Source organism: Triturus cristatus, chromosome 12, assembly GCF_964204655.1.
Source record: "Triturus cristatus chromosome 12, aTriCri1.1, whole genome shotgun sequence".
In the NCBI taxonomy this organism is placed as follows: domain Eukaryota; kingdom Metazoa; phylum Chordata; class Amphibia; order Caudata; family Salamandridae; genus Triturus; species Triturus cristatus.
Window position 1 is genome coordinate 142,110,247 of NC_140595.1, and position 288,358 is coordinate 142,398,604.

The 288,358-nt window shown below is 43.9% G+C and overlaps 1 protein-coding gene across 1 annotated transcript; it reads right to left on the minus strand.

Moving 5' to 3' along the window:
* Positions 1-15,108: 15,108 nt before the first annotated feature.
* Positions 15,109-216,449, minus strand: RORC (RAR related orphan receptor C). Its single transcript, XM_085637933.1, has 10 exons — positions 216,216-216,449; positions 130,654-130,739; positions 84,042-84,183; positions 60,234-60,725; positions 46,342-46,463; positions 45,706-45,838; positions 45,511-45,618; positions 38,150-38,260; positions 34,966-35,075; positions 15,109-19,792 (listed from the first exon to the last, which is right to left on the minus strand). The coding sequence occupies exons 1-10, from the start codon at positions 216,220-216,222 to the stop codon at positions 19,589-19,591; spliced, it is 1,515 nt and encodes a 504-aa protein (XP_085494059.1). The 5' UTR covers positions 216,223-216,449; the 3' UTR covers positions 15,109-19,588.
* Positions 216,450-288,358: the final 71,909 nt, after the last annotated feature.

The following is a 288,358-nucleotide window of genomic DNA, read 5'->3' on the forward strand; positions in this document are numbered from 1 at the left end:
CTGGTCATGTCAGAAGGCCACTGACTACAAAATGGTGAACTTCTGTTAAAAAAATTTTTTTAGGGTTAATCATAAATTATAGTCAACTTAGTGCTGGAAACTACATTTTTTTCTGAAGCAAAACGTGACAAATTATAATTATTTTTGTGGTGAAATCTAGGGGCATATGTATCAAGAATACGTTTTGCGAGTCCTTAATAGCGAATTTTAGCGATTCGCTATTAAGGACTTGCAAAAGGCAAAGCATGTAGGATTCGCGATATTAATAGCGATTTCTAAATATTCCTTAATTGTGAATCGCAAATTGCAATTCGCAGTTAAGGAATACCTTCTCATTCATTTCTATGGCCTGGAGGCCCATACGAATGGGCTTCTGGGCAAAAGTGCAAAAAAGTGCATTTTTAAAAGAAATCGCAAATTACCACCAACTTGAAGTTGGTGGTAATTTGCGATTTCTAAAGGCAAAATTGCACAACGTGGGTGCCTCCAGAATTGCATTTAAGGAATCGCAGAGTAGGGAATTAGCAAATTTTGCGATTCCCTATTGTGCGAGGGCCTTTTGGGATGATACATCCCAAAAGGCTTTTTCCTGTTCGCAAATCTGAGAATCGGCCCATTTGTGAATGGGAAAAAGGCTTCATACATATGCCCCGTAAAGTGTAGTTAACCTTCTTCATAGACTTTGCCAGCCATCTTGGTTGGGACAACCTGGTTCCTTATGTAGAAAAAGAAAGTTGAAATGTTAAAGAGTAAAAAGTGTTTTACTATTCTAGCACACATTTGCTCCGTGTTATGATGTGTTGCTCTCTTTTATATTCATTTTGGAAACATTTATGAAGGGGTGCGATATTTTGCGTTTTGTTACAGTGATATATGGTAATGTTTGAGTAACTTGCGTAGAGTTGTGTTGTTTTGCGTTCTGTTGCGTTGTAGTATAATCTTGGAAAAATTTGCATACGGTTGTGATGCATTACATTTACTTTTGATGTATTGTGTTCTGTTGCGAAGCGCGTCACAAAAGTTTTTTTTCATAAAATATTTTCAAAAATATATCTCACATCATAGCTTTGACTATGTCGATATCATTTCGATTTTTTCATCCATATTTATAACCAGTTTTTTATTCAACAACTTGTATGGTAAAGGTTTACGTGGAAGAATTCTGCATGGTAACGGTATGCATGCTAATGGTTTATACAATGTATTTCTATGTATGCTCATCGTAAAGACATGCCTGGTAAAGACGTGCATGGTAATGGTATTTGCGTGGTAAGGAGTGCATGGTAAATGAATGTGTGGTAAATGCATGCATTGTAATCTCATACGACCATTGTGATTCTTCAAAGTGACCTGTAATATTGTATGGGGCACATCCACCATTTCCATTTGGGAGCTGAGTTTGTATGTGCCATACAAAAACTATAGCAGGAAAACTAAGGCCCTCATTACTTGTAGTCTCTTAATTCCAGTTACCACAACAGTTCTCAACAACAGTTACTGGCCATCAGAATTTTTAGGTCCTTGGAAGCACTGTCAATGTCTTAAGTTGCACCCAAGCGTTTTTAGCAGGCAGAATTTCCTGGTTAAAGTCAGACACAAAATGAAAAATTAACAGGGGAATTTTCCTGCAATTGCACATTTCGCTGGTAAGTCCTCATTTCTTATTGGAACCTCAGAGTCCAACGTATAATGGAACAGATTAATTCCCCCCGTACTTGTACCGCTAGCCCCCGTATTGTTTATACCTGAGGTGTGTCAAACCTAACCTATTTACCAAGCCAATCATTATGATGGCCTAGGTGTAAAATGGGGAAAAGAGTGAAGTGTAGAAAGCAAAAACGAATGGCGAAGAGTGGTGCGGGGAAGAGACCAGTGGATGAACAAAGAAATGACGTCCATTGAAGACCAGCTGAGCAACATGGATCAGTGGAATGCACAGCAGAGACACGCCCTTCAGATGAGTGTGAGAGGCAGAGAGTGCAACAGAAAGAGCTTAGATATCCTTAGAATGGAAAGGAGAGGAGATGAGCACAGGAGTAGGGGGAGGTGGAATTGGAGTGGAGAAGAGATAAGGCCAGACAGAAACCAGTCATACATTGTGGCAACCTATTAACTGCCCATGGCCCAGCTGCCAACAAGAACATTGTACTAAGTTCTTATATAGCTACTGTTTGTGGCAAGAGTTCATGGCTTGTGGGGCCCTTACATTTTACCGTTAAAATTAGTCTCACCCAATTGGCTGAATTAACGTTCTTTTAAGGCCATAGTAAATGGTGCTACAAATACTCAGTGGTATGGAACTTAAATGGCAGGAATGCAATCCATCTTTGTCCCACTCAGAGCTTTTGGTGCTGAACCCAGCTGCCTCAGTGTGAGCTTGAAGATGGTGCATTGGACTTTAAGAGCCCCTTGTTGGCTTCAACCTAGGATCTTGCCCCACTGGAAGACTTTAACATCCATACCTAGACTAGATTAGAAGGTAGAAACTTTGATTGGGTCCTACCATTGCCATTCCACCTCTGAGGCATTTGTCAGCCTGAAATCGCACCTAGGTCCAGGTCAACCATGAAGTGATATTTAGAGACACTTCCCTTTTTTTTGGTACTTTTTGCCGTCAATGTTTAAAAAAAAAAACCTATCTCCTGTTTCCCTTATCTGATTTTCCGGATTTTTTGCTCATTTATTTGTCATTGCTTTGAGAATTTTATTGTACTGAGTTCTTTACTTTCAGATTGTTGGCAATGCTTACAATTAGCTCACATTTCTCTGGGGATTGTCAGTTGCTTCTGCCATAGCTACCGGAGGTAGGGCAAGGTTTCTCTGAGACCTGTGCTGAAACCTAACCAGGGTGTGTGTATAAAGTTGATAAGGGTTACCACCTCCCAAATTATTAGCCCACTTTTCTGACCCTCACATTTTCGTTTGTGACAGGGATAGGGTGGCAGGAGTCTGCATGCTCTAACCCCTCATTACCCATTACACTTTCCTAAATAGTTAGCTGTGAGTGGTTAGGAAAGAGATAAAACATCTCAAAACCTCTTCTTTGAAGTACATGTATGTTTCTGGGAAGTGATTGAGCACGATCGATATTATAAAAATCAATAACAAACCAATAAGAATGGGGAGCCCAAAATTACCTTTATCCAAAAAGCATTAGATTGCATCAAATATTGTAATCATTTGTGTCAGTTCTGCAAACCTTTGTGAAATCCTGTTGACAGAATACTAGAATATTGTTTTTTATTTCAAAGAGTGAGAAAAGTTGGTTAGCCACACATTACTCAGTTACTTTCCCTGACCAATGGAGGTTTGAGACAGACCTGTATTTGGAGGGTTGAATGGGGTCATCCTGTGGTTTTTCTAGCCAAAGCTTGATTTGATAGTTTTTTTTAGAATGTCTTGTAAAATACCTTCTTGTAGATAGGAGTTGTCACAATATTTACCTGACAAATGTAGAATTTATTTTATTAATTGCAGATGAGATGGTGTCATAATGGACAAATATTTGCTTTTGAGCTTTAATGACATTGTTTATTTGTTTTTGGGTTAGTTAAGAGGATTTTATGTTAAGAGGAATTTATAGCGAAGGGATGGGATGGTCCTGATGTGGTGTGGAAGGTCATTCCAGGATTTGAATTCATCTTAGTTTCTTACTGAAAGTTTTTGGGGTGACCTGTCAAGCAGGGGCTGAGAAAAAAAGGCTGGCGTAAAAAAAAAAAGGTTATCCCCATTTAATTTTACATAGGTAAATTGAATAGCGATATCTCAAAAATGGCTGAGAGGAATTACACCAAATTTGACAGAAAGCTAGATCTTGGTCCAGAAAGTATGCTTTCTCTCAAATGGAAGCGATGATATCAAGGAGCATAAAGATTTCCAAAATTCAATTGTAAGGTATAGTTAGAATCTTTAAATTCTTATAATTCTAAAAACATATGCAGACGGGAGTCTTGAAAGCTCTTTTATTCAGTTATTTATTTTAATTTCACAATCAGGTGTAAGAATACATGCATCAGCCCAGCAAATGCGTTTCGTCCGATATGGACTTCATCAGGGTTGGGATTATAGTAGTTCCAACATCAATGGAGCGAACCTCCTAATGGAGCATATCAATCATAAGTGCTGGGATTCCCCCATAGCGTCCTATCAGTAGCAAGGGATAAATGCCTTGAATCTCCAGTTGAAGTATTAGATATTTCAATATTGATGGAACGATCCTTCTTAATGAAAATATTACTGCTGGTAATCCCCGAAGTGTAAAAAATCTTTATCTGCTGAGTGCAGCGCCTCAGTTATCTTGCCGTTCGTCTATCCGTGAATGACGAACACACGGATAGACAAATGGCAAGATAACTAAGGCGCTGCGCTGAGCAGATAAAAATTTTGTACGCGACGGGGATTCCCAGCGGTTAGTTTGCATTTTCTGATGTGCCCACCATTGTATATGGAATAACTCTGAATGCGTTATATGAAGAAGGGTGGGATATGGATTCAACTACTAGAGCCCTGATCTCAAAGGGAGTGTTTTTTTGCTTTTGAATGAGGCATCGCCTTGCTTGTGTAGAGTTAGAAATAAAATACTACCAGTGCTTAATTTGAGCGGGTGGTTTCCAGTTTTCAGCATCAACACTTAATCATCAACATAACACACTTGGTTCAGCACCCTATAGTTGCTTATATATCCATGTATTATACAATGTGCACACAAAGAGAATTCCAGATTTCAGACGTGATCTTTTCTTGTTTTAGACTGTTCTTTATTGTATTTCCATGAAAGTCCACAAAGCCATAGCCAACGCATTTCGTCTCCCACAGAGACTTCTTTAGGGCGCGATAATAACTCGGCAGCATAGACACGTGTCAGGTAGCAGTCAAAACAGAGACCAGGGCAAGACCGTTCGCCCTGATATTTGATGAGGTAACAAGTATATGATTAAGACTCCATTCTTATATCGAGAGTAGAACAGAAAGACGGTGCAGATGTCAGCATTGATTTTTGGACCATCGGCCCAGCGTAGTGGGACGCTAGATGGACAAAGTCGGTTTTCGAGCGTGTACCCAAATTGGCTATTCACAGAGGTCGTAGTATCCAGAAAGCGGCATGGTGACCGATCAAGTCTGTGCGCATCGATTTCGCAGTCATCGACACTGGGGCTTTTCATGAGCACCAGTTAAGGACACATTCATTTTTGGTAGGCACGGGAAGATTAAGTGATTTGCCCAGAATCACAGGATATTGAGCCAATGCTGAGACTCGAACCTGGTTCCCCAGCTCGAAGGTGGGCAGCTCTGGCCATTACACCACATCCTCTCCTCCACTTTCATGGCTAGTAGTTGGTTCTGATTTAGGCAACACTAACAGGAGTAATGGGCCGGTGCAAGATGCCTCCTGACAAGAGCTACTGCACTTATAATTTTACAAATTAACCACTGAATACTACTTTTTCTTATAAAAGCAAGTATTTGGATGGACATTGACTTATTGTTCGTAAAGTTTACACTTTGGGTTACGAGTCGTGTCTTCTGAGCTGTATCTGCATCCCCTCGAGGGAGCCTTGACTTCTCGACCACAGCTACCACTGAGAGTCAAGTGCAGAAGGGGTACTTGGCCCAGGTGAGCAGGATCTATAGTAGGTCGGGCCCTGGGACATGAGGAGTAACAGTTCTCAACCACCATGGTTCGGCTCAGTAGCCCATGCATGCCCTGTGGCACTCTGAAAAGTGTTCTGACATTCCTTTCCTTCATTTGTAACATTCGGGATAAACCTCAAAACACACCTCGTTATAAATGTTCTACCATCCAACATTGTAACCACTGCCACCACCTCCTCCTCCTGATATGCTGTATTTTCTTTTGAATGTTTTTGTTTAATTAACTTGACTTCTCATGTAAACAAATCTTTCTTTATGTGGCCTTGGTGCTATATTGTACTCTGCTGCCCTTTAGGGCCAAGCCTAAAAATTATAGATATTTCAATACAATGACTTCCTTTACAAAAACTTTATTGTCATTTGGCCTAGTATCTCTTGCCCTTCCCCCGAGCATTGCTATCTTTCACTTTTTTCAGCTACTGCCCCAGAAGTCAGGATTTAGGTAACTGTTCTCCTGCTAATGTGAACCCTTTGGTTTTGATCATCAACCTGCTCATCTTCCAAAACTTCAGAGTATCTAAAAGCTCTAAGAGTGCAAACTTTGTTTATTGTGTTGAACATCCAGCTTGATTCTTTTCGTTCTGGTCTTGTTAAAGCACTTAGGGCCATATGTAGGTAGCTAAATACCGGTCGGTAACGGCCGAAATTCGGTAAATATCCCGTTACCGACCGGTATTTAGTCAAGTGAGATGTAGGAGGCCAAAAAGAAGGTTTCGGTAAATATGAATCGGTAAATACCGATTCATATTTACCGAATTCTAAATTACCGATTCATATTTACCGAATACATATTTTCCGATTCGGTAAATATGAAGTGGTAAAACGAGAAAAGAGATGTAGGTAAAATCGGTTTTTAAGAAATCCATGAAATTCGGTATTTAAGAGTCGGTAATTAACACAGATTGAAAGCAGGTGGTAATCAGCAACAGTGCATATAAGCAATCCCAAAATGCAACAGCGTGGACACCATGGCTGCTCTGTATGTGATTGCAAGGCGGCTATGTCTACAGGCAGCAGGTCTGAGGATTTGGAGAAAGGAGGAACGCATTTACAGACAGCGCATCACACTCTTTCAACAGACTGAGGCTGAGATACATGAAAGGTACAGGCTACACCCACAAACCATCATGGACCTGATAAGGGACCTGCACCCACTCCTGGACCAGCCAACAACAAGGGCGCATGCCATACCACCACATGTGCAGGTTCTCTGTAGCCTACATCTACTTGCATCTGGCTGTTACCAGGGGGTGATAGCTGCGGTAGGCGGGGTATCCCAGAGTTGCCTGTCCCGTTTCTTCAGGAAGTTCCTGGATGCCATGATGCAGAGAATGCAACACTACATCAGCTTCCCAAACACACAGGCTGAATTGCACAAAACCAAGACAGACTTTTACCAGATGGCACAGTTCCCGCATGTCATAGGCTGTATTGATGGCACACACATTCCAATCTGCCCACCAGCAGCCACTGAGCACATCTACAGGAACAGGAAGTCCACCCACTCCATAAATGTGCAGGTAATCTGCGATGCAAGCAACATCATCACTGATATAGTGGCGAAGTTTCCTGGGAGCACCCAAGACTCCTACATCTTCCAGAACAGTGGGATCTACAAACGCCTGGTTGCTGGAGAATTTGGAGAAGGATACCTGCTAGGTAATACACTGTGACGCTCCCTAATACTGATTGCAAATGATTGTGTATTGAGGCATGTGACTAACGCTACTCTCTTACTCACCTAGGCGATAGTGCATATGCCCTGCGGTCATTCATCCTCACTCCCTACCTACACCCATCAACCCTGAGTGAAAGACGATATAATGAGGCACACAAATCAACACGCAACGTTGTGGAGCGCACGTTTGGACTATTGAAAAGCAGGTTCCGCTGCCTCCACAAAAGCGGAGGCGCACGCCAGTACACACCCATCATCTGCTGCAAGATCATTGCCACTTGTGCAATGCTGCACAACCTTGCCACGAAGAGAGGTACAGAGGTGGAAATAACTGATTGTGAGGACAATGATGATGAGTCTGCACAGCCAGAGGCCAACGCAGCAGGAGTGGCAACAGCAACAGATGGGAGAGAGAGACGGGCAGAGATCACATGCAACTATTTCTGAGTAAGTAAGGGGACACAGCCAGTAGTTGGATGCCATGACGTAGTTTAATCATGCGGCACTACGCCACAACAAGTTCTGTCAGGGCAGGTGCCCTGTTCCTTCCCCCTCCTGTCCGGCTGGCCTCTTTCTGCAGTTCCCCCATCTTCCTCTTTGTGACGATACGGAGGTCGTACCACCGCTTCTTCCGCACGTCTATGTCCCGGGGGGTCACTCCTATTGCATTGACCTGCGCCTGGATTCCCAGCCAGATCTTGCTTTTCTCGGACTCAGGCACTTGCAGGGACTGCTTCCCGAACAGCTTCTGGTGCTGCTTGACCACCTCCTCCACTAGTACCTGCAGTTCCTTTGGGCTGAATTTTTGTTTTCTCCTCCTTTCCCCTCCATCTCTCTCTGTCTCCTGGCTGGACATTGTCAGTTTGAGGTTCACAATCAGGCACTGGCTCCCTTGCTCTGCTCTGCACTCCCAGCCTCTCCAGAGTCTGTTGATTGCGTGCACCTGCCTGGGTGTGGCCACTTCCTGGTTGGGTGGGGTTGGCCTTGCACAGGATTTGCTGATTCATCAAGTGATGTATATTTGAATTACCGATTCGGTAAACTCCGATTCGGTATTTACCGATTCGGGAAATACCACCTCGGTATTTACCGATTCGGAAAATACCGATTCATGATTCCGGCCGGTATTGTGGATTCGGTATTCATTTACCGAATTGGTAATTTTTACAGAATGTTTACCTACATACTATTTACCGATTCATAAATACCGATTCGGTAAAATTCGGTATTTATGAATCGGTAAATGGTATGTTACCTACATATGGCCCTTAGTCCTTGGAGGTGGCTGGCCTGGATGTTTCAAACTGTACACTTGACGCATGTGCCACTGCGGCCCTTATCTTGCAAGTTCTTTCTGCTCCCCCAACATTGTCTCTAACACAAACCTTGACAAAAGTCCTTGGGAATTGTGGATGAGAGACATGCCTTATACTGTTTGGCCTTCTTCTTTTCTGGCTACTTTTGGGCGGTCTCCCTCTACCCCTACCCTAATCCAGTTTCAGACTTTTCCCCTGTGGATTTACCCATGGTTTTTCTTTCAGCACCACAATTTCAATAGGTGAGCTGTACTCAGGTCAATTGTCGTATTTCTTCAGCTTCTCCTTCTCCTATTATGCTGACGACATTCAGCGCCTTGTCCAGTTGTGTGTCCACTGTTGCCTTTATGATGAGCTGAAATGCTTTGTAGCTTCATTGTGAAAACAATAGACGTTCCTATTGCTTCTTCTCGTTGTTCGACAATTGGTGATCTGCTACAGGTGGACTGCCCATGTGCTTCCTTGGACTCGTCTTCACGCACAATCTGGATGTAAATTCACAGGCTTCATGCCACAAGCCCATGGGTGTACCACTCATTACTCCTATAAACAACACCAACCCTGGGAACACTGAGCACTTTTATTACCCATGGGCATCTTGGCGCTGAATAACAGATGTTTATTGTTACCCAACTCACTGATATTCATTTTATCAAAGGGTTGGAAGGCTGAGTGGACCCACCAGGGTTTGAACCTGTGACCATGAGGTCAAACGCATGCCCTTACAATGGACACATTAGTACACTAAGCCACTGATGCAGGGGAGTTTACCAGCTCTACACATTCCTACACACAACACTCAATTTGGGCCCATATACATTCAGACATTCAGTGAGCAAGTAAATATCCACTGGTCATCAATTTTGCTTTACCCTAGGAAACTTTTATACCAGTATTCTTACCATTAGAATAGGGAGGAAATACAATAATGCATTTATCTTCTATTCAAAAGAATCACAGACTCAGAAGGAGTTTTAAAAGTTTATCTGAATTAATAAATTTTGTGAGTCAAAGCAGAATACGCATGGATAATACCAGAATTCTCCATCAGGAAAAATAGTACAGTTAGCTTATAATCAGTTTGCAATAATTAATTCTTGCAATGACAGCACCTGAGGAGAGAAAGGATAGAGACCAAGTACAGAGCATTTACCCTACAACTATATTTACCTAGAAATGGTGTGAGGACCCCGACATCAGAGTGTCAAAGATTCAGGATCAGCTCAAGACAGAGAAAGTGACCTCTTCTAGTGTAACGCCAGCGTTACACCCCTCTCTGATGCTACTCTCTCCGGCTCTGGCTCGTCTGGACGACTTCCTAGATGTGCCTCCTTGGTTGTTCCGCAAATTTCCCTAGTGTTGGATTCTTCAGTCAGATTGCAGCAAAATCGGGCAGCATCTCAGCATAGCATCAGCATCTCAGCATCAAGTGCGTCTAACTAACTAGAACTTACCTCTGTTATACCAATTCAAATGTATGATCCACCCCCAAATGTTTCAATTCCAGGTTCACCCGCAATTTAATTAGGCCAAGCAGTGGGGTGAGGACATATGACCATACTAAGTGCAATATTTTTCTTTAGTAACTACCCGCCCCTTAATTATTATACCCACAAGCTTTATTCCCACAAGCATTTCATATGTGGATCGATAAGTCTATTACAATGTAGCGTCCTCTTCCTCTCGTAGGGTCAAAAGTTGCGTTTCCCATGTCCTTGCTGGGCTTAGGGTTTGGCAGTCAGTCAATTACTTCACTTGTTCCAGGACAAGCAACCGTTGCGCATGCGTAGAAGCCACAAGGAAACAGAGACGCGGTCACCCTCCAAGGCCCAAATACGAAATATTAATAAAGTAAGAGAAGAATATGTTAGAACACAAATATAAATGAATTTACTGTATACCAATTACTTCTATTCTAACCCCATTTACTTAATAAATCTTTTGCATTAATGGCTTAGTAAAACTTGCATAGGTTAGTTTCAGCACAGCATGTGCGTTAGTGCGTTACTTTGAAGCAGCTATATTAGAAGCTATTGCGCAGCTGCAGAGTTTTTCTCCCCAAGCGACAGAAAATGTCATACTACGTAGATGTAGTAGACGCATGCGCAAAAGAGTTCCCGCGTTTTTGGCGGCCATTTTAGAACACTCGGGTTATTCACTAGTGAAGCACATAGAAAAGCGTCCCCTAGATACAATATGTAGAATGAGTTGCAGACTTAATAATCACGAACAGGTTGATTACAGTGTTAAAGGTATTTGAGAGGATTGCATACGAGCAAGTTTCTCTTTATGCGAAACCTTGCTCCCTCACCACGAAACCCAGCTTACAGGGTGTCATAAAAACGACAGTGAATGACCCTCAAGGCTCAGTTGGTAGTGTCTGGCAGGAAAGGGAACAATAATTTAAGAAGCCATACCTACCGCCATCTAACCAGGAAAGCGACTTGAATTACAGCAAAGTTGTATGATAAGCTGCTTGATGTTTTATTCAATATATTTTCAAAAATTGTTCACCGACCTTGAATTCCCATTACAACGGTATATGCCACCTCAGTTTGATACAAGACATACAAGTGAAACATGAAATCGTGATTTGGTATAATCTACGGCCTGATAAGGAACATTTAGCAGCACAAGTGAGATGTTGGATGAGACTAACCCTGGCAAAGCCTTAATGTGTGTGTGTGTGTGTGTGGGGGGGATGAGATGTATTCCATAAAATCCTCAATTGTTTTTTATTTATCAAAACAACACTTGAAGGCACTTAGAACGGTGCTTATGAAACTAGTCTAAGTGTGGAAACAGTCATAAATAGGCTGGGATCCAGTGAAGCTACTGTCTACCAACGAGAATTAGAACATTGGAATGCTGAGCACTCCAATTAAGACAATGGAGTGCTCCGGGCTTCTAATGGCTGGTAATCAACATTACAATGTTTGTTTTACAGCTGTTGAACAAGGACCTCGCGGAGCCCGATGGGATTTCAACCTCCTCGGGCTCTAAGAGGCCTTTGTTTTACAAATTAGAACATTCTGTCCTCTAGGAGCAGAATGTTCGAACAGCCTTAGAGCCCTTCGTAGTTGGCTCTACCGGCCATTAAAGGCCTGCTCCCTTGATAAAGACCCTGGCTTTCTGCCTGGGCCTTCAACCCGGCCGGTAGAGCTCACTACGTCCGGCTCTAAGGCTACAATGGATACCAATTTTACATACCCACTACTATGCTTAGCGGTTAGAATCACTCTCATGATGCACTCACATCCCACCACGCCTGATAGAGCTCCACTGGCTGTTCAAAGACTAGCACAATTCAAACTCCTCACCCACACTTTCAAGGGACTACATTACACTGGCCCAGCATACTTCAACAATCGCATATGCTTTCACAAACCTCCCAGACACCTCTGCCGTCTGGACTCCTACTTACACAAATCCCACACACACGAAAAGCCAGATCTGTAGGTTGCGCCTTCTCCTACATCTCTCCTAAAGCATGGAGCAACCTGCAGCTACACAAAAGTGCCTCCTCCTCACTTCTTGAATTTTGCAATAAGCTGAAGACCTGGCTTTGAGTAGTCCCACTAGGCCCTAGGCTTGTCTAGACTCTCATCTGCTCAGCGCCAGGATACACTACTGCGTGATATTGTGCTCTACAAATATGCAAATTTAAAATCATCACATGCTTTACAGTTACATTCTTTGGGTTACTGGTACCATCCCAACTTGACATGGAGCACCTGTTAGTTCAAAGGAATTTGTGTCTTGTTTGTTTTGAACATTAATGTTGCAGGTTCTTAAGCCCCTGGGCCAGGTCCATATAGTTGCTTGCACTGGGAATAAAACCCTGTATGCTCCAGCCATCCTACTAACCAATAATCCAGCTTCCCTACTGTCATTTGAACTAAAGGTATGTGCACAGATGGCCCTACTGGTACTGGAGCACGTAGGGGCATGTTCATGAAGGATTTGTTTATTACTTTCCAGCAGCTGAGTTAAAGAGCAGCAATGACACACTCGAATATATTCCTAAATTGAACACTGTGCAGCTCTCTTGCTTTGTTACTTCACATTTGTAGCTGACCGCTCACAGTGGCGGTCTGCCCCAGGCGGCACTCTTTTTGGGGGCGGTGGATGTAAACAAGTCATGTTTGTTGGCTACCACCATCTGCACGCCCACGAACACAAGTCGTCCATTGGCTGCCATCCATCCCGACCAGCCCCCTAGAACAAGTCCTCCGACGGCCGCCCCCGCTCTTCCCTGCACCAAGCGGCATACTTATGGGCCGCCCCGGGGTGCCAGTATGTCCAGCTACACCACTGTTCACATACCACTACTTTGCTTTAACAACTCATCAATGGTATGGGTCTGAATCACGCCATTTCCATGTTCCACCTATGTAGCTGCCTTGGAATGCATGGAGAAGCAGGTTGGTGGATGATCAATGCTGGATCATGGATTTGAATGCTGCTTTCACTGAGAAGCAGTGATCCTGTTGCTGATCTCAGACAACCGAAAGTTTGCTAAAGAGCCTACACACAACCTGGCAGCCATCTTGGAATGATACAACATTAATAATTTGTGTACCTATTGTTGTACCATTCCAGGAATGCAGCCACGTTGCATGGAATTGCAATGTGACATCCGTTTCTTAAGTATACAAAATAACTATCCATGATGGCTACACTTCTCTTGACTTTGCAAACACTTGTCCAACAAATCTACCTGCAATGGCAAAGTCAATCATGTTTGCAAACAAGCAATGGTAACAGCTGACTGAGTGACTTTGCCAAAGCTTATTTTTTCTTATTTCGGGGAACCTAGAGTCCCCATTTTGGGTTCTCTTGATGTTATCTTTTGCATGGTTCATCTATTTTTTAAGTTTGAAATCAAGGACTTCCTTTTCGAATAAATAACTCAAAGGAATAGTTGATTTTATAATTAACTATAGAATGGAGGTAGTTGGAAGTTGTGGATAAGGAGGAGCCCTCGCAGTACCTCAAGTCACAGGATTTATTTATGAAATGAGTATAAATTACATGGGTATTAGCAGACAGTATCTGTTATTACAGTGTTTTGCGAGGGGAACAACCTTTACAACGCAACTTTTACAACGCACTACCTTTACAACGCATTTTTTACAACGCATAATCCATTACAACGCATGACATTACAACGCATGACACTACAACGCATTTTTAAAAACTACCTTTACAACGCATTCCATTACAACGCATACTACCATTACAACGCATACCATTACAACGCATAATATTACACTACACTATCCAACACTTACCCTACTGTTGCACCCCCTGGAGTTAGAATAGTAATTTTTACCCCTATACTATCCAACACTTACCCTACTGTTGCACCCCCTGGAGTTAGAATAGTAATTTTTACCCCTATACTATCCAACACTTACCCTACTGTTGCACCCCCTGGAGTTAGAATGGTAATTTTTACCCCTTTACTATCCAACACTTACCCTACTGTTGCACCCCCTGGAGTTAGAATGGTAATTTTTACCCCTATACTATCCAACACTTACCCTACTGTTGCACCCCCTGGAGTTAGAATAGTAATTTTTACCCCTATACTATCCAACACTTACCCTACTGTTGCACCCCCTGGAGTTAGAATAGTAATTTTTACCCCTATACTATCCAACACTTACCCTACTGTTGCACCCCCTGGAGTTAGAATAGTAATTTTTACCCCTATACTATCCAACACTTACCCTACTGTTGCACCCCCTGGAGTTAGAATAGTAATTTTTACCCCTATACTATCCAACACTTACCCTACTGTTGCACCCCCTGGAGTTAGAATAGTAATTTTTACCCCTATACTATCCAACACTTACCCTACTGTTGCACCCCCTGGAGTTAGAATAGTAATTTGTACCCCTATACTATCCAACACTTACCCTACTGTTGCACCCCCTGGAGTTAGAATAGTAATTTTTACCCCTATACTATCCAACACTTACCCTACTGTTGCACCCCCTGGAGTTAGAATAGTAATTTTTACCCCTATACTATCCAACACTTACCCTACTGTTGCACCCCCTGGAGTTAGAATAGTAATTTTTACCCCTATACTATCCAACACTTACCCTACTGTTGCACCCCCTGGAGTTAGAAAAGTAACTTTTACCCCTATACTATCTAATACTTACCTTAAATGCAATTTAATATTATGCGTTGTAATGGTATGCGTTGTAAAGGTAGTATGCGTTGTAATGGAAATGCGTTGTAAAGGTAGTTTTTAAAAATGCGTTGTAGTGTCATGCGTTGTAATGTCATGCGTTGTAATGGATTATGCGTTGTAAAAAATGCATTGTAAGTGCATGCGTTGTAAAAGTGTGCGTTGTAACGACATACATCCGTTTTGCGACATTGATGATTAAGCATCCAGTTACTGTTATGATCTACTAAATATCCAACAAGAAATAGAGTGAGACATTTTCTTCAGGAACCATATATAATACTTTTATTGACCTGCACAGTAGAAGAAAACACATTTCAGCAAAACAATAATATCAAACATTAGGTTGTTTCCAGAAATAGATATGAAATCTGTAAACAGGAAACTATCTAGTTTAAAAGGGCATGCTGATATTTTAAAAAGGAAAAAGGCACTTGACAGGTATCTTTAAGAGGAGGTTTCTGTAGCTAGAGACTGTTGGAAGACAACGCGTGTCGCTGGTAAAGGCTACACCCTTTTCTGTAAAATGTGGTGTTTATGGACATAAGGGCTGGGATAGAATACACATCTCTTGCCTGTACGTAAAAGCTGAACTATATTATAATGGAAGGGTTTCCATTCACCGCCACATAAGCACATTCTTTAATTGCACATAAAATTAGATGCTTTATGATTATTTAAAATACAATACACATGATTTCGCAACGCAATGAGTACCTTCACCTCGGTGGCAGCATTTCAGTTCATAGGAGAAATATTAGACCGGTCATGATTTTCCCACCGGCCTCCACAAAGCACTATTTAACTTGGGTTCTTACAATTTTTACACAACTGGTCTTCAAGTAAAGCCATTTATTATAATTCACAGAAATAACCTAAATGCGAATATAAATCAAAAGCATGGTCCATATTAATAACCCTCCAACACAAACATCTGTGACTTCTTAGAGTATTTCTTATTGCTTTTTGCATGGGTAATTTCCCTCTGGCCCTACTGCCTCCTTGTCTTGAGTCTAGATTAGACCTGAAGGCTTCTGCTGTTTGTATTTGCAGCCGCGGTCCATGCAGGTAGGAGCGGCTGTGTCTTTGGTTGCCATGGGGTGACAACATAGAACTTTGATATTGTCATCAAATATGGAAGAACAAAAAACAGAAGTCAATTTCACAGTGCTCCAATATTTCTGCCTGAATCTTCTCTGTAAAGCCACTGGGATTGTTTAGCATTTTGTGGGCAAAAATAAGCGAAGAGTGGGTTCAACGGGGAGGAATCAATTGTCAGTAAATCATCTTTGTTTTCATTAGTGATGAGGGTTGGATAAAGCAACAATTCTTACTGTGTGTTTTTCTCAAGATGTACTTTTTAAGTATGATTGGATGACAGCTGTCACCCTGACCCCTGGATTTGTGGTTCATAAATAAGTCTGGGTGAATAATGTCTCATTGGCATGGAAAATAGGAATTTTATGTAAAAAAAATTTTCAACAAATAAGGTATAAGTGACTGTATGGACCCAGATGGTCACAGAGGACTTCAACTGTGTGTCCCCGGACCTGATATTAAACATCTGACTTAAAGAACTACATTTCTGGATCCTTCAGCTTTGGCAGAGCTGTGAGGAGACTGGGGTCAAACCATTGGTACAGGGACGTTAGGCACAATTCCTTATCGTGTGATCTGAATATCTCAATCTCTGCCCTCGGTTTGCCTTCTGTGTGGAATACAATACTCACTGACCACCTAGGCTCATTGAATACCCCTTGAACAGCTAGTGTTCAGGAAGTGACAGCTTGGAATGGAAGTAGGACTGCATACCTGACCAATGTTGGCTTGTGGGGTGACTTTCGCCACTGGGATTGTCAGGGATATTCCTGAAATAGCAAGGTTGATCTGGACGAATGGAAGGTCCAATGCTGTGTGAATGGATTCCAGGCCAGATACATCGTCTGTGTATCTGTGCAGCTGTTGTAGAACATGAGGCCAAGAAGAGATCTGCTGCGATGTTGGCACTTGGGATGCACTCTGTCCAATCAGCATCTGGAGCAATGACTGCCAAATTCCCCAACACTTGATGTGTCCCAACACACCAAGCTCCTTGAATTAACATTACAAAATATTGTTTGGATGCAATACAGCTGTTTTCTAATTAAAGAGCTATTCTCATTCCATTGTAGACAACATTTTCTACTTCATATCCTGTACACATACCATCTGAGGAAACAGTGAACAAGCTGATAACAGAATAGGCAAGCCACAATGAAAGATAGAGATTTGGATGCAAAGGTAGCCATTGAAAGCGCAAACACAGACTACTCAAATGCTCCTCAGTAGGAATGGGTGTTGGGTGGAGAGAAATATACAGAGGTTTGGAAGAAGACGTCACAATTGATGGCTTAAAGACTTATTAAGAAATCAGTTAAAGATTAGTAGGGAGGGGGATGAGTGCTGGAGAGGCGAGGAGAGTTAGTGATTAAAAAGACGAGCTATAAAAAGTGGAAAATAATTGTAGAAATAACCAGAAACAGATGGGCTAGGGCTGGTGTTTGCCGTCTGAGCTGCTGCCATCCGCTGTCCCTTCTCTGCTGTCTCCCACTACACCCTGACATCGGTCTACCCACCTTCATAAGATGGATATCATCTTGCCCTTCCTTATTGGACATATCTGGCAAAAGATAACTTTCTCTGTATAAATTCCATACATTTTAGTTATTCCATACAGCTTTTTGGGCCACAGGTGATAGTGACAAAGAAAGACTTTCTCTGTTTCACCAGATGACAGACAATATTGCTTGAATATGATCTTTTACTATATGCAGGCTGTAATCATAGATGATCATATGTTTAAAACAAATATACATTTTTTTAGTAAGGTTACGGAGAGATTTACACAAACAATCTACTCTATTATCCAAAGAACATCATAAACCACAGCCCTAATACAAATTGTTTTGTTTTTGCTCCCAGTCCCAGGTCTAAAACTTCAGCTTCAGATCATAAGTAATTTACATCTTGATGTCTTATTGAGAAGAGAAAACAATTTACAGTGTTCTCCATTGCTGTCTTTCTTATTTGTTGTGATGATCAGTGTTCACATTTACTGTGTTGATCATGTGATCAAGTCAGGAGGTGGAGTAGCTGTTGCTTATGAAAGTATTGTGTTCCAAGGGCTATTTGTTACTAATCCTTCCTTCCATTCATTATTGTTATTGTTTCCACTCATTTTGAATATGCTTATCTGACTTTTCCGACCTTGGTAATACTGTATGCATAGATTCCATATGTGATTACACATCCACACTATTTAATAATCTCCATTAGAACATTTAATTTATGTTAATCTCACATTGGTCTTTCAGCAGTTGAGCATGGCTGCTATATGTTCTGTTTCAATCACCCTGGTACCTGGTACATCCCACGGATTCATGCAGCAGCATTAACTCAGTCTGTATTGTTTAATGCTCACTGCCTTTTTTTAAGGGCAGGTTTGATGTACCACCGTCTTCATGTAAGTTATCAATTTACATTGTCTGGTGGCACAGGTATACTGCGTAGCTCCCAGAAATAGTTTTTCAGAGCAAGGTGAAAAGTTATAGTTTTTGGCACTGTGATTATAGAACTTCTTTATTTCTAACTTTCAACAGGCAAATTGTTTCAGAAATTGCCTTTCATTAATATATATGTTATGGATGGTTCTTTTTATTAGGTTAATGGATTCAGATGAATAGGTTTTGCACGCTTTTTGTTGTTTTATTTTATCTACTGTTTTTCTGAATATAAGCCCTGTATGAAGCTTTCTGATGCCCACAATGGACTTCATTTCATGCTACATTAAATTCTGAAAATAAATAAATTATATAAAGAAGTCAGATTGAGCAAAAAAAATACAGGACTGGTAAGCTGATAGTCGAAGATAAAGTCTTCAATTAAATAAAGTGTGCCTCTAATGCTTCAGCGGAAGACAGGAATTTTACATGTAAGTAACTGGTTGCATATGTTAGATGACCACAAAGCTGATGTATAAACTGGCAAAAAGCAGTAATTAAGAGCCTCATTTACTGTGCGGTAAACCTACAATCATACTGCATCGTCTCAGCCAGGCTTGTGCCTGCTGGTCTTGCTACATTTACAGTTTGGCTGAAGCAGGTGTTAATTTTTTCCCCGAGGCACCGCCTGTGAGCTTCTTCAGGGGTATTAAAACATTGATGGCAGTTAGCCATGCAGTCGCTTTTTATTAAGAAGACATACAGATCGATGCGGGGAGTGCATATTTGAAAAACATAACTTACATCCCCAATGTCCTGGGAGTCTTTTTTTCTGAAGATGTGGAGGGCACCTCTGTCCGGGACCGCCACTGTTGGAAAGACACGCCTAAGCAGAATGGATGGTGGAGAGAATGATGTTGGACGGGCCATAATAATCAGGATGACCACTGCTATGATGTTGTGCCCATGCTGTCATTTTGTCCTGTGGCAAAGCAGGCCGTAGTTTGGCTGTTGTTAAAAAAATACTTTCTCTCGACCTCTAAATTATGTGGAGCAACCACGAGGATGCAGCAGGGACATCTACCCCCCTCCTCTATATGACGCCCCATGTCACACAGACTGTAAAAAAAAATGCTTAGTCTTATAGAGGTTTGTATCAACATGTCATCAACATGAAAAAGGTGACCCATAACATGTAAGAAAAGACGTTGGATGCTGTTAATTTGGTACACCTGTATTACACAGGAAGAGTTTTAAGTCACAGTGGTGAATTATATCTGAGCGAGACAGGAAGAGGTGGAGCTACTCGGCATGGCTCGTGCTCATAGTAGTCGATGGTGAATAGCTCTTTGTACAGCGGTGGGAATACTGCATGCACAATGATCGGGTACATCTGCTGGAAATGCTGCAGTTTCTCCATGTGGTGGATGCACAAACTCCTTATCTTTCCTTTTGGTGGTAGCTGTTTTTAATATTAAAAGGTAAAGAAAAGTAGTTATGGGCTGTACGTACTTCACTCCACAGTTATCATGCTGCATTACACATAAAATGCACTTTACATTGACATAAATATTTTTTTTTTAAATGCCCATAGATTAAAGAACACCTTCACACTCATGGACGTTATGGAGTGTCCTACCAAATGAAAAGACTTTGACTGACTGCAGCACCGCGTTGGATACTTCCCGTAGGACGAAATGGTGCCACCCCCACAGGAAGAGTGGCCCATTGGCTACTAGGACCAATCCCCTAACGGCCCCAAATCTAGGATCTAGGGGGCTCCCCTGGCACCAGAACCTCAAGTCCGATCAACTTGTAACCAAAGACAAAGAAGAGACCCGATTCTGTGACTTCAGGGCCTGCAAGGTCCAAAGCAAAGGCGAAGTAGCCTGCACTTGTGGCAACCACCCCACAACTTCACAGCTGCGACTCGTCCCGTACCAGAGACCAGTTCCAAATGAAAGAGGAAACCCTCTAAAAGCCACAAGGAACAGTAGAGCTCCCTTGGGCTAGAGGTACTAGTCCCCTGCAGCCCACAGTAAAACACATTCCCGCAACCAAAGAATCACTCTCCATCGGGCCTGCCGAGGGATCGTCCAGAAGTAAATGGTCTAGTGCATAGTAACCCAAGGCTGAGCTTGCTGCTACCAAGGTGTGTTTGTGGCCAATCCAGTTACCACTACCTTTGCTCGACACTGTGCCTCGAGGGAACCTGCAGCATCTTCAACCCGATGCCTCAGTCGACCTGTTGTCGAATTTTTTAACCCTTTTACCTACCAGCACAGTCTAAGTGGTAAAACCAGCAAACTCGCGACTCCCTTTCAGTACCAGGGACAGCCATGACAACTCAGCATCCGGGACCTTCAAGACAGGTAAAATTCAACTGACTGTCGGATCCTGGTCCTGAGACCCACATCACCTTACTTGACCTGCAAGTGACTGACTGTCCATAGTGGTTTCCCCCATTGACCGCAACGTTAACGTGAAATGCAGTGATTAATTTTTTCCATTAAAAACCCAAAACTCCAGTTATACTCATCTGATTCTCTTTGTTTTGGTGTCTAAATGTATATAAAAAACTGCTTTATTTTTAAATTGGTGTCAGATTTCTTTCGAGTTGTGTCAATTTCTTATCATCTATGTTGGAACTCTAAAATGCTTAACGCATGCTCCTGTAGTAAAGTCTGACTGCTCTTGTTATACGGTTCCTACAAATTAAGTAGGACTGTGTATCTGGATAACATAAGCTTCAGTCTTTGTGTGCGTGTTAAATTGTAAGGCAAAAACAATTCTGTTGCGTTCAGATATTTCCATGGCACACGGTTTGATTATAAAACCTGCAATGTCCAACTCAGTTGCATAATCGATCTCAGCTGACTTTGCCCATGCTGGAGGAGAGACATGTCATACTTGTTTCTAGTGGCTGTTCTTAGTGATAGTTATTAATCTTTTTAACATTATTTTATGGATCTTTTTTAAATGTCATGATGATTTAACTATATTCTCTAAACAAGCTTTATAATCATGTTTTGCACAATGACAATGATATGAAATATTTTTATAGCAATATTTTTTATAGCAACATGTTTTTATCTCGCTTTTATGACTAATTGTTGAATAAAGCTTGTTTGAATGCATTACGTCATTCTGTATTATATTGAATGCAGATGATACAATATTATTCAAAGAATAACATGTGAGTCAACAATGTAGTCATGCCATTATCCACAACAGCCATCTTTTTTTCCAAATTAATCCTGTCAGTTTGTCTTAAGGGTTCAGCAGCTTCTTGCTGAGAAATTTTCCAAGGTTATTTGTAGGTGGTTTATAAGAACCGTTTAGAACGTGGTGACCTAGGACTCCACAATAAATGTTGTGAATCCATGTCATCAGAAAGGAGAGAAAGATGTTCTTCAATTGCAGATAAGGTGGTATGTGCATTGCTGGCATCGCTCTCCTATGCTATAGGTGGCAACTACCCCTGAATGTTGTGACTGCATTTATCGGGGGTGGTAACTAGTCATAATATGGAATTAAAAATATTGAATGGACAAAATATCGAGTTTTTAATATTGAGTGGACAGGATATCGACTTGCAAAAATATAATTGGTTAAGAATATCGACATGCAGGTAAGAAATATCGATTTTAATAATATCGAAGTTAGTAATATTGATTGTCAAAATATAGTTGTTAATATTATCGATTTTTTTAGTGTTTTGTATGTTAGTATTTGTGTTAAAAGTATGTATATATTTTGTAATGTGTGTTTGAATTTTTTTAAAGTAATGAATTTTATGTTAGATAATTTTTGCGTAACTTAATTCCGTAGCGGGTTGTGGGTTTATAGGGGAATAGGGTGGGAAGTAATTTAATTCTAATATATTTTTAAAGAATTATTTAGAATTAATTAATTCTATGTTAATTACTTTTTGCGTAATTTTATTCTGTAGCGTGTTGTGGGTTTTTAGGAGAATAGGATGGGAAGTAATTTAATTGAAATTAATGAATTAAGTGTTTTATTAATTAATAATTTAGTATTTAATAATTTATATTGTTAATTAAGTTAATTATTGTATTATTAATTAATTATAAATTGATCAATAACAAGTAATAATTCATCGGTAATTATGTTAATGTTTTAAATAAGTAGATATTAATTATTAATAATTAATTTGTAAATATGTTAATTGTGTACTTTTTTTATGAGCGGGCTTAGGGTTGATAGGGGAGTAGGGTGGGAAGTAATTTAATTTTAATGTAATTTTTATTATTTTTTATATAATATTTATTAAAAAGTTATTTTATAGTGTTAATTGTGTGAGTTAATTTAGATTTGATGGTTATTCATTTTATTGTTATTGGTATTAGTTAATTAATTAATTGTTAATTAAATATGTTAATTTATTAATATTTTACAATATTGCAGGTGTCGTTCATAGGGGAAAACGGTGGGAGGTAAATTCATTTTGAAAAATTCCCACCCGCTATCCAACACTTTCCCTACTGTTGCATTTGCTGGAGTGGGAGTAGTCATTTTTACCCTCCCGCTATCCAACACTTTCCCTACTGTTGCACTCTCTGGTGTGGGAATAGTAATTTTTACCCACCCGCTATCCAACACTTTCCCTACTGTTGCACTCGCTGGAGTGGGAATAGTAATTTTTAGCCTCCAGCTATCCAACACTTTCCCTACGGCTGCACTCCCTGGAGTGGGAATAGTAATTTTTACCCACCCGCTATCCAACACTTTCCCTCCTGTTGCACTCGCTGGAGTGGGAATAGTAATTTTTACTCTCCCGCTATCAAACACTTTCCCTACTGTTGCACTCCCTGGAGTGGGAATAGTAATTTTTACCCACCCCTTATCCAACACTTTCCCTACTGTTTCACTCGCTGGAGTGGGAATAGTAATTTTTACCCTCCCGCTATCCAACACTTTCCCTACTGTTGAACTCCCTGGAGTAGGAATAATAATTTTTACCCACCCGCTATTCAACATTTTCCCTACTGTTCCACTCGCTGGAGTGGGAATAGTCATTTTTATCCACCCGCTATCCAACACTTTCCCTACTGTACCATTCACTGGAGTGGGAATAGTTGTTTTATCCCCGACGCTATGCAACGTTTTCAGTATTGTTATATTTAATGTAGTGTAAAATATATACATTTTTTAAAAATAATTATTTTAATGATTTAACTTATAATATATAATTTATTTTTATATTTATATTATAGGTTTATTTATATATATTTTAAATTATGTTTTTAATATTTTATAATTAAAAATATTGATTATTTTTTAATATTATTAAGTTAATATGTATGAAAAATTAAATATGCATATATTTATTTTACATTACATTTATTATTTCTTAATTTTAATATTTTTTAATTATTTTTAAGTATGTTTTACTTAATTATTTCATTAATTTTATATTACTTTTAAGACATTTAAAAAAGTAGATATTTTAGCAAACTATATTATTAACAATGATATTTAGGATTCAGTATTTTTGTACTTACCTGTTTGTAAATAGGAAGTCGATACTCTGTCACTCCATATTTTACCTCGATATTGTGGTAGCTCGATATTCTTCTCCTCGAAATTCTGTCAGTGATCCATCGGGGGTCTGGTCTGCTAGATTTAAAACTCATTGTGGAGTTTAGAAAACGTGTGTTACAACCATTAGTGTCAACTGGTCACATTAACCCCTTAGCTGCCAGGTCTCCCCCCCCCCCTCCGCCAAGCCTTTTTTTGTCTATTTGGGGTAGTTTGTGCTTACGCCCCCATAACTACTTGTCCACATAAGGTATCCACACCAAATTTGCGTCCTTTTCTTCCAACATCCTGTGGATTCTGAAGGTACCCAGGGTGTGTGGATTCCTCTAGAGGAGACCGAAAAATTCGTCAAAATACAGCTAAGTTGAGTTTTTTTGTGGGGGGGAATGGTACAAAAGTGTTGCAGAAGAAAGCATCTGTTTTTTTTTTTTGCAAATGGTGTCAACAAACTGACACTGTTTTTGCAATGGGCCTAGCTGTGACTTTTGGCCCTAGCTCAGTCGACACCTAGGGAAACCAAGCAAGCCTCTATATTTTTTAAACCTAGACACCCAGGGAAATCCAGGATGGGGTGACTTGTGTTTCTCTCACCAGGGTCTGTTACCCAGAAACCCTTGCAAACCTCCAACTTTGTCAAAAACCCCCATTTTCCTTACATTTCTATGATGGAAAGTTCTGGAATCCCGCGAGAGTCACAACCTTTCACCCACCCAGCATTTCCCCAAGTCTCCCAATAAAAATGATACCTCATTTTTGAGGGCAGGCCTAGTGCCCATGACAGGAAACGGCCCAAATCCCAGCGTGGACATATCACATTTTTCCACTGAAAACTGACCCTAATTTGTAATGTGCCCAGTTGTGGATTTTGGACTGGCACCCAGGGAAACCTAGTAAACCTGTACGTTTTTGAAAACTAGACATCAACAGAAATCCAGGATGGGGTTGATTTGTGTGGTTCTCACCAGGTTCTGTTGCCCAGAATCCCGTGAAAACCTTGAAATGTTTCTAAAAAACAATTTTTTCTCACTTTTCTGTGATGAAATTCCTGGAATCTGCAGGGAGCCACAAACTTCCACCCACCCAGCATTCCCCCAAGTCTTTCAATAAAAATGGCACCTTACTTGTGTGGGTAGGCATAGTGTCGGCAACAGGAAATGGCCCAAAATGTACTTTGGAGAGTTCAATATTATGAATCACAAAACAACTTGGTTTTGCAAGGGAGTCACCTGCGATTTTGGTCCTGGGCTTGGCCTTCATCTAGGTAAACCTACCAAACCCAGGCATTTTGTGCTAAAAGACTATGGAGGGTAGCAAAAAATGTTTAGTAAGTGGAATAGGGATGTTTAGAAAGAGATAAAGAAAACGGGGGTAGACCACCATTTTGATTATTGACACTCGTCCCGCCATGGAAAGAGGGAGGTTAATCCTGCATTCTACCTGGGTTGTAAGGCCATCCATTGCTGGGCCATAGTTAAGACACAGTGTCTGATCCTTGTCTCTCTGAAGGTGTATACCTAGGTATTTAGTGCTATCCTTGTTCTAGGTTAAGGGATACTCAATTGAAATGGGACAAGAGCTGCAGGTAAGAGGAAAGAGTTCAGATTTTGCCCAATTGATCTGGAGACCCGACAGGTTTCCAAATCGCTTTATGACCATAATAAGGGGGGAAAGGTTGTAAACAAGATGTCATCCACACACATGAAGATGAGGAGGGGACATTGGGTAAGTCGGACGCCATGTTGTATGTACGATCTTGAAGATGGCAGCCTAGTGGGTCCATCTTAATGATGATTAGGAGGGGGCATCAGGGGGCAGACCTGCCTAGTCCCTCTGGTGAGAGAGAAGGTCTCTGTAAGGGTGCCGTTGACCCCCAGATACGCTATCAGAGAAAAATATAAAAGCATGACTAAGGAGATTAAACTGTACGGGAGGACGGGTTTGGTCAAGGTTGCTCTCAAGAAGGGCCACTCCAGGGAGTACAAACCTTTCTCGGCATCCAAAAGTGTGACCACTGAGGGAGTTGTGGGGGAAATCTTGTGCAACACTGCAACAATAGTCCAAAGATTGAGGGAAGTGGACATATGGGGGACGAAACCGGACTGAACTGACTGAAGGGGAGAAATAATTTTTTCCATTGGTAGGGACACTCTGATAGCGAGAATTTTGGCTAAGATCTTATGGTCCAAATTAAGAAGGGATAATGGACGATAGGATATACACAAATGAAGGTCCTTGCCGGGTTTCAAAAGGAACGTGATTACCGCTTCGCGCAAAGTGGGTGGCAAAGAGCCCATGCTCAAGGATTCAGTGTAAATGGCTAAGAGGTGTGGGGCTAGTTGTTGTTTAAAAGCTTTATAAAATGCTCCCATTAGGCCATCAATGCAAGGGGCCTTGGACACATCTAGAGCATCAATTGCTTAAATAACTTTGTTGGTTCACTGAGGAAGAGGGTAGGATACAGTACAATGTTAAAGTTCCTACCTAAAATAGCCAGCTCCGCCTCAGCGCATCCAATATGAGCACAGAGAGCTTGAAAAAATGTGGACCATCAGTGTTTGGGGCATATATGTTAATCAATAGGGTACGTTTGTAAGCAAGGATGCCAGATGGTATCAGGTATTGCCCATTAGGGTCTATATGACTAGTGTGCAATGAAAAGGGGACTCTTTTATGTATGAGAATGCAGACCCCCTAGCCCCCCAGGAATATGAACTGTAACATTAAAAGTAGCGGTGCATGCTCCAGGAAGTCACATATGTCTGGGAGGCTCGAGGTGAGAGATGAGTTTCTTAAAGAAAAGCTATTTTCACTCTGTGGTGGGAGAGATAGGAGAGGACTTGCTTGCCCTTACGGGGATTGTTAATGCCACAAATGTTCCATATAAGGAAGGGGGTGTCTTTCACCCTCCAAGTGCCCTTAGGAGAAGGCATCGAGAATGGGGACTTGGAGGAAACCGTGCCATATGAGTAAACAACACATGGTGTACCTGATGGATTACGTGCAACAAACTAAATGCAAACAAGCAGAACACCCCCTCTACCTCCACCCACACCAGAAAAAAAAACATCCAGCAAATTCCTGAAATTAAAAACATAAACCTGAACAACTCATCTAAAGGTAATTTGGTATACACCACTGGGGAGAGGGGAAGTCTCAGCTGAGTATGGTCCACTTGGAGAAAGGATACCTGTATCAGGGAAAAAGAATCAACCACATAGAAACAACATTATAAAGCAGTAAGGATGGGGAGATGATGATGACTGATGGGCAGCCCAAAGTCAACTCCATTGAGAGGTGTGAGGAGGAGGCCAGTAAACCAGAAGGGAAGAGATGCGCTGAGGTCCCATTCAGCCTGGGGGGCTCTGCGGCAGGGGCCGGTGAGTCAAAGCATTGTGAGGTGCTGCATCTGGAAGGGGAGGATCTCGAGGCATATTGTTTGCAAAAGTCAACTGCCTCCGCCGGGGTGTCAAAGGTGTGGGGCTTTCCATTAACCTCAACCCACAGACAGACCGGGTAAAGGATGCCATATTGAGGCCCATCTTGCGTAGTGAGTTCTTGGCATCACTAAATATTGGCGGGCCTCTTGAACCGTGATGGTGAAATCTGGGTAGAGGGAAATGGAAGAGCCCTGGTAGTGAAGGGGGCCATGCTAGAGGCTAGACGGAGAGCAGCTCCCTATCCCTGTAGCTGAGGAGGCATGCTATTATCAGATGTGGGGGGGGGTCCCAGAGGAGGCTGAGGGCCTAGGTAGTAAGAAAACAAGCTACTTACCTGTAACTGTGGTTCTCCAGTATTGGAGCTTTCATAGATTCACATGCCTGAATCATTCCCTATCGTGGAGACAGGAGTCTCCGGTACATAAAAAAGCATTGCTTAGTAGTATAGCAAACTGAAAAGAGGCTAAGGCCCATTTCCCTTTTGCAACCCATAACCTTCGTTATGTAAAAAAGGACCAAACTTGTCTCTGAACCAATCAGAGCCTCTCACCCTCTAGAACACTCCTGAGAGAACCTCTTGCCTCTCAGATTTTCGTGCACTTGTGCCATAACACCTGTTGTGCTAAATCCGAGGTGAGCCTCTCAGGGGAGGAGGGTGGGTTGCATGTGAATCTATGACAGCTCCAATACTGGAGAACTACAGTTACAGGTAAGTAACTTGTTTTCTTACTCCAGTATTGGAGCTTTCATAGATTCACATGCCTGAATCAGAATAGCGAGCAGTAAATCATAGCGCATTTTTGTTACCCAAAACCTGGAACAAGGGAACATATGTAGTGTGATAAAAGCGGTCTTCCTATACCAATACACACAGAAAAAATACTCTGCAAATTGCATATAATACAATAAACAACAATAAAATGTGCAAATGTGACCAACAAAGGAAGGAGGGATGGTAAAGAGGGCTCACCGTTACTGGATAAGGTTCCTCAGCACCGCTTCTACCACTGCCACATCTCTTCCTGTGGCTGCATACAAGCAGTAATGCCTGGCGAAGGTGTGCGTACTTGTCCAGGTCGCTGCCCTGCAGATATCCTGGATCGGCACTCCCGCAAACATAGCAGTGGAGGTGGACACTGCTCTTGTCGAATAGGCACGGACTCGTGCATTCAGAGGTCATCCAGCTGCTTGATGACAATACTCTATCGCACTGTAAATCCATCTGGCAATTCCCCTTTTTGACAAAGGGAAACCCTTCCCGGGTGTGCTGAAGGCGACAAAAAGTTGTGAAGACTTGCGGAAAGGTCTAGTCTTTTGCAAATAGAACTTTAGACAGCGTTGGACATCCAGCGAGTGGAGAGCTCCTGCCGCCGCTGTTGTTGGTTGAGGAAAGAACCGTTTGAGAATTAGTGGCTCATTTAAATGAAAATCAGTTGGTACTTTTGGAATTAATTTTGCATTAGTCCTGAGTATCATTCTGTCCTTTTTGAATTGTAAGAAAGGGTATTGGATCGTAAGAGCCTGTATTTCCCCCACTCTCCTGGCTGAAGTGAGCGCGATGAGAAGCGCAACTTTCCACAACAGGAATTTAAGATCTGCCCTGTGTATTGGCTCGAAGGGCTGTTTCATTAATTGGGAAAGAACAATGTTCAATTGCCAGAGAGGTGGTGGAGGCTTTACTGGAGGAAAAACCTGGAACAATCCCTTCATGAATTGTTTGATGACTCTTGTGGACCACAGAGATGGTCCCGAGGAAGTCATTCTGTAGCGTGATATTGCGGCTAGATGTACCTTTATAGATGCATGAGCCAAACCAGACTTTGCCAAAAGCAAAATGTATGGAATAATCTCGTGCCGAGTTCAGAGGATGAATGTTACTTCTTTTGCACCATCAACAGAATCTCTTCCACTTCATCCTGTACGTTTTGTTCGTACTATCCGCTCTGGCTCTCGATAGTATCTCTCTGCACTCCGCTGAGCTATTTAGATGCTGAAATTCGCAGTGTTCAGGAGCCAGGCCGCTAAGTGCAGTGATTTCGGGTCCGGATGAAGCACTTCTCCCCGGAACATCGTCAGGAGTGATGGTATTGGCTGGAGGCGAATCGGGTGTTCCTCCGACAGTAGTAGAAGCTCCGTGAACCAGTGTTGCCTGGGCCACCATGGTGCTATCAGTATTATCTTGCACGGTTCCTTTTTGATCTTCATAAGAACACGTGGCAGGAGAGGAATTGGAGGAAAGGCGTAGGCAAAAACGCCTGACCATGCCATCAAAAACGCATTCCCCCAAGATCCCCGTTGGGGAAGCCAGCTTGCAAAGAACTGGCATTTTTTGTTCTCCACTGTTGCGAAGAGGTCTACTGTTGGTTTTCCCCATCTTTGGAAGATGCTGTCTAGACTCCCTTGGTCGATCTCCCATTCGTGGCAGGTGGATTTGAGCCTGCTGAGAGTATCCGCCTTGACGCTCTGGTCCCCTGGGAGATGTTCCGCTGTTATTGATATCTTGTGTTGCAGCGCCCATTCCCATAACTTCTGGGCTTCTTGAGACAGGGAGAGTGATCTTGTACCTCCCTGTTTGTTTAAATAGTGCATTGCTGTCGTGTTGTTCGTTCTTATTAACACAGTTGATCCCTGTATCCTTGGTAGGAACTCTAGCAATGCTAAGCGGACGTCTCTAAGTTCCAAGAGGTTGATGTGCATTTGCTGTTCGTGCAACTTCCAGCAACCGCTGACTTGGAGGTCCTGAAGGAACGCTTCCCCGCCTTCTAAGGACCCATCTGTCGTAATCCCCAGTAGGGCTGGTTGTGTAAGGAATGAAAGACCCTGCGAGATGTTCTGCTTTTGGGTCCACCATGTTCCCGCGTGGATCATGGTTGGCGTTACCCTGACTATATCGTCGAAGGATCCTTCCAGCTGATGCCATAGTAGATCCAGTTGCTCTTGCAACGGATGCATCCTTAGCCTGCAGAAAGGTACGAGGGGAATGCAAGATGATATCGTTCCCAGCAATGATTTGTACTTGCGTACTGAAAGACACTTTCTTCTTATAAAACCCTGGGATAGAGATATTATTCCCAGCTGTCTTTCCTTGGAGGGGAACGCTTTGTTTACCTCTGTGTCTAGTATCGCTCCCAAGAAGGTGATGTTTCGTGTCGGCTGAAGAGATGATTTTTCTTTGTTTAAAGTCAGACCTAACCTGGCAAACAGTTCTACGCAAGCCGTTGTTGACGACCGGGCCGATGCTGCTGATGGCGCTTTGACCAACCAGTCGTCGAGGTAAGGAAATACTTGGTGTTTCTGTTTCCTTAAAACAGCTGCCACTGGGGCCAGGCTTTTTGTAAAAATTCTCGGGGCTGACTTCAGGCCGAAAGGCTGTACCTTGAATTGGTAATGTTCTCCGACCACCATGAACCGAAGGTACTGCCTGTGGGAAGGATGGATGGGGATGTGAAAGTACGCATCCTGTAGGTCCAATTTGGTCATATGATCTCGAGCAGCAGAATATCTTGAAGTGAAACCATTCTGAAAGATTGTTTCTTGAGATAGGTGTTTAGGGACCTGAGGTCCAAAATAGGACGCCATTGGAGAACGTTTTTCTTGGAGCATTGTAAGAATCTCCTGATGCATCTGATGCAAGTGTTTGACCTCTTGATGTTTCGGCGGTGTACAAGGGGGCGTTTGCAGAAGTTCTAGAGTGTGTCCGAATTGTATTATGTTGAGGACCCATTGGTCCGTAGTTATTTGCTGCCAATTCTGAAGATGATAGGAAATTTTTCCACCCAGGGGAACATGTGATGTAAGAGGAATAGGTGTAGCTGGAGTCAGAAAGTTGTCATTGTCGTCGGGTGTTGTCCTTCCCCTGACGACCTCCTCGACCTCTATGAGTAGATTTTGTGTAACCTCCTGTTTGTCGTTGTGTATACTGCTGACGGTAGGGCTGAGATGAGGTGGAGTAAGAAGTGTATCTGCCTTGTTGGCAACCTCCTCTATAGGAAGATTGGCCCCTACCTCTAGAGCCTCGAAAAGGAACCTTCCTATATTGCAGCATTTCCAGTGAGTTTGCGGTGTCGGTAACTTTTTTTGATACTCTGCAGAGCCCCGTCAATGTGTTTTCCGAACAAATCTTCTCCATTGAAGGGATGGTCCAAGATTTTATTCTGGACTTCAGGCCTAAACGCTGTTGCTCTCAGCCATCCTTTGCCGGCGTAAGACTGCCGCTCCTCCAAAAGATCTGAAGGCCGTGGTCGCAATGTCCATTGCGCAATCTATGACTTCAGCCGAAGTCCTTTCTCCTTCTTGGAGGGTCTTTCTGGCCTCCTGTCTATCAGCTTTTGGAATGCTGTCTATGTAAGGCGAGAGGTCTCACCACATTTGTCTATCATACCTGCCCAGAATGGCCAGGGCATTCTCCGCCTTAACTAGAAGGGCAGACATGGAAGAAAATCTCTTCCCCGCATTGTCCAAGCGCCTACCCTCTCTGTCGGGAGGTGTCATAATCGGAGCCGATGGATTCCTTGATTGCTGCTGAACCGCCTGGGTTATAACTGAGTCCGGCTTAGGGTGGCCTAGTAGACAAGCTGGAGCATCAGAGGGCGCTTTATATTTCTTGTCCAGTCTGGCGAGTACTGAAGTAACCGTTGCTGGTGTCTCCATGACCTTGAGACCCTCTTCCCATATATGACTGACAATTGGGAGAGATCGAACTGCCTTGCGATATGGCTCCTTGAAATCGTACAAGAAACATTCCGTTTTGTCAGATGACATGGTGAGCGCAAATCTCTTTGTAGCTCTCTCCATTAAATTATGGAACCCCCCGATGTGCTACGGAGGAGAATCAACGGGTTTCGGTGAAGGAGAAGAAGGCGACGGAATGAGATAATCGTCCCACTCTTTACTAGGGTCTGTTATCTCTCCCTCTTCCTGTTCATCATCAGAGGTCACTGGATCTTGTTGAGACCTTGGTAATGGTGATATAGGCAAGGACTCCAGTAAAACCTCTTGCCATCGCACTGGCGTACTTGGAATAGAGCTGGCTGAGATGTAGTCACTGGTATCTTTTGAGAAGTATGAGGTATAGGATGCCTCCTTTTATAATCATCTAACATAAACTGCAGATCCGTTAGCAATGAAGACGGAACGCTCACCATCTCTTCCTGGTACTCCATGCGATAGTGTTGCTGGGGGCGATCCTGAAACCTCTCATATTCGTCTTCCCAGTCATCCTCTTAGCTCTTTACATGCAATTGCGACGGGCTACTGGCGTAGCCAAAAGGGCCATCATCATCCTCCTGCGACTCTTACTCCTCTAACAGGTGAGATGGTACTAGAGGTGTCACTATACTTGGAGAGGTAAGTTCTGGGGTAATTCTCCTCTTACTGGAAAAGTCCTGTTTTACTGGGGTTTTTTCTCTCGTCGATGAGCCTGTTGACGAGATCGCGGTCGAAACCGCCGACAAAACTACGGTTGTCGATGCTGCCGCCTAGCACAACGTGCGGTAGAAAATCTGAGGGGCAAGAGGTTCTCTCAGGAGTGTTCTAGAGGGTGAGAGGCTCTGATTGGTTCAGAGACAAGTTTGGTCCTTTTTTACATAACGAAGGTTATGGGTTGCAAAAGGGAAATGGGCCTAGGCCTCTTTTCAGTTTGCTATACTACTAAGCAATGCTTTTTTATGTACCGGAGACTCCCGTCTCGACGACGGGGAATGATTCAGGCATGTGAATCTATGAAAGCTCCAATACTGGAGTAATGAGTGTGCTCTCCTGCAAAGGTGGAAAAAACGTTATTGCGATCAAACATTTCCGTAAGTTGTTGCTCAACAAATGCATCAGGGCATCCCACATTCGTAGTTTCTGCTCTGCCACAGATGTCGATATTGTTCCTGCAGGACCTCGCCTCCATGTCCTCACTTTTGTTGACCATTGACTTCAGTATACGTTCCAGTTATTCAAGACGTTTCAATGTGGTGCCATCCTGCAACCCCAAAAGGCACTCTTCCACGCTGTTGATTCTGGCATTCTGTTGGTCCAAGCGCTCCCCGTATGATTGATGCAATTTGTGAGTGTGTCAAAGCGGACATCTATGGAATGAAACCCAGCCCTAAGTTCTGCCATGATGGCGGCCGTGCCACTGATTGCATCAGCGCTGGAGGTCACGATGTGTAGGTTTGTCTGAGTCTGAGTGGGAGCCCTGGCGTGTTGCTGGTTTGGTTTGCTCAAAGAGCAGTTTGCCTTGTTTGGGGTCGGAGTGGCCCATTGCAAGAAGGGACAGGATAGAGTACCATGCTGGCTGGGGCACAAGGCGTTGTATAAAGGACATGATGGATAGGATAGTGACAGGAAGGTCTCTCTCTGCCTTTTCAGGTTTTCCAGGGGCCGCACCCAATAGGTGCACTGGCAAAGAAAGTACAGCAAACAGGAAAGCTGGGATGATGTGGGCATCAGTTGAAGAACATAGTGCAACAGGCGGTTTGGTGCCCAGTTCTGACATTGCTTGGCAGCTGAAAAGGAGCACCGTAGCTCAAGAAAGATGCAGGCTGCCACTCAGAGGGGGGGAAGCAGGCAGTAATGTAGAAGAGAAGCAGATTCCTCAGCAGCATGGGGTCGGGTCCCTCTCCTGAATAACATGCCAGGCAATCTAGGGCCTAGAAGTCAGGGCAACAGGGCCTCAGCTAGTAATGCCAATGAACGAGAGGCCTAAGGGAGATTAGGACCCCGCAGTGGGCAGCAAGGGGAGTGGCACTTCCCACATGGGCACTAGAAGTAAGGGGAGGGGCGGGGGTGCACCACTCAGGAATCCTTCTGTCACCATGAGGCTGTGACAGGAGGCCAAAGTGATTGACACCTGAAAAGTAGCATGTTGTACAGTGCTGGCCTAGGGAACCGGTCCAATGTTGCAGCACTGAGTGCCGTGTGGTGAGCACCAGCGGGCTGCACTCTGCACGGATGAGGCAGGTAGATCAAGGCTGCCTGGCAGCGGGAGACAACAACAATCCCGGCACGGTATCCCACTCACCAGCCAACATGGCTACGAAGCAGGGGGTCCTGGAGCCAGGAGGCCGTAGCAACTGTCCCCCGTCGCCAAGCGGTAAGTGGAAGCAATGGGCAGTGGCAGGTCAGACGGGCAGGTTCTAGTCCCAACTCCAGCATGCTTCTCTGGTATGCAACTAACATGCGAGGACAGCACCGGGCACCAGCGACACTGGGTAGTGTCTGCCTCAGGTCACCCACAGTCCCTGTTGCCTTGGGGCGTCCAAGGCCATGCCCAGCTCCGCAGACCTACTCAAAAGGAGCTCCAGGCATGGAAAATCCTGCAGTCGGCATATTGCTGTTGCTCGGGGTGTCATCAAGCAGCGAGGGAGGGAATAGAAGCAATGATGGTGGAGATTCTGAGTAGATGTGGGCCACAACTGCCCGGAGCTTCACAAGATTGAGTAAATCTTGGTTGCTGCAGTGGCCAAAATCCCCAATGTGGCTGTATTGTTTTTGGAGTAGTTTCTATTTTGATCATATTCTAAACTTTTAGCTAGCTTTTTTCTTCAAATCAGATATTGGAGTATGGTTATAAGTCACTTTTGTACGGCATATCAGTGCTTTGGTGCAACCTTTTATTTGGATAAAAATGTTCTGTAGACTTACTGACCTTCACTAATATCTCTTCTCTATGGCTCTTCCTCATTAGATGCTTCAAGGCTAATTCCAAGTTTATCTGCAACCGTTCAACCTTATCCTTTTCTTGCAGCCATGGTCGACCTGGTTGAGATGCAAAAGAGAATACAAATGAGAAAAGCAGACAGCACATGAAAAGTAGGAAAAAGAGTATCATTGGAAAGAACTGTTAGCATGAGACTGAAAATGTGAGAATAAAAACATATGCATGAAAAGTGAAGGAGTAATGCAGACACACAAGGACATTTGGGAACAAAATAAGGAGTAGGCAGGCACTATATTATGAGAAGAATTGAGGGGGTCAACTGTGGGTAGATAAAGATTAAACACAAAGAGGAAGAGTAGATCAAAAACAAAAGAAATCTGCATCTGAGAGAGTGAAGACACAAAAGAACGATAGAATAGGGTGGTGGGGGGCGTTGAGAAGGTACATGAAGCAGAACTTCCTGAAACATTTTCATCCTGCAAGATTTTTATATTGCTTTGCCTTCAGGCACCAACATTACCTTGTCCCTTACTCCTCAACAAACAGACTTCTTTTTTAAAGTGCTTTTATATACAGTGAAAGGCATATAGCCTAAGTAGCAGCAGACAGTGGCATGAAATTTAAAACACAACAAAAATAACAATGCAGGTGTACACAAAAAAAAGAAAATGAAAAAAAGGGGATGACAAATTCATTATATTTGGCTGGTAAGTATATAATCTATCACAGGTATAATGGTGCCTGAGGCCCTTAGCAGGTCAAAACACTGAATGGCAGTTTTTTGAACTGGCAAGCGCAATAGTCAAATGATCAAAACTAGGGTCGGGGGAGGGTGCGTCTGAGATGTCATGACAGCGTGGGCACTAGTTCCACCATATCCTTCCATGGCATTCCCTGCAATCCTAACCCGCCCCCAGCCTCTGTGTTCATATCAGGCCTGAAAAGGTCAGCATCAGTCAGTCAGCTCAGAGTGGAGTAATAGATAGGCGCGGAGTGGTTGCCAGATGTTTTGGGGACTGGAGGAGAGAGGCAGCAGGGTCGCATTTACATCACTAGTGGTGTTGCAGTACATTAGACCCTTCATCCAGGCTTTGACTGCTGGTGTTGTAGAGCAGCTCCAATGCACAGAGATTTGTCTTTTAGCCAGTAATAAGGCAATGGCAGTAAAGCGTTGAATGCAAGCCCCCAAAGGTTGGACATACCCCAACAGCGCAAGTAGTGGGGAGGGTGGTCAGCTCAGCCTCAATCATTAGTGTTAGATGTCGGAATACTGCCTCCCAGTACGCCAAGACCGTCCAAGGTCGGGCGTACAGCATACTGCAATTATGGGACCTGGAAGGGTCCATTCTGGCAAGGAGTTATGGGGTGACATAGGCTTTGTGTAAGTACTTGAACTGGAGAAGTTTGTGTCTGCAATTATTCGATATATAGCGAGTCTGTTCGCTGCAGTATGCCCACATCTTGTCCGACATGGGGCAGCCCAGATTCCTCACCCATGGCGCTTGGGTCCGTCCTCACACTTCTGGACGGAGCTTCTGGGCTTAATGATATAAGCGGGAAACAAGATGAGTGCTGTCGGGCGATATAATAACTGTGGATAGTGGGGAGAACTCCCTTGGCTCCGCTATTGAGGATTGTAGTGTGGTGACTATGAAGGCTTGTGTCCTATGTAAGAGGAATATGTCCAACGAGAACTCGTCATTTGACCATGTCAGAGATTGAGCGCCAGGCCTCCCATAGTGTGGCGCCCACATCGATATAGTGTGTGTTTTGTCAGTGTTTCAGTGGTCGGAGGCAGCCATGGATTGTTTGGTAGCAGCAAGTGTGGGGGAATGAAGGCGGTCCGCCTTCATGTATTGGCTAAGTTTTTCCCAGGCCCAGCATGTGGTATGTAATGTTTGTATCTCGGTTGGCGATCTCGTGAGGGCAAGAGGGAGAATGACAGAGAGAGGGTGGGGATGAGCCTGCGACCATTCAGGCTTCAGGTATTGTAGTCGTACGTTCGGATGATACCAAAAATATGCGTAGTGTCTGTGCTACTAAATAATATAGATAAAAGTCTGGCAGTTGACACATGCAGCAGAAATTATCTCTGACTTCTTTGGCTCAACTTCATATAGCAACAGGTTTCCTTTCAGTCTTATGCTGCCTGTTGCACTGTGATGCCTTTCATCTCCTTACAGCTCTTTTTACTTTACAATCTTCGCTCTCTCCTCTTTCTTTAATGATCTCATGCAGTACCTTTTTGTCTCCCGATCAAGTTTTCCAGCCTTTCCTCTTACTTCTCCGAATTCTGTTCCACCTCAACACCCTTGGATTTCTTTCCTCTTTCTCTACTTCAGGAGGTCATCACTTGTCCCGATGTTGCTAAATCTTTTTTGTCCAAATGTACAGCACACTGATACCATGTGGTTAACTGTGCTTTATAACAACGCAAAATAAAATAGCCTGGGCAGACTTACAAGCCCCTTGCGTCACTTTTGCGCCACCGTTGCATCACTTTTGTGATGCAGCAGCAGTGTAAAAAATGCGGCCAATTTACAACATGACACATCTAGGGAGATGCGTCACGTTGTAAAGCTCTGCGTCACGTTATACCTGTGTCAGGTATAATGTATGCAGGTTGGGTGTTCCCACGCAGGAAAGCCTTATAAAAGTGACGCAGTGAAATCTGCAAGATTTCACTGCGTCACTTCTAGGACGCTACCGCGTCAAAACCTTACACCTGCTTGAAGCAGGCGTAAGGAGTGACACAGTGTAGTGGGAATAGGCCTCAAAATGCATCGCTGGAGTTGGGTCGTGCTTGCGACCCGACTCCAGCAATGCATGATTTTTGCCCCAACTGATGCATCACAATTTCTGATGCATCTGTCAATCCTTGCGCCATGGTGCGCGCGCATCCATGGTGGTGCAAGTGTTTCTGAGGGTGTCACAGGGAAAGTGACGCATCTCTACAGATGCGTCACTTTTTTGTAAATCTGCCCCCGTCTTTACCATCTTCACCGTTGAAGGGGTTGCCCAGGTACCCATCTTCAGATGTATAAATAATGTCCTGAGATGATGACAGATTGTTTTTATTGGCAGCTCCCATAGATAACTATTTTTTCCCTCCATTAGCCTTCACTGGACCACTTTCGATTGCAAACCACCATGTTTATGCAGCCATTCTTACTAGAGTCAACAAGCACCAATGCAGAGAAGAGGGCGAGTTCCGGCTCCATCAGTCCCAGTGTGCACATGTTTTGCGAGAAGGTGAAGAAGGCGTTGATTAGATCACCACACCCTGCATAAAGAAAATACATCAAATGGGTCAGGATTGACTTATTGCACCAATTAAAAAGGCATGACGCCATTTTATCTTTTATGAAACAACGACATGATAATCAGGAATTTTAAAATCAATAATGATGTTATGTTGTTTTATTTTGACATAAAAACAGTTACTACATTATTATTCCAAGCAATAATGCTATTCCTGTGGCCTCAAAGGCACCCCGCGACACTTTGAAACATGATAATTGTTGTTTAAATATGTTTAGAAGATAAAACACTGAGAAGAGTTAATTTCATTCATCAATACCCTAAATAGGAATTAAATACTAACCTTTACGACCACTAACCCTATGTCTGGTCCTCATAATGTCCCGCAAATGCCCGGTTCCTCTGGTGCATTTTAGCCCAAAGAGCATCCTAACCAGAGATCATTGGGCGGACCTTGTGCTTTTTTCCGTAAACTGTTTTCTTTCCTATTTTGGGTTATTCTGTGGTTTAGCTTTTAGGTGTCTTTTCTTTTTGTTTGATATCTATGAAATAAACGACTGTAAGTCCTTCAGATGGATTATATTAAAATTTCCCATCAGAATCTTTGTTTCCGAACAATCTCAAGACTTGGCTTTTTAGAAAGGTTGTCCCTGTGTCTGCTTCGTTTCAGTTGCTTCTGACCTTTAGCGCTGGGAAACTCCTTTCAAGGAGTAGCTAGGCGCTTTATAAATTACTTTATTAGTATTATTATTTTACATAGCGAGAAAGGGGTATTTGGTTTAGAATGGGCAGCCTGTCTTGTGAACCCACCTTGTCCCGCTATGCCCCACAGGTGGCAGTTAGGTCCGTTCATTTTTCCTGGCGCCCGGAATCCGGATCCTGGGGCACTGGGTTCTGTCTTTTGTGTCAAATTTTCAGAGAAAAGATTTATTACAACTTGTTTTCAGGTTTTTACTTGACACCCTTTTAGGAGTAGAGTAATTAAACATCTATTTTTCGGTCTAAAAGAGGTGATTTTTCGGGCAGAATGCCTTCAATTTTTGTGAAGTGCCCATCCTGTGGGAAGAAGATGTCAAACAGATCCACAAGGTCTGTATCCATTGCCTTCCAGAAGATCACTGTCCTAATTCACGCATACACGGTAAAATAAACTCCCCAGAAGAACATTGAGAGAGAGAGAGGGAGGAAAAAATCAGACTGTATGGACTACAAAAGAAACAGCAAGAAAAGCAACAGGAGAAGACTGTTGATTCCTGAAGAAGTCATAGTAATGGTCAGTGTACCACCAGAATGCCTTCAACTCGCTCCAAGGACTCCCCTAGAGGCAGATCAAAGGAGAGAGAGGGATCACAGAGGAGGAGGCATTAAACTCACTCTAGATCTACAACTAGATCTAAAAGACTATCTACTGAAAGATCTGCCTCTTCTCAATAAAGACAATCAGGTAGATCGCCAACATCTCAGTCTCACCATTGGGGTTATTCATCTTTAAGCGCCTCACGATTTTCTGTAAGAGATTACTCTCCAACACTGACGGAGACTCCTGTAGCTGGAGTCTCTCCTGTAGACGACCTCTCCACTTTTAATGATGTATTAGTGAGAGGGCAGTGAAACTGAACATCACGATGCCCGCCACGACTACTTCAACTTCATGCATCTTTGCAACTTTACACCAAAAAACCTCTTCTATACCTCAATTGCCTTTGGTCCCAGGTCTTTTAGAGCCTCAAATGCAGGTATTCTTGATGCCTGAATTGATTAGGTATCTTCCTTCTTGACGTCTAAAGACGTACCGACCACTGGATCAAGATCCCTTTATTTTAAGGCAAAATCCTAGGCCAGATTAAGTGATTGTAGCTGCTGCTAAAAAACAAATCACATAAAGTTGCTCCTACTTCTACTGCCCCACCAAACAAAGAGCAAATGGATGGACTCCTTGGGCAGAAAAATGTGCGGAGCATTTGCAACAATTATGAAGGGGGCAATTGCGACAGCTCTCTTGAGAAGATATGAGTGTTCCCCGTAGGACTCTTTACATATAGATAGACAAGAGTTCCTTCATGAAAGAATGCTAGTCTCAAATCAAATCATTGTGGCAGCAGCAGATTTGTCTAACTTGGCAGCGCCTGGGTACTGCCATGGCATCAACACAAGATGCAAATCTTGGTTGAGAATGATCGGCGTAAAACCTGAAGCGCAACAGAGGATTGCTAATTTACCATTTTCAGGCTCAACATTATTCGACCCATGTGCAGATGACAAAATGTCACGAATGAAGTCGGGAATAGACATTTTAAAAGCAGTTGGCCTGGATAAAAGAAAAGTGTTCAGAAAATGACACAAGCTATATGACAGGCATTACTTCCCTCAGAGGGTTCAAACCTCTCAAAGGTTGCACCAACAGCAGCAGCAACCAGGGCAACCGTACCACCAGAGGAAATCTTCTAGCGGGCAAGGAGGTTTTCACCAGCCACAAACTGCTTCTACATGAAAACCTCCAGCAAAACAACGATTTACTCTTCCTTTATCACCTACTCAAGTTGGAGGAAGTATAAGCAAATATGTCTAAGAGAGACGCAAAATAACCGAAGAGAAATTGGTTTTGAATATTGTGCAAAATGGATATTCTCTACATTTAAGATCCCCTCCTTCTTCAGTACCACCAACCAAACTAATTGACTATCAGACAGATCTGATGCCGAAAGAGTTCAACCAATTGATGTGAAACAATGCAGTGGTGGAGGTTCAACACTATAAAAAAGGATTGGGAGTTTACTCATGGTACTTTCGGGTTCAGGAGAAAGGACCCAAACAAGAATTCAGACCCATATTAGACTTGAGAACTCTTAACAAAGTTATAAAAAAACAGAAACCCCCAGCTACAAGAAGGAGACTGGATGTTTGCTATTATAGACCTACAAGATCCCTCTTTCCATATAGCGACAGTACAGAAACGTCAAAAACGTGTATTGTTCATGGTAGGCTCCAAACATCTTCAATTCACAGCTATTCCATGTTGGCTAAAGCTGGCACCTAGAACGTTTTTTAAATGCATGGCTGTCGTAGCAATAGATCTAAGAAAGCAAAATGTATTTGTCTATCCCTATCTAGATGACTGGTTAATAAAGAGTCCATCCTCAGAAACAATTGTAAAGCATTTCCAGATATTTATGGACACGTTCTCATGACTAGGTCTCCAAGTCAATGTAAACAAATCAATAATACAGCCAAACCAAAAGATACACTATCTGGGTGCTATTCTGGATACCAAAGTTGAAAAAGTGTATCCTTCAGAGGAGAGACAGTCATCTATCCGACTGAAATGTCCCCCTCTGTTACAATCTCATCATCCTTCAATCTGACAAAAATCACCCTTACCTGGATCAATGGGATCTTGCAATTAGAACAGTACACGTTCCAGGTGTTCAAAACACAGAAGCGGATTCCCTCAGTGGTATTATTCAAGACAATCACGACTGGGTTCTAAACAACTGAGTACTAGAGTCAATTTTCCAAGAATGGGGCTATCCCCAAATAGACCTGTTTGTAGACGCAGAGAGCAAATAATGCCAAGACTGGGATTCCATATTTACCAACCGGGTCAAAGGGGAATGCTTTGCTGATTGACTGGTCAAGGCCATTTTTCTATGCTTTTCCACTAACCCCTCTTATTCTGGAATTTATGATTAAGCTGTACAAATCCAAAACCAGAATGATACTAATAGAGCCGGAACTGCCTCGTCAATGGTTGTTCTGCAACCAGGATCTCCTTTACAAGTTGGGAGGTGAGATTCTCCATCCCAATCTTCCATCGCGGTGATTGACTTCTTGGCTCATCAATTCTTGTAACATGCCAGTCTAAAGCTACCACAAGACTGCACGGACATTTTGAGAGAGTTCAAGTGCCCTTCCACACGAAAATCCTATGCTTTAAAATGGAAGAGATTTTGTATGTGGTGCATTCAAAACAATTCTGATCCATTTAATTGTCATGTCGAAGTGTTATTACCCTACCTGCTTCGCCTAGCAAAGTCTAATTTACAGTACTCCACACTTAAAGTACACCATGCAGCCATACCCACCTATAGAAACCCCTCCCACAAGCTTAATTTTTGTAATTCCTGTTGTCAAGGATTCCTTAGAGAGTATTAAGAAAGTTTTCCCTCCAGTTAGAACTCCCTCTAGCAATGGACGCTTAACATTATTCTGTCTAAATAAATTGGGCCTCCTTTTGAACCTATTCACAAGTCCTCTCTACAACACCTTACATGGAAAACAGCTTTCTTAGCCACAATTACTTCAGTGCGCATAATATACAAAATCCAAGGCCTGTGTGCAAATAAACCATATACAGTTTTTCACAAAAATATTGTTGTAGTGAGAACTCATCATAGTTTTCTTCATAAAGTAGTCTCTGATTTCCACATTAATCAAACAATGTATTTGCCCACTTGTTTTCCGTAACCTGCAACTATATCCCTTCTTAGGAATGTCCACATTGCAGATATTTAAAAAGGTGCGACCTGGAGGTCTGTCTATACTTTCACTAGACATTATTGTCTAGATTCAGACTCCAGGGAAGATACTCGAGTAGGGCAGGCATCCTTGAGGAATGTTTTTGGGTAATTATTGGATATCTCTATTTCGTATTCACTCTCAAAGAGATGGGCTTGCTATTCTATGCAGTGCTTAAGACTATGGATAAGGATCCCCTGGAAGAGAAAACAAAGGTTGCTTACCCGTAATCCTCGTTCTCTTTCAGGGGGATCCTCATCAAAGTCATAAGCAACCCTACTGCCTCCCTGGACAAGAAATACTACAATACTCATGAAATTTTACCCAGGTTCCTATATTGTCCTGTAAAAATGGCCTGACTTAACTCTCACCTGTGGGGCATGATGAGTTACTGAGGGTACTGTGAGGTTCTTAAAGGCACAGTGCCAGTTGCATTAGCTGAATGTATTTTGCAACTAATTCTGTCCTTCATTTCTTTTCCTTTGAAAGAAAGCTTGTGAAAGGACTGATATTTTCACCCATACGCTGTGGTGACTTATACGAAAGTTAATGATTTTCTTTTTAAAAATGAAAATAAAATTTGGACTTCTTAGCCTGTTTATAGGCTGTAATTTTTGAGAGTGTAATTTTTTTTAGATTGATGTATATATACATACATGTCTTTTATAAGTGCTCTGGGGTCCCCGCTCGTGGGCGGGCCTATTCAGTACTTATGACTATTGGTGAGGACCCCACGGAAGAGAACTAGGGTTACAGGTAAGTAACATTTCCTTACTTAGGGGCATATTATCAACGGCCAGCGATAATTATCGTTGGCCGTACTTAGCGATAGAAATATTATCGCCGGCTATCGCTGAATATTATCGCCATGATAACGCTATATTTACAACGCATAGCGCTATAGCGATAATATTTCAGTGATAGCGGTGTTTTCAATGGAACATCGCTGGTTTTCCAGCGATGTACCATTGAAAACAGCGATAACATTGCTGATAGGACCCTGTGGTCCTATCAGCATAATCCATCTCCCATTAAAAGTATGCCTTAGTCAGGAATTTAACAGACGTTAAATTCCTGAGTTAAGGCTGAAGTAGCGCGATATATTTTATCGCTGCACCTCCTTGTTAATATCGCGAAGCTGCCTTCACGATATTAACATGTGTTGTTTTCACAGCCCCGCCTTCTTTGCATCACATTAGCGATGCGAGGCTGTGAAAAAACTGGCTATACATCACGGAAACACGTGCTAGCGTGTCCTTGATGATATTGCGATATAATTATCGCCGCTTTTCGCCCAAAAACGGACGCTAAAGCGGCGATAATTATATCGCCAGCCCTTGCTAATATGCCCCTTAGTTGGTACAGGGAATTGTTGATGAAGGAGCGTTTGTTACCTTAAAGAGCAGCCACTATTTCATTATGCATTCTCCAAATTATTGCTGCTTTTCAATCAGAATTATATTTTGTTTTTCTATACATTTTTTAAAAGAAAGCTAGATATAAGTGATTCTGTTCTACTCTTTATCAAGCACACTCAATATAATAATTGACATGGTTTCATAAGGGGTAAGAAATGTTACATTCAACATCAAAATAATGACTGAGAAACTACTATTAGAATGGGAGATAGATGCTGGAGAATTGTACCAAAAATGTAAGGCAAATCACAAAAAGCCATGAAAGACAAAATCAAAATAGAAAACCGTGGTTTACTTTTTTTTAATTTAAGTTTCCCTCGTCATCGTATGTCGAATCCCCCCACCAAGCCCCTCCGCCCCACTGCTTCTGCCTGCACGGGCCACGCCTGGCATAAAGAAAAGCAAAGGGTCTGCATGGTGGGGAACACCAGGACTGTTGTATTCCTGAGTTTTAGCCTAAACTAATCCTCAGAATCTATATACTTTATGCGGAGTTAAAAAAAAATAATGTATGTTGGATCAAAGGAAAATAGGGATATTGCATAGTAGAGAGACTGCATCAAGATCACTGTGCTGGGTCTTGTGGCTGAATGGGCTAAAGCATCTGTGCCAGGAGTCTGTGCTTGACCTAACGGTCACAGGTTCAAATCCCAGCTGGTGCTATCAGCCCTTGTGTGGCAGTAGGATGTAAAAGATAGACTGCAAGGGAGAACAATGGCACCAAAGGTAGTGGGCCAGTATGAATCATTTCAAAGTTTAAGGTGATCCATTCAGAACTGCATAGTGAAGGAAAATGGCAGTAACTATTCTGGTATTGTGTCAGCTACCAGGAAAATATATAAGCTTGAGTAACAAAATGTTTGCACAAGGGTGTTTGGCTTAATCACTCAAATTGCTTTTGTTTACAAGTGTAAAAACTTGATATTCTGGTACTATACCTTTCACAAGGGCACATTACAGACATTATGACATTTTAACAATATAAATTCTATTTATGTGCACATCGAAGTTTTTGGCAGATGCTGGAATGGCGGATAGGGATATATTTTGATCAGAATTACACTATATAGGGAGCCTGAGGCAGGGCTTAGAACCCTTGTTTCCCAGGCTAAAAGATTTCAACCCACTATTGACCACCACTACTTCCCATTTACCTATCTTTTTCTACTTCAAATGACGAGTGCTTTAAGTTGTAAGGGAAAGCATGTTGTGCGATTTCCCAGCACCGCAATAAAAACCACCACTATCCAAGGTTCCAGCACTTTCCTGAGCATGGAGTTGAGATTAGCCTGTTTATTTGCAAGGTAACAAACTAATATCTATGGTAGAATCGCCTTACCCAGTGATTTGAAGAGTTCTGGCCCAGCATATTTCCCCTCAAAGAAGACAGTGTTGTTCTGGTAGTTGAAGGCTCTACACATTCTCACCAGAAGCACTTCCATGGCTCCTGAAACGTGGAAAATATAAGAGAACTCAAACACCATCAATATGAAATGACAGGTGACACAGATGTTTCTGTTCCCGTATACCTTACCCGCTTTCAGTAGCACAATCTGATCATTCTGGGAGAGTTGCATGAAGCCATCCATCTTTTTGGCAAACTCCACAATGTACTGGATAGCATCAGTGATCCGCCAGGCGCATCGCTCCCACATCTCCTCCATGGACTACAAAAACAGATAACATGATGCTTAATGGTTCATACCTCTGGCCTCTGTGGGACAACAACTAAGGCCCACGAGAATCCTCTTTGCTTGTTTTTTGTCTTTTGCATACACTATTAAATGGATGCCCACCAAAACATCTAACTGTTAGCAATCTTATGTAACTACGTGCATATACAGAGAGCTTGATTCCCAAAGCAAAATATGCACATGTAAATTTACTAGCACACATTAGTGTAATACTGCACTTTTGTTTGCTATTCTCCATTTCCAGGTAGAGATTTACAATTAAGTGTGGACTAACATGTCTCTACTTCTCAAATGAGCTAGTTGAGCCTCATGCAATTGTAATTACGAAAGTTATTGCAAGTAGTTTTACAACTTCTGGTCAAGTGATATAGTTTTCGTCTTAACACCGAGGCGAACAAACAAATTTTAAATATCCAATAGTCAAAACAATTGCTGTTGCATATGTTTGTTTTATGTTTTCTCGCATGATGTCTTACCTTCTTTTGGTAGCTGTGAACTTCATTGCGGGTAAACATCTCCCACCTCAGTAGCTGCAAGTCTTCCAATCGAAACTGACATGTCTCTCTGTGGGCATGCAGGACGTTTTGTGTCAGATGTTCTGAGACAGGGTGAAAAATGGTGACAATTTGACTTCCTTGCCACGTACATCATGAACAATCTGAAAAACACTCCTAAATCCTTAGTAGGAAAAAGTGGAAGACCATGGGCCATGCTCATGTGATAACTTGCTCGTCCAAGATACAGTGCACTTTACATTTTTCTGTGATCATTACCAGACCCTAAGACATTGCTATATTTTACCGTTGCTTAGAGGCAAGGGATTTTGGCAGGTAAAATCAGCCCTGACACACCTTCAAATGCTACAGTCCCCCAATATTTGTTTTACTGTGGCAAGCTTTTTGGTGGGTGCTCTAAGAAGTAGGGAAAAACGTTTGAGCAGCTGAAATTAGGTAAAGGCCTTTTTTAAACTGAATCTGTTTATAGTATTTACATATTCAAGATATGTATTTATGATGAAAGGTACTTTTTATCTTTGTTTTATGCATGTGATGTACTTTTGTAGTTTTTATTTAACTGAATAAAGTAGCTAGTAATTGATGGTAAGAAAACGTATCCTAGTGATAGAAGAGGCTGATCACACTGATTATGGATACTAGCAATCACTCCATAACCATTATAGAAGCTATGCCCAAAACAGTGCGCAATAGAGCTGCGCTTAAAACGTTACTGTAAAAAAAGAGGCGTGTGGGTGTGCAAATATATATATTTAAACTCTAGAGGGCAGAAAATGGAATCTTCAAGTGACTGCTAGGTTACCCAATTTTTCTTCGTCTTCTTCCATGCTTGAGAAGTTCGGTCTAGCGTGTGTAAAAGATTAAATTAGGTGGTTCCCGTAGGTCCATGGGTATCTGTCTGGAACAGTCCAACAACTTCATTGAGACAAGTTAGCCTGGGGCCGTATTACAATAAGTGCCCCGGGGTTGCAACGACATTTGCGCCCGTTTTGAGAGCCCCGGGGCACTTTGGTATTACAGAAGGGGGTACAGACGCTTGTGCGTCCCCTTCAGTAATACCGATATTGCTGGCACACTTAAAGCACCAGCGCTATCATCAGGGGGCTGTCCCTCATTTACATAAGGGCATGCCCTATGCAAATGAGGGAATTCCTTTGCCTCTGCGCCCATGCCGTATTACAGACGTAGTCGTTGAGGCAAAGGAAATCTCAGGGGGCACACTCACAGTTCGCCTCTCACTGACTGCACCCGCCAGCAAAGGGAACTCTAATCCCCTTTAAAAGTGCAGGCGGGTTGCCGCCTGCACTGTGAAAACACGGAGCGGCTGCAAACAGCCAGTCACTGTTTTCACAGGAATGCGCTGACCTGGGGGAAGCGCGAGTTCGCGGCTGCCCTTGGGGCAGCGTATTCACCATAATGGTGCACGTAGTTATTGTTTGCAACCGCCGCACCTTTTAAAAGGTGCCCTGGGCGCAAACAATGACCATGCCTAATATGGCTCGTGGAAGGATTCATTTAATTTGGGCCAACCTGAACGTTTAACTCGCCAGCAGATTTAAACAAAAAAGTAAAAAACAAACTATTGCAAATAATATTTAGAGCACTCTCACATGACCAGAGACACATTTGAGCAAAGCAAGTCCACGCATTAGGGGCATATCTGCTTCTGAAAACAACATTTGAGATTGAGGCATTTTAAATTCTGAGAAGAGCTCTTTTTAATGTCTCGTGCTCTTATGATAATATTTTTAGAGAGGTGAATACAGACTTCTATTTTTTTCATAGGACAGATACGCACTTCAAAGTCAATTTTATTTTGCTCCTTTGTTAAGTGAACTCCGTAAAGAAGTTGTAGGTCCGCCTTTTTGCGCAATTTATCATTGTCATCACTTCAGGTTTGTTTTCCTGTGGGCAAATTTGAATCCAATGCTGTATAACATAGAAAGAACATCTTAGAGTACATTTTATAATTGTAAATTGCAAGTAAAGGACGTATTGTAAGAGTCACCTCAAAGGTATAATTTGATTTATCCGTGAAAGGTATTATTTGTGCTAAATTGTGTCTGGTCAACTTCCAGGATGCTCCTCTTACCTTTTAATGAAATGTTGATTATTTTGATAGATATGTTTTTAAAACTGAGGTGCTCTAATATTTGAATTGGTATTTGACCAATTTTCCATTATCAACCCTTTTGCTATTGATCAGAAAACAGACACTAGCACATTTTTCAGGCCCTATCTACGCACAATTGGCTGTTTACCAGAGTTCATGGCATCAGTACTGAAAAATGAAAATATAGAGAGCGATTGGGCTTTAGGGCCGCCCCTTCAGCCATTGTCTTCCTTAGTTTAACTTTCGTCAGCCATTGGCATATTTGGGTGTCCATCTACTTTTGGACTGGGCTAGAGTATTTTGCATTTCTTTACATCTGAGCCATTACAAATTGCTTAGGTATGATGGGTAACAAAGTAGACTAGCTTCTCTTACATTCTTATCTATGATGGCCGCTATGTCAATGTCATGACACAATTGCCATTTTATTTGAGGGTATTCAGTTGTTGGTGATGATGATAGCAATTTTTAATGCGCACACCTACTCCGAAGAGTGTCCCGGCGGGAAGCTGCAAGATCGGAATACGAAGGAGGCTTAGGCTTGCAAAAAAAGTCATGTTTTAATTTTCTTCGTCAACAGTGCCACATCACTCATAGGCCTCAGCTCCAGAGACAGCTGATTCTAGTCTGTCGAACCCAGGTACGCTAGAGACTTTCCTCCTGCTCTTACACGCTGAATCCCGGGGATCTCTGCCAACAGTTTATTGGCGGATCGCAGCTGTCTTGTGGGGTTATGAATGCCAAATCTGGCTCGAAGGTAAGAGGGGCTCTAATGATATAAGGCTTCGTGGGCTAATACAAGAGCCTTAAATTTGACTTTCTCTGATGGCCAGCCAATAGAATGTACGCAAATGTAGTGAAATCCCAAAACAAGTGCCTACCAACACTTTTACTTGACGCCTAAAGGACAGCCTGTCATCAAATAAAATACCCAGATTTTTCACTGAATCTTTATGGGGTCCTGGAGAAGCATCATCTGACCAAAAGGTCAGAAACCTAATCTTTCCAAATAAGAGAATTTCTGTTTTCTCTTCACTGCATTTGAGTTGAGCAGTTGCTAACCAATAAAACACAGCAGTCAGGCAAGTTTTAATCTGTCCACCCTTAAACTCAACTCCCTTATTCCAGGAGAAAAACAGTTGTGTATCATCCGCATAAGAGATCACTGTAGCTCCAAGAGCTTCTGCTAGCTGAGCCAGAGGGGTAAGATATAAATTAAAAAGGGCAGGGCTCAGGGCAGAGCCCTGAGGGACTTCCACCAGTACATCACATGGGTTGGCAGAGCATGGAGGATTCCAGACTTGTTGGCTCCTCTTAGATAAATTTGACTTTATCCATTCTAAGGCCTGCACTGTTACTCCAAAGGCCTGAAGACAGTCCAGCAGTATCGAGTGGGGGAATGTATTAAATATTGCCAATTGGTCGAGTATGACCAATACAGCCACTCCCCCGGCATCCAGAGTTCCACTAATATATTATGATGCTTCCTCCAGTGCCGTCTCTGTACTATATTAGGCTCTAAAGCCTGACTGGCTAGGGTGAAGCAAATTGATTGATTCGAAAAAGCTGGAAAGCTGTTTATTCAAATGTTGCTTTAAAATTTTAGATAGGGCAGGTAGTAGGTAGGTCGGCCTATAGTTATCAGGAATTGCTGGATCTTCTGCAGGCTTTTTTTTTATCAGCAGAAGAATCTTTGCCTGCTTCCACACACTGGGAACTGTGGCCATCCTTATTGATGTATTTAAAATCAAATTGGCCACAGGATTGATATTGTCCGCCCCCGATGCAAGTAATTTAGGGGGACATGGATCTGCAGGAGAGCCAGATGTAAAGGCCCTCAAAGCCCGCAGAGAACAATCCAGAGAAATGAGCTCTAAGGTACTTAACTTTGCCTTAGAAGGGGGAATCATACTGGCTTGCTGTTTTATCCACGAGTCTTCATCTGCTCTTAAACCCACTGAAAGGCTGGCTTGAACACTTAAAATCTTTGTTTTAAAAAGGCTGGGAAGCTGTTCACACCATTCTGCTGAGACTGAATGGGAACTAACACATGTTGACAAAAAGTAGGTAGCACGCGCTACAACTTTAGGTTGTTGTGAGAAACTAAATATGCTGTGAATTTTATATGTGCTCCTGGGGCAACGTGCCGGTCAATGCACTAAATCACCTAACTAACGATTTCGTTTATGGATAAAAAGCTGCAACCACCATGCTTGAGAGCATGCCACATTATTAATAATTGATTCATGACAGTTACTATCATTTTTTCATAGTTTTGTTGCATTACAAATTTGTCCCTGATGAAGGGTTGTGCTAACCCGAAATGCCTTGGAATAAAATACAAATGAGACATGCAAGACAACAAAAGAATTGAATCTTCAAAGAAAAGTGAATAAACTTTCTTCAAGAAGAAACACGTTTCCCGATTATTTTATTTTTGAAGAATTGACAAAATCTACTTAAAGTTGGATAGAGACCTCCATCCGGAGGCCAACATTAGAGCCCAGGGGGACACATCCACCCTGTGATGTGCTGCCTTTTTCATTCAAACTAACACATGTTAGCATCAATGTCATGACTTACCAACCATCTAACTGCAGCCCCTCTATCACTTGTCATTTAGGTTATCCTTTGCTCACCAGAGCCCCTTAGCAGATCCTCTGAAAACTATTTCTTCTAAGTACTGTCCGTAACACACTCGCCTTAGCCTTCACGGTCTCTAGGACACACCTGGTGTCTCAGAAATGGACAGGACCAGGTATGGCTACCACAGATGTTCCTGATTTATAACGTGAAATTACACCTTGGCCAAGTCTGCACTTCGATAGGAGATACTGTCTCTGGCTGCCCCTCTTCTTCTGCTGCTGAGCTCTCTCTCCCTCCACTTACAGCATGGGTGTCCCAGGACCCAAGCGTGGGTGGACGAGTGCCAGCAGGAAATGATCCCACTGCTGCCAATTGAGACTCCCAGGTTTGGCTCACTGATAGCCACTGCCTCAGTTCATGATTCCCTTACCGGAGGTATACCACTCTTCCCTGCTGCACACCATGTCTCCCGGGCTGCCTTTCAGATTGTGCGTAACCACTGTTCTCGGACAGATCCTTGTGAATTGTCCTTCTGCATGCCTTCTGTAGGGAGGGTGCCAGAGAAGAGGAGCTTGTCAGTGATGTCCTGTGACTGAAGGGGTACTGAATACTAAATGACCGGGACTTATGTCTGGTTTAACTCATTGGTGTCGCAAACTACCCATGCCTTCTTTGGTCACAAATGGGGCTGGTATTGTTGATCTTAGAATATTGTTTATATTAGTAGCTGCAGCGGCTGTTTCTTCACTTGGGCGGGGGAGCTTCACCCCCCCCCACAGGTGTCAGGTGTCAATCAATCAATCAATCAGGTGTTTGTTAAGCGCGACTACTCACCCGTAAGGGTCTCAAGGCGCTGGGGGGTGGGCGGGGTCGCAGGTTCCAGTCCATCAAGGAGGGGGTCTGTCGAAGAGCCAGGTTTTGAGGTTTCTTGCAAAGATGGGGAGCGATGTTGTCTGTTTGAGGTGGAGCGGAAGGTCATTCCAGGCTCTGACCGCATGGAAGGAGAAGGAGCGGCCTCCCGATCTGGTCTTTCTGGTGCTGGGGACCACGGCGTAGGAGAGCTGGGCTGATCGTAGGGCCCTTTGGGATGCGTGGAATTTGAGTCGGCTGTTCAGGTATGCTGGTCCGGTGTCGTGGAGGGCCTTGTGAGCATGGGTTAGCATCTTGAAGGTGACTCTAGCTTTGATGGGGAGCCAGTGGAGTGTGCTCAGGTGCTGGGAGATGTGGCAGTGTCTTGGCAGGTTGAGGACCAGTCTTGCGGCGGCGTTTTGGATGTTCTGTAGCTTACGGGTGAGGTTTTTGTTTATTCCGGCATAGAGTGTGTTGCCGTAGTCGAGCCTGCTGGTTACCAGGGCGTGAGTGACGGTCTTTCTGTGTTCGAGGGGGATCCATTTGAAGGTCTTACGTAGGAGGCGGAGGGTGTGGAAGCAGGAGGATGAGACGGAGTTGATCTGGCGGTCCATATTGAGCTCTGAGTCCAGGATGATTCCCAGGTTGCGTGCATGGTCCGTGGGGGTGGGCGGGCTTCCGTGGGCGGGGGGCCACCAGGTGTCGTTCCAGGCATCAGGGTTTGGGCCCATGATGAGTACTTCCGTTTTGTTGGTGTTTAGTTGTCGGCAGCTGTTTTTCATCCATTTGGCGACGGCTTCCATGCCTTCTCGAAAGTTGTGTCTGGCGGTGTTGAGTTCGTTGGATAGGAAGATGATGAGTTGGGTGTCGTCTGCGTATGACACAATGTTGAGTCCGTAGGTTCTGACGAAGGGGGCGAGCGGAGCCATGTAGACGTTGAAGAGCGTAGGACTGAGGGAGGACCCCTGGGGGACTCCGCAGGTGGTAGGGTCCGAGAGGAAAGGGGTGAGTGTGACCCGCTGCGTTCTGCCGAAGAGGAAGAAGCGGATCCAGTCGAGGGCCTTGTCTTGGATCCCTGCGTCGGGTAGTCTGCGTCTTAGGGTGCGGTGAGAGACTGTGTCGAACGCCGCTGAGAGGTCGAGGAGGATGAGGGCTGCTGTTTCTCCTTTGTCTAGTAAGGTACGGATGTCGCCCGCTTCAAGCCTCACAGGAGGAAAAAAAATGGCAATGAAAAGATTTCATTTCCATTTTATCTTTCTGGCGTGTGCACTGCAGCAGCACCACCCCTGAGCCCAGAGACATGGTGGGCATGTCCCCTGCTGCCGATAGGCAGCAGATGACTGGAGCAGTGGCTTACTGGATGCTTCAAAGTGCACATGTCACTTTGGTTTGCTGTCTTGCGCTGGCCGAAGTGACATGAGCACTTTGAAGCTCTCAACCGAGCTGTCATAGACAGCTGGGTGGAGACAAAGCACAGGCCTACAGGGCCTGAAGGACAGTTCAGCCAGCCCGCTCTGTTCAATCCTGGTGCTTCTCTCATGGTGGCTAACAGCACAAGAGAAGCACCAGGATTGGTTAAGGGAGTTGAATGGGCCTATGTTGAAGTGGAGAAGAAGATCGGGAGGAGCAAAAATGTGCAGGCCAAGTAAGTGACTTTTTAAAAAGTATTTTGCTTCCTTCTCTCGCCTACACCCTCTCTTACTTCCTCCTGCCTTCTACTTCCAGCCCTCCCCTCTCCATTCGGAGGCCAGGGTAGGGCTCAGTCTTCTACGTGATGTTAAGTAAGCCTTGCACCAAACCATGCAAGAAGTGTATGTTTATTTGTGTCCTGGGCGTCATTATTATTGTAGAGGTGGGGAAGTAATGAAAGCTCTTGTGTAAGACTAATGCATGTGTAATAAAATTGTGCCTTAAAACAATTGTGTACTGGCTTTTCTCCAAGCCCAAGGGGCAATGCAACACTTAGATGACCTTGAGCTTAGTGTGTACACAGTGATGTCACCTAAGGATCCTTTGCTTAAAGGCCCGAGGACCCTTTCAAGACCACTCACTGGGGCGCATGTTCCTTCTCGCTTGGAGAGTTTGCTGAACATACGGTATGTGGCATTGGATTGCCGAATAGCTTTCCAAATGTTTCAAAATTATTAGGAAATATCCTTCAATGCACTACTGTTTTATCATACGTTGTAAAGAAAAAAACAATGCTAATACTTAATTAAAATAAATGCTTGTGGGGTATCTGAGAGGAGTACAAGCTTTGCTGCTCGAGTGCTCTTGTGCGCGGTGCACTGTTTTCACGGTGCACTGTTTTCACACAGCAAGTGCACAGCCCTTTCTCACTGCGTCCAACCAGACTGATTTTATAGAGTGCAAATGTGCGCTTGGTGCTCTATAAGAAACAGCAACTCACTTCCTGTGTGTGAAGGGGTGAATTCTGGTGACACAAATACATCAAGTCATTTTACATCAAACACTCGGATAGCAGTAGTTTTAGTATGATAGTCCACAGGTGAGACTCTAAAGAAAATACATGCTCATAAATTTGATATGTAAGTTCCCTTTTATCTGAGTGCAAACAAATATGACACTTCACTGGACTGTTTTACATTTATCTAAGAGGGTTTAACATTATTGTTACACCCTCTTAGCAGCAGCGGTTTGCCTGTCTCCCCCCGCAGTCCCCATAGCTAGCAGCTGCCGCTGAATAGCTGTACACTTGATAATCTTCCGAGCTGTGGACACATCCTCATTCATCCTGTGGACTCATCTATCCTTCTGAACTCATTTTGACATTTACACATTGCTTTGACATTTGTTGATGCTTTATTGATGCTTGCTATACTGTTTACTTGGCAGCCATTTTGTACCAAAAAAACAACAGGAGCAAATCGTTACTGTGCTTAGCTCCCTCTCAATACCAGCCCAAGGGGATCACCCTATGGTATGAAAAGGACTCTCACCCACTGGGATTAAAGGTGGCATGTTTCATCATAGAGTCCTCGTCCAGATACCTAGTATATCTGGACAGGCTCAACCTTGGTCGCTAAGAGAGCTCTTTGGTTATTGGGTGGGATCCTAGATTAAAAGTATTCTAGGGTTTCCTGAAGGTTAGTTTTATTTTCAAAGGGCACAGTGACGGAGTTGAAAATAGGTGGGGACGCACTAAGGAAATTAGTATCCTCTGTATCCCTGGGTCAACATATTTCAGACATCACACCATTGCCTCACCGGGTAAGTTGGCTTTCGTCAGGACCTCACAAGGATCCCGTTAGTATCCTATTTTTGTGCAGTCAATGGTGAAACGTCCATTTGCCTAACTCATACATGCCACAATACCGACTTATCTTGTAGTCAAAATTCAGCAAAGGTCTATTGCCAGCCATGAACCTATTTGGGGGCATATCAGCAAGGCGAGGCGATAAAATTATCGGCGCTTTTGCGGCCGTTTTCGGCCGAAAACCGGCGATAATTTTATCGCCTAATTACCAAGCTCACGCTAACGCGTGAAAACTTGTGTTAGCGTAGGAATTCCTAACGCCCAGCTTTGCATCTCTAATGAGATGCAAAGTGGGCGTTCCTGACCTGACATGACAGGAGAAATGTCGCTAAGCGACATTTCTCCTATCATCAAGCCCCACGCTATGAAGCATAGCGGCAAGAAAAGTGGCGATAACCCCTGTTATTGCTACTTTCCTTACGCCTGCTTCAGGACTGACTTAGCCACGATATCCTATGGAAGGTGGATATCATGGCTAAGTTTGTGAGTCCCTATCATCAAGCTAACGCCACATTGCGTGAGATTATCACTGGGTTTCCAGCGATAATCTCACGTTAGGCAGTTAGCGTGAGGATTTTTATCGCTTTTGAGATGAGCGTTGCTGATAGCGCGCTATCTCAGCGATAAAAATCCACACTAGCCGGAGATAATTATCCTAGCGCTAAGTGCGCTTAGCGATAATTATCGCAGGCTGTTGCTGATATGCCCCCAAGTTCCTTCTTCCCCCGCGCCATTTTGGTATTCCCTGTTGCACCATTTACAGAGGTACCTGCCTTCTCTCTTTCAAGTGAACCTAGCCTATTTCAAGTTGGCACTCGAAGGCGAGAACTCAGATTTTAATTAGCTCTGCAGAAATTGCTGCCTTCTAGTTTTGTCTCATCGTCCCTCTGAGTGCTCCCAAGAGAACGATCTATCCCTTATCTTACTCGCACTGTCTATAGTCCCAATTATCATCATGTGTACATTCTGTTATGTTGTTCTAGGTTAAGAAAATATATTAAAGTATTGAGATTTTGGGAGATAATCAGCATTATAGACTCAGTACTCAGTCAGCAAAGCTTGCCTGTCTGAAAAGAATTCTGTCATTTTTGCTTATTTTTGCTAACAAACATATTTCAAAATTCAAATGGGCTCAGATCTGAATTTTCTGTGACAATCATCCCACCCATCCACACACAAATCTTCCAATTAGTACAGAATTACTTTCACTTATAAAATAGCCAGACCTATTGCCTTTGCCAGTGCTTATTTAAATTGAAGCACCCAGCAGAAAGGTTGCAACAGGAAAGAGCCTAGGCACTGAGAATAACAGACGCAATAAAACTGAATCCCTTTTGCACCAACCCTTTTCCAAATAAAGTCCCTGGGATAACAAGTAACTTAAGACCTCATTTATATCATGGTTCGCCGTTCACTTAGGGGCATATCAGCAAGGTGAGGCGATAGAATTATTGGCGCTTTTGCGGCCGTTTTCGGCCAAAAAGCGGCGATAATTTTATCGCCTAATTAGCAAGGTCACGCTAACGCGTGAAACCTTGCATTAGCGCACTAATTCCTAACGCCCAGCATTGCATCTCTAATGAGTTGCAAAGTGGGCGTTCCTGACCTGACATGACAGGAGAAATGTCGCTAAGCGACATTTCTCCTATCATCAAGCCCCACGCTATGAAGCATAGCGGCAAGAAAAGTAGCGATAACCTCTGTTATCGCTACTTTCCTTATGCCTGCTTCAGGACTGACTTAGCCATGATATCCTATGGAAGGTGGATATCATGTCTAAGGTTGTGAGTCCCTATCTCACATTGCGTGAGGTTATCGCTGGGTTTCCAGCGATAATCTCACGTTAGGCAATTAGCGTGAGGATTTTTATGGCTTTTGAGATAAGCGTTGCAAATAGCACGCTATCTCAGCGATAAAAATTCGCGCTAGCCGGCGATAATTATCCTAGCGCTAAGTGCACTTAGCGATAATTATCGCCGGTTGTTGCTGATATGCCCCCAGATGTTTTATGTCAGAATATTACATGCAGAAATATCAACTGACATAAAAATTATGTTCTAAATATAATTTGCATAAATATCATCCCTTTGGGTGTGGATTGTCTATTAAGTCCAACAGGGAGGTATTTTTGTAAACTAAATTTAGGGCACAATATTCATGTCTGATAATATTCTGACATATATTCTACTGCCATACATGCCCTTGCCAACCAGGTTGGTGGAGGCCTGGGCCTCTGCCTCCCTAGCCAAGAGCCGCCCATCATAGTTTAATGTCTGCACTTGACTTGCAGGAATCTCACTGCCTACAGTGCAGCCATCAATGCCTCCCAGGCACTGTAGTCAGAGCAGTATGTGGAGTGAGCAGGTACCGAGCTTTTTTTTGGCCCCACCTGGCATACTTTTTCTTTTATTGAAGCAAACTTCTGGAGCAAGAGGTTGCATCAGTCAAACAAAACCTTAATGCCTTATTCACAGTGATTTAAATGGGCCGTTACTGCCCGGTGCTGAGCACCGGCACTTTTTTATTTTAAGAGAGAAAGTACCTGCACTTTTTCAGAAAACATAATACTTTTAATTGGACAGTACCAGCACTTCACAGAAACAAGCAGGGACTCGGGTACAGAGTACCTGCACTTCTATTTTTCCATTTCAAGCACTGCTTATTCACAGTAAGTTTTCTCCATGCTCGTCAGAGTCAATATTTGTTATCTGTGCCTGAGCCTTGTCTCGCCTCGCCAACGCCGGTATGAAAAATGTGTGTTGGTCACCCATCTTTTCATGCTGGCAAACATTGAAATCCCACAGTTCCTCCCACTCTAAATCGGGAAGTGCAAGGTTGATAGACAGGGCATGCGCCATCATCTGCAGATGCCCCCACCCACCAACCTCTAAATGAGGCCCTTGGAAACTACTTCAAAGAGGCAGAATGGAAGCATGAAAGGATGTGGAGTGCAAAAGCCAATTTAAAATTGATATTCCATGTGAAAGTTTATAAACTGCCTATAATATCGCTGATCTTTTACCCATTACTGCTAACAGTAGACGCGAGTTCTACATGACATTCTCAGGATGGTCATGCCCACCACACATGTTAGGTACAAGGTGTGTGGCAGTAATGAGCAGAAAGATTGTGTATAGCATGAGTGTTCATCTTTGGTCTATGGGGCAAGGGACCATGCCGTTTTTTAGGTCTCGTCGAGCTATTGCGTAGCAATCGCTATGCGAGACTCTAGTAAGAGGCTCCCAAAAGTGCTCCCAAAAGTGGATTGCATGGCGAGCACGCGCACAATCACGTGCATCGTGCCGCCATGCAATCCACTTTTGGGGAAGCGTTTCAGCCCACTGGCGCGTGCACTGGCGACGGGCGTGCGGTTACGCGCACAATGACGAGCAGAGGCGCCATATGGCTTTCCTCTCTCGTCATGGTGCTCGCACACCACTCGCCAGCCAGCCTGCTTTCACTTTTGCGGGTTTGTGTTTCTAAGTAGTTTCGTGTGATTTCCGCACCACTCGCGGGCTTACCTCCTGCTCCCCCTCTCTCTTCACGTGGCCACTCCCCTTCCTGTATGCGAGGCTCGCCGGGGCCGCGCTTGTTATTAAACCCGCCTCTACTGCTGGCTGCTTTTTCAACACAAGCATGTTTAAATACAACCACGAATTCCATACAGTGACTGTACCACATATCTGGATCCAAAAAGTGTTTCACGAACACAATTGCATCGTTTGCTAGCCGGAAAAGGACGGTCAACAAACGCTGGCGCCGTGCATGTAGTTTGCAGTTTATAGGGTTTCATATTATCCCTGCTTGCCTGACTCCGTCAAATACTCCTGCCTGACATATCCTTCCGCCTCTAGGCAAGCTCTTCCCAACACGCCTCGTCAATCAAGCAAGCAGCCCTGTAATAAAAGTGCACGAGGGACAAAACCAGAACTGCTTTCCGTTACCAGACGCTGTTCTCGGGACAACCATAACTTTTCCTGGCTGCTAACAAAACTGAGTGAAGAACAACGTGACTTCAACAACAAAGGCGGGGCCTAATTATGACCCCGCCCCACTGGATGCCGAACAGGACCCGCCTTTTCAGTCCCTCTCCTAGCGCTGCAACTTTCGCTCCTTGCAGCCGTCTTTCAACTTCGTTATATCGCGTGAGACAACTTAACATCGAGCTTTAGAGGCATGACGGCAGGGCTTTAAGTGGGATGAAAAAATGAGGGGAGTCTCTCTCAAAGGGGCGTGGCCAATGTAATTAAGGGCGTGGCTTAAAAACACAAACTAAAAGTCTGTGCTTATAATAGTGTGCCGCCCGACTTGTATTTTGCTGTTTCGATCATTGCATCTAGATATATAACTCAACAAGTAACATCGTACCTACAACAAGTCAGGACTATTGGCTTTGTCAATGGTTGTTAGTTGCATAAGATAAATAAACAGCAACTATGGCTCGTATATAATATTGAAAAAGCTTCCACCGAAACCCGGTGACACCAGGACAATGTTCCTGCCCCGAGTTTCAAAAAGACAAGGGAAAACCAGAGAGAAAATGACTCTTTAAAGGCATGAAGTAATGCCGTAACTTCTCCACTACTGAGTAGTGTGTGAGCAGGTGCGCATTCGATGTGCCTTCTGTCACTGCAGTCCGGGAAAAACGGAACGCCTGTGTCAGGGCACAAAACAGAGCCCAATAGAGACCCGTTTGGAGGCCCCCTTTAAAACAAGCATTGGCATAGCCAATAGGTCTCGCCTTTGGGACCTTATAAGTGTTTATCCATGCAACAGTTGCATAACTAAATACTTATAAGGTCCCAAAAGCGAGACCTATTGGCTATGCCAATGCTTGTTCAGGCTAGTCACACTGAATGCATTTACATACAATTTACACGAAAGTTAATCATTTACATAGTCAGTGGTGATGCAGAAAATCTGCCACATGTCTGGCCCTCTTGGACATTCTATAAATACTCTTGGTGTTTAAAGACTTGACAAGGACAGAACATAAAAGTGAAAGTTGAGAATGAACAAAGCGCCTACCGATCTCCAACACAGAGGAGTTGGACATTTCCAGAAAACACGTATAGTTGGAATATAAGTCAACCCCTTCCGTCTTTTCATAGATGGGGGTTCTCCTCGCCCCACCAAGGTCCTGCCGAAAGGAATGCCTCTCCGGTGTGTGTAGTCCATTCACCTTGATGTCCATTTTAACCCTGTCCTGATGGAATCCTTTCGAAAATGAATGACTGAGTGCCTGCTGGTCCTGTCCTTTAAGCCCCTGAGAGCCAGGGAAGACTTCCGCCTCGTTGGGAGAGAGACTTAGTCTGGTCCTAGACAGAAGGGCGTTAGAACATGCAGAATCACCCAAGATGTCTGCAGCGGATCCCATGTTGAACTGCCCACTGGTGAGACTGTCTGGGTACTCCGCATGCATCGCCTCCATGTTTTGCTGCTCCTGCTGCCGTCGATGCTTCTGCACCTCTGCATGCAAGCTGTCCCGCTGCTTCTTCGACATACGCCCGAACTTGACAGCTGAAATCAAAAACATTTTTTTATAGAAACATTTTCAGTAGTTACTCAATCAGTCGGTAGTATTAAAACAATGTTTCCTCAGTCTCACTACATCAATTGATTCGAGTTCAAACGTTGCAGATTGCGCTTTAGGAAGTAAAGAAAATATATTATTTAGTCCCAAGAATATTCCCGGTCAACACAGTAGCAACATATTTTTTCGGCATTCATTGTTCAATGTTCTTTAACCCCTTGCGTGCTCATGACGGAACCACTCCGTCATGAGCCACGGGCGGCGTGTGCTCATGACGGAGTGGTTCCGTCATGCTGCGGCCGCTCCTCCCACGCGGCACTGATTCCCCGCCTGTGCGGGTGAAATATAGAGTGGGCGGAGTCGTGACGGAAGCACTCTGTAATGAGCACAGCTCGCCTGTGACTCATGACGGAGTGGTTCCGTCACGAGCATGGCGGCGCCGCGCTCACCCCACACCCCCCCAGCGCCGCGGCAGAATTCGCACCGCGGCGAAGGGGTTAAAGGGCGGAAATGATCAGTACGTCGCTTTGAGAGAATTTACTGAACTAGCAACAGCGATCATAACTAATTGCGCTTAGCGTTACAATTGATGTTGATGTCATTTTCTCACCTACAGCTCTCCTCAGTTTTGGAACATAATTCTTTAGTTTACATTAGGACTCGGCGGAGTTCGCAAGACCCAAAAACTCTGACGAGTCGAGTTTCGCAAGCGGCGGAGTGCATTAGGTCGTGCCGTTGGTGCAGATTTTTAGCGCCGGTTGTTTGTCCCACGCAGGAAAATGTGCACGAACGGCACTATGCGCAGCAAAGAGGGTGCTGCTTCTTTCTGCCACTTGAGTAGATTTTCTACGAGAGTGGCAGCTTCCTCATTGCGAATGATTGGTTTTTCAATGCGAGCGGTCGCGACCATACGAGACCGCCTGTGCTGAGAAATCTCGCTGGGAGGTGATCTAGCCTTGGGTTTTCCTTGCTCGCCAACTTAACACGTGCTCGGCAGAGTGCGGAAAACTCTGCAAACTCTGCGAACGGAGCGGAGTTCACCGTCCAGGCCTAGTTTACATTGCTCATTACTGTTCAATGTTTACTAAATTAAGAAGCAGACACAGGCTTGCCCTTCACTGCAAGACCTGGGGGGCTTGATTGAGGGCGTAACACTATATTACAATGTATCATAGAGACCCAATCTAGCCATAGGTTCCCTTTATATGAATTTGTTTCATGACTCTCATCCTTGCCATAAATAAAATAAATCCCATTCTTTTCAGTCAGTAAGAACAGTCCAATATGGCATGTGTGGTCAGGGCCGGACTGGGAACCAAAACCGGCCCTGACAAAGTGCTCGGCCGGCCCCCCTCCCCCGGGGGGTGGGGGTGCGGCCGAGCTCTTTGCCAGGGCCGGTTTTCGGCCGATTTTGTTACAGGGCCGATTTTGCAGCTACGCTGCAAAAACGGCCCTGTAACAAAAACTGCCCCAGGGGCCCAAAACCGGCCCCCACTCGTGCGGCGCACCGGGGGATTGCCCGGTGCCCGCTGTGGTCAGTCCGGCCCTGTGTGTGGTTAGAAATGAAATCTTGTTGAATCTGATGAAATACGAAATTGGTATCACACTGAACAGCTCTATCTATATCCCTCCTCAGACAGGAAAGCCGGCTGTAGGTCTTCAATACTGGGCTGTGTAAGGCATTGGATTCACACGCCATTCTAAGCTATATAGTGGTCAATAAACATAGGAATCCCGCCTCTTGGTATTTAAATGAACTAAGAGAGGCCAAAATCAAGCTCCATTAATCTGAACAGAATTGGTGAAAAAACGACAGGACACATGCAAACATATAATTCCTTTGCGAATGTTAGTGGCTTGCAAATTGCAAGTCGCAAAAGGAAATGTACAAATGTGTCTCAGACACATTTAGCAAATCCCAATGAGGTCGGAAATTACCTGCCTCATTAATATTCATAAGGCAGGTTGCAATTTGCAATCTATTGGGAATGGGTAATTGCACAGGGATTGTGGCCTGCTGGGGACAGCAGACGCCCATGTCCGTGTTTGCTTTATCAATATAGCAACTTGTTTTAAAATGCAGCCCGTTTTCCTTAAAGAAAAAAAGGATGCATTTCTAAAATAAAAATGAAATGTTTCAGTTTCATTTTTTAAGAGCAGGCAGTGGTCCGTGGGACCACTGCCTGCTCTTAAAAACATTTTTGCTACAAATCACAAAGGGAAGGGGTCGTGTGGGGACCCCTTGCTGTCTGCAACTGACATACCACCATTTTGAAATTGGTAGTAACTATGATTGTGTTGCAACCGCATTTGCGGTCGCAAAACAATCTTATATCGCCCTGCGGCTCACTGTTATGAAAGGAGGCCCTTGGCACGCTTCCTCCTAAAAGCGACTCAAAAAAACTATTTTGCGAGTTGGGAACAGGTTACCCACTCGCAAAATAGGTTTAATACATGCTACAACCCTTTTTAGCTTCACAAACGTCCCAATTTCCCATTTGCCACCGCTATAAACAGTTGTAGATGTGGCCCGACATGACAGACTCCAAAGCACTGTATAAAACTTAAAGAGAGAATTATAAATAATTGCTCTTTAATGTTAAACAGGCCTTCTGATCTGAATTAATATCCTGCTCTTCCTTTTACTGCTTTCACTCCCTTTTTTAATAGGACATGACTGATTGTATTTTTTCTGTGAAATCAAAATATCTCCTAGAACACTGTCACACAATTGCTTTTGCCTACCCAAGGGAATAACTTCCATCCAATCAAGCTGCAGCCTGTGTAGGTAAGAGCAGTGGAACGGTGGGGACGGGTGGGGATTTCGACGGACGATGATGAGGGAAAATTGAATAAATGATTCATTTTCCCTTGTCATCGTACGTCGAAATCCACACCCCACCCGGCCCCATCGCTCACCGCTCTTACCTGCATGATCCTATCTCTTTATTACCAGTTGCTCATAAATTCTTAGAAGGACATGTACGTAAGGAAATTTGTTTGCACTTACATTATCATTGATTGGACAACTTGCTGGCGGGCTTCTGTCCAGCCCCAAGTACAAAATCGGTCCTCCTTTGCATTACTGATGTCCTTAGATTAGAACTGGACTCAGACTAATTCATTCCATTTGTTCTACAGTGGCAGAACGTAAGGCACCGATGGCTCGGCATGACGGTGGCTAAGCTCCTTTCATTCTGAGTGGGCTCAATCCATGACGTTTGCTTCTCACTCTGATCAAAAGCTCACTGCCAACTTTTGTTTGTCAGCCAATCTGCTTATTGCGTCTAAGTTAGCTAAGCGCAGAACTGACGGTCGCAGACTTGCCATTTGCCCTGACAAGCTCTGAAATTCCTAACCAGATGAGAAAAGACATCAGAAATCATCCTGATTTCAGATGTTCCCATGGCTCTTTCATAAGGCCCTGACTTTATACAAATAAATTACCATCTCGATGCATTAGCTAATTTAATTTCCCTTGCTCACTTCTTAAAGTGCCAATAGATTTGTGTGCACTTTATGAATTAAATTGACATAACATATGATGGGTGCTGCTTCTACAGCACGGAAAGGTTATCTTAAGCGCATGCACACTGTGCTGGAATATTCCGTCATGCTCACACATTCTGATTGGATATACTGTATCTTTAAATCAAATAAAAACGTCTAACTCAAAAAATTGTTGGAAGGGAAAAGACGTGTATTTGAAAATAACTAAACCTGCTTTAAAGTCGTTTTGGTGAAATAATAAATGTAGTTTTAAGAACTTCACAATTTATTCGGCCTCTATCATGCCAATGAAGAAAAAATGGTGACTAGTATGGCTGGTCTGAGAGGAATGTTTAGGACGTGATTTCAGGACGTTAATCTTACTCAGTAATTATGAGTCCATTCCTGTGAGCACCAAGAATCCGTGCATACAAGAGAATTGAGATGCCTTGAAACCGAGCTTCGAGGATGTCATTGAGACTGTGTTAAAAAGATGAGAGAGAGTGATAAACCGAGACTATGCGCTAGAAAGGTAGGTAAGAAAGTAGAAGCAAATAAGGAAGTAGAAGCAAGCACTGGTTGGGGTGATAGTAATTTAAAAAATAAAGGGGTTCAGAATAAAATGAGTGACATGCAATTGTTACTGCAATTTGAGCAGCAGGCTAATAGTCACAGATATTTTGCCAGGAGTGCAGAATGCTGCAGGTGTGGAAGCAGAGGGCATTTTGAGTGAGTATGTGATCAGAGTGAGTGAAAGGTGCAGTTCGTGGGAAAAGTGGAGAAAGGGATAGAGAAATTTGTCCTACAGCCAAAATGGCTGGAGTTATTGACACTAGGGGGCATATTAACAAGGGCCGGCGATAAATATCGCAAAGCGCGCTTAGCGCTTGCATATTTATCACCGGCTATCTCTGGAATTCATCGCCCGGTTTGCGCGTTATTAACAACGTGCATCACCGAGGCGATAAAAATTCCAGAGATAGTTGGGATATCGCCATTTTCCATGGTGGAAAACGGCGATATCCTAGATGATAGGGCCTGTGGTCTTAGCCACATAATCCACCCCCATGTTAAGTATGCCTTAGTCAGGAATTTAACAGACGTTAAATTCCTGCGTTAAGGCATACTTAACGCGATTTTAAAAATCGCTACCCTCCCTTGTTAATATCGCGAAGCTGCCTTCCCGATATTTTCCCAAGGGAGTCTTGTCAGGCACGCCTCCTTTGCATCTCATTAGCGATGCGATCGGAGGCGTGCTGCAAACGGGCGCTAAGTCAGCAAGACAGCGTGTCTTTGCTGATAAGGCGATGAAATTATCGCCACTTTTCGCCCAAAAACGGACGCAAAAGCGGCGATAATTTCATATCGCCGCCTTGTTAATATGTCCCAAGGTTGTCTAAGTGTGAGATTGGGCTTGACGGTTGAGGCATGGAGGTTCTTACAGATGCAGGCTATTTGCAACATCTTGAAAAATAAGTATGCTATCTACAGTGTATTTAGGAAGGATGACAAGGAAGAATAAGAACCTAATATTAGGATTGGTGACATCGACCGTGAAAAGAATATGAAAGCAAAATAAATGTTTCCAGAAGAGTTCACAGTAAAAATCGATTTATTTAAAAATGTGAGCACTAAATTGAACTAAAAGAGGGTGCCATACCCGTTGCCCACAACGTTAGACCTAAGTCTAATTTGATGAGAGAACCGTCGGGAAGAAACTTAAATGACTCAGGCGGAGCGAATTGTAAAATAAATTGAGTGGACTGTTTGGTTTAACCCAGTAGTTCTGGTGATCAAACCCACGGGGAGAACTGTGGAGCTGTGTTAACTTTTTAGAGATCTGAATGCTGACATATGGGTGGTTCATTATTCTGTACTAAATATTGCTGAAAAGATTACCACAGTGGGGGGATAACATTATTGAAAGAGTTTTAACTTTTTTTATCTGCCTATCAGTAGTGATTCTACACCTGGACTTTAGGCACCTGACATGCTTGGGTCACATTTCAATATTACAGCAATGGATTTGGCCTACTTTTAGCAGGAGTGGTGTTTCAGCACATTGTGAAATGGCCCTGAGGGTGTAGGTAATGTCTTATATTTCAAAGAAAGTTATTTAGATGTTTGGGTAAATGTAGAGGCGGAGGATGATTGTTTTGATTCAGATTTAGAAATAGTGAGGAAGAATGGGTTAACACCGAACAGGAGCAGATATCAGCTTTGCCTTTTTCTTGGTCAGACAGAGGTTACAAATCAAATCAATCCTAAGATAGTGGAGGCGATCCTTGAATGAAAGATCACTTAAAATCCTTGAGGTTATAAGAGTATTACTCTGTTTGTTTAACATTTAGGAATATTTTGAGAAAAGGAGTAATGTTTAATTAGTCAAATGTCGAAAGTGACAGTGGAGAGAGAATTAAAAAATATGTTGTGGTCTGTCTTTGGGAGGATTTGCTGTGAGCAAACATAATCTTAATAGATACAAATAAAAAGGGTTAGGATTTACTTTTCTCAGGCTGCGGGAGGTAAAATAAATGGATATGTTAGAATCCGGGTTCTCTGGTTGGCACAGGTAGGTACTTGTGACAAGCAGGGAACCTTTCCTCTAGTCAGGGTAAGGGGTTACACTCCCAAAATAACCCCTGCTCACCCTCTAGGTAGCTTGGCGCGAGCAGACAAGGCCTATCTCAGAGCATTATAGGTTAAGCATTTGTGAACACATACAGTAACCAAGTGACAACACTACAGATGGACACCACACAGGTTTTTATATTATAAATAAGGATTCTTTATATAGAGTTACCACAAGACCATTAAACGACAAAAATACACAATACTGTTACTTTAGATGGTAGAAGTTTGCTTAGTTCTCTTAAGTTCTTAAATGCGACACTTTAAGTCAATGTACCTTAGATGCGACACACAGGGCAACGAAAGTGTTGCAACGATGCTGAGGCGATGAAGTTTTCGGTGCAAAGAAATAAAGACGTGAAGATCTTCCAGATGCGCTACGCTTCTCTGATGTTGCGATAAGACTCGTCTCGATGCGTCGCTTGCAGCGGCGTCACCCCTTTACGCGATGCAACGACAGCGGCCTTGGCAGCGGCACTCTCCTCCGACGTTTGCGAGACGCTTCCGCTCGATGCGATGCTGCAGCGGTGTCACCCTTTTACGCGATGCGACGACAGCAGCTCCGACGGCGGCGCGCTTCTCCGTGGATGCGAGGCGCTTTTCTTGATGCGGTGCAATGCGACAACTATGATGGCTGCGATGGCGACACGCTTCTTCCTCGATGCGAGACTCTTCTCTTGATGCGGTGCAATGCGTCAGCTACGATGGCTGCGATGGCGACACGCTTCTTCGGCGTTGCAAGACACTTCCGGAATGATGCGAGACGCTTCCGCTCGATGCGATGCTGCAGTGGCGACACCCTTTGCGAGATGCGACGACAACAGCTCCGACGGCGGCACGCTTCTCCTTCTTGAGTCGCGCTTCCAGCTCCTTGCGACACGCAGTCCCTCAGAAGGCCCAACAACAGCAGCAGGCACTTCCAAAAGACTCTGGGGAGCTGGGGGGTGAAGTCCACTGGTCCTGGGACTTCGTTCAGGGGGCAAGCTCAGCACAAGCCCTTGGAGATCTTTTAAGCACAAGTTGAAATAAAGTTTTTGTAGTCTTTCCCCTCTCCTTTCAGCAGCATGGCAACCACTGCAGGCCAATCCCCCAGGTCAGGGACAGTACTCCTCCTTACAGCTTTCCCAGTTCCTTCTCCTCAGGCAGAGGTTCTTCTTGTCAAGCAGGATCTAATTTCTTGGGAGCAGGGTTCCAATACTTATACCCCTAATTCCTTTGTTCCTCTGGGGTAGAGGGGCCTTTGCCCAGTCCAAACCACTTCTTGAGCACTTTGTTGACATGACTCTGCCTTTCTATTCAGGGTGCAGGGCAGAGACATCAGCCGCTCCACAGGAGGTGGAGCCAGCATTGTGGTGGCAGAGCACAGCCCTATTCAGAGTCCAGGTGCACTCCTCCCACCCATCTGGATGTCAATCTCTCTATTCACCACCAGGCTACCTAGCCCTGCCCCTCTGGGTTTCCCCAGCCCTGTCACTCACACAAACCAGACAGGCAGATACACATCATAGCAGAGGCGGGCTGAAATGGTTAGGCAAGCAAATACCAACTTTCTAAAAGTGGTATTTGCAAACACAGAATATTAAAATAAACTTTACTAAAAGATGTATTTTATTATTCTGAGTTCAGGCATACTAAACTCGATTTTCTACCATGTTCCCTGGGTCTGTTAGGATCAAAGGATGTAACAATTCTAACAGCCCATTCTGGCCTATGGGAGCAGGTAGCCTTACAATAGCGAAAAACGAAAATGGCTGTAATTCACTATTAGGACATGCCACACACATCAGAGCTTGTCCTACCTTATGCTTACAATGCACCCTGCCCTTGGGCCTACCATGGGGGTGACTAATATGCAGTTAAGGGAAGGTTTAGGGACTGGGAAGTGGGTGCACTTGCCCAGTCAGCATGACAGTACCAGACTGCACGCAGGTTCTGCAATGGCAGACCTTAGACACATTTTACTAGGCCGCTTCTGTGGGTGGCACAACCAGTGCTGCAAGCCCACCAGCAGCATTTGTATTTACAAGCCCTGGGCACTCCTGGTGCACTTTACTGGGGTCTGACAGTAAACCAAATAAGCCAATCATGGAATCCAACCAACATATACATTTTAAATAGGGAGCACTTGCACTGTGGCACTGGTTGGCAGTGGCACAGTGCTCTGAGCAGCTAACACCAGCAAAACACATGAGGCACAGCGACAAAAAGTGGAAGGGAGACTCACGCCAAGGTGCCAGGTCTAACACGTGTCCCCTCCAGCTGAAAAGTGGGGAGAACTACCCTACCCCAGGGAGTTCCTCATCACTAAGGCGGAAAAATCTGGACAGACCGTCAGCATTGGCGTGATCTGTACCAGGGCGATGTTCCACCGTGAAATCCATACCCTGTAGGGAAATGGACCACCTCAACAGCTTTGGATTCTCACCCCTCATATGCATCAACCATCGGAGGGGCCTGTGGTCTGTCTGAACCCGGAAGTGAGACCCAAACAGGTAGGGTCTTAGCCTCTTCAGCGCCCAGACCACAGCAAATGCCTCACGCTCAATAGCACTCCATCTCTGTTCCCGTGGTAGTAACCTCCTGCTGATAAAGGCTACAGGTTGATCTAGGCCCTCTTCATTAATCTGTGAAAGAACAGCCCCCACACCATGCTCTGAAGCGTCTGTCTGAACGATAAACTCTTTGGAGAAGTTGGGAGCCAAAAGCACGGGCGCCGTGCACATAGCAGCTTTCAGGGCCTTAAAAGATTTCTGACAGATGTCAGTCCAAATCACATTCCTGGGCTGCTTCCTTGAAGTCAGCGCTGTCAAGGGGGCAACAATGTTGCCATACCCCTTGACAAACCTCCTGTAGTACCCGGTGAGACCTAGGAAGGCTCTCACCTCTGTCTGGGTTTTGGGCGACTCCCAATTCAAAATGGTTTCTATCTTGGGTTGAAGGGGTGCCACCTGGCCACTCCCAACTTGGTGCCCCAAGTACACCACTGAACCCTGCCCGATCTGGCACTTACTCGCCTTGATCATGAGGCCTGCCCTCCGCAGCGCCATCAACACTTCCCAGAGGTGGCGCAGGTGTTCCTCCCACGTGGAGCTGAACACTGCGATGTCATCCAGGTAGGCTGCACTGAACGAATCCAGCCCAACCAACACCTGGTTGACCAACCTCTGGAAGGTGGCAGGGGCATTCTTCATCCCAAAGGGCATAACCCGGAACTGGTAATGCCCATCAGGGGTGGAAAATGCTGACCTCTCTTTGGCCCCATCGGTCAAGGCGATCTGCCAATACCCAGACGGTAAATCAAACGTGCTGAGGTAGTTGGCAGCCCCTAGCCGATCTATGAGCTCATCAGCTCTGGGGATGAGGTGTGCGTCAGTCCTGGTGACCGAATTGAGTCCTCTGTAGTCCACACAGTACCGGAGTTCGGGTGTGGCTCCCGGCGCTGCAGCCTTTGGGACCAACACAACTGGGCTGGCCCAAGGACTGCTTGAGGACTCAATTACCCCAAGGGCAAACATCTTGGAGACCTCCTCCTTGATGCAGGCCCTTACCCTGTCAGTCACCCTGTAGGCCTTGTGCCGCACAGGTGTACTATCCCCAGTGTCCACATCATGGACACACCAATCAGTGACACCGGGAATCAGGGAAAACAGGTCAGAGAATTGTCCCAGTAACTGGCGACAATCGTTCTGTTGCTCAGGGGTCAGGGTGGAAGAGAGGATGACACCATCCACTGACCCATCTTGCTCCTTGGCCGACAGGAGGTCAGGAAGAGGCTCGGTCTCCTCCTCCATCCCAGCATCTGTCGCTAAGAGCATGCCCACTTGGGACCTCTCCAAGTGGGGCTTGAGGCGGTTGACATGAAGGACCCTCAAGGGGTTCCTTGGAGACCGCAAGTTCACCAAATAGGTGACAGGGCTCTTGCGCTCCACAACCTCAAAGGGACCGGTCCACTTATCCTGGAGCGCACAGGGCTCCACTGGGGCCAAGACCCATACCTTCTGTCCAGGCTGAAGCTCTACCAGAGTGGCATTCTGGTCGTACCACCGCGTCATCTCCTCCTAGCTGGCTTCCAGGTTTGCCTCAGCAAGTTCCCTGAAACGCCTAGTCTGGTTCCTGAAGGCCAGCATGTAGCTATATACATTCTGGGGTGTTTTCCTGGGAGATTGCTCCCAGCCTTCCTTGACCAGACTTAGAGGTCCTCTCACTGGGTGTCCGTACAGCAGCTCAAAGGGACTGAACCCTAGAGACTTCTGTGGCACCTCTCTGTAAGCGAAGAGAAGGCATGGTAAGAGGACGTCCCACTTACGCCTCATTGGTTCCTCAAGACCCATTATCATGCCTTTTAGGGTTCGGTTGAATCTCTCAACCAACCCGTTTCCTTGGGGGTGGTAAGGTGTGGTGAACTTGTAGGTTACACCACACTCTTGCCAAAGGGATTTCATATATTTAGATATGAAATTGGTACCTCGGTCAGACACCACCTCTAGAGGGAATCCCACTCGGGAGAAAATTCCCATCAGTGCACGTCCCACCACGGGGGCTGTCACTGTCCTCAGAGGGATGGCTTCCGGTAACCGGGTGGCATGGTCCACCAGGACCAGGAATAACCTATTGCCCATCGCTGTCCTGGGGTCCAGTGGCCCTACAATGTCAATCCCCACTCGCTGGAATGGGGTACCGACCACAGGGAATGGCTGGAGTGGAGCCTTCTGCTTCCTTCCACTCTTCCCACTTGCCTGGCAAGTCTGGCAGGTCCTGCAGTGAGTGTCTGAACTACTGCGCATTTGGGGCCAAAAGAAGTGGGTGACAAGCCTTTCAAAGGTCTTGTCCTACCCCAAATGTCCTGCTAATGGCACATCGTGAGCCAGCCCCAGTAGGAAGGCTCTGAAGCGCTGGGGTACCACCAGCACACGGGCTGACCCAGGCTCAGCAACCTTAGGCTCAGAATACAGGAGGACGTTCTCCCAGTAAATGAAATGTGTTCCAGACTGATCACCGTTGGCCTGGTCTGCAGTCTGCTGCCGCATATCCACGAGAGAAGGGCACTCTTTCTGCTCCCTGCAGAATTCCTCCCTGGAGGGTCCTCCTTCTTGCTGCCAATGGGTCAGCTCAGGCAGGTCCCCCAGTTCAGCTAGCTGTTCCCCTGTAGGTTCCAGGGCATCCCCCTCAAGGTCGTCTGCTTCCTCCTGGACCGTGGGAACTTCTGGGGCCGGTTTCCCGCGCCCCTGCCTCTTCTCCCTAAGGCCGGTTCCTGGGCCTCCCTCTCAGGCTCCAGGTCCTCTTGAGCACCTCTACTTGCTGTCATGGACCGTGTGGTGACACACGCCCAATCTGGCATACCCAACATCTCCAGATGAGCACTCTGCTCCACCTTAGCCCAAGGTGAGCTCTCCAGATCATTCCCTAACAGACAGTCTACAGGCATGGCGGGCCTCACAGCTACCTGAAGAGTACCAGAGACCCCCCCCCAACTCAAAGGGAACCTGAGCCACCGGGCAGTGACTCTCTGTGTTGTCGGCGGCAACAACCGGATAGAATGCTCCTGGGACAACCTGCTCCTGAGACACCAGGTGGCGCTTGACAGCCGTCACACTGTCTCCTGTGTCTCTGAGAGCTTCAACCCTATGTCCGTTTATGGTCACCCACTGCCTGTATTTTTTAGTGTTCTCAGGCAGCTGGGTTTTGGGGACCACTTCACGGTCTCCTAATGAGACCAGGGACATTTCTACTGAACCCCACCCACCTTGAACACCCATCTCTCCACCCAGGGCTACCCTAGCCTTCTGCCGGGGGTTGCACCAGGGGGTGCTGGTTTACCAAACTGGCGACACTTGGGATCATTGGCAAAATGACCCAGCTCACCACATCTGTAACAGGTTGGGGGCCCTCTTTGAACAGCGGTACCTGTCAGGGCCCCAGTCGGTTTCTGGGGTGGGGGAGGCTGAGAACCTTTCCCTTGGTTCCCTTGGGGATTACTTTGGGGCCTCCTCTGGAACTCCCTCTGTTTACCCTTGTCCCCCCGCTCTTCTGCTGGGGACCCTGCCCACCTTTGGCGGAGTCTCCCACGGGACCCTTGTGGACCCTGGTACTGACCCACCGGTCCGCCTCCTCAGCAAGCTTCCTAGGGTTAGTCAGCCTACTATCAATCAGGTGCTGGCGTAGCTCAGGAAAACAATTACTGGACAAGTGCTCCCATGCCATTAAATCAAGAAGCCCTTGAAAATTATCAACCTTGCTACCCTTCACCCAACCATCCAGTGCTCTGCAAAAAAAGTCACATACTCCACATATGTACTATTGGGAATCTTAGTGCAACCCCTGAACCTCTGTCTATACATTTCAGGGGTTAACCCATACCTAGCCATTAAAGCATCCTTCATATGGGGGGTAAGAGTTATGCGACTCTGAGGGCAAATCTAGCAGTGTGTCCCGCCCTTCACTCAAGAACCACCCCCACAACCCCGCTCCCCAATCCTTCTCAGGGACCCGGTGGGAGGACATGGCTACTTCGTAGGCTTTGAACCACTGCCCTATGTCATCATTTTTAAAAAATTCCTTCACTACATCTTTGGGTATGTACACTCTGGACTCTACCTGCACTGGGGGTGTGCTGCCACCAGATGGAGTGCTTCCCAAGCCCTGGGCTTTCAACTCCAGCTCCCTCATTTTCATCTCATGCTCCATTTGGCTTTTTCTCTCTTCCATTTCCAGCCTTTTTTGTTCCATTGCCAGTTGTCCATTTAGTTTGGCCATCTCTATTTCATGAGCTCTGGTTTCCTTCCTGTCTGCCAACTCCTCTGGAGATAAACTTTTACTAGAAACACTGCTACCTGCAGGGGAAGGGGATCTCCTTCCTCTTGGACCCACTGGCCCATCCAGCTGCTCATCTGCATTCTCATCATCAGTGGCATTCCTTGCTTCTACCCATGCCCTCAGCGCCTTGTAGAACTCTGGCTTGTTTTTACATCCAGTTGTGGAAACATTAAATTTCTTGCAGAAGAATTTCAGCTGCTTGGCATTGTAGCTATCCAATTTCTCTGCTTCCCATTTAAATTCAGTATTCACAGAGACTATGGATGCTGCTTTCTCCACCATGGTTAAGCTTGGCAGTGCTCAAAAATAGACAGTCCCAAAAGAAATCTAACAACAAGTATTGGTTGCGTTTAAGGTCTGCACTCACTAAGTAGTGTTCACCAATTACTGTACATGAGTCACAAATGCAAGTCCAGAATCCTCACCGCTGGCCACCAATGTTAGAATCCGGGTTCTCTGGTTGGCACAGGTAGGTACTTGTGACAAGCAGGGAACCTTTCCTCTAGTCAGGGTAAGGGGTTACACTCCCAAAATAACCCCTGCTCACCCTCTAGGTAGCTTGGCGCGAGCAGACAAGGCCTATCTCAGAGCGTTATAGGTTAAGCATTTGTGAACACATACAGTAACCAAGTGACAACATTCCATATGGATTCTTTATATAGAGTTACCACAAGACCATTAAACGACAAAAATACACAATACTGTTACTTTAGATGGTAGAAGTTTGCTTAGTTCTCTTAAGTTCTTAAATGCGACACTTTAAGTCAATGTACCTTAGATGCGACACGCAGGGCAACGAAAGTGTTGTAACGATGCTGATGCGATGAAGTTTTTGGTGCAAAGAAATAAAGACGTGAAGATCTTCCAGATGCGTTACGCTTCTCCGATGTTGCGAGAAGACTCGTCTCGATGTGTCGGCTGCAGCGGCGTCACCCCTTTACGCGATGCGACGACAGCGGCCTTGGCAGCGGCACTCTTCTCCGACGTTTGCGAGATGCTTCCGCTCGATGCGATGCTGCACAGGTGTCACCCCTTTACGCGATGCGACGACAGCAGCTCCGATGGCGGCACGCTTCTCCGTGGATGTGAGGCGCTTTTCTTGATGCGGTGCAATGCGACAACTATGATGGCTGTGATGGCGACACGCTTCTTCCTCGATGCGAGACTCTTCTCTTGATGCGGTGCAATGCGTCAGCTACGATGGCTGCGATTGCGACACGCTTCTTCAGCGTTGCGAGACACTTCCGGAATGATGCGAGACGCTTCCGCTCGATGCGATGCTGCAGCGGCGACACCCTTTGCGAGATGCGACGACAATAGCTCCGACGGCGGCACGCTTCTCCTTCTTGAGTCGCGCTTCCAGCTCCTTGCGACACGCAGTCCATCAGAAGGCCCAACAACAGCAGCAGGCACTTCCAAAAGACTCTGGGGAGCTGGGGGGTGAAGTCCACTGGTCCTGGGACTTCGTTCAGGGGGCAAGCTCAGCACAAGCCCTTGGAGATCTTTTAAGCACAAGTTGAAATAAAGTCTTTGTAGTCTTTCTCCTCTCCTTTCAGCAGCAAGGCAACCACTGCAGCCCAATCCCCCAGGTCAGGGACAGTACTCCTCCGTACAGCTTTCCCAGTTCCTTCTCCTCTGGCAGAGGTTCTTCTTGTCAAGCAGGATCTAATTTCTTGGGAGCAGGGTCCCAATACTTATACCCCTAATTCCTTTTTTCCTCTGGGGTAGAGGGGCCTTTGCCCAGTCCAAACCAGTTCTTGAGCACTTTGTTGACATGACTCTGCCTTTCTATTCAGGGTGCAGGGCAGAGACATCAGCCGCTCCACAGGAGGTGGAGCCAGCATTGTGGTGGCAGAGCACAGCCCTATTCAGAGTCCAGGTGCACTCCTCCCACCCATCTGGATGTCAATCTCTCTATTCACCACCAGGCTACCTAGCCCTGCCCCTCTGGGTTTCCCCAGCCCTGTCACTCACACAAACCAGACAGGCAGATACACATCATAGCAGAGGCGGGCTGAAATGGTTAGGCAAGCAAATACCACCTTTCTAAAAGTGGTATTTGCAAACACAGAATATTAAAATAAACTTTACTAAAAGATGTATTTTATTATTCTGAGTTCAGGCATACTAAACTCGATTTTCTACCATGTTCCCTGGGTCTGTTAGGATCATAGGATGTAACAATTCTAACAGCCCATTCTGGCCTATGGGAGCAGGTAGCCTTACAATAGCGAAAAACGAAAATGGCTGTAATTCACTATTAGGACATGCCACATACATCAGAGCTTGTCCTACCTTATGCTTACAATGCACCCTGCCCTTGGGCCTACCATGGGGGTGACTAATATGCAGTTAAGGGAAGGTTTAGGGACTGGGAAGTGGGTGCATTTGCCCAGTCAGCATGACAGTACCAGACTGCACGCAGGTTCTGCAATGGCAGACCTTAGACACATTTTACTAGGCCGCTTCTGTGGGTGGCACAACCAGTGCTGCAAGCCCACCAGCAGCATTTGTATTTACAAGCCCTGGGCACTCCTGGTGCACTTTACTGGGGTCTGACAGTAAACCAAATAAGCCAATCATGGAATCCAACCAACATATACATTTTAAATAGGGAGCACTTGCACTGTGGCACTGGTTGGCAGTGGCACAGTGCTCTGAGCAGCTAACACCAGCAAAACACATGAGGCACAGCGACAAAAAGTGGAAGGGAGACTCACGCCAAGGTGCCAGGTCTAACAGGATAGTACTGAAAGGCTGAAAAGTTGGCAGCGTGTGTAATGCGCTGAGCCTCTCTTTTATACCCTGTTTTATTATCTTACCTGTTTTGTGTTATCCTTTTGTTTTTTTTAACTCTGCACTGCTAAAGACCGCACTTGGGGAGGGAGTATGTTTTTTATGAATAAGTAAATGTTAAAATTGGAAACTGTATTGAATTTGAATTGGAGCTGCACTTCTCGCTTCTAGGTTATCTCTTACTTCTGTACAGGGCCGGCTTTAGGGCAGTGCGACCGGTGCCACCGCACCAGGTGCTGGCTTCCTGGGGGCGCCGTGTTTGAAAGTTTATTATGCTTTTGAAGCACCTGCTGCAGTGTTTCTTTCCGCCTGCAATTACCAGGCCTCACATAAATGTCAAGATAACTCGTGTGATTAATTATCTTCCTGGAGAGAGATCAGCATTTTGAATAGTTGAGGTTATGACTTAGGTGAAGTTAGTGCAGAGGGTTAATATGCCTGCTGCAGAGAATGAGTACCAACTAGATTACAGAGTGCACATGATGTAAACAGATCAGCAGGTTACTGCTTTCAAAAGAGACATCCTTTTGTTACTTGCAATTTATAACGTAAAGTCCTAATATAGAATAGTGAGCTATTAAGTTTCATCTTGAACTGCATACACACTGCAAAATATACAATATTAGAACATTGATTAATGTTGCAAAAAGGGTTAATTTGCCTAGAAATCAATTCTTATTATTAAAGAAAACTCCCAACTATGCTGTTTCTTTTTCGACTCTGAGTTTGTGCTTCTCCACACCAAGCACTCTTAAACTATACTGCCTACCAGTATGGATGACATGTGACTCCTACACTTTTAGTCCTTTGGCTTATGTAACATTTCCTATACACTGATCTACACAGGTATGATTGATTGTCTCTGTGTAATGTGTGTGTGATGCAAAGTGCTCGGTCACCCTACACTGGTATGAGTGGCGCTATATAACTAATTCAATGCATCTGAGAGAGTGTGGTCATGGATACTTGGTCACTGTTAAAGGGTGCTAGTGAGAGAATCCGTGGTGGAGGTGGTCATTGGGGGGACGCCAACAAACATTGTTGCACAGGGCGCCACCAGCACTAAGGCCGGCCCTGCTTCTGTAGTCTGCCTCCGCTGAGCTGGTTGTAAGATATAAGTGGGGGTTCCCTTGCTGGCCATCTCAAGTGTTAGTGAGCGGCCGTCATTTCTTACTCCAGGGACAGCTAGAGAGGCCATCTTTGTTAGTGCGGGCTCTAGCTTTCCAAACAGGCTGATGCATTTAAACTGGGCCGCTGTGCGGACACGGTTGCTGAAAGGTTAGCAGCATGTGTTATGCACTGAGCCTCTCTTTTGTACCCTGTTTCATTATCTTACCTGTTTTGTGTTATCCCTTTGTTTGTTTTTTAACTCTGCACTGCTTCAGACCGCACTTGGGGAGGGAGTATGTTTGTTATGAATAAGTAAATATTAAAATTGGAAACTGTATTGAATTTGAATTGTGAGCTCCACTACTCGCTCCTAGGTTATCTCTTACTTGTGTAGTCTGCCTCCGCTGAGCTGGTTGTGGGAGACAGGTATGGGTTCTCTTGCCGGCCGTCTCGAGTGTAGGTGAGCGGACGCTATTTCTTCCGACAGGGACAGCTAGAAAGGCCATCTTTGCTAGTTCGAGCTCTAGCTTTCCAAACAGGCTCATGCATTTGAACCGGGCCGCTGTGCAGACACGCGCAGCGGGCGCGCCGCTGTTGCGCCAAAGGCAAGCCCGTCTGCACCCTGGAGGCGACCAGTGCCAGCCATTATGCCCAAATGAGCAAAATTGCTAAGTACCGCCACACCTAGAACTCCTTGCAACTGCATTCACTCAATACCATCCCCAGCTGTACACGTTGAGCTTGGATATTCCAGGTCTATCTGGAAAAAGATGCACCTCCTGCAATTTTGTCCTGAGGAACAATAAATCCGCCCTCCCACACTACTCAGAACAGGTCCCTTCGCTAAAGGCAGCACTAATAAATGCACGCTCCCTACCTAAGCATGCCATTGATATATATGACCTCCTTGGGGAGGAAGACCTTGATGCTCTGTTTGTAACAGAGACCTGGCTTACGGACTCGTCGGGTCCTGATATTTGGACAGCTATCCCTGAGGGCTATAAAATTGTACGATTGAAATAGGGGCAGAGGTGGTGGGATAGCTATTATTTTTAAAGACTGCTATACCCTGACCCAGCTGCCCCAGGTGAACCTGGAGATGGTAGAGATACTGGGATTTACCCTAGCTTTTTCTCCCAAACAATCAATATCCAGGGGCGTTATATATAGACCCCCGGGCACATCTGCAGGATTCATTTCGGCTCTTTGTGAAACGGTATCTCATTTTGGTCCTGAGGTACGGACACTGTGTCCTGCTGGGGGATTTTAATCTACACATGGACTGTGATCAGCTAATAGGATCGCCATACGCTGATGGAGAGTTGCACGGCCATGGGCCTTAAGCCTTCCACTAAGGCCCGACTCATTTGGCCGGACATACGCTGGACCAAATATTCACGTCTATTCCCCTTGATGTTGATCCACCAGTGCCTTTGGTCTGGTCAGATCATTTTCTCCTTAGGTTCAGATGGCCAAAATTCAGTAACATCCCTTTTAAAGAGAGCAACTCCCCTCGCACGGTCAGTGCTCTCCGTAAAATCAAATTGGGCTCACTGATCAAAAAGCTTGAAGCCACAAGTCCTTCGCTGACTGACAAGATTAGCATTGATGTAGGCCTGGTTGAGGACAGGATCGAGTCCGCGTGTCACTCTCTGGCTCAGGAAAGTGACACCAAACAGCTTTGATCAAAAGTACCTAGTCCATGGTTCACCCTGGCCTTAAAAAAATTGAAATTGGCCTGCAAACGTAACGAGAGGCTATGGAGGATAAAATACTGTCCAGTAGCCAAAGCAGGCTATAAAGCAGAGCTAGGGAACTATTATAAAGAAATTAAAATAGCAAAGAAAAACTATTTCGAGGCCAGAATCCAAAAGGCAGGCAACCACTCTAGAGAGATCTTCAAAATTGTGAAGTCCTTTTCCGCGCTGGAAGTCGGTTCTATTATGAAACCACTCTCTGAGGAATGGTATGAGACGCTTGCCTCATTCTTCCAAGAAAAAACTGTGTCTATCCAGGCCAGCCTCCCTCCACCCGTGGTGGATTATGGTATATTAGGGCCGGCCTTAGAGGGGGACAACACTCAAGAAATACTCAACGACATTTTACCCTCTACTATCTATGGAAGTATGCTCCTTGAACTCCTTTGACCCCATTTCCCTGGAGGACTCTTTAAAGGCCCTAAAATGCCCTAAATCGGGCTCTCCATTGGACCCTGCCCGCTTCTATTTTGGTTTTAGGAGCGGAGGCAATCAATTCACACATGAATCGGCTATTAAATACCTCCCTTTCATCTGCCACGGTCCCCACTAAATGGAAACAGGCTAAGGTCATCCCATTGCTAAAAAAGGCCCAGGTTAATCTCTCAGACCCTGCCAATTACAGGTCGATCTCCCTGCTCCCGGCCTTCTCGAAGCTCCTGGAGAAACACGTGACCCAGCAGCTATCATCTTTTCTGGAAAAGAACTGCCTACTTCACGCCAGTCAGTCGGGTTTTCGCACTAATCACAGCACGGAAACCGCGCTGCTAGAAGTTGTTGATTCCATCCGGCTGAGTCAGGAGGCAGGCGACAGTGTGTTGCTGATTTTATTAGATCTATCCGCTGCTTTCAATACGGTGTTGCACCAGATGGTTCTGACTCAGCTCCATGCGATTGGCATCAGGGGCTTGGCATGGAAATGGCTGGCAACCTTTTTTAGAGGGGAGAGGGCAGGACGTCTGGTGTTGCCTTGACTCAGCTTCTTCTCGCTCACTGAAGGTTGTGGTCCCACAGGGTTCAGCCTTGAGTCCGACCCTCTTTAACAGCTACCTCACACCATTAGCCGCGATGGTTGAATCATTGGGGGCCAAGATTGTGTCCTATGCAGACGACACACAGCTGTTGATTACATTGAAGGAAAACGAGCCCTGCTAATAAGCCCTTGCCTCTCAGCTGTTTTCGATTGGTTAGCCACAAATCAATTGAAATGTAATGCTGGAAAGACTGAGCTACTCTTCTTTGGCAAGGATGCTAAGACTCCCTTGCAGGTCTTCTGGCCAGCAGATGCTCCCACCCCTGCGGTGAATAACTTGGTGGTGAAAAATCGGGGGTTTAAATTGGATAACCAGCTGCTATTCCGCGCTCAAGTTAATGCAGTAGTAGGCACCTGTTTTGATCTGCTGCGTCTTCTGTGGAAATTCCTGTTTTTTTCTGTCCAAAGCGGCCAGACAACAGGTGATTCAAGCTCTGATTATATCCAGGCTGGATTACGGGAACAGGCTCTATCTAGGCATGCCTAGCTTTTTGCCAGACTGGCTCTGGCTTGTCCAGAATGCAGCAGGTCTTGCCATTTTTGAGCTCCCTCGAAATGCGCATGTGTCCCACCTTCTGAGGAGCCTTCATTGGCTCCCTGTAAGGAAAATAATAATCTTTAAAACTCTGCTCATCACACAGAAAGCCCTATACAGGCAGGACCAGCTCACCTCAAACGCAGGATTTCCTTCTAAATCCCACATAGAAATCTTCACTCCTCTAATCTGCTGCTAGCCCATATTCCCTGTTTCAAAAAGACTAGGTCGGGAGGTAGGGCTCTCTCCTACCTTGGACCGTCTCACTGGAACAAAATGACCCTCCATCTGAGAATCATTTAATCCATACCCCTGTTTTGGAAGAAACTGAAAACCTGGCTTTTCTCCTGCCCCTAACCTTTCTTCCATGCTGCTAACTTTCAGCTTCAGCGCCAGGACACTCCTTGGAGTAGCAGTGTGCTCTACAGGTATCCTCACATAGACATAGTACTGTTTGCCTCCAGAGCACTGTGCAGAATAGAAAATCTCTGGTCAGTGTCAGAGAAGGAGGCATTAAATCAATTATTTCTGGTTTGCTTTTTGTAGTTTACTCCACCTATGCAACACTCTTCTTCCTTGCACAAATTCTTCTTTCATGTTGGTATTTTCCTCCAAATGAGCCATATAGTGTCTTCACTTCTTCTCTTATGTCTATCTACTATTCTAAAATGTTATATTATGTGTATTTGTACGCAGCACTAATCACCCGTGAGGGAATCCAGGAGCATTTCAGGTGGTGAGCAGCTGTTGCTTGGTGATGTTAATCAAAATACTAAGTCTTCAGCTTCTTGCGGAACCCGATAAATGCTGGGGAGGCTCTGATGTGGTGAGGGAGATCATTCAAGCTTTTGGGGGGAGATAGGAGAAGGCTCGGATTCTGGCTGCGGCTTTGCAGATGCGGGGTATGTGTGCCAGTAAGAGCCAAGTTGAGCAGCATTGTCTGGAAGGTGTGTAGAAGTCTATGCGTTTGTTAAGGTATGCAGGTCCAGTGTTGCTTAGTGCTTTGTATGTGTGTGTGTGAGCTATTCCATTTCTATTCTACCTTTTGATGAGTCGGTTTTGGATTACTAAATAATTGCATGTCTTTTTAACATTACATTATTTCACAGTGGGGTAAAGACAAATTTAAAGAAAAAACACCTGCACATGTGATAGGTAGTGCACGTTACCTGTTTTAATTTCTGAAGAATTGGAGACGTGTTAGATTTAAATTCTAACATGCTTACTAAATATATGTACACATACTGTAATAAAACGGATGCAGTTTGTGGTCTTTCACACACTTCCTGTCCTCACCACACTAGCTAAATGAATGCTTATGTCCAATTTAACACCTCAATTATTGAGTCTATCAGGTTAAAAAGTAAGCTTCAGTTACACACCCCACCTATATGTGCTGAGCCTGTGGTTAACCTCAAGACATTTCAGTGACCCATATTTTGTCCATGTCCGAGCCCTGCCAGGTGAGTCTGTATCTGGTACATCTACCTAGCTTCTCTGATCTTGACAGCTGCTTTTTCCCGCTTCTGTACTCGCTGATGGTTTTGAATAATACTACAGTTCTTTTTGATTTGCAAAGACTTGTGATTCTAACTATACAACATGACTATACATTTTAGTCTTTTATCAAGCAGGTGCTTGTTCCATGCCCTTTCAACACAAGACTCTTCCATATTTTAAATTGTCAGTCTTTATACAGTGATAACTGTCATGAAAACTGTGGCACCACATACACATATCTTCTAGTTCTTAATAGACGTGTGCACTCTGGAGTTGACAACATATGGCGTTCTGCACCATCCCTTTTGATGACCTGCTCCAGCTCAAGTTCCCGTCAACTGGGGAGCTGGATCTCACTGCCCCAACATAAGGTTAGCACCCTTCACATTCTCACAGTATGGCAGGTTTCCTGCAATTCAGTGTTAGCTTGCTCTCGGCATCAAGCATTAGGTACCCTTGAATTGTGGATAACTAACACTAAGTCAGGTAAGTAGATTTAGCAACAATGATTTTACTTTCCTATTCACTTCATGAGTGTGCATTTTGGTGTTTGTAGAAACTAATTCAAAACCTCTTTCATCTATTATTTGTATACGGAACGCAGCGAACCATAGTGGCGCACCACGAGGGACCTGGATATTTTTGATCATCTACTGCTTAATGTTTGATGTGTTCTGTGTTGTATATCATTTCCATTGTAGGGCACACCTTGGATAAGAACTCCCACGTTACCTAGTCCGCCTGTACCAGAAAATAACTGATTCAATATTTTCCATTTATTTTAAAATAAATTTATTGTTCGCCACACTTCACTTTTACACCCTTTCTAGACAGATACCTTCAGCAATTTGCATGCCCATCTGTCCACCTAGCATTGCTGGGATCAAGGTCCTGAAGAAGGCCTTCTGATTACCTAGCAGGCAGCTTTGGAACACTGAAACGTGTTGACCACCATGTTGGGTTGAATTTACTCACCTGTTTTTTTTTAATTACCTTCAGGTAAAAATATGATTGGTAAAGCACAAGGTAATTCTAACTCACTCTTTTTTTTAATCATCAATTTGCTAGTCTGCCAGCCCATTTATAGGAGCACCCTCAATAGCGAGGTGAGTCTGTCCGTGTTAAACTACGCTTCACACTAGTAAGGAGCTGACTCAGTGATGAAGCATGCCACCCCAGGGTAGGTGAGGGCACAGCATCCTTTTATATCAGAATCTCTTTCCCCAACACCTTTTTTAGTAAATCTTATCCTTAACATCTGCCTCAATCTCATGGTTTTCATTTATATCCTTCCACACCAATGCAAGTTTTTATAAATTACTTTCATGTATGATTTACCATTTTTAACGCAAGCTTTGCTTTGTGGACATTCTCTGCTGATATATTGTACATCTTGCTCAGTTAACATATTTGCTGCCATTTGTTGTGAAACTCAATAATAATACCTGTTAAAAAAATGGAAATCCCAGGTGCTCTTGAGTTCCCTAGATCGATGAGAACTTTCATGACAATCTATTTCAAGCTGGCTCCACTTTCCACATGGTCTGTTTAATTACACAAGACACAAGATAATGTATTCTAAGTACATTCTCAGTAAGGTCTTATCTGCCTCTTTTTTTAAAGAGCTTTAATGCCTTACCATCTCGAGACATTCCAAGCATAAGACATTTCTGCAGCCGACAGTGTTGGCAACGGTTGCGACTTGTTCTGTCAATCTGGCAGTTCTGTTGCTGAGAACATGAGTAGGACATGTTGCTCTGTTGGCTTCTTCGGAAAAAGCCCTAGAATGATAATACAAAAGGAACTTAATTAAATATTAAATAAGCAGCTTGTAGTGGCATGAGTAAATTGGTGCAATATATAATCTGCTTATCAGGCCCTAACACAATATAGATGTACGGATGGCTAGTTGTGATAACCTGATCCATAAAAACAAAGTACAGGCAAAACCTCAGAACCTTCCTTTAACCCTCATGGAAGAAAATTGACATTCAAACATGCTTTCATTTAAAGAAGCTCTAATGCTCAGTAAAAATGCAAAACTTGAAATAGTTTAGTATGCTACAAAGACATGATTTGGAATCAAGGGCTAGATGTATGAAGTACTGGTCGCACAAAACTTCCCATAATTTGTAAAGAGTATTTTGCGACACATAACATTTTTTTATAAACCGACCAATGCAATAATGTGCCAGTTTGTAAAATTCTGATTTAGAGATACCCATAATCTGACCAATCTCATGAATAATCATGCGGTAGGTCGCAAATTGTGACTCACTTTTATTGATGGTCAATTTGTGACTGAAAAAGTGGTAGATACATCTGGCTTAATTTTACTTATGTTTAAATGTTTATTGTTTTTCCTAGAGATTTAATGTTTGCTTCGAAAGGCACTGGCAGTTGGTTATAATGTGTAAGGTTTTATTGAGTCTTTAGGGTTTATTCAGGTTTCTGTAGATTTGCTAATAAGAAAAGATGTATAAAGTATTGGTTTGTGCTAGCAATTATCGGTGGTTGGTAGTAAATGTTTATAATTATTGATTAGTCTGCCACATTGTGGTTATATAATTTCATATGTATACATTTTTACATAGAGTGCTTGATTTACAAAGGTAACTTGCACTTTTGAGTAAGGTTACTACTTTTTGGCTATTCACAAAATCCAAGTGTAAATTTACTCCAAGAGTGTAGCTTACATGCCTCAACCATGTTGAAGGAAGCACGGAGTTATTCATTGCTGAGTAATTTACACTTTTGAGTCAATTTACTACTTTTTGCCTATTCGCTAAATCCAAGTGCAAGTTACACTTTTGGAGTGAACTTGCTCTTGGATTTTGTGAATAGACAAAAAGTTGTAAACTTACTCAAATATGTATAGCTCCAGGCCTCTCAGTTCGGGGAGACATGTGAGTAATACTTTTAGAGAAAAATGTACACTATTATTTTGTGAATATCTCAGAAAAATGTAATCTTACTCAGAAGTGTAAATTACTCAAAAGTGTAAGTTACTTTGTGAACCAGGCCCATTGCATTTTATGTTGTATGTAACTTAATTTCACCAAAATAATAAAAATAATAATGACTGAAGACTACACATCTCTGAACAGTTACAGTCTGTTATCTTACATTCTTCATTTATTATTTCACTACTGCAAGCACAGTATTTTTTCTATAACTGACAGTCACAAAAGCAGTAGAGTTTTGGAACCATTAAGATACATCAATTATATAAGGGCTTAATGTAAAATAATTTAGACAAATAACTACTTAATGAAAAGTATAGAACACATTACTCCCTAAAATTAACTATTCATTTTATTGTATATTGATTTACATAAAGTAATTGATTTAAAAAAAAATATTTTTGACCAATACTTTAAAATTAATTTCACCCACCATCACTAACATATTTAGTTTTATTTAATTTGTAACAGCTTGGTTATAATAACATATTTTGAGTAATTTCAATAACTTTTACAGTTTGTAAAACTAAGTGCATTACTAAAGTAAAAGAATAGGACAAATAATACTTACATTTTTATAACAGAAAATGTATTCAATCCTATATACATGTATATATGTATGTGTGTATGTATGTTATATATGTGTGTGTGTGCATATATATAAATCGAATCAATATAAATTGCAAGAAAGCACCCCATCAATGTATCCTTTGCAAATTGAAGCAGGTGTAAGCTGATGGCTAAACGTAACGCCTTCACCCCTTAAATCAGTGAGACATTTGTTAAAAATCAACCCCTTATTTAGACAATGAGGACCGGATGATTGAAACTGCATTTGTTCCTACAACAAAATACAGGAGGAAAAGACACAGTAAAGACATACTGGGAGGCCCCTTGGATATATTCAAAGAAGACTTAGTTAAAGGTATTACGATTTCCTCAGCCGTAACAGCTCTGATAAGATATCTGAATGAAACAACAACCTTTATGAATGTGCAGAGTGAAGGGAACTATGAAGTGGAGTCAATACTGAATTATCCAGAGTCATTTAATGTGGAAAGAGGTATACAATTAGGACCTATAAAGCATGAGAGCGAGTAAGATCTCCTTCTCAGCAAGCCCAAACACAAGGAAAGAAAATATGCAAAATAATCAATTAACAGACGATTCCTTGCTACATGCAGTACAGGAGGACTCCAACCATAATGACACCTTAAATTTGAATTTCTTTTTTCTTCTGATTTATAAGGAATATAATTGTATGTACATTATTTCCTATGGGGTGTTGGTGTTACAGCCTGCTTCCATTGTTTTCTATGGATGTATGCTGCATTACCAGTGGTTGGCCATGTGTGGTGCTTGACTTATTATGAGGCTGGGCTCTAGTACCTACAAGCCTAAACGGGAGTGCAGAAGAAAGTGTTTCTTCATTTGCATGGGACCACGCCCCATGCTATGAGGGAGAGGCTCCTTGCAATTGTGCTGCGATATATGTAGCGCCATCGTGATCTGTATTAGAGAAGAGGACAAGCTAGCAACTGTGGCAACTTTTGTGTTACAAAGGGGTTCCTGCAAAGGCCCTGCAAAGCAATATTTCACTGAGTGGCTAGGGTACACAATAGTGGCCTTTTGTGAATCACTGTCAGTGCACCCTTTACATAATGCGAGCTCTGAGATCACATCATTTGAGGTTGAAGCTTTTTCGAGCACCCAACTTCATGTCTGATTCCGCAATGGAGCATTGGTTATGAATATCACCTTAAGGGGCTGGAGTATCTGTCCCTTTATTGCTCCTTTTTTTTGGGCATCTTAAAAAAGCTCACAAAGTTGCGGTGTCTGTCGGGACTCTCATGCCCCCAAAGAAAGGCTCTGTTTATGAATTTTCATGTTAGCCTACTAATGAAACCCAAATTGTACCCATGTGCTTAAGCTAGCTCTTAACGTTTGCCCATGTTGTTCAAGGTTGAGTGAATGGTCTGCATTACCTCTAAGAGTTGCTTCAGCCCCTCCTCCTGCATGTTTGATTCAAGGAATTGCACTTTATGGTGGTCAATGGCAGGTCATGTTTACTAGATCCTCTTAAAATTCTGATGTAAGAACCTTTTTCCAATGGCAAGATAAGGTAAAGTTGACTCATGCAGGCTGCTGCTGCAGCCAGGTAACCAAAGTCAGGTTATGGTGATGAATTGCTGATTAAACTTCTGTTGTGTAGACAGACTGGCAGTCAGATGAACTCATCTAGAGCACTCTTTGAGCGCATTTTTTCTTGGATATGTGAAGAAGCACAGAGAATTGAAATTGTGTTTCTAAAGGGATGGAATAATCTTTTTTAGTAAGGGTGAGCCCTGTCCTATTCAGGGCTCAAAACGAAAGAGTTGAGGTACAGGGTATGTTCGAGGCATGTGTAGCTGTAGATACACATGCTTTGCATACTCCTGCCATCTAGTGTTGGATCCGGATGTGTGCAATTTGTTTTTCTTCAAAGAAGTCTTTCAAATCACGAGTTCGAGTGACTCCTCCTCTTGGTGATAATGTGCATGGGCATCGACTACAATAGCTCGTCGAGTCGATGCGCTTCCAACGCGGCCCCTTCAAAGCCTCGTCCTTCAGGGCCTTCAACTCAGTCTAAATCAGGTCCTCCATAGAATATCCTGCTGGCAATGGAATAGACGCTTTTCCATTCCTGCCCTCACTGCCAAGCCAAATACACATGGACCGACTCCCATCAGTTCTGTAACCTGTGTTTGTCACCAGATCACAGTGAAGTGGATTCCGAGGCCTGTCGCTCTTTCCGCTCAAAGAGTACCCTCAGAGACCATCAGACACACCGGCTCAAAATACGGCGGAGGAGCGCTGAGGACACTCCCAACCTCCTCAGGCATGAAGACGTCGGTGAAGGAGAACATCACCCTTAAGCTTCCATAGCAGAAGAAGAAGAGGTGCCTTTTGTTGAGGAATCCAAACACAAACTCGACTTCAAGATCATGGATGTCACACCAAGGACTCAAGCAGTGAGTACTGTACCCCCCACCCCTCAAAGCTGTGTTGAACATTTGAAAAAAACACCCAGCACATCGTGAACAAGTGACCTTCAGACCACCACTGCCTCATGATCGGACCACCCACATCCACCGCTTCGACGGGTGGAACTTCAGCACCAAAACGCAAACAGGGCTTAGATCCAAAACTTTTCAGGCCTGCTCCGAAAAAGCCAAATGAAAATATAGTGGACCCTAGTCTCCATACATTACAGGAGCATTTGACACTTTGACAAAGGCGGGAGCAGCTTCAGCCTCAAACTAGAGATATCCTCACAAAGCCTCCGGCTCCAACAACGCCATAATTAAAGAGACAGCTGTTTTTTCACAGAGGCCTTTTAATACACCTACTCCACCGAAAAGGAAGAAAATGGATAAACCAAATATTCCTTTCCCACTTCCACCACCCTCACCACCTCCACCACCACCAGACTCACCATCTCCACCACAGTCTGCTGAGATCCCCTAGATATCTCACCTCAGGGATCCCTTGGTAATGGTACAGGTGGACGCAATGCAGGGAATTATGCTTTTGGGTCACCTCCACATGGTGACCCCTGGGACGCCTACGATATAGATTCTCCAGGAGACACGTCTCCTGATGATTCCACTACATATCAGGACTCAATAGGTACGGCTGCTACTTTCCATGATATGTAGCTGCACAAAGAACCACTAGAAGAGAATTTCCTTTTTGAAACTCTGTCATCTACATATAGGGGCACTCAATATCAATGCTAAAGGGCATATTATGCCTAACGGATGACATTTTCAAAGACCCTGTAAGGGCTAGATCAATAACACCCAGGGTTGACAAAAAATATAAACCCTCTCCTTCAGATCCCATTTATATTAGAGGACAGGTACAATCAGACTCGCTAGTGATCACCACTGCTCCAAAGAGAGCAAATTCACAAGCTAGTGGGGACTAACCCTGGGCGTAGTGGGGCTACGCGGAGGTCCACGGATTTGCGAACATACTCTGCGGAACTCCGCTCCACTCCCCTACACCACCCGCCTCAACCCCCCCTATTAACAAGTAATTCAACATTCATTAAAAATCAATTTAAAACCACTTACCTCTGTACTGCAGCATCCCTGGGCTGCCCTCCTCCTCTTCCTCGCCGTCTCGGTAATCCTCGAAAAATGCGTGGGCGAGCTCGCATGCGCAGTTTTCTCAAGGATTACCGAGACGGAGAGGAAGAGGAGGAGGGCAGCCCGGGGACGCCGCAGTACAGAGGTAAGGGGTTTTAAATTGATTTTTAATTAATGTAGAATTACTTGTTAATAGGGGGTGTGGAGGCGGGGGCTGGCCAACTCCGCTCCGCTGCGGAGTGTGCAGAGATGTGCCTTCTCCACGTTCTCCGCGGAATGCGGAGTAGGCAAATCTCCACACACTCCGCGGGCGGAGCAGAGTTCTCTGCCCGGGGTTAGTGGTGAGGCGCCCCCACCCGGCAAGAAGAACAAGTGCATTGACTCGGCAGGAAAAAGGGAGGCAGCCCCATCTGCAAACCATTGGCGTATTGCCAACTCAAAGGGTTTGCTTGCCAGATATGACTGCGCTCAGTAGGACGGCATGGAGATGCTCCTCCAACATCTCCCAGATAAGCAGAGAAAAAGGAGACAAGAACTTGTTGCAGAGGACAAACTTTTTTGTCCATACGTTGTGCCCTAGACTCTATTGACACCGCAGCAAGAGGAATTAACAACAGCATACTGCTCCACTGCCATGCATAGCTGCGTATTTCAGGCTTCAAGCAGAGGTACAACAAAACCTCCTAAATTAACCCTTAACTCCTTGAGTGCCCCGCCCTTTCCACGCCCTGTGCCGGGCGTTTCATTAGCGGGCGGGGCTCATGACGAGATAGTCTCGTCATGGGCACAGCGCAACCGCGGCCCATGACGAGACCATCTCGTCATGGGCACTCAAGGGGTTAAGGAACATCTTTTTTGGCCCCCAGTGGACGAGGCTCTGGATACAATTACAAAAGACACTGAAACAGTGAAGTCCATAGGGCTCCTTTCGCCTCTCCAGCTATCATGAGGGTTCCAAAACCACGACTTTGGAAGCCTCCACCTCCTACCAACATAGCCAAAATCAATATTCCTCCTCCAGAGATTACTATAGTGGCTCTCTCACAGGGGCAACAATGCCAAGTGTAGAGGCAAAGGCTCTACCCCATGTGGTGGAATTCCCACCACCAAACACTGACTTCCCTCATCCTCCCCCAGACCATACAGCAACTGTCGGGGGTCAATTACAGAACTTTCTACCCACATGGCAATCAATAACATCAGACCAGTGGGTGCTGGACATTATCCAATGCGGCTATTGTCTGGAGCTCATTACCACACTGTAATGAATGTGCTTTTCACTAAAAGGACACACCCAAACCCTGCACTCCCACCTGGGAGACACATTTACCACTGCACCTTTAATTAATACACTTTGAGCAGCACTTCCTAAAGACGAGGAAAGGACACAGCACTGCCTTTAGGTAAGGCAAGAAAACAAATGCTGGTGCATTTGAAATAACACACACACGTTTATTAATGCAATGTTTAAAAAGGTAGGACAAATATATCAATAAATGCAGATTCTCAGGTATCAAACACTTTTAAATGAACAAGTAAAATAAAATGCAGTATATACACAAATAGCAAAGAGTAGAAAATATATACAAAATTGTTAGGAACACCTCACCGACTACATTTGCATCATCCTTGCCAACTCAAGCTGGGAAAGCCCTTCAACAGACCAGAAAGGCGTTCGAACCGGACTCAAGTTCCGTCACCTCCACAGCAATACGTCTATCCTGTGGCGAGCTTCCACCTGGCCCCCGAAGGTTCCCAGCTTTAATACCATTACTCAACGTGGGACGAAGCTTCTAGAAAACCACACCCCCTTCCCATTAGAAAAAACCGAGCTGGCTTTACCCGTCTGCGTCAAGACCAAGACGGAGACTGGCCAAGCTCCCGTATTTTGACTTCGAGGCAGAGTTGCACATTCTACAGATAATATTCAGTTCACTCTGGTCAGTGAAGAGCGAAAAACAAGTGAGGAGCGGAAACATGCCCTCCCCACTTTGCAGCTATGTGCAAGCAGCAAAGCAAATCCAGAAAACAAAATGACATGAGGCCATGTCAAAGCCAATAGTAAGCACTTATAATTCTCATAACCCAAACAACTTGCAAGCACTGCTGTGCACGCAGAAGCAAGGAAAAATCAGAAAACAAGATGACATGAGGCCATGTCAAAGCCAATAGTCAAAGTCAGAAAACAAGATGACATGAGGCCATGTCAAAGCCAAGAGCAGGAGCTCATAATTCTCACCAATGTACAACACAATGCACATGTGTGCATCACTGCCCACAACACTGCACTTCGAAACCAAAGAGTACATTCCACACCTTCTGTTCTTGGCAAGACTATTCTACTCCGTGACAGCTCCCACTGAAAGACAGCAAGATTACAAGGAAGAAGAGAAGCAGGCATATGCAGGACCATCCTACATTAAGGCTAGGATACAATAACGCACTAAAGTCAGTTAAAATGATGGTAGTTGAAGGTCATCATAGGGTGCCAAACCACAAGAGTGGCTCTTTCACTACACACACCTCCCAACAGCCCATCTCACACCCACAGGTTATCTCTGGAACATCAAACACTACTCAAACTGAAATTTCAAGCTCTTCTTCTCAAAGGAGCTATAGAACCTTTCCCTTTACACCATCAAGGGTCGGGAGTATACTCCCTATACATTCTTTTCCCGAAAAAGGATAAATCTTTATGGCCTATTCTAGATCTAAGGCCCGTAAACCACTATTTTCTCTCACAGCACTTTCATATCGTCACACTCCAAGATGTGATCCCACTCCTCCAACAAGGCGACTTTATTGCAGCCCTTGATTTAAAGGACTCCTATTTCCACATTTCAAAACACCCAGCATATCCCAAATATTTAAGATTTGTGATAGCAGGAAATCACTACCAATTCAAAGTCCTACCCTTTGGGATCACTACTGCACCACGAGTATTGAGCAAGTGCCTAGTAGTAGTAGTAACAGCACTTCTGCGCAGACAAAATATCCATGTATTTCCTTATCTGGACGACTGGCTCATCAAAGCCAGTACTCATCATCTATGCCAGCAACACCACAAACAAGCTACCATAGATCTACTTCATCAATTCGGCTTCAGCGTCAATATAACCAAATCTCACCTTCACCCTCAACAAATTCAGCCGAATCTGGGTGCAATCATGAACACACAAGTCGGATTAGCCTATCCCAATACCACAAGAATTAAAAATTTCCAAACATTAATATCCTGTTTTCAAATCAATCAACTGCTCACAATAAGGACAGTCATGTGGCTCCTAGGCATGATGGCTTCCTGCATTGCCATAGTACCCCACGCTCACCATCAAATGCGTCACTTACAGGAATTCCTAGCGCATTAGTGGTCTCGGTGACAGGGGCAGTTAAAAGATCTAGTGTTGATAAACAGCTGCACTCATCACTCTCGGCAGTGGTGGAACACCAACAAACTGTTAAAGGGGTGGCCTTTTCTAGACCCTGTTTCCCACATCACTCTGACAATGGACGCATCCTTACAGGCTGGGGTGCACATTTACAGGACCTCACAGTTCAGGGACTTTGGGATTCCAAGCACCAGACTCTCCACATCAACTTCTAGAGCTTCAAGCTGCTCGTCTAGTATTAAAAGCCTCCCTAGCTCCCCTGATAAGCCAGGTTTTCCTAGTCAGGATAGACAATACAACAACCATGTCCTATCTACAAAAACAGGGGAGGGCGCACACTCTTCACAGCTCTGACCGTTTGGCACTGGGCCCTACATTACAACATTCATCTGTTAGCGGAACACTTTCCAGGAACAGACAACGATTTTATTGACCTCCTCAGCAGGATGCAGCAACAAGTCCACAATCGGGAACTCCACCCCCAAGTCATCCTCGCCTACTTCCACAAATGGGGATTTCCACAAATCGATCCGTTTGCAACCGCAAGCAACGCAAAATGCCCACACTTCGGCTCCAGGTTTCCACAGCCACTATCCAAGGGCAACGCCCTATGGATGAATTGGTCAGGGACACTTGCCTATGCTTTTCCGCCTCTCCCTCTCCTTCTTTTTTGGTTTGGAAACTCAGACAAACATCTCTCACACTCATACTGGTAACTCCAACATGGGCCCGAAAGCCCTGGTACACAACGCTACTAGATCTCTCAATAGTTTCCCACCAGAAGCTCCCTATAAGGCCGGACCTTCTCACTCAGAACCATGGAAAATTCAGGCACCCAGATCCCAAGGAACTCAACCTAGAGATTTGCCTTTTGAGGTCATAGCATTTGGTTGCCTCAAACTCTCACCCAAATGTTTGACCTTTCTCAAAGAAGCACGTAGACCTATCATAAGGGCATGCTACGCGGCTAAATGGAAAGGATTTCTTTGATACTGTCATGCTAAACGAACTAAACCATTCAATGCCACTGTACAAAACCTTATTTATTACCTGCTCCATTTATAGCTCTCTGGGCTTGCTGTCACATTCATATGATTACACCTTGCTGCAGTAGATACCTATCTGCAAAACAGACAACACCTGTCTTTCTTTAAACTGCTAGTTATTAAAGCCTTCATAGAAGGTCTTAATGGAGTGATTCGACCTCAGGTTCCACTTGCACCTTCCTGGAATCTTAAAATGTTTCTCACAAGACTCATGGGTCCTCCATTCGAACCCTTCATAACTGCCCCCTCCAATTTCTCTTTTGGAAGGTGGCATTTCTAATTGCCATCACATCACTTCGATGTATTAGTGAGCTACAGGCATTAAACTTAGAAGAATCCTTTTCCAACTTATAGAGACAGGGTGGTCCTTCGCACGAGTCACAATTTCCATCCAAAGGCCATCTCCCACTTTCATCTCAATCGAGTTGCCAATATTCTTTCCACAACCAGACTCTGTTGCAGAAAGGGCTCTCCATACATTAGTCAGATGTATGATTAAGTGCATTCAAACGTGTTACTTTTTATTTTGTATAGCAATTATTTTTATTGGCATAAATTAAGTACTGAAAAATAACAGTGAATACAGTGACATGCAAGCCCAGCATGCACCCGTATTGAGATACAAATGTTGATTGCAATACATACACCAAAAACAAAATTAGGGAAGACTATTGCGGGGCATTTCCGTATTGACGCCGAACAACAGATTTTTTAAGGTGGCGTGAATGAAGGGAGGATCGTAACGGACCCCCACCGCCATTCGCAAAGTAAAAAGCGAGTGACTCACCATTTTCAATTTTAAAATAAAGCCACAAGTGCGATTGGATTTTAACGTACATGGGACATCGTTACCCCACATTCCCCGCACGTGAACAGTTAGTATTTGAACGCGTGATAGAACACGCCATTATGGAGCAGTAAATGTGCGAAAATATACATCAAATACGAAGGATGTTTCATAATAGACAACATCTTAAGCCTATGAATTGTCTTGATAAAGATGGGTAAATAAGAAATTCTATCGAAACGCGTCGACGCAACCGAAAGCACAATCCAAAGGACCATCACAGTATTTGGAGATATAATTGTGTTCAATATATCACAAACTGTGCACAAAGATTTTTTGTTAGGATGTGCAATATATGACAAAGTGCACTGTCTCTGGGGGTTCATTCTGTTATGTGGGCTCATAACAGGTGGTTATTAATTGTGGTTGAATTTGCTATTGTGGAATAATGCAATTTTTGTGTTTTTAATACTTTTGAACTGTGATTTGATGACATATTTTTATTGTGATATATGTATATCTTTTTTCATTTTTTAAAAATAAAATAATGTGATACAAATTGGTACACCTAACTGTTTGATGTAATTGTGTGGTACGGTGTAATCATTGTTAGTGATTGAGGGAAGTGTTATTCTAGACACATACATACACCAATAACAAACAATCCTAATATATAAGAAAAGGAGAAAAGAGAGAGAGAGGGGTAAGAAGATAAGCTATAGAAGGAGGAAAATGAAGGGAAGAAGGGCTGAAAGCAAAAAAGGGAGGGAAGATGAAATTACAAAGCATGAAAAAGAATGCCAGTCAGGTAAAGCCCAAGTATAGTAATGAAGGGGGAAAAAATGGGGGAATGGGATGCAATGACAGTAATGAGGAAGAATCAAGATTCGCTACATATTTGGGGTGCATCCTGAAGAAAGGGGGACTGTGTGAGAAGAAAAATATATGCTTAGTCCATTAAATTGTAAATGACCTTTTCATAGGACGCGGTTTTGTACATCTCTGGGAGCCAGTCCTCATGTGATGGCAAATATGGAGAACACCAGCGTCACAGAATACAGATCTTGGCAGTTTTCAGGGCAGTGACAAACAATCGACGTGCATGGTGGGTCAGCTCTGAAAGATCTGATAAGTCAGGGAGGAAAATTAGGGGGTCCAGAAGTGGTGAGGGCAAATCGATGGATTCCTGGAGCATTGACCCCAGGGCTGTCCTGAATGGACAAATGGCAGAGCATTCCAGTAAGATATGAACAATATCCTAGGGCATATGATCATGTCGCCAGCAGGTAAAGTGTGAAACTAACTGTGCAACCTGAAGCCATGCCGGTATCCAGTGCCAGCCCCGAAGGATCTTAAAAATACGGAGCTTCATCCATGCCTCCTGGACTCCCTATTCCAGGGCCTCCAAAAGTCCTGCCCATTCCTTCTAATTCTATTCCACTGCAGGCGAGCTTGCCAGGTTGTCCTGAGGCTAGCCAGTTCTGGCTGGGAGTAGAGGTGATGAATCAGGAGGTTGTACAATCTGGACATCATGCCTTTAAACTGACCCAAGTGTTTTAATAAGAGAGCACCGAGGAACAAGGGATGTTCCAGCGTTGGGGACCTAGTTTGCTCAGCAGGCTATGACGTAGTTGTGTATAGCGCCACTGTTGAGTATGCAACAGGCCAAATTTGTCTCATAGCATCTCAAAGGACTTGAGTTTGCCGCCGGAGATCAGGTGTGTAAGAGTCAGAATCCCATCTCTGCACCAGGGGCCCCAATCCAGCATGCCCCCCCCATGTGGATGCCAGTATTGTTCCAGAGGGGAGCTTTTCCATGGAGATGCGCTTCCACCATAAAGAGCTTGTGAGCCTGCATCCAGGTGGCATACATGCCTTTCAGCATGGGGTTGGGGGAGTCAGCGGCGGTGGGGCTAGGAATATAGAGGGCCTGTAGTCCCAATGAGGCCTACTGGAGTCTGCGTTCAATCAAGACCCATAACAGGGGGTTTTGGACCCGGGGGCGCATGTATGCCCTTTGTGCCAAAAGTAGGGCTAGACAGTAATACTCCACAGAAGGAAGGCCCAGTTCCCCTGCTGATCTATCAGTGATAAGCTTCGAAAAGCCAGACGAGGTCTCACTGAACCCCAGATGAAGGAATTAATAGTCTTGTGTATCTGACGGAGGGTCAAGAGGGGCATTAATTGGATTTTGGCTGTGAAGCAGAGAAGGAGGAGGAGACAGGAAAGCATATTTGATGTGAGGGTAACCCTGTTTTATCAGACTGTGGTGCAGGTTATTGAGAGGCGCAAACGGAGTAGTCAGGTAATACTTGATTTAATTGCTGAGTTACAACCTCAGCCACAGGACCTAACACTAAGAAGCAACGCAATATCACCACATGTGCAGGTATTGTGTTCCTTACACCTCGGGTGAGGAGTAAACTCCGCTGCGCTGGCGGAGTTCACGGAGTTTTGCCAGTCCGTATTCTGCTTGGAACGCAGAGTTTCGCAAAAACTCTGCCAAAAGTCAGCAGATCAGAGTTTACCGGCATGCTGACCGCTCACCCCTGCTACATATAATTCCCAGGGATAATGTCTTCACCAGTGGTCTCCCCTCAAGCACCGCCCTCACCTGTGCACTCCACGGGGGCACATAAACAGGGCGGATTCCTTTGAAGTGAGCCACATGATTGCCGACCGAATGGAGTTGACGGGCTGTCAGCTGAGCGCCACCGAAAGGGTGAAGTTCACAGAGTGAGTGTGCGCCTAATGCATGCGCATGTGCATGCAGCACGCGAGGTGAAAGCGAACCCGCTGCAGTGTGAAGAATAGAGTCAGGAATCGAGCGTGCAGACACTGTGGCCACCAGGCGGTGAGTGCACTGAGTTTGAGGCATACACAGTCAGTGATTGAGTGCTTTAAGTGAATGCCCAATGCGCAGAATAAAGTATTAGATGTACATGTGCGTGACACAGAGTTAAACAGGCAATGAATGAGCACTGCTTGTGTGGCAAGAAGAGTGAGCGTACAGACAGTGAACCTAAAATATGAAGAATAAAGTGTGAGGAGGCTGCTGTGCACTGAGTAAGAGGTGCATAGCAGGAACGTATAATAAATACACAGGGGCGTCACACAGGCCCCCGCATCCCCCGCAGTGCGGGGGGGCCCTCAGCACTGGGGGGGGGGGCTCCACATACCTTGCAGGGGGGCCCCCTCAATTATCGTTACGCCACTGTAAATACAGGACCAAATATACCCTTATGAGAATGCATTTCGGGATGATTCCCCTAAGAGGCTATTGGTACAGGCGAAGTGAGGAGGAAGCCGACGCACAAGGCAGATAGTGCGGCAAATCAGAAGAAACCTAGACGCATGTAATCTGCATATGCGAAATCCTGAAACCCCTAAGGTGCTACTGGCTCCGACCAATATTTTGAATTTTAAACATAAGAACATGTAGGGCCACTGTTTTAACTGCCTTTAAGGAGCTTTGTAAAATTCATGAAATCAGTCACAGGAAAATCGAAAAATCAATGCTGGGTACTGACGATGAGGAATTTACCGAAGATAAAACCTGCCGGAGGAACAATTTATGTATTAAGAATTATCATATACGTATGACTGAGATGCACACTCTTTGCAAGGCTTATGGAGTAGTGTTTGCCCTCAAAATACTGATTTGTCATGCCATCATTTACGATCCTGCGTTGAGGTAGATATTTAGGGGCATATTAACAAGCCAGGCAATAAAATTATCGCCGCTTTAGCGGCAGAAAAAGGCCGCTAAAACGGCGATAATGGGCTTGATAATATGCTCTATGGAATTCCAATTGAAGCCCATGTTAGATTTTGTGGTGTCTTCCGTGTAGCACCACGCTACTGTGAGCTTTATTCTGTATAGCAGTGTTTCTTTTCCACCGCATGAATGGGTGTTTTTACTTATCTCACTCTGTTTAAGATGTAATGATTTTAATTAATTGAGCATCAATAAACTAAACATCAAAACAGGACTGGAGTACAGGAGATGAAAGGCAGGGCCTATGGGGTGAGGGCAAGTGTGCGAACACTCAAAAAGGGACAAGCTGTGGGAGCTTTTGCCATGTTTCATTCACTGTCCGGTCTTAGAAGGAGAACTGTGACCTAGAATTGGGCAAGCAAACGTGAGTCCGTTATTGATTTTTGCCAGAAAGTAAAGCATCTGCCTCGGCATCTAGGGGCTGCATGCATCCGGGGGTTATTGACTCCGAGTGCCGAGATGCTTACGGAGCACTCCCGACTCATCAGCCCAGTGTCCTGATGCTGACAGTCCTTCGACTGAGAGAAGGGTGTGCAGAACTGGGAGCTGCCATTCCGGGCACTCCTGAGGTGACTAAGGTGCGACCGAGTGATACCTTACGCCTCACCTCCTCAGAATTTCCTTCTGCTCCTGTACTCGCGAGCCATGCCCTACATGTACGTGCAGCCGAGAACACTTAGGGGCATATTATCAAGAAACGGCGTTAAAATTATCGCCGCTTTAGCGGCAGAAAACTGCCGCTAAAGCGGCGATAATGGGCTTCATAATATGCCCTTGAGAATTCCCATAGAAGCCCATGTTCTGGTGTCAACATGGGCTTCTATTGGAATTCTCTGCGGCATATTATCAAGCCCATTATCGCCGCTTTAGCGGCAGTTTTCTGGGGCACCAAGCCGGGTACGATGCACCTTGGAGGCTGGAGCTGGAGTTAGGACACGGGCCCAGTGCACTATGAACCGTAGCCCTGCCTCAGGAAGGCTGTCTCCATCAGGTGGCATGGGGCGCACACACACGGGTCCGATCAGTGTTAACAATGAACAGATGTATAATAGGTGAGCTACCTGCCTTACTCATTACCTTACACGTTACAAAGTGCACCTGTTATGTATGAATGCTATCACCTGCTACTTTCCATGTATATTGGATAGTACCCCTGTAGACACAGTACACAACCACGCCATGATTTTTGGAAGAGGATCGGGTGAGCATTAGCACATTAATCCGTATTGTGCAGCCTCACGTTTGCAATATATCCACCTAGAATCCGTGCTCCGCCCACCCACGGAACTCCGCAGAATCTCGCTGATTTCTTCAATAACTGCATAATCCTGTGGAGTCAAACTCCTCGGCTCCACCAATTCTACTTAGAACTCTTAGCTTTGGGCAGTTACCAGGTGGGTATAGCAGTGGCAGGGTGGGTGTGACAAAGTGCCATTTCCAGGTTATTTTGCAGGTTCCTTGACATCATGGTGAGCAAGTTCAACAATTATATATAATTCTCCAATGTCCCCCAATCATTGCAGCAAACCAAATTGATGTTCTACAGGTTAGCACCGTTTTCTCCAATGTCATTGGCTGTTTTGATGGCACACATATTGCTATATGTCCCGGCTCAGCAACTGAATACATATGCAGGAACAGGAAAAGCTCTTGTGCAGGTAGTATGTGATGCCTCCTGTATCATAACAGACCTTGTGGCCAGATTCCACGGCAGCAACCACGACTCATTCATGTTTTGCCACAGTGGAATCCAGAACCGACTGCACAGGGTGAATTTGGTGATGGTTTCCTACTTGGGGGCATATCTACAAGGCGGCGATATAAAATTATCGGCGCTTTTGCGGCCGTTTTTGGCCGAAAAGCGGCGATAATTTTATCACTATATTAGCAAGGTCACGCTATCACGTGAAACCTTGCCTTAGCACCTGAATTCCTAACGCCCATCTTTGCATCTCTAATGAGATGCAAAGTGGGCGTTCCTCCCCAGGATAACGGGAGAAATGTCGCTAAGCTACATTTCTCCTATTATCAAGCCTCACGCAAAGCAGCATAGCGACAAGAAAAGTAGCAATAACCTCTGTTATCGCTACTTTCCTTACGCCTGCTTTGAAACTGACTTAGCCATGATATCCTATGTAAGGTGGATATCATGGCTAAGTATGTGAGGCCCTATCAGCAAACTATCTCCAAACTTCGTGGGATTATCGCTGGGTTTCCAGCAATAATCTCACGTTTGGCAGTTAGCGCTAGGATTTTTATCGCTTCAGCGATAAAAATCCACACTAGCCGGCGATAATTATCCTAGCGCTAAGTGCGCTTAGCGATAATTATCGCCAGTTATTGCTGATATGCCCCTTGGTAAGAGAATCGCAGACTCAAAGAATAAAGTGACCAGGACAGTGTCTGTAATGTGACCTAATGGTTTTTCTTCTCATGCTCTTAAGGTGAGATTGCATATGCCTTATGTCCCTGGCTACTTGCCCCGTACCTGACTCCGAGGACAAGAAGTGAGAGGCAATGCAATAGGGTACACAGGACAATGCGCTCAATCATTTAGAGGACCTTTGGGTGCCTGAAGTCCCACTTTCGCTGCCTCAATAATGCCGGCGGCGCACTACTGTACAGACCGGTTACATGCTGCAGGATAATCGACACTTGTGCCATATTGCACAATATTGCAATGAGAAAAGGTCTGCACAACATCATCCTAGAGCCTGATTCTGATTTTGATGATGAGTTACCACCACTATAGGTGCAGCAGGAGGGCACACTTGCAGCATGACGCACAGAGATCACCAACAACAATTTCTTAGGCGAGAGAGATTATGATATCAAATAATGAGACATCACACATGATGGTAATGCTTGATGCATAACTGACGTACCACCTTTTATTCAGGTGGCTACAACATTGTTGAAAACAAGGATCAAGTGCATCCTTGAGGCTGTTACACTTTTCAAAGAATATAATGGAAAACAAAACAAAGGCCACTCCTTCCACTGAGCGTATAGTTCCTTTTATGGTCTCTTGGGTTCGGTGCTTTCTCATCAGCACTGGGTTGTGGGATTGTCTGTATGTCATTGCCACATGTGGCGGCATGAATACCTGGTACTGAATGCCTCCTCAAAGGATATGCCACAGAGAATAAAGCCCTCTTCGCTCTCAGGTGGGGCGGGGATGTTGGGGATGCAGAGGTTGTGGGTCTGGATGATTTCTAGCGCTGTAGTGACTTGCACTAGCCAATGTGCAACGTCTTGGCAGCAGTGCACCATGTTGTTCTGGATATTCACAGTCCGCCTTTTTCAGTGTTTGTCTTGCCAGGTACTGCCTGTGCCTGTGCCTCTGTTGCTGCACACAGTGCTCCTTCTCCATTGCTCTCCATTGCTGCTAGCCACAGTTTCTGCCCTTTCCCCATAGTCTGCAGCAACTTGGAAATACGTTGCAGTTGCCTACTGACGGTACGTATCTGTTTTGTCTGAAGGCGGTGTGTGAAGATGATTGAACTCTCTAGGGTACCATACCCAGGATGTGCATCCAACATGCTGTCTGATACAGTCTCTGGATGAACTGCTGAGGTTTGGCGTCAGCACTTTCACTGTGTCCTGGTCTCGGATGTTGTGGGGTCCCTGCTCTGCAACTCTCCCTCATTGCTGTCCTCAAATTCTGGCAGTAGTGAGATGGTGGTTCACCTGTCAGTTGGGGTGCTGGGCTGAGGGGATGGTGGTGTTGTGACCTCAATGACCACCTCACTGTCGGTAGCCCCTTGGGCTACCACAGGTCCTGACACATTCGGGCTATGATCTGTGGAAATGCATGTATATAGTTAGTGTAAAGAAATGGTTAATGTTTGATCACAATATTGTTGTGACTGCTGCGTGTGTTTGTGACATGTTTGTGTACAGATATGTTTGGTGTGGGCATCAGCACACAGTACAGCAAGCAAATGATGTGTACTACAACTCCGATGATGCATTGCCTGAGTGGGCCAAGCGCCTCAATGGAATAATTCATGCTGTGACATATGATATATGGTTTAGCTAACATTGTGTTATGTTTGGTACATAAAGGGAAGATGACTTACCGTGGCTGCTGGCTGCTGGATTGAAGGTGTCAATATCTGCTACTCCCGCCACACTCTAAGGCTCCAGAGTCTTTTGAGTGCCTCCATGGGAGTCAGAGGAGGGTATTGTGAGGGTAAACCGCCTATTCCACATTCCTCTGCCATCCTGCTGGCCACCTTCTCCTTTGTTTGGGTCCTCAGGACCTCTTGCGGATCTCTAGGATGGTCCTCTGGGTGACTTCTAGGGAGTTCACCTTCTCCAGTTGCTGGTCCAGATCCCATTATTTGGGGACTCAGGTACTGTGAAGTAGACCTTCCTGAACAGTTGGTCCATGTGGGAGACACTTTCCACTGTCAGGACCTCAAACTCCCTCTCAGAGGACTTGACCTTTCTCTTCCTGCTCCCTAAGTCCTTGTTCCCCTCTTCAGCAGCCATGGTCCTTTCTGAAAATGTTGTGATGTTCGGGCAGCAGTGATGCAGGGGCATTCCTTGCTTCGAGCAGCTTCTTAGGACTCTGGTTTGTGGCCACACCCTATAATTATAGACTTACTGGTCTGACATCATCATTCTGCATCCAGAAAGCTCTGTTTCCTAAATTGCTATTTCCTATTAGAAAATCGCAATTTTGTGATTTTTTTTTTTTTTTTTGATTTTTTTTAAACTTTATTTATTGAATTTTGCCTCAAAACCATACAATCACACAGTTATCATAATCAAACTTCAGTGGCATTTCAAGGTCTGAATCATTACAGCAGTATTTCCAATGCATGTCCGGGGGAGGCGGGAACAGCAAAACAGACATTATCATGAGTCTTAGCGCAGGGACCGTGGGCAGGAACAGCCGGCAGCAGAGCCACACACAAGTCAAGCGAACAGTGTAGTCCTGAGGGGTTCTTTAGCGGACCTTCCCCATGCAGTATACCTTTCCCAGGGCATGACCGTAATCCTTAAGACACGTGTAACAGGTATGCAACCCGCTCATCCCGGCCTGGCAATCTTGGAAGGAAGGGCAGAGTGGCCACGCAGGGAGAGGAGAAAGCCCGGGGACACATGAACAGAACTCCCGCCCCCACAGCACCGCAACAGCTCAACCGACCCCCCGCGTAAGTTGTGAATCATGAGCAGCAGAAGCAACGCCATCAAGGGCCGCGGGGGGGCATCCCCGGTCAGGGCTTCCGGGTATTGCAGTAGGTAACATTGTAGTGGGCCCCAGATATCGGCGGGGCGGGATCGAGCCGGGAGCAGGTCGGAGTATGCCAGTATCTGTTCTTGGCAGTAGACAAGGTCTTTAAGCCATTCCTTAAATTTCGGAGCCCTCCCCCGCCCCCAACGGCACGCTATCCGTCGCTTCGCCAACAGCAGCGCCGCCGTGACAAACCTGCGGCTTGCCCGCGGAATGTGTTTGGTATACCCCAATAGGGCCTGCACCGGGTCGGGCTCAAGGAGTAGGTCCACCATCTGTGAGACAGCGGAGAACACTTGGGTCCAGTAGGCCTGAATTGCGGGGCAATCCCAGGACAAGTGCAGGAAGTCCGCATGTGGGGCATGACATCTCTCGCAATTATCCGAGTTTTGCAGTTTGAATTTGTGTTTGGTGACCGGTGTGCAGTACAGACGATTTAGGAACTTAAAGTGTATGATACGATGTCTGCTGCTCGCAGAAATTTGCTCTGTCTGTATGCAACAGTATGACCACCTGTCATCTCCCAGCTCTAGCCCCAACTCCCGCTCCCACTCCCCACGAGCCCGTGAGGCGTCAAGTGCAGCGTCAGATCGAATTGTGTGGTATAGTATGGAGACCAGGTGGGAGGGCGAGGACGCCTGTAAGACTCTGTGCAATGGGTCAGTGATTTCGGGTTCCACCGGGAATGTCTGCAATATGGACCGCATGCCGTGCCTCAGTCTCACGTAGGTGAATAACTCCAAGGGGGTAGGCGCGTACCCATCAAAGAAGTGTTCCCGATCTCGGAAGCGCCCAGCCGAGAATAGATCACCCCACCTGTGAATCCCCAATTTGCGGACCAAGTCTTGAAACAGTCGTTCCTGTAGAAGGGGCAGCTGCGGGTGGTAGGCAATGGGGAGAAGGGGCGAGTACAAGAACGAGCTCGCAACTCGCTTAGATATCTCCAGCCATGCCCGCACCGTTCCTTGCAATGCATTATAGTCCGAGGTATTATGAGGGAGAGTACTATGCAGCAGACCGTGCAGAGGCAGAGGAGCCGCCAGCCAGTCCTCCGCGGCGAGTTGGGGCATAAATGCAATGGGGTGGAACCAGTAATATGCATAGTGTGCTTGAGCGCAATAGTAGTACAACTCCAGGTCCGGTATGTCCAAACCCCCCCGGGAGTAGGGAGAGGTCATCACCTCCCACTTCAGCCGAGGTCTCTTCCCGCCCCAAACTAGCCGAATCAGTTCCGAGCGCAGTCGATTGAAAAAGTGCCGACCCGGTGGGAAGGGAATGTTCATAAACAGATACAAGAGTCGGGGGAGCACCACCATCTTAATCAAGGCAGCACGTCCTGCCATCGAGAGGGGGAGCGCTATCCAGCGGTCCACGCAGGAGGAGACCTGTGTCAATGCCGTACCATAGTTGGAGCGCATCAGTTCTTCCCTGTCACGAGATATCCTGATGCCTAGATATTTTACGTCAGATTCACACCATTCTATGGGATAGTCGAGTGAGAACCTCCGACATCCATCCGTCAAATGGAGGATCTGAGACTTGGCCCAATTGATTCGCACGCCTGACATTTCCCCGTACGTGATGAATTCCCTAAGTAGCGGGTTCAGGTTGTTTTGGGGGTCTCGCACATACAAAGTTATGTCATCTGCATAGAGCGACAGCAGAAGCTGCCTCTGCTCGCAGATCAGCGCCCGATGTTGATGACGCTGTCGCAACCGCGAAGCAAGGGGCTCTACCGCCAGTGCGAACAAGAGAGGGGATAAGGGGCACCCCTGCCTGGTCCCCCGGGCGATTCCAAAGGGCTCCGACGTCCTACCGTTGATCAATACCCTGGCACGGGGGCCACCGTAAAGGATAGCTATCCAGCCCAGGAAAACTAGGGGGAAGCCCATACTAGTCAGCACCGCCACAAGGTAATCCCACTCCAGGGAGTCGAACGCTTTCGTCGCGTCCAAAAAGACGGCCGCCATCTGGAGGCTGGGGTCAACGTTCTGCAGAGTGGCGAATAGCGTACGCAGGTTGTGCGACGTCGCCCTGCCCGGTATGAAACCCGACTGATCCGGGAGTACTAGCCCCTGCATAAGGAGCGACAGCCGGTTAGCCAGAGTTTTAGAGAGGATCTTTACGTCACAGTTAAGGAGGGACAGAGGCCGGTAGGAGTCAGGGGAGGCCGCTGGTTTACCCGGCTTCAAAAGGGAAGTAATCAATGCCTCTCTCATGGTAGGGGGGAGCTTTCCCAGCGTGTGGGCCTCCTCAAACACCTCTTTCAAGATCGGGGCAAGGATATCTATGTATGACTTATAAAACTCGATCGGGAGCCCGTCGAGGCCAGGGGCTTTCCCCGAGGCCATTTGCATGATGGCCTCTCGAATTTCGTCAATCCCGAGCGGCGCCATGAGGAACTTCCTCTGCTTATCAGATAGCCATCCCAATGTGGTCTCCCCCAAATAGGGAGCCAGCTCCGGCGGTTCCGTGTGAGCGGAGGAGTACAGGTCAGTATAATGAGTAACGAATGTTTGCATGATAGACTGGGTGTCTCTGTGGAGCTCCCCCGACCCATCCTGAATCTCGAGGATTTGGTTGTTAAAGCGGGGCGGTCGGACTGCCCAAGCTAGGTATTTACCCGGGCGCTCCCCCTCCCCGTATCTACGAGCCTGAAAGTGTTTCCCCCTGAACCGGACCTCTCTGTCCGCTGTGTCTTTATATTCTGTCAGCAGTTCCCGAAAACGGGCCTGAGCCCCAGCATCAGTATGAAACGTGGGGGCATTCTCCAAGTCTTTCAGGTCAGTCTCGAGTTTACAAAGGGTGCTACGTAAAACCTTGAGGACCCCCACCCCCTTCGAGATGCATAGTCCTCTAATCGTGACTTTAAAGGCCTCCCACACTACGGCAACACTATCCACCGTGCCACCGTTGCGCTGGAAGAAGCTCTCAATTTCCTGCGCTATTTCGGATCTGAAGACGTCGTCCAGCAGGGCAGTGGGCTGCAATCTCCACGACATTGGGGACCCGGCGAGGTCAGTCATAACAAAGTTCAGCAGGACCGGGGCGTGATCGGAGTACGTGCGAGCGAGGTGTTTTACCCAGCCTATCGTGGGGGCAAGCCCCGGTGAAACCAGGATATAGTCCAGTCTCGCCCATGTGGAGTGCGCGGCAGTCCAGTGCGTGCCCTCCCTTGTCACCGGGTGCCTAGAGCGCCACGTGTCCAGTTGATGACGCTCAGTAAGAAGGTCATGCACATATGCCTGCGAGCGGGAGTAGTGGTGTGGGTTCGGCTTCGACCTATCACTCCCGGGGTCAACAGCTATGTTAAAGTCACCCCCCCACACTAGGTGGGTAGAACCGACACGCAGAATCTCTCCCCACAGCGCTTGAAGACAAGACGGATCATCAGTGTTAGGACCATAATAGCACGCCAAAGTGAGCGTATCCGTGCCCATGCGCCCCCAGACTATACAATACCTGCCCTCCCGATCTATACGCTCGCCCATGTGCACAAACGGGGTATGTTTCCTAATGAGGATGGCCACCCCACGTGAGTAGGTGGAGTAGGAGGAGAAGGTACGGTGCACCGCCCAGCGCGAGGCAAATAGCACCGGCCTGGAGGGATCTAGGTGTGTCTCCTGAAGAAAGGCCACTCCTACGTGATGCCTGTCCAGGTACGCTAGGACGTGCCTGCGTTTCCTGTGGTCCCCCAAGCCCCTCACATTCCAGGATAGAAAGTTAAGCTGCCCAGTAGAGTCCCTATGTGTTTGCGGATCACTCATGGAAGACCAAAAGACTCACACCCAGCAATATAGTGCAAACGCCACCCCCCGACCCGTATGTAGAAGACCATGCCAACAGCGCCACATCCCATACAAACTTAACAAACATAGCAAATCCCCAACGCCCCCCCCTCCCCCCTCCCACAGCAGCATCCCAAACATGCTATCTGGACAGCCCCCCTCCCCCCCCCCCCCAAACGAACTCCGTCCATAGCAAAGGCCACAGTGGAGCAACATGAAAACTTGAAGTCAATTGGGTAATACCCTTGGGAGGACAGTCTAGGTGAATACACATTAAACCCCTCGATCCAGGAGAGAGTTCCCCGCCCTTGGGCCGGGCCCTCCCCATGGTCAAAGAGGGTGCCCAGCGAGGCGATGATTGCCTGAGAGTCTAGTGCAAACAAAAGAGTTTCTACACCCCGCTAGCAGCCCCTCACAGTGGACAAAGCCGGATCCATGGGTCACTGTATCAAGTCCCATAATAGCAGATACTCGCACCACCTTACCAGCTGACAGGCCTCAGTCTCAGAATCGACAGGTCAACACTCCAGACCCATCAGTCAAATGCCGGCGGTGAGGTGCAGTCCTGATCACGTTTCTTGAGTCGTTTCAAAAACTCCTCCGCCTGTTGGGGTTTAGTGCAAAAGATTTGTTTCCCTTGATGCGTGATGCGCAGGCGGGCAGGGTAAAGAAGCGCATAGTCAACTTGTGCAGCGCGAAGTTTATGCTTGACCTGGACAAATTTCTTTCGCTCCTCCTGAACCACCGGGGTGAAGTCCGGAAAAATGGTGAAGGCATTGCCGCCATAGGATAGGCTCTTCTTCTCCCTCGCCGTCCTAAGCGCGACATCTCGGTCACGGAAGTTCAACAGGCGTGCTATAATAGGGCGAGGGGGAGCCCCCGGCGGTGGCCTCAGGGCCAAAGATCTGTGCGCCCTTTCCACTATGAACTGGGGGGATAGGGAGTCCGTGCCCACCACCTCGCGCAGGAGACCCTCCACATAGTCCTCCATCTTGCCCGTGTGGGTCGATTCCGGTATGCCAATTATACGGATATTGTTCCTCCGACTACGCGCTTCCAAGTCTTCGTTTTTGGCTGCTATTACATGGAGGACTTTGTCCATGCGCGCCATAGCGGCGGACAGTTCCGTTGTGCGATCTTCGGTGTCCGAGATACGTCTCTCCGTTTCCGTGATGCGTTCGCCATGGCTGTCAACCTTATGTACAATCGAGTCCATGCGGGATTGCATGGAATCCATTTTGTCGACTATGGTCGCAAGACTTTGCCGCATGTCCAGCAAAATGGACTTGACATCATCCCCCGGCGGGGCCTCCACCGGCATCGACCCCGCCGCAGTAGCCTCCGGCTGCGGCCTGGTCTGCTTTTTGGACTCAAAAGTAAGGTGAGGCTGTCGGCTGTCCGGCTTCCCCATGGCGGCGCCACCAGGCCGCCCGCGGCGGGATCAGGGGGGACGCCCGGGTGGGCCCCGGGGGCAAGCGGCCAAGGAGGGGGGGAGCGGCAGCCTAGGGAAGAGGGAGATCGGCCAGATCGTGCAGCAGGTCACTGGATCAACCACCAGCACCTCGTGCAACCCCCTCCACCTGCCACGCAGGATCTCGCTGGGGACCAGCCGCCTCCCCCGGGGCCAACCGCGACCCCACAAGCACACCTCTCACCTCCACGGCCAGTAGCGATTCTCCGTGAGTGAACAGGATGATCTCCGCACGGAGCGCCAGCAGAAGAGAGTCCGGCAGATGGGGGCAAAGAGGATCCAAGTCGGGGCCCCACACGCCGGCCTCGCGATCGTGAGCGCGCCAGGCACACTCCGCCGTCTAGCCCCCTCTGTCCGATGGCTACCTCCTCTGTTTCGTCTCTCCCCAGCGTAGGCACCACCTCGGAGGCCCCAGCGCAGAAGGGTCAGCGGTCAGCGCATCAGGCAACAGTCTCTCCGGGCCCCGCACCTCCTCCGATCTGTCCCTCCGTCGGACGTGTGATCGCCCCCAGGGGGCTAGCAGTAGGATAGCAGCCGGGGGGGGGATCCGCGCAGGCCGGTACGAGCAGTAAGGATCCGGCGCGGGCAGGGAAGGCGGCGACCCCAGCCGGGGACTCAGCCGGGTGCGCCACTCACCAACGCCCGCGCCCGTTGTGCATCACGCCGTAGTCCAGTCCGTCCTCTTGCCCCCGGCCGGAGGTATCCAACGTGGGCCCCAGCAAGCCCCAGCCGACACGTCGCAGGGCCGCCGCCCGCAGCCGCGGATCCGGAGGTGAGGCCTGTCCCCCACGTGGGACGCACCGGACTCGCGTCGCAGCAGCCTCCCGGACACAGCTCCAGCGGGACGTCCCCCACAGCCGGCACAACCTGCAGCGGCTTCGCGGTCCGATATCACCGGGTCGCCAGGGATGAGACAGTGCTCCGACCGCGGTGGGGATGTTGGGCCACCCACACAGGCCCGCGTGGGCTGACAAATTCGACTTTCAGGAAGGATTATTAAGGATTTCTTCGCTGGGCTGCGGGAGCTTCACCCGAAGGCAGCCATTCCGCTGTGCGCCACCTAGCGCCCCCCAATTTTGTGATTTTATAATTTGCAATTTCCTAATTGCGAATGTGAATTCGTACAAATCACTATTTTTGGAATCAGCAGTTACATACATACCGGTTTACAATTCCCAAATAGCGATTTCTATGAATTCGCAGTTTGGAAAAAGCAAATCTGGAATTTCGTCCACATGGGCCATAATCCTTCTTCTTCATGGGATCTCCATTGATTATAATAATCACTGAATACTTCCGATCATTTGCGAGATCCCAGAACACTTTTTCAAAAGTTTGGTATTGTTTTACACCTTCTCTTTACTTTTTACTTTTTGAAGGCCAATAGGTACATGTAACACAAATGCACAATTTAGTGAACTAAGAAGTCTATTTGTCAGTAACTTTAATTTACATAAAAAAATACTTAAAATACTGAAATGTCTCTAGAACTAAGAAAAGTGACTTTTTAAAACATATTTCACAAACCCTTTTTTAAGTAAATGAAGGAAAGGTCGGGGCAATGTAGCTTTGTAGCCTGCAGCTACACTAAAGTGAAAAAGGACATGGCGCATTTAAGGGTTCCCAGTCCTCTAGTGTCCCATCATGCCCTGTCGGTGGCAGCTACCTCCGTTTTCTTCGGGCTCCTGGTGACAGAATCTTGGAGCACTGAGCTAGGCCTTTTAAAGACATTTGTTCCTCACAGAAAACATTCATAATCTTCTTTAATATCAGTTCCTCTGCCATCTTTATGGATTGAGAGTTTTTCTGGGTTTTTTCTTATATAATAATAATTATTTTTTTTTTTACTAAAAGCCATTTCTTTTTGCGAAACGCCCAAAATGTGATTTCAGGAAGAAAGGTGAAGGCAGAAAGAATCACTTTCTGGAGGAATATCTGAGTCACGAAAAGAGTCCACCCACTCTGCCAGTACCACTCTCTAAGTATTCTTGCAGGGGGAGATCCACATGGAGAAGATATGGTCAGAAACAACATCCCTGTTTGCCATCACAGATGTCAATGTCAAGAAGAGGTATAATCCCAACATGTTGAAAGTTGAGGGCACATTTGATGTCGAAAATGAAGAGACCTTCATCGTAAAGGGGATTATTGACGGCAAAAAATAATTCAATGTAAAAGCGTTCTTCTGTTGCTGTGTAGAAGACTGTAGAGTGGCTTATAAGGATGCTAGTTTAAAGACTTCCTTCAGGATACAGAGTGTATTTGCTATTTAGACTGGCTTATCCAGTCCTTGTACCTGACTCACCTTATCCGCCACCATAAACGCCTTGGCCACCTCCTCCTCCGCTTTCAACACCTATAATTCCTGTGGAGATTTCTCCTCCTAGAGCTCTAATCTAGGCTCCAGATTTGCAACCCACGCTGTGACTGTGGGACTACCACCAGGGCTTTCCAGGCCTTCAGGTCAACATTACAGACCTCATTGTAGGTCTAGACATGGCCAAGATCTCACTTTCCTCCATATAGTCACATCAAGAAGGCTGAGATGTCCACACTCAAGATGAAGACGAGATCGCACATCCCAGTAATGTTCATCAATGACTTCCTGTTCCACTTCATCAATTGGAAAATACTCTTCCATACTGACACTCTCCTCAAGTGAAGACTTCTCCTGTTGACAATATTAATACTTTTCAAAAGTCCCTATAGGAAAGGAAAAGACCCTGAATACCCCTTATTCAGCTGCGACATCCTCCACATCTGTCATTTTGAGATACTGCACCAATGATACATCTTAATGCCTCAAAATCATTGGTTCCAGGCCTCAATGACCCCACCATGTAACTCTTCTTAACTCCAGGCTCTGTCAAGTCAGCCCTAACTAGTCCTCAAAAGAAATGCAGGCCTCCAGACCAGGATGCACTATTTCATCTATAGATCTCTTCCTGATTCCGTTATTGTGACAGCTGCTCACAAATCCCATGCCACTGCTCCTTCGTCCACAGTGCATTGGGACAAGAAACTCAATTTGGTGGGAAGAAAAATGTGTGGAATGTGTGCGAGCACCACAGCAATTTTAGAAAGGTATGACAGGTCGCTCTGGGAGTCACTCCAACAGTTCTTAGACACTTTTCCAAGAGAAAAGCATGAAGACTTCAGAGAGATTCTAAACAAGCGTATGATGGTATCCAGTCAAGTCACCAGTGCTGCAGCAGATACATAACTTCTCACAACCCAGAATTCTGCTGTGGATTGACCTTAATTCTGTTCTTCCTGGCAGAGACTCACAGATCTCAAACCTGGGGCACAGTATCTTCGTTTTCAGGGAGCATGTTATTTAGTTCTCATGCTGACAAAATGAGTGTTGGATGAAAACCAAATTGGACACTGTGAGTAATTGAATTTGGAAAGAAAAAGGAGTATGCAAAAGACTCCGACAAACTTGTATGAACGATGACAGTTCAAAGCCTTCAATGGCCTTAAGGTCAACAGCAATACGTGAGGCAACATCAGCAGATGTACCAATCCAGAGGCAAAGGAGGTCATTAGCAATATATCACAACCACTAAAACCACCACTGGTGGCAAGCAGTGAGTTCCCCCTTTTACCCTCTTAAGTTACCCCCTCCCATAGGGGGAAGCATATTGTTTTATCAAGAAGTGTGGAAATCCATAACCAACAACAAATTGGTTGCGACTATTGCGCAAAATGGATACTGTCTCAGGTTCAGATACCCTCTACAAGCAATTCCACCCTAGAAGTCATCCTCTTTATATCAGAAACAACTTAAGCAAGAAATCTCCATACTCTTGCAAAAACAGGTTGTAGAGAAGGTCCCTACTTCCTAGAAAGGAATGGGCATTCATTCCTGCTTCTTTCTGGAGGGAGAAAAGGATTGATGAACAAATTCAAATCTATTCTAGATCTCAAGATGACGAATAAGTGATTTTGCCGAAGATAAAATCAGAATGTGGCACTGCATTAGAACTACCCTCAGGGGGATTGGCTTTTCTTAATATACCGTCATTTTTTTTATTTCCATTAACCAAATGCCAAGAAATATTGGAAATTCCACAGACTTTTGTGGGAAGCAACTATTATTAGTAGTAGGCCTTTCTTTTTGGCCTGAAGTCTGCACCTAGGACCCCAAAATGAATTGCAGTCATTGCAGCACGTCTCTGGACGTTCAAGACCCTTTTCTACCCCTACCTAGACAATTAGCTGATCAAGGCATCAACATATCAGCAAATTTGCCATCATTACCAGATTGTGGTCGCTACTGTCAACTGTTTGGATCTGCCCATCAATCACGAAAAATTTATTTCCACCACAGTAGAATCTCTACACTATCTTGAAACAGATTTTGACACAGTAAAAACAAAATTATTTCCTTTGTAAAATAGACAATCACTGTTCTTTTGAAATTTTGCAATCTGAAGAAAGCAGGCAATACAACAGGGACATAAATATCATCTCTATTAGATGAAATGGCGTCCTGCTTCTTCCTAGTACCAAATGAGGCCAGAATATTAGACCTTAGCAACAATGTCAGGTGGATCAGCTGGACCAGGTTTCATGCAAATGGAAAGACTAACTCTATCATCTCAAACAATGCAATCTCAGTTGGTAGTGTCTTCCAGATAACTTGCTTTGTCGAATGAGCTTCCATCAAGACATCCGAAAGCTGACAATACTAACAGATGGTCTCCCTATCAGGTCGGGTGCTCACATGGATCATCTTCACATTCAAGGCAATTGGTCTCTAAAGGAACAGACATATCAATGAGTAGCAGTAAGTTAGGTAACAATAAACATCTGTTATTCAGCGCCAAGATACCCTTCTGGGAGAACAAGGGCTTTACAAATACATGTTATGTTATGTTTATGTTATCAACCTGCTGGAGTTGAGGGTGGTGCACCTAGCCCTGAAGGCATTCTTTCTAGCCTTCAAGAGGGACTCCCTGCTTGCCCAGACAACACAACAACCATGAATTTTCTGAAAAAGGAGAGTGGGACGAGAACCAGACCCTTGGCCCTGGATACTTCACCAGTCTGGGAATGGCTTAAAAGTCGTAGAGCTCAGGATTACTGAAGTTCATCTTCTGGGGATCCAGAATGCTCAATCAAACTTATTGAGCAAAACTATCCAAGAGAACCACAGATGGGTTATAAACATTTTCGTTCTGTGAGACATCTTCTGCAGTTGGGGTTTTCACAAATAGACCTTTTCTTAAGCTGCTAAATTTGTCATTTGTATTACATATACTTCCGGGCCTTTCTGAAGTTTGGCCAAGATGCAACTCAAAATACAACTTTTGAAGAAGTGCTCCAAAATACCGCATGTGGGCAGGACTATTCAGTGGTTATGATTTTAATGGCTAGTCCCCTGAAGGAGAACATGGACCGCAGGTAAGAAGGAATCATTCCCTACTATAATACCTACTTCACAACTTATGTAAATGTCAATATGTATCTGCCCTTCTTAATATGTGAATACATCACCAGGCTGCCATCTGGATGAATATGACACTTCCCGAACTTGTGCCTTACCTTATTAGACAGAAGTATGTGGTGTAAGAAAAATGGGTGACCTATTTGTGAGCTTTGTCTTCTTGTCTGGAAAGTATTCTACAACTTTGTTAACCTTGAGTCACAATTGATTTGAAGATGGAGACCTAAGCTTTCCCTGTGCTGTACTTACAGGCTCTGATTTCTGGGCCTCGTCTACTTCTTATGCCTAAAACCACCCTCCCAGTCTCTTCTTTTCCCCAATGACATTTCCTAGCATCAGTTGTTGCTTGTAGCAACATCTTTGTGATCAAGTATGCCACCTAGTGTGGATGTGGGTTTTATTAATTAGGATTTTCTAAAAGACTAATGTGTCTACATACAACATCAGACTCTGAAAGAGGAACATAAGGGAATCACCAAGGTAAAGAAATACTTTTTCTTTGCACATTGCAGCCTGTTAGTCTGTCTTGGATATACAGATTTATGAACAGGGAGGAAGTACTGCCTATGGTGCCTTAAACTTCTTTCTCTTCCCCTTGTATTTAGATAAGCTCCCATTTAGGCAGGCAGAACATGGACTTGTTTGAAGGCTCTTGCAGCGTAATGTAATGTGACATAAGTACTGCTTCACTGCATAAGAATTATTATGAGAAAATCTACACTCATTTGGACAATATTGTTGTAAACCACATTTAGGACACAATATTTATGTCAGACAATGTTAAAGTTAAACAATATTTAGACATACAACAGTTTCAGTAAAGTGGCTAATATGGTAGTGGGTCATAAGATATCCTCTTATTTTGTTCAAGAGGCTTTTTCTGTGGGTTCTCAGAAAATTGCTTTGCTGGCCTTTTTCTGAGATAAGAGAAGAGAGAGTGTGGTGAACAGTGTGGCTAGCTGCATGGTGTTTCCTTTCGGTGTCTTCCTGTTACTAAAAAACACAAGCTATCAAGCTATCAATGTTTGTTTGCTCAGCGGTTCAAATAGGTGTTGCCGGCTGAATGGCTCTGGAAAGCCATGCTGCCCTACTCTGTGACCATAAGGCCCTACAGCCAGCCTGTGAGGTTAAGAGGGTACTCCAATGTGCATCACTTTGTTATGGAGTGATGACTGCTCTATCTGCTCAGGCTACAAGTGATCAACTGAGGTTCCAGAGACATTGCGATGCCCTTGGTGTAAAAGCATCCATCTTTCTCATCATAGTGCAGCAGTGCCCTTGAACTGTGTATGTCAACCTCAATGCCTATTCAGTGTACTGGTGCAGGAACCTGCTAATACCACCATTGTGGGTGGACTATTTGTTGCTTAGGAAGTAGTCCACGTTTCGTGACAGGTTCATCGAAACCGGTTAACATTTAGAACCAGTAACTGAATTCAAAAGCATTGTTATGCAAAAAGAGAAATCCATTGCCCCTTTGAGTTGGAGGCAATATGAACATCTTCTTTTGATGTATAAGAGTGAGATTCTGGTGTCACTGTTTCCCTGGTCCTGCACATAAACCATAGAGTTGGACATTGTGAATCCCTTCCAATGAATAACATTTGCAATATCTCCGGAATCAACGAAGACTTCTTGTTTTCTTTGATGATCATTATTGTATTTGCAGTATATTTTCTTGTGTGTATGAAATAACTTTTCTCTTATAAAAAGCACTTATATGATAATCAGTAAGGATTATTCAAATGTCCAATGAGGTCTGAGAGACTAAACCTACATCACTTCTTCGAATACGCCTTAAACTGCTCTACCTCTCTATTGTGAGAGACTCAAGTAGTAAAAGGCAATAGTTGGCTATTCAGTTTGACCTTCTAAAGTACTGGTGACTATAAGACACCAATAATAAATTAAGCCAATTTTTTACAAATGGGAGGCCAGTAACCTCTAACAACTGTGACTCCTAGAACCCGGATCTCAGACTTTCTAATGCTGTTGTTTCATTGCCTGCTCTGCTGTATGGTGATGTTTTTTGAGAAAGTTTATTTCACATCCTTCCCTGGCTTGGATTCTTTTTAGGCCTCTTGGTTCTGTCTATTTTGGGTTTAATGTTTTGGACTGGCCCTTTTACTTTGCTCCCAAGTGTAATGCTGGATCCTACCTTGCCACCCGTCTGCTGTACTGAAAAATCTTTGTTGGCTGGTAAAGTAACAGTTTCTGCCTTTGGGGAATTGTGACCTTCTTGAGTGATGGTAGGTGCCCTCCTAATATAATGCAGAAAAGTGTCTCTTTCTTTGTCTCCTGAAAATATCTTGCCCTACCTCTTTGTCCTTTGACTACATAGGAAAGAGAGAAAGAGAGCATCTAAAAAGTAAGGTATCATTCTCAAAGTTGCTTTTTCTAAAGTCCGTAGAGCTTTCTTTCTCTGGCCTCGTTTTGCCCTGCTGACTAAGTACGCCTACAGCTAATTTTAGGTATGTTGTTGACTGAATAGCAATGTTAGGGAGCCTTTTGCAGAGCACATGTTCTTTTCAACAGTTCAGACTCAACATCTTTGTAACAGATAGACAGATTTTATAAATTAACCAGCGAAGAGTAAAAACGTCAGTTTTAAAAGCTTTCAAGTAATGGGCACACAAAATAGCCAGGGAAACATCCCCTGAAGACTATATTTTCTTCTTACACCCAGTGTATAATATTGAAGCTTGTGAGATTTGTCAAGTCTTCAATCTTAAAAAAGAAAGGAAAACAACTACAGTCGATCTGTATTTGGTATAGTAGTTCTGCTTCATACTAAGGAAAAAACCAAAGACAGCTAAATGTAAAGCTTCTAAGGTAAGATAAACTCCTATTAAATACATTTCAGGACATTAACATTCCAAACCTCTTTCTTGAAGGAATTTACTCCGGGCGTCTTCCTCTGATTAGGCAGTAATCATTTTTTTGCCTTCCTTTCTCATTGATGCTTTTATGTGATTCCTCAATTGAGAGCTGCATCATTAATAGTTTCCTCTGCAACATCAAATCATCTGTATCATCTTTTATTTCAAAAGTCTGTTGCCTGTTTCATTACCAACAATTAGGCCTCTGCCCTTGCTATCGAAGGCTCCAATATTGACAACAATGTCAAAAAGTCATCAATCACCACAAATTCCAAAGCTGCAAGCAGCCTCTATAACTTTAACTCAACAAAATCAACTGAAAGCAACATTCAAAAAGAATTTAACAAGACAGGACAATGGAAAATCAGCTAAACTCCTAAGAACACAGTCACTCCGGAGGATAGAGCAACAAGACAACCCATTATAAGGCATATCGAGACCGGTAGCAAAATAGAAAACCAGAGAATATAAAACGAAGAAGATGAGAAAAAACAAGAAATAAATTAGATGAATTCTGTACCTAAAATGCAACTTTGTACGTTCAGGTCCTCTGTTGGTTACAAGACAATCTGACTGGCATGAAATGATCTGCCAATGCTCACAAATGCCTAACACATAACACTAGAGGCTACTGCAACCAAAGAGGAAGTATAAGCAGTTATCAAATCTATTAAAAGAAAGAAAGCGCCATGCCACAGGTACACAGGTATTTTTCCCAAAACCTTTGCATCAACCCTGTTGCCACATCCTATTGACCTCTTCCATGCAGTGGCAATGGAAGGGAAAATAACACCTACAATGGGAGAAGACTATACATCTCTAATTCTAAAGCCAGGAAAAGACGCAACCAAATTCACTTCTTTTAGACCTACCACACTTCTTAATGTAGGATTAAAGCTCTATACCAAAATATACACCTACACATTAGACACAGTGCTCCCAAGCTTGATACATCCAGATCAATTCATTTTTCATCAAAAGCATTTATCATGATCCTACTCACAGAATATTCCAATAGTCTGAAAAAAAGCTAAGAAGAATGTGCCGGCTAGTCTAGTATCAGTTGATACTAAAAAAGCTTTCGACCGAGCAGACTGGAATTTCCTCGTACCTTCTTTGAACAAGTATGAAATGGACACAAAGGGATGTGGGCAGGTAGGTACCTCCGTGCACTTGCTCTGGGAATGTCAAGCTATCCAAGAATACTGGGAGGGGGTGGCGAGTAGCATGGAGGCAGTAATGGGTGTTAAAATCGACTGTAATATAAAACTGTGCCTTTTAAATATTTAAGGGTCCCACCAACTTAAACACTAAGGAGAGACTATGGGTGACGTTGGGAATGACAATTGCCAAAAGAAATATTGCCAGGTTGTGGGGGGTGCAAGAAAAACTGTCTCTGAGTCTATGGGAAAAAGATATGGACCGGTGTATGTTCACTGAGAAGACAGTGTATGAATCTTGAGGCTGCCCCAACAAATGGACACAAATATGGAATAAATGGAATTGTTACAGAGGCGAGATCTGCGAACCACCGTTGCCAAGGCGAAGGCACAAATCAGAATAGACTGGTCCCAATTTGACAAATTGTGTAAAGTTTGTACATTGATGGTTGCTTTTGTATTTGGGGGGAATACTATTCATGGATGTCGCACTGGCATTAACGACGGACCGTTGTTTATACCTGTACTACCTTGTCTTTAATAAAAATAACAGTTAAAAAAAAGTATGAATTGGACCCAACATTCATTAAGATACTGATGACAGGCTATAGTGTGCCAGTCTCCAAAATAAGGTTGAATGGTGACATTTCTCAATCCTTCCCAGTAGGAAAACTGCCTTTTCTTCATGATCGTGTTTTGCTGTACCCTGTCCTTTTGCTGGTTTTAGAGCTCTGTACTTTACCTTTGCTAACCAGTAGTAAAGTGTCTATGCTCGCCATTTAAACATGATCCAATTGGCATCCCAGTTAGTTTATTTAACTTACTTATAAGTCCCTAGTATATGGTACAAAGTGTACATATGGTCTGTAATTAAATGTCACTAGTGGACTGCAGAACGTATTGTGCATCCACTATCGGGACAGTGTGAAACATGGCTTAAGGCCTACAATTAAAGCCTGACTGTAGCAGTGTGAGTACTACAATTCAACTTGTCAAACCCTTTCAGCAGGTCAAAACCTCCCTTGTAAATATTAATAAGCCACCCCTATGTAGGTCTTGCCACGCACAAGGCAGAGGGCATGGTATTTAAAAGTGGGATATATATAGAAATGCAATGTTAACATGAGCTTACAGTGACTCAAAATGCTATTTTTCAGTGTGACAGAACTCTCTGTCCTTTCTACTAAACCAGAGTACAGGTTAAAATCCTAATACTGTATCTCGGGAATGGGACTAGTTAGAAAAGTTAATAAATAACTATTTTCAATAGTTAGTAAAAATCCAATTCAATGATTAAGTAATTTGTAATAAATATTAATTAAAAATAACTTCAAGAACGGTACCTTTTTATCACCTGAAGTTCCTGGTTTCTAAATTTGCATGTGCTCTCCTACTTCTGCCAGACAGCAATAAGCATTCGAATAGGTGTGAAAAAGGCTACAAAGTGCCTCCCAGGAGCAAACAATAGGCAGACCTGAATGGACAGAGAAGACTTCTCTGAACCTGACAGAATATTCTGGTTGGGGCCAGGAGCATCCTTTTTTACATTAATGTGTAAGATCCTGCTGGAATGTCAAGTCCTGTTTGACAGGACTGCTGGGTTTATGTATAACACTAGGACACACTTGAAAGGAAGAGAAACAGGATTCCAAAACAGTTCTTGCGTATCCACTGTAGGGTTGCTGAAAATCCTACTTTTTTTCAGCCAAGCTTCTGTCCCTGGCTTTGCTTATAACTCTGGGGACATATTTGAAAGAAAGGGAAACAGGATACCAAAATAGTCCTTTTGTGCCCACTGTCTAGTTCCTGGAAAGCCCTGCTTCTGTTCTACCAGACTTCAGTCTCTGGGTTTATTGTGGGTACAGTGACTGCCCCAAATGGAATTTATGTGTTGGATGTTGGATGACACTAAGTTTATCATAGTATACTCCCTATGCACACCCGCAACCCCCAGAGCCTAAGTTTAGTGTGGCCAAAGACATTCACCATCTTGGAATTGCCCAAAGTGGGTAGGGTTGGCCCCGGGAACTTTTACCTGATTAGTTATGTCATGCCGGGAGTCATTCCCACACACTAGCTCATGCTAGGCATAAGGATGGCACTTCCCAGCACCCACTTTGGATTTAATGTCTTTTTACATTCCTTGAATGACAATACATCTTGGCCTTGAAACATGTCTGAGTGGATAAGGCAATTGCCAGGTTTCCAAGCATAAAATGTGCCTGGTTTCATTGTTGCGTTAATAGCTGGATTATATTGAATCAGTGGACTGGGGGACGGTGATGAGTATGTATTTTTAGGTAAAAGGTATCCCAGGTAGATATAAGTTTATTTATGGGTTTGCTAAGGTAAACAGGGTCTATCCTGTTTCCGCTTCCAAATTAAGTCCCAGATTAGTTACTGCCCTATCCATTTGAACCCAGTGTTTATCCTGTTTTTCTCAAAGAATAATCAGCAATTGTGCGCATGGGAATGCTCTATAATAAAGCACAAAATCTGGGCGTGCTAATCGATCTGAAAATGTAGGGCGTGTAAGGTGCATATATTCAACCCTTGCTGTTTGATTCTGGCAGAAGGATTGTACGATTTTTCTTTTGAGTTCAGTAAAAAGTTATGTAGGACCTCAGGAGGAGCTTGGAATAAGTTAGCTGATTCGTTTTTACCACTTTTATTTTGTCTAACCTAGAGAAGAACAATGAGGCCCACCTGCGATGATCCTTTTGTAAAGATGTTAGTACTGGAGGAAAGTTTACTTTCTAGAGCTAGGGTATTTTTGCGCTATGCAAAGTCTTAGATATTTAATAATCTTATTTGTTTATTTGAAGCAAATGGGTGATGTTAAATCTCTTATGTCAGCGGGAGGCATTGACAATTTTAATGTTTCAGATTTAGCTCATTTTAAAGCCGGCTGAAGCTTCATCTTCAGTAAGTTTGCATTGCATGTAGGTCATCAAAAAACTTAGAGATGGTAAATTCGGGAAAATGTAATCTGTGAATAGTGAAATCTTCTGTTCTTGCTGCCCAAATGGTATGCCTTTTATCTCCCTGAGTGATCTTATTTAGGCTCTAAAGGGGTCAATACTGAGTGCAAGGAGCAATGGGCAGAGTGGACATCCTTGCATTTTCCCTTTACTCAACATAAATATAAGAAAAGGGTATTATTATTGGGGTGGATGACTACCCATCTCAAGGAACAATAACAACCTTTGACAGGGTGAACTTTCAAAGTTACTAAATTAACCTCAACTCTACCCTCTGGTACCGATAGCTTGAGCAGACAGTCTCAACATAGAATCCAGCAGGCAGGCGCACCACAGACTTGGCGGTTCTCCTGGAAGCACAGCAGTGCAGGTGCTTCAGGAGGACCACCAAACTCATAATAAGGCCCTTAGTCTTTTAAATCCCAATCCACCACAGGCGTATCCTTTAAAGCCTCCCCAGGACATCCGGGGAAGCACTTAGAGAGACTCCCAGGGTGTCAGGCAGAGTTCGACAGTAGGGTCCAGTCAAGACATTGTGTCATGCACCCAGTGCTAAAAACAGCAGCAAAATAGCAAGCTCCCCAATTAAAAAATGTATTAGAGAAACAGGTGGCATGAAAGGACAGAGAAGCACCCTCTAATATTTAGTCTTACACAGTACTTCACAGTGGGTACACAGTGAGTAACCGCGGGAACTTAAAATAATTGTGGAGCAATTGAGTAATATCTGGCAAGACATTTCTAAAACGTCACACAGCATAACTGTTAAAGAAGCTCACTATAGGGTGGTTATGGATTGATATTTGAATCCTAAAAAGCTTATACAATTTTATCCACAATACAGTGCATTATGTTGCAAGGAATGTGATATGCTTGTGGATTTAAGGCATATATAAAGGGACTGCCTTTACATAGAACCATAATGAAAAGTAATTGTAGCAGCAGCGAAAAACGCCTGGGTTACTCTATACCTAAAGGCATTACTTTTGTTTAATTGTGCCTCCAATCTCCCTTACTAAAACATCACATAAGATCAGAGAGAATACCAAAGTGGAACTGCTTGAAAAAACTACCATGGTTTCTTTCCTGAAGATGGAAGACACTGCCCCACCAATTGCAATCTTGTACCTTAAACTGTGGAAAATATTGGCGCAGTAGTCTATCTAGCACCCTGGCGAATAACTACGAATCGATGCGAGGGTCTACTGAGCCCATTGCCAACTTTTTTTTCGAAAGGACTTCAGATGTTGTTATATTCTGAGCGACTGAAATACTGAAAGAAATTGTATGAGTGACTCCAAATGATATATATAAAATGTGATGTTTACTGTGGTAAACTGCACTCCCTGTAATCTATATATATATGAAACCTCCATTGAGATTGACCATTATCCCTTTACCTCGAATCTTAAGATGTGTATCAATAATAATAAACACGTTTAAGGGAAAGGAATCGAACCTGTGTCCTATCCTTTCCCTAATTTTGTTATTATTCGTATCTTGGTTGGAACAGGTGGATGATTGGGATTTTCCCCCTATATCCCTCAGAGGAAATACAGTATTATCCTTAATTCCTGACAATTTATAGGTTTTTATTTTTTTCATCCAATCTTTGTTTGGGGCAGTATATCATAATGGCATATGGGCCTCTGTGTCAATTACACTATTGTCCGGTAAAGATTATAATCAGAACAAGGCTAAACAGGAATGGTATTTGTCACCATTCTTCATATGTCAGTATTCATTTAAAACTTGGAAGGTATAGAAGAGAACAGCAATAGTTGTTAGTTAAAAAGTCTATGTACACAACACAATATTTCCAATAGCGTAGCTAAAACCTAATACTATTAAAATACCTAAACCCATTCTCCCTGCTCATAGCAGCGAGAGTTTTTTGGAATATAACTTCTGATCGAGAGATTTGAAATAGAGTCCACTATGCAACTGCATATGCATCTTAGTAAGAGAACCCTAAATGATTTCAGTATTTATATAGGCATATTAGCTTAGAAATCAGAAAATATCAGGAACTGGAAATGTAAATGTCTAGTTATGTTCTGCATGATCTTCCCTTTTTTATGCCAACATAATATTTAAATGTGTAGTTCAAGCCCGACAGAGGCTCCTGATTCCATGCTCAGTTGCTATATGTTGTTGGTGCAGTCCACAGCCATTCTTTAGTATTCCTATTCCGCATAACGCTGATAAAAGTGAAAGTTATTTCCTGTTTTATATCGTCCTTTAGTCTTTGCGAGGAACTGCATGAGAAAATGGAATTTAATATTGATCCGCTTTGTTCTTAAATCTGTTATAAATACTTTAGTTCACACATTTACTTCATATAGATTTGATTACAGAAAATGTGTTGATATATCATTAGGAATTGTGGGGCAGATTTACAAGAAACAGACGCAGCACGTTGCCGCAAGTCATTTTGCTGCACTGCGTTAGTTTCGAAGCACAGGGATGCAACATTTTTACAACAATATGTTGCATCTTTGTGCTTACCCCTCCGCTGGAGCACACACTGCTGCCATGCGCCGGCACAGTCACCCTTGCACTATGGTGCAAGGATGCCTGCGTTGTGGGGAGATTGTTGTTGTGCAGGAAGGGGTCTCTTCCTTCACAAAAACAATCAATTGAGGTGATTTCCTCTTCCAATACATGCTGTATAAATCAGCACGCATTAAAAGAGGAAAAATACGGGGAAAAATGAAAACATTTCTCCTCGTTGCACCTTACTACACCACCCCTAGGGTGGCATAGCATTCTGACGCATTTCCAGATTTACGATTGCTCGTAAATCTGGAAATGCATCAGCGGACATGTGTATACTGTGGGAACATCCACAGCAACACCCATGTCACGCCCAAAACACGTAAAGTGTTGCATGAAAAAGGGCGATATTTACAAGCACAGGCAAAGCCATGCAGGGTGGCTTTATGTGTGCTTGTAAATATCACGCAGCAGGTTGCACTGCCAGTACGTCATGCAGCAATGCAGCACAAGGGGCTTGTATATCTGCCCTTGTATTTTTAATTGAACAAGGTCTGTTTTCAAATCTTGGTTCCTCCTTTGTGTTTCTTGATGAATGTTCCGTATATATGTTTCCATAGATTGCGTGCCTGAATCAGCTGACCTCCTACCACTCTTTCATATCATCCATATTTGAGAAATTATTGGACTAAAGTTGTAATGTATTGTAGATAGTTGCATATTTAATTTGAGAAAAACATTGCTTTCAGTCATCGCCAACTATCAAATGTCATAACAACTATGCCATACATTGAAATATTCAACCTGCTGGACGACTTCCACAGCACAGAGACAGTCATCCTACACATTTCTGATGACGCACTCCAAATAATCTACCAGAACGATTTGTGCCCCGTGATACTCCTCGACCTGTCCTTTGCTTTCGACACAGTCGCTCACAGTAGGCTCTTGGAGTTACTGGAAAACGGGAATGTCTGAAACAGTGCTACACTGATTCACCTCTTTCTTCAATAATTGGTCACAAAGAATCCAAATGGGAGACTTACTTTCCAAACCATCCCTAGTCACACAAGGGGTACTGCAAGGATCCACTCTATCCCCCACTCTGTTCAACCTTCATATGGAACGACTGATAGACATCCGCAAACAAGCAAGCATATCTTTCTCATGTACGCAGATGACACTCAGCTTTACCTAAGAATTTCCTCTCCGGAAGACATTATAAGACTTAGTGACACACTTCTGAAAACTCAATTCTGGGTATCACAGAACCACCTCAAATTGGATGCCATGAAAACAGAATTCCTATTCATGTCCCCACCACACAGCACACCACCACCTAAAGAATAGATTACCACATTTGTGCCCACAATTGCATCCTGCTGTCATGGAGTCAACAAAGTCCCATGGGATAACAGTGCATAAGAACCTCAGCATGCAAGCACACATTAGCGCAGCCACAAGAGGAGCCTATATCCAAATCAATCTCCTGAGGAAGGTAAAACCATGTACATATACCACCTCCAGATTTCGAGATTGCAGTACAGTCCCTAGTCATCTCCAGACAAGAATATAGGAGTGCAACTTTAACATATCTGCCAAAAGCAAGAACGGCCCCCCCTTAAGGCGACCCTCAGAGCAGCACCAAGGCTAATTGCAGGTTTGAGACATTTCAATCACTTCACTCCATCTCTAGAATCTCTCCTCTGGCTACCTTTCAAAACCAAGATCCAGCTAAAGATAGTCTGCTTGATGCACGAAGCCCTACACCAAAAGACACCATTATATTTGGCACAGAAGCGCAGGAGGCAACTGCTCCCTTAAAACTGCTAGCTCCCTCCTTCTAGAAACTCTCTAAGATTCAGAAAAAAGACCTATGACAGTACCTTCTCAGGGTCGGCCCCGAGAATTTGGAACTCTTTGTCTCCTGAAACACATGCAAACTCCTCAACCTCAGCCTTTAAGTAAGGAGTCAAAAATTTCTTATTTACCAGATTCCTTTCCTGAGATCTTAATTTCAGGATCAGGCCTGATTGTTCCGAAACCGGAGACTCTAGAATGTTTTATAGAGGATGCACTTGTGCTATATGGATACTGCTATAGCTACGCAGGTTGTCCTCTCCTTACCACAGGTGGTATGGGACAGTGCGCAGTTAGTTTTTCCTTTGGTTATAACTTATGGGTTTTTATTTGTGTTGTAACGGGATGGGGATTCCTCGCTCTCTGTATAGCTCTCTGATACCTTTGGGTTTTGTTTGAGCTTTATAAAACTCTCGAAATAAATAAATAAAAATGTCAAAATCATTCAATAGCATTTTACCAACGCCTAGAATAAAGGTCAGATTGCTGTGCGGAGGGCTCTTTTGCATAACATGAGTTAAAGAGGGGTCAGCAGGACAAATTTTGATAGTAAAGAAATGTTTTGCTATTATTAGAAAAAATACCTCTGATAGGGATTTCAGAACTCTACTGCAATACTGAGTTTCTTACTAACTTTCTATTAAGCAGTTACAGCCTTACAATGGGGAATGTTCAAAAACATATGTGAATCTGTGAAATATATCAATACCAACAGGCAAATAAATATAGTTTTCCTCACTTTAGTGATTTATTGAACATTGGAATGTTGAGAGCTCCATTGAAGACAATGGAGCGACAGCGGCCTTTATGAATTGGTCTAGGCCCGCTTCTCTCACCATTTCAATGTCGTAATACACAGCATCTGCCTTGCTCTTTCCCCTGCCTCTCGAAAATATATTATTTAGTCCAAGGAAAGCAAAAGGAGGAGTCTGTGCAGAAAGACACATGCAGCCTTTATCCTTTCCTCCTCCTGTAGCTCAGTGTCACTGGGGCTTCAAAAGGAGGGAAGGGTGAATGCTGCTCAGCTCCTGGGGCTCCCTGGTTTGGCTGAACTACAAAAAGCAGTTCAGCCAAGCCAGGGAGAACCAGCGACCTCCTTCAGCCCCCTTTCACAGATAGTTTAACAGTTAACATCCGTGGCCCTGCACACGCTGTTAGCTGTAGAACATTCACAGCAAGAGCTGTGAAACAAAGGTTTTGGAGCCCGAGGGGGATTTCAGCCCTCTGGGCTCCTAGAGGCCTTTGTGTTTTTTAAGTAGAATATTCTGCCCTCATGGGGCAGAATGTTCTAATAGCTTTATAGCCCACCATAGCTGGGCTATACCAGCCATTAAAGGCCCACTCCCTTGTTAAAGGCCCTCACCTTCGGCTCAGACCTTTAATGCTACAGCCGGCCTTAAATGGCCGGTATAGCCCACTACTGCAGGCTATAAAGCTATAATAGTCTCTGCCAATCTTTTTTATAGTAATTGATGAACTGGACATCAGAAGGTGTGGTAGGGAGGAACTCTTATACCCAGGCTTTTGTTTTAAACTGTTGTTGGTGAAAGTAATATCTGAACAATAATTGGTCTAGGCTTCTCGAAAGTCCATGGAAACGGACACTTATTCTTATCAGTACGAGTCGATCAGTGAGTAGCATTTACTAAACATTACAAAACCACCTTGAAGTAGACAAAGCTAACATAACATTTAGATCTTATTCACATTTACACACGGAACGTTGTAAGAAAGGTAGTCCTATTTTATTAAATACACTGGGAAGGAATGCTATTCTCCCTCCATAGTTGGTCTATGGGTTTTCATATAGTTCACATTTCCTCAAATGGGAAACACTGTTAATGGCATTTTTTTAGATGATAATGATCAGAACCAAAGACTCTTAATGGCTCTGTAAAGGGCTAACTGAATTCCAGTCTTATGGAATTCTACTGGGTAGCCATGAAAAGTGTATGGAAAAAAAAAAGAGAATATAGCGATGCTGATGACACAGGTGCATGCAGACCCTCATATTCTTGGTTTCTACCAGGATTTAGTTACAAAGCGAAATAGTACTGTATGGCAAAGAATGCCCTAACCTTCTATCTGGTATATTTTAGAACAGCTTGCATAAGGTTGGTAACATAGCAGCATAGCAGTCAGTTTTTCAAGTGCTAATGGGTCTTTTTGATTTGTGACCTAGGGTAAGAAATGTAAAAATAACTCTGCTCTTCCTATTGTTTTCGAAAAAGGGGCTTAGGAAGTGAAGGGCATTTATTTAGCATGCCTAATCACTTACATTCCATTATTAGCAAATTATTGACAGTAGGAGAAAACCCACTATCTCCATGAGCACTGAAGGAAGGAAAATGTACTAATTAGGCAACCAACATTTGAGAGGTTTTCGTCCATGTAACTGGGAGGCTTTTGAATGGCTAAATGTTCAATTTTCTTTCCCAGTTGTAATGGTCTGACTTGACGCTGCAGCTGTCACCAGACAATTATGTGAGAATCCCTAAGAGGGATGGGCTTTGGGTCTGCCGACGTGCTGAGAGCCAGGAGTACGTTTTGATTAGCCAGAAGTTGTCTGCTTCCTCAAAAAGGTGCTTGCCCCCCACACACACAAGGTTGTCATCATTTTGTGTATTCTGCCGGCTACCTGAACTTTCAGGGGGCACATACATGGGATTGTAATGCTATTAAAGTGCTTTAGAAAATTAGATTATATATGTTGTGTTTCTTTGCAGCAGCACAGATGGGAGGAGAGGATTCATTAACCTATATGCATTTTAGGTCACTAATGGAAATGCAACTGCCATTTTACCATATGCCAATATTATTCTAAAGTTATTTGCATCATCACAAATACATCTCATTTCCCTCGCTGTCTACGTGAAAAGCTTAACATTCCATTAAAGTCTACCTATTGGCATTGCTAATGCTTGTTTTGTTTATCAGGCTGCTTGAGCATCTTTCAGGAGCACACCCATGTCACTGTAATGCTATTGTGTGTCTTGGAAAACTAGATAATTTATGGCGTTTTTCTCTGGCATAAGTACAGATGGGAGAAGGCAGACATTAACATACATTAATTTTTAGGTTTGGCTTGACGGTACATTCATAAGCCAAACCTATTGACATAGCCAATGCTTGTTATTTTACTTTGCTAGGTGTGCTCTGACTGTTTGGCATTGTTGCACCAGAGAACGCAGACTGCTTACAAAGGCGGACAGATGTGAGTGCCAGTCTGAAGAAAATAGGTGGATATAACTAGTGCTTACTTTGTAAATGATAAGTGCAAGGGCCTAAAGTTTTTCTTAAGATTTCGCTGCCTGTTGAATGCTGTGGCTGCCAAAAGCAGGGCTGCCCAGTCTAAATTCCAGTTCATACTTCTTTCTTCCAGCACGCCACACATCCCTCCGCTTTATCTCCATCTTCACATTCTTTTTCATCCCTGCTGTCTCTCCTTGTCTCTGCTTTCCCATCTTTCTCTTCCACCTTCTTTACCCCTTTTCTGACGTTCTCCCTTTTGTTTTGGATCAAAGTATGATGATGAAAAATGAGTCTTGGTCCCCAGAAATGAGTTTTGCATGTGCCCCCATCTGCAACCACCGGCTCAGATGAAGCACTGGCTAGAAAATCTATTCTCATACCTGCCAACTCACATGGTGATCCCGTGTGTCACACGGTATTGGCTCTCAAAACACGGTATCTTGGTGAGGAGCTGATATCACACGGTGTGTGGGAAAACAAGCTGAAAACCACTGTAAACAGCTTTTCCGAGGATTTGAACTGCCGACTTTGAACTGCTGACGTTCATTTACAGGTGTGAAAACACCCCAGGTCATTGGCACCAGCCTCTGCAAACTATTTTTTATAGGAGGAGAGGGGTTGGGAGCAGGGTTGTGTTCAAATGTGCCTGGTAGGTACTTCTTCACACGAGGCTCCACCCCTTTCAAAGCCCCGCCTCCTCCTCACACACACTGAGATTGTTCTTCAAGTTGGCAGGTATGTATCCTCATTTTGCACACATCTTTCAATAGCATTGAATTTCGTGGTTCACTTTGCATTATTAAATTGCCCTTGAATGGACACTGATATGTCAGAAGGCCCACTGTATGTTGAAATCTACAACCAAGTGGTATCTGCACTGTATACATCTCAGTCTGCCACTCAATGCGTCTAAGTGCATTTTACCCTTTTATAATGAGCTGAGACAGTCCCTCGAGTTGAACTTATCAATCTAAAGCTACACAAAGATCTTTTTATCTTCCTGATGAAGGCACTGATGATGCGGGTTTAAGAGCATTTTCCTAACCTCTCACTAAAGTAACATGAATGGAAAAGATTAGGGATGAGTCATGCACAATTCCATTGAAGATCAGTGTAATGGGCTCTTTCCTTTATACAAACATGACATGGATAGAAAAAAGGTGCAACATCTTTTCAAACTTGCAAAACGCCATTCAGCAGCCAGGGATTTAATTAAAGAAATCAGTGGTCCAAGAAATATTCAGAAGACGATTGAGGCGAGTGGATAAACATTTACTTGTCCATAATTTGAAAGTACTCCTTCACTGACTGACCATATAGCTGTATATGAAAATAACCTCGTAGTACAACAGTCTTCGTTGTTTCTTCCATAAGTAATATCAATATACATTTTTTAAGAGGTTTGAGGTTTGGTTTGAAAGCTCAAGCCATGCTACACCAGTTCAATACACGTGTTGATCCAATCAAGGGTATGTTATCCTTGACATAGTCTATTTTATCCTAAAATAATACTCGATTGAAATGCGCCTTAATTCATTCTTTACCAAAGCAATGTGTGTGTTTAGACCTACCTTGCATCCCTCGCAGGTGATCACTCCATAGTGGATCCCTGATGATTTGTCACCACAGATCTTACATGGGATAACTTCAATTTGCGCTGAAAAAAAGATTGGGCAAATTGAAGCTATATGTGTTACCGAGAACGTATTTAGCAGCTTTCCCTTATCTCAAGTAATTGTCAAAAGTTGATATGTAACAAAGAAAAGCAAACATTCAAAGCGATGCTGACCTCATTTAAGCTGTAGAGCCATTAATTCAGCGGGATCCGTGTGAGAAATAACACTTTTGTGGTTTCTTATTTCAAATTATAACAACATTTATTTTAACAATACCATACTGCACATTAAAACCAATTGTCATTCATGTTTTATGTTATAAATACACATATTCAAACTGATTTTACATTTTATCGCAGTGTTTTTCACATCATGTACATATTCTTTTAATAATCATTCTTTTCACATGTGTACAATAACAAAAGAAGACAGTTGATGCAGCATTTTGGTAGATACTCTGGTCTAACCCACTTTCTTCAGGACATATATTGCAGATGCATATAAGAATCCCAATATTATTCACACTTGTGAGCTTACAAGTGGACTATCGATACACCCCACCACCACCACCACCAACAATCATGGGATTCAGGGCACCCCTTTGGCCTGGATTAAATCTTTTCTAAGCGCCGGGACATCCCCGTTTGGGGTAGCTGCGCGCTATACAAGTTGCTAAATAAATAAATAAATCACCAGTTAAGGTGCGGCTCCAACCCTTTCACTGTTTGATTCAACATATAATCGTTATTTGTGGGTTTCTGAAGTTCAACCGACCCTTTCCCCTTGACTGGTATCCTTGACATTTATTTTAAGCCAGTGTTTATCCATTGCATATGCTTTTTTTCTGGATTCGAAAAGAAAGAAGACCTGCCTAGCTTAGTTCAAACATCCTTGATATAGCATAACCAAGGGATCCAGAGACCCCTATCCCAGGATCAGGGCTGGACTGGCCGTAGCGGGCACCGGGCCTTTCCCCGGTGGGCCGGTAGGATGGGGGCCGGTTTTGGGCCTCTGTGGGCCGTTTTTGTTACCGGGGATTGGCAATATCGGCCCCCGGTAACAAAATCGGCTGAAACCGGCCCTCGCAAACTGCTTGGCTGCAACCCCCTCATCACAGGGGGGGCCGGCCGAGCAGTTTGCCAGGGCCGGTTTCGGTTCCTAGTCCGGCCCTGCCCAGGATAAGCAGTCCATTATAATCCCCTTGTTAAAAATAGCTTCAGGATTGCACCAAATGGATTAAGGAGGTGTTGCGTTAACCTGATCCTCGACATAGGGTAACCTAAGTTCTCTTCCAGGGGGTCCTCATCAAAAGTCATAAGCACTGAATAGTTCTACCTAGGCACGGGGTACCGGAGCACTTTTAAAATTGCACATATATGTATAACAAACTTTGTACTATAGTACCTTACAAATATGTTTGCAGCCTAAAGAAAGGCAAAAAAAGTCCAGAATTCATTAAAAAAAGTTAATAAAATGGGGCTCTAAAAAATCTTTCACAAACCATTTTAAAAGGAAAAAGAAAAGGGAATATGAGGCATTGTTTGCCAGTTGGCTGCAATGCAAAGCATGGTAGAAAAAAACTGGCACTGTGCCTTTAGGAACCTCAAAATACACCCTTTATATCACATCATGCCTCACTGGTGAAAGGTAAGTCGGTTAATTTTTCAAACCCCTGGAAACAGGATCCTGTGACACTGAGTTGTGCTTTTTTGTCTTACAAACACTGGAAAATCTTTCCAAAACCTTTCTTTCGTCAGTCATTTGATGTTTTTCAGCACCTAAAGTGCAGTTAGATCTTTTTCTGAGAGAAAATAAATTATTTCCATATCAAGAATGCCTACACTTTTTTTACAGTGCCCTTCCTGCGGAAAGAAGGCGGCCCACACAGATCCTCACTCTGTCTGTATTGTTTGCCTTCTAGAAAATCACCACCCGAGACATGTACTCACTGTCAGAAGAGTTCCAGAAGGACTCTCAAGGACAGAAAAGGAAAATCTAGCTACAAGGCCTCAAAGAGAGAATGCAAGGTACAGCAGCTAGATCATCTAAAGGCTGAGCGTAAATGATGCTCAGACAGACCAATGCTAGAAGAGGGCTGACCCAAAGGCCCTCTGTGTATGCATATTGATATATATTTATGTATATTGGTTAATGTATTATTCTTTTTTTTTATTACAAGATTATGGCAGACAGTTAAGCCCACAAGAACCTTCCAAAGAGATTCTAGCAAGAATTATTAGAGTGCATTGCAATCAATCAATACGTTTTGTTGATTAAAAAATCATAAAAGCATGTCATCATTAACAGTATATAAAATTCCTAGAAATACAAGCCCAGATTAGGATGACAAACAAGGTAAAAATATTCTAATATATATATTTAACTGTTTAAAACTTGGAGTGAGCCCTCTTCTAGCTCCAAGGACTCACATAGATGGAGATCCAAAGAGAGAAATCATCAAAGGAAATGGAGACACTCCTGATCAACGTCAAGAAGCATGACGTTCAGGACAGAAAAGATACCATTTTATTCACCGTAGACAGGTACGTCCTGGAGACACCAGTCAATGTCAAACCATGCTCGACATTCGTCGCTGAAGGATGCTTCAGTGTCAAAGTCGAGGTCCATAGGTCATTGACTCCTGCCATGGAAACATATTTCGTTGCAAAAAACGTTGATGCCAAAAGGCAAACATTTGACGTGGAAGCATACAAGACCGTCTTTACCAGCAACTTCAAAATCTGCCACTGAGTCTAGACATCGCTCTACATCAAGAGCTAGATCCCAATCACCCTTAAATATATCAACATGCTGGCTTCTGAGTTTACGACACAAGAGTATGCCACATACATCTGACTCTGGGCACTCCTTCACTTATTCACCATCGTGGGTCATACCTGAAATTCAGATCTCAAGTACTCTATCTCCTATGAGATCATCATCAGCTCATTTTCATCAAGGCATTCTATCTGTGCCACAAATGCCTCCTACTACTCCTGCAGGGCCCTTGAGAAGTTCACAACTCATGACTTCTCCACAGAGATTTAATAGTCCAAGTCATAACAATTCCATATCCAGATCTAGGAGAACATCAAAAACCAGATTGACATCCAGGCGCTCTAGAAGATCGAGCAGGAGGTCAAGATCTATGCACAGAAAAAAGATTTCCATCTTGGAAAACTACTATTTGCTCATCAGTGAGAGATTATTCACCTACTGTGACAGTAGATGATCTTCTCACCGTAAACAAGGTTTTAAGAAGAGGGGCAGCAAAATTAAAGATGTACCTACTCTTACTACATCATTATCTAATATCCTGGAGACATTACATCACAGAGAACCAGCAAGGCAATTGTTTAATCTAGTTCCCAGCCTACTGGAGCCAGAGATGCAATTATTTCTCATGTCTGCATCAATGAAGCCTTCTTAAATATATAGGCCCCTGACCAGGACCCGCTGTTCCAAAGAGCGGCCCCTCCTCCAGATTTAGTTATCACAGCAGCTGCAAAAATGTCTCACACGTTTGGTCCTGAACAGAAAGACCGTTTCATCAGGATCTTCCACTTCAGACATTGATCACAGATGCATCTCTCTGGGGATGGGGAGCTCATGTGGGACACTTGCAAACACAAAGGTTATAGTCGCTCAAAGAAAAATCCTATCATATCAGTCTTCTAGAATAGAGAGCTGTTTATCTGTCTCGAAAGTCTGTTCTTCCATTAATAAACATAAACTTCTTTCTTGTTCAGACAGACAATACAACAATGCATTATTGAAACAAGCAGGGAGGAACTCACTCCGTTCATCTGTCTCTCAAAGCCCAAACCATATGGAAATGGTTATTAGCCAGCAATTTAACTATAGCTGCTGTCCACCTACCAGGTTTTCAGAACATACAAGCAGATTCACACAGCAGATTATTTTAAGAAAACCACAACACAGTTCTACACGCCGAGGTCTTGCAAGACATTTTTCAAGACTGGGGTTATACATAGATTGATTAGTTTACAGACACAAACACCAGATAATGCCAAGACTGCACATCCAGATTCTACCAACCAGGGTCAAAAGGTAATGCCCTTTTGCTAGACTGGTAAGGGAAATTTCTCTACGCATTTCACACAATTCCTCTCACACCGACAGTTCTCATCAAACTCTTCAAGTCCAAAAGCAGAAAGATAATGATAGCATCAGAATGGAATTGTCAATGGGGGTTCACAGACCTTCTTCACCTGTCTGAGACCACACAAGAGATTGCTGTGCCGATAGGATCTCCCATACAAGTACAGGGACCAGCTCCTACACCCCAACCTTCCATCGTTGAACTTGACTGTTTGGCTCCTGAACTCCTCCAAAATGGTCCTCTAGGCCATCCACAAGACTGCATGGACATTCTACAAGAGGCTAAAAGACCTTAGACAAGATAAGTGCATGCCTTTAAGAGGAAAGGTTTTGCTTATGGTGCATCCAGAACAGCCACAATCTATAATTATGTCTGGAAGAAGTGATTATACCTTAACTACTTCACCTGGCAAGGTCTGTTTACAATTTTCTTCTATTAAGGACATCTCACATCAATAACTGCCTATTGAAAATCTCAAGGACAAACCTCTTTCTTCAGAATACCAATAATTAAAGACTTTCTAGAAGAGATTAAGAAGGTATTCCCTCTGATTAAGTCACCATCTCTTCCTTGGGAACTTAACATTGTCCTATCCAAATTAACGGGACCCCTCCTTTGAACCCTTTCATAAAGCCTCTTTACAACACCCTACACAGAAAACGGCTTCCTTTGTAGCTATAACATCAGCATGCACAGTGAGTGAAATTCAGGTGTTATTCACTATTGAACAATACACGGTTTTTCATGGTAACAGAGTTGTAATAAGAACTCATCTCAGTTTTCTTCCAGAAGTGGTTTCAAATTATATAATAATCAAACTATGTCATTACCTAGGTTTTTTCCTAATCCATCAATTTCAGCATAGAAAGCTCTACATTTTTTAAATATAAAAAGAGTCCTGAAATTCTATCTAGACAAAACTAAAGCTATACGAAAATCAGACTATCTTTTCATTAATTATGAGCCAGTAAAAACAGGTTTACTATCATCAAAACATTCCATTTCTAGATGGATAGTCTCCTGTATGCTTCTTTTACACCAACTAGCTAAGTAGTCCCTACCTGGTAGACCTAAAGCACATTTGAAATGAGAATAAACTGCAACTACAGCTCTTCTTGGAAATTTGCCAATTTCAGAAATATGTAAACGCTAGTATGTGGAGATCTGTTCATACTTTTACTAAATACTACTGTTTAAATTCTGGCTCTAGAGAGGATACTCTAGTAGGACAGGGTTCTTTGAGGAACCTTATTGGGGGATTGTTGAAGCTGTTTTTATTTCTAGTCTGCCTATTTGTGGGATTTGACCTGTGATTCTATTCAGTGCTTATGACTATTGATGAGTATCCCCTGGAAGATAAGGACACAGCTGTCAACAATTATCTCACAAATTAGTCCTAATTTCTATAAAACCGACCTGCCCTAACAGTCACCTGTGAGGCATGATGGGACACAGGGTGTATTGTGAGATTCTTAGAGGCACAGTTCCAGTTTTTCTCTCCTATGCTTTGCATTGCGGCTTATGGCTAACAATGCCTCACATTCCCTTTTCTTTTTCCTTTTGTAAAGGCTTGTGAAAGATGTTCTAAGGTCACTTTTTATTAGCGACATATTTCTAATTAAATTGCCTTGTTTTTAAAGGAAAATGAAATGAAATATGCCCATTGTTAGCATATCTTTAGGCTGCAAACATATATGTAAGGTACTGTGGTATGAAGTTTGTTATACATTTATGTATAATTTTAAAAGGGCTCTGGAATCCCTGCATGCAGGATTATTAAGTGCTTATTTGATGAGGATTCCCCTAAAAGAGAACTAGTATTGCATGTGAGCAAAGTTTCCTTCCTCGTGGACTGCGTAGGTTGGTGATCTGATTGAGAGACCAAGAATGCACCTCCATAACCTCTTTTCCTCACCCTGCAGATAATTGACAGCCTTATAACCCCACACACCAGAACCAGAAGTGAGTCAGTAAGCATTTTCTGTTATAAATTTCAATAAGTGGCACTATGGGCTTTTTACTAATTTTGGACGGCAAGTTAAAATTAAAAAAAATATATAGAATTGCAAAACTTCAACCTTCTCTAACCAAAACAAGGTGCCCATGACCCCTGAGAATCTAAAGTAACCCCCAAATAAGGAAATTCCTATATTTTTGGAATTTGGGTACCATGTGGCCTGATACATCATGACTTAAGGTTCTTAGGGCCGCAGGCCATTACAAAGGTTTTGGGTATGTTGGTAGCCAGGCCCAGATCATCCATAAAACAAAGCATCTAATGGGGTTTTGAAGCCCTTTGGACATTCCAGATAAAAACATGCAACATCCGCATATAACAGGTGAGAAATGGCACTACCCTTCATATTTGCCATGTCCCTGCCCTTGGTAACCAAGACCGAGTCTAGCCCATTGATGTAAAATAGAAATTAGAAGGACGCTAGGACGCAGCCTTGTCGAACGCCTCATCCCGACTAAAGCATTCTGAGCATTTGCTGTTTACCCTGTATTTTACAGAGGCTTTACGATCAAGAAAGCTGGCTCATAAAAAACAACAACCAAATTACTATCAACCTCCATACATTTTAATAGGGTCCATTATTTGGACAAACCATATGGATAAAACAGTGCATATCTTTTATCCTTATGGATTATTAAAGTTGGTAACCACAACAAATGTATTCCCATCAAAGGGAATCTTTGAGATTTCATGCAACAAAATACCTGACCTCAGGCTTTAACACAGTGTAAAAACAATCAACCATTACATTTAAAGGTCTCTTGTCTTTAACATATGTATTACAAAGTAAACAAATCAAGCCTACTGCCTGTTTAATAACTTTTCACAATAAACATATCAGGCATATGGCTGTTATCATTGGCTTGCCACCATAACCAACTCACGTCTGATGTCGTGAGCGCATGCTTTCTCATAAAGAACATAAAAAGAGCAAATGATGGACAGAATGCTGAATAATATCAAGCACTCACCCCCAGTACATAGATCTGGGCCTACAGCCACAGTTTTGTTTGCTCATTTGCTCATCACTCCCTTCTAGTTTGAATTCAGTCATATGCAAATCAGTCTTGGCCCTGCTCCCCATGGGAACAGTCCAGCCCAAACTGCTAGGGCAGGTCCTCCCTGGACCAGAATCAAGCATCCTCAGACTGCTTTCAGAGTATCACCACACATCAGCCAGGATAGCTTGAGTCTGGTAGCACGGTGAGCACGGGAACCACGTCTGGGCTTACCTGCCCCACTTACTGCGACAAATGCAAAAAGAACAAATTATGGACAGAATGCTGAACAATGCCAAACACTCACCCCCAGTACAGAGATCTGGGCCTAAATTCATCATTGTTTTTGCTCATCACCCCTTTCAGCTGGACCCAGCCATATTCAAATCGGTCTTGACCCTGATCCCGATGGGAACAGTCCAGCCTGAACTGCCAGGCCAGGTCCTCCCCAGACCAGAAGCAAGCATCCTCGGACCAGTTTCGGGGTATCACCCCTCATCAGCCAGGATAGCTTGACTCCGGTGGTGTGGTGAACATGGGACCCACGTTTGGGCATACCAGTCCCACTTAGAGCTATTTGTTAGTGACATGTCCCACTAGGCAGTCTTTGAAAGTTGTGCAGAACAGTGTTGAACAAATTGTAAGTCGTGACCTACTAGTGGGTTGTGAGCCAATTTTTGGGCGGGTCGAGAAAGTCAAAGCAATGAAAATTCCATTAAACTCTTTACTTAAGATGTCACATTTGCTGCACTTTAAAGACAGAGGTCACATGTTAGGCTATGTCTTCTGAAAGATTGCTGCTTATTATTTTAATACAGGGATTGATGGTTTCAAACTCCTCTCACTTTGCAGTCACAGAAAGCAAAGTGAATTATGTGACAATCTTGCTAGGGTACAGAGTGTGAACAGGAAGGCTGTAGGATGTCATTTTTCATAACACACAACAAAATGAAAATACATGTAAAAAAACTGTACATATTCAGCAATTAAGTAAGCAAAAATTAAACAAATTTTTGTTTTTCTGAAGAGTGATAGAAGCAAACATTTTAATATGAACAAAACAAATCAAGACACTTTATTTGGTGATGCACAAATAAATATTCACTGAAACCCGATTTCACTACACTCTAGGCCACTGCACTCTATGCCACTCTACACCACACCATTGCATTCTATGTCTCTGAACTCAAGGCCACTCTTGTCTCCTCTGCACCACTGCACTCTACTCTTCTCTGCACCCCTCTACTCTATGGCACTGCCCTCTGTGCTGCTCTACTCTGCACCACTCCATGCCACTGAACTCTCCGCTACTGCGCTCTAGGCTACTCTACTCCGCATCACTCTATGCCACTGTACTCTAGGCCACTCTAATCTACGCCCCTGCACTCTATGCCAATCCACTCTGACACTCTATGCCACTATGAACTGCTATGCCACTCTACGACACTCTATGCCACAGTACTCCACACCACAAACTTATAGCCCTGCTGAACAGTAGCAACGCTTGTGTACAACATTGCTAAAACACTTTGACAAATGCAATAGTTCTTGCATAGGTGAGACCTACTGGCTTTGCCAGTGCTTGCTTAAAGAATGGAGTTGTTCTCAAGACCAGGCTCCATAAGGGAATAAGGGCACCCTTCGACACAGCATTTAAATTCAATCTTTGGAACTGCATTCCGACATAGGTCTGATCCGTTGCTTGCTCAGTGGTTTGTTAGCATCTTTTCTTCAGTAAGCCTGCATGAACATACACCGACAGCCACCACCGATTCTGTGACTTCACCTCCTTCCCTTTGGAAGTAATTTACACATAAGCCATGTGGGCCAAACCACTTATGTAAGCATTAAAATACAAAAGTGTCTGAGTGCAGGCTGATGTGGAATTTCCTCAGCTGTGTTGCAGAGTTTATCACGCCATGCTTTTGTTATTAACCCCTTCGCCGCCGCGTGAATTCCGCCGCGGCGCTGGGGGTTTTTTCGGTGAGCGCGGCGCCGCTGTGCTCATGACGGAACCACGCCGTCATGAGTCACGGGTGAGCTGTGCTCATGACGGAGTGGTTCCATCACGGCGCCGCCCACTTACGTTACACGCCCGCACAGGCGGGGAAAGGGCGCCGCGTGGGCGGAGCGGCCGCCAACGGCCGCAGCATGACGGAACCACTCCGTCATGAGCACAGCGCGACCGTGGCTCATGACGGAGTGGTTCCGTCATGAGCAGGGAAGGGGTTAATAAAAAAAGCTATATACACCTCTGCAACAAAATAGTGCTTTTCAATTTTCTAAGGTCTCTCAAGATGTTTGACTTGGTCACGTCAGAAATTGAAGTACATTATACTTGCTGTACTGACTAGTGCACAGGTAGTCCTCAGCCGCCCGCGTTCCTCAGGATGACTTGACCACCAACCCTGTCTGCTGTGCCTTTAAAATCAGATGGAGGGGGAACTAATGAGATATTGAACTGGCCCCTTTGTGCTGATGCACCTGCTGCTGAAAAACGAACCTGTTGTTCAAACTGTGTCTCATGAAACAAAAAGATTCTGGAGAAAGGGGACGATTAACCCCCAGTTCAAGAGTCCCAGTTGGCAGGGGCATGGCTTCAGGGGGTGTTTGGGGTTTTACATCCCACCTAATAAATGTCTTTTCTGATAAGTAGATGGGTACAGTTGATTCCAGTTGGGTATTGAGATGGCAGTCGGATTTCATCACATATTTTTACATACACACAGACAAAAAACACACACACTCTCTGTTTTGAAAGTTCGCAAAAATATTGGTTACTTTACAAAATATTGCCTTTTCTCTCTTAGTCCTCTTACCATTCCGCATTCCTCTTCCTTTCCACTGACCTGTTGGCCCCTTGCATGCACCCTACTTGTGGTACAATGTATTTAAACATTATATGGCAGCCTGAGTGTATGAAAATCTGAGGTTCAATTCTCCCCCCCCCACCCCAATCTTACTGACCAGGCTACGCCACTACCAGTGGGAGTAAAACATATTTTCCATGCTGCGCTATCCTTTGAAGATTATTTTTTCTTTGCTTGAGTTTCAATCCTGGACCGAGCAGTGGGCATTCCTAGATCAGCAGCATTCTGCCTATTGGGCCTCTTGTGCCCCACAACAATTAAAGTCCTATTCCATCTATCTACACACTAGTCGCTATTCGTGTGGGTTTCGTGAGAAAGCAGGTCATTAATTGATTGCGCGGCAGTCAAGGGGCACATTTTCGTAGCTTAAACACGCGTTTCTCCAAACCTTAGGCCCGATACCATCTTTCTCAACACCGCACAATCTCCAGGCCCCACCTTTCTCCCCACACCCCACTGATTCAGCAAGCCAGACGACGCGAGGAGCCGCGTCCCTGCTCCATCCTTGCTTTCACCTCTGAAACTTTAGCGGTAGCTGAGGCAGCAGCAGCAGCCCGAGGCGGGAAACCCGCAATGAGAGCGCCAGGCGGCGCCCCACGCACGGCGCGAGGCATCTTACGCAGCTTCCTGATATTTCTATGCGCGTGCTCCCCCCAACCCTCCCCCTAATGTATCTTCGTTCTGCTCACCCTCCCGACCAGCGTGAAAACCGCTTCTGGCCACAGGCCTGTGAATGGCACCTGCTACAAGCCAGGTAAACAAGTTCAAAGGGCAGGAGTCAGTGAAGTTTCCACTGGCATATACCAGCACCACCTGCGCTGAGCGAAACACGGTTGAAAAAACATAAGAGCCAGTGACAGTAACACCACAGACCGCATAACCGGTTGACCCCATAAGGCCTGGTCAGTTCATTTATGAGAAAGCATCTTTGATGTACATTTCCTAGTAATTTATTAGATGCTGCTGACGATATGGAAGTCACGGCTAGTGGGTTCTGCTGCTGGGTGGATAAGTCTTGCAGAAAAAACATAATGCTCATACAGATGACAGGTAAGCGTTGCAGAGGCTTATTTTGAAACTCTGTACAGGAAAGCGGAGAACATATTGGGGCCGTTAATAACCTAGGGGCCTATTAGCATGGCGGGCGGATCGCCAAACACCCCGCCGGACAGCCTTTAACCCCCTGCCACATTAGCATGGTGGGGGTTACCCCGGCGGAGACCGACGGAAAGACCGTCCACCGCTTTTCCGCTGGTAGGCAATCATCACGATTGCCTGCCGGGTGGAAAAGGCCTCTAATATGGTGGCGGTGCCTTGCAGGCACTGCCACCCATATTATGATGTGGGCGGTGTTTGGCCTTCCCATGGCGGAGACTCCACCATGTAAAGAAATGCGGGAATCACTTTGGGGGCCCGTTGTGGGCCCCCGTGGGGGTGGGGGGCTGCACTTTGGGGGTACCCATGGTACCCCCCTACATTGGCATGCACAAGGTGGCAGGCACTGCACGGTGCCTGTCACGTTGTGCATGCCAATGCATGACATGCATTTCCTACATTGTGGCGGGTGCTGCTCACAGCCCCGCCCGCCACAATGTTGAATATGCGGGATGCGATCGCCAGGATGGTGGTTGCATCCTAATTGGTGGTAGGACCGCTGGCGGCCAGTCCCAGCACCGCTAGCGTGGCGGGCGGTCTAGAGTCCCCCCGCCATCCTAATGGACCCTCTAGTTAGCTATCCAAAATCTTTTTTACTTTGTTGAGGCTGGCTGGCTACAGAACCACTTTTTTAATCAAGGACCCGTGGTTACCGAGTCCCATCTATCAACAATGGCCTTTGGTATCTGGTGACTGAGGACCTGTCACTGGAAATTAAGGATACAAGGTTCATAAGCTTGTTTTCTGTACTGCACATCTTGATTTTGAGTTACTCAATGGGTATGTTGACAATACTCTCTCCTTATGTATTTGTATAAACCTAAAGTTCTGGTGCAAGCATAAACATGCATTTGTGAAGCTTTTCTTCAAAGCATGCTGTACGAAATACTTTTTGCAGGTGTGTCCCCACATTTTGCTCCATTTGGCCCCCAATGCTGATGGTTTTTGGCTCTGAAAGTGGACTGGAGCCTTCTAACCAGGCCCCTGTGCTCGCTCCCTAAAATTGACATGTGAATTGGTAACCCCCAATTGGCAAGGACTTTATTCTCCTTATAAGTACCTGGTAAGTGGTACCCAGGGCACAGGAGTTAAATTGGCCACCATGGCCTGAAGCACTGATTGTGCCACCGTGAGTGACTCATGTAAACAGAGGACAGCAAGCCAGCCTGTACAGACTGCAGGAGCATTGCAAACTGCTCCAATCCGACTTTGCCCTCACCATGAGTGGCAAGGTCACAGCACTATTTTTCATATATATCAGTCACCCTTAAGGAAGGTGTCCTGAGCCCAGAAGTGCATTATATTAAAGGTGAGGACATATAAGTGCAAGCTTAGATGTCCCTATAGTAGCCTTTTCCATTAAGGGCTACGATAAGTGATCAGCAGTCCATAGGATATCATGGGATGGCACCCGGGCAACCTCCGGGTTGCCAGCTCCATTATGGTACTGCCAAAATATGTAATGTTTTGTATCAAACTACTTGCGTTATCTCCCCTGACATTACTCTTGCGCCAGAGTTGATGTGGCATGCACCCAGGTAGCTACCTTAGATTTTGCCCACCTAGTTGCCCAGTTTTTCCTGTGCTTTGACTGGCAGCTCGCAGCTGCTGCCACCAAGACAGGAATCTGACCCATCTGCCAGGAGGTGTGAACTCTCCTAGGAGTCAGAAACAATTGCCTGGATGGGAAGGAGGTGACACCTCCCTCCCTAACAAGATGGCTAGTGAAGTGGCATATTAAGGCAGTGAGCTTCAAAGGTTACACCGTCTCTGATATGCATCCAGGCTGCCTCCCAAAAGAGGTAACAACCATCCCCTTGCCACCAGGCACATTTGCCTCCGGGTAGGTGGAAAAATGATGTAGTCAGGAGGTGTACACCCCCAGATGGCTAGCCACAACCCAAGGGTGGGCAACCTGGTCTGTACAACTGAAGAAGGTTTCTGCCATTTTTAAAAGTGGCTCAATAGAGGGTTCTGGGTAGAAAAGGTGATGCATATCCCCTTTTGTGGTCTTCTCGTGGGCGGATTTGCTTCTGGGGCTAGTAGCCCATTGGCTACTTGCACCCACACCCCTAACGCCCCTAAATCTAGGATTTAAGGGGCACCCCTGACACCAGAACCTCAGTTCTGATTGCAACAGTGGACACAGAAGAGACCTGTGTCTGCGACAACAGGACCTGCACAAAACAAAGACATGACACTCTGCACCTGTGGCAACAATCCTGATACTGAACGACTGCAACTTGTTCCGGGCCAAAAACCGGTACCCCCAGACAGTGGGTCCCCTTTGAGAGCCAAAGGCAACTCCACACTCCCATGGACTAGTGGCACTAGTCTCCTACAGTTCTCAGGTAAAAACGATGTAACAGAATCAAAGTATCACTGGACAGCGGGCCCTCCAAGGAATCGGCCAAAAGTAGATGGTCCAGTGCATTGTGGCAAGTTTCAGGCAGCTACCGTTTTCCCCCAGACCTCCGGACATCGAAATAGCTTCTTGCTGACCTTATCGTTGCCAAGGCTTGTTGGTGGCCAGTCCGGCAACCTCCATCTTTACTCGATGTTGCAACATGAGGGAACCCCACAGCACCTTAAGCCAACCATGGCAAATCGGCCTGCCGTCAACTTTTGGCACCTGCTTCCCCGCCAGCACCGTTTAAGCGATAAAACCAGCTCCCACGCCAGCACCAACAATAGCCAGGACAACTCTGTACCCAGGACTCTCGAGCCAGGTAAAATCAAACTGACTGTCGTGGCTTGCTCCTGGAACCCAAATCACCTTAACCCCCAGTGGGTTCCACGCAACTTTACCTGCAAGTGACTGATTGCCACTACTGGTTTTTACCATTGACCGCAATGCTAAAGTTCTGCAATATTGATTTGCACTGATTTACTTTTGCTTCTAAAATCCATAACTCCGGTTGTACTTATCCGATTGACTTCGTTTTGGTGTCTAAATTTATACAAAAACCATCTTCATTTTTTATAAATTCATGCCGAATTTCTTTTGAGTCGTGTCAATTACGTATTGTCTATATTGGGACAACTAAATGCTTAACACATGTTCCTCTAGTAAAGGCTGAATGCTCTTTGCCACAGTACCAGAACTGAGCTAAGGATTTATTATTGTGTATCCAAGTACCACCTTTGGGGGATTGTGAGAGTATTACATAGTGAAGCCTAACTAGCCCTACTACATAATAGTCCACTTTCCTACACAAGCCTATCAGCTTCCTAAGTGATTTCTTCCCAATGCCCAGTATTAACTGTCCTTGCACCGATTGGTTATAGACATGCACTTCAAACGTCGCTGTACTTTTGGTGGGTAGCACAAAGCCGGATCTGTTCCCAAGTCCAAAACCTTCAACCTTCTCTCAGCCATCGAATTACCAGTATTCTTCATCACACTCAAAGCCACCACAGTATTCTACGATAAATCTCTTCATGGATGTTGGGCTGGGTATGTTCCCCTACAATGATAAAGGACGCACAATACCCCTACGTTGAGTGGCCCAACTACAAGTGAATCTGATATCCTCCCTTTAGTTTGGTCTCAGCACACAAGGTATCCTGCATGCTCCAGCCCTTGTCCTGAAATTGAAATTAAGGCCAAAGCCTAGTGGGATGCTGAAAGCGTACCCTGGCTGGGCACACGACTACCATCCATGTCCCTGCCCATGTAGAGTGAGTAGGGGTGGCAGCATATTGTGTTTTTGGTGATCAGTAGCTGAACAGACCTTTTTACCAGTTTAAGGATATAAGTACGGTGCCAGTAAACCCACTTGAATAAAGTTTCACTCAAGTGTCATTGCCGGACGCTTTGCTGACACCCCTTGGTGCATGTAGTGTTCATGTATAGAGTTTGGTAGCAGGACTCCATTTCTTTGTGACTCTAGATCTATGCTGCTACCAGTGGGATCCATTTTGGATTGCCTCAGGTCTGACATGGTGCTAGATGGAGGGTCTGTAACAACCTTCAGGCAGAGAAGTGTTTGCCTACATATCTGAGGAGGACAGTGTATTACCCTAGAAACAGAAGGGTGCTGGGATGGAGACTGTACTGCCTTTAGAAATTGTAGTTAGCGCAAGAGAAGTTTCTGGGAAGTGAGAGCCTGGGTCTTTTGTTTCCATTGAGTGGCTCATCCTTTAAGTGTGATGAGAGGCCAGGTGTGAAGTTTCACAATCATGGTGCACATGTTGTGGGGGACTTGGAGATAACATTGTCACTACCTGCTATGTGGAGACATCACTTTTCACAAAAAACCTGTCTACGCTGCAAAGACAAAATTAACTATGAAAAGAAACCAGGTCAAACAGGTTTCTAAACTTCCTGCTGATTGTGGAGACAAGGAGGTGGGCTGCCCAAACAAGCCCCAATGAGCATTACAGACACACCAACATTTGGTGATTCTGAGTGGTCATCACATTAGAAAAATCAATTTTCCTGAGAGACATTGACTGTGAACCTTTGCCTAAGAGCGTTTGGTAGGACAGCTTATTGAACATTACTGTTGCTGTACAAGAACTGTGTCGTCATTTGCTCCTGATTGACCTACGGGTCACAGAATGCTAGGAAGTGGCTCCCCTGCAACAAAGTGAGCCTGTATCCAAGCTTTAATGTTGATTACTTTCATCTCATAAAGCAACCTTGTAGATTTGCGGTACCATATTAATTTCTCTTGTTATTAAAATACTTATATTTTTATAAAAAGGCAAGCATTGGGCTGGACAATATCTTCTTGCACCTAGTGTGTGATTGCTTGAGTCCTGAGTCTTTACCCCCACGCTCCCTCCCTGGGCCGCTGTGGACTGCCTGCTCTTGTCTGCAAAGAGCTGTAGTAGAATTGACCTCAGGACACCAGTATCGAACAACCTCAATCACTACAGTTGGACAGCAGTTGCCCCTGTCCGCCCTGTCACCCTCCCCCAGGTCTGAAATTCGAGGTTCCCTAAAACCTGCCTCCTTCAGCCAAGTAACCTTTCTGGATGACCTTAAAACAGGATTGATCTTACCCTTATTAAAACAATCTAGCCTGGACCCAGACCCCTTTGTCAATCACTGATCCATCATTCATTTCCCTTTCATCAGAATTGTCTTTGAAAAAGCAGTCTCCATCCAACAACAGAAACTGATTCAAATGGACAATTTCCTAAAAGTGTACCAACCAGGCTTCAGCACAGAGACAGCTGCCCTGCAAGTAGCTGACAACATCATCCTCTTAACTTACAAAAGGAAACCCTGACTCCCCATCTTGCTCAACCTATCAGATGCTTTGACACTAGTCACCACCAAGCTCTGCTCAACATTCAGGAAACTCACAGGGTATGATGCTTTACCATACGTTTGTGCAGATGGAGAACATCTCCAACCCAAAAACTTTCTGTCTCCTGCAGAGTACCCCCAAGGATCAATCTGCTCCCCTTTGTGACTTTGCACCTGTATTCCTAGAGATCTTTATGCATTGAACTAAATTTGTAGGCTGGGTGAAGCAACAGTAAGACCATGTGTAATTGGTACTCAGTAAAATCCTTATACTCTTTCTGGAAGCTTTGGCAGGACATTTAAACACATAATCATTTTAAAGATGAACATTTATAGTGGACCATGTTTCCTGATTACGCATATCTTTTTTTAAACTGTTTAGAAAAGTAATTTTTTTTGCGTTATTTGAAAAGCCTGTCATATTTCAGGAAAGAACTCTTATCTCAGTGTTACATTTGTTGGAGTTGCATATTTTATGAAGAATACTTGTAATTAAGTGTGCCAGCTTCCTAGTTTCACTGTGATAAATCAATGTTTTTCGACGAAGCCCTGTATATTTAAATTTGTTCTGAAATAGAAAGCGATCTATCATCCGCTCCTAAAGAAACAAGTGTAGCCTTTGCATTTTGTTTTAGCAGATCTGCTTGTCATAATTGTCAGAATAATCTTCAGCTCTATTGATCTGGTGCCAGAAGTGTATCTTTCTTTCAGACGAGTATAAAGGGATAACCTTGTTTCCTCTACTAAGAATTAGTTACAGTTTTCAAAGATCAGGGTCACAATCACTCTTGAATTAAAGATCACTCTAGATCCCCTACCATAAGACGAGTGCAAAACATTAGATCTGGGTATACCACTACTTTCAACACATCAATATCAGATAAACAATTCAACAGAAATGATCAATTTATCTGAGTTCACTGGTCATCAAAAAGTATAGTAAAATCTAATATAGATGGAATTTTGGTGGGATTAACATAATTTGATGTGGAAAATGATTTTGAAATTGCAAACGAATCAGGGATAAGTGGTAGGGATTGAAAAAACAGTTGGATCTTGCGTGGTTTCTCTAGTGCTCATAGATTTAAGACTAGTGTTTGATAAAGACACTTTAGAGTCCTGAACGTTAGACACAGAGAGATATCCAGTGGTTTGAATGGGAGTATCAGGTGGGTAAAGTACAACGTCAGTCGCTTTCTGTCACAGCCAAAGGAACATTATCAGATATTGCAGATACTGGGGTCAATCAGGTTTCTTGACTTTTTGTTAAACATCTGTTTTTTTGTTTATATTTTTCATTTTCTCTTGATCTTTGACCAGAATTTTGCTCACCAGAGAAAAGTGCATCTTTATGCTCCATTTCTTGAAATATTGGAAAGAAAGCACTGGAGCCCCCCCCCGTGTCCCTTATTATAACATTTTCTGGGGGCTCTTCAAAAAAAATCTTTTTTGCGATTAAGTCGGAAATAAATCATCAGTATTCTTTTTCTCCCATTTCCTGCCCGATGTTCGACCTACTTAAACACTAAAATCTCTTGATACAAACTGAGACATAATATTGCAAGGAGTGCCAGATCTTCCACCATCCATTGTACATTGATCTTGCTGTACTGCAGTGCTGTCTCCGCCTTAGTTTTTATTACTGATTTCTTTAATTTCTTTGTAACCTTTCGCGGGGCCCTCCACCCGCATTGGCGCCAAGCTTTGAAGGATCACAAAAAGAGTGTCCAGTATATGGGCAAAAATATAAGTTCATATTTACAGTCGACCTAAGATAAAATATGTCATTCTTTCTAGGCAGTGGAGGGATTCTAAGTATTGTACATAATTCCCATCTAGATTACAAGAAACCTGTCAATCAAGTTCTAGAGTAACTGATAGCGCTGGATTTGAGGTTGATTTTGCTAACTTTGTGCTACTAAACAATTTCATTGAAAAAAAATGTTTTCTTACAGGTGGACCTTGTGCAAGCATTTGTGATGTCAGTATCTGTATTAGGAAGAGTAAAGTCTCTAGTAGTTGATGTAACTGACAAAGATGGAGGAGAAACATCAATAGTCTGGTGTTCGAGTTGCAGATCCTTATTGCTAGATTCCTTATATTTAGATACCTGTTTATCCCCAAAGATGGCTTCGTGATGCTGATATAGCAGTATCACTTTTTACTTAGTTTTTTAAGAAATAAAGTAGAATCAGAGCTAGGCCTTGTAGAGCACCTAAATGGAGAGATTTATTTTGCATGGGTTTGGATTTCGTTTTCTGGCATGATCTTGTATAGATTCTCCCTCCCGATCTTAGTTTTCTTGCTACCATTGTGAGAGTTTGAGTTACAATACATTCCTAAAATTCCACAATGTTGACACTTTTTTTCAAATAGTCTCAATCCAAAGGGAAAGAGGGCTCTTACTCTGTAGAAAAAGCCTCTATTGAGGATATCAAGTTGCACATGAAGTCGCCTTTACACAAGTGTACTCACCAGCAATAGGTCCTCCTGACTTCTCAAGCCCGCCTCCACTGCGCTGTGCACTACTACAAACCGCCAGGAGCCTCCACTTCCAGGAGTGCCCAGAGGGCATGACCTAGCAGGAACCAAGACAGAGGGGCCATGGAGGAACACAATGCTTAATAAGGCATTTAAGGGACACAAGCATTCTGGGTCAGTTCTGAAATTGAAATTGAAAGTGAACGACGATTGTTACAGGTAACATTGATTCCATATTAGGGGTGTGGCCAACTGCCGAACATGGCTGCAGCGTGATCTGGAGATCCGTAACTGCTCCGATCCTATCTGCCATTATCCGGAGAGGTGAACCAGCAAATCCGCTGCTATTGGATCCAGCTTGTTCCTATGTCAGTCTTTGATGAGATGGAAGCCCATAAGAGCACTCGCGGGGCTCTCTGCTTCGAGTGGCAGACTCCCGCGTATGACCACAAGGCAGCAGCATCAATGGGCCGCACTGGCGTTATGTACCCCGGCATGCTCTTGGAGAGTGGCCGCAGAGTGCGCTTTTGTGGCCCTATAGATCTAGGAGATGGGAGACTGACGCAGCAGCTCAGGAGGATCAGTGGGGGGAGCTGCAGTAAACTCGGAGGGCTGTTTGGAGACTGGTGGGTGCAGGGGCCCGATAAGTGGAGTTTTCTCCTCTCTTGGCATTGTAGCCTCCTCCCCGCCGCATCCTCAGCTCACCGTAGCAGCCCACCACCATGTCGGATGCAGAGGTCCCCCTCTATATGATCCTGGGAGGAGTTGGTGTCCTTCTTCAACTACACGTATGTGGGGTGGCATATGTGGGGTGGCCTCACATCACCACTGGGACTGCTTTAGTGATGCACCTTGAGGGGGAGATATCGAATTTTGCAACAGCTCCCCGTGGCCCGCCTGTGGCCAACATATGGTCCTCTGGGCATGCGGATCTCTCGTCACGCTGGCAATCCCCATGAGGTACAGTATGCTGCTAAACGCTGCTGGGGCCACCGAGTTGAGAGGCGGCCTGCTATGGAACATGATCTGGGAGGTACTTCCCATCTGACACCTTCTCGTGCCCGCCTGGCGCATAGTGTGAGTGCGTATTCGTACCTGGCTTGGGCGTATTGTGGGCTGTCACTTCACCCCATAAGAGCACTCGCGGGGCTCTCTGCTTCGAGTGGCAGACTCCCGCGTATGACCACAAGGCAGCAGCATCAATGGGCCGCACTGGCGTTATGTACCCCGGCATGCTCTTGGAGAGTGGCCGCAGAGTGCGCTTTTGTGGCCCTATAGATCTAGGAGATGGGAGACTGACGCAGCAGCTCAGGGGGATCAGTGGGGGGAGCTGCAGTAAACTCGGAGGGCTGTTTGGAGACTGGTGGGTGCAGGGGCCCGATAAGTGGAGTTTTCTCCTCTCTTGGCATTGTAGCCTCCTCCCCGCTGCATCCTCAGCTCACCGTAGCAGCCCACCACCATGTCGGACGCAGAGGTCCCCCTCTATATGATCCTGGGAGGAGTTGGTGTCCTTCTTCAACTACACGTATGTGGGGTGGCCTCACATCACCACTGGGACTGCTTTAGTGATGCACCTTGAGGGGGAGATATCGAATTTTGCAACAGCTCCCCGTGGCCCGCCTGTGGCCAACATATGGTCCTCTGGGCATGCGGATCTCTCGTCACGCTGGCAATCCCCATGAGGTACAGTATGCTGCTAAACGCTGCTGGGGCCACCAAGTTGAGAGGCGGCCTGCTATGGAACATGATCTGGGAGGTACTTCCCATCTGACATCTTCTCGTGCCCGCCTGGCGCATAGTGTGAGTGCGTATTCGTACCTGACTTGGGCGTATTGTGGGCTGTCACTTCTAGACTGCCACTCATCAAATTGCACTTCCAGTGCCTAGAAATTGCCATAAAATTCCCTCCAATGGGGAAATATCGATCCACTGGAACCCTAACCCAGGGCACTGGTCTGATAGATACCCCACTGACCCCATCAGTGATTCCACCCATAGGTCCCCAATCGGCCACCAACATAAACCCTTTTTTCACGCAAATTAGACCATATGTTGGAGGCTATTGAGGATTCCCGTGCACTCCTGGAGGCGAAGATTGACACATGATGGCTGACTTAGCACTGCTTCATGATGACCAGAGAAAACTCGGGGAAAAAATCTCCACCAATCACAAGGCAATAGCAGTGCTGACCCCACAAGTGAATGATATGGATGAACAGGTGCGAGTGCTTTCAGGACAAATACACATCATGAAAATTTGAACTGAAGACGCCTAAGGACGATCTTGACGGAATAACCTCCATATAGGTGGCCTCCCCCAGCGCACCGAAAGTTTGGATTCCACAGCATTCGTCGAGACTTGGTACTGAACCACTTTGTCTCCAGTGAGTCTCTCCTCATGTTATGTAGTGGAGCTGGCCCACAGAGTTACTAGACAGCGACTCCCTCTGGGAGGGCCACCATGGCCCATAATGGCTAGAATCATGAACTACAGTGACCGCGATCTTCTATTGCAAGCTTCCTACTCCAAAGATTGCATAACTGTTGACAATTCTAAAGTGATGATATTTTCTGATTTCACTCTGGCTGTCCAGAAACGTAGGGCCACATTTACCGCAATCAAACAGCGGGTAAGACAACTTGTGATTTAATATGCATTTATGCTCCCAGCCAAACTGAAAATAATGACTTTTTGACTGAACAGAATAATACAACTTTCTTCACTGACCCTGAATGAGCTGCGGTCTTACTAGAGCACTATTAATGGGATCCAAGCGCCCGCCCACAACCACACATGAGTGGTCACAGAGTAAACCAAGACGGCAGTGCCCCGCACGTTGGGGATAGGGTGGGCACTTATCTGCGGCTCCCTCCAGAGAGCAGGCCAGAGAGGCCAGACAATCAGTGCTCCAAATGGCAGCTGCCCTGGTGTAGCTCTACCGCATCAGAGGACAGCACAGGAGACACAGAGGCTAGTGTGGATTGAGATTCGTTGTCCAGCGTCACACCACAAAGTGCAGACAAACTCACATGATGGGGCCCGCCTTAAGTTCAGGGGGCTGCGGTCTGGCACCCTCCTTTTGCCTGTGACGCGCTACACCCTTGTCTTAGCGTGGCTGCATCCACAGCCTCTGGAAATGAGGACTTACAATGTAAGGGAGTAAGTGGCAGCCCTCCCTCCCATTACCTGGATGTCCCCCCCCCCAGTGGCAATACCTATTGGTTTAGATGCTCTGTACTATAAATGCTCGCACTTGGTCCCCTTTGGCAACAGTGTCTGTAAGACATATTCGTCAACGTACCCCCAAACCAAGTGCCTGTAGTTTCATTGGGTTGTCTTTTATAATCTCATATTTTTTAGGTCAACACATGTTTCTGTGCTTGACTGGGAGTTTTGGAGGTATCCTAAGTTTAACAAGAGCACCATAATTACATGCATTCATGAACTTTTTCTACACATACCCAGCCCTAATTTCACCTCTCTCGAGCAAGGCGCTCCCATTGGTCCGGACGAATACCAATAGAGATTTTGGGGCCTTAACCTCTTCAATGCCCGTGACGAGCTGGTCTCGTCATGGGCCGCGGTCGCGCTGTGCCCATGACGAGACCAGCTCGTCATAAACCCCGCCCGCTAATACAACGGCCGGCACAGGGCGGGGAAAGGGGCGGGCACTGAAGGGGTTAAGGCAGATACACCTTTACCACATGGAATATTATGGGGATGGGTAATCCAGTTAAATGCTACAAAATACATACATAGCTGAAGCGACTAAACACTTCTATAGCATTCCTACAAGAGACCCACCTTAATGAAGTTAAGGGAGCTAGGGTAGCAAATAAATGGAAAGGACAGTTTTACGACATGTCTTACTCAGCCTATGCCCGTGGCGCCGAAATTTGGATGTGCAGAGGTACGCCCTATGCACTTACCAACACACAAATTGACCGCGAGGGGCGCTATGTTTTCTTTCGGAAACATTTAGACGGTCATCTGCTAGTCTTGGGTAGCCTTTACCTTCCTAATATGGACAAATATCCCTTTTTAGACCACCTGTTCAGGATACTAGCTGACTGGGCAGCTGCTCCTTGGATCTTGGGGGGTGACTACAGTTGCGTCCTTGATGTCAACCTAGACCGTTCACACTCTCCCCAGCCAGGTGCCCCTACTGTTCATGATATCAGGGCCATGAAAGACTGATGTACTCAATGGCACCTGCTGAACACACTGCCACCCGGGGCAGCCCCTAAGTTTGCTGCTCGGGTGCATGTAGGCAAGAGCTGGGGGGTTGCAGGCGATGGATTACTTGTTCGGGGGCAGGGGGATGGTGGTAGTAAACAGACACGACTCCTGCCGCCTCGAAAAACAGTCCCGCCAAGGGCGGACCGCTTCCCTCCGCCTCCCAACTATGCCACTGCGCCTGGCGGGTTAAGAACACTGGAGCTCTAGAGTACTCATACTAGTCCCCCATGCACATCTTACATGTTCGCCGGGATCGTATACTCTGCTCTTCACCTACAAAAGGCTGAACACATGACTGAATACAGTGGGAAAACGGTCTCAGATCACTGCCCTTTGGAAGTGGGTCTCCATTGGGGCACTATACCTACACCAATTCCTACCTAGAAACTACAGCCATCCTGACTGGAAGACCCAGTTTTCCTGGAGGATCTGTATCGAAACATAGCTGACTATTTTCAGAATAATGAGGCCTCCACTAATTCTGACCTCACTGAATGGGAGTCCTTTAAAGTTGTCCTAAGAGGGGACTTTATCCATTCCACTATAGGAGTACGGAAAACGCTTGACTCTGAACTCCAGAGGATAGAGCGGCAGCTACCCACTCTAGAAAGGAAATATAGTACTAACCCTGCTAAGGTGGACAAATTGACCGAACTATGCAAAAGTCATGCAGACATATTGGAACTTATTTGTTGTCTCAACTACATGAAATTTGCTGAATTGCGACATACAGAAGGCGAAAGGGCAGGAAGATTGTTAGCTCGGCTCATCAGACTACCATTTTCAGATCCTCCAATTTACAAGCATGATTAACCATAGAGGGCAACCAGTCCAAACACAACAGGCTACCAACTTAGCTTTTGAAAATACTAAGAGGAACTGTATGCCCCTACGCTCTTGGTTGAACAGCTGAGAATGAAGGAGTTCTTTGTGGACATTTCCTTCCCTCATATAGCCCCTGAGCAGAGGAGAGAAATATCAGAGCCACTTACAGAACAGGAAATAAAATAAACCATATTGCAGCTGACTAAGGCTAAAGCACTGGGGTCCGATGGACTACCCATCGACTTCTATGCCACATATGAACTATTACTAGGCCCTAAATTGCTCACATTGTTCAATTCAGCCAAGAATTCCGTCTCCCTCCCTGCCACCATGTGGGAAGCACTGGTAACTTCTATAGACCTTTATCTGTCTTGAATACTCACTACACAATCCTGAGTATGCTGTTGGCAACTAGGATACCACTGCTACTTCCTGAGCTGGTCCATATGGACCAGAATGGGTTTCTTTCATCTCGCAATACCTCCTTGAATTTGAGGCAATTATTATAAATAATAGAACAATCCACCTCGATCTGGCTACAAGCGACTTGCATTTATATGGATGTATTACAAGCATTTGATATAATAAGATAGGATTATATATATAGTCCATGTTGACACGGATTGACTGAGACCCTAATTTGATAAACTGGATCCGCCTGATCTACTCAGCCTCTACGACGCAAGCATGGATGGGAAAACAGGTATCTGAGGCATACACTATTGCCAGGGGCATCAGACAGGGCTGTCCATTATCACCTATCCTTTTCGCTTTTGCCCTCAAACCCCTTTGCCGCAAAATTGAGAGCCCTCGGTGATAAACTGGGGATATAAATTAGTTGAGAATCGCATATCATTTCACTTTATGTCGATGACATGTTGCTTTATATCCGTGATAGTCGTGCCAGCTTGACGAAAATTAGCGACTTGTTGTACAGTTTTTGCAAGGTCTTGGTCTCTCGGTTAATTTTACTAAATCGTGTCTATTCCCCTTACAACCAGCTGAACCCGAGTGACCCCCAGCCCTAGGCGGCCAGCCTCTCTGATGAGAGTGTCACACATTCAAATACTTGGGTATCAAAAGTGCGATCCCGTGCACCCCGGATATTCTACTCAAGGGATTGGCTGTGGGCACTGCCACACTGGCTCTATGTGTGTTACATTCCTGGGAAGTTACGGGTATAAACGGACTGGTGGATCTTTACTCCGTTGGTACCCTGATTCCATTCCCCATGTTAGTGGATCCATGGGATTTCCCACGGGGCCAATTCCTGCTTTATAACAGAAATCCACGGATACTACAATTTCACTGGCAAGGGAAACACATTGAACCCCCAACACATACTCTAGTGCAAGTACTTTAAACAATAGGATCAGGTACGAGCATGATAACATGGATATACAGAGTCCTGTTGAACTACACTGAGGTTAACCTACGGCCATTCTGGGATGGGACATGGACCTGGGGCGATGTTTACATGATAAAGAGTGGGAAAAGGCTCTAAATTATCCACATAAAGTTTCATGCACTGTTCGATTGAAACACAAACAGTTTAATATCCTACACAGGATGTATCTTACCCCAAGGGCTCTCACCCAGATGTTCCCGTCCTTAAGTGAACGTTGCTCCCGTTGCTATATCAAATTGGCTGACTTCCTACACGTGATGTGGACTTCCCCCAGATACAGGCTTACTGGAATGCATTATTGGGTAAAATAACGCGCATGACTGGGCGAGCCGGCTTACACTCGGCAGAAGGATGCATACTGGGCATCTATCCCAGACCGCAAAAAAAATCAAGGTTAGCGTAAAATTTATTGACCTAGCGCTGTTGCTGGAAGAGAGGTTGATTACTTGAAAGTGGAAATCACATAACCCCTTTGATATGATACATTGGAGAAAGGTGGTGGGGTATTGGGCTAACCTAGAATGTAAAGCCTTGAGCCGAGAAGAATATAGCGTGTGACATAGGAAACCTATATCAGATAGTTGAATCATTGCACACACGAAACTAAGCAGAAGCTTGCCAGAAATTTACATGCACATCCATTGTGTCATTACAATGCCTTCATATTTGAAAAAGAAAAAAAAACTTCTTTGAATATAAGGTGTTCTCAGACAAAAAATCCTCCTCTGCCTTTGGAGGATACAACAGACCCAAAGGAGAACCAAAAGGGCACTTTAGAGTCCACACACTAGTTACACATCAGTCGAGGCACACATAAACAATAAATTAGCCGAGTGAAGATGGTTTCCACTGTACGTTAGTGTATATTTGAAGTCCACAAAACATTTCACAATTTTCATTCGGTTTATTCTTTATTATTTCTTCTTGTCATGCCCACATGTATGTACAAAAACAGCCGACACGTATTTCGTCCAAAGGGACTTTTTCAAGGCTAATGCGTAATCAGATGAAAGTTAAAGACATCCTTAGACGATTGCACAGTTATAGACAGCTAGATCCGTTGGAAGTGGGTATATCTCCTTTCTTTATGGAACCAGTAATAGCATTCCCCAGTTTAATTCTCATCCATTTTTAGAATGGCCTTCAGGTCATAATACACCTGTACAAAAAACGGGTGTTGGTGTCTCGACTCCTGAGTAAGGAAATCCTTACTCAGGAGTCGAGACGCCAACACCCGTTTTTTTTATTTACAACAGATTGTTTCTTACCCCCACATACCTACATAAAATACACAACACAAATCTCAACACTTGCTGGACATGTTCCCAGGTTCACGCTGATCTCCATCATATGCTTTTCACATATCCACATATTTTTATATTCTGGAAACAGGTCTGAACCAAATCAACACTATATTTCACACCACAATTCCACTCTCCCCTACAAACCTTTTCCTAGGTAGTTTAACACCGGACAGAAAAACAAGTCAATCCCAGTTACCACTTATTGATTTGTTAATAGCTGTAGCTTTTCAGCAAATATCAAAAAACTGGAAAGATTCCTCTAAATTGTCCTATTTAGCTTGGTGGTATGCTGTATGTCACAATCATCGCCTCGATACAGCACTCGTTCATCCTATCTCTCTTGCTACTAAACGTTCTCACCTTTGGGGCCCACTCACACAATTTCTAGACGATACCGTGAAGAAAACTCCTTTACCTGCTCCCTCACAACAAGAAGTGACCAAGCCTCCTTGACCTCCTATTGTTTATTTATAATTATGTTTAATTTATCATTTTCAATAATATATATATATATATATATTGTTTTTATTTTAATTGTGTTTTTTTGACATGTACTGTTATTTACGATTTCTGTGAACCTTTGATTGTATTCATATCATCTTCTATATTATCCTTTTACTATTTTAATGGATATTATATATCGTTATTGTTCTTTATTACACCTTCATGTATTTATGTATTAACAAATAAATGCATATATGAAGTATTGTTTTTATGATCATAATAATCTTTTCAATAAACCTTTTCTTGAACTTAAAAAAAGTTATAAATTGCAAGTAACAAAAGGATGTCTCTTTTAAAAGCAGTAACCTGCTGATCTATTTACATCATATGCACTCTGTAATCTACTTGGTACACGTTCTTTGCAGCAGGCATATTAACCCTCTGCACTAACTTCACCGAAGTCAAAACCTCAACTATACAAAATGCTGATCTCTCTCCAGGAAGATAATTAATCACACGAGTTATCTTGACATTTATGTGAGGCCTGGTAATTGCTGGGGGAAAGAAACGCTGCAGCAGGTGCTTCAAAAGCATAATAAACTTTCATACACGGCGCCCCCAGGAAGCCATCACCCTGTGCGGTGGCACCGGTGGCACCACCCTAAAGCCGGCCCTGCCTGTGTGACTGCCATTGGCTGGCGATGCTGCTACATCAGCAAGCGGAGAGGCGAGAGAACGGGTTCAACGGGCCGCGGAGGCTCCAGATCGTGGCCACACTCCACAGCAGTCCACGTTTGCTCAGGAGCGGTGGTTGCAAATATGTGGGTGGTAGGATGGGTAAAGAGCAGCAGTCAACAGGCAAAAATGTGTTCAGGTCTAGTAAAGCGCTCCATTGATGGCAAGCTATGTTCATGCACTTTAGATACCTATATGCATGTGTGACTGCGACGGGGAAGGTCAAGGATCAGTCTGACTGGAGTCTGGAGTTTGCGGAGTGTCTTGTTGATTTCTGTGTAGAGGGCGTTGCCATAGTCCAGTCTGCTGATGATGAGAGAGTGCATGACAGTTTTTCTGGATTCGGATGGGATCCATCTGAACATCTTTCGAAGCATGCAGAGGCTGTTGAAGCAGGTCGCGGATGCGGCGTTGATCTGGTGGTTGATTGTGAGTGATGAGTCTAGTATGATGCATAGGTTTCGTGCGTGATCCATTGGGGTGAGGGGTTTCGCAGGGCGGGGGGCCACCAGAAGTTGTCCCATGTGGATGGGGTGGAGCCAAGGATGAGGACTTCTGTTTTCTCTGAGTTGAGTTTCGGGCAGCTGTTCTTCATCCTTGTGGCAACCGCTTTCATCCCTTTTTGGAAGTTGTGTTTGGTGATGTTGTGCTCGTTGGTGAGGGAGAGGATGAGCTAGGTGTCATTGGCGTTGGAGACGATGTTGAGCCCGTGGTTTCAGATGATAGTTGTGAGGGGAGCCATGTAAACGTTGAAGAGGGCGGGGCTGAGGGAGGGGCCCTGGGGCACATCACAGTTGGTCTCTGTCGGTTCCGAGAGGTAGGGAGGGAGTTTTACCCGCTGAGATCTGCCAGTGAAGAATGAGCATATCTAGTCAAGGTCCTTGCCAGCGTTGTGGGGTCTGGTGGACAGGGTGTGGTGGGAGACAGTGTCGAAGGCAGCCAAGATGTCTTCATGTTGATACCTGTTATGTTCTGGAGGGCAGGGCAGTGCACAAATGACACGGAAATGTTGGTGCTGTTCCAAACTGGCCTATCCTGTTCCCCCTGGCTCCTTTATGTGAGACTCTGTCTTTCCCATTTTGAGCTGTTACTTTGGTGCCTCTCACCTTGATTACTGTCCATGGTTGCGGCTTGAATGGCAGTCCTATTTTGCCACCTGGGTGACGGTCTTTAATTAAAACTTTTTGACCTAGCTGAAACGTAGGAGGCATTCTTCTGCTCTCCTGGCTGAAAAGTAAGAGGAATCTTTCTGCTGTGACTGACAGCTCCTGCTGCACATTGTGGAGGGACTGAACTGTCTCTTTCGCTTCTTCGATCTGGTGGGTTGAGTTGTCGGTGAGGCTTCTCCAGTTGGAGGTACGTATTGCGGTGATGGCGTGCTGGAGACAGTCATCATGGTCAGTAGCCTCAGTTACCTCTTGCATCAACATTGAGAGTTATCTTGCTCTCTCGAGAAAACTCTCATGTTCTCTTCAGTCTCTTGTGCTGATTCTTCCTCGGACAGGGTGGCGGGTCTGGCATGCCTGGACAGGAAGCCGGCTGGGTTGCGTGAGCCTGTTGAAATTGTATTCTTGAAGCTGCAGAATCCATTTCTCGATTTGCGGTGGTGGTTTAGATGCAAATCCTTTAACGAGGAGGAATCAGTGATATATGGTCTGTGTGGACTATGAAGGGGTGTCCATATAGATACAGGTGGAAGTGGCAGCACCCCCAGTACACCGCAATGGCCTCTTTTTCTAGCTGCAAGTACCTTTGTTCGGTCGGAGTCAGTGCTTGACTGCCATATGCGACAGAGGCCTATTCTCCTCCTTCATGGCGCTGTGAGTAAACTGCTCCTAAACCTATGGGCTGGCATCCACTGCTAACTCAGATGCTTTCTTGGGGTCAAAGTGGGCAAGCGTGATATCTGCAGACAGTGCTTCTTTGGTGTTCTGAAAGGCTATCTCTTGAGATTCACACCACACCCATGGTGTTGAGCTTTTAGGTGACGTTGTGATGTCAGCAAGGTTTTGGATAAAACCGAGACAATAGGTGACAATCTCCAGGAAGCTTCTGACTCCCGAGACAGATGTGGGGGCTGGTGCCTCTTATATGTCTCTCACTTTGCCTGTGTTAGGTGCGCCTCCGTCTTTCGAGAACGGCATCCAAAGAAACATTTCGCCCCAGAGGAATTCATATTTCTCTTTATGGAGTGTAAGGCCACATTCTTGCAGCTGGAGAAAGACAGACCATAGCTGGGTCAGATGGTTCACAGTGGTGGGGCATGTATTAGGATGTCATCGCTGACATTCAACACACCTGGCAGTCCTGAGATCAGTTCTCCGCTGATGTTCTGAAAAACCTCGGAGGCACTGGAGATACCGAAGTTAGGTCTTTTGCATTGGTGCAGACCCATGTGTTTCAAAAAAGTGGTTATGTGATATGAGGCGGGGTGAAGGTGTATTTGCTGGTACCCCGCACATAAGCCCATCTTGGAGAATCATTTTGACCCGGCTAGCTCCTCGATGATGTATCTTCCTTTTGATCACCAGGTTGGGTATCCTCATGTCCACACACATCCTCAAGGTGACTGGTTGTTTTTGATTTTGGCAATGACAATAGCGGAGATCCAGTGGGTGGGGCCTGAGATCTTCTTAATTTCTCAACCTTGGGTCATTGATGGAAAGCCACTCTGTGGCGAAGTGAGACAGGTTCAATTGATTTGTCTATGTGTAAGCGAACCAATCTGTTCTTTAGGCACCCAATTCCGTGGAAGAGCTTGCCCAGCTCTTTCAACAACATGACTACTTCTGCTGCATGGATGGAGAAAGCGAACTGGACGAGACTGAGGATGCTGATCCCCTCCTGGGATACGTACACTATGGCCCATGTGTCGGAGTTCCGATGGCTGAGGTTGGTGCAAAATGTTCCTGAAATTTGCTGTGGCTTGGCGGTCCCAAAGGCATGTGCCCTTATGTTGGGTGGAAGAACTGGAGGTTCAGGCAGCAACTCATACAGGTCTGTGACCATCAGGTTGAAGGAAGGCCCTGTGTCAGAGGGCCCTGATTGGGGCATAATGGAGGATGAGTTTGCATCTTTGGGTGGCGTGGGGGTGCATGGACCCTGGGTTCATTGCGTGGATAATGTGTACTGTCCCTTGTACGTCATCACAATGGTGCTGTCATCTGGGGTTACTGGCTCTGCATCAACTGCGCACATTTGCATCTGTGGAGACTTCATTGTTTTCTGGGTTGAGTGGCACACCCTCGCAAAGTGATTTCGCTTGCCACATGCTGTGCACTTCTCTTTCCTACAGCTGGCCATTCTCCCATGTGTGGGTGTTCTGTTGAACTTTGCACCACCTTATGGGCACAGGGGTCTTACCGGGCCTTTGCATGGTTTCGGGGTGTCTTTGTAGAGTGCATTAACGGCTCAGGTTTTTACTGATTTTTGCAGACCTGTTTCCATCTGGGAAGCTCTGGCTTTGGACAGCTCTTAGGATCCACCTAAGGTGAGTCTGTCCTTCATTGACATGTTGGAAGTTTCGAGGATTTGCTCTCGGAGTTTGGACGATGTGCATTCTTGTATAAATTGAGCATGGATTTTCTCATCTTCATCGGTCAATGTGCAGGTGCTGGACAATTCTTTGATGAGAGCAAGAAGACATCTACGGATTCTTCTGTGTTTTAGCAAGCTTGTTAACGGAGGACTGTTCATAATCTAGGTTGGCAAAAGGTTCAAAGTAGGCCATTATGGTGCCCCTGAGTGTGAGGTACGTGCAGGGGGATCCTGCTTTGATGACATTCTTTGCTATCTTGTGTATGTCTGCCCCCACATGATGGAGGAGTGGTCGTTTCTGATCGTCAATGAAGTCAAGGGCTCCAAAGTAGTCTTCTAGTTGGTCTATCCAGTCCTTCCAGCAGGCTTCTTGAGTGATGGGGGTCCAGCGACTGTAAATGGCTCCAGTGTCGCTGTGGATGCCATGGATGCCATGGATGCTAAATAGGTGGTGCGACCACTGTCGTTGCAGGGGAGTTGCGAGAGTGCTGTCACTAGGTACCTGGGTGGGGATGTCCTCGCTGGCCGGCATCTGTTCCTGCCTGGATGGCCTGAGATGGAATTCTGGCGGGGCCTGATGGTCATGTGGTGGCTGTAGTCGTATGGGGCCCAGGTGTGGCGGCCTCTAGTGTGGTCGGATTGTCAATGGCGCGATGTCATAGAGGCTGGCCTAGGAGCGTGATTCCGGCTGCGTCACTGTTATGTCCTATCTTAGTGTTTGTGGTATTTAGTGATGCGGGTGAGAGGTTGAGAGCGAGCGTGTTTGGAATGCCACTAGGTGAGTGGGATTCGGGTTCGGGAGACAGTTACGGTTGGACCAGGGATGGAGTGGATGTGTGTCCTGGCGCTCACCTGTTTTATATATATTGCCTTTTTGCAATAAAGGACTATTTCTACAACGAGTAATCTCGCCCTTCACTTCAATTGGCGACGTTTGGGATCCGGAGCTGCAGTTCTCAAGGGAACAAAAAACGAATTTTTCTTTTTTTTCCTCTGTCTTCGGGACTTTGCGTTTATTTACCCTTGCTCTGTCGGGACGACGGAGAAAGAAGCGTCGAAAAACAGAGCACTACAGGGGTGAAAACAAGGATTGGATGCACAGACATGACCTGGAGGAGATTGTGACAGTTGGAAAGGTCCGCGCTGGTGGCATCGTTCAAGCGCAAGGAAGGTTCCAATACGGGCTTCGCGCGGAGCTTCTGACATGAGCTGGAAGTCTTGAGACGTCAGGGGCATGCGCAGTACCGTAGAACACGAAGGCATCATCGCGCAAGGTCACGTTGCGTGACCCTGCGTAGCGGCCATATTTGTTTTGCATTTTTGATCGTAAAGGAGATTACACGGAGAGATCATTGCAGTGGTGAGCCTGATACTCTGAGGAGTCCACGGGAAGCGGATTACATGCTCGTGGGAAGGCGGTAGGAACAGGTGAGACTGTCGGGACATACAGGACAAAGAGAATTACATATATATATTTTTTTTTAAAAAAGGATTTTTTTTTTTGATTGTTTTGTGGTGTGGTACAAGTACATTTCTCATCACTAAGAGTTTTTATGGATAAAGGAGATAGGGAAGTCTCACAGAGGGGAATATGGCACAACAAAATTTTACGATCAGTGATCCACACACTTTTTGGGCAACAGGAGCAGAACCAATCATTAAATGGTTGGAGTGGAAGGAATATTTCATTAATTACATTTTTGCAGTAGATGAAGCAGGGAAAATGAAGCCTGAGCAGAAAAAAAGGATACTTCTTCATTCTTTGGGACCGGTAGGATTGAAAACTTATTCAAGGATGTCGAAAGTTTTGGATGTTAATTTGGATGCCTTCGAGAACACGCTTAAGGATATGGACAGATATTTTGCTCCAAAAGTGTGCATAGGAGTTATAAGACACAGATTCTTTCAAAGGAAGCAAACTAAAAGTGAGACTGTGGATGAATGGTTAGATGACTTAAAGAAATTGGCCATAGATTGCAAGTTCGGTAACCTGCACGATGATTTAATCAGAGATCATTTGGTCATGCACAACAACAATTCAAATATTCAAGACCGTCTATGGGTAAATGGTGATGCACCACTGGAGGATGTGTTGGCTATAATGAGGAAATCGGAGATGTCAGGTAAATGTGCGAATGTAGTTAAAGAAGTAGAAAAAGAACCTGATAAGACACCGGATGTGGTATTTAAAATACAAAGCAAAGCTAAAGGTAATTTTCAGCATACGCAGGGGAGATGGACAAACCAACCGACGAAGAGTTAAGGAAGAGATTTAAAAACTGATGATAGGAGATGCTATCGTTGCGATAGTAAAGAACATTTGGCTTTTAGTAAACTGTGCCCGGTGTTAAAAAAAAAATGTGGTATTTGCGGACTATTAGGACATTTTAGTAAAATGTGTCGTAGGCGCAGCAATGTAAAATACATATGGGATGGTAATGAGGATGGTGGAGATGAGGAAGAAGAGTGTGTGAAAAATGTGAGAGGTAGTTTCATGTTGAACATAGAGGACGATTCTATGGATGGAAAACCTATTTGTGAAGTATCTTTTGGTGGGGTAAAGGTAAATGTGTATGCAGATTCGGGATCACCTTACACCATTATAAATGAAGAAGTATGGAAAAAGAAATTTGTAGAGAAAATTGAAGATCATTTGAACACATCAGATGTGAGTCCAGTAAGTTATACTGGAGAAAAAATTGACATGCTAGGGTTCAGGTGGTTAACTTTTCTTTTTAAGGGAAGATCTACGAGAGGGAAATTGTATATAGCTAAGAGGGGACCATCACTGTTGGGCTGGTTTGACCAGAAAGATCTTCACATAATTCTAGACCCTAATAGTGTGGAAAAGGTACTTATTATGGATGAATGTAGTAAGATGGGTGAGGTGCTGAATCAGAAATTTCCTAAGGCATTTGGAAAGGAATTAGGGGAACTCAAAGGGTTTGAACACAGAATAATGCTAAAGAGGGATGCCCAACCTAAGGTTCACAGAGTTAGACCTATCCCTATATTAATTAGAGATGAGGTAAAGGGAGAAATACAAAGTTTATTGACTAAAGGGGGTCATTGAAGAAGTGGAAACATCGGAATGGATCTCTCCAGTTGTGGTTGTCCGCAAGCCCAATGGAAAGATTTGTTTATGCATTGACTTGCGCCATTTAAATAATAATATTGTAATTGAGAAGTTTCCTTTACCAAAAATTAATGAGATGGTATCTTCGTTAAGAGATGCAACATGGTTTTCTACTATTGACTTATCTGCTGCCTATCATCAGGTGGTGTTGGAACCGCAATCAAGAGGTCTCACGGCCTTTATTACCCCGTTTGGGTGCTACCAATTTACACGCATGCCTTTTGGGCTTGCGTCCGCTGCAGCGGTCTTCCAAAGGCTAATGCATAGGTTGTTTGGTGAGATGGAAGGGGTACATTTTTTCCAGGATGATATTCTGTTAGCAGAGATAAACAAAGAGAGACATGATGCAAGGTTAAGTAAGGTTTTAGAAACATTACAATCTGTGGGATTAACCGTGAAATTGACAAAATGCAAGTTTGGGCAAAGGGGTGTCTCGTATTTGGGGCACATCATAAGTGAGGATGGTGTTAAGCCAAAACCGTCGTTGATTGAGAACATAATTAAGTCACCTGCTCCTACTTCTAAAGAGGAAATAAGATCATTTTTGGGCATGGCGGAATATTGTGCAAAGTTCATAAAAAACTTTGCGTCAAAGGTATACAATATTCGGTCACTATTGAAGAAAAATGTGAAATTTGATTGGTGTAAGGAATGTGAGAGAGAATTTGTGGAGGTCAAGGGGGATCTTCAAGCCTAAATGCTCTTGCTAGTTTTGATCCTAATTTTCCATAGACAGAGATTTGTTGTTGAGAGGAGATAGAATTATTCCTCCGAGTGGGTTGCGCAAAAGAGTTTTACAATTGTGTCGTGAGGGACATTTTGGAATTGTTAGAACGAAATTGATTGTGAAAGGAATGTTTTGGTGGCCTGGAATTGACAAAGAAACGGAGGGGTTTGTCAAAGGTTTTCCAGTTTGTTGCTCAGCGGACAAATCTCTTAAAACTTTAAGACCTGCAATGAGTGGTGGATTGATTCCTAGTCTTCCTTGGGACACGGTGGCGGTGGATATATTTGGACCGATTGGTGAACTGAAGGAATATGGCTTGGTGGCTATTGATCTATTTACCAAATGGCCAGTTGTGGAAATTGTGGGAAAAGCAGATACTCAGTCTGTGGTAACATTTTTGGATAACATTTTTGAAATGGAGGGCTTACCTGTTTGTCTTCTTACGGATAATGGGATACAATTTCTGTCGAACATGGCTAAGGAGTATTTTGAGAGGTGTGGGGTAAAACACAAAACCACTGCTTTATACAATCCAAGTGGGAATGGTACAGTGGAGCGGTTTAACAGGGTGATCAAGGGTGTTATACAAGCCTCAATGAATAAAAACTTTGATTGGAGGATTCAGGTACAAAAAGCAGTGTGGTCACCACTAAGATACTTTAAAGCATTCTCTGACCTTGATTTCACCCCTAAGGACCATATATATATATATATATATATATACATACAGTATCGAGGATAAGTAGGCAACATCCCGTTACAGTAGCAGCACGTAGTAGGACTTGTTGATTTTTTCAGCTAATTTGTCAGAGAAAAAGCTTTTTGATTCATGCTCTGTATATAATCTTTGCACTCTGTTTTGTATTGTTATACTAATATGTAAAAGGATATAAATATAAATATGTACCATATTTGATATATGTATATTGAAAAAGATGAAAAATTTAAACAAGTGAATCAATCATTGAGTAAAAACCATATATAAATGGATGTTTTGAGTATATATTGAATATTTAGAAAGAAGAAGAATTGATGATTAGCCTGTTGGCCCACGTATTAAAATGAGTATAAGGAAATTAGTTCATTAGTGGAACCGTCCAGTAGGGAACAGTTTCTCCCTTCTGTTGAAAAAAACGTTGATAATCCATGGTCCTAGAGGTATTCTATTATTCCCAAATTGTGCTGATTCCAGCCTCTAGGTTGCTAAACTGAGTCAATCCCTGTGTTTTTTTAAAAAGCTTGTGATTTGTCATGTTGCACTTCTTAGTAGAGGACAATGAAAATCGGGATGAATCCCAGGTAATCTTTATATCATATGTGATGAGGTGCCGAGAAGCTTTTCCATATATCTCCAGGGTGAGAACCACAGCATTCAAATTTGAGATTTAGCTGCTACTTTATTAAGCATCTCATCTACAGCTTTCCAGGTAAATTTACGGATTTGAAAAGTCAGCATGGAACGTACACAAAATGCCTAGTGATGGAACCCTTGACAAGATTACATTAGTTGCAGCAGAAGTAGGAGGCCCTAAAACCCATTAGTTGGAGCCAGTAGTTCTGAGTTACAAATTAAGAAATACATTAAGTTTGGCCTTATGAGTGAGGGGCAGAGCTGCCTGGGACAGTGCAGGTTTGTAAACTGCATGAAATTATCAAGAATTATGGGGGAATTATTCTGCTCTGCAATTCAATTACTTATCCAGGTGCAACAGCAGGGTGGACTGGACTTCCTTGTTGCCTTAAATGGATTCGATGTTAATATGAAATAATTCCCTAGTGGCCCTGAGAGGCAGTAAAGCCAGTCCCGGTCAATCAAGGGCTACACTTGGAAAACCATGGCATATCATTACAGAAGAACACACGTGACAGAGTTCTGTTTAGCAGGCCTCTGTCCTCAGTACAGGTAGGAATTCTGGGGGTAGCAAAATGAACAAATTGATCAGGAATCAATCAGTGTACACGGAGTTTCCCACTGTTTTAGTAAAAAGTTTTCATTATGCTCCAGTTAGCACCCCATGCAGTTTCCAGCTAGCACCCGGTGCCTTTTTCAATCACTTTAACGTTTTCCTAATTCTGCTGTCAGTTCATGTTTTTGATCTTTCCCAGTGTTATCAGTACTCTCACTCTGCAATTTAATAATATCCCAGTTATCACACTTTTGCAGTTTTCTTTATTGCCGCAGGAACACACTTTGCTGTTTCTTGTAAACACGCTTCTGAACTTTATAGTGCACTTTTAACCCCTTCAGCGCGGCGCGGATTACCGCGCTGTGCTGAATGTTCTATTGCGCGGGCGGGGCCATGACGGAGCGGTTCCGTCATACGCACAGCGCAACCGATGCACATGACGGAACCGCTCCGTCATGCGCATCGAAAGGGTTAAGCACAGTGCATTGTTCTTGCCATGCTCTGACTAATTGGGACGCGGCTCGCTGTGATACAGTGAACTGATTGGAATCAGACCTGCTCTAGTGTTTCGATGGCGGTAAAGGAAACATAAAATGATAACTCATTTTATGTTACCTTCTGTTGCAGAAGCTTTCGGGGCAGGGCGGGGCTGCTCCGACTACAGAGGAGCAGAGGAGGAGTGGTTTGCCCACTCCTAAGTGCACATGACTGTTTGGCTGGCCATCTCGGGCCCGCCAACCATTGATGTGTGATTCGCATCTTCATGCAGGCTGCATTACAGTGTGTGTGGAGAACATGCCCAGGCCCCCCCCCATTCCCTGGCTAAGCGCCGATCCACGGCGCTCAGACCAATAACAACACTGCATTCCAGCGTTGTGATTGGCTATCGGGAGGCTGGGAGCTGACTGCCTCCTACTCCTTTATCCTGATGCAGGCCAGAGACAGGAAGAAGAGGACAGAGAAGAGGCGGCAACCAGCCGCCGTCACAGGTAAGTGTTTAAAAAAAAATATTAATAATTTATCGCCCCGCCCCACCCCCACATGTAATTTTCTCAATAAAGAGGTTTTGCCTATAACAGTTAGCTAGTTACCATTGTTTAGAAATTTGTGCTGAAAGAAGTTGAATTCATTAGAATTGTTCATTGATCAGTGTTGTCAATAAAGCATATCGATTGCAAAAACTGTCAGTCTTTCTTCACAATCTACAGGCCACAAAATATAGCAATAGAACCATCCACAATAGGATCCCCTGCACTCCAGCACCCAGCAGCAAAAGCTTCAGTCCTGAAAGAATTTGAAATTTGAAACAATAGTTAACCTCGCCTTGTTTTAGGGATTCATTCCCCTGGTAGACTTATGGTTACTTTTTCAAAGCATTGGTGGGGGGTTGCTGCTCTTCTGCAGCAGCCCCAAACACTCTTTACCAAACGGTGATGGTGCCACTGCCCTCCTCGGGCAATTATTATGTGTGGGGCACTGTGGGGTGCTCCTCCCCCATTTCCCGCAAATATTTTATGAGCGTGTGCATTCACTCCTTAACTTTCTTGCTGCCCCGCACCTTCTGTCTCTCTATTTATTTTTCTTTCTGGGGTGTCTCAGTCCCACCGAGACACCCCACAGCCTGGGTCTTGGTAGGAACAAATGCAACACATGGGAGCCAGCAGCACTTTTGCTGCTCACCAGTGGGAGCAGCTTGTTTCCTGCTCCTGCCTACTGCGGGACCTTCTGTGTGTGGCTGGGTACACCCCTCCACCAAAGTTACGGGCACAGGGGTGAAAACTCACGAAGCAGAGAGGTCCCTGCCTCCGGGCATTGGGGACCCAGAGGCAGGTAACAATTTGGGCCTGCCTTCTTGTCTTTTTAATCCGCGGGCTAGAAGCAATCTGGGGAGAGGGCCCCGGGCATGTCTCCTCTCATGGCGTTATGCCGAGCCCTGGCCCACACAGGGGTGGTGTGGAAGAATTTGGGTGGAGCGCCAAATGCTCGGTTTTCTTTCTTTGCATTTTCAAAGGGGGGGGGATACTTTAAACTGCTATATCTCTAGCATGGCATGTCTTCTATTAGCCTCCTGGTGCCATTATCCTACCTAGTGGGGCATCTTGCACTGCCCCTCTGCAACCAGCAGGCAAAGCACCATCCTTGCCGGATGACAGTGGAAACAAGTCCTTTCCATAGAAGTCCTACAGAAACCATCCACAGACCACTAGCAGGTCCTTTCCCCCAACTGGTTCTTGGGGCATAAGAGAGCCAGCGCCACTGGTCCTAGAGATACCCATTCTGGTCCCGGAGGCCAGCTGGACTCGAACCTCTAAATCAATCCTTGAAAAGCATCCAATGGATTTTCCTTCCAGTAGTGCATCCTTTTCATGGTCGTCACTCCCAGTTCGAGTGTATTGTCATCAGTATCTCCCTTGTACAGGGGTTTTCAAGAGGTTGTTGAAGGTTTTAGGGGCCAGGCACACTTGCTCAATCTAGGGATGTCACACCATCCTTACACCCCTGTCCCAACCCTTTTGCATGAGAAAATAAAAGATGGTGACTTAAAGTTTTCATTGGTAAGAGCTTCTCGGAAAGCCTGTGCTGCACCCCTGGCTAAAACAGCGGACTTATCGCTTCTCACAAAAACTTCAAAGGCGAGTTTCTCCTGTGTTGGCTCTAGAGGTCTGGGAGCCCCTCCTTTGTTTCAGTGGGCCTGGCCTGTCCCACACCAAGTGCTGTTTCACAACGTAATTATCAGAAGCAGATTTGCTTCCCTCCTTTTCCTATTCTCTGGAACTGGGTCAATCATTGCTAATTTCCCTTTTGTGTGGTGAGGCTTTTGAACCTTCTGCTGGGGAACAGCAGGAGGGCAAAGGCCTGAAATCTGATTATGAAACAGGACAGTTAAATATGACAAAACTTGAATTTCTATAAAATGGGTATGTAGTTTGTTGGGGACTGCAAATTCAAACTCGGTGTGCATGTTTTACACCATTTTGGTATCTTGGTGGATCCTGTAGGGCTAAGTGGAAGCAAAACTGTATTTTTGGGCAGATTTTGCCCTTAATGTATAATACAGTGAAAATACCACAGACCTAGTCTATCAATGCCCCCTCATAATCTAAGGCTTACCCCAAGTCAGTATCGATCCATGCAGAGTCCCTTCTGCGACAGGCTACCTATGCCCAAATACTATGCTGCGTACAACGGTAGTCTCAAAGGCACAGCACACACACACTCATGCTCCGATGATCACATGTAACAAACCCAGTACCTCTTAATCTAGCTGTGTATCAGTGATCTTATCTTAAAAAGTGGACAGTGATTGGTAGCATTCTCAGTCGATTTATTGTGAACTTACTGTGAGTGAGACTCAGGTAGGGAGACTCACTCACATCAAAAGTCAAAAGAACCGGGTAGTCTGTTACAAAAGCTTCTGGTGGACTAAATTGGTGAAACTCATTTGCTACAGAGATACTTTTGGTCAGCTCCCTTTCAGCCATTATTTGTTTGGGCAAGTCCACTTCTGCCATTGCTTGAAGAAAGTGTCATCCATATTTTTGATAAGGCCAGAGGAGCATTTCAGTTTCACTGTTATCTGATGACTATTAGTCGTGTTACAAAATAATTACAGTATAGGGACCCTTTGAAGGATGTCTGTGGGTCTGGGGGATTCCTATCGTTTTTGTAAAACCCATTTTTTTCAAGTAATGTGCTTCGCCATGGGGTAACCTGCTTTTCATTTAGTACTTAGGGCGCATCTCTACTTTAGCCTGGAGCTCTTTCATGATCAATTGTTATAAATGTGGTGATTTAAATTTATCTAAAGGACTTTATATTCTCTTTGTTAGTGAGAGTTCTTTGGTAAAGTTAAAAAGAGAGGTAAGACTTGAGTTACAATGACACACAAAACAACATGTTTCACCCACTCTTGAGGTCGGTCTTGCAACAAGTTTTCTTTGTTGTCAAAATCATCCAGAAAGTCAAAGTCCAAATCAAAGCGGAAACATAGGAAGTCAACTCAACTCTCTATCTAAAGATAAGTACCAAGGCTGTCAACGTGCTAATCGATCCCACTCCTGATCCCTGATTAAGGAGCCGATCCCACAGTTGAACCTGATGCTTCCAAGTTTCCCCGGCCATCTGCGACATCACAGCAGGCCGACACTTTTACGGAGGCCTGGTTGCATATTTATCGCACTGTCCTAATCAAGAATCTGAAGGGGCCTCCAATCTGGTTTTTGTCGGTGAATCCATCCTCAGCTCAGTTTAAGCCTCTAGAAACCATCTCGTATTTCACACCAACTCTGGTGTTGACTTCCATTCCGTTTTTAAGACTTGCATTAGTCACTCCTTCACCAACGTTGTCCCACCCGCACCGGAATAGGGACGCAGCGCTAACTTCAAAGTACAAGCCCAAGCTGAATCCATCTTGACCCCAAAGAAGATCACATTCTAACTCCACTCCAGTGCACCCGGTTCCCTTACAACCTGCTTCAGACAATACACTCCAGTACCACAGAGCCTTCCTTTGAGGCTCCATCAGCTTTTTGGTCCTGTTACTGACCAGAGATTACCACCCCTCGGAGATGATAATGGTGATGTTGGGGATGTCTTCATTGAAGTCATCTCTATCTGAATGTAAATTATATATCCATCTTCGTTCTTTTGTGAATAGTATTTATGATTTCTTTTTTTGTTTCTGTAATATATTCTAGGTTTTTCTATAACGTCCCAGAATATTTCATCTTGGACATTGTTATTTTTCTAGATAGTGAGCTATCAGAGTGTTTGTATATGAACACGCGTGTCTCTAAGACACAAGCATCATTAGAAAATGATATACGATTCTATTAGTCTATAAATATTTGTGTCTTGTATACCACTATGTTTGTGTGAACATAAGAAAAAAAAAACTAGATATTGCTTTAACAAATTACCTGGAATACCCTTCCCCCAATTCTTCACAGAAAAATGATATTTCTGCATATTTATCTTTCTTCAGTGTGATTGACATTTTCCAGGGTGATAACAAACACCGCAAAGATTGTACACCATTTGGTTAGATGGTAACGCCTTGTTACCCAGTGATAGGCAACCGATATGGCACTAACGTCACGTGACGCTGTAAAAGTCATGTCATGTTACACAATGATGAAATCACACCTACGCTACAATGTATGGCGTGATTCTGACACCGCCCTCCACTGCAAAGCTGAACGTCGGCTTTAAAGAGACACCTAAAAATGGGGTCACTTTTCTCTTTTGCCTTGCCACAGAGAGTTGGAGGAACAGCAGTCTTGGTGCAATATGATCCTTGGTGAAGTAAGTAACCTGACATTTTACTATTTGATAGTTATCTGAACCACATGCACCACTTCTGTGTTATGCCTATATACTAACTCTGAAGTTCTTTATCTGTGTTTGACTACAAGAAGCATTGCCTTCATCCCTCCATGTGGACCATCATTTCCCATAGGTAAGATTACAACTGTACTTTGTACTTTACGAATCACAAGTGCAGTGTGATGTGTGCAGTGTTGCACTGTGAGTAATGGAAAGAGGAGAGTACACAAATAATGCAAAAAATGTGTCTGACATGTCTTTGCTGCAACGATGACAATCATTATATTTGGTGTTCTATGAGTTATTCTGCGTGCTTAAAGAGTGGCTCTGTTGCAGTGCATGGACAGTGTACCAAAGTGTTAATGCACTGGAGTAGTTGACCATTTGTGGTTGTAAAATCTTTACCTTAATCACCAAAAGCACTTCTGTGATTTTGTTCCTAATTTTGAGTTGCACTCTTAAGTGTTTTCCACACTCATCCTGACGTTGCATGTAGTTTGCTTCTAGTTGCATCTGTGTATACAATTACAATAGATTTTGCACCAACAAATGATTTGACACCAAAATATATTTTGTGCTGCTGAAAATGCCCACATTTATGATGATGGCAAATTAATCTTCATAAAAGTTTCTTTTTTCCTGTTGATACTGTACCACAAAGGATTTTGAACCTAGAGAGTTTTTGCTCATCAGTGTGCTGTCAGCTAAGTGTGACGTTATACTACTCATGATTTTTACACTCAATGTAACATTTTACAACCATCTTTGAGCATGTACTGACTGATTGTCAGAGCTCTATTGGCACCCAATACACAGACACAGCCAATTCAAACTCATTACACATGCATACATAGCACAACACAACATTGTACCAGAATACCTGAACAACTGTATACACTTTCACCAGCTGACCAGACATCTACAATCATCCTGCACCCACAAAAGTACAACTGGAGGTTGCTCCTTTTCCTACATCATACCCAAACTCTGGAACAATCTCCCTTAACACATTAGAGCCTCTGCCTTACTTCTTGAATTCTTCAAGAAGCTAAAGAAGTGGGGGCATATTATCAAGCACCGCGATAATGGGCTTGATAATATGCCGCAGAGAATTCCAATAGAAGCCCATGTTGACACCAGAACCTGGGCTTCTACGAGAATTCTCTTCGGCATATTATCAAGCCCATTATCGCCGCTTTAGCAGCAGTTTTCTGCCGCTAAAGCGGCGATAATTTTAACGCCGTTTCTTGATAATATGCCCCGTGGTTCTTCCACTAACCTTGCGGGGCCCAGCGCCGACGCACCATGTTCAAGCGCCAGGTTACCCTAATGGGGGATTAGCATGCTGCATGAATCCACATAATGTAACATAACATTGTGGGCCTGAATGTGATTTTACTGACACCACAAACAAATTCTAATACCCCACCCCTAAGGAAGGTGGTTGGGCAATATTTTCCAACAACGAAACACACGTTGACTAGCTGGTGGAGAAACTTGTTCATCAGGAATGCGATTACCATACATATTTTAAAGACCGTTAAGATGAAGATTGGAACTTCCTTCTTTTGGTGGACTGTTCAAGGCATATCTTCCTTCTGTTTGGTTTGTAAAGGAGGCTGATATCTATTTGTGAGTAGCTAACTCATTTAAAACGGCCTGTTTGTCAAAGCTACCAATGTAGAAAAATGTGTGCCACAGATACATGATCACAACCTACATACAGGAATGCATGACCTGCTGTGTATCTGCAGAAAGACCCATGAAATGTCTGACACCTTCAGCGAGATGTAGGGCACTGGATTTCTGGGACCTGATTTGTTTTCCTATTTAATGTCAGAATTTGTTAACCAAAATGCCAGCGGTGGCCCCTCTATCAGAACGGAGGAGCGCCGCCCCCCCTACCACCACCCTCAAATAAAACAATAACAAAACAGGTTTTGAACATGTTTTTATTATCGCTTTATTTTAATCCCCTGGACCCGCTCTCTGGACGCTGACGAGCCTTGGGGGTGGGTCCAGGGGACGACACTGCTGATGGGAGAGTCATAGTGCACTCCCTTCGCATGAGGGTTTGGCCGGCCGTCTCAGGTCAGCCAAACCCTCATGCGCAGTGAAGTTCTCTTCGGCGCCAGCTGATTTGCTCGGGCTGGAGAGAGCTGGCACAGACTCCCAGCCTGCCGGGGGGCGCAAGTTACCCGAGCTCAGGCCACTTCCGACTGTGCTTTCATGCAGCGTCATGATTGGCCGTGGTGCAGTCTGGTAAGTTTTTTATTTTATTTTTATGACCCCTCTCACCCCCCTCTCACCTCCCCACATCCATCCTCCAGCCCACCCCGCCACTTTGGCAGGGGACGGGCCACTACTGCAAAACGCAAGTAATAAAATATCATGCTAGGGTAAGCTACCAAGCTGGGCATTTTGGAAGACAAAGCACTTGCATTTTCAGCCTATTTTAATGAACCTGAGTGGTTTGTTTACAGTGGTGTGGCTGGGGGGGGTGGGGGCACTCCGCCATGAGCGTAATTTTTTTGGGTGAGGCGGAACTTCACGTGAGGTGAGCAATTTCGGTGAGCGCAAGGTAAGTGGTTTTCTTTTTTTTATTTTATTTTCCCTCCTCGTCATCTGTTGACTCCCTCCCCCTGCTCTTGCCTGCACTGGTCATCACTGGGCAGCAAGCTCGGGGACCGCCCAGGCGGCAAAAGCTCTAGCTATGCCACTGTTTGCTCAAATGGACTCGGAAAAATATGTGGGTAGATTTTGTATTTAACCTAACTAGTTTAAACATTTTTTTTATAGAAATCAATATAATTGATAACAAAGCACACACCCACAAATGCGCGCACGCATACTCACCGAAAACGTGCTTAGACGTCTCATCATGAGTAGTAAGTGCTATATAAATGCAATTACAATTACCTACATAGCTGCAATTGCCCCATTTAATTGTTGACTGTTTCTGCCAGTGTGGGGTTGCTGGCCAACAGCATTTGGCATTTTAAGCCAATAATTAAAAGCTTACTGACAATCTCACAAGTGCTATGAGCTACTTTGGAGCTAGGCACAAGAGAGATCTATGGAAAAAATGTACATTTCCCTTTATGATGTTGAAAATGTAACTTGTTTTGGTTAGCTCCTTAAGGGCCATATGTAGGTAGCATCACATTTACCGATTCATAAATACCGAATTTTACCGATTCGGTATTTATGAATCGGTAAATGTGATGTAGGTAATAATTCGGTAAATTTTACCGAATCGGAAAAATTCGGTAATTATGAATCGGCATTTACCGATTCAGTAATGAGGCATACCTTCCCATTGATTCCTATGGGCCTGGAGGCCCATAGGAATCAATGGGAAGGTATGCCTCATTACCGATTCGGTAAATACCGATTCGGTAATGGGGGAGCATATTCAAGGGTGGCAGGGTGTCACATTGACACCCTGTTGCATACCTGAATCTTGCATGTGTGCACATGTGGCACACATACATGCCCTAAGCGGCACAAAGGGCTTGTAAATAATCCCCCTAGAGTTCACCACCGAGAGGAGTAAAGATAGGGTGGCGGGCACAAAGTCTTCTACCACCCTGCCTTTCCTCCGTCTGCCAAATTCTAACTTAGGCCCAAAAGGTCCCAAGCAATACATTTTTGTAATGGCATATGTGAAAGATCAGAGACTTGCTGAACATTGGCCAGGCAGTGGACAGTGGTCACACTTGAATAAAAACAAGAGGGCATATTATCAAGGATGGCGTTAAAATTATCACCGGTTTAGCGGCAGAAAACTGAATTCCAATAGAAGCCCATGTTCACACCAGAACATGGGCTTCTATTGGAATTCTCCAGGGCATATTATCAAGCCCATTATCACCGCTTTAGCGACAGTTTTCTGCCGCTAAACCAGCGATAATTTTTAACACCGTTCTTGATAATATGCCCCCTGATGAATTAGGAAATCAGTTGCTGTAATTTAAGAATGCTGTTTAGAAGTATCATACTAGTTTTCATTTGCAAATTTACAACAAAATAACTTTTTAGTGGCTGGATTTTTCATACTCTTGCGTCATGCTTTTTCTTGGCTAGTACTTCTTATAGCAGGAATATGTGTAGCTGAGTGGACGTCGGTCAGGGTAGGGTATTTCAGCAAATGCCTGTCTGATCAAACTATGGTGACTTTGATCACCTGACATACAATTTAAAAAAAGGAGCTGAGCTCCTGCATCAGTACTTTCCCCCGGCTACAGTTGTTTGTGATGGAAAATAAAATGATTTAACTCTTTACCTTTAGTGCTATAATTTATAAAAATCATTCAAAGGCAGTAGGAAAGCGGGCTGTGGGTTGAGTCAGCCCACAAGCTTGTGGCCTGTGGAAGGTTCTGAAATTAGTCAGGAGACAAATACTTCTTCGGCTGCCAGTAACTCTTCCTTTCACCCGCAGGGTCCTGCCAGTAATCATCAGTGGACACAAAGGTCAGAGATGTCTCATAAGAATACACATCGAGTCTCCAATGGGAGATTGCAATTTATAACCATGTTTCTCCTGAAAGACTCAAAACAGGTTTCCCGCCATAATTTGCCCCCATGCAGCCTTCAGGGAAGTTGATTCATAAGGCGTCATTTTGAGTGAATAGGTATCAGGCATGCTCCTCTTGCCTTCGTTTCATCAGTAACTGAGGTGCCGGCAACTCAGTGGGGATTGTAAATGTAAATCCAGTATTTGTAAAGCTACCCGAAGGTATCCCGGCGCTGGGGGCCATCAGGAAGATTTGGGGGCATATCAACAACAACCGGCGGAAATTATCTCTAAGCGCGCTTAGCGCTAGGATAATTATCGCCGGCTAGCGTGAATTTTTATCGCTGAGATAGCGTGCTATTAGCAACGCTTATCTCAATAGCGATAAAGATCCTCACGCTAACAGGCTAACGTGAGATTATCGCTGGAAACCCAGCGATAATCTCACATTACCTTGTTGATAGGGACAGGCAAACTTAGCCATGATATCCTCCTTCCATAGGATATCATGGCTAAGTCTGAAAAATACCAGACGTAAAAAAGCAGCGTTAACCGCGGTTAGCGCTGCTTTTTTTGTCTCTAACAGGGTTAGCGACATTCTTGATAATAGGAGAAATGTCGCTTAGCGGCATTTCTCCTATTATTTTACTCTGGAACGCCCCCTTTGCATCTCATTAGAGATGCAAGGGGAAGCGTAGAGTAAAAGGGTGCTAACATGCAAATTTGCGTGTTAGCACCCTGTTGTTGATAGGGCGCTAGTTTTATCTCTCCTTTTTTGGCTTTTAAAGCCAAAAAAGCAGAGATAAAGCCCTTGTTGATATGCCCCTAAGCAAGTTGTTGCCCAAAGTCACATGGTGCTGGGCTGACCTGCCGCCGGTGCCGGGGATCGAACCCTGAGCCCTAGATTGCAGCATCAGTCGCCTTGGCCACAGCGACACACCTCTTCCTTTTTTTAGGAGTACACTGAAGATACCCTCTGAATGAGGAAACTCTGGAGTAGGGCACCTGATGATGTTTGCCCATTTCTCCCTTGAATTTCACCCACACATTTTGATTGCTTTCAGAGTTTAAATGTTTGGGTGAAATGCACCACATCACAGTGGTTCCCTTAAATCTTGCAGTTTAAATGGGGCCAGCTACTCCTGTTACTCATTGGAATGCACATTTGTACTCATAATGAGGACCATGATCTCCACAGCACAGAACCCACAATCTCAAGAAAGATCCTTGCAATTTTTCTCAAGGTCTCATCTTGGTGTTTTTAAACGGTGTGTGAAATGTTTATTATGTAAGTGTAGGTTTGAATAGTTCCCACCCAGGGGATCCTCATTTCTTGTCATAAGCATTGAATGGTCCTATCCTTGTGCAGGACCCCACCGCATATTTTACAAAAATATATCCAATTCACTTTTCTTTTGGAAGACCCTGCTTTTTAAAACAATGTATTTTGACAATGTATAGCAGAGTCTGGGAGTCAGTTTTCACTTGTGTTCTTTAACAACAACAAAAACAATTTAAAAAGACAGAAAAGTCACTATTTCCCATACAATGGTAATGCAATCTTTTCATAAGCATTTTTAAAGAAGGATCAGAGGAAAATAGCCCAAAGTAGCCTGAGTCTGAGGAGGGTCTGGTAGGTCAAAGATATGGCAGGTATTTACTTACACAAAATCAATTGTAGAGTGCTCACATAATAAAAAGCGTGATGTGAAATAGTGATAGCTTTAATTAATGTTGCCTCCTTTGATAATGGGCCACCACTAATGCATGATTATTATGCCTGTCAAATGTAAAGTTTTGATCTCTTAGGGAGCTAATAACTAGAATGTACACAGTATTATGTTTGTATACATGCATACAGGGTCTTAACCCCTTGTGTGCCACGCCCTTTCCCCGCCCTGTGCCGGCCGTTGCATTAGCGGGCGGGGTTCATGACGAGCTGGACTCGTCATGGGCACAGCGCAACCGCGGCCCATGACGAGTCCAGCTCGTCATGGGCACACAAGGGGTTAAACAAATGTGTCCCTCTTTCCCTCCCCCTCTTAATTTCAGCTTGCTCACTACTGTCCTGAAGATGAACCCCAATAATTGGGTTTGAAACGCCGTCGACCACCCCACAACATGAATTCGTCATAACTTGTATTAATCATTTACGGAATTCCACTGTACTGTTGTCAATGCGATGCCTTTTTAAATCCACTATCACTATTTCACATCACGCTTTTTTATTATGTGAGCACTCTACAATTGATTTTGTGTAAATAAATACCTGTCATATCTTTGACCTACCAGACCCTCCTCATACTCTGTCTTTTGCTCCCTACTGAATTGATTTCACTTTAAAAAAAAGAATAATAGTGCTCCTCTCTGGGCAACCCCTCTTGATATATGGCTTTTCTCTGGGGCTTTAAATGCTCTCCATTGGCTAAGGCTTCCAGTTGAAAAAAAGAATTGTGTATCTGTCTCTGTGCCATTTGTTCAAAACTGTCCACCACATCGGCCCAGATTACGTAAAGCAAACATTTACTATCTATGCACCTTCTCGTAGGTTACAAACGTCAGAGGCCCTATTAATAATTATTTCCATGGTCAAGCAGTCTCGTTCAGATGGTAAATCTTTTTCGGTTAAGCCTGCAAAACTGTGGATTGAGCTCGCTCTCAATCTTTTTAAGATTCCTTTCTTACTGAATTTTAGGAAAGCCTTGGACTCTACCTGTGCTGCACTGGTCACTTTGATGCTCCGTTCTAGTGCCTGGACACCTTTTGGTGTGATTGTTTGCACTTTAGAAATGTTGTAACATAACATCCACTCCATTCTTTGCCGACTTGCCCCCCCGCTTTTATAGTGTTACCTGATTGGCAGGCCGGCCACGTCTCCAGTCCTTTCCCCGCCTAAACCTTATGCAAAAGTATCTACTGCCCAGTGTGTTCTTAAAACACTCTATCCAATCTCGTACATCCCTAGCTACGTCATGTCACCTCTCCTTAATCCCCTCACACCTACCCCTACAACTACATGCTTCCCTTGTCTCCACTGATCCCACAATAACTCATTGTGACCCTCAGTCAGCTCCTAACACCTCATCCCTTTACCTCTAGATTACTGCTATCTCCTTTGTCATCTGACCTATCTGGCCTATCACCTATGCATGATCTCAGACAATTATGCACCAGTGCACCATCCTTTTCAAACACTTACCATTTAAAAGTTCTCTTGACCTAATGCAGTTTCACTCATCACATCCTTGACATACCTGCCTCAGCCTCTCCCTTAGCTCTTTTACATTCCTTCTGTTCTTGCTTGAGCTTCTTCTTCTAAGTCTCAGGTTCACTTGCTGCACACTAACATCTATTCGCTGATCAATGTGAGAGCTATTTTGAAGAAATGTTATCAAATGCTTCATATTTGTTTTTTTGCTAAGACAACTTGTGGGCAACGAAACAGCTATTCTTTCTGCGACTCCTCCGGGGTTTTTCATTTTTATCAGTAGTGCTTCACCATCCACATTGATCACCCTTCAGGACCTAGGCATCTTGTTTGACATACCAGATGAGGCTTCTCAATCTCCTTCCCTTCTTGATGCAATCTGTTGCCTCCCACTAGCACATCCCTGGTCCTACATACCCAGGTGGACATACCTTCTTTTCCAAGAAGGCAGTTATAGGTGCTCACTAGCACCCTGAACTATGCTATTTAGAGCCTTTCTTGATCAAGACCCCCTTCCCTGGTGGCTTCAAGGACTTACAGCTCTGCAAGCAGCCTGCGTTGGAGTATTCTGGACTACGCCAGCAGCACAGCTGTAGTACCCTGCCTCAGTGGATCACTTAGTGTCTCTATTAGTTCACTGGATCACTGACTAGCCTGATTCCTTAGTGCCACTCAAACTTCTTTAAAGCCTCCTTCATGGCCAGTCCCCAAAATGGCATGCAAAAGAACCCTCAACAGATCTGAAACAAGATGCTGAAAAGACAGAACTCCTCATGTTCATATCAATGACTCAAAAACTCCGGAATGGAAGCCCACTACACTCTGCATGGGACAATCACCGGTGAGAAACCTTCAAGTGACTTTAGACTTGGATTTCAACTTAAGACCCCAGATCCACATGGTCATCTGGAGTCCCTTATATCAATTCTGAACCCTAAGGCAAATCTTTTCTGTTTCTGGACATCCAACACAGCTTCCCGGTCACCAGCTCCTGTGTGTGCTCCAGTCTAGAAGTGCCTTCAATCTTGGTGGATCCAGTAATCTGCTTTGCTGGCACAGATAGATTCACGTGATTGCAGAAAGAATCACCACTCATTTGCAACCACAGGCCTGCATCCTGCTTTCAATGAACATTGAGATTAACTTTTCAGTAGATGAATATTATGAGTGAAGAGTTTTTGCTGGACCATAAGGGCTGGTCTTTTGGGTCAAAGGCCAAATATGGTAAGACCCACTGAGCAAGGGGCTTTTTAAAACGACCCTTAAATACATGTCAAGGCAGAACAATTATGAAGAATCAGGGAACCTCTCAAAGTGTGGGGCAGATGGGACAAGTCTAGTTAGCTGAATTAGAAGGCATAGGGACAATGTTAAATTAATTCAGAATCAATCTGCATTGCAGTGATTTGTCTGTGAATTTGAAGGCAAGCACAACAGCTCCATGGCCTGAAGAACGGCATCGACACCCGTCAAGGAATACAGCTCGAGCATTTATTTCCTTTAAACATCTGGACCACACTGCCTCCTACTCATGGGCTCTACCGCTTAACACCAGTCTCACCCACACGTGCATGTACTAACTTGCTGTCTAAGACTGGGGTAACAGATCTTTGAGCAAAACTATTGTCTACATATGACTATTTAAAAGTAGCGACAAAGGCAAATACACCTATATAGGGAGGATTAATGAACACACACTGAAATACCCAGGCGCCTACATATATGTAATTTCACATGACATACAGTGATTTCATATGAGGCTCTTAAGAAGACAAGCTCAACATCCAAAGCCTGAACAATCTGGAGTTACTGGAAGCTCAATTAATTATTACATGTATATTTCTTGCAAGTGTTTTTTGCTTGTTACAAAGGGCTTGTAGAAAAGTATCCGAGGATCAACATTTCTTGTTATGGTAGTATTTTTGTTTTCTTTATTTCTGTCTCTAGTATTTTCAAGATTACTATTGTACTAAGGAGGGTTCAGAGGAGTGGACACTAATGGGGGCGAGGATTGAGGGTTTTCAGAGAGCACTGCAAAGAAACCAATGTTTGCTGCATGCTTGGACAGGGTTAGAGAGCATAGAGAGATTATGGTGATGAAGAGATAAACTAATGAATGAACTGTTCCCGCCTTGGAAGACAATTGTCCAGATAGAAGTTACACATTTTACAGCAGACAAAGCATTTTCATTGGTGGGGAAAGGTGGGATGGACTTCTTAGCCTCAAATATGTTTGAAAATATGGGAGGGGGAATCCTTCTAAGCAAAATTTGCAAGTTGTTGAAGGGGGAAGGGGTGAGGAATGCCTTTAGCCACGGGTTGCTCTTGTTAGTTTCAATATGGTATCTAAAGAGCATCAGGGAACATTTTAGGAAGATATATATCAGAATAGAAATTGGAAGAGTTTCAGAAGTGGCTCTGGTTGGTAAGTATGTTAGCCGAGATATTGCGTGGGAATCGCTTGTGAAGGCAGAGACTCGGTTCGCCCAACCTACTGAGGAAGAGTTTTGTTCCTGGTTGAATGTCTGGATATATACCACTGGGGACAATGATTTACTTCTTATTCCTGCCCAGGTCATTCTGACAGTATTCACATCTGCCCTTCACTGGCCACTTTTCTTTTAGCATAGTTGCAGCTTCCGGTAGCACACAGGGATATTGACAGTGGCGGCTCCTCCACTAAGGAGGAGGAACGCCGCCCCACTGCTTCAGCTGCAAGCTGAATGCAAAAATAAAACGATAATAACGTTCATTGATATTATTTTGTTTTTTGCATTCAGCTTGCATCTGGAGTCATGCGGGCAGGGCTAGGCTCCCCATGCGTCACAGGGGAAGGAGTGGTGGCAACACCTAAAGTGCACATGCTGCTTTGGCCGGCTGTCTCGCACTTTGCATGTTCTCCACCCAGGTTACATTACAGACTGGGTGGAGAACATGCAGAGCCTGCCAGTCCTTGTCTGAGCACCGAACCACGGCGCTCAGACCAATTGGTCAGGGGATTCTGGCAGGCTGGGTGCGTCCTTCCGAATGGAGAGGAGGACGGAAAATGAAGAGGAAGCGGACGGGATTGGCGCGCAAAAAGGTTACTGCGTTTAAAAAAAATTATAATTTCCTTCCCCTCTCTCCATCCCCTGCCCCACCACCCCTGCTCAGTAGCAGCAGCTTTTGGATATTGATAATTTGACGCAAATGTCACTAAATGTGTGGCCCCAGCTTGGTCTACAGCAATATTGTACTAAAAGACTGGAAGTGGTAGAAAAACAGCTTTTCTGGAGAGCTTTAGTGTTACCCCATTCAAGTCCTGATGGTGGAGAATGTGGACCTCTGGAGTAGAGTGGATTGTAGGGGGACAATTTAATTATAAGAATTCAACAGATAATAGTGATGAAAAGAGGGAAGGACAACTCTCCAGTATTAGTCGTTCTAAAATTAGAATGAGTCAAGCACAATTTATAGTGATTGAGGATAAAGAAATAAAGTTGTGATTTACCAAACAAACATCTTTCGAGAAGGGTATGTATGCAGCTCCATAATTTGAGTGGCATTTGGGACCTCAGGGAAGGAACAGGCTCAGTGGCGGCTCCTCTGCAATGGCAGAGGAGCGTCGCCCCACTGCCTGGCTCAGAGCCAGTACATGTAAATTAAAACGATGTTCTTGCATCGTTTTAATTTACATTTGCCGGCTCTTAGTCAGCGCTGTTGGGAGGGGCGGGCCGAGGTATAGAAGGGGGCAGGAGGAGTGCTAGGGAACTCCACTACCTAAGTGCTCATGTATGTTTGACCAGCCATCTCAGGCCGACCAAAACATACATGCGCACTTAGGTTTTCTCCAGCCCAGCTGCATTGAGCAGCCAGGCTGGAGAAACACCACAGACTCCGTGGTCTGAGTAGGGCGTCTTTTCTGCCTGCTCAGACCAATCCCTGGATTGGACAGGTAGTCTGTCCCAGGGTCTGCTGAGACCAGCGGGAAGAAGACAGGCACGCAAGGAACACAACGCTGGAGTGGCTGGCGTCAATGTTAAGTGTTGAAAAAAATATTCAATGCCCCCCCGCACGACGCCTCCCATGCAAACCCACCACCCTTCGTTTATATCTCCCGCCGCTGGACAAGATGGTGGTGAATACATCAATCCTGAAGCACATAACAGTTGCAGAACAGCACGTTTCAGGGAAGTTTGGTAGAGAATTGTGTACCACAGAGATTTTTTTAATCCAGTTAATAGGCACAGTCAAAGGTGGAAGAAAATCATCTTCATGGGGGTGGACAGAGAGGAGATTCTGAAAATCCATGGGATGGGGACTCTGAGGAGGTTAAGGTGGCAATTCAAACTATTGAAACTGAAAGCTGCCACAAGAGATGGATTTATCGCCATATTGAATAAGCTCTCAACAAGGTGTGGTGCGAGAATGCTAAGATACTGTAACATTCCCGTGCCACACCTTGTTGAGATATTTAATTCAGCCCGGAAAAAGGTTCTGTTCACCTGAGTTTTATTTCCTAGAGGAGGACGGTTTTCGCCCTGCATGTAGACTTTCTTCTGAAAAGGAAAATTGCAAAAGAAGGATGTTGCATTCCTGAAAAATTGAACAGGAGGGACCAACTTTACATATCTTGTTGCAATGATACAAAGACTGGTAACCAGATTCGAAGAAGATGGTGGATCTTGTTCTAGTGATGCTGTTGTGAAATTTGCGTGGAATGGATTGTTTTGTGAATACATAAAAATAAATAGTGGTGGAATGTTATGGTAGAATGTGTATACGTAATAGAGAAGGGTGGGAGGCAGAGGTTCCAGAAACAACAGTTGCAGCCTAATCTAGGACCTAGTGGTTGCTACTACTAAGCTATTAAATAGGCATACTTTTAAAGAACTTCTGGTTCTCTGTGCATCTTTCATAGTTCGTCTGTAGGGCGGTGAATAATTCCCATTTTCTCAAAAATCCAAGAAAATGTATTTGGCTGCAGTCCACGGTCTTGGAAAATTTTAGATTGCTCTTAAATTTTCAAAAAATCTAAGGAAATTAATTTTGACTTACCCATACTCACAGTACATTTTAGATTTGTGTAAGAATTTCTGATCCAAAGTGGAAGTCATGGAATGCATTGGCCTGATCAAGCTGTATATAGAAATTATGATCTGTCTGTTGGACTCCCACCCATAAGCAAAGCCAATGAGCCTGGTTACCATAGTAAATCCATTTGCTTTCAAAAACTGCCATATACACATTTGAATTACTGGTTGAATAAATCCCCCACAATGCTGCCATTAATCTAGACTTACTATTCATTCTTGGGTACATGGGTCTACTCAGGCAAGTTAGTTTTATATAGCACTGACACTTTCTTAGACCTTGGGCCGACCTCCAAATAGAATCTTATGGTATTCAGTTCCTTCTCTTGGGAACTTCTGGTGCACAGACTCCACTTCTAAGATTACAAGTAGGTTTATGTATACATCAAATGATGCCCCATCTATCATTATCAAGCATATTGATCTGGTTTGAATGCAAGCTGCTGTGTCAGAGAGCAAAAGACATCCCTCTTGGCCTAAGAAAGAAAAAAACTCAACCATGTTTGTAATGCATCTGAACATGGAATGCTACACATTTTACTCCCAGTTTTTTAGAAAGTGGCCTCATGCTGCACTGATCCGCAGTTTGTTGGGGACTCAAAGAGAGTCTATGCTGACTTACAGCAGGTCTCCCACTCTGCCAAACTCTAAATGGCCCATTTTGCCCTTATCTGTTTATGTAGATCAACACTAAGTAAGGATCTTTCTTTTTTTTCCATGAAATATTTAAGGGTGGACACCCACAAAAGAAGAAATGGTGAGGAGAGATGAGAACAACTTTGAGAAATTGTTCCCAGTCCTCCCACTAGTCAGCAGAAACCCCACAGGCTGAAAACATGGGTAACCACATAAACTCTGAATAGTGAAGCTGAAATAAAGATAATTTAATGATACTCCAAACACTGACTGAACGGAAGGGAGCGAACTGAAGCTTGTGCAGATTGAATGAACAACTTTTCGAAAAGATCAAAAGGTAATCATCGCGTTAAAGTGGAATGGCACAATACAGTAAGGTTAACACTAAAAGGTCAGTGTCTGCAGAGATAGTCCAAGATATTTACAAACAATAGTAACTTCCTTGAATATCAGTTCAAACTGAAAAATGTGACCTATCAAAGCACAGATCACAAAGAAGAGTATAAAAGTGCAAGCAGAGATCTATAACTCTGCCTGGACATAGTATTACATTTTGTTTTCTATTCACAAAAGAGGTGCAATAGTAGGCCTGGAAGTTCATGTCAGGCGCAGGTTTCCAGATGTACTACTGCACCTGCCATGTGACTATTTTATGCCTGCCTAGTCCCTTTTGCCAAATTGCACATAATATATAATTACACACAAAGGGAATGGTAACCTAACTTTTTTTCTCTTCACCTGAAACCTTTTTCCTAAAAATATAGCTTGTACCTTACACTCCGGTAAATTTGGGGGTGATCATTTCCATTCCAATCTTGGAAGAGGAGCCACTCCAGCCATTGGCTGCAGTAACTGCCTAACCCTTTCCAAGGAGGGAAAGGGTCAAACCTCAGTTTGTGAATGCCCGCATTTATCGATGTGTTTGTGAGTGTGCCCAAACTTACAGGGCACGCCAAGCCACGTAACACCAACTTCCAACCCCTTGCTTGAGATTTGCTACTGTGAATTTCTCCTCACTAGTGGCACAGAAATCCAGTGTAGTGAATCCTTCACACCTGCTAGGAATCTGTTTGTGAATTTCGCGCAGGCATAAATGGATGTATTTTCAACTACAAACATAGGGTTTACAGTAAAAAAAATACCTTTGTGAATCGAGTCCATGTTTTTTTTTCATGTATGAACAATTTGAGTGATTCCAAGTGTCTCCAGATGCATGACAGATAGTTTTGCAAATTATTTGTAATATCAATTATTGCATTACTGTCCTCCAGAACTAAAATGCATATTTCAAAAGTTGAACGTTAAACAGAAGCTGTTGCAAATGTTCAGTATACAAAATATTGTTTGTGAAAGCAGAATAGAGTAACTATTAAAATATGTCTACTTTTACATGCATTGAGCTGTGAAATCTTCAAAGTACTAAGTGTCAGACTCTAGGGAAATTTGGTACAAACTGGGAATGTAAAGCCAGACTTCATAAATCGTAAGTAAATATGTTTGCTTATTGTAACTGTTAATAAATGTGTCTTACAATTCTGATACTAGTGCACCTGAACAGGCATAAATTAAGAGGGCCCTATTCGCAAAATTATTTTTATTGGTTTATATCATGGCGTTAGAATATGAATTGATTTTATCCTATTGCTTTTATGATCAATAAGACTTGTGCACTATTATGCTGCTATGTGACTTGTGCTTTCATGGATATATCTGTATCCGAATAAAGATTTTTGTATTGAATTGAATTAGTGCACCTTCCCACAACAGCTCTACTTTTAGGAAGAGTAATAAAACCTTAAGATAACATATGGAAAACGTACAGGAGGAAATCAATTAAAACCCATCTCACACTAAACTGCAGAATACTTTTTGACATGTAAAGTCCTGAATATTGGTTCTGAAAACCAGTCATTAATGAGTGTTATTTTTAGTCAATAAGCTTTATTTTAATTTTTTGCCGAAGTTGTGTCTGTTTTTTATGTCAATTCCATTGAGAGACTTGTCAAAGGTTGGTCACCCAACCAATCTGAACATCTGTAGAGGAGACTCTGTGATATATCACTCCATATTTGTCTGAAAAACGTTTGTTGTGCATGATGTGACAGACATCAGAGGATGTATTGCTACAATACATTTAGAATATTATGTCTCACGGCAGACGTGTGGAGGTGGGATCGGTCTACCCCCTTCCTTCCCCTGAGACATTTTTCTGCTGATGCAGAATGTTCCTTTTTATCATTGATGTCATCAAAGCCTCAGTGTGGTAAGCCTGGTGGGCGAATGCCGTAGAAAAAGAATGACTCTCACTTGTGAACCAAAACTGAGCTAAAGTCTTAAGAAACATAAAAAGACACACCACTAAAATGCTTCAGTAGAAAACCCTAATTCCGCACATTTAAGGTATTTCGGCAGATGTTCAATCACACATGGAGCAGGTAGACACTCTTTGCTTTATAGATGGGGATGGAAGTCCATAAACTTTCTTATCACTAAATGGATATCCATATGTATATTTCTAAGAAGAAACACCACAGAATACATCAATCATAAAATATTTCTAAGTGATGTTTTGTGTTTGTTTCCTTGGTTTAATAAAATGCAGTACCAATTCTAAACTGCTGATACCTTTCTTAATCTTTCTTTCTTAATTATGCTAACTGAATGGAAAGGGCATGTAAAGAATTGTGACTAGCACACAAAGAGAAAAAAAAAGAAAGGAAGAAGATATCATCAATTTGCCAATAATGAGGAAAATCTGCATCAAGTGGATCTGTCAAAGTTTGTTCACTGGGGAGCAACAGAGGTATACTAATTTTTTCCGTGTCAAAATGAGGATCACCCACACCTATTTCATTGAGATTTAACAATAGAAATGTGCCAGATTTTGTCAATTTTCCAGATCACGGAGTGAATATATCATTTAAATGTGCTCTTTCATGCTGGCTACTAGTTTTATTAAATGTCACCAAATTAGAGTTAATGATAATTAGAAATATCCGTCACAAGCAGGCAGCGAATAAATACGGACAGGAGTACAATATAAATGTGGCATGCCAGGTTCAAGTTATTATTATAATGTTATCATGTAAGTAAAAATTTGTGAGGCTGATTTTGTTGGGTGCTTTCAATTAATAATTGATAGAACAAATGTCTTTGGATTACATAACCCAGCTGCTAAAGGCTGGTTTTCAATCAAGACTCCACGGTTTCAGTTTCGTTATACTAGTTCTTTGTTTTATGTGATGTCACCCAAGAACAGCCGTGGCCCGTGCAGGTAAGAGCAGTGGGGCGATGGGTTAGGGGGGATTTCGACAGGCAACGAAGAGGGAAAATTAATAATTTATTTAATTTTCTCTCGTGGTCGTCTGTCGAATCCCCCCAACCCCCACCCGCTCTTACATGCATGGGCCACTCCTGCCCAAGAAGGTTTGACAGGCTGCACAGCAGGTGTCCTGGTGCGTCTTTAGATTATAAAAGAGAACATATTTTTATCTGAAATGTTAGATGGAACACTAAGCATGAATTTTAATTTCCTTTTAATACTCATGGTAGTAAAATTCCTCATCCATAAATTCTTTCTAGTAACTAGTGTGAAGTTTTAAAGTGCAACATGCACATAATTGAATTAACAGACTAGAAGAATACAAGGGTGGAAGAAGTTTATTTTGAAGAGAAAAATGCATACACCCTTTAGCTAGGCTTGGATGTTTTTAAAATATTGGACTTAAATAGAGTCTTAATACTTCTAGAACGAGAGGACATGTCAGTAAGAACAAATCATGTTTAGCTTTGAAACCAGGACCTTACATCTCACTTATTTTTGTGATTGATCTGCCCGATCCTGAGAAGATCATACTGGATGTGTGGGTCTGGAAAGTTATCCAAATGTAACTTCCTGTCCATCTTTCAAGGGATTTTGTATTAATATAAGCTAAAATGACTTAAAGGCTAAAAGACAAGCTCAACTTCTTAAGGTAGGACTTCAGACTTCCATAAAAGGCGTCTGCAAATTTACAGAACTTTGTGCCGCTATATTTAAAGCACAGATCAGCAATTGTCTTACCACTTTTAAAACATAAGTCAAACATCCTCTACCATTGCAGTGAGCCAAGCCCACACTTCAGCCTAATCGCATGAATAAGAGAGATAATCAGAAGTGCTAAGCTAAGGTTCAAAATATTGCCATCAAGTTGATTAAATTGTGGGGAACTTCTAAAATAGTTACTTCAGTCCAGCGTTCAGCTTATCAGAGATTTGTTGGAGGCTGTGTGGTTCACCCATGGGAAATGGAAAGCAAACCAATTATAGATTCAGCTTCATTCCTAAAAAATTGTATCATAATCAGAGAACGTATTGTCCTTCCAGGTATCTTGGCAGAGATGAGGGAAGGTGGAGAGAGGATTTTAGCGTGCAAATAGATATAAGGAATACACGGGGTGGAAGAGAAATGTGATCAATTAGCAAAAGTGAAGTTTTTGAGGATCCTGTTGGGGGAAGAGGTGTGTTTGGGAAGGAGGAGCATGTCGGGTTGATGAGAGAGAGTTAGATGTGCAGTATTTTGGCCCTTTGCCCTAACAGTTCAAAGAATGGGAAATCGCCACACTTGACTTTTCCTCACCTCTCTTTAATTTGTCTCTATGGGTCTGACATTCTAAGAGAAGTTTAAAAATGTATAATGACTTAGATGGAAGGATTAGAGGGTCAATCAGAAGAGGTCCAACCCAAGAAATCAGAAACTCCTGGTAAAGAAGATGTGGGAGCAACAACATTAACATTCACTTTACTAGGAGTGGCTTAGGAAACCATGAGGACAGCGATGGAGTCCAGGGAATATACTGAGGTATTAAACAAATGAGGAACTGCAGTCTGTTGTTGGTGGGATAAGGACATAGTTAGGTTCACAATCCATAAATGGCACACCAGCCATGCATACCAAACTAGCCCACGAAAGGCAGTGCACACAACCTGACCCTGATGTGAGAAATGCAATTACAAATGTTGTATATAATTGTACTGGTGAGATTTCATATCCCATTATCCTTAACTCTTTAAAAGCGATGAGTATGAATGGACAATTGATTGTTGGCTTATGAATGTGCTTTTAATTAAAATAAGTCTGTAAGTGTTGTTATTAATTCAAGTAAATATTGTGAGGTCATAAGAACTGCATTCAATGTGCTAGTTATGGTTTGCACGGCTGTTGTGCTGGTTTTGGATTGCATAGCTAGCCATAACTTGTGAATTTCAGTAGTTTTCAGTTTTAATGTGCACAGTCCTCAGCCTTTGGCCTTGCATAGCCAGGATTGGCCACCGTACCTGGCTTTCGGCCACACTCTGCATTCAAACCTGTTGTGGTTGGCCAACTCCAAATGACAGGACCCATTGTGTTTTTTTGTTTTAATATTAAGAGTTCGCAGACCCTGTTGTGTGGTTTGATGAACCTGGGGAACTTGTGGACCCCTTTCTGGACCATACCTAGCCTTGGAACTCCATAGAAAGGCCAACAAGAGTCCAAGGCCACCTGCATGGTTTCTCGGATCCTTGACCAGACTAACAGGGGTTGTGCTGGAGTGGACAACAAATACAGCTTGCATTTTTTTTTAAACCCAGTCCACCTGAACCAGGGCTTCAGGGGATTTCGCCCATGGCCCCTTCTGAACCCTTCATTCTTATTTTTCATGCAGCTGCAACATTACTCTCATGATTGTTTTGGGTTTGGAGAATTAGGATTTTTCTACCACAAATTTCTTGAAAACTGCATAACAGATTTACACCCATCAAGGAAAAGGCCCTTCCTTGAATAAGTTATAAGTGTATGCCACGTTTGTTGCAATTCTGTTCAGCCATTATTTTCCACAGGGTAGAGGAAAGAATCCTATGGGTGTCAAAATAGGAACAATCACTTTTTGCCCCCCCTTTTTTGCCCTTGCTTGATGGATAGGCAGGAAACTTTCAACATTGAAAGGAAATCTCATGAGCTTTTTTAAAAAAACAGTTTTGTGCTGATTCATCAAATAATATCAAAGGTTTTAAGAAAACTAAAATACCTTTGTAATGGAAACTCAGATTTTACCATAACTACAAAGGCACAGTCACCACTGATGTATCTGAAAATATTTTATTTTAAAAAGTCCATTTAGAAACAATGAAATACTTGATATCCTATCTCCATGGTCTATTTGATCAATTGTTTAATTACATTTAAAAAAAAAAGAAAAATAATTCTATTTTAAATATGCCAGTAACCTGTGAAAGCTGACAGGAAAATCTCTAATCTTCCACAAACCTTTCTTAAAGAAGAAAAGAGGGAAAAGAATGCCATTGTAGCAAACCAATAGTCTACAGTCGTAGGCTAACTGACACTACTTCAACGCAAGAAGTGTTCCATCATGACTACCAGGCTGTAAGGCCAGTTATGTTTTTCCGGTTCCCGTGAACAGGTTCTTCGAGCACTGAACTTGCTCATTTTTGTCTCTTTTCTTGAGACACTTTACTAAACCATAATAATTCATTTTCCCTCAACATATTTTAAGGTAAAGAGTGTTTCTTTTCCTTTTTCTGACATTCTAACAGTAAGGTGTTATTTGTTTCAAAGAAATGCCAGCCCTTTTTGTGAAATGCCTTTCCTATGCTAGGAAGAATGTGCAGCCTGACCTCTGTGAGTTCTGCATTGTTGGCAGACTCTCATCACTCTGAAGACTAGCATCACTGCAGGAAAGTGTACAGAAGGACAGGCAGAAGGTTTACCTTTGCTGCTGAGCTGACAGGAACACCATCAACTTGACTTCTTTCAATGTGAGGGAGGTCAGAGGAATATGGAGAGAGTGCCACCCTACAGATGGCTACTCATCTGTCTCTAAGAACTTCCTCTAGAAAGAGATCCTGTCAAGAAAACCATGGACTTTCTTATTTGGAGTCAAAATCCATGACTTTGAGGATTGGAAGGGTGACACGTTTGCCACTGAGGTTCAGTATGGCCTTGAGACACCAAAATATATCAAAGGCAACAGGAAAGTCAGTGTTAGGGAAAGTGACAATTCCGCCTCATAACGTTTGACATCAAGAAGATCTTTTTACCTTCCAAATAAATGGGTGTGCAGATAGCTAAAACTGAAATTTCCTGACACCAGTCAGTGAGGTTTCACCCAAAAGTCACTCTAGAGCCCACTTATTCAACTTTAAGAACCCCCCTGGATATTTGCTTCTCCTGCATGCGGCACACCTATTTTTCCACCACGTTTTTCCTACCACTCCATAACTTTTTTCTCAGCCTGTGTGGTCCTCCTCTGCTTCTGCCAAAGGGTCACCAAGCCCCAACAAGACTGTGTTCTTCAGAAAGACACCATTTGCAGCACTCGAGAACTTCAGGAGACTGACATGCTATGTTACTTGGGCTGTTGTCACCAGCAGTGGAGGTTTTCCTTACACTTGCCATAAATAAATCTGCTCCTGTTAAACTTCACAAGAATTATAAACATCCAAAGCTTGACTCTCGTTTTCTATGTTCAGATTGACAGCCAAACTTTCATTGTATCTGCTATGAGAAATGATCATTCCACGACTCTGGCCATATACTTTACCTCCTGAGAATGAGATTAAATGGTTAGATTCAGTGGAAAGAAAGGTTTTGCAGGGCACTAGCTACTGCTATGAAGACTCTTAAGTGCTAAGATAGATACTTATGGGAATCTGAAGCCTTTCTCTAATAAGTTGTCGGATTTGACGCTCCTGGATATTACAATGGTCTAGCGTATTGCTGGACCATGGTCTAACAATACAATGCATGTGTTGGGTCCACCTTACCGGCCTCAGCACCCAGAGGACTTTCAATCTTCCATTTTGAGGAAACGGAAGCCTGTTATTTCATTCACATAATGTGGAAATGCAAAGAATGAAAGCTGAGATGAAAATCATGAAGGATGCTGGTTTAGAGAAAACTGAGGAGTACAAAAAAAACCTTATAAACACCACCACTCAAAAAGAGAAGCCTCAGACCCCTCCTTGGGCCCAACAATATCAGGAGAAACAGCACTAGCAACCTTACCAATATCAAAGGTCAGCAGAAAAGAGATGCGATGAACATACTTCTGTGATCACCGGAACTCACCCATTTGCTGTTCCTGTTTAGGTAAGCATCAAGAACCACAAGAAAGAGCGGCAAAGGAATACAAAATACAGATTAGTTCTGAATATTGTTCAGAATAACTACTGTCTAAGGTCCAGATCACGTCCTCTAGCCATACCTCCAAATAAGTCTTCTCAATATAGAGACATGCTTCTGAAAGAAGTCAGCACTCTTTTAGCTAAGGAAGTAAGTGGTTGACAGGGTCTCTCATTTCTAAACTGAAAGGGCATTTTTTCACATTACTTTCTAGTTTGAAGGAAGGGACAACAAGAAAATGGATTTAAAAAAAATCTGAATGCTGTCAACAATCATTCTCAGTACAAGGTTCTTTCAATTAGTCTCTGGACAGCTTCAAGAACCTCATATAAATGCATGGTGGTGGGAGCTGTATATCTCAGATGTTTTTATTTTTTCGGATGACTAGTCCACCAAAGCCTCACCATCTGAGGACTCTCTGGGGCCGATTCATAAACTGCATTTTGTAGTAAGCTTTGTAGTACTACAATTATATCATTTACATACTGAAAATGCTTTTCACAAAGCTACCTGCGTTTGGGGGCTTCTGCCTCTTCTATTCTCTTATATGACTAGATCTCCATTTTTATTGTGAAGCTCTTCGCACAAATACATATGTTTTTGTCGTAAATGTTGAAGGGATGGGGTGAGTGGCTGGATAACGGGGAATTCTTGCAACTAAATGTGGAGGGGGGTAAAAGAGGAGTTTAGGGAAGGCTTTGTAGGGTTTAAGGAAGGACCCATAATAGAGTAGGCCAGTCCTAATCATAAACTGCACTTCTACAACTAATATAACCAAAACAAGGTAGTAAATGTACCCATGCTCTGGCCTAAAGTAAGTCCAGTAGCACACATGACCATCCACTGGTACTGAGACACCCTCCCATAGAAAGTAATGGAAGCAAGGACTTAAAGAACACTTCATAGGAAAGAATTTTCAAATACACTAATTTATTTTGACTTTTTAAAGGTTATAAATGCAATTTAGTGTTAAAAATATGAATATAACATATTTAATATGTTATCATTAATATTTAAATCATCTTTAGTTTAAAAATAAAGGTAACTTTATTTTAAAAAGTAATTGAAATAATTGAAATACATTCTTTGTAGAGATATCAGTAATTTGAACTAAATAGTAACTAAAAATAAACATTTACCTTAGGTGGCAGTTTTTAAAATAAATCTTAAAAAAATTATTTCAATTTAATATATTTAAATGAAATAATTATTTTATGCAAAATGATGTTAATAGTACTGTACACTAAGGAAACAGTGGTTCTGCCACCTGTTTGTTTAAACGAAACATGGATTATTCCAATCTATTTTATCTCTCTTTTTAAGATGAGATCAACATTCAATGTTAACTTACTTATAAACAAAAGAAAAAGATTCATATATTATATTTTCACAATATGATTTTTTAGTAAGGTAATTGAAAAATGTGTAATCAATTTGAACACATATATATGTACATATACACACACACAGCTAGACCGTATATAATAATAACAGTTGACCTGGTGACATGAAGTGAACATAAAATATTACATATATATTTACATATCACACCACATTATATACATGACATATAACCATATTCAGAAAAACACAATAGACACAGTGTGCAGTTCTTTTAAAGAGAACGTCGACCCAGTAAGTGTTTACTCCTACTATTTTACAAATTAATCTGGGTGATCATATACACTTGATATTAGAGCGTCGACGTTTCGACCCCTGGGTTTAGATGGCGGTATTCTACTCGCCTCTTTGGGGTCTTCTTCAGGACTATATATTTGATCTGTGTGTGGCCTTAAAAGGTTCCATCCAAGTCACAGCTGCATTTTCTTAAGTTAAGATACCTCTTGCAGCCATCCCTGCATACAGAAAATGTTCTTTGCAAACTTCTTTTTTCACTGAAGCAGTGATTAAGGATTTGTAGAGGGAATTAGGTAAGTATTTTCTCCAAAATAGGATCTCTTCTTTGAGAACTTAACATAGACCTTGTTTCAAACCTATCTATAAGGCATCCTTACAGCACTTAACCTGGAAAGCAGCAGTTCATGTAACAATTTTCTCAGCATGCATGGTTAGTGAGTTACAGATTCTATGTTCCCATGACTTTGAACAACGTGGCACAAAGAAGGTCCTTCCAACTGCAACACGCAGTGGCCACGGTGGCAACATATGTTTCGACCCTAGGGTGGGGAGCGTATCTTGAGGTCCTATGGTTCAGAAGCCTTTTATCTCCTGAGAGGCAGATGTTTCATAGCAATCTGCTGGAGCTGTCGGTCTAGATCTTGACTGACAACACAACTATGATGTAGTACATCAATAAGCAAGAGGGAGTGAGGTTGTACCTTCCTGTTGGGAAGCAATACAGTCCTGGTACTAGGCGCGAAAACATCACATTTGGTTGGTTGCCAGTCATCTGGCTGGAGCTCTAAATGTTCAAGCAGATAGTCTGAGGCGGTGTAACCTTGCCAACCATGAGTGGAGGCTTCACCCAGAAGTGGTTCACTACATCTTTGATCTTTGGGGCACACCTCAGGTGGGCCTATCTGCCACTCATACCAGCACCCACTACCCAATATTATGTGTCCCCCAGTATCCATTGCAGGGAAGTTTGGGGGGGCACATTTTGGTTGAGATGGAACTTTCAGCTTCACCGCACATTTCCCCATGCCCTTTATTAATCAAGTGCTGAGGAAGATTTCCATCAGCTGTTATACGTTCATGTTAATAGCCCCAGATTGGCTGAGAAGGGTGTGGTTTGCGGGCCTGACGCACATTTCCTTCTGGCCTCCACTCCATTTCCCTCACAGGGTAGATCTCTTTTTTCTAATTATAGTAGCAGATACTGCACCCCCAACCTCCAGAATATCCACCATCATACCTAGTTATTGAAAGGGGACACCTGATGTCCTCCCAAGTGCCCTCAGGCTTTTCACCAAAATGATATGTTCTAGAAGATGGAATGGGTTTGTCAAGTGGTGTACAGATAATAAGGCCCATTTGTCAGACATTTTACTCTATGCTCTGTCACTATATTGACAGGGATGTGTAGTGTGTACAGTGATCGGCTACATTTCTGCTTTGTAGGTCTTCCTCTGTTTTTTAGCCCATACCTCTTTGTTGCAAACACCCGTAGTCACCTGTTTCTGAAGGACCTCACCAAAATGTTCCTTCCCTTCTTCTTTCATAATTCCTCAATAGAATACGAATTGTCTTCTCATTTTCTTAACATTCGAGCCCTTGCACAGGTTTTTCTAGTAGCCATTAATTTGACAAGACGTTTCAGTGACTTGGAACTCTGAACATAAAGCGCCCCTTAACCCGAGAAGCTGGTGCCTAGACCCAGGGCTGCTTTCCTGCACAAGGTGGTCACACTTTTCCAAATGGGGCAGCCTACCACCGCACCCCCACCCACCCAAACACATCCACTAAAGAGAAAGAGAGCCTTCAGAGGCTGGATCCCAAAGAAAGCGGTCATTATTTATATTAACTGTACCGTGCAGACAGTCAGTTTTTAATAGGCTACTCTGGCAAGATGAAGGGCATACCCATCCAGAAGAGGATCTTGTCAAGATGGATCATCTTATGCATCACAATATGCTATGCCTTGACTTACAAGCAACACCCAGATGGCATCAGGGCTCACTAAACCAGAGGAAAATCTTCTACCTTAGCTCTCCCAAGAGATTTGCAGAGCGGCAACTTTGGCATCCCACCACACCCACAACACCTTCATAAAGCATAACTATTTAGATTTGAAAGTGCAGAGACAAGGTCACTTTGCATGCCCAGTCCTCCATGACTTCTTAGTTTAGCCAGCCTTTCAAATCCACTTCCAGGTTGGGAAATCCATTCAAAGGGGTGAGAAATCTGCAGGTGGAAGTATCCATCAGAAGAAAAAGTTACTTACCTTCTGTAACAATCTTTCTGCTGTATACTCTATCTGCCTGCAGACTCCTCAAGGATACTACGCTCATTGAAAGCTAGTTTGCTAATAAATAAACATAATATTTTTTTCATTATAGATTTTGAACTGCACCTTGGCAATCTGATGACATTCTCGTGAACTCTACCTGTAAGGCGCGTAACAAATAGATGGGAAAATGACATCCGGGTACCGGTAGGGGCGCTTTATGGGTCCAGTGATGTGAGCATGGAGTTGTTTATGAAACCAAGATGGAGCCAGTGCTCCCTACCGGTGAAGAGAGCTATTGAAATGTTTACAGATTTAGTCTGATGCCTTGGATATTCAACAGGTAAAGCATCTGTAGGTAGCTATAATATCCACCAGAAAGATTGTTATCGGAGGTAAGAAACTTGTTCATCTGGGCTGCTTCTTATTGACGCACACAAAGCATAAAATTGTAATCAATAAACGTTAGTGTATCTGTTGTTTGAAGATGCTTTTGAAGTTTGAAGTAAGGCCTTATGCTGCCTTTCTTTAGTATGTGTGGAGAAGTCTCTGGTCAAGGGCGGTGATGGTGATATTTGTCCAAAGAAGTCCAGCTATCAGAGCGATTTGTTGTTCTGACATGGATATGATAGGACTATAGTTAGACATTAAAGAAGCAGTCATATTTCGATAATTTGGAATTGTCATCTGCGATATGATCAAATTTAGAAGTACCAGGATTTAGGGTGTTAGCAATGGAATAGGTTTCTGATCTGAATCTTTGTTGAATTTATCTTGCCTTTTAGAAATATAGTATTGATGTTTAATAGGTTGGATTTATAGTGTTTCTAGCGTGTATTAGGTTGTTAGTCTCCATGTGTTTATGACAATATTTCAGCTCAGTTCCAGGGAACCAATGCTTTGTCTCTCTTGGTTTAAGGAGGGTATGTACCAGCCTTAGGTAATTCTTCTCTTGATTCTTTGCGATTGGACTTAATGTATTTATAATGAGAAGCATAGAGAAGTTGCAGTTGTAGGGTCCTGCTCACCAACTACATTTTGTAGTATGTGAAGTATTTCTACAGTAATACTACTCTCATACTACAAAATGCTATCCACTAACCTATGTGCAGAGATCTCCACCTCTGCCTTTTCTGTGCTTTCTATATAGAGATTCCTACACACATAAGTATATATTTACGTAGTAAATGTAGGATGGACCAGGAGGAGTGTTTGGGAAAGGATGAATACTTACTACTAAATAGGAGGGATTTAGGGAGAAGTAAGAAGGGGTTTAGGGAGGAGTAAGAGTGGCACGAAAACCCATTCATAGAAGAATAAGCCCTTTGCTGTTCACAAACTTCACTTTTAAAGTTACTGCAGGCCAAAAGGCCACAAAACAAGTTTCAGAAAAAATATTATGTTTAGAAGGGTGTTACCAAAGAGCAGATTCTCAGTGGCCCTGCATAGCTCAAAATAGTGCCTCAATTACCCCAGCCGATCAGTAATGGTCAAGCAACGTATGAGTTTGGGATGTGTGATTTCCAGTGACTCAAACATTTCATGGTTAAATATTTAAGCCTGGCTCAACAAAAATAGTGGAAAGGCAATTTCTGAAACTATTTCAAGCACCTGGTTAATTGTTGATCCTGGGCCGCAAGGAAGCGCAACCTGCTCCCACCTTACGCATGTTGGCTGGCTGTTACTTTTACTATAGGATCTTCTAGAGTACTTACTTACAAGGAAAATTGTGATCTAGTCATGGTGGATTTCAGTGAATTAAGTATTAAGGAACTGATTTTATAGTATCTGTGAGGACATCACCATACCTCTACTTCTGAGGAAGGAAATCACCTATCAAGTATAAAGGAATGTGTCCATCAAGGTGCAAGGAAGACTATAGACTCTGAAATATACGTTTAGACTTTCCTAAATGGAAGTGAAATGATATATATGAATTTTATGTTTACTGTGCTTTTTGTATAGTAGATATCATAGTATATATAAAAACATTGGAGCAAGTTCGATTAATGGTCATTGTACTCTCCTGAAATGAATTTGCAATTTTAGTGCTTGGTGTTAATAGTCATAAATATACTCCATTCCAGCCTTGAAGTAAGTCTAGCACCACAGAAGGCCACTTACAGGTACTTTAAGCACATTCATATAGAAAATAATGTAGGCACTGATTTAAATGAAACCAATTTGAATATAATGATACATTAAATACATGATATATATATATATATATATATATATATATATATATATATATATATATATATATATATATATATATATAGAGAGAGAGAGAGAGAGAGAGAGAGATAGATAGATAGATACACAAATTAATATTAAAAAACAAATAATTTATCATTGTAATAATGTATAACAAACTTATTTATAAAACAATAATTAAATTGAACTTTTATTTCACATTTAAATGTATTAAACTGAGAACTTTTAATTAAAGTTAGTAACTATTAATTACATATGAATATCCTACTTGTGGTTGTTGTTTTTTGCAGTTAGTTTAAAAATAATGTGTAAAATACTTACCTTGAAACCACCCAAATTGAAGAAGAAAAGTACGTACAAATGTGCTTTCTCCGGTCTTACGCCGAGAATCTGGAACGCTCTTCCTACTGAGATTAGAGCCAATCCTTCCACTGCCTACTTTAAGAAACAGGCCAAATTGATTTTCCTGAGTGATCACTAACTACATCATCGTGATCCTTTTTTTTTTTTTTACATGTCCCCATGCTGACAGACTTGACATTTATCCCAACATAGCTTTCTCCATTTATTTCATACTTGTTTGTCAACTGTTATTTTACCCTAGGGCCCTCACCCTACAGTTTTGTTACCTATTTTACTATGCTGTAAAAATGTTGTCAATCTCACTTTTCTTTGTTTTACTGAATGATACAGGAAGTAATTTATTCTAGTGTGGCCCTATACCAGGTCCCTAATATTGATTGTATACTCCTTGTTGTTTCACGGTGTTGACCTCTACTGTACGGAGTTTATTCATGCTTTTACCTTTTGTACAGCACTCTGATACCCGCAAGGGTCATGTTCGCGCTTTATTAAACTTTATAAATAAATATATTTTCATTATTTACATTTTCAATAAAGATTTAATTTGATGAGGTAATGTACTATAACATTTTATTTTATTAGAACCAGGTTATTAATATATTTTAAAAGATTTTTTATTTCAATTTAACACCAACATGTTTTTAGAATAAAAAAAAAAATAAGCTATATTTAATTTTCCTATACTTCTACCATAGTGAGATCTCTGCCATGGTTGCAAAAATCTCGGTCTCCGTGTGATAATTACTTGTATTAACTTTACTCTTGTTAAATTTACTCTAACATGGCTCCACCCTCTGGTTTTATAGATTTGTCATGTGTATGTGTAAATCTATACTTTGAAAGAGTGACTAGCACAACAAATGTAATGATTTACACATAAGTGCAAGAGTTAATGTGCCCATGAGAAAATTGGCATATAGCTAAATTTATCTTTGTGAACATGCCCGTAATGTAATGTTCAGCTAGGAAGTAAGAGTATTGTTGTTTTTCTTTTTGGTTTGGTACATATATTATCGGTACAGAAGGAGAGAGTTAAAGTTAAAAGGCAAATAATGCTAGCTGGTGTGGTATGGACATAGGGTTTGGAAGCCAATGTGTTGACTTGCCAGATGTTATCCCTGCTATAGCTAACCCTTTCGGTTCCTTCCCTTAGAAGGGGAAGAGATAGCTCCCTTATGAAGGAAGGGAATGATGGACTAGAAGTGCAGAAGCCACTACTGTTCATACCTTGAATTAAATTATAGACAGACCCAGCAATGACACTTTCCCCATAAAAATGGATATAGCCCAAGGGCCACCAACTCCAGCCTCAGCTGCATAAATAGCAGATTAAAAATGCTTCTGGCTACTACAAAGAAATCTCATCTGGTGCAGTGCAGTGGCAACAATTTGCAACGATGAACGAACCCCTTTGCATTTATTACCCTTCCAGTGGATTTCTGTAGATCCGAATTAAACTGGTTCTAATGAGGTTAAACATTTGAGAAGTCTAAATAAAGTCTTCCATTTTTAGACTAATCATTGTTTTTTGTATGCAGCATATACATACTTACACGTGTAAATGGAATTAGAAACATCGAGCAACAATGATTCCTTCTGTGTCACAAGTATGTTTTCTTCCTTGTTTGTGCAAATTCATTTTACTCCAACAAAAGTTCTCCTAAACAATCAGTCACTGTAAGAGGATACTTGGTATACAGAAAAATCACAAATATTTTACCTCTATTTTGTAATATATAAACCTATTCTGCAATGCTGTTTTTAATGGAAATATGGGCTGCTGGAAGCCCATAGTGTACGTGGTGAATCAATACTAAACCATAACTGTGATATGTCGAATAAAAAGATACAGCTTTTATTACATGAAATGTGCACTTGTAGGCTTGTTTTTTGCTTAAAGCACATTGATCGTTTTACACAGATCAGTCTATTCTAGGAGTTAGAATGGACAATGTTAATAAAGTGATGTTTCTCTGCTTCTGTTCAACACAAAATGGTTGTAGGTAACATTTTCAATATGGTCTCATCAGTCTGTGTAATGTTCTTTGCATTTTGCTTGCTTACTGTCGGTATCTTTTGTACTAAAGCATATCAAAGTAACACAATAACAAGCTGATGATGCCACACAATGGCAAGATAGGGTTATTAGGGAAACTTTCTCAATCTAACTGCACCATTTAAACCTGTTTTCCGGTATAAGTTTAGTTAGCATGTGAAAACCATTGTAAATGTCTAAAATATGCACAGTGTTGCCGTGGCTTATGCGTATACGTTGTCCATTATGGAAAGCAAAATTACATCCTTGTCCTCTGGGTGCTTGCCCTGCTCGTCACACTGATGAGGAATTTAAGCATCCTGGTGAACAGAGACCTATACGTTTCACTTTGGATCTCAGAAATACCAAGGGGGGGATTTACTAAGATTTTGCTCCGTGTTTGGGTCACAAAAGTGATGCAAGTTGGCGTAATTTTTTTTTTCCCAATTTACTTTCAGGCACTAGACTTGTTTAGTGCTGGAAATAACAGGAAAGTAATGCATTACTTTGCACCATAGGGTCGTACCAAGGGTGGTGCATGGGCGTTCCCATGCAACCACTCAAGGTTTTTCACGCTAAACACAATTTACTAAATAAAGTAGATTGGGTTTAGCGTGAGAAAATTGCGCTCTTTTCAAGTATGCGCAAGGAAGGAGAAATGCTTTCGTTTCTCCTTCCTTTTCCGACTTTGCATATGTGCTGCACTTTACAGCACACATACGAAGTGGGAAAATGGTTAAAGTTGGTGTGTGCATAGTATTTTGTACTGGAAGGGTTCCTTCCTGTACAAAACCTAAGCTAGACTCACGGAGACATCCTTGCACCACGGCGCAAAGGTGTCTCCTTGGCGCACAGCAACTGATTTCGCACCAGCGCTAGTGAGAGGGGAGTAGAGTGCATCATTTGAGTAAATAGGGTGCACTCATCCTCTCTCCTTGCCACGTAGCGCAGCGCAGCATTTGCGGCTGCTGCAGTGCGCTACGTGAAAAAATAGTAAATCTGCCCCGAAGAGTTGTTTTTACGTCTTCTCTGACACACTTTGCCTTTCCTCTCATTTTCTCGTTCCTAACTCAAATCAATACAATCATGGAGTTCACCTTATACATTTGAAGAGCAACTGTCTGGCTCTCAGTTTCATTGATGGGATGCTGAATGTGAGTTTCACAATTCTGCCACTGTGATTTCGAAAATGTAATTTAGATTATTATTCAATTGGATTGATGGACTACAGTTCCATAACAATATTGTAATACTCTTATGAACTGCAAGAACATGTTTCTTTGAATGCATGCCGGGCATCTGATATAAAAGGTTCTCCCCGAGACTACTCCTGGCATCAGGAGCGACTATTCTAGGTTATGATATGTGTGTATATTGGACGGCACACACTCGGACGCAGCACTGTAATGGAGCTGTTGAAATTGTGAAATAAGGAGTGCATCGTTGAGATAATAGCAATCTCAGCACACCCGCAATATGTGCTTTCCACATAATGCAGTTTAACACATGTTGACACAACAGTGCACATTCACAGTAAATCACACAGCATTACACCTCAAACCACACCTACACAGCACAACGCTCCAAGTCGTATTACACTACCCATTACCTTAAAATAACAGAAAAAATCTCCAAACCCAATTACTGAACCCCTCTCCACTCAACACACAATCACCCCATCCCATACCGCTTCTGGTAACTCAAAAACATCACTCCAGAAAACACACCGAAATTACACCATGATCCCTATGTTCCATGTTTTTACAATACACCATGCCTCAATAAATTGAAAAATAGCAAATAATTCCCCGAAAATACAACACATGACACATTGCATCGCCCTATTCCCCTACCCACCTACAGAGGCACATACACACACAAACACACGTACAACACATCAATGTAACAAACAAAACCACAACACCCTAAATAATATCCACATCAGAGTGCGCACCTCTACCCGAGTGGAACATCACCCATTTTACTTCCCACCACTGCTAATATGCTAGCCGCCTGTCATGGAGAACAAAATGCTATGTCAATAGCACATTGTTTAACACTTAACATCATCACACAACACGAGGCAACAGAAACTAACACAACCACAGTACATATTGTGCATAACATATCACATCCTCTTACTACACCAGACCATAGACCTTCAGCTAACACCACCACAACATTATATTCTCGCATGATCAACACAAATTCAAGTCTCTGTTCACAAACTTCACCTTAGAGCACCAATCACTACACCACAACATTAACTGCCACATCAAGCCACCCCATGCATTGCTTCATAATATCCGCCACTCTGTGCACCATAATCTGAATATCCCTTAGACCACTCCTCATCCCATCTCACTACACTCCCTGTACATCAACAAACTGTACCGCGCTCTCTACATCACATGGTCCTAAACAACCTAGGCGTATTAAACTTAACAACTTGCGGCTACTCAATTTTGTCAGGGGAAAATGGGCGTTGTTGCACACCACCAGCTAAATGATAGCACCGACTAACATGCTTATTACCTGCTGTACTTCATCAATGCTATTGGAAGCGCGACTCCACGCAGTGTCCTTTGTTAGGAAATACAACTTAACGGACTGCTTTGACCATGCAACAGATCACATCATGCAAGTACATCACTTGTGACCTTATAACACACACACTCCATTAGACTCTCACACACTCAACCCCACAGCCAGTGACTAGGGGTTAGTAGAAGATTGCAATGCAAAACCACACCTCATTCTAGCTCTCTATTGGTACTACTTAAAACACACATTCTCTGCAAACTCACACACTATCTCAAGACAACAGCACTCCTACCTAACAATGTGCAACCACTGGCAACCGGACACTCACCTAGGTTTGTTGGGCAGTGACAAGATTCACACCATCTTCAAATCCCTTAATAGGGAAAAACCCTCAATCCAGAAGCAGACTGGCACACCAGAAATGCCACAAACTTTCCTTCACACAGCAGTTAATATATTGTAAGCCTGGCTCTAAGCAAATGGCAACGTCTGCAGAGGAGATCTCAATCTGCCCCAAATCAGTGAAACAAGGCCATGTGAGTGGCAAACACAGTACATGGCAAAACCCACATCAGATAACAATTGCTTGAAGACAAAAGCTAAATTTAAAGGCCGACATAACCTACAATTCTTCTCAATGTAAAGCTTGGTATGGTCAGCATGAATGAAACAACATAAAACTGAAAATAAGTGCGCTCCTTGAAATATGCAATTCAAGTTTTAGGGAGAGTACTGAAGTCTCATGGATTTAAGACACAATGGACCAGATCACAAAATGTTGTTGACCAGCATTATTTCATGTCCCTAATGGAAAATTAAAGAAGTGCTTGGTGCAAACACCTTTTACCACCGTATTATGAAAACAGGATTCTGGATGAGGTAATGTGTGACAAGAACGTTTGTGTACTTTTGTTGAGAGGCATTTTGTTGTGGTCATATGTTCTCCGTTTTTGTACTACATTATTTCAACGTCATCTTATTTTGCCCTACCGCAGTTGTTATATCTTGTTTTGACTGTCTTGTGATGTGCCTTGTTATGTTGCAATTGTGTTATGTCACAATTGTTGCTTTGTGTAGGTTGTGTTATGTTGCATTGATTATTTATGTCAAAATATGCTGCTACTTTCCCAGTTGATAGCTGAAATGCTTCAGCTGAAGTGTCAGGCAGGGAGTCTGTTGTGAAACCGACCGTGGGCAGACAGCTAAACAGAAACAAGCCTTGGTGCCTGCCTGCCTGAAAGAAACTTAAATGGTTAGCTTTAATTGGTGGAATGACTTGAAGCTTCCTAATAACACAGATTTATTCTTTTTGAACGGCAATGCAAGTAGTTACTAGCTGAGCTGTGAAGTGTGTGCTTTTAAGAGACAGGTATATATTATAAAACATGCACTATATACAGTCTGTGTATTACTAAAATATATTTTTGAAAGCAGCTTTTTATCTTAAAACTTTTGTGCGTATTTTGTGGCAGCCTATGTTATACTGTGTGTAATACAAGTTTAAAGTCATGACTTACATATTCACAGTGCTTTCTGTCACAGGCTTGGACTTCGTAGCACTAAAAATAGACATGTCACTATTCTCCAGTGCCCAGATTTATCAAAGGATTTTGTTGCCCTAGCATCATGCAGTGTCTTTAAGTCAAATTTATCAAGCCACGCAAAGCCGCCCTGCGTGGCCCTGTGTGGCCTAGTAGATGTGTAGTAATGCAAATCAGCGCAAGTGTTACACTGCCGCCATGCTTTTTGTTGCACTCCCAGATTTACCAAGAGTAGCAAACCTGGGAATGCATCAAAATTGTACGTTTTCCCGACAGAGGCGCAATGAGGAGAATTATCTTTATTTCTCCTCGTTGTTTCCTCTTTCTCTAAGGAGTGTTTTTGTTAAGGAAGGTGTCCCTTCCTGCCCAAAAAGAATCCTGCCTGCGACGCAGGCTCCCTTACTCCATGGCGTAAGCATGCCTATGTTGGCGCTAGGCAGCACATAGTGTGCTAGTGCATAGAGAGCAAAAATGTTTCATATTTTAGTGAATATGGTGCATTTCTGCCCTACCCATTTGATGCAGCACAGAGCAGCAAGTTGCGCTACGTCAAAGAATGATAAATATGGCCCTTCATTCTGTGGCTCTCTGGTTACACACACAGACCATTGCAGTGCATTAACTGATAGAGGTTTCATTACACACTATAGTGCATTTCCCACTGATTAGCTTAACTTATATTTATTTTTCATTTAATCTGTGCTTATTTTACATGTAGCTCCCTGTAGGTGAAAGACCAGAAAAGCTTACAGAATGTTCAGAGTTTTTAGCCACACCTTTGAACCCTCCCCCATGGTCACTGACCCCACAACACAGGTCCCAATCTTTTTTACAGCACTTTGACCCCTGATCTTATACGACCCGCTGACAATGGCGGTACAATAACCAGCCGTGGTCCATGCAGGTAACAGCAGTGGGGCCGGGTAAGGGGGGATTTCGAGGGACGATGCCGAGGGGGTAATTCATTATTTATTTAATTTTCCCTCTGCATCGTCCCTCGAAATTCCCCCTTACCTAGCCCACCGCCCCACCGCTGTTACCTGCACGGGCCGCTGCTGACAATAACGCTGCTCCAGCTCTTGAACTACTTTCACCAGTCAGCCCAAAATTGTGGCAAAACCAGAGACTCATATAACCGTTTCCTGGACGCGCTTTATGTGGTAACGATCCATAGCTTCTGTTTAGTTGAAAACTGCACCTGGCTGCACCTGCAGTTGTCTGATCTCATAAAAAGCTCATGTTTGTTGTAGTCAAATGCTGCACGCTGTCGTGCCTTCCCTTCAAAGCTACCGCCTGTGTTTTGCGGCAGAAATTTGGAGGAAGTTATATTCGGAGGCTGCTTAGGGAAAGGAAGGAGGAGGTTGTTTGACAGACGTCATCTTTCTTTCGATGAAAGATGATGGAATGTTACTCACCAAAGAAAGTCATTGTTATTACCTTACCTTTGCAATTGTGTTTGTCAACGCTCAGTCCTCTTTCGTAAAAAAATACTCTCCAAAAATAGAGCTTACTCACAAATAGTGAAGGTAAAATGTCATGTTCTTGAAAGCAATGGTGAAAACTAAGAAAGGGTTCCTTTCACTCTGCATGTGTGAAACCAGTGGCATCAGATTGCAGAGCATTGAAAATTTGTAGCGGCTGCATTTAGTTTCACCCACTTTATGGAGAGGTTTTAAAACATAAAAAGAAAGCCCGATGCTGAGATAGGCGGCACCCAGAGGGAGTGCACTGCCAGGGGGGAGACTATCTGGAAGCATTCCTCACATCACATTTTGTGTGCTTTATGAAACACACTAAAAAAGAGATTTTTTTATTTTTTATTTTAATGATCATGTGTTGCTATGTCTCCATGTATGTCTACCACTAATATTATTATATAGATTATAGTTTAAGAAAATATAGCCTAATCATAACCCCATCTGCTTCTACATTTTAACTCCACAAATATACAACAAACTTCTTTTAGTCTTATTGAAAAAAATGACTTACTTTTCTTGAAAGAGAAATTTACAACGCCAATCTTAAAGAGCGTAGACTTGTTCAGGCCATACATCACTATTCAGGCATATTTCAACAGAATAGAGCTGAATGAAAGCTACTGGAATCACTCTGTTTTTCTTAAAATATATTCTCTGGCTGTAAATTTGATACAAACTAGAGTTCAAGGTAATATATGGCGTTACCAAACAGACCAGAATGTGTAAGAAAGAATTTACATTTAAGATTTGCAAGTGAAGATGAAAACCTTGAGACAAGAAGCATCATCAAATTTGAACAAGTTAAAACACATATTTGTTGATGAGGCTCACTTGTTGTCATAGCTGAAAATTTAGGGAAATCCCTGAATACAAAACTGATACCTTTAATTCAAACTGGTTTTCTTAAAAGGTCTGTCGTAGAGATGCTGTATTTCTCTTACTGTGGTAATTCTCTCACGTGGTTACATTTCTTTACACCTCCACAAAAGCTTTCGCTACACAATGTTTTGAAGATTGGTTATCTCGATCAATTATAAAATTACATGGGTCGATGGCTTTTCATAACTTAGAATATTTTAAAGGCAATGTTACTTTTATGTTACATTAAATATGATTTGAAAAAGACTAAAGTGTCCTAGAAATTCATGCCAAGACATTTTGCGTGAGCGAAGAAACCCAAATAATTTTGTGTTGGTGTTGCTCCTTTAAAAATTAGCACACCAGAGAATTAAATTGATTGATTATATTTTGAACCAAATGCACTGGTGAAATCAGAGTGTAATGAAATTATTCCTTCCTATCTATTAAAATATATTGCATCAACTTCAGTAGAATAGGCTATCGGAGGGACCCTAAATTAGTCACCACCTACCTGTCAGCTCATTGGCAGTAAAACTCTTGTATATAGGTACTCTGCAAGGCGATAATATGTTTGTACTATTTTCTAGTGTTTGAAATAGTGATTACTAATGGTATAATAGTTCATTTTTACTTTAAATGTAACTTAACTTTAATTGGTGTACTATGTTTTTGTAATTTTTATGAATATATAGTATTTAAAACATAATCATCTAGTCGCCTTAGCAAAACTCAATCAATGCAAACGATCACTACAAACAGGTGCAATTTCAGTGGCATTGTTAAAATGTACATCGTAGATTGTTATTATACATGGGATAAAAAACATTCAGACTTATATAACCACAGAGATGGTACAAGTCATTGAGTCAGAAAGTAGAGTACCATTAAAAGATCACAAAACGTTGAGGTACCACCTCATTTTATTTCTTATTCTACAATTAAAAAATATCCAGCGCTGTCCTCACCTCCAAATTAAGGACTTACATGCAACCATATCATTTTGAGTGGGTGTGGTAAATTTGGATTTTGAAATAAACAATTTTCTGATTATTTCTTTCCCTGGACAGCCTTAAAACTAATATTTTATGGGAACACCTTTCTACTGTTCTTCCCAGTGTAGTAGCTTAAAACTTGGGAGTGTTCAATCTTCAACTCCCCATCTCTTGATAATAATGTAGTGCGGTGACATTGCAATGATGTTTTACAGAACCAATAGCATGGAACAAACAATTAGCAACTTTAAGAGAACATAACAACAGTCCTGTAAAATATGATCTAACCTAGCCTTATACCATGGTAACCCAGCTGATCTCATTACACAGTTCCTTTATTTATACTGTCACAATTGTGGACTGTTGTCACCAAATTTCAATTGTGTTTTTAAAATGCTGCTCAAATTTGTTTGCTGACCTTGTTTAGTTATTCTGGACGGGCAGAGGCATAGTGATGTAAAAGTATACGTTAAAGGCAATGTCCAGATATGAGATTGAATAAAGCTTAATCTTGAACATAATATAATGGTTTGAGAGAATTAAAGTTTTAACTTCAGAAACTGCGGTGATAATTGGGTAGGATATGGGGGAAGCATGGCAACCTTATTTTAACCCAATTCAACAGTATTTTAACCTGTGGCAACGTGCTGCAGTATTATATCTCGTAAAGGTTGTTAAGGTGTGCTGCTTTATATTAAGGATTAACACGGTATAGAGCTCAAAATGTTTCAAGTGATGTATTTTTTTAGATTTTGTGATGAATGTATAAAGAAACTAAGTAAATGTGAAAATGAATTAATTTGTTTTTTAATTTTAATGGTTATATTCCGATAGATGTATTTAGAATTGGTTTAACTAGTTTTACACATTTTAATCTTCAACATGTAAGCCTGAAATTTTCTGTTTGCAATTAAAAATACATATGATCTGTTTGTATAAGTACTGCGGCATAATTCTGTCAAAATGACAAAAAAAATATTTTATAAAACGATTGCAGTCATTTTTATATAGCATCAAACATCTTCTCTAGGTCTTTTTGTGAAGTTCTTTTTCAGAAACACAACCAGATTCATTGATAAAACAAATACACCATAATCTAGTTCAGATTGCCTTCTTGAGACAGTTTCTTATCCAGTGTTGCCATTAGGTCATGTGTTGTAATCTGGCAAAAAATAATTAGATTTTTTATTTTGTATATTATATTGTCGTTTTTGGATCTTTGTCTCATGTTAAAAAATAAAATAATGTCCTTTTATCATTTCTATTATTTATGGAGCATATTTGCTGTTAGTAAACTTGGTAAAGCCTTATATTTTACAGTCACCATGGCAAATGACTTTGTCAGCGTGTGAATGGCCAAAGTAGCCTACCTTAATTGCCTTATCATGCCTCTCTGTGCTATTGTTTCTTATCAGTGTCATCTGATGAATTAATGTACAGTATCAACATACTGAGAAATAACTCTTGCATTAGTCACAACTAGCAAAACTCCAGAACATGTTTACAATTGTTGATTCATAGGTAGCTGATGCTTAGTCGTCTTAGGTGCAGGAGAAAGCCTTTTTTCCACAATAGACAACACATAGCATCTCTCCGAATAGATTCAGTTTTCTCTGGCACACTAAATACAATATTAAAACGTGGAGATGGTGGAGTAGAAGGAATAGATACAGGGGTAAAAAAGAGAAAGGCTGGTAGATATAGTTTTACGGAAACCATGTGCCACACATTAAGTGGGGTAGATTGAACATAACGAAGAAATATGGAGGAAGGAAAAGAGAGGGATAAAGAGTGACTCGCAGTTGAATTCAAGGATTGAGAATAGAATGAAGTTAAGATTGATAATTGCCAGAGGTAGAAAGATGTAGAGTTGGCAGGTATAATATAAAATCTAATGAACACAGATATTGCAGAGAGAGATATTGGTTCAGTTAAACAAGGAGATATTGTCCGGCAGCATTTTATAATTTTTCTCGGTGTCTAAGAGTATCAGGCAATGTTCTTAGGCACAGCACACATGCTAAATATGAAAAACAATAGAGACAATAAAACAATGAGTGGCGGTTGAAGATTATACATTTATTATAATCCTATGTTCTTCACTTTTTTTCTAATTTTGAGGGTTTAGCCTTTGGTGACCACAATTCTATTGGGGTAAAAAATTTATCTTATGGAGATATCCTAAAAATCTAACACTGATCCTTCCTTCATGAATCTACCCTGGACACTTCTGTGCTAGAGCATGGGTTGTACGATGCAGGTTGCATGTGGTGGTATGGAGTTTAATTTTTGTTCCTTGGTATAAAACGACCTCATTTATCAGTCTTTGTGCATAGATAACAGGATATCCAATTGAATCATATTCCTCAGTTTGAGCTCAGTTACATGGCAAGCTGCCATGTTATGCTGAGTATACTGTTATTTTTTTCCTTTAAAAATCTAACCAAATAGATTCTTACTCAATCTCATTTATTCCAAAATAAAGTGAATTGTATGTGGACAGTTGAATTCGTTTTTTTGAAAATTTTTATGTGATGCAGCATTCATAACGTTTTGTTGTGGCAATTCTGGCAGTGGCATTTGTTTTATGTTTTCACACTTGACCATCCTTTTTCAAAAAGTATTAAACAAATCTATGAATCCATGAATGTAGCTAGACATCTAGTGCCTCATTTATGAGGTTTTGACGTAGGGGAGTTTGCTGCGCTGCCCTCCATCAAAAGAAAAGGGCAGGAATGCACCATATCTACAAGATACGGTGCCGTCCTTCCAATTTACCCTGCGCTGATGCACAATGGGCTGCCAAGCGCCAACCCAGGCACCCATGCACCATGGTGCAAGGGTGCCTGCAAAGCGGGGCTGATTGATTTTGTGCAGGAAGGGACACCTTCCTGCACAAAATCAATCATTTCTGGTGGTTTCGTCTTTTCATGTACATAGAAAAAGTAAAAAACAAGGAGAAATTAAAACATTTCTCCTTGTTGCGCCTCCCTAACACCACCCCAGGGGTGGCGTTAGATTCTGGGGCATTCCCAGGTTTACAGTTTCTCGTAAATCTGGAGATGCTTCAGATTTGATAGGTGTTGCAAGAGACTGCCCACAGCAACACCCATGGAACGCCTTTTCAGGCTGTGTTCCGAATAAAAGTGCACATATTTACAAGGCCATGAAATGCCACGTAAAGTGACTTTACGTGTCCTTGTAAATATGCCGTGGCACATTGCGCCATCGGAACGTCAAACGTTTTTACATTTCCTTACTGATAATGTACCTCTTAAAACACAGGAAAAATGTAAAAACTCCACTGCTATATTCGTACCGGCTGCAAGTCTTTCTCTTTGTATCAGTTTGAGTTCTTCTTTAGATCTTCATTCCCTTAAACACCTGTTCTGCACTATCTACTTTTTTAACAGCGTTCTCTAGTCATTGAAATTGAGTTCCTCTTTTTCCTATGGTTCCTGTAGACATTTGTGTCATACGGTGTTTTCCTTCAATTAAGTAATATTTTATTGGTGGTATGCACAGGTGGATGTATTGAGCTGCTGTGGGCTAGCAAAAATGCAAAGCAGTTCCCCTTGCCTCAGTCCCTTTAAAATACTAATAAAAGATTGACTGTTGAAACCCATCCCTTATGTTTAAGTTATTGGCTTCTTCCATGAATAAACGAGAGCAAGTGATTAACAATTATTACTATCAAATATGGTTATTTAAAAGCCAAGAGCATCTTTACGAGTCACACACTCACACCCTGAGTTTTAATTTTCATAGGGTTCACACAAATTGTATGACGTGCGCATTAAACCTATAAATATTTCTTTGGCATACCAGCTCAGTTATCTAATATATTTAGTTTGTGGTCTGTTTACAAGAGCGGATAAGAGCAAAAAAAATTAAAACTCACTAGTGCTGCAATGGAAAGAGCCTACTCCCCAAAAAAAAGTAGCTTTATGAGTTGTAGTATAATGCATATGAGTTTTGCAGAATTGTCTTTTTGACGCGATTAAAAAAAATCACTTTATCTGCATATAGGAATCTGCGAAAATGATATACTGCCAAGCATAGTCCTAACTTAGCAACTTTTAGGTCCACGTGCAATGTGTTTGTTTATGATTATTATGTTCAAGGTGCACCTTAATTTATTTTCCATGTTGCAAGTCCTCTTCCCGTGCAAACTTTTCAATGTATGAAGATTTACCATAGAAACTCCATCATTGGAAATGCACTTGCTTCGTTTAGAGTGAGTACTTCACTTGTATTCACAAGGAGGGAACTGGCCATGCTAAATGTGTAGTTTGAAAACTTTGTAATTTCAGATTCTGTGAAGCAAGATTTTGTGATTTCTGAGTGCAAATTCAAATTTGAGTGTCGTCTTGTGACATATAAGTGCACAAAATATGTTATCATTTTGGGCCCAGAGTATTGATGTGTGATCATCGACAATCGCTGCTATGGTCAGGTACTGGCGGGACCTGTGTGACGTGTAGTTAGTTCTGTAGTGCTACCAGACTATTACTCTCAGCTTCTTCCCTTTTAATTAATATTCATAGTCTCAAATGACTGGGCCTTCCACTTTCATATTGCAGTTCCATATTTTGGAACGCACATTCAGCAGAAACTTAGATTTCTATTCTTTCAAATTTTGGCACACTTTATAGATAGATTGGCAAATGTATTGTAGTGTGTCTGGGCGCTTGCCAAAAAGCGCCACTTGCAAGTTTGAAGAGGGCCGTTGTCCATGCATGTGTGCAAATACACCCTCACACACCATATCAGTATAAATATATAAGAAATATACATTTGCAATGTATGCTTGCTGACTCTGTAGTCGGGCAATTTGTGTAGACAAATGTCCAGTGACCCGGCGATTTATGTATTTGCATAAGCACACCCATAGATAGATAGACTGACAGACAGACAGACAAACAGACAGGCAGGCAGGCAGTCAGGCAGAGGTAGATAGATAGATGGATAGACAGATAGATAGACAGACAGACAGACAGACAGACAGACAGACAGACAGACAGACAGACAGACAGACAGACAGAAATGAAATATTCAAGAAAGAAGTGACTTGAGTCTTGGCGTTCTATCTATCTATCTATCTATCTATCTATCTATCTATCTATCTATCTATATATATTTACCGCACTTGGGGATTGGACGCTGATACTGCCGCTGCACAAATTCACTGTCCCAAAAGTCCATGCGTAAAGGAGGTATTGTCACTTGCACCAACATTACTTTCGGATAAAGATGCTGAGCATCGGTGTTGAGAGAACAAGACGACAGGGGCCCAGTACCGAGAAAATGGAAGTGTAGTGGTCTAGTTTGGAGGCAGGCTATTGGTGCATTACAGTGAAAGATAAAGGCACCGTATTAACTAAAGAAGGCACAACGAACAGCTAGTGCAGGGAGAAAAAATCATCAAAGTACATAATTTAGATTTTAAAAAAACAGAACAGGAACTCTAACTGCAGTGCAGCCCCTTCCTTACCTCTCATTGCTCAGGTCACTAGTGCAGCAGGGTGGTTCTTTTCTCACTTTCACCCTGTAGTGTCGCGGCACAGGCAGTGAGCTGACAGGGTTGGAGCGGGGAGGAGGCACCTGCTATCTGCCGCTGCGCCGCTCTGCTCTGTGACCCTCAGAGCTGCCCTGCACCTCTCTCCAAGCAGCGGCGTGTTTTCGTGACACAGTCTCTGTCGCAGGTGACAAGACTGGGTAAATCCCCGCTCAGCCTCTGACTCTCCATACAGCCACACTCCCTCAGGGGTGGATACTCGCGCTGGGGCAGCCGGGCAGACCAATAGCTGTCAAATGGAAAAGTGTGAACGAGAACAGGATCCCACCCACCACCTCCCCAAAAAGACGCGCGCAAATTTCCACCTGCTTTGCCTGCGTGCAAGAGAACACAAAATCTGCAATTGTAAAAAAAAACTCCCGATTTCGTCTTTCTTGCGTTTCTCATTTCAGGTGTGACAAATGCTCTTCCTTTTGTGTGGTGGCATCGGATTCTTAGACAGCTTGGAAACGGGTTCCACGGGACTGCATAGTTTGCCACTGCCACTGCTTTTTTATTGTTTATTTTGGTACCTTTATTTTCTACATCCAATCAAATATGCTGGATTCTAGCTTAAGTATTTTCTTCTTCAATTTATATCGTGTGCCTTGCTCAACGACCATACATCCTTTAAAACACCCCAAATAGGCAGATTTGCAGAAACATTTATGAGAATGTGAAAGTCACAGATGTTTGAATCTGACATTTTGATGACACGTGAACCTGCTTACAATTTATTACTCTGAAAATGTTATCCTTCTATGCGTGTGCATGTAGCAGGTAGCAGCAGACAACCAGCTAATTCCACTTATTATTGTAATTTCGTCATACGTGTCTCTGTTTAAGGTGGTGCAGTTATATAAGATTTTCAGTGTAGGTCACGTGATTGGGCAAGGGCATGAACCAAACCACACGCAGGTCAACAGTGGTCTCTGATTCCACTTCGGATCTAACCTTCGGAAGAAGTGTTCAGCTGTTTATTGATTTGGATGGCTACACACCTACACTCCATGCCACTGGAATCAAGCTATCCTGGCTGAAGAGGGGTGAAACCCCGAAACCGGTCCTAGGATGCTTGTTTCCAGTCCAGGGAGGACCTGGCTTGGCAGTTGGGCTGGACTGTACCCATGAGGCACAGGGTCAAGACTGATTTGCATATGGCTGGGTTCAAACTGGAAGGCATGGTGAGCAAAAAAACGATGGATTTAGGCCCAGATCTCTGTACTGGGGTGAATGTATGACATTGTTCTGCATTCTGTCCATCAATTGTTGTTTTTGCATTTGTCACCCCGAGTGGGAAGGGTATGCCCAGACGTGGGTCCCGTGCTCTCCATGCCACTGGAATCAAGCTATTCTGGCTGAAGAGGGGTGAAACCCCGAAAACCGGTCCTAGGAAGCTTGTTTCCAGTCCAGGGAGGACCTGGCTTGGCAGTTCGGGCTGGACTGTACCCATGAGGCACAGGGTCAAGACTGATTTGCATATGGCTGGGTTCAAACTGGAAGGCATGGCGAGCAAAAAGCAATGGATTTAGGCCCAGATCTCTGTACTGGGGTGAATGTATGACATTGTTCTGCATTCTGTCCATCAACTGTTTTTTTTGTAATTACTCGGGCCGTGTTAGACCTGTCAGCCTTAGACTGGTCTCACCCCCCCTACCAACTTTTTGCCTTCCTCCTCCATTTTTGCTGATTTCAATTTTTGCTGGCCCTAGGACACTGCGCACTGTAGCACGGCTAACCAGTGCTAAAGTCCATGTGCTTCCGCCTTAAAACATGGTAAAATTGGTTTATACCCAATTGTCATATGTAATAAGTCCCTAGTAAAGTGATACTACATGTACCCAGGGCCTGTAAGTTAAATGCTACTAGTGGGCACTGACTGTGCTACCCACTTAAGTAGCCCTTTAAACATGTCTCAGGACTGCCATTGCAGTCTGTGTGTGCAGTTTAACTGCCACGTCGACCTTTTAAAATAAACCTTTTGCCAGTCCCAAACCTTCATTTTTAATGCATATGATACACCTTCAATGTAGGCCCGGGGCAGTCCAGAGGAGAGGGTGGAGTGGACTTAAAAAGTAGGACATGTGCTTTTAAGTTTTACATGTCCTGGTAGTGAAAGTCTCTTAAATTTGTTTTTCACTACTGCAAGTCCTAACTCTCCCATAGGATAACATTGGATTTACCTCATTACATTTTATAAGTGTAATTTTCAAATGGGAGTTGGTTATCAGTTCATGTTTGCTGTCTTTAAAATCCTAATTTAAAATCGTAATTTATGGTGAAGTCGGATTTTAAATTGCAATTCTGAAAATGCCACTTTTAGAAAGTTGGCATTTTCCTGCCATAGCCACTTAATGACAGTAGCCTATCTCTGGTCCTCTGACTGGGTGTAGCTGACAATTGGACTTTGTGTATTTCTCCTAGACAGCTGCGTTTAAAAGGGAGCTTAGGTGTGCCTGGATGGGTCGTCACTGGGTGGATGGGATGGAGGAGCAGGGAACAGCCCCACATACACCTGAATAGGCTGTGTCCTGCCTCCCCACAAAGCTCTGCATACCCCCTGGAATTTGTCTGGAGCCAGGACAGGGAAGGCAGGGTGCCTGGGACCTTCAAAGGGAAACCTCTAGATTAGCTTCTCCCTACTTCAGAGGCACAATTGAGTATACATACTGGACCTCAGACACCACCACTTCAGTAAACGTCAGGAACTGTCGATACTCTGCCAGAAAAAAGGACTGCTGTGCTGCTTTAGAACTGCCACTCTGCTGGACTAATGTCTTGCTGTGCTGCTGCTTCGCTTTGCTGACCTGCTGCCCTCCTGCATGGGTTAGAGGGACAGGACCTACATCTCTTGAATCCAGAACTCCAGAGTGACTCCAAGGGTTAGTTGGCTGGCGTTCTGACTTGAGCCTCAGGGACAGAAGGCTCCAACAGTCTTGCACCTGGACATTGCCTTCTGTGAGTCTACTATGCCAAGTGGTGCCATCCCAATCCTGGACCCTGGGAAGTGGGCTTAAGGTGCTGTGTCAGCCTCTGGATCCAGCCGAACCGACGCATCTCCTATGGTGGCGGCACAACCCTGAGCAGAACCAACGCACCTCTGCTTCTGCATGACTTGGACCTGTCATTAAGACCTGCATCGTTGCCGCAGTCCGCATAACTTTTAGAGCCGTACAACGCATCCTCAGCACAAGCTCTTGCATCTCTTGTCGATGGCAGCCTCAAAGCCGGACTCCGCATTGCCCCCTGGCAGCTCCTTGGAAGAGATGCATCGCCTGACTACGCGGTGTATCCCAAATTTCAGGCTTCTCATTGCAAGCCCTCGTTAATGGGATCTTCAACAACAACGCAACAGGACCTCGCACTGCAGCCTCGCCACAACTTGGAACTGACGCATTAGCTGTGCAACACATCTACGTGGATCCTCGCAACACTCTGTAATCCAGGATTGGAGATACTTTGTTCAGCGGATGTAACTGGACCCCTGTATTCTGCCCGTGCTTCATCTTGGTCAGCCTGAACTTGTGACTTTGTCTGGGTCTGGAATAACTAGATATCCATAGTTGGCACTTTATGCTTATTGGTGCTACTTTTCCAAAAATATTTATAATTGAATATCTCCGATCCTATTTGGATTTTTCTCAGTCCGGTCATAATTTATTTATTAAAAACTACTGTATTTTTCTAACACTGTTGTGGGCTCTTTTTGTGGTGTATTTTCACTGTGTTACTGTTTCAAGTGTTGCACAAATACTTTACAAATTGCTCTTGAGTTAAGCCTGACTGCTCTGTGTCAAGCTACCCGAGGGTTGAGCACAGTTTAATTTAGCATTTGCTTTTGACTTCGTCCTGAGGGGAGCTGAGTTTGCTGCTTAAGAAGGGTTTCACGCCACTCAACCAGTAACCCAATTTTTTACACGCCACATCCCAGGTCATCGTTATTTTGCACACCATGTCACATCAGTTTGGACCCAGCTCTATGCAAATCAGTCTTGATCCTGCTCCAATGGGAACAGTCCAGGTCCTACTGGAACCAGAACACAAGCCTTCCAGGACCGTTTTGCCCCCAGTTAAGGGCTCATCAGTTGGGTATACCTTGGTTCCAGTGACAGTGTGCACGGGACCCTCGTCTGGGCATATACATACCACTTAGGCCAACACACTAAAGTATACAAAAAAAGTGATCAATGGAATGCCTAAATTAATCTCAGCCACTGTAATTACTTGGGCTGTATCCCAGGCCATCATTTTTAGGCATACTAAACCACCTCAGTTTGGACCCAGATATATGTAAATCAGTCTTGACCTTCCTTCAATGGAACAGTCCAGCCTGAACTGCCAAACCAGGTCGTCCCTGAACTGAAACATAACCAACCCAGGACCAGTTTCTACACAGATAGGGCTCATCAGCCAGGTATAGTTTAGTTCTAGTGACACAGTGTGCATAACATTGAATCCACCTCAGTTTAGACCCATCTAAATGCAAATCAGGCTTGACCTTGCTCTACAGGGAACAGTCCAGCATGAACTGCCAAGCCAGGTCCTCCCTAAACCATAACACAAGCAACCCAGGACTAGTTTTACCCAAGTTTGGGGTCATCAGCCAGGTATAGTTTGGTTCCAGGGACTCAGTGTACATTGAATTGAAGCAACCAATCAAATTTTGGGTGGGCACTCCTACAGCGGACCAAACACTTGAGGCATAAAATAACTCTATCTCGTTACGTTAGTAAGTCACAATAAAGCAAAAAACATCTGAAGTCAAATGCTACTGGGGAAGGCATTCTTTTTTGTCCTGTTTTAGGCTTTACAAATATGTTTACCTTCTGTGTGGGTTGACATATATTGGTATTATGTTTTTTGGACTTGGTTCCTTGACTTGGTGCCAGCACCCCAGCCCACTGCAGAATATAATGAGAGGGCTAAACATTGTATTTGATCTGGCCATCTCGCTGCTAAACAAAGGTTTTAAGATGAGCAAGGGCTCCACCAGGGTTGAAACCCCTCCTTCATTCAAGGGCTTCAGTTACCTACAGTGGCCTAGCACCACTAGTATAGGATTGACATTTGATACCATCATAAATAATGTCAAAGATGAACGCTGTGATGTAACTGAAGAGCATGGATCTACACATGACAAATGAGTGAGAAAAAAGGATGCAACTCAGAGAGAAAATGACACAATCATAAAAAGACAGTGAGAGAGGCAAATAGTAAATGTGAGCAGGAGAGATAAAATAACCTCCATACTAATGTTGCTAGACCAAAGTAATAGGAGGGGAAAGAAAGAAAGATGAAGAGATTAAAAGGAGTGAGAAGTAAGAAAGGAAGGAAGGGTAAGAGGTGGGAAGACTGAAAGGAAAGGAATGTAAAAGGAATAAAGGAAAGGTGCAAGAAAAGAAGTTTGGAGAGAAGGAAGCTTGAAAGAAAAGACAGAAAGAATTGAGAAGAGATGGATTAATATAAGGATGGAAACATAGAACGCAGACATTGTAGTTGGTAGATGACCTCTCTGCTGCACTCAACACCATCTCCCACCACACCCTCATCGATAGATTCCACAACATCGGCATAAAGCAGAACACCCTCAAGTGGATCACTTCTTTCCTCTCAGGATGTGCACAGAGCATCTGACTACCTCCTTTCACCTCCGCACCCATGAACATCATCTGTGGTGTACCCCAAGGATCATCCCTCAGCCCCACCTTATTCAACATCTACATGACCCCCCTCGAAGACATCATCAGATTCCATGGACTCAACATAATCTCTTACGCTGACGACACTCAAGTAATCCTCTAGCTCAAAGGGGACCCCTCCAACGCCAAAACCAACTTCTGCAACGCCATCACCAACGTGGCAAAATGGATGAGAGACAGCTGCCTCAAACTCAACTGCGACAAAACAGAAGTACTGATCTTTGGAAGAAACACTTTCGTATGGGACCACAGCTGGTGGTCAGAAGAACTCGACCAACACCCACACCAACACCAACAGACCATGCATGCAACCTCTACATCATCTTCAACAGGCAACTAACCATCAAACGACAAGTCAATGCAGTCACCTCCTCCTGCTTCCACAGTCTCCACATGCTCTGCCGACTCTTCAGATGGATCCCCATAAACACAGAAAGACCATTGTGCATGCCCTCATCACCAGCCGCCTCCACTATGACAACGCTCTCTATACCGGAATCTCCACCCAGCTCCTCAAAAGATGTCAGACCATACAAAACACCACAACCAGACTCATCCTGGACCTCCCCAAATGGACCCTCATCACCACATACCTCAGAAACCTCCACTGGCTTCCCATCCAGAAGAAATGCCAGTTCATGTTCCTCACTCACGCATAAACAGCTCTCCATGACCAAGGACCATCATACAACAACCATCGGCTGAACTTTCACCTGCCCGCAAAACACCTGTACTTTGCCTCTCTCGCCCTCGCACACACCACCTGCATCCATCGCAGCTGCAGCAGGGGTCGCTCCTTCTCCTACATCACGGCCAAGACCTGGAACGGCCTGCCCCTCCACCTCCGAACAGCCCCCTCCCCGACGGACTTCGGAAAGAAACTGAAGACCTAGCTTTTCAACTGAAACTCAGCACCCAGATACCCTTAGGGGTTACAGTACTTCCCTGTACATATGCTGATTAATTGATTGAAAGGATGGAAACATGGAATCACGAAAGGATAGATGGAAAGGAGAAAGGGTCAATGGCAAAAGGATGAATTGGTGGAAAGGTGTAAGGATCAATAGATTTTTAGAAGAATGAACGCATGGATGGATGATGGGATCGATGAATGGAATTGTTTAAGAATAAATGGAATAATGATTGATTTATTGGTAGAAGGGTGACATTATGGTTGAATGGAATTGTGGATGGATTTTTGAAAGTATAAACATGTAGGTGAATGGGATGATGGATTGGTGAAAAGATGGAAAGATAAATGGAATGAAGGATAGAAATGTGAAAGGATGGATGAATGAAACGGTGAATTGATTGAAGGATGGATAGATGTATGAATGGAAGGGTGGCTAGGAGGAAGAAAGGACAGGTTTAATAATGAATGCATGTGTGATAGAATTAGTGGCGTTGTAGAGGGTTGGGGAAAGGATTGATGGATGGGTGAAAAAATGGACGAACTGGTAAATGAGGAATGGGGACAGATGAAAGGATTAATACCCAAATAACATGATCAAAGGATGGACGGAGGATGGATGGAAGGGCATAAAACTCTTTTTAGAAGGGCAAAACTCACTAGTTTCCAACACTAGATATGCATCAAAGTAGGGATTTAGGGGGTATTTTAAGTTTGTGCCTATTCCCAAGGTGGTCTGTGTTTTGCCCCTGGACCGTTGCCCCTCGGCTTTGAATGAAGATGACATAAAAAACAAAATCAACACATAATTTGGAAAGTACAAAGTTTTCTTTACAAATATCTGCAGGAAACTAAGTTGGGAGCTCTTAAACTGCTTGAATACTATTGGCATATTGTATTGTATTTGTGTATTGTAATTGCATTTATATAGCACTTAGTACCCCTGACGAGGTGTCGAAGTGCTTTTCGGCGAGTAGCACGCTACCCCGGAACCAATAAAGGATTAGTGGTGAATTAGTATAGTGAAATATAAAATTAATTTGAGCGGTGGATATGTTAGGCTATTATTTGGATTGAGAAGGATAGTGGAGGGATAGAAGAGGGAAAATATTTGCATTTATACATTGCTTGCTACCCCTGATGAGGTGTTGAAGCGTTTGTCAGCGAGTAGCACTCTACTTAGTCTGGGGAAGTATGAAATTAATTTAAGCGGTAGACATGTTAGCCTGTTATTTGGATTGAAAAGGATAGTGGAGGGATGAGAGAGGGAAGGGTTTGCAATTATATAGTCCAGGCAAGCCCCAACCAGTTTACAGAGCTACAAATGACACCCTAAGTGCTGTCTTTCGTGGTAGTGTGGGCAAGCAGTTAGGCAAATCAGATGGTAGTGCTAAGCGCATATTTCACACACAGAGGCAGCAACTGAGACACACACTCAATAAACAAATCTGACACCAATTTACAACATGTACCTTTATACGAACTAGATACCAAGAACTTCAGAATCAAGTAAGTACATTTCAAGTTATGAATTTTTACTGTTTTAAAAAATTGACAATTAGTGCACTTTTTTGGGTGTAGTAATGTTATCCTGGGTGGGCATATACTGCATTCGAGCACTTTACAGCGACTTACAGGACTGTTCTTCGGGACTTAAGGTGAGGATGGGGCAAGGTCAAGGCCACACCAACAGGTCAGCTCGAGAGGCTTTGGGCATCCGGGGGCCGAAGTGTGTAATGGCGTCGGTTGTCCCTTTCACTTCAATGGAGAATGGTCCGGCCAGAAAGAGGCTGCAAGCTGGGACTGAGAGACGAGCCCGAGGGGGAACCCACGGGGGGGCTCGATCCTTGAGGTTCTCAGACCCGCAGAGACACTCTTGGCCACTGCTCCTCGGGCTCTGGGGCTCCGGTGCAATGATGTCTTGTGCCATCGGATCCAGTGCAAAAGTCTCTCGTGGTTGGAATACGGGCTGCAGAAAGAGGCTGCATGCGGCAATTGGAAGTCCAGTCTTGGCAAATACAAGGGTTGGTTTAGCTTCTGTGGGTCTGCGGATCCGTTGGCACCGTCACCTCCTACGGACTCGGCTGTGGGGCACGGGTGCAGAGGTGCTTTGAGGTGTCTAGTGGCGGCGGCTGGCGACTCACTCTGTTTTTGTTTCTGCTGCAGAGGGGCAAACAGAAAAGCTGAGCCACTCACGATGTAAACTACAAAAGACTACAACCTTTTCCTCAGCTAGTGCGAAGACAATGTTTATGTATCCCACCTTCTTCTACTTTAAGAGGGATTCGACATCACAATAGGATTTTAAAATGTTCTGATAGTGTGACTGCACCCCTTTATTTAGAAGCCCACTTTTTCCTGGTAGACAAGCACAGTGCAGGGCACAGTGTCACCCAGGCCCTTATTCTTTTAACTGAAAACCATGCATTCTTTCACTGAGATATGGTGACTCAGTACAGTCACCTCCCACCCACCCCTAAGGTTCTTTGATTTCTTTTATTTTAAACCACGAAATCTATCTTCCTGCTTCTTTTCCAAGGCCTCATGCCTGCTCTAATGTGAAGAACCTACAGTATATATTCTGCCTTCATGGAATCAAAGGCATGACAAGTTCTTTAGATCACTTTGATACAGATATCAGGCAGACCCTGGGCAGAAAAGCTTGAAGCCAGATAGCAAATACATTTCATATCACACATCTATCGGCTGTACTGGGATTCTACCCTGCAAGGTCTGTGTATTTCTTTACAAAAGCCACGTCCCTGTTTGACTCACTGGCTGGGTGCCCATGGGAGCCACTTCGCATGTTTTAAATATTTTTTTGTACCAATGCTTCACAAAAAGTTACCTCCAGTTTGTTAATGACGTCCCCTAGCATCAAGTTTTTCTGAACCCTGCCATGTAATTAAATTGTCACTTTCTAAGATGCTCTCCTTGGTTACCTATTTCCAGCTATAAGAAATGTAAGGATACCTATTGGCTCCGCCGAGCATATTGCAAAAGTCCTGCATCAACGGGTGTCCACTGCATGTATCAGTGATGGCTATGCAAGCGATCTGCTTATCAAGTTGAACAGGCCTGCCTAGTACCGACAAGGCATTTTTTTAAAATTAAAAACATACCTAGCTTGCATTCTCGCCTCTGGTTTGATAGGTTAAGAACAAAGGGTAAAGGGAAAAAGTTTGAGCACCAAAATAGAGGTAACTTTTTCTAACTCTATTGACATAAGCCATCTTATTGACAATTTAAACAAAAGACAATAATATTCACATTACTCAATTCGTGGCTCAGTCATGCTGTTAGAGATACGTCATGATTTTCATGAGAACCAGTGGTGGCTCCTCCGCTATGGCGAAGGAGCGTCGACCCACTGCTTTTAAGCAGTGTGAAGAAAAAACATAAAATGATACTAACTTTTAGTCATTATCATTTTATGCTTTGTGCTGCCTTTCGGGTGGGCGGGTGGGTGGGGCTGCTCTGCTCTAGGAACAGGGCAGGGGAGGAGTGGTTTGCCCACTCTTAAATGCGCATTGACTGTTTGGCCGGCCCTCTCAGGCTGCCCAAACCAGTCATGCGCACTTTCCCCGTTCTCCATGAAGGCTGCATTACAGCCTGCGTGGAGAACAAGCACAGGCCCCCATTCCCTGGTTAAGCGTCGAACCAGGATACTCAAAACCAATCACAACGCTGCACTGCAGCGTTGTGATTGGTCAGGAAGCATGGGTGATTACCAATCAAAGCACTAATCAGTGGGGGCCTGTACCTGTTCTTCGAGGAGAGCAAGAGCAGAGACACGGGACCCGACGCAAAGGTATGTTTATTTTTTAATGTTTTTATATGTGCAACCCCCACTCGTGACCCTCCCACCCGCCCGACCCATCTGCCCCACCATCCGCGAGCCATGCCTGACGCCACTGATGAGAACAGACGTCAGGACAATAAAATACATTCAAATGATTGTGCACGCTTGACTGGCATTTTTCACTTTCAGGGTTTGTGGCATACTTAACGCTTCCTGGGGGCCTCGCATATTGTAGCTGGAAATGGACAAGCTGAATATCACCTTTCTCTTTACTTCTGAAATGAGGGTGCAAGTCGATGTTCATTCGGTAGTTCCACACCATACATAAACAGACAAACAGCTCATCAAGAGGTTTGAAAGAGTATAAAAAATGAGTTATGCTGCAGGTGAGCGTAGAGGAACTGCTGTCACTTCGGCAGCCCACACCTTCCTCAGGGGTAAATGCCCACTGGCCATGAAGGCACAGCTTCCTGAAGTTCATACACCACCACTGCGCCTAATCCCAAGAACAGAACAATCAAGTATTAGGAATTTACAACAAATTCACACACTAGCAAGCTGTCGCGGCTGCTGCTAATATGTAGTGGAGGGGGAGGGCGGCCGGGCTGCAGAAGTAGGGGCGCGGAAGAAAGGTTTGCATTAAAAAAAAGTACCTGATCCTGCGGCCGCCTTGCACTTCGGTGTTCCTCCATTCTCCTGCTGCTCCCGACAGTCCCTGGGACAGACTCCCCAACCAATCCAGACGCTGTCCTCATACTATGATAGCAGCCCCAGGATTGGCCTGAGCGAGCTGGTTTGTACGCTCCGCTGAGGTAAAGGTAGTCTGTACCGTTCTACAGCCGGGTTAGAGAAACCTAACTGCGTATGCCTTCCTGGGGTGGACATGGGCACTTAGAAGTGCACCAATCACTCCTGGCTTGTGTAGTAATAAAATAATGTGTGATAAAATATAGTTTTATTTTTCAGTGGCTGGCTCTGAGCTAGTGGGGCGCCATTGCAGAGGAGCCACTGCTGGCTGGCAGTAAAAACCTATTCTGAGGATGGAACTTCCTTGAGGTGACTATAATTTTTTTTTTAAAGTGAACCTAAATTGGGATTTCAGAATTGGTTTCAATGTGCAGGGGAAGGCTTAAAAATAGACATAACGAAGCGCTCTCAAAGGAACACTGCGAAAGGTTTTGTACTTTTCAATGTAGAAAGGACTAAAGCTATCGAATCCTGTTTCACTAGTACTGATTACTCTTCCGTCTGACACAATTCAATATGGGTGATATGCTTTCGGCACATATAGATTGTGTTTGATTAACAGTACATGCATTGCCTCCTCATCTCTCTTCCTCTTCCCTACTTGTGAGGAGATTATGCTTCCTGACAGACACTCAAGTAGCTTGGCTTCTTTAAACCGCTTCTCCTCCTACCTCTAGGTCACATTTGGCTGTGACATTGACCGGGGAGTGTGGGTTTGTGTATTGTGTGTAGTTCCAGTGGATGTGGCATGGAGGCCTGTTGGGCAGAAGCGCAGGGTGTCTTTATCAGTGTAATTAATCAGGCTGTTACTTGGACGCCGCTGTTTATTTTCTTTGCCCAGCATTCCCAGGATCATTTGCCTTTTGTCACTGGTGCGCCCCCTGCTGTCGCAAGGTCCACGCTGGGTTGAGCTGCCTTCATTAGGAGTGCACTGGGCTGCTGCAGTCTATTTTGGGGGCTGCCTTTTTATGGTCTAGCTTAACAGTGTAACTGACACCAGACACTATGTGAGAATCACCAGCACAGGGGCTTTTGCTCCTTACACATGTTGGGAGCCAGGAGTACATGTACTGATGGGGCAGATGCTGTGTGCTACCTCAAAAAAGTGCTTGCCATCCACACAGCTGTGATCGTTTTGCTGTTATTTATACAGCTACCCAAGTTTAAACTTTCAGAGAACACACATGCCATTTTAATGCTATTAAAGTATCTTTGATAACTAGATAATTCAGGTCATTCAGAATACCGCTGCCCGAATGATCCTAAATCGCCCGGCAGGCTCGCCTTCAGCCCCTCTGCTTTTAGACCTCCACTGGCTCCCGATCTCGAAACGATCTCACTTTAAGACCTGCTGCCTTACGTACAAGGCCTTGAACGGCAAAGGCCCCAAATATCTGGCAAACAAATTAACTAAAAGAACCTCCACCCTCAACTTAAGGTCTAATGCTATGGAACTCCTGAAGACCCCCAGAATCTGCCTTACCCGTTCCGGGGCGAGGGCTTTCTCATATCTTGCGCCACGTTATTGGAACTCGCTTCCCATTTCCATACGTAATTGTCCCTCCCTTACAATCTTTAGGAAAAAATTGAAAACCTTTCTGTTTCTGACTTCTCAGTGCTAGTGGCTGTGTCTTTTTCTTCTTTCTTACTTCCCTTTCAGCGAATTACTAAGTATAGCGCCGAGATGCCCCGGGGTGAGTCGCGCGCTCTAGAAGTGCACCTAACATAACATAACATAACATAACATGATGTTTTTCTCTGGCAGCAGTACAAATGGGAGGAGCCAGTCATTAATGAACATGGGTTTTTAGCTCTGGCTTGACAGTCCATTCATGAGCCAGACCGATTGGCCTTGTCGATGCTCGTTTTAAGTGGTGTGATTCCAAAGCTGTGGGCTCTGCTTGGGTATGTCCTCACAAACAAGGACGGGGAGCTAGAAGTAGAGGTAATGTCTAGGTTACGTACCAGAAATCCTATTGCTCTAATTCTTCCTTCCTCTTTCCAACAATTGGCCTCTCCCTGTCTCCATCCCTCGAGGTCTGAAGCTTCAGCTTAGGCTTGGTTATTTGTGGTGGGTGTGGGCGAAATATTCGGGTAAATTTCTATATTTGTAAAAGTCATTTGTTTTGATCAGGGTTGCTCTTCCACTCCTTAGGTCCAAAACAAAGAAATCCAACAAACATCTACTTTTAGGAGCTCTCTATATGCCTTAATCAGGGCTTAATTTGAGCTGGTGGTTTTTGGTGCTCGGTACTGGCACTTAATTATCAACACCGGTACTTATGACAGTCTGCCATTAAGTGGCGCTGTTTGTCTAAATTAAAGATGAGCACAACAATAGTTGTTCATTAATTAAATAAACGTTTAAAATGACTAATACCTGCTGCCCAAAACATTCTCATAGCTTTGGGAGCCTGGAATAGTCTGAATGGTCCCTCTTGCAGGAGTGCGAGAGTTAGTAGTTGCGTTGGTACTGTCACTGGCAGGGGCAATGGGTGGTGCAAGCTGCAGTGGCCTTCTGAGGAGGCCCCTGACACTTATTTTCTCACAAATTAAGCACTGGCCTTACTGATAATTGCATTAAGCATGAGGTTTTGGCCAGACCCCTGACAGTGCTTTTGAAAGCAATTTATTCAGCAAAGAAGCTTGTGGGAAGTGCCTACTTGCTGGTGCCCACGATACAAGCGCCAGGCACAGGCTTTCCTACAGGGGAAGTTGCTCAGAAGCCCTGTAAGTGGATGGACAGTGCAATTAGCGTTACCATTAATGTCATTACAGTGTCTGGGCAAGACAACGCTGGATGGCACAAGAACTCCTTCTTCCATGAATTCCTCTTTGCACAGAACAAGGTATTTTTGCGATGCGGGGAATCCTTCCTGCATTTCTCTTTTTAAAAAAATCAAGAAAAGCAGTGGACATGGGTGGAATTGGCCTATGTTTCAAAGGCACTTACCACCGATTGAGAAGAGAAAAAAAATTCACCGCCCCCTAGTTGTGACTAGGCGGAATTATGGGCAGTGCACCTTCTACAGCCTACTAGCAGGAGGGGTAAGGGAGGTTGGAGCCCCATAAGTGTCTCCTACAAGATAAGTCCTGGGACAAGGAAGAGCGAATCAGAGTAAAGGTATCACCAGTAAATAATCAAAAATTATAGTTTTTTAGGAACAGCAGTTATGAGGCAGAACGTGTAACAAGATCTGTAGCTACAAAAAGGTAGGTTATTTTAATGGGTACTTGAGGAGGCTTGGGTAACCATGCCAGCCGAGCATTTAGCCCTCTGGGCTGAATAGTCTGTCATCTCCTTGTGTTTGCTTTGTTCTCCCTAAGTTGGCAGGGTACGCCCAGACGTGGTTCCTTTGCTCACTTTGCCACTGGATTCAAGGTAGCCTGGCGATGAGGGGTGTTACCCCGAAACCAGTCCCAGGGTGCTTGCTTCCAGTCCAGGGAGGACCTGGCCTGGCATTTCAGGCTGGAATATTCCCATAAGGAACAGGGTCAAGACTGATTTTCATATGGCTGGTTCTGAACAAGGGTGGCGAAGTGAGCTAAAGAACGATGATGGATTCAACCCAGATCTGTGACTTGGGGGGTGAGTGTCTGAAAAGTTTCAATGCTCCGTCCATCATCTCCTTTCGTTTGGTCTGAATAGTTTGTTTACCACTCTACAGTTAGTAATAAGACACATGGCAAGGGCTTCAGAGGTAGAACAAGTCAAAGTGGCATGGCTCTACCCTCCACTGCAGGAGTTCAAAGTCTCCGCAGCTCAGCAGAGGCTGGCATTGAAGCGGTAACTGGCAGCAGCCACGCCGAGGCAACTGAAGACCGAGCCTGTGAAGCAGGCAGCAGCTGAGATCACCCCACTGAGCTGAGGGTCCCCGTCTGCAGCTTCTCCTCGCCTTTTCAGCACAAGACTTCCATTCCAGCGAAACCACCACAGCACCTGAGAAGAAATGTGGTTTAAAAAACAGCGCAGCTGCTCACAAAGGCGCAGACACCTGCCTCGCCTTCCTCACTGACGGGCTGCGCTGGGGAGTATGTCTCTTTGCGAGCTCTTTGTCCAAAAATAAAGAATATTAAGAATCAGAGTAAATAGACTGCACCATACTGGGCGGAGCTCTATAATAGGTTAGAAAAATCCCCCATCCTTTTACATGCAGTCGTCTGACCAGCGCAGTATTTTTCAGCAGTTCACCTATTTTGACGTCATCCAAACTTTTTACTCTATTTCCAGTGGCTGATATTAATTCAAGCATTGCACCCTTGATGCAACTGGTATGTTTACAAACAGATGTCGTGCTTACTCTGCCACTGAAACCATAAAGCACCCGGATAAGTCCCTAATAGACCGAAACAGGTCTGCGGCTGCTTGTGTTCCGGTTCAGAGGGGCCTAGCCTGGAAGTTCAGGTTGAAATGTTCCTACTGGAGCAGGGCCAAGGCTGATTGGCATATTGATGGATCCTGGCTGAGGTGCATCTTGGGTGAAAATAAAGATGGACTACAATGCTGTCCGGGAATTACTGGTGACTGAGATTAGTACAAGCATCACACCCATTTTTTTCTATTTCCTCAGTGTAACACATTATGACCAACAGGTATGCCAGTACCGTAGGTCCTTTGCTCACTGGGCAACTAGAACCAACCTGCACCCTACTGACAGGCCCAAATAGGCCGCACCTGGTCTAGGGCTGCTTGGTTTCCAATTTAGAATGGACCTGCCTAGCACTTCTGGCTGGACTGTTCCTACTCAAGTAGAACCAGGGCAATTTTGCAAATGGCTGGTTCCTGTCAGAGGTGGCATGGTGCGCAAAATGTGTCCAGACGTAATTATCAGTGGCTGTGAATATTTCAAGCATTCCACGAAACCATTTTTTTATTTTTCTCCAAACTCAGCAGTCTCCATAAACAGTTTGTATGAATGTCTTGGCAGATTAAGTCCTTGATATAGAGTTTGATGAATGGGAACTCCATCACAAATGTGTCATATATAACACCTACCTTATTACAAATACATTATATCCTAATACACTTGTAATAAGGCAGATTGGTTATCTGTCACGTTTGCGACCGAGGAGCTGTCCTCGGACCTCTAAACCTGGTCTAAAGATTGGAAACGAGCTAGAGTAATTCGCCAAGTACCTTCTGCGTTGTTGTTCATCAGGTCAGTTATACCCTTGAATCACGTTTAGGCACAGCAGTCTAACTCAGTACTACACTAATGGTGCTAGAGGATGCAGTAATCAACCAGCATAATTTTAACATAGTAAAGAATATACAAATTAAGATCAAATAAAAATATTTATGTAAATAGCAAATGCATATGCCTTTACCACGCAGGCCTTTACAATGGAAATCTAAGTATATATTAGGTAGGTGAACCCCTCATTATATATATATAGATATATATATAATTTAGGTTAAGGGCATTTCAAGGGTTTAGGAGTGGGTAAGTGTTGGACTTGGCCCTTTTTGCAGGGGCATCCCTGAATTTTTAGCCTTCCTACTAGCCTTTTTTCTGACATGGGGCCATATGTAGGTAGCATCACATTTACCGATTCATAAATACCGAATTTTACCGATTCGGTATTTATGAATCGGTAAATGTAATGTAGGTAACCAATCGGTAATTATTACCAATTCGGTAAATATCGGTATTTAAGAATCGGTATTTACCGAATCGGTAATAATGCATCCCTTCCCATTCATTCCTATGGGCCTGGAGGCCCATAGGAAAGAATGGGAAGCCAGTTACCATTACCGATTCGGTAAATACCGAATCGGTAATAGGGGAGGCATTATCATGGGTGGCAGGGTGTCACATTGACACCCTGTTGCACCCCTGATTCGTGCATGTGTGCACATGTGGCGCACATACATGACCTAAGGGCATGTATGTCTGCCACATTGCACTTTTCAAATAGCACAAAAATGCTTTTTGAAAGGTATTCGTCATTTACCATCAACTAGTAGTTGGTGGTAAATAACGAATCCAGACACCAATGATGCACTCACTTGAGTGCCCCCTACATAGCATTTCTGGATTCGGTATTTACCAAATCGGTATTTTACCGATTTCTTAATTTCCGAATCGGTAAATACCGAATCCAGAAAATCTGCCACCTACATCGCAAATGCCTAAATACCGGTCGGTAACGGGATATTTACCGAATTTCGGCCGTTACCGACCGGTATTTGGCTTCCTACATGAGGCCCATGGTGTTGGTGGATTTAGGACTTTGGGCACTTTAACATTGCTGTTCAGTGCAAAGTGGTGTGCTCTCTGTGGTAAACATGGCAAGATTGGTCTATGCCTGCTTGGCATATTTAATTTACTTGTTTGTCCCTGGTAAAGTGGTATCTCAGATACCCAGGGCTGGTAAATTAAATGCTACTGGTGGGCGTGCAGCGCTGATTGCACCACCCACCAAAGTAGCCTTTCAAACCTGTCTCAGGCCTCTGCCATTGCAGGGCCTGTGCGCGCAGTATTACATCCACTGTAACTATACACCTCAAGTGTGCGCCATGTCTGTGACCCCCCTTTTAATGCATGTCAGTCACCCCTAAGGTAGACCTAGCTAGCCCTATGGGCAGGGTGCATTGTAGGTACAAGGTAGGACATGCACCTTAAGTGCGTGACATGTCCTGGTAGTGACAAACAGCCAGTTTGGTTTCTCACTGCTGTGAGGCTGCCCTCTCATGGGGATGCATTGGGGATTCCCTGATAGGTGATTCAATGGTAATTCCTGATATAGGAGGAGCAGCGTGGTAAAGTTTAGTGTGCCTGAAGTTGAACTCAGAATCTAAAGATGCATCTTTTTGTGAAGGTGATTTTTACATTCTGCGTTTGAAAATACCACTTTTAGAAAGCTGGTATTTTCTTGCTCAGTCATCCCGTGTGCCTCTGCTGGAATGTGGATTGCCTGTCTAGGTTCTGGATGACAGAAGGCTGGGGAGCAGGTGTGGCTCCAGATAGTCTAGGGGGTCGGGAAATGTCTGAATAGGCCAGGGCTGTAATTGAGGAAGGGGGAGGAGATTTCCTTGCACCTCAAAGGGCCTGGTCTGCCTCTGACCCTGCCGTCTTCACCTCCGGCCAGGAAGTCACACCACAGAAGGCAGAACTGGTTCTGGCCGACACAGACACTCTCTGCCTGGGAGACCAAAGAGTGGGAGTATAAATATTGGGGCTGTGACCCCATGAGAGGGTTGTTCCTGTGCTTCCTTGTACAGGGGGACGTGCTGCTGCTGGGACCCAGGAGGAACCGCCATGAGGGACTGCCTCCCTGCTGGAGGGCCCTGTGTGCTGGCCTGCCTGGGCCCAGCTGTGCCCCCTGACCATTAAGGACTTTAGCGCCTCGTGAGTGCTAGCTTTTTGTTGCCAGCTCAGGAGGGGCGCTGGTGCCTGGCAGTGTGCTGTTGCAAGGACAGCTGGGGGAATCCCAGCATGGGGAACCCCCCGTGCTGCCGTGGGGCCAAGCGGGAGCCCACCCCGCATTTGTGCTATTTATTTAGCGGAAGCCGCGTTTTGCCAGTCGGAGCGGGAGCCCACCCTGCTTCCATGCATATTTAAAAAGCGGGTGCCCACCCCGCATGTGAGGTTCGTTTGTGAGGCGGCATGAGGAGATCGCCTGGTGCCTGCTTGGGTGAGCGGGAGCCCACCCCGCTGTTGTGTGCCCTCTGAGCGGGAGCTCACCCACATTGGTGATTATTCTAAAGCGGGAGTCCACCCCGCATTGCCCTGGAGAACAGGAACGCCGCACCTCGCAACGCGACCCGGAAGCCAGGCGTCCTTGCCTGGTTGTGGGCGGGGTCTGCGGCCTCTCGGACATCCGGAGCCTCACGGGCTCCACGTCGAAGTCCCAGTCACAGTAAGGGGGGCTGGGCAAAGTGAGGAGAGGCGAAGTGGTGGCCTGATCATTGACCTGGGCTCCTGTGAGCTAGAGAGAGCCCAGCAGAGTTCGGAAGTTGGCGCATGCCTGATCGGGGCTCCCGTGATTCGGAGAGACACCGCGGGCGCCAGAGGAGTCGGAGCTGTGCGAGCTCTATTTCGGCCTTTCCCCGCCTCTGAGAGAGAGGTGAAGCCCCTGCAGGAAGACCGGAGGAAACCCAGAGGAGCCCCGGTGAGAGGGAACCCTGCGGGCGCCAGAGAAGTCGGAGCTGTGCGAGCTCCATTTTGGCCTTCCCCCACCTCTGAGAGAGAGGTGAAGCCCTCGCAGGAAAACCAGAGGTAACCCATAGGAGCCCGGTGAGTGGGGCTGGCTGGGGAGTGAGAACCTGTCGAGGCACATTGTTGGTGCCTTCCCTACGAGGAGCCCCGGTGAGAGGGGGCTCCCCCAAATCATTGCTGGTGCCGAGACCGGACCCAGAAGAGCCACAGTGGAGTGGGGCTCCCTGAGGCACATTGTCGGTGCCTGTTTCCCTGAGCGATCCAGCAGGAGAGCGGGCCGCTCCAACGTTGGGGTCATTTGATATTCCGCGGTCCTGGAGTTTGACCTCCCCGGCCCAGTTGGCAGCAGCGCCCATTTGTGGCCTAAATTTTGTCACAGCTGCACCGCGAGAGAGAGCGGGCAGCTGAAAAGAGTGGGGCACATGTTTTGAAGAGCCCCGAAGTGGGGCGTCCACGGCACGTGTAGTGCCAGTGCCATTTTCCTTTGGGGGCATTTTGTTTTTACTGAGAAGGAAGGGGTGAGTTGCACCCCATGCCCCCAGCACATTTGCTGCTTTGGCAACCATAGGGCTAATTGAGAAGATCTATCTTTGCACCCTGACTTTCTGGACATAGGGCATTTGAGCCCCAGTAAAAGGCCAGATGGCCTGGGGTCAGTTCCGTAATTACGCTAAGGTGCTGTGTGCACTTTATGGGTGTACTGATAGGGCGCAAGGCCCTAAAGGGATGTATGCACCTAATTAGTGTTACTATGGTGCACTGACAAATATGTGCATAATGCGTTTATGGTGATGGTTGCCAAATGTGATTGATGCACCCTGATTATTGCATAATGTGTTTATGCTGGTAAGGCCTATTGCGTAATGTGTTTATGCTAATAAGGTTTGGGCCTAATGTGTTTTATGCCTAATGTGATAATGCTGAGGTCATTATTGTACCAGTAGTTACTGGTTGTGTTTTATGATTACAACCTGCATTCTGATGGTTCTGACCGTGGCCCGATTGGCCTGGTCTTGTATACAGTCCCCTGTGAATATTGTCCAGTGCCAATTGGCACAGTGTATATTGTGTGATTATGATTCTAATGTGTTTTGCATAATACAAAGGCTATTTTTTATATAACCGTGTGTGGAGTTTCTTTTGTGGTGTGCCTAGTGTGTTGCTGCTGTATGTGTGTGTTGCGCAAATGCTTTACACATTGCCTCTGGGATAAGCCTGACTGCTCGTGCCAAGCTACCAAGGGGGTGAGTAGGGGTTATCTTCAGCATGTAACTCCCTTGCCCTGACTAGAGTGGTGGTTTCTGCCTGACTTTGGCGCAAGCCTTAGCCAACCAGAAATCCCATTTCTAACAGTAAGGGTACAGGGTGATTTTAGTGTTTAGGAGTAGGTAAAGGTATTGGGTTGTAAGAGTGTTTTTAGGTTTTAGGGCTGGGTAAGGGTATTAGATGGTAAGGGTGTTGTTAGGGTTTAGGGGTGGGTAGGGCTATTGGGTGGTAAGGGTGTTTTGACGGTTTGGGGCTGAGTAAGGGTATTAGGTGGTATGGGTATTTTTAGGGTTTAGTGGTGGGTAAGGGTATTGGATGGTAAGGGCATTTTTGGGGGTTTAGGGTGGGAGGGGTATTGGGTGGCAAGTATGTTTTTAGGATTTAGGGGTGGGTAGGGGTATTGGGTGGTAAAGGTGTTTTTCCGGTATAAAGTTGGGTGGGTGTTGAGTGGTATGGGTATTTTTAGGGTTTAAAGGTGGGTAAGGGTATTGGGTGGTAAGGTTATTGGATGGTAAGGGTATTTAGGGGTTAGGGGTTGGTAAGTCTATTGAGTACTAAGGGTATTTTTAGGGTTTTGGGTTGGTTGGGGTATTAGGTGGTAAATGTGTTTTCGTGTTTAGGAGTGAGTAGGGGTATTGTGTGGTAGGAGTACATTTGGGGTTTAGGTGCAGTTGAGTTTAGAGGTTGATAAGGGAATATATACATACACACAACCACTCACATATTATATGTTAAAAGTAGTATTAGGGATTAGTAGTACACCCAGCATACTGATTACACTTTTCTAGTTGCTTAGTATATATGTTTAACACTCATACATTCTTACAAAAAACACTTACTCTCACTGTATGATGCCATCAGTGATGTAATATGTGATGTCATAAGCAGTGTTTTGCTGGGGCATCCAAGGGGACTTCATCCCCCAACCAGTAGTGCGCCACCCGGTGCGTTTGCAGAGTGGTGGGCAAAGAGGACTTGCTGGAGGTAACAGGAGAGGTTCCTGGCCCCCAAGGACCCTCAGGAGCCAAGGGGACTTTATCTCCCAGCTAGTAGTGCACCAGTAGCAGTGTTTGCACAGTGGGGGTGAAAGTGGGCGGGCCTTTGTTTTCAATTTTTTTGTTTCATTTTTATTAAGGAAAGAAGCCCCCCCCATCCCCTGGCCGATTTCGTCCCCAGAGATCACATTCGCAGGGCTCGGCCTATAAGTAATAGGGGAGGGGGACCTGCCACGTCCAGAATGTAGAGCCATGGCAGATTTACTTCTCTGTCTTTGCAGACATTACTTGAAAATACTTTTGGATCTATGAGGTTTCAGCTAAATAGCGAATCTCTCTTTGGGGCCATAAATCATAGCGCCTTGCAGGTTGGACTTTAAAGCCATTCAAGAAATCTGAACGTGTACGATTTCTAAGTAAGAGGTTCCTTTTTCAGAGCCCTCATTGACTATAGTTACGTTTAATCCCTTACACACCTCTTCACTACGTGAAAGTGTGCCTCTCCGAGCTCAACATCAAGCAACATGATGTTTCTAGTTTGACCAGGCTGTATTCATACTTTCTAGTCCAGAGGGAGACCCTTTGTGATGTTTTTCATGCACCCACATTGTTGACATGGTCAAAATGTCGAAGATACAAATAGGTGTTCCGTACCAATACCTCACATATCCACGGCCAAGAATTGAAGATATGTCTGAGAAAACCAATTAATTCCAAACGGACACCTCATTGAGTGATTTTGTGTTTCCTGTATACTGTCAATTGTTTGTTATATTTTATCACTTTCCATGTGACCACATTTTTTTTGTATGGCTCTAATTTATGTCTCATACCTTTCATTACAGTCCTGTGTCTGTGTTATGTAATACTTGTGTTATTAATTTGTTTATTATTCTATGTGTCACACCATCAGTTGGTATGTTCCAGTTAATCAGGATATAAATAATCTAGTTGTAAAGAAATTATGCGGTTCCAGTTGTTGTTATATAGCAGTAGGCCCACTAGTAGCATTTAATTTGCAGGGCCTGGGTGCAGGTAGTGTCCCTTTATTAGGGACTTACATGTAAATTAAATGTGCCAATTGGGTGTAAGCCAGTTTTATCACGTTTAAGGGAGAGAGCACATGCACTTTAGCACTGGTTAGCAATCGTAAAGTGTGCAGAGTCCTGAAGCCAGAAAAAACGAAGTAAGCAGAAAGAGGAGGATGGAAGGCAAAGTGTTGGGGGAAAACCACGCCAAGGATGTCAGGACCAACACCTATTAATAAATCTTTGTCCAGCTAGTGCTTTTACTAAACAATAAAAAAAACTATAATCACAAGGCCCATCTAAATTCTACACATTGAAATGCAGAGCACACTAAATACATAGGGGTTGATTAGGATGGCGGGCGGATCGCCACCGCCGGCCCGGCGGTGGCGATCTGCCCGCCATTGCAACCCGATTTACCCCCGCCATATTATAATGGCGGGGGTATCGCGGCAGACGCAAGGTGCGTCCCCCGCTTTTCTGCCGGTCAGCAATCATTCTGATTGCCGGCCGGGCGGACTTGGGCCACAATATGGTGGCGGTGCCTAGCATGCACCGCCATCCATATTAGGATGTGTGGAAAGCAAGGCCCTTCCATGGCGGCGATGCCACCATTGAAAGGCTGGCGGGGATTCACTTTGGGGGCCCATTGTGGGCCCACCAGGGGTGTGGGGGTCAGCACTTGGGGGCTACATTGCCATGCACAAGGTGGCAGGCACTGCGCAGTTCCTGCCACGTTGTGCATGGCAATGCACAACATATAATTTCACCATTGCGACAGGTGCTGCAGCCAGCAGCACCCGCCGCAATGTTGAGAATGCCTGATGCGACCGCCGGGGTGGCGGTCGCATCATGATTTGGGTGGCGGGACCGCCGCATAGCTGGCGGGCGGTCCCGTTTCCAAGTCCGCCCCCCATCCTAATCACCCCTATAATTATTTCTCGGAAAACATACTGGTAGGTAATCTGCAAGCACTAAATTCAGGCAGATTCTCGCAACTTTCAGGTAATGGTGCAGCATTAATGTCAACCCGCAGCAGTTAACTTGATTTTGGTTTGACATAAAACAGCTGAATGCAGTTGCGATTTTCTTAAGTGCTAAGACAATGCAGGTGACTTTTCTTGCCCATCTATCGTGGTCACTCTGACTATGATCTGGAAGGAGATAAAAGTGTTGACATGAAGGCAGATCTTTAAGGAGGAAGTTACCTAGCTCTGCAGTCCTTTACAGGGGGAACAGAGACAAAAAGGCCTCACAATACAGCCAATGGGTGTAGATCCTTACATGAGTTACATGGGCCTAACGAGCATCAACTTTAGAATCTGTGTAACAATCTGATAATATTCAGCAAATCAGAAGCAGTAAAGTGTGACAAATGCCCACAAAGCTCGATGATGATTAGGCTAAGCCGATGAAAAATATAGTATTATTGAGGATACTCCTAAATATATACATGATGAAAGCTTCACCACATTGAAAAAAACCTATCAGCGGCACTTCGCAGACTGTGTATCTGGCCTTGTGGAGTCCTCGTCGGCTAAAGCCTGCAGCTTTTTCCCACGTGAGGTTTTCAAATTCCAGAAAAGAGACTAAGTGTGAATGAAGGCATCTTCACCGCAACTTCGTCCAACAGCTACCTGATGACGACACCTACTCCTCGGGCACCGCCAGCTGCCTTGCCCTGCTTAACTTTACCTTCTCAAACATTTTTCTTAAAAATGTCTTCTATGTCCGAAGGTAAGCGGAGATCGGGCCTAATCTGTGTATCTGACCTGCACTCCAACGCAATTGTCTATAACTGTTGACTAAGCCCCGCCCTCGTGCGACTAGATGTCAGCGGTTGGTGCTTTCATCTTTCAGTTGCTTTTTTCGCTTTAAAATTTAAAAAATCATAACTCTGGTTCAACTGATTGGATTTTTGTTATTGTGTGTCAAATAGTTTAATAATATTTACTCTATTTTTCTAAATTGGTGTGGGCTTTTTCTTGTGTTATGTTTAGACTGTATTACTGTTTGTGTGCTGCATCCATACTTTACACATTGCCCCTAAGTTAAGCCTGACTGACTTTGTGCCAAGCTGCCAGAGGGTTAAATGCAAGTTAATTTAGTGACACTTTGTGGTTCACCATGACAAGGACTGTGGCTGTTGCTTTAATGGGGTTTCACCCCCCTTAATCAACAATCCAATGTCTCACACATTAGCTAATCTTTTTATTCTTCTGTTTATTCTTCTTTTCCGACAAACATTTCTACCCATACCTACGCATCCCTCCACCAATCCCTATGTGTTTCATTCTTCCACACCTAAGCACATATCCATCAGTCTGGGTCAATAATTCTTCTTCAATCCATGACAAAGCACTCACCCATATTTGCAGTCATCCAGCTATGCCTCCATGCCCATCCATTTGAACTGATGTATTAACCAACCAACCAACCATCTGTTTATCCTTGTACAGACCATTCCATCCATGCATCCAATAACCATCCAACTTTGCGTGTTTGCCCACGTGTGTCTGTAGTCACGTGTGCATCCGCAAACACACACACACACACACACACACACACACACACACACACACTTGCAGGTTATCTGTATATCCAACAAAGAACACAAATCTAAAACAATCCAGACCCATTGGCTTTGCTAAAGGTTGGGCGAGTGAAGACAAGGATTCATTTAACTCAAGGCTGAGGAAGGAGGGACATTTCCACTTTACACTCATTGGGGCAGATTTACAAGAAAGTGACGCATCTGTAGAGATGCGTCACTTTCCCTGCGCCACCCTTAGAAACCCTTGCGCCACCATAGATGCGCCGTATTTACAATACGGCGCACTATGGCGCAAGTATTGACAGATGCGTCAGAAATTCTGAAGCATCTGTTGGCGGAAAAGTCACGCATTGCTGGAGTTGTGTCGCAAGCACGACGCAACTCCAGCAATGCGTGTTGAGGCCTATTCCCACTACACTGCGTCAAAACCTTACGCCTGCTTAAAGCAGGCGTAAGGTTTTGATGCAGTGGCGTCCTAAAAGCGGCGCAGTGAAATCTTGTAGATTTCACTGAGTCACTTTTACGAGGCCTTCCTGCGTGGGAACGCCCACCCTGCATACATTATACCTGACGCAGGTATAATGTGATGCAGGGCTTTACAACGTGACGCATCTCCCTAGATGCGTCACGTTGTAAATAGGCCGCATTGTTTGCGCCGCTGTTGTGTCAAAAAAGTGACGCAACTGCAGCGCAAAAGTCACGCAAGGGGCTTGTAAATCTGCCCCATTATTTTTTAGGTGGGTCCAGAAGGGGTCATGTTTTGAAACTCTGAGCTGCTAAATGAACTAACTTTTGTCCCTACATAGATAAGGCGGTGAGGATGGCTCCCATGCTGGAGAGAAGTTTGGCTTTGACATGGATTAAAAAACTTATGTAGCAAACAAAGCATTAACAGCCAGCTATGATCCCTTTAAAATGTACAACCTGCAAATTGGATTTACTGAGCCAACACTGAAGGCTTAAAATGTAACTACAAACTAGCCCCAACCCTCACGTTCCTTTTAAAAATCCTATTAAGTCATTCCATTTCCATATTTGAATAACATACGTGAATTACAAAAGGTAGAATTGTGCTCTAAAATGCTCTTTTTACATATTTCAGAATATCACACACAGTTGCCTTTAACTTTATGTGAACATCCCAGGGTTTTGGTGAGCTTGAATTTTAATTTAAAACTTCATGGGGGCACACATTCTTAAATAGTCTTGAATAGACGTTTTGCCTGTGAACGAATAAATGCATTGTTTACATAGCGCACTATACAACTACGTTGTATATTTAATTGCATGCAACGGAAGCACATTTATTCATGAATACTTTGCAAAATATTGAATTGTGCAGTGCCTTCAATGGTGCAGGGTCTGTGGTTCCAGCTGTACAATACATCTGTGTTCAGTGCTTCTGGCGTACAAAGGCTCCTGCAACCACAGATTCTCTGCGGAGGGGTTTACTGTGGGGAGCCAGTTAAACTGTAAACCCTCAGTGTTTCAGATCTCAAATGGCAAGTTCCTTGCTCAGGGGGTGTGGTCTTCCACTAAAGAGCGTCATTACTGTTGAAGAAAATCAAAAGTTGAGGCTATTTTTGTCAGTGTTGAAAATTAAGAAAAAATCCCCTGGTTGAAGCGCCATCAAAGTCTATAGAATCGAAATTTGAGAGCAGGAGCCATCCATGTGAGGGGTAATGCCAAGAAGCCACAGTGTGGGCAGTGGGTGCCGCTGTGTGTCACACACGTGAAGCATGGCACTGAAGAACACCTGCAGATGTAGCCCAAAGCGTCACTGCTCCATCTTTTATCAGCAGAGGTTCTCTCTTTATCAATATATCACTCACACACTTTTATGAGTGAGAGTGAGTACTGCCGTTTATACTCCGGCTACGTGGAATTGAGGGCGGTGGCCAGGGTTGGATTGGGATCAAATATCGGCCCGGGCACACCAAAAAAGTGGTCCACATTTGCGTATTGCCTTTCCGCAAATCACTGCCTCAGCGAAGTTTTATGAAAAGAAAGGAGGTGGGGAGCATGTTTTATTAACTTCACTTAGATGCACAGATTAGTTCACACTGCTGAGCCACACATGAATGCAAGTGAGAACACTTCTGCTCAGGCCCCCTGCCCCCGCTCAATCAGCATACATTAATGGGCCGGCCCAGCGAGAGAAAGGGAGCCCATCTGCCTCTAGAAAGGCCACTCACGCACTCACTGGGCCGCTGGCTGCACCCTAACAGCACAGACAGACCCCAGACTGCCCAAAAAAGCATCCCACAGCTAGAACTCGGCTACCGGACCTTCGGCCATTTCCTGAGTGCCCGTGTTACCAATTCGACCCTGGTAGTGGCATCATGTTTCTTGTCGGGCTACCTATATTTCGTTTTTTTTTGTTATACCCCTTTTGAGGGGTGGAAGCTGTCTCCGGGCTCCCCCTGTAAAAAGTACATTCACCCTCTTAAATCTGGGGTCATCATTGGTATTCATTATGTCTAAGACATGGATGACAGTCTGTACTTGTGTTAATATGTTTCCCAGTTTCCCAGTTTGTAACTGGACTTCACTGGTGTGTGCTACACAGATTGGTGGAGCTTCCACTGCAGTTGTGGTGAAAACCTTGAACAGCTAACAGGAATGATATCTTTATTGTATTTGGTTATTAAAAAAACCTTTACAGATAAGTAAAAAAAAGGGTATCTGCATTAAAAAGTACAAATCATTTGTAGTAAAAGCGAGTTTTAGATAAATACATAAGATACTAGATATTTGTCTAATGCCTTCAGATACTAGCAGCATTATTATTTCACTAAACAAGTGTGGAAGAAAGATGATTTATCTCCACTAACTGTTTTTGCTGTCAGTAAATTTTTAGCTGCAATGTGGAACATCAGAAGAAGATCTTTGATATAATGAGATTATTCCCGCTGTATACGATCTGCTTAATGTCAGAAGATTTTTCTAGAGGACATCTTTTCAGGCAACACTGACAATTTTTAATTTCATGGTTAATATTGCATCGATGACGTATTGTTTCTGTATATTGGAAATTGTCAATGTTTTGTTTTATTTTTATATGTTGTCTTTTGTGACTCTTTGAAGTCGAAATAAAGAATAAAGAAAGAAAGGAAGAAAGATGAACGTTTATTGCTAGTCGTCCACCAAGAAGACTATCCGTATTATAAATTGAATAAATATAATATAAAAAGAGTATGCATATGGGCATAACCTTCTAATCAGTTATCTAAAAAGCTTTCAAAAAGCTAGCAGCAATGTGTTTATATATAGCCATTTTGAAAGGAAGCCATGGCTTGGTGTAACAGGTAGTTACTTGTCAGGCTGGACTTCCTAAATGGCCGCTTAAGGTACTGAACCTTGTATAGGCCAGATGAATAAATTTAGTCAAACAAATATTTAGGGCGGTGTTTTTAACAGACTTTCTTCGAACGCAAACAGCAGGGGTTATTTTGAGATATAATGAGGGTCAAGCCCTTTGTGACCCGGAAGGGTTAGTCGTATTAAGTGAGGGGTATTAAGGTATCATTGTAGAGCAGCAGGAGGGGAAGCAATGATAATAGGAATGTGTGTAAATATCTTGCATTTGTAAATGCTTGAGTAAAGTTGGGTTCTGGAGTAGGGAACAGTGAGGAGCTTCAGGGTGTTCTGGTGTGGGATGTGCTAGCTTGGCCTAGTCTGACAGGGAGAAGAGGAGGCACTTGACGATAGCTACATGCCTCTTCCACCCCAAGGCTCTCGACTATTGACATTGAGCATGTTTACTATGATGAGTGATCTACAGGCGAACCTAAGAAGTGTAAGGCCACTATAATGCAGAGAGACGTTAGTCAATTGTAATTATTTGTATATAGTGCTTACTGCCCCTGATGAGGCACTGAAGTGCTTTACAGCGAGTAGCACCCTACTCCGGAACCCAATGTTAGTGGTTAATCCAGTGGTTAATGTGATTAGCCATGTGTTCTCAAGAAAAAAAAATGTATGTATTTACTTCAGTTAGTGATAGATTATTCCAATATGAGTTTGCTGTGGTAATTAGTGGTGGGCTGTGATTTCAGGTGAATGGTTGGTGAGCTAGATAGCCTGGTGGAGATTAGCAAATGTTAGGATACAGAGATATGGTTTTAAGGAGGAGAGGTTGTGATCTATGAAATGAGATATCAGCCAAATGAGGTTCACTGACACAGTTGAGTGCTCACAGGGTATGGGCGGGTCAGGATTGAAGTGAACTGGTACAGCTGTGTAACTACATCATTCTTTGTATGTTCAGGGCATCTAAGGGTGTATCAGCAGAGCTGTGTTCACATGACATGTATATCTGGGCTGAGGTGCACTGGCAAAGCTCTGAGTGCACAGGGTCATGTTCAAATCATTGTTAAGATACAAAAGCTGAGCTGGGTGAGAGCGGAACGTGGCGCAAAACAAGATGGCCACCTAGAACGGAGCTCCGGTCCCCGACGGGAGATACCACGTTGATTTCTGCGGCTCCTTCCCCGATTGCAGAGTGAAACAGTGATCCTCCTAGATCGGAAGACCCCCTGCACAAGTTGTGGGTATTATTATGGATTTTCTCAGCTTTTCTACTGAGTTTTTATAAGGAGGCTTCTCTCCTCATATCCCAGCCGTCATTTTGTCTCCTGCAATGCTGTTTTTCTTTTCTTCCATCACACTGCGCTTGTGGAAAAGTTTATTATGACTCTGCAATCCATGTTTTCTCATCTATATAACATGGTTTATCTTGCATTTTTTCTGACTACTTTGTCCAGTTGAACGTTTTTTGCAGCTCAATTTGGGCAGCATTTTTCAACGTTTTTCTTTACCTGCTTCATTATTAGAGCACACCATCTCAATAAATCTCCTTATTGGTACTTTATACTCCTACGCCCTTACAGTTTTTTCTGGCTTCACTTCTGTCAGTCGCTTATGGGAAGAAGTAAGAAATTACATTTTATCAATAATAAGGCTACGACTACTGCTTCTGGCTCCTGTTCTCCTCATACTAGTTCCTCAATACAAAACACCAGTAAGATGACGCAATCTAACTCCTCCAGACAGGTGGCTTCACCTACTTCTTCAATTAAATTGCGAACTCCATCCTCTGCCAACAAACGTCTTAAGAAAGACCCTCCTTCTTCTCCGAAACCCATCCCTCCTGTTTCCTTGGACATTGAGCTCGATAAAATACGTGCCCTACGTCCATTTATTGGGGAAACAAATTCTCGTCTACAATTCTTAGACACTAAATGGAATTCCATGGAATCTCTCATCTCTACAGTGGAACAACATGTTGGAGAGATACACAAAGGTGGCGATTACGATCCTGTAAAAAAATTCCCCGTACGACTCGTATCCGGTCTTTTTACCGTACGAATCGTACAAGTGCCGTACAAACTGCCAAGTACGATTCGCATGGGAAAAAGTCCATACGAATCGCATTGGGAATAATTCCCCACACGTCCTCGGGTCGGAAAATGTGTCCGACACGTCCCCGGACGATTTACCGTACAAATGTGAAAAGTGAAGTCCGACCGCGCAAGTGCGATCCATCCCGTGCGTCCGATGTTAAAACCGCATGGAAAAAACACCGTCTGCACCGAACTCCCACAGCAACCATGGAGACATGTGCCCACATACGCGCCGAACACCCCCCCAGCCCCCGTGAGTACGTGCCGTACCCCCCCAGCCCCATGAGTACGCGCCGTACCCCCCCCCAGCCCCCGTGAGTATACACCGTACCCCCCCAGCCCCCGTGAGTACGCGCCGAACCCCCGGGTATGTACGGTGCGTACCCCCAGCGCGTAGCGCTGGGGGTACGCACCGTACATACACGGGTGGTGGTACGACTCGTACGTACACGGGTGTACATACACGGGTGGGGGTATGACTCGTACGTACACGGGTGTACATACACGGGTGGGGGTACGACTCGTACTCATGGTGGCTGGGGGGGGTACGGCGCGTACTCACGGGGCTGGGGGGGGTACGGTGCGTACCGGGCCCCCTAATCTGCTCGTTTCGCGGCGTACTTCGCTTTTCCGGCACTTTTTGGGTGCCGTAAAAATATTGCCGTCCAGACTGCTGTCGGTTCGATTCGTACTTCCTGGGTCGTGAAACGCTGCCTGAAAGCGTCCCGACGTCACGTCGGAGCATTCCCGGATCACATTCGTATGTATATTTTCATCGGTCGGTGTTTTGTACGACTCGTACGGAAATGGTGTTTCCGTGCGAATCGTACGTGCATGTTTGTGAAGTTTTACAACCGGGTACGAGTCGAACGGAGAAAAGCCTCCGTCCGACGGTTCGTACCCGGTTTCTCCTGGATCCTAATCGGCACCAAAATGCCTATCAAGGTTACTTCCCTAGAGAAGGAGATCCTCCAGTTGAAGAAATTGGCTGAAGATCTTGAGAACAGGAACAGACGCAACAATCTTCATTTATATGGACTCCTGGAGGGATTGGAAGGTGATAATCCTGTGAATTTTGTCTCCACCTTTCTCCCAAAGCTTCTGGACCTTCCTCCATCTACAAATCTAAGCATCCAGCGTGCTCACAGGCTAGGTCCCTGCTTAACTTCTTTGTCAGCTCCTTCGAAACCAAGGGGAGTGATTTTACTCTGTTTGAAGTTTACAGACCTTCTACAAGTTTTAAATGCTGCTAAAACCAAAAAACAACTTACTTGGTCTGGCTCTAAGCTATTCATATCACAAGATGTCTCTTCAGCAACTGCCAAACGTCGGAAAGATTTTCTTGATCTACGTTCTGCTTTGCGCACTATGGGTGCAAGATATGGGTTATTTCACCCATGCTCATTTAAAGTTACTTTCCAGAACAAAACTTCCACCTTCGAAGACCCAGTAGACTTGAGGAAATGTATTCATTCCCACTCCACAACGTCGATGGAAATTGCTGGACCTTCCTCTTCTACAACTTCGTTACCTTGACTTTTTTTTTTCTACTCACTGTAACATGGTTACTCTTCGTAATTTTACTTACTGATTTTTTCCTTATAGGTTATTTACTGATTTTCAAGTTTGGTTTGTTCACATTTGTTTTATAGCATGGCATTCTTATTTCGCTATTCTCCTTTTTCTTCTCACAGCATTGTCTTTGACATTTCCTTATGTTTCCGTTTCCTGCTCGTTTTATACACCTCCCTGTTGTGGTCCGTTCCTTCTGTTTGGGTACGCCATCTTCATTTGTGTCTCGACACTCCATTATTTCTACTTGTTCCCTCCCTAAAAGGTACGTATTACAGTTGTTAATCCCCTTTTTCTTCATATTCTTGTCATTATATGTTTCCTCTTCTCTAATGGTTGACATGTACTGTCTTCTCTTACTAACCTTCTTATTTTTCCTTTTTCTTTCCTTCTCCTCTTCTTTATCCTCTTTATCATCCTCCTTCTATATCTTTATCTTTTCCTTTTTCTTCTTTTTTTCTTGCATCATTGTTGATCATGTGATTCTATCTTTGATTCAATGTACTTACGTTCATAGATATCTCATGGAGTGTAAAAAGTTTTATTAACCCCATAAAGAGGCAGAGATTTTTATCCCATTTAGCTACTTACAATCCTGATTTAGTTTTATTACAAGAGACTCACCTGTCAGAATCAGAAGCCTTGAAACTTAAAAGACAATGGGTGGGCTTAATTTTAGTATCTCCTACTACTACGAAGAACATTTTTATAATTATTTTAGTTCATAAATGTTTGAAATGTTCTGTTATTTAAAAGGAAATTAATTTGGATGGTAGATGGTTATTAGTGAAGTTGCTCATTGATAATATTTCTCTCACTGTTTTTAATATCTATGGTCCTACTCAACCAGACTCTTCCTTTTGGCCTAATATCACAAAAAAATGCATCCAATATAGAGATGAGTTTTTTTTATTTTAGGTGGTGATTGCAACCAAGTTATGGACCCTGTCATTGATTGACAATCCCAAGTCCGCTTTACACCACATAAACCCCATAAACAATTTCAAAATACAATACCTCAGACCCATCTGATTGTTGCACGGAGACTCTGCAATCCTGATAGTTTTGAATTCTCCTTTTTCTCTCCTCCTTGTGGCACTCTAACACGATTAGATTATATTTTTCTTTCCTCTGCCTTATCACAGAATCTTATTTCCTCTTCAATTGAACCCATTGTCATTTCGGACCATGCCCCGGTTGTTGCTGACTTCGATTTGCTCCGAACGCATCCCAGGTTGTCTAGATGGCGGTTTAATAATTCCCTTTTGCAGGACTCAATTTTCTCTTCCTCCTTCATTTTCTTTGCAGAAGAGTTTTTTATGTTTAACTCTTCTCCTGACACCTCTCCTTCCCTTCTTTGGGACACATTAAAAGCCTCAACTCGCGGTTTTATTATAGATTATGTTTCCCAAAGAAAGGAAACATTTACTTAATCAATGGAAAGCCTTGTTAGCCAATATTAAACATCTTGAACATCTTTTCTACACGTCCTCTTCAGACTCTTCCCTACAGGAACTTGTTCGTGCCAAACTTGATTTTAATAAAATAACTACTGATAATGCTTCCTCGTTTCTTCTCCGTTCCACTGCTCGGTATTATGGTGGCTGCAACAAATCTGGCAAACTCTTGGCAAATTACCTTAAATCTCAGAAGGAACGTGTTTTGATAGACTCCATTCAAACATCTGATGGGAGATTCCTTTCTAAAGATCAAGATATCCTAAATCAATTTATGGAATTCTACAAACTTTTGTATGCCCCAGAATCCAATCCACTCCCTTGTTCTATTGACGTGTATCTTAATAAGGTTTCACCTTCCTCCCATGAAGATCTTGATTTCAGCTCATCAGAATCCGATTTGTCTATCCAAGAAATTTCCCAATCCTTAAATTTGCTTAAGAAAAATAAAACTCCAGGTCCTGACGGGTTTACAGTGGAATTCTTTCTACATTTCTCGCATGTTCTTTTTCCCCATTTTTTACAGCTTTTTCAGTTTTTTCATTTTACTGGTAATGCACAGGGCTCTTTCTTAGATACTTCAATTTGTTTAATCAACAAAGACTGCTAAGATCCAAAAAAATGTAAAAGCTACCGTCCTATTTCCCTAGTAAACATCGATTCTAAGATCTTTGCTAAATTGCCTGTCTTGAACATTTTTTACCAAAGCTTATTGGTTTAGAGCAATGTGGTTTCGTTAAGGGTAGATTAACCTCTGATAATTCTCGCTTATATTTTAAATATTTTAAATAAGGCCTCTTCTCTTTCTTACCCCCTTGCTGCTGTTTCCATTGATGCAGAAAAAGGTTTTGATAGAGTCAATTGGTCTTTTTTATTTAAAGCCCTCCATTGGCATGGTCTTGGTCCTAAATTTATCTCCCTCATATCTTTATTATATTCGGCTCCTAAAGCTTCTGTAGTAGTGAATGGACTTGTCTCTAATTCTTTCAACTTACATCGTGGTGTGTGTCAAGGTTGCCCTCTTTTGCCCCTTCTTTTTATTTTAGCACTTGAACCTTTCTTATCACATATTCGTCAGAATACATCTATTTCTGGCTTTGATTATGGTGACCAACATTTAAAATTATCAGCTTATGCGGATATCTTACTTTTCATTTCCCACCCAAATCTTCTATTACTTCTCTTCTGCAAGAAATTTTAGATTTTTCTCTTGTTTCTGGTTATAAGATAAACTCTGACAAGACAGAAATCCTTCCCATCACCAAATTTTGTTTTAAGCAACATTTTGATACTACTGGCTTTTGTTGGAATAGTTCCAAAATCAAATACCTAGGCATTTGGTTTAACAACTCTATATTAGATTCAGTTAGACTTAATATGAAGCAGGTGATTGATCGTATCTCCAAACTCTTATCCTCTTGGAATCCTCTCTTTCTTTCCTGGTGGGGGCGGCTTGATGAATACCCCAATTTTACTATATACTCTTTCTATGATTCCCATTCACATCCCTAATATATATTTCAAAAAAATTGACTCCCTTCTCTCTAAGTTTTTATGGAATAATGAAAAACCTAGACTCTCCTTATCATACCTTCGTAAAACCAAATCTCTGGGAGGAGTACATTTTCCTGATTTTCGCATCTACCATAAGGACTTTTGTCTTCGGCTAGCTTCTAAATGGCTCCTTTCCGAATTTTTCCACTTTTGCACCGTTATGGGTTTTTATTGAACGTTCCTTACTTGCACCCTTCTCTTTCAAAGAAATCCTTTCTTTTTCGACCAAAGTTAATATTACTTCACTTCCGTTATTTAAGCACACTTGTTCGTTGTTAAACCCACACTTTCAATTGGAGATTATTTCTAGAACTACTTTCCTTCGATCTCCTCTATGGTATAACTGTCTTATTACCCTTAATAACAGACCCCTTTTTTGGAAATCCTGGAGGGACAAAGGAATTGTATGGGTTCAGGATCTGTTTGACGGTTTTTCCCCATGCTCTTTCCCTCAGTTTCAAGTCACTTTTAATTACCCTCGTTCGTTCTGGCACAAAGTTTCTGTGCTTATGGCAATCATCCTGGATGTTTTTCACTCGCTACCTTCTAATATACCTTCTCCCTTAGCTGATCTTATATTCACACTATTGCATGCTTGTCCCAAGGCTTCTTTGTTTTATAAATTTCTTCTTTCCCCTGATCCTGTTTGCCCTAAGTCTAAGATCGAGGCTGCTTGGGAGGCGGATCTGGTTTGTGTTTGGAGCATAGATTTTTGGAACAAACTCTGGGGTAGGTCTTTGAAGATCTCTAGATCTGCTTCCACTACTCAATCTTTATTCTTTTTTTATTGTAGATTATACTATACCCCTTCATCTATAGCTAAGTTTACACACTCTGATTATGATGCTTGCTGGTCATGCTAATCCCCCTTGGCTGATCTGATGCACCTTCTTTCTTTTGCCCCGCTGTTGTTTACTTTTGGAAAGATGTTTGGAAATACCTCTCTATTATTTTCAATTTACACATTTCATTATGAAACATCACTCTTTTTATAGGCAGTCTATCGGATTCGTTGGGGTTTTCCTTATATAATAAGGGTTTATTTGATTTGATGTTGGCTTTAGCTTTCCAGCAAATCTCACTTAATTGGAAATGCTCTTCTAAACTTTCAGTGAAGGCCTGGTGGAACAATGTTTGTCACTATCACAGGTTAGACATTGCATTTGCTTCTTCTGTTTAACCTTATGTAAATAGGGCTTATTTTGGTTATCTTTAACCAATTACTTGTCTAAATGTTCACTTCAGGTTTCACGTAGGCGTGCTGAGAATTTTTATCCTTCATAGATATTTTGTTCATTATCTCTTCTCTCCTACAATTTTTTGTCACCTTGATCATAGTTTGCATTTCTCATGTTGTAGAATGTTTCTATCTGCCTCTTGGATAAGATAAGATAGGATAGGATACGATACGATAAGTTATGATAACATTGGTTTAACTCGTATAATATGTTTATTTATCTGCTTAGATTTAATATGTTTATCATTCATTCTCATGATCTTCAATTTTACAACTGTAGTATTTCTCCTCGTTTTCTCCCTTCCCTACCCTCCCCTCTCTCCCTTATTATTACTCAAATTTAAACGGCTTATTACTCTGAAATTCTTTTCTGTACACATTTCTATTATATTATGATATTTATTGTTTCATGACGGATCACTGACAAAATATCGAAGGTCAAAAAATCGACCTACAAAAATATCGGAGCAAAAATATCGATGTCAAGAATATCGACATCCTATCTACAACATGGTAAGTACAAAAATATCGAAAATAAAATAAAGAATGTCAAAAATATCGTTTTTAAAAATATAGGGTATTTTTTAGTTAAAAAAAAATATGTTAAATAAGCCAAATAATACTTATAAATAAAATAAACATAATCAAATATATTTTATAATGTTTAAAATTAATAATTAATATAGATAATTTAATAAAACATTAATTAAACATATACATATAATATATAATATATATATACTTACTTAATCAGTTTTAATAATTGTTTTAATAACTTATAAATTATTGTAAATTACAAATACATCATACACATAAAACAATAACATGAATAAAAATTAAATAATTATATATAACACATTTAAAAAATTACATTTAATTTGAATATTGTTAAAATTAATTATATATTACATTAGCTAAAATAATACAAAAAATATTAAATAGCACAGACAATAAAACTACTACTCCAGCTCCAAAAAAAACAACAGTAAGGAAAATGTTGGATAGCGTAGGGGTAAAAATTACTATTCCAACTCCAGAGAGTGCAACAGTAGAGAAAGTGTTGGATAGCGTAGGGGTAAAAATGACTATTCCCACTCCACAGAGTGCAACATTAGGGAAAGTGTTGGATAGCGTAGGGGTAAAAATGACTATTCCAACTCCAGAGAGTGCAACAGTAGGGAAAGTGTTGGATAGCGTAGGGGTAAAAATTACTATTCCCACTCCAGAGAGTGCAACAGTAGGGAAAGTGTTGGATAGCGTAGGGGTAAAAATTACTATTCCAACTCCAGAGAGTGCAACAGTAGGGAAAGTGTTGGATAGCGAAAGGGTAAAAATTACTATTCCAACTCCAGAGAGTGCAACAGTAGAGAAAGTGTTGGATAGCGTAGGGGTAAAAATTACTATTCCCACTCCAGAGAGTGCAACATTAGGGAAAGTGTTGGATAGTGTAGGGGTAAAAATTACTATTCCAACTCCAGAGAGTGCAACAGTAGGGAAAGTGTTGGATAGCGTAGGGGTAAAAATTACTATTCCCACTCCAGAGAGTGCAACAGTAGGGAAAGTGTTGGATAGCGTAGGGGTAAAAATTACTATTCCAACTCCAGAGAGTGCAACAGTAGGGAAAGTGTTGGATAGCGAAGGGGTAAAAATTACTCTTCCCACTCCAGAGAGTGCAACAGTAGGGAAAGTGTTAGATAGCGTAGAAGTTAAAAATAACATACTTATAAATAAAATAATTATTTAAAATAATTAGTGATTTAATTATTAAATAACTCAAAATTATTTACAAATACCAATAAATTATGATTACAAACATAACTACCAATTAATAATTAATTAACAATAAATTAATAATAAATACCAATAAAAAATAATTAATACATATTAATTACCCAATAATAAATATTAAACAATAACATATTTTTCATACCCAAAAACATATGAATTATTAAAAAGTAATTACCAATTAAAAAATATTGAACAATTAACAAAAATTATAACACAAAATAATAATGAAACATTAATTACCAATTAATAATTACTTATTCATATATTAATTAGAAATATCAATACATAATATTTAATCATATTTAATTCACAATTAATGATTGATCAACAACAAATTATTTTTCATAACCAAAATTTTATAATTTAAAATATTTACCAATTAATAATTAATGTCCAAGTAATTAATTATCAACACCTAACAACAAATTTAATAATTACTTAATAAGATTTCAATTACTTCCAAGACTATTCCCCTATAAACGCACAACGCACTCCAATAATAAAATAATACACTTAACATAATTATCAATTAATCAATTAATAAAAACTAATTACCAATTAATAAAAATTAATTAGCAATTAATACTTAATTAACAAAATTATAATTATCAATACCAATAAATGAAAATAAATGATTACTTAATTACAATTAAATTACTTCCCACCCTATTCCCCTATAAACCCACAACCCGCTACAGAACTTTAAACGCAAAAATTAATTTATAATTCTTACAAATGTATAATTAATTTCATATAATTAAATTACTTCCCACCCTATTCCCCTATAGACCCACAATCCGCTACAGTACTAAAACACAAAATTGACTTAAAAAACCATTATTAACATATAAAAATTGTATACATATATTTTAAAACCAGTAAAACACTTAACAAAAAACATATAACACATGCATATTAAATACATAATAAAATACATAACAATAATATAAATATCGATATTAGTAACATCAATATTATTAACATCGATATATTTGATATCGATATTACTAACTTCGATATTACTAACATCGATATAAAAATACTTACCTTAGGGTCGATATTCTGTCCATAGATATTATTGACATCGATATTCTGTCCCTTCGATATTTAAAACTCGATATTAGTGTAGGTCGAGATTTTATTTTCGATATTTTGACTGTTTACCGTTTCATGACCAATTACTTACTTAATAAAGCTTATTAAACATTTTAAAAAAGCTGTGCTGGGTGTGTGTGTGCAGCAAATGCAGGTCAGTATTGAAAATCTCTAACAGAGCCTAGTTTGCATATCCCTAAGTGCAGGTCAGGTTCAGTGGCAAAGTTGTGCATTCACAGGGTATAGGCAGTAGCAGAGCTTTATGTGCATAGTGTGTGCACAGGTGATGGTGATGCACAAAACTCAAATAAAACTCAAATAAATGATTGAGGTACATTGGCGCAGCAATAAGTGCATAAACTGAGTATGTTAAGGTCCGGTACAATGTAACAAGAAACATTTTTATATGTAAGCCAAAGTTATTATGCTGGTTTAATTATTATTTATTCATGTTTTTTTCTTGTACAACCAGTGAGTTGTTGGTAATATGGATGTTATTCTTGGTAGGGACAGCTAACACATGTTTTTTCCCATTCAGCTAGCATCCCTTTGGTTTTTCAGGGCAGTAGAGATACCTATTTCTTGTGGCATTGACTTTTGTAATGATCATTGCGAAAGAAGGTAAACGTGTTGTATCTTACATGCATCATTAGCTCTAGAAAGGATTGAGGGCCTTAGCCGTTTGTACTCAGAATATAATCGCCTGTATAAATTAATGTTTTAGGTAAATTTAGCTAATTAAGTGTGGAACCAATAGAATTGGGGCTCTCCACTCTTCGAGGTATGCTGGCGGAACTATGGGCCAGATGTACTAAATACTTATTTTGCATTTCCAAAATAGCGACTCCTTAGAAATCGCTATTTAGGAAATGCAAAATGGTATGTACTAAAATAGAGATTTCCACATATCGATTCCTACAGAGGTGCCAATTCCGATCCGGTAAAAAAATTCCCCGTCCGACTCGTATCCGGATTTTTTTCCGTCCGAATCGTCAAAGTAGCGTACAAACTGCCAAGTACGATTCGAACGGAAAAAAGTCCATACGAATCGCATTGGGAAGATTTCCCCACACGTCCTCGGGTCGGGAAAAGTCACCGACACGTCCCCGGGCGAGAAACCCACCGTGCGGAAAAATAAAGTCCGACTGCGCAAGTACGATCCCTCCCGTCCTCCCCATTTCACAACCGTACGCAAAAAACACCGTCCGAACCGAACTCCCATAGCAACCATGGAGACATGTGCCCGCATACGCGCCGAACACCCCACCACCCCCCGCCCGCGTATGTACGCCCCGAACCCCCACCCGTGTATGTACGCACCGAACCACCAGCCGTGTATGTACGCACCAAACCCCCCCCCCAGCCCTGTATGTACGCACCGAACCACCAGCCGTGTATGTACGCCCCCGAACCCCCCCCAGCCGTGTATGTACGGACCGAACCACCAGCCGTGTATGTACGCACCAAACACCCACCCGTGTATGTACGCCCCCGAACCCCCCCCAGCCGTGTATGTACGCACCGAACCACCAGCCGTGTATGTACGCCCCCGAACCCCCCCCCAGCCGTGTATGTACGCACCAAACACCCACCCATGTATGTACGCCCCCGAACCCCCCCCCCAGCCGTGTATGTACGCACCGAACCACCAGCCGTGTATGTACGCCCCCGAACCCCCCCCCAGCCGTGTATGTACGCACCGAACCACCAGCCGTGTATGTACGCACCGAACCACCAGCCGTGTATGTACGCCCCCGAACCCCCCCCAGCCGTGTATGTACGCACCGAACCACCAGCCGTGTATGTACGCACCAAACCCCCACCCCAGCCGTGTATGTACGCACCGAACCACCACCCCACCAGGGAATGTACGGACCGCACCCCCACCAGTGCATGTACGGTTTGGTGCGTACATACACGGGTGGGCGTTTGGTGCGTACATACACGGCTGGGGTGGGGGTTCGGTCCGTACATACACGGGTGGGGGTTCGGGGCGTACATACTCTGCTGGGGTGGGGGTTTGGGGCGTACATACACGGCTGGTGTGGTGGTTTGGTGCGTACATACACGGGTGGGGGTTTGGTGCGTACATACACGGCTGGGGGTTCGGGGCGTACATACCAGGGTGGGGTGGGGGTTCGGGGCGTACATGCACGGGTGGCGCTTGGGTGCGTACATACACGGGTGGGGGTTCGGGGCGTACATACCAGGGTGGGGTGGGGGTTCGGGGCGTACATACACGGGTGGCGCTTGGGTGCGTACATACACGGGTGGCGGTTCGGGGCGTACATACACGGGTGGGGGTTCGGGGCGTACATACACGAGTGGGGGTTCGGGGCGTACATGCACGGGTGGGGGTACGGGCCGTACTTCCACGGGTGGGGGTACGGTCCGTACATACCCCTGCCCACGCTCTGCGTGCCTGGGTACGGGCCGTACCCATGCCTTTGGTGTGTGGGTACGGTGCGTCCCACCATTGTTGCGGGCCGTGGGGTCCGCACCGTACACAGGCCTTGGGGGCGTGGCTACGGGTCGTACCACGCGTACCCCTACATGACCCCAGCAATGCTGGTACGAGCTGTACCAAGGCCTTTCTGACGTGGGTACGGGCCGTACCGCTATTGTTGGAGTGACGTAGGGGGACGCGTGGTACGTTCCGTACCCACGCTCTTGCGGCCTGGGTAGGGTACGTACCGGTTCGCGTGACCATCCACTTCCGTTGTGGCGGACGCTTGCGTTGCTGGCCTTGCCCCCACCCCCTGGAAGTGACCAGGCCCTGATGGTCAGGTATGTCCAGGCCATGTGTGATTTGGTACCATGTGTTGGTGTTGTGTGTCCTGCCCCTGCCCCCCCCTTTGCCCCTGGTTGTTGTGCTGACCTTCTGCGGCGTCTGCGTCGGTTCCTGTACGCCAGGTGGACTGCTAGGAGGGCAGGGATGGCACGTAGGTTCGGGTCCATGTCTGTTCGTCGCGTCCAGCTGCTCCTTGCGTGTGTCGTCCTGATTTCCCGGCAGTTTTTGGCAGCCGGTAAATATTTTCCGTGCGGGATGACGTCGGTTCGAATCGTACTTCCTGGTTCGTGAAACGTAGGCTGGATGCGTACCGACGTCACGTCGGCTCCTTTCAGGATCGGAATTGTGTTTAGTTTCTGTTCGGTCGGTGTTTTGTTCGAATCGTACGGAAATGGTGTTTCCGTATGAATCGTACTTGCATTTTCGGATGGATTTCGCACCGGGTACGAGTCGGACGGAGAAAAGGCTCCGTCCGACGGTTCGTACCCGGTTTTTACCGGATCGGAATTGGCACCAGAGTAGGGACCACTATTAGGAAATCACAATTTAGGTAATACCAAACCATTCATTCCTGAAGGCCAGTAGGTATGAATGGTTTTGCATATCTGAATTGGCGAGTTCTTAATAGGGAATCGCAAATTAAGAAAAGCTAAAGCAAGGGTGATGTTCAGCCTAAGGCCCCCCTTGCTGCACCCTGAAAAAATTGGTGCACATGTAAGTAATATTAGAGTGTTTTTTTTTTTACATTGCACATGGTTACTATCTACTCAAAGTCCCAATTCGCAGGTAGGAAATGCTTTGTACATGTGCATAGAAAATCACAAATAGGAAATCCCTACTTGCGATATCGTATTTGGATTTCCTATTTGGGTGTCACAAAAAGTGATTTCTACTGGGTAGAAATCGCATTTTGCAATTACCAAACTGCCTTTGTACATGCCAAAAGGCTATTAGCATTTCTTAACTGGCCGAAATAGAGATTCGGCCTGTTAAGAAATTTTGCAGATCATGATTGAGCTACAAAGGCACACCAGTGCACAGAACACATGCAAGTTAGGACAATATGCAATGTAAGATAGAGGCACAGCACTGGCTGAATTACATTGTGTGTAATAAAGTTGGTGTTATAGTGTATCTGAAACACAACTTCACACCACCTCCTCTGTGTAACCTAACCCTGTGAAAAGGAAGACTGGCATAATGTCATTTTACAGAAACCAAAATTAGCATAACCCCAATTACAGAAAGATATAAAGAATGCTAAATATTGAATACATTAACTTTTTAGTTTATGATAAATAAAATGTCACATAATAAGTATGATAATGCTTAAGACTGGGGGAGTGAAAGGCTGTACCTTCACTATTCACTTTTTGTACCACCCAGGTAATGTCTGCACAGAACAAGGTAGGATCCAGCCATCATCTAGAAGTCTGCAAGGGAAGCAAGTAGTCCTGGTTACTAGATGGTCTCAGAGATGTGACACAACTAAAAAGGGAAAATAGAGGGAAACTGAGGGGCGAAGAAATCCCTCTCAGGGTTGACCAGTTGCATGCAGGAAGGCTGTCCTTTCAGGTACTGTATGGGAATATAGACATCGCTCTATGGGAAGAATGGGTTCTTTATGATGGACACAGGTTTTTCTTTGGGGAGTAAAATGCCACAGTATTGGGAGTGAGAGGCCACTTTGATGAGTGAGTAACCATTCAATGGGAAGCCAGTTTCCCCTCTGAGTGAAACACCCTTGGGTGGGCAGTAAGTAATGGGGAGTGTGTGGCCTCTATGGCCCTGATTACAAGTTGGGTGGTGCAAGGAGCCGAAATTACTGTTTCTGAAAGGCAGTTTTACCCCTTCATCATCCATTTGCAAGTTAAACAGGCCAGGAAGTAGAATAAGTGCGGATCTGTTTTTTCCATGTCAAATTACGCATCGGAACCCCGTTTCCAGCCTTTTCAATGCTCCCATGTACTTGCTGTAAGCTTGTAGCACATGGCAGTGGGAGGCCATGGCTGCATGTCAGATCACGTGGATGCCAGGGGTCTGCCAAGTCTTGGGGGATGGAGGGGTATTGATGCGCTCCCGTGATGTTTTTGGTATGACGGTGGTGACTGTCAGCCCTCATGCCTCGGATTGTGCTCTCTCCCTCTGGTATTGCTGCTGTGGCCTGGGGTGTGGTTTTAGGAGGTTTTAGGAGGTAATTTGGGGTAATGCTGGGTTGTTGCCTGCTTCAGCCTCTTCACCTGGCCCAGGGAATGTTATGATCAAGGTTTGAGGGTTTTAGGGAGCGAGGGGGGATCAGTGGTGCATGGCACTATCCTAAAATATCAGAAAGTACTTGCTGTAATCAGTTTCCAATGACCACGTGAAATTACTACCACAGAATATTAATCATTTGGAAACAAAGATGACTGCCATGCAAGCTAACACACTAGATTTACAATCTCATAATTTAGCCAAGAAGGGTCAAATTCATTAATTATGTCTGTGAACAAAAGGGTTGCGGTTAAACTATAGAGAAGAATCACCAGTGGTGGTCCATGTAGGTTCTGGTATCCTGCAACAGGAATGAAACATAAGGATAGGAGAATCTGCTCAGTTACAATTGCTCCCTCTGCTGGGCTATTTGCTCCATATTAGCCATCAAAATGAGAGGACAAGGGCATGATCCAAAGAGAGCAATGAAGCTGATATAGCTCTTGGTGGTCTTTTCTCTATCAGGGTGGCGATGGTAATACATCTGCCACCCTGGTGGAAAAAAGACCACCATATTTTGTGTTCACTCCCACTCCAGTAGTGATCTCTGGGCATTCAGAGAACCAAACGCCAAAGTGGTTCCTGTGAATCCACTGAATGTTTGGTGCACTGGTGCCTGGCCTGGACGCGGAGCATGGCTGCTGCTCATTTACGAGCTCTGTTGCTATCCCACAGCAATCTGTCATCGACTCGGGCTGGGTAGGGTCATTGGGAGCAGGCAGCTCCCACATCAGGGGATATAGGCATCAGGGGAGGGAGTGGGCCCCCTTGCCGAGGAGGTGGAGGGGCTCTGATGGCCGGCCCTGGTTAGAATGTGCGGCATCGCCCATGGAAAGGACTGGCTCTGGCAGAAGAGATGGCAGGGCTGGGGGAGCCTGCACAGAGCAGGTGCGGGCAGGACAGAGACTCGGTGCTGCCCAGGAGACCGGGATGAGTAAGGAGCAGCATCAGCTATTCGGGGGCCTCCTGTCATCATCTGGCACTGGTAAGCGTTGACCCTTCTCTCCAGCTGGGAGGCTGCGCCAGGAGGCCCGCGGAGGTCAGAGTGTGTGGCCGCTGTCTTGGGCCTCCCTCCATCATCTGGCACTGGTAAGCGTCGACCCCTCTCTCCAGCTGGGAGGCTGCCCCAGGAGGCCCGCGTAGGTCAGAGTGTGTGGCCGCTGTCTTGGGCCTACCTCCATCATCTGGCATTGGTGGTGGGTGGCTCTTATATCTGGTTGGTAGGCCTCCCTGGGGTGCTGACGGAGGTGGAGGTAGGACCGTGTGGCCGCTGCTTGTGTGAGGACCAGCTCCGCCACGTGAGACTGCAGGGGCTGAAGGCTGAAGGGAGTGGGCAGGTGCTAAAGGGAGAGTCTGTGCTACGCCATGGTCTGGGAGAGGAATTGGGCGGAAACAGCATTTCCGGGCCCTCCTAACACCGTTTGGCGCAGGTGGACGTCAGTCCTTGTCTCCAGTTAGGAGGCCACACCCAAGGGGGCACAGGGACACAAAGGTGAGCCTTGGAGCTGGGTCTGCTGTCACCTAGATGCTGCTGGAACAGGGTTTCATTGTCTGCGTGGCCCCGTGGGAATGTCTGATTGTATGGAGCGATGCTTGCCAAGCCGGTGGGTGTCGCAGATGACTCCTGTCGGGACGCCAGGCCTGGGGGGCTTTGTGGATATTGGATGTGCTGCTTTGCCCCACTCCTCTCTTTTTCAGCTTGGATCGCAGATGTAATATGGGGAAGAACAAACAACCTGGAGATAAACATCAAAGCGCCAAATAGTCAAGGTGACATTGCCAGCAACGGTGAGGGAAAGGGATTCCCGCTGCTGGCTGCGGCACCCTCCCAACCCTTGAGCTTTAACTTTGCAGGCAATCTAGGGCCTGCACTCTTCCTGGGAAGGAAACATTGGGGAATTGAAGGTGGATGTGTCATTGCTGCAGCAGGACTTGCACAATACGACGGAGAGAGTGGCTGAGGCCGAGGGTTGTATATAAGCAACAGAAGACAACCTCTTTTACCTTCAGACTATGATCTCAACCTCTAAAAAACACAGTGTGCCAGCTCGGGTTTCGAGTGGCAGATGCGGAGGGTCGCTCCAAGCGCAATAACATCAGAATTGTGGGGATCCAGGAAGATGTCAAGAGGTCATCCCCTACTCAACTGACTGGCTGACCTTGTGGTTACCAAAGGGGAAACTGTTGTCATGCTTTGCAGTAGAGAGTGCACACATCTCAGGACCAGAAACCTCTGCTGGGTGCACCGCCCCTGCTCAAAATTGCTTGCATCTACAATCTTGTGGACCGGTACAGGACCCTTAAACCCTCTCGACTGCAGGAAACCCTGACATGTGACTTTGCTGGGGTAATGGTCTTTTCCGACTTTACCCTTAAAGTCCAGCGGCAGCGATGTTTCTTCCTAGAGGTTAAGCAAAAACTGCATGCACATCAAATCAAATATATGCTACATTTTCTGGCAAGGTTGAAGGTCATCTTCCACAACAAAATGCTCTTCTATGACACGCCTGAAGTGGCTTGGACCTGGCTAGGCGGCCACGTGGTCTACCCGCTGCAGCGGCCTGGAACAGGGCCTGGGTTGGAGACAGCTGTCACGCTGGTCCCAGCAGATGCGGCTGCACGTCATTCAGCTACCGATTTGCCTGGCTCTCCGGGTCCCCACTGCTCCAGTCCGTCTTTAGAGTCAGACCTGACAAACAGAGGAATATCTCCTTCTCCATTGGCGGTTGGAGACCTGGCCTCTCAACACTACTTTGAGCCTTGACTCCTACTGGATCAGATAGGTTTGTCATGATGCAGGTAGCTCTCTGAGGATTACGTGAACCCCTCCTAAGTTCTTTCTTTTCTTTTCTCTGTTTGTTTTGTTGTAAGTTGTGCTCTTGGTTCTGCTCAGGGAATGGTGAAAAGCAGCATTGTTGGGGTTTGGTCGCCATGTTAGTTTATTCCATAGCAGGTAATTTATGTTCTGGAGGTATGGGGGAGGTGGGATGGGGTTATTACTATTATTATCATTTTGTATGGTTGCTTATTTTCCACTTACACCAGACTATACTATGCAAGTCAGCAGTCGACCACAGGCCAGTATTGCCTCTCTTGGTCTACCCCCAAAATCAGGCCCCCACCATCAGACCCACACATCTCATGACTGACCAAGTTAGTATGATGACACAGGGTGTGATGCCGATGGGCATCCTAGACCCTGTTAAGTGAGGGGCAGTGTTGAATTAGGCCAAAAGATACTCTGTGAACATACTCCTTCTAAAAGATACCCAGTTGGTGAGCAACAGATGCCCATTCCTCTCTCACATGGGATTCACACAGGCATATTACGCTGGATTAACCAGTGGGTCACAGGTGACAGCCATTTTGTTGTACAGACACTTTCCCTTTGAGGTTGGCAAGGTTTGGCATGATACCCTCAGCTGCTACACAATGATCTCTGGCCTTCTCCACAGGCACCCCATTGCACTGGTCAGCCTTAACCCCCATTCATCGCTTACGCATAACTTCCTGAAAACCATAGGGCCATTGGTGGCGCAGTCCCCCACAGGATGCTGGGTCTTGATGGGCGACTTCAATGGAGTAGTAGACTGGGAACTGGACAAGATTTCCAAGACTGGAGGGGGGGTTGTGGGGGGCAGACCATAGCCCTTCTTCCCTGGTACGGTTTCTTCAGACTATGGGTTTGGTAGATGCATGGCATGCCTTGCACCCATGGGATCGAGGATATACCTTTGATTGTGGAGTACACAAAGTTCTGTCCAGAATTGATGACTTCCTCCTACACACCTTGGACTCTCACTGGATCAAAGACATGCACATACATGCTAGCGGTGTTTCCAACCACTCTCCTTTGAAAATAAGGTTGCACCACATCCTGCAGCTCACACAGCTTACATGATGGATGGGGGGGAATGGGGTTAGGCGGGTGCAGGTCGAGGACATTGCACATTGCTTTGCCACCTCTTATGAGGCACTATATGCCTGCTGCCCCTGGTGGACCCTGAGGCCCTTCAGGACTTTACCCATGTGCCCCTTATCTGACCTCAAATGGGTTTCTTTAGACAGGGACATTACATGTGAAGAGCTGGGAGAGGCTATTTCTCAGCTTGATTGTGGCAAAACCCCGGCCCCAGTGGCTTCCCAGTGGAGTTCTTCAAGTCATTCAGGGGTCTCCTCATGGACCTTCTTTGTAGGGCTTTCTGATAGGTGCAGGAATCTGGATCTCTTCCCCCCACCTTTGTTTGGCACAGATTGGCGTCATACCCAGGAAGGGATTCCCTCTGGATAACTGCTAGTCGTATCTCCCCATCTCCCTTTTGAATGTGGAGGTAAAATATGGGACAAGGCTTTGGCCAACAGATTGCGTTCTGTGATTTCCATCTTCGTACACACAGACCAATATGGCTTTATGTCCAGAAGAGCCACACAGAATAATATTCGGCACCTGCATAATGCTCTGCCACTGGTAGGCAGAATTCTGAGTGCACAAGCACTTCTTCTGGTGGAATTCCACAAAGCGTTTCATTCGGTGCAGTGGGATAACCTGTTCTGTCTACTGCGCAAATTGAACTTCGGTCCCAACTTTCTCAAATGGATGGGACTAAAATACACTGATTTTCAGGTATGGGTTAGGGTGAGGCATTTGATATCTACCCAATTCCTGATCATGAGGCAGGGTTGACTCTGTTGTCACTGTTCTTTGTGACAGCGATCAAATTCTGTGCATCTTTGGGACTTTTACTGGGCTTATGGTCAACTAAACCAAGTCTGCGGTGTACACGTGGGCACTCCTGTGGGCGGACAGCATACCAACTCTTCAGGATGGCTTCCCTTACTTGGAAGTATACATGATCAATGATCCTGACCGGGCCTGGGCTCGTAATATCAGGCCTCACCTGAAGCGCATATCTCAGAATTTTGGGTTTTGGGAGACACTATAGGTTTCTATACTTGGATGCTCGCCCACATATAAGATAATTGTTCTTCCCCTGTCTGCTGTACTAGTTACAGACCTACCCATTTGCGCTTCTATCATCCCTCTTTAAGAAACTGGACTCGATGGTGCAGAACTTTCTGTGGTGCCATCGCACACCACGAATAGCCCTCACTAAATGTTATAAATCCCCGTATGTTAGAGGCATTGCGACCTGGACATACTTCCATATTATAGGACCTCCCACCTCATTGTAATAAACGAGTGGTGGTGCAACACTACACCCAGACGTGCATATAATACCAAAGATGGGAGATGCAGGAGATAGCCCTCCTACGCTTGCTATATGAGGGGAACCCACTGGACGACCTTCCGCCGACACCGTTAGTAAACCTTCAGGTATGGAAGGACACACATAGGGCCCTCAGGTGGGCTGGCCAATTGACGAAAGGCACAGAACCCAAATGCCACAGGTGACCCCCCCTGAGGGGCTTTATAGCATGGGACACCATAGGCATTTTGAAACTGGGAGACATTATGTCAGGTACTGTACTGACATCCTTCTAGGAGCTGCAGGCATAATACGCCCGGCACCATTCACAGTTCTTTTGGTATCTGCTGCTGGACCACAGCCATTTGGAAGCTAAATTACTCATAGGGGACCAGACTAGTCACAAAGTATCCCAGTTATACCGCTCCCTGGTGGACAATACTCCTGATACCTTTGCCAGCCTTGGGGGCGTTGGAGGGAGACCTGGGACCCCTCACTGAATGGGACTGGAGGGAGGCCTGTGCATCCCCCCTACCACGAAACCTCAATTACCTCACAGTTTCGCCTCATAGAGTGGAAATATTTACACTGGGTTTATTCCAGGCATGAGAGGCTGTGGAGAATGGGGGTGGTGGCTTCACCAGTGTGCCTGTGCTGCTTGACACAACCGGGGAGGAGCTGTTCCACGCAATTTGGTCATGTGACCGGGTGACTCAGACAGATACCTCACTGCGCTGCAGTGGCTGGACTTGGTGTTGGTGAAGAGGGACATTGCCAGGGCCTGGAGGGACTGCAACCCTCTGACCTTGGAGCGGTGGAGAGTGGGGATGGACCGCTGCATGTACCCATCAACTGAACAAGGCACTGCTCTCTCAAGCACTATCAAATATGGAGACATAGTGTCAGTATTGTGGTATCACCCTCCAGAGAGTTGATAACCCTGCTCCACCATAGATGAGAAAATTTGGACATATACCACCAAGGTTTGAGCTGGGGCCACAAAGGTGCAGGAGGCATGAAATGGCAGACATATTGGGGGTTTGGCCGGACGGTGGGAGAGAGAAGGAATATGTTCAGTGCTGAAATGCTGAAGGGTTTATGTCAGTAGCCCTGTGTATCCTATTATTGCTGTTCTGCAAGTTCAATTATGCATTTGTCTGGTGTTTACAACCTGTTTAAAACCAATAAAAAGATAGTATAAAAAAATGTTTGGTGCGCAGCTGTACACCAAACATTTTTGTTTTTCAGAAATAAACTCCCAAAAGAGAGTTTTTTCAATTATGATTACTAGGACAGGAAAAAAGGGCATCAGACTTCTGCTTTAAATAGGTGGGTCATCTGATGCCCTTACTCTGAAGTCCCCTCCTCTGTTGGGCTGTCGGAGTATGTTTTCCTATGTGGAGTCGAGGGAGGCACTGCAGTTGGAAAACTAATTGTCTGCCCAGGTCAAAATACAGCAGGCGGACCAAAGGTTTGGCCTGTGTGTAGGAGTAACCTGTCCACTAAACTCTAAATCTGGCCTACGTAACTAAGAAGAAAATAAATCCTAATTTAAGGATGGAGAACAGGGCAAAGACTTCCATAGATCAGATATATCAATAACATTTCCATATCTGAATCTCAGTAGCATTTTTTTATGTGATGGCAGGAGGAAAAGAAACAACTGACTTGCAACGCTTGTATGCTAACACTCTCAGACTCAATAATGCAGCTTTATGTATTGTTTACATTTAGGCATTGTGCCAGAGTTGTAAAACAATCTAAAATTAATTGTTGTTTTACCCTAAATTGGCTAATGACCACGTATAGTAAATAGAAAAAAGCTGACTGTTTGAAATGTTTTTAGAATTTAAGGGCCAGTTGTACGACCCTTACATTTTGCGAGTTGCAAATTGTGTCACTTTGCGACTCGCAATTTTCGACTCACAAAATGCAATTTACAACAGTGTCTCAGACACTATTAGCGATTCCTAATGGGGTCGCAAATTGCCTGCCTCATTAATATTAATGAGTCAGGTGCTATTTGCGACCTCAAGCTCACCTCACCCCTCGACACCCACACCCCCTTTCACCTGCCAACAGTGCCGCCGCTCCTTCAATTCTGCCGAGACACAGGACCCTCCTCCACACTTCAGCAACACCCCAAACCCTGCAATGCATCCTCCTCAACGTCCGCTCCCTCCACAGACAATTCATGAAAATCTGGGACCCCCTCGACAGCACCACTCCTGACTTAGCCTTCTTCTCCAAAACCTGGACGAATGCCATCTCAGGACCAGACATCGCGGTTGCCATCGCCGAAGGATACAAAATCACCTGAAGGACTGCACCAACAGCCCCGGAGAAGACATCGCAGAAAAGGTCAACCTTTGTCTGAGAACCTACACCGACGGGCCCACAGATCTGATAGAACACCTCCACTTCAAGATGCAGACCAACCCTTCCACCACCCTCCGAGGCACCCAAATCTACAGACCCCCTGGACCCTGTGTACCTTTCTCCGACACAATCACCGACATCATCACCCCGCATGCCATCACCTCCACCAACTACACATTGCTGGGAGACCTCAACTTCCACCTCGACAACCGCCAAGACCCAACTCCACTTCCCTCCTGGACAACCTCCACAGCATCAGTCTCAAACAGATCGTCCCAGAACCAATGCACTCAGCATGACACACCCTCGACGCTATCTTCACAGCAGGGAACGCCATCACCTTCAGCCACTCCTCCGAACTCCCATGGACAGACCACCACTGCATACACTTAACCTTCAAAACTAACATCTCCTGCCAACGTCCACACCAGCTCCAATGCAGAATTTGGACCAGGATCTCCGACAACCATCTCGCTGCCGCCCTCAGCGACTCTCCCCCACCGCCGCAGATGATGACCCTACCATTCCGCCCGCACCCTATACAACTGGATCACCAACTGCCCCAACACCATCACCCCCTTCAAGAAAGTCCCCAACCCTCATGCCAAGAAAGCCAGCTGGTTCTCCACCAAACTCCAGGAATCCGCAAAGCTATGGAGCATCTCCAAATCCCCAGCCGACCTCGACAACTTTGAAAACAGCCACCATCGCCCACCACAAACTCATCAGACACTCAAGGACGAAAGCACTCCAGAACAAAATCTCCACCCACGCACACAATAGAATAGAACTCTTTAGCATCATCAAAGGTTTCGCCCAACCCAACAGCGAGACTACCAACATCCCACCCTTCAAGGACCTCTGCCACAGACTCAGCACCTTCTTCCACCACAAAATCAAGACCATTTATGACAACTTTGATGACAACAACCTCCACGAGGAACCCTCTCCCACCGTTCCCAGCCTGCAGCCGACCCTGGACAGCTAGCACGCCCTGAGCGTCGAAGACACCCTAAAGTTTATGCAGACCATCCACCTCGGGGCCCCCACGGATCCCTGCCTCCACCACATCTACCACAGAGCCGCAGACATCATCACCCCCAGGCTTCAAAAAATCATCAACCGCTCCTTATAGACCGCCTCCTTCCCAGACGACTGGAAACACACTGAAATCAACCCTCTCCTGAAAAAACTCTCGGTGGACATTACTGAACTCAAAAACTTCAGACCGATCTCCTTACTCCTGTACCCAGCGAACGTCTTGGAAAAAGCCATAAACAGCCATCTCGCTGCCTTCATAGAATAAAACAACATCCTCGACTCCTCTCAATCAGGGTTCAGGAAGAACCATAGCACTGAAACCGCCCTTATCATTGCGACAGACGATATCTGCTACCTCCTCGACAAAGGAAAGACTGTGGCCCTCATCCACCTAGACCTCTCCGTGGCCTTCTATACAGTCTCTCAATGCACCCTGGCCCGGAGGCTCCACAACGCCAGAATCCAGAACAAGGCCTCAATTGGATCCGCTCTTTCCTCTCCAGCAGAACCCGACGGGTCCGGCTCCCTCCTTTTCTCTCGGAACCCACACCGACCACCTGCGGTGTCCCCCAAGGCTCCTCCATCAGCCCCACCCTGTTCAACATCTACATGGCCCCGCCCACATCTATCGTCAGACCGCACAGACTCAACATTGTTTCTTACGCAGACAACACCCAACTCACCCTCTCCCTATCCAACGAACCCAACCTCTCCAAACATAACTTTCAAGTCGGTATAGAAGCAGTCGCCGAATGGATGAAAAACAGCTGCCTACAACTGAACTCGGACAAAAAGGAGGTGCTCATCATGGGACCACACCCTGAAGCCTCGAACAACACCTGGTAGCCCCCTGCCCTCTGGAACCCCTCCTCCCCCCCACGGACCATGCACGCAACCTCTGGATCATCCTGGACTCCGAACTGAAAATAGACCGCCAGATCAACGCTGTCACCTCTTCCTGCTACCACACCCTCCGCCTACTCCGAAAGACGTTCAGCTGGATTCCCCTCGGACACAGGAAAACCATCACCCACGCCCTATCTATGGCAATGCACTCTATGCCGGGATCAACAAGAACCTCACTCGCAAACTACAGAAACGTCCAGAACGCTGCCCCCAGACTAGTCCTCAACCTACCGCGCCACTGCCACATCAGCCAACACCTACGGACTGTACACTGGCTCCCCGTCCAAAAGAGAATCACCTTCAAGCTTCTCACCCATGCCCACAAAACCCTCCACAACACCAGACCCGCCTACATGAACCGCTGCCTTACGTTCCACGCACCCCAAGGATACCTCCGCTCTGGCCAGCTCTCCTTTGCGATCGTACCACGAACAAAGAAGACCAGATCAGGGGGAAGCTCCTTCTTCCTCCTCGCTGCCAAGGCATGGAACTCCCTCCCTTTCCACGTCCGAAAGACTCCGTCACTCCCCAAGTTCTTGAAGGACCTCAAGAGCTGGCTTTTTGAGGGAGCTCCGGAATCCTCTGGGAGCTGCGCTCTCCCACCCCCTCTCAGCGCCTTGAGACCCCACTCAGGAGAGTAGCTGTCTCTAAAAAAACATGAAACCCATTAAGAATGGCTAGCACTCCTAGGGATGGTGGCATGCTGGGGTCAGCATACCACCATGTTTTCCTTAAAGGTAAACGGGATGCATTTAAAAAAGAAAAATGAAACCTTTCAGTTTAATTTTTTAAGGGCAGGCAGTCGTCCCTGGGACCACTGCCTGCTCCTAAAAAATATTTTCGCACCCATTCACAAAGGGGGAAGGGGTCCCCTGGGGACCCCTTCCTGTTTGCGAGTGGCTTACCACCTACTTGAAGTAGGTGGTAAACTGCAAGTGTTATGCGACCGCAAATGGAGTCAGAAAACAAAGATACACACCATTAGGACTCGCTATTTGGAAGGGACGCCCTTGGCACGCCCCTTCCTAATAGCGAGTCGCAAACCCTATTTTGCGAGTCAGTAATTGGTTACCGACTCGCAAAATAGGCTTTCACATTGGGCCAGACCGATTTTGCGGTGGCAAACGGACGGATTTCCCGTTTGCGAATGCAAAAGAAGATCGTACATCTGGCCCCAAGTCTGGGTTTGACACACTGAACAGAGACCTATTGTGGTGGAATTGAACAACTTTGTTGTGAACAGAAGCCATTTTAATATGCTGATACACCTCCATTCACATACCCACAGCAGCCTAAAAAGAGCTGTGTTCTGGCCTCTGTTCTCTGAAATCTGCCGGTTGCTGATGTGCATCCTTGGAGATTGCTAAAGCATTTCCACCGCAAGTGGAGAAATAAGAACATTTAGATTTTGCAGTTCTGGAGATGATTAAAAGACTAAAGTCATCACTTTGTGAGGGAGGAAACCAGATTTCATGTAATAATTAAACAGGCAACGGACATGATCCTCGACCAGGCACCTGTCAATATGTGATTTCCTCAGATACTCGACTGTGAAATATGAAAGGCCTCGAGGTAACTTTTGGGTTCATAACTTATATTATTGGTGTGGACCAAGCCCCACAAGCCCAGCCTCACTCTATGTCCTCCTGGTGTGCATGCGACAATTTGCCACACCAGAGATCACAGTGTGAGAAGTTAGAACCCCAAACCAAAACAGGAAACACGTTATTGGCCTTGTGGCAGATACTTTAGATCAACAACAGGTACAAACGTGCACATCTTGTTTCACACACGCTGGAGCAGAGACAAATGCGACTGCATACTAGGTGATGTTTCTGTGTGATAAGTAAATAATGAGGTGCTCGTTCAGCTTTTTTCACATTTTATCATCTCTTATTGAACGCTGACGTGCAGCAGTGCTCCAAGTACCCAAGTACGATTTTCATGTATTATTATATCTAGATTTTTAGGCGCATCTGGGAGCATTTCAATTTTTGAGAAAGGCGAGGATTTGCACACCTTTCACTAAAAATGCCTGGACGCTTGCAAATGCAGACTGTATAATGAATGCCCTTTGTACACATCTGCACTCTGTAGGCTGTCTGAAACAAACTGTTGGCAAAGTGGATGATATTAAATAAAATAGGGAACCGCCTTGAGATGGTGGATTTTGAGCTCGCGCCCTCATAACACCTCCAGTGTTTAGTAGCTGTGTGCACTGTTGGAGTCAGTGTGCAGATGGGTGTTGATAAGGCCTGGGGGTGTTTATTTCACTGTCTTATTGAAGAAGACGATAGAAAGGAGATTAGTCATCAACAAACACATGTCTCCTTATTGTTTGTGATGTGTCTCACAGCTGTGTGTTATTTCCGTTCATTGTAATAACCTATCATCTGGGTCATAGATCAGAAACTTATGACCAGCTGCTGTCATAATCAAACCTCAGCAAATTCCATTAACTATGGGTGCCAGGACTGGGTGCAATCAATCAATCATGGAATTATAAGCACACGACTCACCCGCGAGGGTCTCAAGGCGCTGGGGGGGGGGGGGGGGGGAGGGGGGTCAGCAGTTTCGTTCAGTCGGACAGCCATGTCTTTTTTTTTTTTAATGTTTTTTTATGCAGATTTATATAGCGCGAACTTGACCCTAAGGTATTGGAGCGCTTTACATGAGCACCGGTTACATTACACAAGGACACATTCAGGCACGGGGAGATTAAGTTTACCCAGAATCACAGGATGTGGACGCGACCCCGAGGCTCGAACCTTGGTTTCCAGCACCAAAATCGCCAAACTAGCTGGCGGACCACATCATCTTCCCACTTGAGGGTCTTTCTGAAGGTGTTCAGTGAGGGAGCGCGTCTGATGTTGATTGGGAGCTCGTTCCAGGTCTTGGCCACTGTGTGGGAGAAAGCTCTTCCCCCTGTCCTGGCTTTGATGATGCGAGGGGTTTCGGCGAGGGCGAGGTTGGTGGATCGGAGGTTTCTTTTAGGTACGTGGAAGGTTATTCTCTCATTGAGGAATTGGGGTCTGGTGTTGTGGAGCCATTTGTAGGTGTAAGGCCATCTTATTAATAGTAGGGATGTGTGAGGTTTTTATCATGCTAGCAAAGTCTTACACTGCAATGGTGACTGATCTACCCATAGTTCGCAATAATTTTTTAATTCTGCTACTTTTATTCCTAGGTACAGTTTTCCATGCAAACTTGGAATTATTTCTTGTGAGGGAGGTTGGCACTGAAAGTATATGTGCTGACGCAATCTTTTTTTCCTGGAAACAGCTTGAAAGGTGAAAAAAATGCATTTTAACATGAAATACCAAAGTGTAAAAATGTGTGTGCTCCACGGTGTATTGTAATCATGATGATTATTCCGAAGTTTGTGGGAGAAAAATATTGCATCTTATTGAGACTTCTCACCTTAGAATTATCCCCATGCATCAGACCTGGTCCAGAAATTTGTTCGGAGCAGTACCCCTGTGACCTGGTAGATGGCATCGATCGGCTCCACATGGCATCGTTCAGGCCGGAACTGACATGCGCTGTGCATATATGTGCCAGCCCAGCGCATTCAGTGCCAGTCAGTGCAGATCTGGAGCGAGCTACTCACCAGTCAAAATTGTAATTGTGCTTTTTTGATGTTTTGTCAAAGATTGTTTGAGAGTTTCCTGGTGTGGAAGGAATGTCCTCTAGGAAGACCGGTTTCAAGTTCTGCAGAGCCTGTCATCAATAGATGTCGGTGATGGGCCCACATCTTGTTTGCCTCTGGTGCCTGGAGCAGGACCATGATGCAAAGACCTGTGCTGATTGCTGAACCATGCACTTCAAGGTCTTGAGGGAGTAGTCCACTGATAGGATCCACAGATGGTTCTGGACTAGCACTGGTAATAGCACCTCGACCCCCAATTCTGATCCTTGACTCTGACATGAAGCCAGATGCGCTTCATCAGATGCTGACTCTGGAGTAATGCCTTTCATCCCAGAGCCCTATTCCTATGGGCTAGGACTCTGCAAGAAGTCACTGGCCCCTGAAGAATACCTGTCTTTAGACCCCCAAATGGACTGGTGTGAGGACTTGGCAGAGGCCAGTGGACTGGACACTTCTCAAGATACTGACATGCTTACTCCCCCCTAACGTATCTATGGAGGAGGAAGCATCCTTTGCAATGCTGGAGATGAGGGCAGCTGAGGTCCAGGACCCTAGCCGCCCCTCTTTGGCAGTCAAGATGAACATCTTGACAGAGGTGTTTCAACCGGGATGACCCCACTGAGAACCGCTTCTCCCATTCAATGAAGCCCTTGCTAACGTCCTGCTTGGGACGTGGTCCAAGTCCAGCACAGGGGCTCCTGTGAACAGGACAACTACCCGTCAAGATCCCCCTGTCCCAATTTCCTCACACAACACCCCTCCCCGGAGAACTTGGTGGTCCAATTCTCTGCCTCCCGGGTAAATCCTGGTTTATTCCCTACCGTCCCTACAGATAGCGATTCCAATAAGCTGGACACCTTAGGGAGGAAGATATTTTCTTCCACCAGCCTGGCACTGAGGTCTGTGAACATAGCATGCCTTTTGGGCCTTTACTCCCATGCCCTATAGGATTCGGTTGTGCAGGTGCTTCCCATGGTCCTGGAGATGTGGACTTGATACCACTGACTCGCTGGGAAGATTGGTTTCATCGACAGTGGACACGCCTGGCTTTTCAGGGGACATTCAAGCATCACTTATGAGCATGCCCTTTAATGGCTACTGTCTCTTCTGAGAAAAAGTAGATTCAGAGCTTTAGGGACAGCAGGGCTACGAACATGTCCTTGGGCCTTTCCATGGCCCTTCGCCAACTCCAATGTGCCTTTCACTCCTTTCATGGCTACAGAAGGGGCTTCGAGCCACAACTATACCTGCCCAGCCACAACAACGTGCAAGCTTCCCAGCCTTTGTGTTGGGGAGGATGTGGTGTCCACAGACCTCGTGGTTCAGACAGCCAGAGGTCAGGCCAGTCTACCACCCTCCTGGCAGCTGCAGCCTCTAAACCATTTATAGTTTGTACTCTTACCATCATGGGCACCCAGTGGAAAGCAGGATATGCCATCATCTGCCCCACTGGCGGTCTATAATATCAGACCAATGGGTTTGTCAAATAGTCCAAAGGGGCCACTCCCACCCCTTTGTGACCTCCCCTTCCACCAATGCCACTCACTTGCAACAGGCTAAGGGAGGACCATCTTTCATTGCTCCACCAGGAAGTGATGGCCTTTTTGGCAAAGGTAGCCTACGTGAGAATTGGGTCATGGTTGCTATTCCCACTACTTTCTGTTGCCCATGAAGGATAGAGACCTCCGTCCTATCCTTGATCCGTGCTCCCTTTCAATTTCTTCCTCAAGAAGGAGAAATTCAAAAATGCTCACGCTTACCTAAGTCCTGTCTGCCCTGGACCAAGGAGAATGGATGGTGGCATTGGACTTGCAGGACGCATATTTCCACATACTCGTCCTGCCTGCCCACTGGCAATACCTGCAGATCACGTTCGGCCAAGAGCACTTTCAGTTTGCCTTGCTCCCTTTTGGCCTTACCAGTGCCCCTCGGGTGTTCACCAAGGGGATGGCAGTGGTTGCAGCTCATCTACGGAGATTAGGAGTGCCATTCCTTCCCTATCTATACAACTGGCTTTTGAAGGCAGGCTCGTCCCAGGCTTTCGTTTACCACCTCCAGACTGCGGCGGACGTATCTCTGTTTGCTGGGGTTCACTATGAACATGCCGAAGTCGCACCTGACTCCCTCTCAGATGCTCCCTTTCATCAGAGCTGTGCTGGACACAGTGCAGTTTCGGGTCTATCCACCCGAACGACGAGTGCAGGATATTCAGGCTATGACACTGATGTTTCAGCCACTATCGGGAGTTTCGTTGAAACTGACTCTGAGGCTGCTGGGCATCATGGCCTCATGACCTCCTGCATTCTGCTTGCGTAACCTACCCGCTGGCATATGCGGGCAATGCAGTGGAGCCTGAAATTTCAGTGCGCATAGCATCATGGGAATCTCTCTGACATGGACCAGATCTCAGAGGGAACTGCAACAGATCTGCAGTGGTGGTTAATGAACTGTGATTGGGTCAACAGCAGAACCCACTTCCTTCCCCAGTCAGATCTCTCATTGGTGACAGATGCCTCACTCCTGGGATGGGGCATCTGGGAGGAGTGGAGAGCAGAGGCCTCTGGAATAATCCAGACTCCACATCCATCTACTGGAGCTCCTGGCGATCCTACTGGCATTGAAATCCTTTCTAACCTCCATCAAGGGATGGTTAGTGCAGGTATTCACGGACAACGCTACTGCCATGTGAAGCTGCAACAAACAGGGCGAGTGGGGGTGTGGACCCTTAGGCAAGAGGCTCTGCTTCTCTGGACATGGCTGGAACAGCAGGGCATATCCATGATGGTTCAGTACCTAGTGGGCTCTCTGAATGTCAGGGCGGAGAAGCTCAGCTGACGATTCCTAGCAGATCATGAATGGTGTCTCCATCCGGAGGTGGCACATGGTCACTTTCTGCAGTGGAGAGAGACGTGGTTAGATCTGTTTGCCATCTCCAAGAATGCACAATGTTAGCAGTTCTGCAAGCTGGAGTTTCCAAGGAGGCTCTCGCTTACCGAATCTTGTCGTCTCGAGTGGAACTCAGGCCTTCTGTACGTCTTTCTGTGTATACCGCTCCTGCTCAGAGTTCTCAAAAAGATCAGGAACGACCAGGCCCAAGTCATTATTGTGCTCCAGACTGGACTCGGAGAGTTTGATATCTCAAGCTGTTGAGCATGGCCATCAGTCCTTCAATCCGACTGCCCTCTCTGGAGGTTCTTCTGTCCGAAGTCTTCAATGTTATCTTGGCAGCCAGACGTTCCTACACCAGAACGATATATGCGTGCCGTTGGTGCAAGTTTGTAACTTGGTGTGCAGAACGACAGGCTAACCCCCTTTCTGCTCCCTTTTCTCAGGTTCTTCTGTTTCTTCTTTCTCTTGCCCAGCAGGGCTCTGCTCTGTCCACCTTAAAGGGCTACCTTTCTGCTATATCAGCCTTTCTGTGGTTGTCTGACTAGCCATCCCTCTTCAACCCCTCTATTGTACATAGGTTCTTGAAAAGTTTACAACATATGTTCCTCCTTGCCTCAGTAGGACCTTAATCTTGTAATGATGTTCCTGATGTGCTCTCCATTTGAACCCTGGCACAACTGTCCTTCTTTACTCCTTACCATCAAGACGGCCTTCCTTGTGGCAGTAACATCTACCTGGAGGATCAGTGAGCTTTAGGATTTGTCATCTCAGCCTCCATACTTGAACATCTACCCAGACAAGCTGGTTCTACGAACAAGAGCTTCCTTTCTGCCGAAAGTTGTCACTCCCTTTCATGTAGGCCAGTCCATCACCCTGCCAGCTTTTCTACCTCCACCACATCCCTCTAAATAAGAGGAGCCACTTCACAGACTGGACCCCAAAATAACATTGTCAATCTAGCTTGACTACACAAAGGAGTTCCGGGTGAACGACCAACTCTTCGTGGTGTATGTTGGAGCGAAGAAGGAAAACGCCGTGCAGAAACAGACCATCTCATGGTGATTCGTACTCTGTATTAAGATTTGCTATGCATTGGTCGAGAAGCAACACCCTGAGGGTTTGTGTGCTCATTCCACCAGAGCCAAGGTGGTGACCCAGGTCCTGGATATCTGACTGGCAGCAACATGGGCTTTTTTACTTACATTCAAGAAGCACTACTGCCTAGACAGTCAGGTCTGGCGGGATGGGCACTTTGCTTGTTCGGGGTTGCAGGACTTTCTAGCATAAATCACTTTCTCAGACCCACCTCCAGGGAGGTCTTGCTTGGGTATCTATTCTAAGGTAAGGAATCTGTGGCTGGAATTCTCTATCAGATGAACAAGTTACTTACGTTCTGTAATACCTTATCTGGTAGAGACTCAATGTAGCTGCATGATCCTTACTGACCCACCCTTCCTCCCCGCTCTGTGAACGAATTTCTAGGGACAAGCTGTTCCACTTTCAGGGCCCTAGTTTTCCACATCAGATGTCAGGGTTCTTCATGGCTCCGTGCTCCTGGCGTGAAGAGTTGCAAAAAGAAACTGACATCAGCACACTGGGGTGGAGCCAACATATGGACCGTACACGTCACTTCCAGAGCAGACAACGCCAGCGACACCATGTGGAGCCGATCAATGCCACCTATTGGCGTGCAGGGGTACTGCTCATGAAAAATTTCCAGATGCAGTCTGATGCCTGGGGATAACTCTAAGGTAAGGGATCTACGGCTAGATAGTCACTACCAGATAAGGCTTTACTAAAGGTATGTAACCTTTTCAAGTGCACACACCTGTAAATATTAGTTTCCTATGTTGTGCAATGGACTGGAATGTAGTTATTTATTTATTTTTGTTTACATATTTTTATTTGTAGGATGTACTTAATCAGTTATATTTACATTTGTATACAGAGATAAACATTAGAGAAAAAGCATTTATAACTGTAATCCTAACTAATTGCCACAGTCTAGCTACATTAGTAGAAGAGAGAGAATTATGTGTATATAAATACACTTTATAGTTCATATATTTCTAACCATAGATACATAAAGGAAGCTGCCCCGTTTTCTTTTAAAATCTCTTCTTCCGTGATCCTCTTTTGCAAATTGTGGTGCAACTTCTAATTCAGACGAGTGGTATATCAAGTCCTACCACTTCTCCTTACTTGGAGATTAGGGTTAATTCAGTGTAGTATAATGTATAGTCTAGCCACTGCAACATCATTAAATACAAAAGCTAAGTTTGATGCTATATTACAGCATCTGTACCCAACATAATAGCATTGGTGGTTAGAATACTATCTGGTTGTAATTGATCTGACATAGCAGTCGTAAAAACATTTCCACTTTTTTCCAATTTTTGGGGAATGTAATATGTCATATCAATTAATTTAAACAGTTGTAGACGTAGTCTTGCTTAACTAAATCTGCCATCTCCCATTGTCAGTGCTTTTATAATTTCTGCCTTACTAACCTTCTGACCAATTTACAGACTCTATTTACTAGTAGGGTTATCCAAATCACCATCTAGATTATTTATAAAAAAATATTATAAAACTCTTGGGTCATCACTATAAGTTACACTTAATAATTTAATTCCTTTGTTTTTGTCTAGCTGGCTTATGTTTGAGAAAACAATTGAGTAGCTGTAGATATGTATAAATAAATAAAACCTTGGTAGATAAAATTCTGCTTATAAGTCAGAAAAAGATTGAAAACATCAATTTTGTATAATTGCCCAACTGTAGTAAAACCAGATTTGGCCTATGATTGGATTATGCAATCATGACATGTACTAGGAATAAATACATTGCCCCATATTAAAGAATAACAATTGATTAAGGGGGTAATGAAGAGATTGGCCCCCTTATTTGATATGTGTTTGGCTGCTTCTAAAACCTCAAAGCTGACTCTATTAAAGTAGCTTGCTTCTACATGAGGTTTCAGAAATCCTTCTATATTGGGTGCTAGCTCCATCTGGTACATTTTAAAGAACTTATTTTAGGCATTTCAGAACCTTGATACACATGCTGCCATAGAGGCCAATGATAGATGTGAAAATATAGTAAAGCAAGCCCCTGGAAAATGGGCATATCTAATCATTTGAATAGGTCCCCGTCCCTTGTGTTACCCACATATATAGAGATACTTATCACTGCAGCCAAGTGCCAAAAAAAAAAAAGGTTTTGGGGAAATGGAGTGAAATAAGTACAGGAGTTTGGGCACAACACTCTTCGTAATGTTTTTAGACTGTCCCATTAAAGTTATGGGTAGTCTGATTGCGGAAATGTAGAATGCATTTTCCTGCCATAGTATTGTAATTCATTTTTTAAAAATTGGGTTATATTATGCATATCTTGTTGTCCAGGTAAATTACCTTATTGACCACTAGTGAGTCACATCCCATTATCATATGATTGGATATCATTTGTGTTTTGTCCACGTTGAGTTTATACCCTGATGCTTCCCAAATTTCTCCACCTCAGCTTATATGGTACTGATGGCTGCTTTCATAGGAAGAGATACAAACATCTTAATATGCAGAAATATTCATTCTTAGATTGTTTAGCACTACTGAGGTTATCTTAAGATTTCTCTTTGTTGCTTGTAGAAATGGCTTGAAATATATTGCAGACAGTTGAGGGGACGCTTTACACCTGTACTTTGTTCCACTGTGTGTGTGGGCACGCGTGTGTGTATGTGTACATGCACGTGTGTTTGTGTATTTGGTGGATAGGTGGAAGGCTCACCCTGACCGGTACACACATTTGACCAATTGTGAACATGCGAGTGACATTCTGGATATTCCCTGCCTAACAGGGACATATTGATGACCTACTGTGGGCATTCAGGGCTCAATTTTGGTAATTCCTTGCATCATTGGCCAGCCGCGGCCCACGCAGGTAAGAGCGGTGGGGCGGTGAGGCCATGTGAGGGGTATTTCGACGGACGATGATGAAAGAAAATTAAATAAATAATTAATTTTCCCTTGTCATTGTCCGTCGAAATACCCCCCTCACGGCCCCATCGCTGCTACCTGCACGGGCCGCGGCTATCATTGGCACCCAAGTATGATATATTGTGGGCATAGATGTTGACATTATGGTTATCCCAGGCACAATAGGGGCCCATCAATGACATACTCATGTCATTCAGGTTGCTGTTATGGCTACCACAGACATAATAAGGGTGTCTCCGTGACATACTGTGGGTATCAATGGGGTCATTCTGGCTACCTCATACATAATAGGAGACTATCCTATATATACCATGAACATTCAGGATGAAATTTAATTCTGGCTAATGCTCGCATAACAGTGGCCCGTCCTTAACATGTTGTGGTCATTTGGCCACATTCTAGTCACCCAAAGGGTCCTGTAATACAGACCCATCCTTGACATATTGTGTGGATTTATATTGACATCTTGTCTATGTTTGTCACAATAGAGTTTCATTCTTGACAAATTGTGGACATTCACAGTTACATAATAACTATTGTTGGCATAATTGTGGCCAACATTGATATAGTGGGGACATTCTTGAGGACATTATCGCTATCCATGGAATAACAGTGGCCCATCCGTCACAAATGGTGGTCTTTCTTAAAAGCACTACAGCTAGCCATTGCCCAATAGTGATTCAACCGTGACCTATTATGGCCGTTCTTAACAACATTATGCTATTGCTTGCAGAATGGTGCTATCGTTGACGTACTGTGCGCATTCGTTACAAAGGTATGGCTACTATTTGCATAAATGTATCTATTTGTTTACTTACCTATTAACATGTTACATGCCAGTGGTCCAGCTTCTAAGCACAGCACATGTATTAAACAGAATTATCGGTTTCTCATGATAGCAAGTGGAACGCTGACAATAGGAAAAAATGGTGGTTAGTCTAAATATCGAGTTTTAAATGTCGACCTACAAGTATATCGAGTTGTTAATATCGTAGGTAAAGAATATCGAAGTCAAGAATATCGATGGACAGAATATCGACCCCAAGGTAAGTATTATCGAAGTTAATAATATCGAAGTCATTAATATAGATGTAAGTAATATCGTAATGAAAAATTTCGATGTTAATAATATCGATATTTTATTACTGTAATGTATTTTAATATGTATTTTATTTGTATGTTAAAGATTATTGTAATGTATTGTAATACATTTAAAAATAAATGTTTAGAGATTAATAATTATTTAAAATATAATTTAGCGTTTTAGTATCAGAGCGGGTTGTGGGTTTATAGGGGAATAGGGTGGGAAGTAATTTAATTATAATTAATTAATTAATATGTATTGTTTAATTGGTATTTATGATTAATTAATTGTTAATTAATTACTAATTGTAAATTAAATATATTAATTGATTAATTAATTGTTAATTAATTATTAATTGTAAAGTAAGTTTATTAATTGGTTAATTATATAAGTTATAATTAGTTTAATATTAATATTTATTTATTGGTATTGTTAATTAATTAATTGTTAATTACTAATTAATTGGTGATTTAATTTTATTAAGTGATTAATTGATGATTAAATTAATTATGTGAATTTTTATGTGCAGTGGGTTGTGGGTTTATAGGGGAATAGGGTGGGATGTAATTAAATTCAAATAATTACTGATAATTTTTATTTACTAATAATTAATTGTTAATTAATTATTAATTGGTAATTAATTGGTATTAGTACGTTAAATATAGTAAATATAAATAATTTATTATTTCATGTTATTTGTTGTTATTGCTAATTAATGTATTGTTAATTAATAATTAATTTGTGAATAATTGTAATTTGGTAGTTAATATGTATAAATTAGTAAATAATAAGTATATTAATTATAAAGAATGTATTATTAATTGTAAATAATAGATAAACTGATATTTAAATGTATTGTGTATTTTGTATGTGTAGTGTGTTGTGTGTTAAAGGGGGAATAGTGTGGGATGTAATTTAAAGTTATTTATATAAATATTTATTTTAAATAATTGGTATTTAAGAATAAATATTTTGTAAATTAATTATTAATATGCTATTTTTTTATAACTAATTATTTAATTGGTTATTATGTTTATAGAATCCCTATGCTATCTAGTGCTTTCCCAACTGTTTTACTATCTGGAGTAGGAATAGTAATTTTTACCCCTACGCTATCCAGCGCTTTTCCTACTGTTGCACTCTCTGGAGTTGGAATAGTAATTTTTACCCCTACGCTATCCAGCGTTTTCACTACTGTTGCACTCTCTGGAGTGGGAATAGTAATTTTTACCCCTACGCTATCCAACGCTTTCCCTACTGTTGGACTCACTGGAGTGGGAATAGTAATTTTTACTCCTACGCTATCCAACGTTTTCGCTACTATTGCACTCTCTGGAGTTGGAATAGTAATTTTTTTCCCTATGCTATCCAACACTTTCCCTACTGTTGCACTCTCTGGAGTGGGAATAGTAATTTTTACCCTTACGCTATCCAACGCTTTCCCTACTATTGCACTCTCGGGAGTTGGAATAGTAATTTTTACCCCTACGCTATCCAACGCTTTCCCTACTGTTGCACTCTTTGGAGTTGGAATAGTAATTTTTACCCCTACGCTATCCAGCGCTTTCCCTACTGTTTCACTTACTGGAGTGGGAATAGTAATTTGTACCCCTACGCTATCCAACGCTTTCCCTACTGTTGCACTCTCTGGAGTTGGAATAGTAATTTTTACCCCTACGCTATCCAGCGCTTTTCCTACTGTTGCACTCTCTGGAGTTGGAATAGTAATTTTTACCCCTACGCTATCCAGCGCTTTCCCTACTGTTTCACTTACTGGAGTGGGAATAGTAATTTTTACCCCTACGCTATCCAGCGCTTTCCCTACTGTTTCACTTACTGGAGTGGGAATAGTAATTTGTACACCTATGCTATCCAGCGTTTTCACTACTGTTGCACTCTCTGGAGTGGGAATAGTAATTTTTACCCCTACGCTATCCAACGCTTTCCCTACTGTTGGACTCACTGGAGTGGGAATAGTAATTTTTACCCCTACGCTATCCAGCGCTTTCCCTACTGTTTCACTTACTGGAGTGGGAATAGTAATTTTTACCCCTACGCTATCCAGCGCTTTCCCTACTGTTTCACTTACTGGAGTGGGAATAGTAATTTGTACCCCTATGCTATCCAGCGTTTTCACTACTGTTGCACTCTCTGGAGTGGGAATAGTAATTTTTACCCCTACGCTAGCCCACGCTTTCCCTACTGTTGGACTCACTGGAGTGGGAATAGTAATTTTTACTCCTACGCTATCCAACGTTTTCGCTACTATTGCACTCTCTGGAGTTGGAATAGTAATTTTTTTCCCTATGCTATCCAACACTTTCCCTACTGTTGCACTCTCTGGAGTGGGAATAGTAATTTTTACCCTTACGCTATCCAACGCTTTCCCTACTATTGCACTCTCGGGAGTTGGAATAGTAATTTTTACCCCTACGCTATCCAACGCTTTCCCTACTGTTGCACTCTTTGGAGTTGGAATAGTAATTTTTACCCCTACGCTATCCAGCGCTTTCCCTACTGTTTCACTTACTGGAGTGGGAATAGTAATTTGTACCCCTACGCTATCCAACGCTTTCCCTACTGTTGCACTCTCTGGAGTTGGAATAGTAATTTTTACCCCTACGCTATCCAGCGCTTTTCCTACTGTTGCACTCTCTGGAGTTGGAATAGTAATTTTTACCCCTACGCTATCCAGCGCTTTCCCTACTGTTTCACTTACTGGAGTGGGAATAGTAATTTTTACCCCTACGCTATCCAGCGCTTTCCCTACTGTTTCACTTACTGGAGTGGGAATAGTAATTTGTACCCCTATGCTATCCAGCGTTTTCACTACTGTTGCACTCTCTGGAGTGGGAATAGTAATTTTTACCCCTACGCTATCCAACGTTTTCCCTACTGTTGGACTCACTGGAGTGGGAATAGTAATTTTTACTCCTACGCTATCCAACGTTTTCCCTACTATTGCACTCTCTGGAATTGGAATAGTAATTTTTTCCCTACGCTATCCAACACTTTCCCTACTGTTGCACTCTCTGGAGTGGGAATAGTAATTTTTACCCTTACGCTATCCAACGCTTTCCCTACTATTGCACTCTTTGGAGTTGGAATAGTAATTTTTACCCCTACGCTATCCAGCGCTTTCCCTACTGTTTCACTTACTGGAGTGGGAACAGTAATTTGTACCTCTACGCTATCCAACGCTTTCCCTACTATTGCACTCTCTGGAGTTGGAATAGTAGTTTTTACCCCTATGCTATCCAGCGCTTTTCCTACTGTTGCACTCTCTGGAGTTGGAATAGTAATTTTTACCCCTACGCTATCCAGCGCTTTCCCTACTGTTTCACTTACTGGAGTGGGAATAGTAATTTGTACCCCTACGCTATCCAGCGTTTTCACTGCTGTTGCACTCTCTGGAGTGGGAATAGTAATTTTTACCCCTATGCTATGCAATGTTTTCCCTACTGTTGCACTCATTGGAGTAGGAATAGTAATTTTTACCCCTACGCTATCCAACGCTTTCCCTACTGTTAGACTCACTGGAGTGGGAATAGTAATTTTTACCACTATGCTATCCAGTGGTTTCCCTACTGTTGCATTCTCTGTAGTTGGAATAGTAATTTTTTTCCCTACGCTATCCAACACTTTCACTACTGTTGCACTCTCTGGAATGGGAATAGTAATTTTTACCCTTACGCTATCCAACACTTTCCCTACTATTGCACTCTCTGGAGTTGGAATAGTAATTTTTACCCCTACGCTATCCAACGCTTTCCCTACTGTTGCACTCTTTGGAGTTGGAATAGTAATTTTTACCCCTACGCTATCCACCGTTTTCCCTACTGTTGCACTCTCTGGAGTGGGAATAGTAATTTTTACCTTTACGCTATCCAACGCTTTCCCTACTATTGCACTCTCTGGAGTTGGAATAGTAATTTTAACCCTACGCTATCCAACGCTTTCCCTACTGTTGCACTCTTTGGAGTTGGAATAGTAATTTTTACCCCTACGGTATCCAACAATTTCCTTACTGTTGTTTTTGTTGGAGTTGGACTAGTAGTTTTATTGTGTCTGATATTTAATATGTTTGTATTATTTTTGCTATTGTAATATATCATTAATAATAAAAATTATTCACATTAAAAATATTGATTATTATTTGCTATATGTAATTATTAAATATTTATTAATGTTATTGTTTTATGTGTATAGATGTATTGGTAATTTTTAAAAACATTTAATAATTTTTACGTTACAGAAATTATTATTAAAATTAATTATTAAGTAAGTATATATATTATATATTATATGTATATGTTTAATTAAAGTTTTATTAAATTATATATATTAATTATACATTTTAAATATTATACAATATATTTAATTATGTTTATTTAATTTCTAAGTATAATTTGGTTTATTTTACATATATTTTTAAAGTAAAAGAAAAACGATATTTTTAATAACGATATTTTTGACATCGATATTTAATTTTCGATATTTTTGTACTTACCATGTTGTAGATAGGATGTCGATATTCTTGACATCGATATTTTTGGCTGCGATATATTTGTAGGTCGATTTTCTGTCTGTCGAAATTATGTCATAGAACCGTAAAAAATACAAGTACGGGAATAGAAGTCATTTTAAAGGAGGAGAAAGTTTTACTTGATAGGTTAACTTCTCTTAGTAATGATAACTTTAATAGAGGGAACTATGTGGATGGGGAGGCAAGTGAGGAGCATGATGGAGAATGAGAGTGGCATTGAGATGTGCCGTAGGAGTCGAGAGGTGATTGCAAGGTCCTCTTGATCAGTAGATAAACATTTTTGTAAACCCAGGCACAATGGTGCCCACAGTTGACTTCTTGTGGCCCTTCTGTACATAACACATTATTTAGCATAATTATGCTGAAAAGTCCTGCCTAAGTGGTGAACAACCCTATTATATGGTGATATATAGATAAAAATATAACTAAAAATGCATTTGCTAAAAAAAAAAAATCTGTTATTTTGTGACTTCAATACAGTATTTTCATTAAAGTTTCGGAAACTGACAAGCTGATGCCTCATACAAAATCAAGTATGTTCAAAGCTCACTTTGAAAGATAATCTATGGCTAGGGCCCGCCTACTTGAACCGTCGGCCATACTTCCACCGTCCACCCAGGAACCTCCGCTCCACACACCTCACCCTCTTGCAGATCCCTTGCATATGCCACTGCCGCACCGTAGGATGCTCCTTCTCCCATCTCGCCGCCAAAGCCTGGAACACCCTCCACCTCCGCACCTCGACCTCGCTCACCGACTTCAGGAAGGGGCTTAAGACCTGGCTCTTCGAATGAGACCTGAGCACAGCGCCTGGGTACACTCACAGGTGACAAGACGCGCTCTATAAATACTGCTTGATTGACTTAATTGATTAAGTTTGGGGACAATATTTTTGCTTCTAGTTCCTTGTTATAGAATTCACTTACTGCTATGACAATGAGTTCATGACTTGTTTTTAGCTCTATAATCATCTGTATTAATGAAACTTTTATATTATTTCCACTTTCTGAGACGTGACCATGAAAGATTTGTGTAGCTGTCTACTACCTGATTCTGTAGGCTGTACTGAATGAAGTATAGCACTTCTGTGTGACCAGGTAGGTGCAATGTCACATTATTGTTAACAAAATTGTCACCGGCAGAAATATGGTGTGTTAAATATAATTTCAAAAATATCATCCAATTGGGTGCAGATTTTCTATTCATATTTCCAATCGTGATATTTTTGTAAACTATATTTAGGACAAAAAATATTTGTGTCAGACAATGTTATGATTATGATAAGACCGCCCTGTTTTATGGTATTGGTTTTTTAGACATTTCGGTCTGTAGTTTTCTGTATTAATATTTTACTTTTTGTCTGTATTTATCCATACTTATTTTGTGTTTTGTGAAAAATTACCTGAAATTAGTATATTTCCACATTTATGTCACCGAAAAAGGTGCACTTGTCATTGGATACTTGTGCGTTTAAGTGAGATAAAGCCATATATATATATATATATATATGTAGCGCATCACCCATGTGTCACAACAATTATTTAAACTCATCCTGAGTTAATCTCCCTCTGACTTATTCTCTTCATTTTTCCCCTGCACCACTCTTTACCCCCCGGACGCCACTGTCATGTCGTACCTCTCTATGACTCTTGCTTTTCTTCGTCTCCTTCTTCACCACCACCCTTTCTCTTCAAGTAAACTCATTTCCTCTTACATCTGTCTCTCAACACTGCCCTTTCTTATCGCTCTTGGGTCCAGGGCTTCATTGTCTCTGTCTCTCCCCTGCTTTCAGCTCAAAGTAGGTTGATTTATTGTATCCGTTCTGTTGATTTTTCTCAGTCTGAGCACCATGTCAGCGTTTTTGCCTGTTATGCTGTTCCCTGCGCTGCTCACTTCCCCCCTGCACCTCGATTTGTTTGATTCATTTAAGGTGACATTGTCTTGTTAAAATTCCTTTGTTAGCATTCTGCTGCCTTTTATTATCATTGTTTTGTGCATTCTTGTTCTTTTGTTCACTGCTAATATCTCCTAGGCTGTGTTAGTCTCTATAAAAATGAAAAATAAAATAA

Bases quoted from the DNA above. Each gene is read 5' to 3' on its own strand.
- RORC (XM_085637933.1), bottom strand. The intron at 45,839-46,341 runs GTAAGACATCAT...CTGTTTTTGTAG, and splicing joins TTCACAGCTACCAAAAGAAG to TCCATGGAGGAGATGTGGGA. The intron at 19,793-34,965 runs GTCAGTAAGTCT...TATTAAAAACAG, and splicing joins GAGAAGAGATATTAGTGAAG to CTACCACCAAAAGGAAAGAT.